Source organism: Lissotriton vulgaris, chromosome 4_1 (genome assembly GCF_964263255.1).
Source record: "Lissotriton vulgaris chromosome 4_1, aLisVul1.2, whole genome shotgun sequence".
Classification (NCBI taxonomy): Eukaryota; Metazoa; Chordata; class Amphibia; order Caudata; family Salamandridae; genus Lissotriton; species Lissotriton vulgaris.
The window spans coordinates 2,052,545,760-2,052,834,117 of record NC_141691.1 but is presented as its reverse complement, the minus strand read 5'-3'; the positions used below and the strand labels follow the sequence as shown (position 1 = coordinate 2,052,834,117).

Sequence of the window (288,358 nt, the reverse complement as noted above, 5' to 3'; positions counted from 1 at the left end):
ACTGGATGCAGGCGCGTACTCGATCAGGTACCCTGTACGCCCTGTGTCGGATGGGGGGGCTATCCCCGGTGTCAACATCGTGGAGGCACCAGGGGGTGACCCCCGGGATGAGGGAGAATAGGTCGGCAAATTGTAGAAGCAGGTCTTGGCAGTCTTTGCGTTGCGCGGGGGACAGGTCCTCGGAGAGGTGGACTCCTTCCACGGAGCCGTCTTTCTCGAGTGTCTTCAGGAGATCGGGGAGGGGCTCGGAGTCCTCTTCAGCCCCACTGTCGGTAGCCATCAGGAGGCTGAGTTCAGAGCGTACAAAGTGGGGCTTAAGTCTGTTGGCGTGGAGGACCCGTAGAGGGTTCCGGGGTGACTCCAGGTCTACCAGGTAGGTGACGGGGCCCTTGCGCTCCACCACTTTGAAGGGTCCCCTCCATTTGTCCTGGAGGGCGCAAGGTTCAACCGGGGACATCACCCAGACCTGTTGTCCCGGCTCGAACTCGATGGACGAGGCATTCTGATCATACCAGCGCTTCATGTCCTCTTGGCTGGCTTCGAGGTTGGCCTTGGCAAGTTCCCTGAACCGCCGGGTCTGGTTCCGGAGGGCCAAGAGGTACTTGTACACATCAGGGGGAGCCTGCTGAGGAGCTACCTCCCACCCTTCTTGATCAGGCTGAGGGGGCCCCGGACGGGGTGTCCATACAAGAGTTCGAACGGACTGAAGCCCAGGGATTTCTGGGGGACCTCCCTGTAAGCGAACAGGAGGCACGGGAGCAGCCCGTCCCATTGGCGACGTAGGGGCTCTTCCAGGCCCATGATCATCCCCTTGAGGGTGCGGTTGAATCGTTCTACTAGTCCGTTCCCTTGCGGGTGATAAGGGGTCGTGAATTTGTAGGTGACCCTGCACTGTTGCCACAGGGACTTCATGTACTTGGAGATGAAGTTCGTGCCCCTGTCACTGACGACTTCTCGGGGGAAGCCCACCCGCGAGAAGATCCCCATCAAGGCTCGGCCCACCACGGGCGCTGCCACGGTCCGGAGCGGTATGGCTTCGGGGTAGCGGGTGGCATGGTCCACCAGGACAAGTATGAACCGGTGACCCTGCGCTGTTCGGGGCTCCAGGGGCCCCACAATGTCTATCCCCACCCGCTCAAAGGGAGTGGTGACGATGGGAAAGGGTTGCAGGGGGACTTTAAGTTTTCGGCCGCTCTTCCCGCTGGCCTGGCAGGTGGGGCAGGCCCGGCAGTGGTTCGTTACATCGTTCCGCATCTTCGGCCAGTAGAAGTGGGTCACCAGGCGGCTGTACGTCTTGTCCTGCCCCAGGTGCCCGGCAAGAGGCACATCGTGTGCCAGGTTCAAGAGGAAGTCTCTGAATCGGAGGGGGACCACCAGCACCCGGCTGGCTCCCAGTTCGGCAATCTTTTGCTCACTGTAGAGCAGCCCGTTGTCCCAGTAGATCCAGTGGGCCCCGAGGCATCCCCTGCGCTCTGGGCTATGGCTTGTTGTCGGAGGCCCTCGAGGGAGGGACACGCGCTTTGTTCCTGGCGGAACTGCTCCTGAGTGGGGCCAACCTCTTGGCGCCAATGGGCCAGCTCCGGGATGTCTTGGAGTTGGTCCTGTTCTTCGTTGCTGAGCCCCGGAGGACCAGGCTCAGGGGTAGTTTCTTCTGCGACGATCGGCGGAGGAGGTTCGGGCCACTCCTGCTCCTCTGGGCTGGAGATGGCGCGGGCGGCCATGGAGCTCTCGAGGTCGTTTCCCAGAAGGCAGTCCACTGGGACATCGTCGCGGACAGTCACTTTTAGCATGCCAGACACCCCCCCCCACTCGAAGGGGACGCGGGCCATCTGGCACAGGCTTTCGGAGTTGTCTGCCAACCGTACTGGACAAAGTACATTGGGTAGGATTTGGTCGGGGGTCACCAGATGGCAGCGGACTGCGGTCACACTGGCCCCTGTGTCACGGAGGGCTTCAGCCCGCCGTCCGTTGATGGTCACCCACTGGCTGTATTTCTGCGTGTTAGCGGGAATGGGCGCCCGCGGGACCATGTCCCTCTCCCCTAGACAGACCAGGAACATGGCGGCTGGCTCCCACTCGGGCTGGTATTGCTCGCACTCTTCGGCTTCTTCGTGGCCTGGCTCTTCTCCCAGGGCGACGGCGGTGATCTGGCGGTTCATGGGACTCTTATTTTTCGGGCAGTTGGGATCATTGGCGTAGTGGCCGGGTCGCTGGCATTTGTGGCAGGTGACGCTGGAGCGGAACCCGGGCCGCGTTGGAGGGCTTCCTCTTCCGGCCGGGGGCGGGGGATTGCTAGTGGGGGGCACCGTGACGGTGTCCCGGCCCGACCCTGGCTCCTCCTCCTCCCCGGGGGCGGTGGGGCCCCTGGGAGGCTCTGTTCTGTTCGCTGGACCAGTTCCGAGGGACCCGGGTGCTCTCCCATCGGTCTGCTTCGATGGCGAGTTTCCGAGGTTCGGTCAGCTTACTATCGAGGAGGTGCTGCCTCAGTTCTACGAAACAATTATTGGAGAGGTGCTCCCACACAATGAGGTTGAATAATTGCTCGTAGGTGGTGACCTGGCTGCCCTTGATCCATCCCTCGAAGGCTCGGCTAAAAAAGTTTACGTACTCCACCCAGGTGGTACCGGGGATTCTCTTACAGTCTCGAAATCGCTGCCGGTACATCTCGGGCGTGAGCCCATAGCGAGTGAGGAGGGCGGCCTTCATGTGGTCGTAGGATGTCATCTCGTGGTCGGGGAGTTGCAGCAGGGCATCTCTTCCTTCGTTGACGAACTTTCCCCATAACCCGGCTCCCCAGTCGCTCCGCGGAATTCGGTGGGAGGTCATGGCCACCTCGTAGGACTTAAACCATTGCTGGATATCATCGTTCCGGTAGTATTCCCGGACGACGTCCTTGGGGATGTGGACCTTGGGGTCCGCAGGGGAAGCGGGACTCTGGTTCCCGGGGACGCCGAGGTCTTTGTTTTGCCGTCGAATTTCGAGTTCTTTTAAATTTCGTTCATGCTCGTATGCTAGTCTCTTTTCTTCCAGCTCCCTCTGGCTCTTTTTCTCTTCTCGTTCTTCCCTGAGCCGCAAGTGTTCGAGGGTTATCTTCTGTTCTGCCAGTTTGAGTTCTCCGTCTAAGCGGAGTCGAGCCAGCTCCAACTCGTGGAGCCGGCTTTTCTCCCGTTCTTGGGCCTCTTCGGACGAGAGGCCCGCTCTTCTTCCTTCCACGGGGGTGGTACTTGTTTCTGCGGTCTCAAGGCTTTGATTTTGGGGTGGGGACGCTTCCGTCTCCACCCAAGATTCCAAGGCGTGCTTGAGGTCATCTTTTGTGCTCAGTCCTGTGGTAGCAATGCCCAAATCGATGCAGAATTGCTTTAGTTCTTTGTGGCTGTATTCTTCCAGCCGTTCCATCTGAAATTTTTCGGTTGTTCCACTCTCTTTTGTCGTCATGGCTGTTGTGTGTCGTGGGGTGAGTTACTCTCTGTACGATTATGCGTCGGCTCGGATCGCGCCGCTGGCCACCAATGTTAGATGGGGACCCGGAGGGTCGGCCGAGCAAGGGGGGAGAGGCCTCCTGGCGAGGGCCCTCTCCTTCAATCGTACGGACGAGCAGCTTCCCCCCCACAGATAGACACCACACAGAGATGAGTTCTGCACACTTTTATATATATCTTTAGGTAAGATAGTTGATGGTACAGTGGGAGCAGGATACAAGGATCCCGTCAATTCTAGTCTCTTTGGGGAAAGGGTAGCGGGACAGTCTCAGTACCGGACGGGTACGGGGGTAGCGGGTGTGGAGCTCACAATCCTCGAGCTGGCGGGTTCGCAAGTAGGGGCCGCAGCAGCGCCAGCAGGCCTTCGAGAGGGTTCACGGAAGGATGAGCTGCGGCAGCGCCAGCAGGCCTTCAAGATGGTTCACGAAGAGGATGAGCCGCGGCAGCGCCAGCAGGCCTTCAAGATGGTTCACGAAGAGGATGAGCCGCGGCAGCGCCAGCAGGCTTTCAAGATGGTTCACGAAGAGGATGAGCCGCGGCAGCGCCAGCAGGCCTTCAAGTTTGTTCACGAAGAGGATGAGCCGCGGCAGCGCCAGCAGGCCTTCAAGATGGTTCACGAAGAGGATGAGCCGCGGCAGCGCCAGCAGGCCTTCAAAGCTAGTCCACGAAGAGGATGAGCCGCGGCAGCGCCAGCAGGCCTTCAAGGATGAGTTTGTCTCGGGTCTCTCGACTCCAGGATACAACTGCCTTCCTGCTCTGGAGCTACCCCAGTTATAGGTCTGGCGCCCTTTGATGTCCGGACCCTCGCACTTGGAGGTCGGGAGGTCCGGGATGAGGGAGTCCAGACACCCAGCAGGGGGGTGGAGCCAGCGCCCAGGGAGGCCGAGGGTGATCGAAACCGGGCAGAGGGGAGCCATCGACACTCCTTCGCCCATTGACTTGCCAAGTGGTCTCTTTACCCCCTGGGTGGATGGTGGTGCCTCGATGTCGGGGCCTGGCTGGGCCCGAGGCCGAGGTCGACCCAAGGCCACGAGGCCTGGTCGTGGAGTGTCCAAAATGGCGGCTGGGCCGGAGACCGTGGTCCGGGAAGGGACGCGGGCCAGCCGAGACTGTTGTGTTCATGAGCCAATGTTCCGTCGGGGACGGGCCGTGGGTTGACCCGACGGGTTGCAGGAGTTGTTCTTGCCCGGGAAACAGGGGTAGCAGGGGTCCGCGACCCGCCATGCGGGGAGGGGTCGTGCATGCCACGAGGCCTGTCCAACACAGTATTACGATTGTAGCAGTTACTTTCTGCTGCATGAGAAAGAAGACTGTTCAATAAACACTTTTATTGAAAACGCCCATCTCTCTATTTCTCTGTACCTCTGTTGAAACGAAGAATGCACGAATGACTGATTGAAATATCTATCTATTGTTTCCACGACTCAGAAGATACGTTTTATCTTAGGGAAACAAAGTTGTCATGTTTATGCGGTTGTCAGAAACGAATCCCTTCTTGTGTATTCGAGAAATTTTCTAGTGATCTCTGAGCTAGCTGGCACTCACAATTAAGTCTAATATATTCGATAGAGACCTAGCCGACATAAGTCCTTCGGCAAATCTATAGGATATATTATTCCAATGCACAGAGCCTATTGGGAATATAGGAACTACACTACATGGCGTCCAACATTTGGTAAGGCACTAATTTAACGCTAGATACTAGAGTAACTCAGTCGTGCTTTTCTCAGAGACCCCTTTTTCCCGTAAAATACTCCAATAGACGTCTGGAGTGAGTAAAAGGATAAAATATCCGCCATTACTGAGTAGGACGAAAATCCTATGTATTCGTTTTTGGTTTGATTCAACGTTGAAGGATACAGTGTTCCAAAATATTCTGCTCCTTATCTTTGTTTCCTTGAAACTTACTCTGCAAACTTTAAGTCAACTTAATGTAGGATAGCGATACCGTGACCGGTAGCAATGACACAACCGGTAGAGCTGCAGCTACAGCCCAACCAGGTTTAAACATTACAGGTTTCCAAGAAACCGACCAGGATGTTATAATCATCCCGGAAAACCTAAGGAAAACCATCGCTATAAAGCTTATACAAAATGGCCTATCATCAAGAAGTTGTAGAGTAATTTTTGTTAGAGAGGCACACGAATATCGGCAGACATAGGTATTCTATTCATGGATAATTATCCCTGAAGCAAATGCAGTATCGCATGTGTTTCACTGCTACAAAGTAGAGGATAATCCAACGGAATATGTTTCTTTCAAGGACATTGAAATTCCACTAATTTACCAAGAGCATCAGCTCTGGTTTAAAGGCGCTCTACAACATCAAAATCACATTACCAGGCTCGGTCGACTAGGTAGATGAGGAGCAACATGGCCGGTACTAGCCAGCTATACACCACATCCTACCATTGAAGAAATGTCAGGTCCAGAACTATTAGTTCAACTAAAACAACTAATAAAAATACATAGACAATTGGTTCAATATGTTATGCGGACTCTAACAGTCCAACCTCCTATAAGGATTCCACAGCAAACCCCTTACCAGGGGAACACAAATAAAATTACACCACGGACTATACAATCAGTCACTGGTAAATTGCCCGCAAAAAGGGAACAAATTCCATTCTGGATAGCTAAAAAAATTACTCAAATTGAGGCAGTATTTTCTGACAGTACACCTCATACGAAATACAAAATTTTAACAATCTGTTTACCAATGGGGATCGCACCACATCTAGAGGACTGCGACACTTGGGGTACAGTCTTTGATGCAATCTACACAAAAACACATGGTGTTCCATCTATGGCGGTAATACCAGCCGTACTGAAACAAATTCAAAATGAATACGGGGCAGAGCCTGCTTTAAATCTGGGTATGAAATTACTTAAAGAATTTAAACAGTTCTCAGTTATAATATTAGCTAATATTAAAGGTAAAGCAGCATCCGTGGCGATCCGCCAAAAATAAAAGAACTTGATGTAACTGAGCAACCATATGAACTGGCCAGAATAATAGAAAAATCCTATGAAGAACTAGGTAGAGATAGTTTGGTTGGGAAACCAGTTAAGCCCCAACTAACAGAAAGTCCTGAAAAAGTCTTTATTAAAAACACTCTCACTACTCCTAAAAAGAAGTGGAAGAATACTAAACAAACTTCTAAAGAGAAGCGTTCTCAATCCAGACGTAGAGCTCCTCAAAAGGAGCCCTCTAAAAAGAGGTATAACCTCAGGAACAGGGATAATTTGAGAAAACCTGATAGATATCAAGATACTGATACACGTTCCTCTCATACCTTTCAGACTTCCTCACAGAAATCGGAAAGGAGAAGACGGTCAGAACACAAAGAAGAACGCGTGAAGTCCAAAAACGATCAACACGTTCCAAAAAATAAGAAAACCCAATTCACCAAGAAGAAGGTAGAAGGTCTAAAAATCAGACATGCCAAAGATCTTGAGGACACAACTCAAGAACAGGGAGTGGGCCCAGACAATGCTGGACAGCGCAGCAGAAGTCACCATAGTTCGCAAGATCTTGAAGGATCATCTGGAGACAGTGGACTTGAATGAGTACATTCAAGTTGAAACAGCTGATACCAGGGTTAGTGTACCCCATAATTTATATGAAGTGTTAGACGGGAAATCTGAAGGTCGGCCAAGCCAGGGGGAGAGGCCTCCAGGCGAGGGCCCTCTCCTAAGATCGTACAACCGAGCAACCACCCCCCTACAGATGGACACCTCACAAAGATAGGTTCTTAACACTTTTATCAGTATTCTTTGGCAGGTTATTGTAACGATACAGGAGGAATGGGATTCTGGGATCCCCTTTAACTTAGTCTCTTGTGGGAAGGGGGTAGCGGGACAGTCTTGGTACCGGTCTGGTACAGGGATATCTGGTGCACAGCTCTCAATCCTCGAGCTGGAGGGTTCTCCGGTATGGGCCGCGGCAGCGCCAGCAGGACTCCACAGATGGTTCACGAAGACGGGCCGCGGCAGCGCCAGCAGGACCCCAAGGATGGTTCATGAAGATGAGCCACGGCAGCGCCTGCAGGACTCCAAGGAGGGTTCACGAAGATAAGCCGCGGCAGCGCCAGCAGGACTCCAAGGATGGTTCACGAAGATGAGCCGCGGCAGCGCCAGCAGGACTCCAAGGATGGTTCACGAAGATGAGCCGCGGCATCGCCAGCAGGACTCCAAGGATGGTTCACGAAGAGGAGCCGCGGCAGCGCCAGCAGGACCCCAAAGGTGGTTGCAAGAAGATGAGTTTGTCTCGGTGTCTCTCGACTCCAGGATACAACTGTCGACCTGCTCCGGAGCTGCCCCAGTTATAGGTCTGGTGTCCTTTGATGTCCGGACCCTCGCACTTGGAGGTTGGAGGGTCCGGGATGTGCGAGTCCAGACACCCAGCAGGGGGGTGGAGCCAGCCCCCAGGGAGGCCGGGGGCGATCGAAACCAGTCGGATGGGGGACCATCGAAACTCCTTCCCCCATTGAATCGTCAAGTGGTCTCTTTACCCCCTGGTTGGATCGTGGTGCCTCGATGTCGGGGCTTTGCTGGGTCTGTGGCTGGGGTCGGGCTGAGGCTACGAGGCCTGGTCGTGGAGGGTCCAAGATGGCGGCTGGGCCGGAGACGGTGGTCCGGGAAAGGGTCCGGGCCAGCAGAGGGGGTTGAGGAGAGGAGGTCGAGTTCCACCGGGGAAGAGCTAGGGGCGGCACTCGTGGAGGGTGGATGGTGCTGCTCTTGGCCGGGGACCAGGGGTCGAGGTAGTCCGGGACCTGCCATGCGGGAGGAGGGGGGCCACGCCATGAGGCCAAGTCCAACATGCGCCCCCCCCAGCTGAAGGCAGGGAGAGTCACTCATCTCCTTGGGTATTCTCCTCGCCGAGGCGGAAGAAGCGGGACAGGCCGTCTGCGTTGGCCTGGTCGTTGCCTGGGCGATGCTCCACAGTGAAGTCCATCCCTTGCAGGGAGATGGACCAACGCAACAGCTTCGGATTCTCCCCTCGCATCTGCATCAGCCATTGCAGAGGTCGGTGGTCAGTTTGTACCCGGAAGTGGGTGCCGAAGAGATAGGGTCGGAGCTTCTTGAGAGCCCACACCACGGCGAAGGCCTCCCGCTCGATGGTGCTCCAGCGTTGTTCTCGGGCCAGCAGACGTCGGCTAATGAAGGCCACTGGCTGGTCAATTCCCTCGGCGTTAGCTTGGGAGAGAACTGCTCCGACGCCGTGATCGGAGGCATCGGTTTGCACTATGAATTCCCGGCTGTAGTCGGGGGCTTGGAGCACGGGTGCGGTGCACATTGCTGTCTTGAGGATCTCAAAGGCGGCCTGACACTCGGGTGTCCAGTGTACCTTCGGTGGGTGTTTCTTTGACGTGAGTTCTGTGAGGGGGCCCACAATGCTGCCGTAGTCCTTCACGAAGCGCCGGTAATATCCCGTGAGCCCCAGGAAGGCTCGGACCTCTGTTTGGGTGACTGGGGGTTCCCAGGCAAGGATGGCGGCAATCTTGGGTTGGAGGGGGGCCACCTGGCCACTTCCCACCTGGTGCCCCAGGTAGGTCACGGACCCTTGGCCGATTTGGCACTTGCTGGCTTTTATGGTTAGTCCTGCCCGTCGGAGGGCGGCCAGGACCTCATGGAGGTGTTGGAGGTGTTCGGCCCAGTGGAGACTGTACACCGCAATATCGTCCAGGTAGGCGGCGCTGAACTCCTCGAGCCCCGCCAGCACTTTATTCACTAGTCTCTGGAACGTGGCGGGGGCGTTTTTCATCCCGAAGGGCATCACCCTGAAGTGGTAGTGGCCATCAGGGGTGGAGAAGGCGGATCGCTCCTGGGCGCCTGGGGTGAGGCCGATCTGCCAGTAGCCCGCGGTTAGGTCGAAGGTGCTCAGGTAGCGGGCGGCCCCCAGGCGGTCGATCAGTTCATCAGCCCGAGGGATGGGGTGAGCGTCTGTTCGGGTGATGGCATTCAGGCCCCGGTAGTCCTCGCAAAACCTGAGCTCGGGGGCGGCGCCAGGGGCGGTGGCCTTGGGGACCAGCACGACCGGGCTGGCCCATGGGCTGTCGGAGGGCTCGATCACTCCTAGAGCCAGCATCTTGGACACTTCTGACTGGATGTAGGCGCGTACCCGATCGGGAACTCGGTAGACCCGGTGCCGTATAGGTAGGCTATCCCCGGTGTCAACATCGTGGAGGCACCATGGGGTGACCCCCGGGGTGAGAGAGAATAGATCGGCAAATTGTCGTAATAAGTCTTGGCAGCTTTGGCGTTGTGCTGGGGTCAGGGTGGAAGAGAGGTTGACTCCTTCCACGGAGCCGTCTTTTTCGAGGGTCTTCAGGAGGTCCGGTAGGGGCTCGGAGTCCTCTTCCGCCCCACTGTCAGTAGCCATCAGGAGGCTAAGTTCTGAGCGGACAAAGTGAGGCTTAAGTCGGTTGGCATGTAGGACCCGGAGGGGGTTCCTGGGGGACTCCATGTCCACCAGGTAGGTGACAGGGCCCTTGCGCTCCACCAACTTGAAGGGCCCCGTCCATTTGTCCTGGAGGGCGCAGGGTTCGACCGGGGACATGACCCAGACCTGTTGTCCCGGCTCGAACTCGATGGATGAGGCGTTTTGATCATACCACCGTTTCATGTCTTCTTGGCTGGCTTCGAGGTTGGCCTTGGCAAGTTCCCTGAACCGCCGCGTCTGGTTCCGGAGGGTCAGGAGGTACCGGTACACATCAGGAGGGGCATCCTGGGTGGTCACCTCCCATCCTTCTTTGACCAGACTTAGGGGACCCCGGACGGGGTGCCCATACAATAGCTCGAAGGGGCTGAACCCCAGGGACTTCTGTGGGACCTTCCGGTAGGCAAATAGGAGGCAGGGCAGCAACACGTCCCATTGGCGTCGTAAGGGCTCTGCTAGGCCCATGATCATACCCTTGAGGGTGCGATTGAAGCGTTCCACCAGTCCGTTCCCTTGCGGGTGGTAGGGGGTCGTAAATTTGTACGTGACCCCGCACTGTTGCCATAGGGACTTCATGTATCGGGAGATGAAGTTTGTGCCTCGATCACTGACGACTTCTCGGGGGAAGCCCACCCGTGAGAAGATTCCCATCAGGGCCCGGCCCACAACTTTTGCTGTCACGGTCCGGAGAGGTATGGCTTCGGGATAGCGAGTGGCATGGTCCACCAGGACGAGTATGAACCGGTGACCTTGCGATGTCCGGGGCTCCAGGGGCCCCACAATGTCAATCCCTACCCGCTCAAAGGTAGTGTTGACGACTGGAAAGGGTTGCAGGGGGACTTTTAGTTTTCTGCCGCTCTTCCCGCTGGCCTGGCAGGTGGGACAGGCTCGGCAGTGGTTGATCACATCGTTCCTCATCTTGGGCCAGTAGAAGTGGGTCACCAGGCGGCTGTACGTTTTGTCCTGCCCCAGGTGCCCGGCGAGAGGTACATCATGAGCCAGGTTCAGGAGGAAGTCTCGGAATCGGAGGGGAACTACCAGCACCCGGCTGGCCCCTAGCTCGGCAATCTTCTGTTCGCTGTAGAGGAGCTCATTGTCCCAATAGACCCAGTGAGCCCCCGAGGCATCCCCTGCGCTCTGGGCTGCGGCTTGCTGTCGGATCCCCTCGAGGGAGGGACACGTTTTTTGTTCTTGGCGGAACTGTTCTTGAGTGGGGCCACCTTCCTGGCGCCACTGGGCCAGCTCCGGGAGGTCGCGGAGTGGGTCAGGTTCTTCTCCGTTGGGCCCCGGTGGACCGGGTTTAGGGGTGGTGTCTTCAGTGATGACGGGCGGTGGAGGCTCGGGCCACTCGGGTTCTTCAGTGGAGGGGATGGCGCGGGCGGCCATGGATCGGGTCGTTGCACAGACCCATTCAGGGAGGCCAAGCATCCCCAGGTGCTCCCTCCGCTCAACGGCAGTCCAGGGGGAGCTCTCGAGGTCGTTCCCCAGGAGGCAGTCTACGGGGGCATCGTCTCGGACGGTCACCTTCAGCATACCCGACACTCCCCCCATTCAAAGGGGACGCGGGCCATCTGGCACAGGCTTTAAGAGTTATCCGCGGACCGTACTGGGCATAGCACATATGGCAGGATTTGATCCGGGGTCACCAGATGGCAACGGACGGCCGTTACGCTGGCTCCCGTGTCGCGGAGGGCTTCGGCCCGGTGTCCATTAATGGTGACCCACTGGCTGTACTTCTGGGTGTTGGCCGGGATGGGGGGCCGTGGGACCATGTCTCTCTCGCCTAGACATACCAGGGACATGGCTGCGGGTTCCCATTCGGTCGGGTATGGTTCACAGTCGTCGGCTTCTTCCTCGCCTTGTTCCTCCCCCAGAGAGACGGCGGTGATCTGGCGGTTTTGCGGACCCTGGGAGTTGGATGGTTGGTTTCTCGGACAGTTGGGGTCATTGGCGTAATGACCGGGTCGCTGGCATTTGTGGCAGGTAACGTTGGAGCGGGATCCCGGCCGTGCCAGAGGGCTTCCTCTCCCGGCAAGGGACGGGGAAGTACTGGTGGGGGGCACCGTGGCGGTGTACCGGCCCCGGCCCTGGCCTCCTCCTCCTCGCGGACGGTGGGATCCCTGGGAGGCTCGGCCTAGGTCGCCCGCCCAGTTCCGGGGGACCCAGGTGCTCTCCCATCGATCCGCTTCAATGGCGAGCTTCCGGGGCTCGGTCAGTTTGCTGTCGAGGAGATGCTGCCTTAGTTCAACGAAACAGTTATTGGAGAGGTGTTCCCATACGATGAGATCGAACAATTGTTCATAGGTGGTGACCTGGCTGCCCTTGATCCACCCCTCCAAGGCTCTGCTATAGAAGTTTACATATTCTACCCAGGTGGTACCGGGGATCCTTTTACAGTCTCGGAATCGCTACCGGTACATCTCGGGGGTGAGCCCATAGCGAGTGAGGAGGGCGGCTTTCATATGCTCGTAGGAGGTCATTTCAGCGTCGGGGAGTTGTAGCAGGGCGTCTCTCCCTTCTTGGACAAATCTCCCCCACAACCCGGCCCCCCAGTCTTTTCTTGGAACACGGTGGGAGGTCATGGCTACCTCGTAGGCCTTAAACCATTGCTGGATGTCATCGTTCTTATAGTATTCTCAGAAGACTTCTTTGGGGATGTGGACGTTGGTGTCCGTAGAGGGAGTGGAGCTCTGGTTCCCGGAGACGCCGGTGTCCCCGTTTCGTTTCCTAATTTCTAGTTCCTTCAGCCCGCGCTCATGCTCGTACGCGAGCTTCTTCTCCTCCAGCTCCCTCTGGCTTCTTTTCTCTTTCAGGTCTCCCTGTAATCGTAGTTGCTCAAGGGCTATCTTCTTTTCCGCTAGTTGCAGCTCCCCATCTAAGCGGAATCTAGACAGTTCCAACCCGTGGAGCCGGCTCCTTTCTCGTTCTCGGGCATCCTCGTGAGAGAGGCCCGTGTTTCTCTCCTCCTCGGGGGTTGCAATGTTTTCCGTGATGGGATGTTTTCGTTTTGGGGTGGCGACGCTCCCGTCTCCACCCAGATCTGCAGGGCATGCTTGAGATCGTCTTTGGTGCTTAGTCCCGTGGTAGCGATACCCAAGTCTATGCAGAATTGCTTCAATTCCTTGTGGCTGTAATCTTCCAGCCGTTCCATCTGGAATTTTGCGGTTGGTCCGGTTTCTTAAGACGTCATGGTCGCTGTGTGTTTTTTGCTTGTAGTGGGGCGAGTTACTCTCTGTACGATTTGCGTTGGCTCGAATCCCACCGCTGCCACCAATGTTAGACGGGAAATCTGAAGGTCAGCCGAGCCAGGGGGAGAGGCCTTCAGGCGAGGGCCTTCTCCTAAGATCGTACAGCCGAGCAACCACCCCCCTACAGATGGACACCACACAAAGATAGGTTCTTAACACTTTTATCAGTATTCTTTGGCAGGTTATTGTAATGATACAGGAGGAACGGGATTCTGGGATCCCCTTTAACTTAGTCTCTTGTGGGAAGGGGGTAGTGGGATAGTCTTGGTACCGGTCTGGTACAGGGATATCTGGTGCACAGCTCTCAATCCTCGAGCTGGAGGGTTCTCTGGTATGGGCCGCGGCAGCGCTAGCAGGACTCCACAGATGGTTCACGAAGACGGGCCGCGGCAGCGCCAACAGGACCCCAAGGATGGTTCACGTAGATGAGCCGCGGCAGCGCCTGCAGGACTCCAAGGAGGGTTCACGAAGATGAGCCGCGGCAGCGCCTGCAGGACTCCAAGGATGGTTCACGAAGATGAGCCGCGGCAGCGCCGGCAGGACCCCAAGGATGGTTCACGAAGATGAGCCGCGGCAGCGCCAGCAGGACTCCAAGGATGGTTCACGAAGATGAGCCGCGGCAGCGCCAGCAGGACTCCAAGGATGGTTCACGAAGATGAGCCGCGGCAGCGCCAGCAGGACTCCAAGGATGGTTCACGAAGAGGAGCCGCAGGCAGCGCCAGCAGGACCCCAAAGGTGGTTGCAAGAAGATGAGTTCGTCTCGGTGTCTCTCGACTCCAGGATACAACTGTCGACCTGCTCCAGAGCTGCCCCAGTTATAGGTCTGGTGTCCTTTGATTTCCGGAACCTCGCACTTGGAGGTCGGAGGGTCCGGGATGTGCGAGTCCAGACACCCAGCAGGGGGGTGGAGCCAGCACCAAGGGAGGCCGGGGGCGATCGAAACCAGGCGGATGGGGGACCCTCAAAACTCCTTCCCCCATTGAATCGTCAAGTGGTCTCTTTACCCCCTGGTTGGATCGTGGTGCCTCGATGTTGGGGCTTTGCTGGGTCTGTGGCTGGGGTCGGGCCGAGACCACGAGGCCTGGTCGTGGAGGGTCCAAAATGGCGGCTGGGCCGGAGACGGTGGTCCGGGAAAGGGTCCGGGCCAGCCGAGGGGGTTGAGGAGAGGAGGTCGAGTTCCACCGGGGAAGAGCTAGGGGCGGCCCGGAGGGGCGGCACTCGTGGAGGGTGGATGGTGCTGCTCTTGGCCGGGGACCAGGGGTTGAGGTAGTCCGGGACCTGCCATGCCGGACGAGGGGGGCCACGCCAAGAGGCCAAGTCCAACATGAAGTAACGCTCTGGATGGAGGGGGACATAACTAGGAAAATAGGGCACTCTTTTGGGAAAGCTCTCTAAGGGTTATGACATTCTTCTAGCTGAAAAAGACTGGCCACCAAAATTTGTCAGGGAGTGCCCACATGGTGAAGACATCATTATGCCAGCGTTCTCTAATCATATTCCAATTCACTTAAAATACACCTATGCCAGAAAATGGGCAGTAGCCCAGGCTCCAGCATTATATAACAAGCATTTGCAATGCAATAGGTCTTGCATTAGGAAAGTTTGAGCTATTGGTATTGTACATGACTATTTTTTATTTATGTTTTGTTTTTGAAAATAGCGAAATTAATAGCTTTGTCATTTACAATGCCAATAGTTATAACTTTCGCAAATGTGACACCAATAGCATTTGTAATGCGATATGTGTTGTATTTACGTGACTTACATGTATTAATATTACAAATAACAATGGCTTTTATTTTATCTTTATAATTAATACTTAAATAAAAGTTATTGTAATTTATAATGGCAATAGCTTAAACTTTTGTAAATAACTTTTGTGAAGATTATGTTCAGTTGTTCAGTGTATTTTATTGTGACGAAAATCCAGGAGCACAAGTGAAATATTAACATCTTTTTGTTACATTTGTAATAAAGCTCGAAACATTGAGATAACATATTTGAACCAGTTGTTGTTAAATGGTTGCAAAGATTGATGCTGTGGTGGCGCTGCGTGATGTGATGGCGAACGAGGGATGCTGTGGCTTTCAGTGATGCTGTGGTAGCGCATAGTGATGTTGTGATGCCCCTGAGTGATGCTGTGGTGGTGCTGAGTGATGCTGTATGCTATGCTATGTTTTATTTTGCTATCCGATATTTTATTTTGTTATGCTATGCTATGTTTTGCTATCCTATGCTTTGATTTGTTATGCTATGCTATGCTGTGTTTTGTTATGCTATGCTATGTTTTGTTATGTTATGCTATGCTTTGCTATCCTATGCTTTGTTATGCTATGCTATGTTTTCTTATGCTATGCTATGTTTTGTTGTGTTTTATTATGCTATGCTTTGTTGTCCTGTGCTATGTTTTGTTATGCTATGCTATGTTTTGTTTGTTTGGTATGCTATGCTATGTTCTGCTATGCTATTATATGTTTTGTTTTGCTATGCTATGTTTTTGTGTGTTTTGTTAAGCTTTGCAATGTTTCGTAGTGCTTTGCTATGTGTTGTTATGCTATGTGTTGTGTTTTGTTATGCTATATTTTGTTATGTTATGCTATGTTTTGTTATGCTATGCTATGTTTTGTTTTGCTATCCTATGCTTTGATTTGTTATGCTATGCTATGTTTTGTTGTGTTTTGCTATGCTATGCTTTGTTATGCTATGCTATGTTTTGTTATGCTATGTTATGTTTTGTTGTGTTTTATTATGCTATGCTTTGTTTTGCTATGCTATGTTTTGTTATGCTATGTTTTGTTTGCTATGCTATGTTTTGTTGTGTTTTGTTATGCTATGCTTTGCTATACTATGTTTTGTTATGTATGCTATGTTTTGTTGTGTTTTGCTTTGATATGCTATGCTATGTTTTGTTGTGTTTTGCTATGTTTTGTTATGCTATGTTTTGTTATGCTATGCTTTGTTTTGTTGTTATGCTATGTTTTGTTATGTTCTGCTATGTTTTGTTCTGCTATGTTTTGTTGTGTTTTGTTATGCTATGTTTTGTTATACTATGCTATGTTTTGTTTTGCTATGCTTGGTTATGTTATGCTATGCTTTGTTGTGCTATGTTTTGTTATGCTATGGTATGTTTTGTTGTGTTTTGTTATGCAATGCTATGCTTTGTTGTGTTTTGCTATGCTATGTTTTCTTTTGTTATAATATGTTTTGTTTTGCTATCTTATGCTTTGTTTTGTTATGCTATGCTATGTTTTGCTATCCTATGCTTTTTTTCTTATGCTATGCTATGCTATGTTTTGTTATGCTATGCTGGTGAGGGTGTGTGAGGGTGTGTGAGGGTGAGTGAGGATGTGTGAGGGGGTGTCAGGGTGAGGGGTTGTGAGGGTGAGGTGGGTGAGGGTGGGTGAGGGTGTGTGAGGGTGAGAGGGTGTGAGGGTGAGGGTGTGAGGGTGAGTGAGGGTGTGTGAGGGGGTGTGAGGGTGAGGGTGTGAGGGTGAGTGAGGGTGTGTGAGGGTGAGGGGGTGTGATGGTGAGGGTGTGAGGGTGGGGGTGAGAGCGTGAGGGGGTGTGAGGGTAAGGGGGTGTGAGGGTGAATGTGTGTGAGGGTGGGTGAGGGTGAGAGGGTGTGAGGGTGTGTGAGTGTGAGGGTGTGTGAGGGTGATGGGGTATGAGGGTGAGGGGGTGTGAGGGTGAGTGAGGGTGTGTGAGGGTGAGAGGGTTGTGAGGGCGAGTGAGTGTGAGGGTGAGGGCGTGAGGATCAGTGAGGGTATAAGAGGGTGGGGGTGAGAGGGTGAGGGTGTGTGAGGGTAAAAGGGTGTGAGGGTGAATGTGTGTGAGGGTGGGTGAGGGTGAGAGGGTGTGAGGGTGTGAGGGTGTGTGAGGGTGAGGGTGTGTGAGGGTGAGGGGGTATGAAGGTGAGGGGGTGTGAGGGTGAGTGAGGGTGTGTGAGGGTGAGGGTGTGTGAGGGTGAGGGCTTGAGGTTCAGTGAGGGTATGTGAGGGTGAGGGGGTGTGAGGGTGAGTGTGTGTGAGGGTGAGGGGGTTTGGGGGTGTGAGGGTGAAGGTGTGTGTGGGGGTGAGGGGGTTTGAGGGTGATGGAGTGTGAGGGTGAGGTGGTGTGTGAGGGTGAGGGGGTGTGAGGGGGAGGAGGTGTGAGGATGAGGGTGTGTGTGAGGGTGAGGAGTTGTGTGAGGGGGTGTGGGGGTTTGAGGGTGAGGCGGGTGTGAGGGTGGAAGGGTGTGAGGGTGTGTGAGGGTGAGGGTGTCTGAGGGTGAGTGGGAGTGAGGGTGTGTGAGGGTGAGGGGGTGAGGGTGTGTGAGGGAGAGTGAGGGGGTGTGAGGGTGAGAGGGTTGTGATGGTGAGGGGGTGAGGGGATGTGAGGGTGATGGAGTGTGAGGGCGAGGTGGTTTGTGAGGGTGAGGGGGTGTGAGGGTGAGGATGCTATGTTTTGATTGCTATCCTATGCTTTGTTTGGTTATGCTATGTTTTGTTATGCTATGCTATGTTTTGTTGTGTTTTATTATGCTATGCTTTGTTTTGCTATGCTATGTTTTGTTATGCTATGCTATGTTTTGTTGTGTTTTGTTATGCTATGCTATTTTGCTATGCTTTGCTATGCTATGTTTTGTTATGTATGCTATGTTTTGTTGTGTTTTGTTATGCTATGCTATGCTTTGTTATGTTTTGCTATGTTTTGTTATTCTCTGTTTTGTTATGCTATGATTTGTTTTGTTATGGTATGCTATGTTTTGTTATGTTATGCTATGTTTTGTTCTGCTATGCTTTGTTATGCTATGCTATGTTTTGTTATGCTATGCTATGTTTTGTTGTGTTTTATTATGCTATGCTTTGTTTTGCTATGCTATGTTTTGTTATGCTATGCTATGTTTTGTTGTGTTTTGTTATGCTATGCTATTTTGCTATGCTTTGCTATGCTATGTTTTGTTATGTATGCTTTGTTTTGTTGTGTTTTGTTATGCTATGCTATGCTTTGTTATGTTTTGCTATGTTTTGTTATTCTATGTTTTGTTATGCTATGATTTGTTTTGTTATGGTATGCTATGTTTTGTTATGCTATGTTTTGTTCTGCTATGTTTTGTTCTGCTATGCTATGTTTTGTTATACTATGCTATGTTTTGTTTTTCTTTTGTTATGTTATGCTATGCTTGTTTTGTAATGCTAAGTTTTGTTTTGCTATGCTACTTTTGTTATGTTATGCTATGCTTTGTTGTGTTTTGCTATGCTATGTTTTGTTTTGTTATGCTATGTTTTGTTTTGCTATCCTATGCTTTGTTTTGTTATGCTATGCTATGTTTTGCTATCCAATGCTTTTTTTCTTATGCTATGCTATACTATGTTTTGTTATGCTATGCTATGTTTTGTTATGCTGTGCTGGTGAGGGTGTGTGAGGGTGAGTGAGGGTGAGTGAGGATGTGTGAGGGGGTGTGAGGGTGAGGGGGTGTGAGAGTGAGGGGGTGTGAGGGTGAGAGGATTGTGAGGGTGAGGGGGTGTGAGGGTGAGTGTGGGAGAGTGAGTGAGGGTGTGTGAGGGTGAGGGGGTGTGAGGGTGAGTGAGGGTGTGTGAGGGTGAGAGGGTGTGTGAGGGTGAGGAGGTGTGAGGGTGAGGGTGTGAGGGTGAGTGAGGGTATGTGAAGGTTTGTGAGGGGGTGTGAGGGTGAGGGGGTGTGAAGGTGAGTGGGGTGAGGTAGTGAGGGTGAGTGTGTGTGAGGGTGAGGGGGTTTGAGCGTGAGGGGGTGTGAGGGTGTGTGAGGATGTGGGGGTGAGGCGTGTGAGGGTGTGTGAGGGTGAGTGTGTGAGGGTGAATGTGTGTGAGTGTGTGTGAGGGTGAGGGGGTGTGAGGATGTGAGGGTGAAGGTGTGGGAGGGTGAGGGTGTGTGAGGGTGAGGGGGTGTGAGGGTGAGGTGGTGTGTGAGGGTGAAGAGGTGTGAGGGTGAGGGCGTGTGTGAGGGGTTGTGTGAGGGTGAGATGGTGTGGGGGAGTGAGGGTGAGGGTGTGCGTGAGGGTGAGAGGGTGTGAGGGTGTATGAGGGTGAGGTTGTGTGAGGGTGAGGGGGTGTGATGGTGAGGGGGTGTGAGGGTGAGGGGGTGTGAGGGTGAGTGAGGGTGTGTGAGGTGAGAAGGTTGTGAGGGTGAGAAGGTTGTGAGGGTGAGGGGGTGTGAGGGTGAGGGGGTGTGAGGGTGAGTGGGTTTGTGAGGGTGAGGGGATGTGAGGGTGTGTGAGGGTGTGTGAGGGTGTGTGAGGGTGAGGGGTTTTGAGGGTGAGGGCTTGAGGGTGAGGGGGTGTGAGGGGGAGGGGGTGTGAGGGTGAGGGAGTGTGAGGGTGAGTGAGGGTCTGTGACACACCCCCAAACCCTCACACACCCTCACCCTCACACACCCTCACCCTCACACACTTTCACACCCCCACACCCTCACACCCCCTCACCCTCACAGACCCTCACTCACCCTCACACTCCCTCACCCTCACACCCCCTCCCCCTCACACCCCCTCACCCTCAAGCCCTCACCCTCAAAACCCCTCACCCTCACACACCCTCACACACCCTCACATCCCCTCACCCTCACAAACCCACTCACCCTCACACCCCCTCACCCTCCCCCCTCACACCCCCTCACCCTCACAACCTTCTCACCCTCACAACCTTCTCACCTCACACACCCTCACTCACCCTCACACCCCCTCACCCTCACACCCCCTCACCCTCACACCCCCTCACCCTCACACAACCTCACCCTCATACACCCTCACACCCTCTCACCCTCACGCACACCCTCACCCTCACTCCCCTACACCATCTCACCCTCACACAACCCCTCACCCTCACACACGCCCTCACCCTCACACCTCTTCACCCTCACACACCACCTCACCCTCACACCCCCTCACCCTCACACACCCTCACCCTCCCACACCTTCACCCTCACATCCTCACACCCCCTCACCCTCACACACACTCACCCTCACACACATTCACCCTCACACACTCACCCTCACACACCCTCACACGCCTCACCCCCACATCCTCACACACCCTCACACCCCCTCACGCTCAAACCCCCTCACCCTCACACACACTCACCCTCGCTACCTCACCCCACTCACCTTCACACCCCCTCACCCTCACACCCCCTCACAAACCTTCACATACCCTCACTCACCCTCACACCCTCACCCTCACACCTCCTCACCCTCACACACCCTCTCACCCTCACACACCCTCACTCACCCTCACACCCCCTCACCCTCACACACCCTCACTCACTCTCACACACTCACCCTCACACCCCCTCACCCTCACAATCCTCTCACCCTCACACCCTCTCACTCTCACACCCCCTCACCCTCACACCCCCTCACACATCCTCACTCACCCTCACTCACCCTCACACACCCTCACCAGCACAGCATAACAAAACATAGCATAGCATAACAAAACATAGTATAGCATAGCATAAGAAAAAAAGCATTGGATAGCAAACCATAGCATAGCATAACAAAACAAAGCATAGGATAGCAAAACAAAACATAGCATAACAAAACAAAACATAGCATAGCAAAACACAACAAAGCATAGCATAGCATGACAAAAGTAGCATAGCAAAACAAAACTTAGCATAACAAAACAAGCATAGCATAACATAACAAAGCAAAGCAAAACATAGCATAACATAACAAAACATAGCATACCATAACAAAACAAATCATAGCATAACAAAACATAGAATAACAAAACATAGCAAAACATAACAAAGCATAGCATAGCATAACAAAACACAACAAAACAAAGCATACATAACAAAACATAGCATAGCAAAGCATAGCAAAATAGCATAGCATAACAAAACACAACAAAACATAGCATAGCATAACAAAACATAGCATAGCAAAACAAAGCATAGCATAATAAGACACAACAAAACATAGCATAGCATAACAAAACATAGCATAGGATAACAAAGCATAGCAGAACAAAACATAGCATAACATAACAAAACATAGCATACCATAACAAAACAAATCATAGCATAACAAAACATAGAATAACATAACATAGCAAAACATAACAAAGCATAGCATAGCATAACAAAACACAACAAAACATAGCATACATAACAAAACATAGCATAGCAAAGCATAGCAAAATAGCATAGCATAACAAAACACAACAAAACAGCATAGCATAACAAAACATAGCATAGCAAAACAAAGCATAGCATAATAAAACACAACAAAACATAGCATAGCATAACAAAACATAGCATAACAAAACAAAGCATAGGATAGCAATCAAAACATAGCATCCTCACCCTCACACCCCCTCACCCTCACAAACCACCTCGCCCTCACACTCCATCACCCTCACATCCCCTCACCCCCTCACCATCACAACCCTCTCACCCTCACACCCCCTCACTCTCCCTCACACACCCTCACCCCCTCACCCTCACACACCCTCACTCCCACTCACCCTCAGACACCCTCACCCTCACACACCCTCACACCCTTCCACCCTCACACCCCCCTCACCCTCACACCCCCACACCCCCTCACACAACTCCTCACCCTCACACACCCCCTCATCCTGGGTGTGTGAGGGTGAGGGTGTGTGAGGGTTTGGGGGTGTGAAAGTGTGTGAGGGTGAGGGGGTGTGAGGGTGAGGGGGTGTGAGGGTGAGGGAGGGTGAGGGAAAGGGGGGGCGTGATTGTAAGGGGGTGTGAAGTTGAGGGTGAAGGGGTGTGAGGGTGAGAGGGTGTGAGGATGAGGGTGTGTGTGAGGGTGAGGGTGTGTGTGAGGGTGAGGGGATGTGGATGTGTGGGGGTGTGATGGTGAAGGGGTGTGAGGGTGAGGGTGTGTGAGGGGGTGGGGTTGTGAGGATGAGGGTGAGGGTTTGTGAGGGTTAGTGTGTGGGGTTGTGAGGGTAAGGGTGTGTGTGAGGGTGAGGGGTGTGTGAGGGTGAGGGGGTGTGGGGGTGTGAGGGTAAGGGGGTGTGAGGGTAGGGGGTGGGAGGGTGAGGGTGTGTGTGAGGGTGAGGGGGTGTGTGAGGGTGAGGGGGTGTGGGGGTGTGAGGGTAAGGGGTTGTGAGGTGTGGGGTTGTGAGGATGAGGCTGAGGGTTTGTGAGGGTGAGGGTGTGGGGTTGTGAGGGAGGGTGAGGGTGTGAGGGTAAGGGTGTGAGGGTAAGGGGTGAGGGTGAGGGGGTGTGAGGGTGAGGGGTGTGAGGGAGAGGGGGTGTAAGGGTGAGGGTGACGGGGTGAGGGTGATGTTGGTGAGGGTGAGGGCAAGTGAGGGTGAGGGTGTGAGGGTGAGGGGATGGAATGGTGAGGGTGTGTGAGGGTGAGGGGGTGTGAAGGTGTGTGAGGGTGAGAGGGTGTGTGGGGGGGTGTGAGGGGGTGTGTGAGGGTGAAAGGGGTGAGGGGGTGTGAGGTTGAGGGTGTGAGGGTGAAGGGGTGTGAGAGTGAGGGGGTGTGAGGGTGAGGGGCTGTGAGGGTGAGAGGGTGTGTGAGGGTGAGGGGGTGTGAGGGTGAGGGGTGTGATGGTGAGGGTGTGTGAGAGTGAGGAGGTGTGAGGGTGAGGGTGAGGGGGTGTGTGAGGGTGAGGGGGTGAGGGAGTATGAGGGTGAGGGGGGGTGAAGGTGAGGGTGTGAGGGGGTGTGAGGGTGAGGGGTGTGAGGGTGAGGGGGTGAGGGAGGGTGAGGAGATGTGAGGGTGAGGGGGTGTGAGGGTGAGGGGATGTGAGTGTGTGAGGGTGAGGGTGTTTGAGGGTGAGAGGGTGTGTGAGGGTGAGGGGGTGTGAGGGTGAGGGGGTGTGAGGGTGAGAGGGTTGTGATGGTGAGGGGGTGTGAGGGTGAGGGGATGTGAGGGGTTGTGAGGGTGAGGGGGTGTTAGGGTGAGGGTCAGGGTGTGTGAGGGTGAGAGGGTTAGTGAGGATGAGGGAGGGTGAGGGTGTGTGAGGGCGAGGGGGTGTGAGGGTGAGGGGGTGTGAGGGTGAGGGGATAAGGGGGCGTGGGGGTGTGAGGGGGCTTGAGGGTGAGGGGGTATGAGGGTGAGGGGGTGTGTGAGGGTGAGGGGGTGAGGGGTGTGGGGTGAGAGGGTCGGTGAGGCTGAGAGTGTGTGTGGGGGTGAGAGGGTGTGTGAGGGTGAGAAGGTGGGTGAGATGGTGAGTGAGGGTGAGGGGGTGTGAGGATGAAGTGGTGTGAGGGTGAGGGGATGTAATGGTGAGGGTGTGAGGGAGGGTGAGGAGATGTGAGGTTGAGGGGATGTGAGGGTGAAGGGGTATGAGGGTGAAGGGGGTGAGGGGATGTGAGTGGGTGTGTGAGGGGGTGTGAGGGTGGGGGGTGAGGGTGAGGGTGTTTGAGGGTGAGAGGGTGTGTGAGGGTGAGAGGGTAGGTGAGAGGGTGAGTGAGGGAGTGTGAGAGGGTGAGGGGGTGAGGATGACAGGCTGAGGGTGACAGGGGTGAGGGTGATGGCAGTGAGGGTGTGTGAGGGTGAGGGTGTGAGGATGAGGGGGTGGGAGGGTGAGGGGGTGTGAGGGTGAGGGGGTGTTAGGGTGAGGGTGTGTGAGGGTGAGAAGGTGTGTGAGGGTGTGTGTGAGGGTGTGAGGGGGTGTGAGGGGGTGTAAGGGTGAGGGTGTGTGAGGGTGAGAGGAGATGTGAGGGTGAGAGGGTTAGTCAGGATGAGGGTGTGTGAGGGTGAGGGTGTGTGAGGGTGAGGGTGTGTGAGGGTGAGGGGGTGTGAGGTGAGGGGGCTTGAGTGTGAGGGGGTATGAGGGTAAGGGGTTGTGTGAGGGAGAGGGGGTGAGGGGGTGTGGGGTGAGAGGGTGGGTGAGGCTGAGAGTGTGTGTGAGGGTGAGGGGGTGTGAGGGTGAGAGGGTGTGTGAGGGTGAGAAGGTGGGTGAGATGGTGAGTGAGGGTGAGGGTGTGTGAGGGTGAGGGGGTGTGAGGGTGATGGGGTGTGAGGGTGAGGGGGTGAGGGGATGTGAGAGTGAGGGTGTGTGCGGGTGTGTGAGGGTGGGGGTGTGTGAGGGTGAGGGTGTGTGAGGGTGAGAGTGTGTGAGGGTGAGGGTGCGAGGGTGAGTGAGGGTGAGAGGGTTGTGAGGGTGAGGGGGATGAGGATGTGAGGGTATGTGAGGGTGAGGGGGTTGAGGGTGAGGGTGTGTGAGGATGAGGGTGTGAGGGTGGGTGAGGGTGGGTGAGTGTGTGTGAGGGTGAGAGGGTGTGTTGTGTGTGAGGGTGAGGGTTTGTGAGGGTGAGGGTGTGTGAGGGTAAGGGGGCGTGAGTGAGTGAGAGTATGTGACAGTGAGTGGGTTGTGAGGGGGAGGGGTGTGAGGGTGAGTGAGGGGGTATGAGTGTGAGGGTGAGGGGGTGAGGGGGTGTGAGGGTGAGGGGGTGTGAGGGGGTGTGAGGGTGAGAGTATGTGAGGGTTAGGAGGTGTTAGGGGTTGTGAGGGTGTGAGGGTGTGAGGGTGAGCGGGGGTTTCAAATATGTCAAAGGTGGCACAATCAAGCATAAGTTGCTTTGGGAACAAGTAGTTCAATTACAGAAAGAACTACAAAAGACTCACGTGATCCATACACTGAGTCATCAGCGTGATGGCATTCACGTTGAAGGGAGTTCATTGGCTGATGAAGCCATGAAGGCAGCTGTGCAAATGGCTTCTATAGCTGCAATCACTCGTTCAAAACGAAAATAGACAGCGAAATAATGCAGGTTGTCGCTGCTTCCAATAAAGACAGAGGTAAAACATTACCAAAAGGCTTTCCACTCAAGTACTCATATATAACTGATGTAAATAATGTTCCTTTTCCTTGAATCCCTGGAGTGGGGGATAGAGTAATTCCAAACATGGAACATAGATTAGGACTAATCTTAGCAACACATGAAGGGCTTGCCTCTGCCCACGCAGGTGTTTCCGCAACAGTATCATTATTAAAACAAAGATACTGGTGGCCACGGATGAGGAAACAGACCAGAAACTATGTTTTGGAATGTGAAATCTGCCAAAAGATGAAGGTTTCAACCGTGAAACGCTCAGCGCAGACGCCTCTTCTAATTTCAGATAAAACATTAGCATGTGTTTACATGGACCACTGTGGTCCCTTACAAAGGGATGGCAACTATAAATATATCATGGTCGCAGTGGATTCATGCTCAAGATTCATTCGGATGTGGCCTCAGCGCTCGGCTGTCGCTCGAACTGTTATATAAGATTTGCGAGTCTTTATCGGTACATTTGCAATCGGCAAGCCACATTCTGACCGGGGTCCTGCGTTTAGCTCTCGAGCTTACAAAGAGGCCATGGCCAATCTGGGCATTGCATTGCGGTACTCAAGTCCATTCCATCCTGAGGGAAATTCTGTAGTGGTAAGAAAAAAACGAGACATTAAGCAATCTATAACAGCTAGGGTATTAGGCTCGGGTGACGGGTGGGTCAAACATCAAATAAGTGTCCAACATAGTTTAAACAATCTCCCAAGAAATTCTCTGTGTGGAATCACTCCATATGAAATTCTTTTTGGTACTAGAATGATTGTTGAAGACCTCGATCGTCAAACTTCAGTGGTAGAACAAAAACCCTTTGATATCAAAGACCGTTTGGCTGTTTTACAGGACTTAAATGAAACAAGAAGAAGTCTGAGCAACACATTACAGAAGCCAACGACCACTGAAGAAAATCCACCTGTCCCAGCAAGGCCTGTCTGGATTCCAAAGATTGGGGATCTAGTCAAAGAAAAGACCGCGGATACGAAAGAATTAGGGCCTTCATACAGAAAACCACTACCTGTGCTAGCAATCCACGGATCAAGAACAGTGTTACTGCCACTCCTTGCTGGAAGAAAGGAGAACCGGTTCGTATCAATCAACCTGGTAAAACCACATCATATGGCCGATAATAAGTAGTAGGCCAAGTGGACTCCAAAGATGTAGCAGACTACGAAATGTTGCTACTATCCAAGAGGTTTAAACTGAGAGACTCTTCATCTTTGAGGAATCTGCAGTGAGAAAAGAAGACTATGCAACAAAGCAATGGAACATGTGCCTCTTGAAACCCAAATAACAGTTCGTCAAGACACTCCTGTCTACAATGATATAGCCTCGGACTATACTAATATGACAAGGGACCAAGCAGCTCCAGCGATTTCGAGTAATCCGGATGCAATACCAACAATTGACAGAACTGCCTCTGGCTATTTTATCAACTTTGATACGTTTTCTGAGGATCCCAGTGAGCCCGAAACAACGCCAACAAATAAAACTTTCAAAGACCAAGTAACAGAACTTTTTCAACAACTAGAAAAGAATTATCTGGTTTCACCATGGGTTGAATTTTGGATTGTGCTAGGCATACTTTTTCTCCTACTTGGGCTCATTCTTGTATTAAGTTTGGGAAAGCTGATAGATGGGAAATATAGTAAAATGGACACAGCAAGTAAGAACATCAACTTGCTCCGGAAGCTACACAAATCATCTGATCGTGAACAAAGACACCTGTCATCAATGAACATCACAGCCGTTCCTATACTTGGTGGTATAGCATGGGATAGAACTGATTATGACATTTATGGTCCGGCCGAGCTGCTGAAGATTCCACATCAATTCAAGGTTTCCTTGAGTGATTTTGTTTCACTCAGCACATTTTCTGATGATTGGGACTTTGAGACTGTTAATAATATGATGTCAGATTTAGAAATGTCTGCAAAATGTACAGACAATGAATATTTAGAAGGTTCATCAGATTATGAACAAATGTATTGTTACAATCACTATGCTCATCATTACTTGCACAAATCTGCAAAGCCTAGAAATGTTTATACTTATAATCAATGGGAACATTGTACAACGCCACCAAAGGGTAGCTCAAAAACATTTTATGAAAAATTTCAATACTTCTCAGGTTTTAATACCACAAATCCGGAAACATTTTTCTTTAAAAAAGTTAATAAGACAGGAATGAAAAGTATGTTAACCAATGCAAAGCAAATTTATTCAGCAGCCTTTTATGCCCAGCTGTCCTCGTTAGGTTTCGACTTCTGGAGAAACAACATAGAAACAAATACTGTCTGGGGCTCCAAAGACTGGCAAGTACAGGGAATAGAAGCTTTATTTCAAGCCTGTATTATTCCTGAACAAATCATGTTTTTGAATGGCACTGTTCAACAAGCATCCTGTCTTGTCCTAGCCAAGATAAAATATTTAAACAAACCATCCATACCTGTACCTACAGCTGATAGTAAAAACTCTTCAGCGGGAGGGGTTGACGTAACATCGATTTTACTCAAAAACAGAACTGATCCTGATTGGAAAAAATGGTTAATCTGGTCCACAGACACAAATAACTGTCAAGATAGATTCCTGAACAAGACACAAGGGTTTACAGTAACTAGGCCAGACCCAACATATGTCCAGAGACAACATCCAGGGATACTAACAACATACAGTGTAGGAAAACTATGCCTCGAATGGCTACACAAATCTACACTTACAGAGGTTGAACAACACTTAACTTTACTTAAAAATGGCGCTGATATGAGAGACTTCTTACTAGGGCCTCATAAACCATGTAATAAACGTTTCATATACGCCGGTATTTATGGTGCTTATAATGAAGCATGGAAAGTCACGCAAATGGAAACTGCAGAACGAATATGAGAAATTGATCGTATTCATTTTAGAGAAAGCTCTCTCTGTAGTTGTCATCCAGAATTTATTCTTTGGACAGCATTGTATCTTCTGCCATAGACATAATGGAATAGGACTTACTCATGTAATAACATGGACCGTCTCAATTGAGTTCTATAATGCTGCTAGGCTGGACGTTACAAAATATTCGTTCAGGCTATGTGCCTTGGCTTCTAATCAACACCACGTCATTGTTTACTGGATTTAACCTTACAGATAAACAAATCTCTTTGGCAAAAAGGGGAGCAGACTATACGGTGCTGAGCATAGAAAAACTGGAAAGATTACCATTGACTGTTGCTGAGAAACCAGCCATAGAATGGATAATACATGGCACCATTACGCTGCCAGGGACGATTTTCCAGTTTCAGTACTGCTTGAAACATATACCAGCAGGCCTGTATGAAAGGTTGGGTAAAAAACACATAAAGTCAACCAAACTGGGATTTACCATACACACACAAATGTTGGAGTGGGGGAAAATAAGTATTTCTTAGTGGTACACAATGTAACAGCACACTAAGCGGTACACTCTTATGCCAGGGTATTAATTTACATGGAGCATTTGATGGTTCTTCGACCAACTTATCCTGCCACCTGCAAGGTTCTCCGGCAGCAGTGATAGATCCAATGTTTAGGCAGCTTTCCAATGGGAGCTACATAATGTTGAATGATCACAGTTGTTGTGAAATGATGCCTAGAATTGCCTATCTCGTAACTGTGTCAGCCAGGGTCACTTGTTGTATGCAAGTATTGTTTACTGAAGCTAAGACGGGGAGTCACTGTTATGGCCTTCACTGAACATCTCTTATATTCAAATTAGTACTTTGAGCAGAATGAAAGCCATTCTTTTACAAAAAACTGTGCCACTGACCTCGTCCAAAGAGACGTATGATCTGCAAGTTGCAAGGTCCTCTGCATATATACATGCCCTTTTATCCACAAACTGTCCAAAACATTTTGTAACTCCTCAGCCAATCAAATGTCAGAATTCTCAAATGTCAATATCTGTAAAATGTGATATTTCCCAAAAACTACTGAACGGATTTACACCATTTAAACAAAAGCGTGCTTTCTGAATCATCACCTTTCTCCCTGCTAAATTTGGCGTAATTCCGTTCAGCAGTTTCACCTGTAGTCTTCTCTAAAGTTTCGTATGAAAATTTCATGGAGAAAACACGTTTTGAAACCCCCTTTTTTCTCAACCTCCCTAGGCCAATAACCTCCAAACTTTCAATATAGGAGCTGATCAAAAAAGAGAAACTTTTTGGATAATTTAGTAAACCTTCGTCAAACGACGGAAAAGTTATAAGGACATGCAGGGCTCCATGAGGGGTGCACGTAACACCCCTCCCAACATCAACATGACTGAAGCCCCGGAGCTGCGGGGACCACAGCAGGCCCCCGCATACCCGGCAAGCCCCACCATTATTTTTTAGCAAATGCCCCCTGGACCTACCCACCTGGGGACCTCATTAAAATAAAACACGGGAACCTGAGACCCCAGCGCCAAGTGTGCCAAAATATTTTTGTTATTAAAAATGCATTTTGTGGTCCGGGGGTTCCTTTTGAGACCCCTTCAGCACGCCTAGGGAGTCAGGACGTTTCTACACTGCCCCCTACTCTTGTTTTATATCTTTGTTTCTCTGTTTTCTGGAGACTCGCTTCTACTGAGTCACAGGATGGCTGCCAAAACTGGTTTGGATTGTTGGCAGCCAATCACAGTGAAGCTCGTGCCTGGCACTTAGGCTCCTCCCAGATATCAAAACTTTTATTTTTCTAATTTCTCAGCAACTACTTTCTGACCCACACACTACCTTTGTACCAAATTTGGGGTAATTGCGTTCAGTAGTTTCAGCTGTAGACTTGCACAAAGTTTCCTATGGGAAATTGATTTTTTAAATTTCTCAAAAACTACTGAACGGATTCACACCATTTAAAAAAAAGGTTGCTTTCTGAACCAAACTCTACTTTTCTGCCATATTTGGGGTAATTCCGTTCAGCAGTTCATGCTGCAGCTCGTCACAAAATTTCCTATGGAAATGAACATGGGGAAACGCGTTTTGGGACCCCATTTTTTCCTCAGCCCTCGCTTGACGAATCCCCCCCAAACTTTCAGATAAGAGCTGACCTGAATAGACTTTTAAATGGGAGAATTTCACAAAGATTCGTCAAACGACGCCAAAGTTATTAGCAAATTACAAAATGCTTTTCCTATGGAAACTAGGTTGTAACTATAACTATATATTGGTGACTGCCAGTAGGTAATATATATGTATATGTATATATATATAGATATATATATATATATCCAACACCGTAACCCTGCATGGAATCAGTTGTGATTTACATTATAGTTTCTAAATTGTGATTCAAGATTGTGTGCATCTTTTTTCTAACCATCATTTTCATTACATTTTCCACAGAGTGCTACAGATGTTAGAACATTTATTCATGGACGCTATGCAATATAGAGAATCATGGCAAAATCCCTTTTGAACCAATATATTGAAGATGTGAAAGTAAAGTCGAAAGCCCTTGAGCGTCATATCAGCAGCCTGTATAAAGAAGCCAGTGCGATGGACCAGAAACACATTGGTGCCACGTTGATTAGGGCCACCAGTACTGGAATTTCAGTGGCGGGTGGCATAGTAGCTATATCTGGGGCCATTTTAGCTCCATTTACAGGCGGAACCTCACTGATCGCCAGTGTGGGAGCCGGCGCCTCACTTGTAGGTAGTGCTACCAAATTTCTTACTAATGGGGCAGAATTAGCATGTAATCACACATGGAAAGCTAGGGTGTGTCAGATTCTACAGGCGTGTGAACAGGAGCTACTGGCACTGAAGGACAGCTATGAAAAAGTACAGCAAAGCATCCAAGAACTGGAGAAGGACCTGAACCCGAGCGACAGTTATGTAATCGATAAAATGAAACAGTCCCTCAATATGTGTGGGCCACCAATGACAACCGAAATGTGTAAATTGACTTTGAGATGTATTGTTCAACTGACAAAGATATTGGGAGCGAGGATTAGTGAAAAGAAAATGTTCAAGGAGGGGGCCCCTAGTACCACTTGTAAAGCAGTGGCTGACTATGCAGCCACAGAGATTGTCAAAAGAAGCACTGCCCCGGTCCCTGTTCGCACCATAAGTGATTGGTTTTCATTTTCTAAAGAAGCCTCCAAACAGATGAGTCAAGATGTTGCCATGCCCCTGGCCACTGGGGCTGCAGCAGCAATCTTTCTTCCTCTAGACCTCTGTGATCTTTACAAAGATGTGACACACTTGAGAGAAGGTGCCCCATCAGAAATTGCCAAGGAGATCCGGAATGTGGCAAAACTGATTGATGAATTTATCCATTCGAGAGGATACGTCCTTTAGTACGAATTGGTCCAGCAAGGAGAGCACCGGGAGTCGGTGTGCACAAGCGCATAGCGTTTTGTTCCCTGATCTCCACATGATGTATATAAAATCTATATAAAAATGATTTGTTCTGCCCAACCCTTACAAGGGGTGTATAGACATCACCAGCTCTGAGGCCCTGTAATGAAAGGAATTTAGCATTCTCGCCTGTGCGCTTCCACCTTTGACCTGATCAATACCTGCTGGAATATACCCCTTAAGGAAATGTGCTTATCTAATGTTAGCCCAGGGCTATTTCTTGTACACTAAATAAATGGGACAATTAACTGAAGTCATTTATCTTGGTAGAATGAGAGAAAAATGTTGGGAGATAGGACATATGAGAAGGGAGCCTGCTTCCCAATCCCAACAGAAATTGTGGCAAACATCTCTTCACATCACCCTGCATTACTTCACATCATAACATCCAACCCCAACACTCTCCAAATAACCATCACCAAACAACACTACTACAAGTGTTCTCCACAAACCCACGTGACCAGAATCTTACAACACCATATATCACACACGACAACCTGTATTGAACTCTATTCCACACCTTTAAATTCTACTACATACCATGCCACCTTAAATATTATGTCATCACAGCATGAAAGACCCACAGGCTACTTTACTAGAAAGCACCACTTTATGGTCCAAACCCATGAGGCACCATAACATCGCATATCACAAATGACTTCTGTGACATAACACTGCTTTATTGAGCACAAAACACGTCACACCTTGTTGTAACCCATGACAACACTATGATAGACCACCACAGTCCACGCCAAATCACATTACACCATGCCTCACTCAACAACCCATTATGGTAAGCCTGTGTGCACAAGAGAAGAACACCTGAGCCTGTTGTCACTCACAATATAGAAATAACACAGTCTTTGACGTCACCTGGGGAAATGCCACACAAGGATTGGAAAACAATGGTCCAGGAATAAAGATGAAAGGGGAACTTCAATGAAGAGAATTGGGGAGCTGGTTGAATGCAACACTGGGATGGAGGACAGAGAACCCTGGTGATTATGACAAAGGGATGGGAGTTAGCTGTGTCGGGGTACCACCTTCAAGGCACTGATTGAAGAGCTCAGTACAGAACCTTGTGAATAGCTTGAGGTCCATAGACATCAGACCCCTACCATCCAAGCCTTGAACCCTGAGCTAAAATATGTGACTATGAGCTCTTCGTCAACCCAAACGTCGTCATTGGAGGAGGACGGATGGAGGCCCATGACCCTACCAGCTTCACTGATATAGAATCAAACATGATTATCTGTGGGGTTCCAAGACCCAAAATGAGCAAGGATGTAACTCATTGCACACCTGAAGCTCACACTGGTTGGGTTGGAAGGACGACCAACCCACCTCTTATGTCGGTAGGCATAAACCTGAAAACTGCCCACAGACACCACTGTGGCTCAGGAGTGGATCCACTTGTGTGAAACCTACACTAGAAAGGCTACTGCAGTGGACTGAAATTTGAACAAAGCACCACAAGGCCAAGTATTGGTAAATGGTCTGCTCTGCAGATGCCCAGTAAAGTCATTTTACCAACTTTAAGGTGGTGGTAATTTGCGAATTCCTTGAAAAATGTTTTTTTTGCATTTTTCAAAGTGCAATGTGAAGTACATACTTGCCCTTGGGGCATGTATGTGCACCACATGTGCACCCATTCTAATTTCAGGGTGCAACAGGGTGTCCTTTGGACACCCCTGCACCCTTGAAATTATTCTCAATTTGCGATTGTCAAATTGCGAATCGCAAATTGAGAATACCTTCCCATTCATTCCTATAGGCCTCCTGGCCCATAGGAATGAATGGGAAATTATTCCTTAATTGCGATTCGCAATTTGCGAATCGCAATTAGGGAATATTAAGAAATCGCAAAAAAAACCGATTTTCTACATACATACCAATTTGCAAATCTCAAATAGCGATTTCTAAAAAATCGCTATTTGAGATTCGCAAATCTTGATGTTGATACATATGGCCCCAAGGCCCTAATTTATAATTTCTCATGCAATGCAGCAAGACACCTTGCTGGACTGCATGAAAGGGAGAGGGCAGGAATGCGCCATATTTATCAAGATATGGGACATTCCTGCTCTCTCCTTGTGCTGGAGCACTGTTGGCTGCCTAGCGCCAACGCAGGCACCCTTGCAACGTGGTACAAGGGTGCAAGCATTGCAGTCAGGATCGTAGTTGTGCAGGAGGTGACACCTTCCTGCACAAAAACAATCCTTTGAGGCTTTTTCCTGCTCACAATGCAACACCATTAGAAGGAGGACACAACTAGGAGAAATGAAGATATTTCTCCTCCTTACACCGCCCCTGGGAATGTGTCATATTTTGACACATTCCTGGGTCTACCACTCATGATAAATGTAGGAATGCGCCAAAATAAATGCGTGGATGTGTGCGAACACCCCAACTCCACCCATGGAACACCTCCTTGGGACAGAGTAAAGCAAGGCAGCGACGTGCGTTGCCATGCGTTATTACAGATTATTAAGCCGCGCAGAGTACGCAAGGTGGCGTTGACTGGCTTGAAAACTCTCATTCTATGTTTTCCATCACCCTGCTGCTCCTTGCATGGATACAGGTGATGCAAAACCTTTGATAAATCCGGCCCTAAGAGTAGTTGGAATCGTCATTCTTTTAGACGTAAATGATTGGGCCGTGAGGGTTCTAGAAAGAGGGTTATATTGCGCCATTTTATTCTCCATCCTACTTTGTGAAATGAATCATCACCTCCGTGTTCCCAAAACAAGACTACCGCCCTTGCTTACATCCTCACCTTTCTACCATGGATCTTTATCAGCCTTCAGCAGAGGTAGTGAAGCTTTGCTGAAAGTCCCCAGCTGGATAAGGCCACACGGTGAAGTTTTTTTGTTTTTCAAGAACAAACTGCTACTAAGAGTTTATGGTTCAAAAACAAAGAAACAATCACCCCAAGGTAGAGGGAGTTTTCTTCTGGCAAATGTGCACCACTGAGTGATTTCTCTGCCCGAAACCGCCATGTAACACGACTGGCCTGTGTAGGGAAGACTTGTGATGCCACCCGATCCCAAATAGAGTGGATTAACTGACACTATGATCTGACGACCTCTGGCAGATGGGCTGCCCAGACAGCAGAGGATATTTCTTCAGAGACGCAGTGCACCTCCTTCGCTCAACCACCGTAGTCTCCTGGTAAAGCGAATTTGGCAAGGCAGAAGCACCCAGTGGCAGCCGCCACATACAAAAAGTGGAGGGCGGGGAGAGGGGGAGCGTGGGATGAAGTGCGGGAGGGGACACCGAGGAGGTGTTATGTGCTCCAATGTACCCCAATATAGGCCTAGGTAGCTGCATGACCTTTTACATACATTTGTCCTACCTTGTTCTACATACCAGCTTTGACGCTGACCTTTTGCCTAGTTAGGTGCCGAATAAATGTTGTGTGCTTTTCTTAAAAAGCTAGCCTAATTTATTATGCATGAGAATTCTTGGTATCACACAGCAGGATTATGATCTTCTGAGCATCGCAATGCTGAAAAAGAGTGCAGCGCCCGGTATTTGCATGACTGCGAGTGAAGCAGGCATCCTGAAACAAAGCGTGTCACCCGGTATGTGCGTGACTGCGATTGAAGCAGACATGCTGAAACAAAGGGCGGCACCCGGTATTTGCGTGGCTGTAAGTGATTCAGGTAATGGTAATAAATAAGTAGTCCTTAAAGAAATACATATAGAACTACATTGTAAGGAAACTGGAGTTGGCCGGTGCTCCTAGCCTAAAAACGGGAGTGATGTACCAGGAGCACTAATCAATAAGGAGCCAGGAAATAAAGGTGACACACAAGTGAACCAATGGCAAGTGGCAGGCGTCGTTTGCGTGATTACATTCAGTACGAGTGATTACAGCAGGTCTTGTAGACAGCGCATGTGCGCTGATGCTTGACCTAAAAATTAAAAGGGCAAAACACAATACTATATAGTACTTCAAGGAGCTAACAATCTTACATGAGAATCATAGTCTCATATTGCATGGGCCTGCAGTTAGTGCAGATGTAACAGAATAGATTGATATAACCAGGGAGCCAGGCTAAGCATTGTTGTCTAGAATCTACAATGTAAAGAAAGACACATTCAGTGCATACAAGATCTACAGAAACTGCTGGGTCCCATTGTGTTGCAAACAGTTACTCCTGGTTCAGGCCTTCTTTTCACAAGCCGGCTTTGTAACAACATCGCTTCTTTCTTCCAGGCAAAAATATCAGATATCTACTCTGCCTTGGAGTTGCAAAAATCTCTTATGAGTGGGCCCCCTGTTTTAGGGGCTATGGATCTTGCCCCGGCTGAAAAATCTTCCTTGGGAACTCTTGATTCCTTTCCCCCTCTCTCTGTAGAGAATCTGGACAGCCTCCTTAATAAAACTAAATCAGGTTCTCCTTTGGATGTGTGCCCCCTTAGGATCCTAAAACAGTGCAGGGAAACTCTCTTGCCTCCTTTGGTGGATATTATGAACAGAGCTATGAGAGATAGCCTCTTCCCCACCCAATGGAAAAGTGCGGTGGTAAAACCTCTTTTAAAAAAGCCCTCCCTGGATCCGTCGGTCTTAAAAAACTTCCGGCCCATTTCTCTACTCCCAGCTCCAGCAAAGATGCTAGAGGCGCATCTTAATGCGCATCTTGCCGCTTTTGTAGAGAGCTCGGATTGTCTTGATCCCTCCCAACATGGCTTCAGGAGGGAACACAGCACTGAGTCTGCCCTCACCATAGTGTTGGATAATATCCGCACTCGCGTTGATGAGGGCCAGACTACCCTTCTGATCCTTCTAAATCTGACGGCGGCCTTTGATACCCTTTCTCCCTCAGTTTTAACATCTTGGCTGAGGGAGATTGGGGTGCGAGGTGCAGCTCTAGATCTACTCACCTCTTTCCTCAACCACAGAGTGCAAAGAGTGAAGTTGGGGGAGTATCTATCTCCATCCCTTCCTGTGCAATGTGGGGTCCCCCAGGGGTCGGCCCTTATTCCGACCCTATTTAACATCTATGTGACCCCACTTGCCAGGCTCATTAGATCTTATGGGATGGAGATAGTTTATTATGCGGATGACACCCAGATCCTTGTCTCTCTCTCCCAGCCTAGCGTCCCGACTGCCTCCAATTTTAGATCTTGCATGGAGGCAGTCGGTCAATGGATGATCCTTAATTCGCTTAAATTAAACGGAGAGAAGACGGAGGTGATGGTGTTTGGAGGGAAAGATGACGTATGGTCATCCTGCTGGTGGCCAGACTCATTAGGAGCCTGTCCCACCCCTACCTCCTCCGCAAAAAATCTCGGGGTTATGATTGACCCTGCCCTTGACATGGGTAAGCAGGTCAGCAGAACCATCTCTACCTGCTGGAGCATTATTCATGTCTTGAGGAGGATCAGGCATTACTTATCCCTACAGGCAAGGAAACAGCTTGCTGTTGCCCTCCTCGGCTCGAGGATGGATAACTGTAACGCGCTGTATGCAGGAATGAACCCTTGCTCCACTACTTTTGGAACTCCCTGCCTCCAGAGCTCAGAGCCTCGACTCTCTATCCGCAATTCAGGAAACAGCTTAAAGCTCATTTGTTCACCAAAGTTTTCAATTAGTCCTTCTGCAGTTCGAATTCCCTTAGTTTAGTTTTTGCCATTCCTGCCCTGCCATCTGCAAGTTGCAGCGCCATGAAACCGCTGGTGAACGTGCGCTAAATAAATAATTTTAAATTCAAATTCAAATTCTTTTTGGAAAAAAAAAATTTTGGAAGACCTTTATTGATAGAAAATCGCACATACAGTCCAACAAAGAGCCCGAAGGCTCGCAAATACAGTACATTTCAACATGGAAAGGCGCAAAGGATCTGTTACAGAATACTGAGGTCTAATTTTAGAAGTTATTTCTGAAGGATAGACAGGAGCAGGATATCGCAGAACAACGAGTTGGTTCCGGCCTCGTAGGAGCAGGATAGACAAATACACAACGTAATAAAATGCCAGAGTCACTGCTTACCCCACAGAAAGAAACGTCTAAACCCAGAAAAGAAAGAAAAAGAAAAAGAATAGAAGGCCCATAGAACCAAAAAGAATAAAACAAAAAAAAAAACCCGTCCACCCCCGCCCTGCACCCCTGCAGCTGGCTACGGCCTACCCCCCCCCCCTAGCAGTGTGCCTGTCGCCCATGAAAAGGAGTCCCGAAATATAGAGAGTAAGAAAAGAATCCTAATCTATAACTCTCAGTAAATAAAGAAAGGCGGGGAGGAGTCCACCACCCGTCCCCCGGCTACACCGTCCCGCAAAGTCAGTAACAGCACAAGGTAGAAAGTCCGATAATGTTAAGCATTACAATCAGAGTAAGTTGGAGGCACAAAATCAACACACAGCGTAGTCAAAGGTAGCAACACACCACCCACATGCCCAGGTCAGCAACAGGAAATCACCAAACCATAAGAATAAGCGTTCACCCCTGGCCTGTTCTCTCTGGTCCACCACTGCGAAGCATGAAACCCCAAAGGGACGTGGACAACGAATCAAAGGAGCCAGTCTGGTACAAGCACAGAATAGGTCCAGGTACAAGCAGAGCAAACGATCCCATGAAAAGCACAAAATACACAGTTCTCATGATAGAAGGCGTGGTCAGGCCTGGGAAGAAAGTCTCAATGTTCGGTTCCTTCCAATGCGAGCCCCAGGAAACAGGGGGCATGAGATGGGGAGAACACTCCTGTCGCGGATTCGAGTCGCTAATTGCTCGTTGTCCCGGGCGAGCACCAGCCACAACGTGAGGCTTCCCGAGGTTTGGGGCGCAAGAGGCAGCCATCTTGGAGCATCCCAGTGCACACACCATGCCGTCCACCTTACTGGCCAGGGCTCGAGCAGAATACACCACATCACGTTGAAGGGAAATAACAGCTGCCAATAAGTCACTGTAGCACAAAGCATCTCCATTTTCCCTTCCAGACATAGTCCGCTGCTTCATACATCCGCGATCACACTGCGGCACAAACATTTCAATGCTGCACTCGAGTACGTCCTCCATAGTATTCAGTAGGCACGCTACAAATCAGGCCAGGCTACTCACAACAAGCATAAGCCCCCCAGGAGGCCGGGGGAGGCAGGCAGAGCCGAGGTGGGCCACAGATGTTGTCTCGTAGAAATGCCGACCCATACGATGATAAGGGGGCAAAGAGTCCGGGAGCCGCCCGCAGTCAGCGGGAAAATACACAAGCAGTCACTGGGCAGCCGAAAGGCTAGGCTCACACAGACAAACGGCATAAACAACCGAGCCGGCGGGCACACTTATCTCTGTACCTGCAGTCCAGCGGGGCAATAAATGAAGGCTCGGCCATTCAGCGAGAAACAGTTCCGACCGGACCACATCAGTCACTGAAGGCCGTTGTTGTTCACCTGGCAGCCGGCCTCGGTATCCACTCGAGGTCCCGGTCTCAGAGCCGTAGCAGGCCGCGAACTGCCGTCGGACGGTTCACCCACTTGCAGTGCAGCACGAGCCTCGGGATTTCGACACAAGCCGTCGGGGTCCGCCTACTTCCACAGTGTGCCATTTCAGGTCAGGATCACCGGCAGGATAGGTATAAATAGAGTGACGGTCCTCGGAGCCGAGGGACTACGCGTCCGACCTGGACGCCATCTTGGCTCCTCCCCCCAAATTCAAATTCAAATTCAAATTCAATGAATAAGAGCCTACTGCAGCGCTTGCAGGTAGTCCAGAATGCCGCTGCCAGGTTTGTCCTGGATCTTCCTAAACGCACCTCAGCCACAGCGGCCAGAAAGCTGCTACATTGGTTTCCTGTCGAGGCCCGCATTCATTTTAAGACCTTATGCATGACATACAGGGCTTTGGCTAGAAACAGTTCTACTGGTATAGGATCCATCCTGTCCCGCTACACTCCCTCTAGGGATCTGCGATCCTCTGGCAGACTCCGGCTAACTGTCCCTCGGTTTCGGAGAGCGAAATGGGGTGGCAGGGCTTTCTCCACTTTGGCGCCCAAGTGGTGGAATGCACTACCGCTGGAAATAAGATCCTTACCCACTCTTCAGGCATTCAGAAGTGCTTTAAAAACACACCTCTTTGTGCAAGCGTATCTGTAGTGATGTAGAGACTACTCTTTTGATCTGTTTTGTTAGGCGCCTTGATGCCTTCGGGTTATTGTTTTGCGCAATATAAATTTTATTCAATTCAATTCAATGCCCGTGGGACATCTTGTTACCTGTGTTGCTCCTTCGTCAGCACTCTGGTACTCATGTGATGTTCCACCTGCTGGAATCAGTGATATTCTTCACCGTTGTGTAAGGTTTTATCCAGAACTAAAGACACCCTGTTAAATCCCGGGTTTGAAATGCATGTGGCAGGTGGCTCATGTGTCGCCACACCACTGGTCATTTGCCCCTTTTGGCCACTGACAGTCATTCTATTGTGGCAGCTATTTACAGCTATTAAAATATTTGTATGTAGGGAACTCTCTGGAAGGCAATGATTCAGGGCCATAAATTACTAAAATAGACCTTCGCTCCGTCATTCCAATTGTTGTTATTCTGTTCCTCCATTTATTTTAAAACATTCCACCCACAATGAAAGGCCTACCTTTGGCTATAAAGGTTGTAAAAGCCAATTCCCCTCGTTATACACTACACTTGTGGCTCAGGTTTATAAGAGGCCTTTAACAAGGGCCTAATGTAGACCCCTGTAGTCGCCACCCTTGAGGGGACCCCGATTCAGCCTAATCCCTAATGCATCCATAAGATGCAGGAGTCTGCCCATACCCCATATTCTGAAAGGAAGCCCCCATCCCTCGGTGATAGTCGATTCCTTTAACGAGTGTTATAGCCTTTGACAGCGAGCTAAAATGCTATAATGATATGTTAGCACCTTTTTCGAGTGCTGGAAGCTGGTAAACCAGCTCCCTTTGTGTGCTTATTTTATGTTTAAAAGTCGGTTTGAGTAATACTAGCTGTACGAGATGTTTTGTAAATACGAGACTACACTTCGTTCCAACAAGTAATATTCCATGCAACCCTCCCTTTGTGTTCTACTGTTACAGCCGCAGTCAGCATTCTGTTGGCTTCCAGCTACTAACACGCAACTCACAGCCCACCTCGAACTACACCACCAACTGGACCAGCACCGAAACAGCACTCATCGCAGCCACTAATAGCACCCAGACCAGATTGCTCTCCGGAGAAGCAGCAGTCCTCATCCTGTTCGACCTCTCTGCGGCATTCAACATAGTATCCCACAACACACTCATCAGAAGATTCCACGAGATCGGCATCCAAGGACCCGCATTTACATGGATCTATTCCTCTCTCACTGTACAAATCCAAGTATTTTAGTTTTTTGTCGGTTTTGTTTTGTTTGGTTTAGATAAAGTTTGCTTATTTTTCTAAACTGGTGTGGTGTCCAGTTGTAGTGTGCACAAATGCTTTACACACTGCCTCTGAGATAAGTCTGTCTGCTTGTGCCAAGCTACCAAGGAGGGGAGAAGGGGTTGTCTAAGGGCATAACTCCCTTACCCTGACCAGAAGCCAAAGAGTCAGATTGCTAACCTTGACATCGGCAACCAAGAGCCTGATATGCTGAGTCCACCAAATATTGTCCCTCAGCCACCCATTCAACGTCTACATGACACCACTTGTCAACATCAACCGATCCCAGACCATCAACATCATCTCCTTTGCTGACAACACACAACTCATCCTCTCCCTGACGGACAAGACAACCACCATAAGACAAACTTCTCTAATTGCATGATCATGGTAGCAGAATGGATGAGGACCAGCTGTTTGAAGCTCAATTTTTACAAGACGGAACTACTGGTCTTCAGACTCATGATTCCCCCTGGGACACCACCTACTGGCCGATAGAGCTAGGACCAACACCAACACCTTCAGACCACACCAGGATTCTCGGGATCATCATGTATGTCAAGCTCAACATGTTAGCACAAGTCAAAACAGTGAGTAGCTGCCACAAAACACCAGATTTACCTTCACAAAAGCATTTATCACTAGCAGGCTCAGCTACAGCAACTCACTCTACACCAGAATTTTCAAGCGACTTCTACAGAGACTCCAGACCATCCAGAATGCCACCGCAAGACTCATATTTGACAGCCCATGCCCAACCCACATCGTACACTACTTCAGAGAGCTTTGCTGGCTCCCCATTCACAAACAGGGTGTTGGACAGGCCTCGTGGAAGGCCCGCTCCCTCCCCGCATGATAAAGCCCGGACACCGGCTCTCCCTGTATTCCCCGAAAGACCCATCCCGGCAACCCACAGAGGAAACCCGCAACCCGTCCCCAACGGGGCGCCTGCTCCCGAACACCCCAGTATCGGCTGGCCCGGACCTTCGTCAGCACCATTGCCCCGGCCTGGCCGCCATCTTTGGACATTGCATCACGAGGCTGCGTGGCCTCAGCTCGATCCCAACCCTGGGCCAGGCCCGACATCGAGGCACCACCATCCACCCAGGAGGTGAAGAGACCACTTGGCAGGTCAATGGGAGAAAGGAGTGTCGATGGCTCTCCCCCGCCAGGTGCCGATCACCCCCGGCCTCCCGGGCCGCTGGCTCCACCCCCCTGCTGGGTGTCTGGACTCCCTCATCCCGGACCTCCCGACCTCCAAGCGCGAGGGTCCGGACATCAAAGGAGACCAGACCTATAACTGGGGCAGCTCCAGAGCAGGAAGGCAGTTGTATCCTGGAGTCGAGAGACACCTTGAAGAACTCATCCTTGACGGACTGCTGGCGCTGCCGCAGCCTTGCCCTGTGAACCATCTCTGAAGCCTGCTGGCGCTGCCGCGGCCCTCTGCAACGTGTACCTTCGCCTTGGCCTGCTGGCGCTGCCGCGGCCCATCCTTGTGAACCATCGCTCCGGCCTGCTGGCGCTGCCGCGGCCCCTCTGCAACGTGAACCCTCATCCTAGCCTGCTGGCGCTGCCGCGGCCCTCCTCGTCGTAAAGCCTGCATCCTGGCCTGCTGGCGCTGCCGCGGCCCTCCTTGCCGAGAACTATCATCCTAGCCTGCTGGCGCTGCCGCGGCCCTCCTTGCAGAGAACTATCATCCTAGCCTGCTGGCGCTGCCGCGGCCCGACCTTGCAGACCCCTGAGCTCGAGGATTGTGAGCTCCTTCTGGCCGCCCCAGTACCGGACCGGTACCAAGACTGTCCAGCTACCCCTTACCCTACAGAGACTAGAATTGGGAGGATCCTCGTGTCCTGCCCCCACTGTATCGTTGATAACCTTGCCTCAAGAACCCTATATAAAGTGTGCAGATCTCATCCTTGTGTGGTGTCCATCTGTGGGGGGGAAGTTACTTGTCTGTACGATCGCCGGAGACGTCCCTCACCGGAGGCCTCTCCCCCTGTACTCAGCCGACCCTCTGGGTCCCCGTCTAACATTGGTGGCCAGCGGCGCGATCCGAACCAACGCGTAATCGTACAGAGAGTAACTCACCCCACGACTCAACCACAATGACAACAAAAGAGAGCGGAACCACAGAAAAATTCCATATGGAGAAACTAGAAGAGTACAACCACAGAGAACTAAAACAATTCTTCCTAGAACTAGGCATTGCTACCACAGGACTGAGCACGAAAGAAGACTTCAAAAAGGCCCTGGAATCTTGGGCAGAGACGGGTACGGCCGTACCCCAAAACCAAAGCCGCGAGGCACTGGCAACGAGCACCACTCTGACGGAAGAAAGAAGATCGGGTCTCTCCCCAGAGGAGATCCGAGAACGGGAAAAAAGCAGGCTCCATGAATTGGAACTGGCTCGACTTCGTTTAGCTGGAGAACTGAAATTGGCGGAACAAAAAATAACGTTGGAACACCTGCGGCTCCGAGAGGAGCGGGAAGAGAAACAAAGACAGAGAGAGTTAGAAGAGAAAAAGCTAGCCTACGAACATGAGCGCAACCTAAAAGAAATAGAGCTTCGGAAGCAGAACAAAGATCTCGGGGTGCCCGAGCGCAAGAACACTCCTGCCACTACAGACCCTAAAGTCCACATCCCCAAGGATGTCGTCAGAGAGTATTACCGGAACGATGATATCCAGCAATGGTTCAAAGCCTATGAGGTAGCCATGACCTCCCACCGGATTCCACGGAGCGACTGGGGAGCCGGGTTATGGGGAAGGTTCGTCAACGAAGGGCGAGACGCCCTGCTGCAACTCCAGGACCATCAGATGACCTCCTACGACCACATGAAAGCCGCACTCCTCACTCGATACGGACTCCCGCCCGAGATGTACAGCCAGCGGTTCCGCGACTGCAAACGGATCCCGGGTACGACTTGGGTGGAGTACGTGAACTTCTTCAGCCGAGCCTTCGAGGGGTGGATCAAGGGCAGCAAGGTGACCACTTCCGAGCAACTCTTTGACCTTATTGTGTGGGAGCACCTTTCTAACAATTGCTTCGTCGAGCTCAGGCAGCACCTCCTCGACAGTAAACTGACTGAACCTCGGCAACTCGCCGCCGAAGCTGACGGATGGGAAAGCACCCGAGTTGCCCGAAGCGGGCCCAGCGAACCGAACAGAACCACCCAAGGACCCCATCACCCCCGAGGGGGAGGAGGAGGCCAGGGTCGGGGCAGAGACGCCGTCCCGGTGGCTCCCGCCAGCAACGCCCCGCCCCCGGCCGGCAGGGGAAACCTCCCGATGCGTCCAGGTTTCCGAGCCAACGTTACTTGCCACCGATGCCAGCGACCTGGCCACTACGCCAATGATCCTAATTGCCCGAAGAACCAGAACCCTATGCCCCGCCAGGTCGCTGCCGCCGCCCTGGGGGAAGAGCAAACTCCAGAAGACCCGAAGGAGTACGAGGCCGACCAGCCCGAGTGGGAACCAGCCGCCATGTCCCTGGTCTGCCTAGGGGAAAGAGACATGATCCCGCGGGCCCCCCTACCCGCCAACACGCAGAAATACAGCCAGTGGGTCAACATTAATGGACGCCGGGCTGAAGCCCTACGCAACACCGGGGCCAGTGTGACCGCAGTCCGCTGTCATCTGGTGACCCCGGACCAGATCTTGCCAAACATTCTTTGCCTCGTCCGGTCAGCCGACAACTCAGAAAGCCTGTGTCGGATGGCCTGCGTCCCCTTCGAGTGGGGAGGAGTGTCCGGAATGCTGAAAGTAACTGTCCGCGATGATGCACCCGTGGACTGCCTCCTGGGGAACGACATCGAAAGTTCCCCCTGGGCAGCCGTCGAAAGAAGAGAGCACCTGGGGATGTTGGGACTCCCTGAATGGGCCTGCATAACGACCCGGTCCATGGCCGCCCGCGCCATCCCCAGTTCCGAAGAGCCCGAATGGCCAGAGCCTCCTCCCCCGATCGTCCCAGAGGGAGCCACCCTAAGAGCCAGTCCTCCAGAAGAAAACGAAGAAGGGCCCGATCGGCTCCAGGACCTTCCCGAACTGGCCCCGTGGCGTCAAGAGGGTGATCCCACCCAGGAACAATTCCGACAGGAGCAGAGAACCTGTCCCTCCCTCGAGGGACTCCGGCAGCAAGCCCTCACCCAGAGCGCAGGAGACACCTCAGGGGCCCACTGGATTTATTGGGACAATGACCTGCTCTACAGTGAGCAAAGGATTGCTGAGCTGGGGGCCAGTCGGGTGCTGGTGGTACCCCTCCGCTTCAGAAACTTCCTTTTGAACTTGGCACACGATGTCCCTCTCGCTGGACACCTGGGGCAAGACAAAACGTACGACCGCCTGGTAACCCACTTCTACTGGCCCAAAATGCGAAATGATGTCTCCAACCACTGCCGGGCCTGCCCCACCTGCCAGGCCAGCGGGAAGAGCGGCCGAAAGATCAAAGCACCCTTGCAACCCTTTCCCGTCGTCACCACCCCATTCGAACGGGTGGGAATAGACATTGTGGGGCCCCTGGACCCCCGAACGGCACAGGGGCACCGGTTCATCCTGGTCCTGGTGGACCACGCCACCTGCTATCCCGAGGCCATTCCTCTTCGGACCGTGACAGCACCCGTGGTAGGCCGAGCCCTGATGGGGATCTTCTCTCGAGTGGGCTTCCCCCGGGAAGTCGTCAGTGACAAGGGCACGAACTTTATCTCGAAGTACATGAGGTCTCTCTGGCAACAGTGCGGGGTCACCTACAAATTCACGACCCCTTATCACCCGCAAGGAAATGGACTGGTCGAGCGGTTTAACCGCACTCTCAAGGGAATGATCATGGGCCTAGAAGAACCCCTACGTCGCCAATGGGACGTGCTGCTCCCGTGCCTCCTATTTGCCTACCGAGAAGTCCCCCAGAAATCCCTAGGCTTCAGCCCCTTTGAGCTCCTGTACGGACACCCCGTCCGGGGTCCCCTCAGCCTGGTCAAGGAAGGATGGGAGATGGCCCCCCAGAAGACTCCTCCAGATGTATATAAGTATCTCCTGACCCTCCGCAATCAGACCCGGCGATTCAGGGAACTAGCCAAAGCCAACCTTGAAGCCAGCCAGGAGGACATGAAGAAATGGTATGATCAGCATGCCTCCTCCATCGAGTTCGAACCGGGACAACAAGTCTGGGTGATGTCTCCGGTCGAACCCTGTGCCCTACAGGACAAATGGACAGGACCCTTCAAGGTGATAGAGCGCAAGGGCCCCGTCACCTACCTAATCGACATGAAGTCCTCCCGGAACCCCCTATGAGTCCTCCACGCCAACAGACTCAAACCCCACTTCGTACGCTCGGAACTCAGCCTACTGATGGCGACAGATAGTGGGACCGAGGAAGACTCCAAGCCCCTCCCTGACCTACTGAGGACCCGTGAACAGGATGGCTCAGTGGAAGGGGTCAGACTCTCCGATGCGTTCTCCCCGGAGCAACGCCAAGACTGTCGAGCTCTCCTGCTACAATTTGCAAACCTGTTCTCCCTCACCCCCGGGGTCACCCCCTGGTGCCTTCACGACGTGGACACTGGGGATAGTCCACCTATTCGACACAGGGCGTACCGGGTGCCAGATCGGGTGCGCGCCTGCATCCAGAACGAAGTCACTAAAATGCTGGCTCTGGGAGTGATCGAGCCATCTGACAGCCCCTGGGCCAGCCCAGTCGTACTGGTCCCCAAGGCTGCCGCCCCGGGCGTTGCCCCCGAGCTCCGGTTCTGTGTGGACTATCGGGGCCTGAACGCCGTTACCAGAACTGACGCTCACCCTATCCCCCAGGCAGATGAGCTAGTTGACCGCATGGGGGCCGCCCGCTACCTGAGCATCTTCGATCTAACAGCGGGCTACTGGCAAATCGGCCTCACCCCCAGGGCCCAAGAACGATCCGCCTTCTCTACCCCGGATGGCCACTACCACTTCAAAGTGATGCCATTCGGAATGAAAAACGCTCCAGCTACCTTCCAACGACTCGTGAACCAGGTACTGGCGGGCCTCGAAGAATTCAGCGCCGCCTACCTGGACGATATTGCTGTGTACAGTCGCCACTGGGCAGACCACCTCCACCACCTCCGAGAAGTCCTGCACGCCCTCCAGCAGGCCGGCCTCACCATCAAAGCCAGCAAATGCCAGATTGGCCAGGGGTCCGTGACCTACCTCCGACACCAAGTGGGGAGCGGTCTGGTGGCCCCCCTTCAGCTCAAGATCGCTGCCATCCAGTCCTGGCAACCACCTGTCACCCAAACCGAGGTCCGAGCCTTCCTGGGGCTCACCGGATACTACCGGCGGTTTGTAAAGGACTATGGCAGCATTGTGGGGCCCCTCACAGAACTCACTTCCAAGAAAAACCCCAAAACAGTCAAATGGACTCCGGACTGTCAAGCGGCCTTCGAGAAGTTGAAGACCGCCATGTGCACCACCCCCGTGCTCCAGGCCCCCGACTACAGCCGGGAATTCATAGTCCAGACGGACGCCTCAGATCATGGCATTGGGGCAGTCCTCTCTCAACTCAACGCCGAGGGAGTCGATCAGCCAGTGGCATTCATCAGCCGACGCCTGCTGGCTGGAGAACAGCACTGGAGCACCATCGAGCGGGAGGCCTTCGCAGTGGTATGGGCCCTCAAGAAACTCCGGCCCTACCTCTTCGGTACCCATTTCAGGGTACAGACAGACCACCGACCCCTGCAGTGGCTGATGCAAATGCGGGGGGGAGAACCCAAAACTGTTGCGATGGTCCATCTCCTTGCAGGGGATGGACTTCACTGTGGAGCATCGTCCTGGCCAGGACCACGCCAACGCGGACGGCCTGTCACGCTTTTTCCGCCTCGGCGAGGAGAGTACCCAAGAGGATGGGTGACTCTCCCTGCCTTCAGCTGGGGGGGACGCATGTTGGACAGGACTCGTGGAAGGCCCGCTCCCTCCCCGCATGATAAGGCCCGGACACCGGCTCTCCCTGTATTCTCCGAAAGACCCATCCCGGCAACCCACAGAGGAAACCCGCAACCCGTCCCCAACGGGGCGCCTGCTCCCGAACACCCCAGTATCGGCTGGCCCGGACCTTCGTCAGCACCATTGCCCCGGCCTGGCCGCCATCTTTGGACACTGCATCACGAGGCTGCGTGGCCTCAGCTCGATCCCAACCCTGGGCCTGGCCAGGCCCGACATCGAGGCACCACCATCCACCCAGGAGGTGAAGAGACCACTTGGCAGGTCAATGGGAGAAAGGAGTGTCGATGGCTCTCCCCCGCCAGGTGCCGATTGCCCCCGGCCTCCCGGGCTGCTGGCTCCACCCCCCTGCTGGGTGTCTGGACTCCCTCATCCCGGACCTCCCGACCTCCAAGCGCGAGGGTCCGGACATCAAAGGAGACCAGACCTATAACTGGGGCAGCTCCAGAGCAGGAAGGCAGTTGTATCCTGGAGTCGAGAGACACCTTGAAGAACTCATCCTTGACGGACTGCTGGCGCTGCCGCAGCCTTGCCCTGTGAACCATCTCTGAAGCCTGCTGGCGCTGCCGCGGCCCTCTGCAACGTGTACCTTCGCCTTGGCCTGCTGGCGCTGCCGCGGCCCATCCTTGTGAACCATCGCTCCGGCCTGCTGGCGCTGCCGCGGCCCCTCTGCAACGTGAACCCTCATCCTAGCCTGCTGGCGCTGCCGCAGCCCTCCTCGTCGTAAAGCCTTGATCCTGGCCTGCTGGCGCTGCCGCGGCCCTCCTTGCCGAGAACTATCATCCTAGCCTGCTGGCGCTGCCGCGGCCCTCCTTGCCGAGAACTATCATCCTAGCCTGCTGGCGCTGCCGCGGCCCGACCTTGCAGACCCCTGAGCTCGAGGATTGTGAGCTCCTTCTGGCCGCCCCAGTACCGGACCGGTACCAAGACTGTCCCGCTACCCCTTACCCTACAGAGACTAGAATTGGGAGGATCCTTGTGTCCTGCCCCCACTGTATCGTTGATAACCTTGCCTCAAGAACCCTATATAAAGTGTGCAGATCTCATCCTTGTGTGGTGTCCATCTGTGGGGGGGAAGTTACTTGTCTGTACGATCGCCGGAGACGGCCCTCACCGGAGGCCTCTCTCCTGTACTCGGCCGACCCACCGGGTCCCCGTCTAACACAGGGCCAATACAAACTCCTCACACACACATACAAAGCCTTACACAACACTGATCAAGCATAGCTCAACAACCTCATACACTTTCACCAGCCTAACAGACACCTACGCTTAGCCTCACTGTTACTGGAACACATATCTCTCATTCACAAGAACAGAACAGGGGGGTTTGTTCTTATACAGCAGACCGAAAACATGGCACAGCCTCCCAGGACACATCACTTCTGGAGTTCTGCAAGAAGCTGAAGACCTGGCTCTTCGAATTACTCCACAGGGACACTGTTAGACCTGGCTTTTTCAGCGGGTTTATCCCCAGAATCTTTGCTCTTGACCTCCTGTTTCTGACCTGGTTTTGTTGTTTTATGACTCTGATACATTACCACTGCTGATCAGTTCTAAAGTGCATATGCTTTCCTTGTAAATTGTGTTTATAGATTGGCATTTCCATGATTGGCTTATTTGATTTACTACTACGTCCCTAGTACAGTGCACTGTGTGTGCCTATGGCCTGTAAATCAAATGCTGCTAGTGAGCCTGCAGCACGTATTGTGCCTACCACACAAGCAGCCTTTCAAAGGGTTCTTAGACCTGCCACTGCAGTGCCTGCGTGCAGTTTCTACTGCCATGCCCTAACCTTCCCTTTCCTTACATATTACACCTCGAAGGTAGGCCTAAGGCAGCCCCATGGGTGGGTGCAGTGTATGTGAAAGGTAGGACATGTACTGGTGTGTGACATGTCCTGATAGAGAAATACAGTGTATTTTATTTTTCACTATTGAAAAGCTATCTGCCTCATAGGATAGAATGGGAGTTTATTTATACCACCTTATAAATATAGCTTCCCAGTGGGACACGATAGAAAGGTAGTGTTTGGTATCTCTGAACTCAGAATTTAAAAATGAAACTTTTAGTAAAGATGATTTTTATATTGTGTGTTTGAAAATACCACTTTTAGAAAAAGGGTATTTTCTTACTTAGCCCTCCTGTGTGCCTCTGCTGGTTTGTGGATTGACTGTCTGGCTTTGGAGTGACGGGCTGGGGATGTGCATTCTCTCCAGACAGCCACTGGGTGGGTTGAGGTGTGTCCTGTCTTTCCCGGATAAGTCAGGACGGGGCGGAATAGACCTGGCTGCATTTTGAGTAATGTGGGAGGATATTTCCCTATACCTGAATAGGTCTGGCCTGCCTTGGACAATGCTATCTCCACGTCCTGCTGGGAAGCTGGGCTAGAGAGGACAGAACTGGTTTTGACTGAGCACAGAGCCCCTCTGCCACAAGAGAACAAAGTGACATGCAGTATAAATATTAGGGCCCAGACCCCCGAACTTTAGATAACTTCTCGACTCTGCCAAGGAGAAGAGCCGGAGAAACTGAAGGAGAAGTACTGCCCCTTTTCTGCATGCTGAGTGGGGTTGGCCTGCTGTGGCTGTTTCTGCCAAGGAGAGGACAAAGACTTTGCTGTATGCTGTGTATCCTGCTTGAAGATCTCCAATTGCTTGAGGTAGAGCTTGCCTCCTGTTCTGAAGTCTCAGGGACACAAAGACTTCACCCCCAGCTTTCCTATACTCCACTGCTAGGAGTTCTGACTTGCCAGGAGGTGCCAGCCCAGTTCTGGACAGGCACTTTTCCTGAGTGCAAGGAACCAACGCGTACCCTTCCCTGCGACCCTTCCTTTTTGCTTGTGATTTGCATGTATCCCAGGTAATTTGTGTTGAAAGTGAAGCATCCATCATTTTCTATTGACAGAACTGTTTCAACATTTTGAAAGTCATATTTTCATAACCATATGTTGGGTTTTTGGTGTTTTGGTTTTGTTTGGTTTAGATAAAGTTTGCTTATTTTTCTAAACTGGTATGCTGTCCAGTTGTAGTGTGCACAAATGCTTTACATACTCCCTCTGAGATAAGTGTGCCAAGCTACCAAGGAGATGAGCAGGGGTTGTCTAAGGGCGTAACTCCCTTACCCTGACTAGGATCCCTACTTGGACAAAGGTATCTACCTCCCATTTATAACAGACACTCTCCTGCACACCTGCTCAAGTCCCTGAATAGTCTCATGGGGGATTAGTGCGCCATACAAATAGACATTACATGAAATAACATAATACTTATATTTTGATATTTTGTCCCTTGATATTCTATCCAAGATATTCTTATAGGTCTATAATCTGGTGGTCCGTATTCAGTAGTACATTCACATGCTGTTCCACTTCCAAGTTCTGCCTGACCGTCTGCTTCCTAGAGGGTAAGGCAGGGAGGGGCCTAACGGCTCTGTGGTGCAAGGGGTCCCCGAAGCTCCAGTTTGCCATCTTCAAATGAATAAAAATGATCAACTCTGAAGTTTCAGCGAGGCTGGCTAGGGTTTCTGATGTGACTTTAGCGGGCCGTAAAATATACAGTGCCATGGGAAGAGGGCAGATTTCACAATCATAAAGCAGGACTCAACTGCAGCTGTACAGCTCAGATAGTTAAAAGAAGCAGAGGTAGATGGATCGTTCCTTGCAGCCCCTCAGGGGAGGATGGGGGCCTCTCTGTGTTTGGTTTAGGCCAAACAGCCCAGTTGCACAGAGAGTGAGCTGTGCAGCAGAAAGTTTGTTTTATTTCCTCACTGCTTCTTTAATTTACAGACGCAATGCCTCTGACACAGTCCATGGAGAAGAAGTGGAGATATCGAAGGCTGGCAGAAGATGTCAATGTCATTCACAAGCCTAAGAAAGTGGGTCACAGTGCCAAAGAAGCATCCCTAGGACACATCCATAGGTCAACATGGGTCCCTGAGAACCCCAGCCAACCTCTTTATTGTGATGACTGTTTGATTAGATATATATTTTTTTAACAACAAATCTTATTTGGTTGTTCCGCAGAGATTTGGGCAGTAGCCCTAGAATTACCTGTAAGAAGTAAATGAAATCAGGAATACCGACATCTTTAAACAAATGCTATGGCTGCAAAACATGCAGGTGACACAATATAAAAAACTGCAGACTGTGCTAAATCCTAGTAATACTACAAGTGGTACATTCACAGAGTGACAAGTTGGTCAGTGGATATATGCATAGGTAGTAATTTCTGTCAGGGGTCAGAGGACGGTAAAGGGGAAGATCAATCTCACGATACGTCACCCATTGGGTCCATCTTTTTCTATGTTTTTGGGGGCAGCCACGGGCCAAAAACACTGAAATCTCCGCACCCATACATCTGTCGAGTTTAGTCTTCCATTTGCCTATAGTCGAGGGAGAAGTCCCCTTCCACATCTGGGCAATATCGCGCTTGGAGATGGTGAGGGCTATGAAGAGTAGATGTTGTTTGTACTTATTTACCCCTATTTCGTCGGTACTGTGCAAAAGGAAGAGTTGCGGGTCAAGTGGGAGTTCCTATGATAACACCTCGCTTAAACATGATAACACCCTGCGCCAATAGGGCTGCAACGCAGTGCAGCTCCAGACTGTGTGCAAAAATTCCCATCCTCTCACATTGTAAGCATGTAGGGGACTGGATAACACCCCTCTTCCAGAGCCTAGCCCGTGTATAGTATGCCCAGTGTAAATACTTGAACTGTATAAGGCGGTATCGTGTGGACACAGCAGTGCCCCGGGCTCTAGCAATGGCCTCAGCTCAGACGTCGTCCGTCATGTCAGGGATATCTTCTTGCCACGCTCTTCAAGTCTTATCAAGCGTCGTCCATGAATGAGTCATCAAGGTTTGATATATTTGCCTGGTTTTATGTACACCCAAGCCCCCCATCAGTAAGTGGTCCTCAATAGGATGAAATTCTGGTAGCATCTTCAAGGCATAAACCAAGGGAGTCAAAGTATTGCGGAATTGTAGATATCTGTAGAATTTTAACCTATGTAGCTGGAATTCTACTTGTAATTGTTGAAAAGATTTCAATGTAGTGCCCCGCATCACATCACCCAGAGTCGATATCCCAACTAGGTCTCACCTGTGGAATCTCTTCAGCGCTGTCACCGGGCGGAGTTACGTGCAGTGCTACAACGGGGTTGTTTGGGTTAGAGCCCCACACCATCCCATCTGTCGGACCGTATTCCACCAGAGCTGTATAATCACTCTACTCGCCGGGGGTAAAATATCTAGGTTTCTAGTACTATAGAGGAGCTGGAGAAGGGGGGCCCCTTCCATCGCTGCGTGTTCTATCGCAAAAGCTGGTCCGGTTGGGGAGTTATACGATCATTTGTTTATTATCAGTAAATGAGAGGACAGAGAATATGCATAGATATCGGCTGATACTATACCTCCACAGTACGTGGACTGTGTGCAGGTGTGAAGTGCTACCCTGATTGCTCCTCTGATCCAGAGAAATTTATTCTGTATGGCATTGACTTGCGCAAACCAGGATCGGGGAATTTTGTTGGGGAAGTTTTGTAATCTGTACAAAATTCTGGGTAAAGAAACCATCTTAAAGATGGCGGATCATCCGTACAGTGATAATAGGAGGGAGGACTATATTTTCGTTTTACAATTGAGACTTGTAATCAATGGATTGATGTTATTTGCCCATGAGATCTTAGGGCATGGCGACACGAAGATGCCCAAATATTGAAAACCTCCTGTTGTGTGTGACAGCTGTGTCACCAGGTACCCCGCCCCTGGTTGCCGCAAACTGGGAAAAGCACAGATTTAGCCTGGTTGATGTGCAGACCAGTAGTGTCCTCAAACACTCTAAGGATTTGCAAGATGCGGGACCCCAATAACCATGGGTCAGTCATAAAGAAAATGACGTCATACACATATAACGCGATGCGGTACGGTTGGATTTAGTCGGACACACACATCTGTATGTGATTTGCCAGGACCTTCCCAAGTAGTTTAGGCTCAAAATTTTTCAGTGAGATAGGAAGGTATGGTTCTTCTGGAGGGCAACCCGGCCCAAGGAATAAATCTATCTCCGCATGCCGCTAATCTTGGGGTAATATATTTTGTTCTTGGGCATCCCCTATGGCTGCCAAAAGGTGGGGGCCTAACATGTGCATATTCGGCCTCAGGAACTCCATTGGGAAGCCATTGGGTCCAGGGGCCTGCCCTAGGCGTAGAGCATGGAGGGCCCCACTCAGCTCACCTATTGTGATAGTGGCTTCTAGTTGGTCACGCATGTGGTCTGTGAGCTTCCGAGGTGGGATATCTAACAGGAATGCTGCTATTTGGGCATCTGAGATTTGTTTGCGACACTCGTAGAGGGAGGAGAAGTGCCATGCAAATTCACGGGCCACCTGTTCTGGCGATGAGCATAGGATCCCCTCAGCATCAGGGATGATGGGGACCACGGCGGGGTATTTGTCAACCTGGCATAGACTGTGGAGCATTTTACTCAATTTATCACCCCATTGGTATATCCGATGTTGCGATGCCTCCCAGATCTCTTTCTCTTCCCCCATTAGATATTGCTTTATAGTTTGTTGTACGTGCAACAAGTTGCATTGGAGAGTGGGGCTGGGGTATCGATTACGTTTTTCCACCAGGGATGCCTGGTGTGTCTCTAGGTCTGTCAGCTGCTCTTGATGCGCACGTTTCTCTTTCTTGCGGTAGCTAATTTTGTCTCCACGTATGGTGGGATATAGGATTAGATTTTTTAAAAATTATTTATATTGTGTTTAGACAGCAAGCAACATCCAAAGCATTACAATTGTTCAGAGCTGAGCACTTCCAGAGTACAGCAGTACATGAGACAGTTCTGTCTGAAAACGGATCCATCATAATAATAGACCATAATAAGACCACCACTTCCCTCATACTTTATCATGTTTATGAGGACAGCCACATGCCTCATAAATCGTTTTTTCCTGCTGCGCGCACCAATCAAATTCCCTTTACCACAGTTGGATAGAGGGACTGTAGATTGCCTCAATAGGCAGGCAATATCTATTTTGGCTACCAGAGAAGCCCCCCCCATAACAATCCTTTCGGAGCACGAGACTCCCAGCTCCTCTACAAACCCCAGCAATGCAGTCCAAGGGCCCAAGTCAATCAAGCGCCCCAGAACCATTGAGATCTCCCACTCCAGCCCATCCCAGAAGGGTCTAAGCACCGGGCAGTCCCACGCCACATGGCAGAAGTCAGCGACAGGGAGTGGGCAGCACACATATGTAGTCTGTCAGTAGAGAGCGTCCGTTGCATGCAATGCAGGATAAGCTACATCACATGCAGGTAATTGACCTGGATCATATGCAGGCATGAGCATATCGCCAGTACCCTGGGGGCCAGGCATGCCTGACTCCAATCATCATCATCCAGCTCGTCCACCCAGCGAACCCATTTTTGCCAAAGGGAAGCAAAGCTGTAGGGGGCATTAATAATCAAGTAGTGGTAGATCTTAGATATTGCTCCCAGCACCCCATGAAGATTTTTGCCTCAAGGGGACTGTATTCAGGGAGATGGGTATTTGGGGGAAGGTTGGACCACAGGGCATACCATAGCTGAAGAAAGCCGAAAAAACTATGTGTTCAATGGATCGTACTAATCTTTTAGTTCTTGGAAGGATTTCAAATCACCCTCTTTATAGACATCTCCCAGATGTGTAATTCCTATCCGGTCCCACTGGGCAAAGCACTCAAGGTTGGAGAGCTGTTGTAGCCATGTGCCGTGCCAGAGGTGGGTTAATCCCGCCGAGTGGCGTTCCCACCAAAAAAAGCACAATGTCACTCTCCAACAATGTATTGCCACTTGAGCACATTATAGTATTGCTGGGGGCAGTCCGACCCCATAAAGCAGGTTCAGAGGTCCCTCAAAGTCAATTAAATGAAGTTCCAATCAATGGGTGGGGTTATCCCAACCTACCGTAAACCAATTCATTGATTGCACCAGCTGTGCCGCCAGATGGTACCCGTAAATGTCTGACATCCCGAGAGCGATTTCTGTGCCAAATTGAAGGCCACCCAGTGGGGTTTGCTGGCTCATATAAAGGTTGTGAGTCTGGAGGTCAGGGATCGGAACCATCTTCGGGGGATAGTATACTGGAAATTCGCTAAAATGTAAAGATAACGGGGGGCACACATCATCTTAAAGAGTGCGCTATGCCTCATGGGATTAAGGGCCAATTTGCTCCAGCAGCGCAGGTCCCAGGTCGAGGGCTAAGGCCAATCTCTGAAAAGTAAGGGTCCAGGCCAAGTCCGGGAGGTGTGATATGTTTATCCCCAAGAATTTAAAGAAATTCAGTCGAAGAGGTATAGTAGGGCATTAGCATCGCCCCATGGCATCTGCTCTCACCTCCACCAATGCAGATTTACTCACATTAATCTGAAGACGTGTGGCTTTGCTGTAAAGCTGAAGGATCTCCAAGCATCAGGGACTAGAGGCCTGAGGGTCACAGAGAAAAAGGGAAATGGCATCTGCGTAAAGGGCTGTCTGGTCTTCGAGTCAACTCCCCACCTCCAGCCCAGCATCTACGCATCGCAGCTTATCAGGCTGTGGTTCAATAGCTAGAGCGAACAGTATTGAGGCTAGGAAACAACCCTGACATGTCCCTCTTCAGATTGCAAAGGAGGTGGGTAGTTGTGGGATTGCTATACAAGAGAAGGGCCAACTTGCGAAAAATTGTTCGCAAACCTGCTCACATGAGAACCACATCCAGGAAGTCCCAGGAGACTATTGAAGGACTTGCAAAGGTCTATCAGGAGGAGGGCCAAGGTACTGTCCAGACTGTGCGCCTGGGAGAGAGACACCTGTACTTGACGAATGCAGTGACAAGTGCTTCTGCCTGGCATGAACTCACATTGCTCTGGGTGAATGAGATGTGATGATGTTCGGGTCAGCCAAGTCACCAGGATTTTAGCAAAGATCTCAATGTCTGCATAAATAAGTGCTATTGGGCAATAGGTGGAACACCGGTCTAGAGGCAGGCCTTCCTTTGGGATTGCAACAATAGTAGCACAAGCTAGATCAAGAGGCAATGATCCCCGCAGTATCTGCATAGAAGTGGGCTGTCAGAATGGTACAGTACCTCTTATGATATTCAATGGAGTAGCCGTCTGGGCCTGAGGTTTTTCCCAATTGGAGTCTGGCCATGGCATGGTCGACCTCTTTGTTATATCTTGAATTAGGCATGATGCATTCTCTTAGAATGTCTATGTATGCTTAAGAGATCAGTTGGAGTGACCAGGATGAGCAGCAGGAGGCTGATCCTAGTGGGACATTGATGTTAGATCTAGATCACATCTTTGATCTGGAACAGAGGCTTTTGTTTTCTAATAAATTACATTATAAAATCTAGACTACCTGCCTACAGAGGATCTGTTATTAGTTGCAACTCTCTTCCTCTGTTAAAAGTTGGTCTAACTCAAAGGCCAGGAAGCGTGGGATGGATGGCATCGGAATATCCCAGAGAATAGGTCTCTCGGTCTCCGATGGAGGCAAAAGACACCGTGCATATAGGGCTTTACAGAGTGTCACAAAGACCTGAGCGACTATTGGCAGCTCCTCTTGGTAATTGACAGTCAAGTCCCTGATGGCGGGCACTACTCTAGTGGAGAAATTGCGGGTCGCCAGCCAATACAATAGCTTAACAGATTTGTTCCCGGACTCATAGACTCTTTGGGTCGAGGCTTTCCAGTCTTGCTTTGCCTCTTCAAGGGAGGTCTGTCGAAGCTCAGACCGCTTTAGCGCTAGGATACATTGTTTCTCTTCTGTACAAGAGTCCTGGGACGGTCGCTCCAAGCGAAGTATTTGAGTTTCTAAGTCTGCCACCTGTGCTTGCTGCAGAGATTCCAAACTTCCTTTAAGAAGTCCTCTCATGAAGGGTTTGCTCCATACCCACAGCATTGCTGCCAGATTCCTTGTTAGCTCGAAAAAAGGCTTGCAGCTCCTCCTCTATTAGAGAGCCACAATCAGTATCCTTTATGTGTCACACACTAAATCTCCAGATTGGGCACAGGGCTGTCGGTCGGACACTCCATTCCGGTAGGAGAGAGACACGGTCAGATATACAATGAGGAAGAATTCGGATCAATTGTATCAAAAGGAGATCAGTCACCGGCAGCCACAGCAAGTCAATCTGGGATTCTGTATTGTGCGCTGTGAAATGATGGGTCTATGCCCACAGCGATGGGTGCCAGGAACGCCATGCGTCACAGAGACCCATGGAATCAGCCCAGGGCAGTAAACATGCCGAGCGAGCCTGTCGTCTAGGGCTGGGGGACAGTGAGATGTCCCACCCGTGAGCTGAAACTGCGCCGAAGTCCCCTTCCACCAGGGTGGTCCCAGGTCAGGGTCAACATTAGGGATCGGAGTGCCTGTAGGGTGAGCTGCAGCAGCTGTGGGCGAATATAATATGAAACAAAGTTGTAATGCCAGGCGGCCATGCATCCCTCAAACTCCACATATCTCCCCTGGGGATCCTCGCTGACCCAGGACTGAAGAGAAACAATGTAACAAGTTACAATGTTTCTCTTCAGTCAGAGTGCGCCAGTCCCGAAAAAAGGAAGGGGGTGGGCCCCAGAGACAGCATTCTCCAGGGCAATGCTCATATGAGAAGGGACTAGGCAGCAAAATGGTGCCCTCAGGTAAGCACTCTTGTTAGAACGCACACTACTTTGTGAGATAGAGTGGGAGAGAGTGGAGAGAGAGAGTGGAGAGAGAGTGGAGAGAGAGACAGTGGAGAGAGAGTGGAGAGAGAGGGTAGCGAGAGAGTGGAGAAAGAGAGAGAGAGAGAGAGAGAGAGAGAGAGAGAGAGAGTGGAGAAAGAGAGAGAGAGAGAGAGAGAGAGAGAGAGAGAGACAGAGAGAGAGAGAGAGGGAGACAGTGGAGAGAGAGTGGAGAGAGAGGGTAGCGAGAGAGTGGAGAAAGAGAGAAAGAGAGAGAGAGAGTAGAGAGAGACAGTGGAGATAGATTGGAGAGAGAGTAGAGAGAGAGAGTGGAGGGAGACAGTGGAGAGAGTGTGGAGAGAGTGGAGAGAGAAAGAGTGAATAGAGAGTAGAGAGAGAGAGAGTGGAGAGAGAGTGGAGAGAGAGACAGTGGAGAGAAAGTGGACAGAGAGTAGAGAGGTGGAGAGTGAGAGAGTGGAGTGAGAGAGTGGAGGGAGACAATGGAGAGAGAGAGAGTGGAGAGAGAGTAGAGAGAGTGGAGAGAGTGGAGAGAAAGAGAGTGGAGAGAGAGAGTGGAGATAGACAGTGGAGAGAGAGAGAGAGTGGAGAGAGACAGTTGAGAGAGTGAGAGAGAGTGGAGAGAGAGACAGTGGAGAGTGAGTGAGAGAGAGAGAGAGAGAGAGACAGAGAGGAGAGAGGGTGGAGAGAGACAGTGGAGAGCCAGAGAGAGTGGAGAGAGACAGTGGAGAGAGACAGTGGAGAGAGTGAGAAAGAGAGAGAGTGGAGAGAGAGTAGGGTTGCTGGCCTGAGAGCTCTAGACTAGCACCGAGGATGGAGGGGTGCCCTCTCCATGTAGTTTGCAGGGGGGCCCCCTCAAATTTCGCTACGCTACTGAGGAGTAGGCCAGATCCGAACAGCGAGCGAGCCCAGGCACCTTGACCTCCTCGCCCAGGAACAGGACATGCAGTCGGCAGAGCTCGAACAGAAACCCCAGCGGCAGAGCCCTGGCCTCCTCCAGGAGGCCACTCGGGGTGCAGCCCAATCACCACTTCTCCGGACACTCCAGGTGGCAAATGAATCAGCTGTGGTGATTGTACGCATCAATAGCATCCAGTTTATTTAGGGTGTAGGAGTACAGTAACACTGCTCAGCTTGACCAAGCAGTGTGCAGTTTGTGGGGTGCAAGGAGAAACGACAGTCCAAAAGCCTGAGGCACCCCACTTGCGGTGGGGGGGAAGGACCCGCTGGGCACGAGAGTCGATGCCGCACACACAGGTCCTATCTAGAGGCAATGGTCATGGGATAGGCAGCATTCTAAGTATTCCCATGGAATATGTAAGAACTGGGGCCACCAGTTCTCCGGGGGGTAGCTTGGCTCGAGCAGGAAGGCAGCCAGGGGCTTACGTGTAAAGCAGCTACTGAACACACGCATCCACTGAGACACGAAGTGGGCGCAATAATGGAGACCACACCAGTGGTTGTGTTTGTAAATCAAGATCTTTTATGGAGGCTTTAGATCAAAGCAATTAATGCATTAGCAACTCATTAGCATTTCATTAACGTATCCTATTAAAACATTTCAGGTACGCCTTCCAAAATACATTTACTTTAAAATGGTAAAAACATTCCATCCAGCACTTTCAATAGAGCAGAAAACTTGCAGTAACACAGCATGTCGCGTTATGCTATACCGCAGGCTAACAGGTGGTTTCATAAACCATGGATCAACCTGTAGGAAGCAACCCTAAACACTTCCTCTTGTAAATAGCGTCAGTTTAGTAATCCAAGTCAGATCATAAAAGTAGTACTGTAATGAACCATTGAGGATCAGAACTTAACCCCATCTGGAACTGTAGAAGCCCGCCCCTGCAAGAAATTCAGTATAGGGAAAAAAAGATCACCATTTCATAGCAGGCATGACAACCTTTGAGTGAGCATGAGCACTACAGGCCACCTAAGACGGCCATGAACCTCCAACAGCCAACGCAGTGGTGTATCTGATGACCAAGTATAACCTCACAGGTCGATTAACAGGCTTTAGGCCTAAAACTGGTAGTTAGGCAGACCAATGCAGTACAGAAAGAGTCTGTCCCCAAGCCTCCCAAACTCTCGAGGCACATTAGGGGGGGGGGCCAACGGGGCCTAGTCTCAGTTCTCCCTGGGGGAGGGGCAACCTCGGGGCCTTACCCGGCCTTCCGCCCTCCTCCCCGGGGGTTACCTGGTGTTTTCAGCCCTCCGGGGCCCTTGCGCAGGTGAGTCCGAGCCTTCTCTGGGCCCACAGGCGAAGCTCCAGGCCGGGGACCAATCAGGACAGGGGCCGGGGCTGCTCCCGCCAACCGCGTCGCCCGCCTCGAGGGCACGCCTGCCTTAGCCAATGGCAGCGCGGCGCCCGGGGTGGGGCGGAGGAGCTCACTGGTCACGTGGGACCCACTCTAGCTTCAGGCCTACCGCGGCCTGCTTCACTGGATACGGCGGCCCTCTCCTCACATACGGGGGCCACCGAGGGGGAGATCGGAGCTGGCGCAGTTCACAGCGCGACGGCAGGCAGCCGCACGGGCAGGCTGGCAGCGCCTCAGGGGTGTCGCGTGGGCGGCGCCGATGCCGCGATGGAGACAGGGCCTTCTCAGGTGCCTCAGACGGGCTCCGGGCTATGGCGGTGAGTGGGGGAGCCAATAGCGCCTCGGGAGGTGATGTTCAGGCGCAACAGCGCTACTCGTGGGAGCAGTTCAGATAGCTCAGAGGAGCGCTTGGTTTTTCAGGCAGTTAGGAGCCAGCGCTCGACGGAGGGAGTTGTCAGGCCACAGCGCTGGGGGGGAATTCCAGTCAGGAATGCAGCGAGCCCAGTCAGAACAGCGCCAGGGCACAGAGGGAACAGTATATAGCGCTTTCCACACAACGTGGCAAGGACTGCAGGCCAAAGGGACAGCAAAGCAGTTCAGTCAGGGGGAGTCAAGTGGGGCAAGGAGGGCCCACGGCAGGCAGGGGGTGCGCAGGGAAGCACAGTCCAGTACCTGGTTGATCCCCCAGCAGTCTCTGGTCACAGAAAAGTAGACCTCTTGGCGCTTGGATGGTTCTGCGCCCTTAGATGTTTGTTTCTTGAAGGGGGGGGGGGGTTGAGTTGAAGGCTTGATGAGTTTTTCTCAGTCACTGCAGATGGACCCTGGGGTTCCCTAACGCTGGGCCAGATCAAGGGGCTCGTCTAGGACACCTCACCCAGCTTAAGAGGCAGCACCTAAATCCTGTCACTCCCAGTAGCATAGGTTCCTAACTAGGCCCTCCCGCCTAAAACTCCTGCGTGGGTTCCCCAGGTCAGTGATGCCCCAACTGACTAGAAACAGTTCCCTCCCTTGCTTAAGTATGCCCAGGTCAGGTGACCACTCTCTAAGGCAGCAAAAATAGGCTCCACCTTTCTTCTGGAAGGTTCCAGGAGCTTCCCCACTCTACCTATAGACAGGGGATGGGTGGCTGGCATTGCAACATTGCATGGGGATCCAGCCTGCTCCTGGCAGCTAGGGTGCTACACTAAAAGACCACGCTGCAGTAGCAGGGGCCAGTGGCAGCCATGTTTGAAGTAGAGAGCATCTGCACCCTAACACAGTTTAGCTATGAAAAGGTGCCCGAAGACCTATGGGCCAACAAAAAGAAGGTGGGAAAAATGAGTCAAGGGCAAAAAATCATAGGGAAAGACCACCCTAGGGCTGACAGGTCTAACATGCGCCCCCCCCCAGCTGAAAGTGGGGAGAGCTACCCAACCTCTAGGGAGTTCTCGTCACTAAGGCGGAAAAACCGGGAGAGACCGTCAGCATTGGCGTGGTCAGCTCCGGGCCGATGTTCCACCCTAAAGTCCACCCCCTGTAGGGAAATGGACCACCTTAGCAACTTGGGATTTTCGTCTCTCATCTGCATGAGCCAGCGAAGGGGTCGGTGGTCGGTTTGAACTAGGAAGTGAGAGCCAAAAAGGTATGGTCTCAACTTCTTCAGGGCCCAGACCACAGCGAAGGCTTCTCGCTCGATGGTACTCCATCGCTGTTCCCGAGGGAGGAGTCTTCTGAAGATGAAGGCCACAGGTTGGTCTTCGCCATCATCGTTGAGTTGCGACAGCACGGCGCCTACGCCATGCTCTGAGGCATCTGTCTGCACGAATAATTCTTTTTGGAAGTTTGGAGTGGCCAGCACAGGGAGCGGTGCACATCGCGCGCTTCAGTGTTTCAAATGCCTCCTGGCAAGCAGCCGTCCAGATCACCTTGCGTGGCTGCTTTTTGGACGTCAACTCGGTCAGGGGGGACACAATGGTGCTGTATCCCTTGACGAACCTGCGGTAGTAGCCAGTGAGGCCGAGGAAAGCTCGGACCTCAGTCTGCGTCTTGGGGGGCTCTCAGGCCATGATGGTCTCAATTTTGGCCTAAAGGGGTTGCACCTTACCCCCGCCCACCAGGTGTCCCAGGTCCACGACGGATCCCTGTCCCATCTGGCACTTGCTAACCTTGATGGTGAGGCCAGCGCGTTGCAACGCCCGCAGCACCTCTTGGAGATGCTGCAGATGGTCCTCCCAGGTGCTACTGAAGACAGCTATGTCATCCAGATACGCCGCTGAGAAGGACTCCAGGCCAGATAGCACCTGGTTCACCAACCGCTGGAAGGTGGCCGGAGCATTCTTGAGTCCGAAGGGCATCACTGGAAATTGGAAGTGGCCCTCGGGGGTGGAGAACGCTGTCTTCTCCTTCGCTCCATTGGCCATGGTAATCTGCCAGTAACCTGAAGTCAAGTCGATGGTGCTGAGGTACTTGGCTGCTCCCAGCCGGTCAATCAGCTCGTCTGCCCGTGGGATCGGGTGCGCGTCTGTCTTGGTGACAGAGTTCAACCCCCGATAGTCCACACAGAACCGAAGCTCTGGTGTGGTGCCCGGTGGGGCTGCTTTCGGCACTAGCATGACCGGACTGGGCCACGGGCTGCTGGAGGGTTCGATCACTCCCAGCTCCAGCATCTTGGTCACCTCACCCTGGATGCTGTTCTTCACTTTGTCGGACAGCCGGTAAGACTTGGTTTTTACTGGCGGACTGTCCCCTGTGTCCACATCATGGGTACACAGATGTGTAATTCCAGGCGTGAGGGAGAACAAAGAGGCGTGCTGCGCCAATACCTGGCGGCAGTCCCTCTGTTGCTCTGGGGTCAAGGATGGGGAGAGGACAACTCCCTCCACTGAACCATCCTTTTCCCGAGCTGCTAGAAGGTCAGGAAGAGGCTCACTCTCCTCCTCCTCGCTCCCATCCGTCACCATGAGGAGAGCAAGCTCCGACCACTCATGGTGAGGCTTCAGGCGGTTGACGTGGAGCACCCGATGGGGCTGGCGGGGGTCTTCAAATCAACTAGGTAGGTGGTCTGGCCTCGATGCTCCACAATCTCGTATGGACCAGTCCACCGGTCCTGGAGGGCACTAAGCTCCCCAGGCTCCATGACCCACACCTTCGGTCCAGCGTCCAACTCCACTGTCCGAGCGTTGTGGTAGTACCACTCCTTCATGACGGCTTGGCTAGCCTCTAAGTTGTCTGAGGCTTCCTTCCACAGCTTGGCCATCTGGCTGCGGAACACCAGCATATAGCTGACAACATCATGGGGAAGCTTCTTCGAAGTCTTCTCCCACCCCTCTTTGACAAGGCTTAGGGGTCCCCTAACGGGATGGCCATAGAGCAACTCGAAGGGGCTGAACCCGACTCCCTTTTGTGGTACCTCGCGGTATGAAAACAGCAGGCAAGGGAGGAGGATGTTCCATTTCCGCCTCAAGTCTTCGGGCAGGCTCCGGATCATCCCCTTCAAGGTCTTATTGAAGCGCTCTACGAGCCCGTTAGTCTGGGGGTGGTAAGGAGTGGAGAACCGATAGGTCACTCCGCACTCCTTCCACATGGCCTAATGTAGGCCGACATGAAATTCGTGCCCCTTTCTGACACCACGACCTTGGGGAATCCCACTCGGGTAAATATCCCCATCAGGGCCCGCGCCACCACAGGTGCAGTAACGGTCCTCAGCGGGATGGCCTCCGGGTACCGAGTGGTGTGGTCCACCAACACCAAGATCAGGGGTCTCCAACGAGTAGCTCGGGAGCTACTTGTAGCTCACCAGTACCTTCAAAGTAGCTCTCAGAGATGAAGCCAACCCCAGTATCAAATTCGGAGAGTAGGCGCCTATTAAAGAAGGCATTACTGCTGATCTCAAGATCCTAAGAGTGACAGAGAGCCAAACCTATGGCAGTAACTTATACTAAACACTCAAACACACAAAGTATCGGCCTATAGGGCTTGCCACTTCACAGTCTGTATCTAATCTCAATATAACTAAGCAACAAGGAGATTGACCATCTTGAATCCCTGCTTTATCAGTCACAACATGTGTGTGACCAGTGAACCATAAAAGAAGTACGACAGTAGTAGCCTGAGCAGTAATGAGTGCTGATCCACCAAAGTGTGGAACTGCAGGAGTCAGAGTGAAAATTTGTCATTTGGATATATAACCAGCTCAAGACCCGAGGAGAACAGGGTATGATTCAGATCAGAGAAAATGAAGAGACTCATCAGCATATATGTGCGTCCCTAATAAACACTATTGCTTCTTGAAAGCTACGCCTGGTGTCAAGGAACACCAAATGTCTATGCTAGTCCCAATAATAAGGGTGTTATCTCTGACATAATTGTGCCCATTCCTGGCATGCCAATGGTATAATAATGGACATCCTTGACTATTTGGGGAATTTTTGGTCTAGTTGTGGTATACTGGCAGCCATCATTTACATACTGGGAGAATGACTGGCCTACATTTATGTATTCCTGGCGTAATAATGGTCATGACTGATATATGGTCTCTTCCTTGACCCTTACGGTTTCAAGCCTTGGCCCAACTGTGGCCCTAGTATAATGGCAGGCATTATTGGCATAATACAGACATCTGTGTTTCTGGTCCAGGGAGGACCTGGCTTGGCCGTTCGGTCTGGACTGTTCCCATGAGGCACAGGGTCAAGACTGATTTGCATATGGCTGGGTCTAAACAGGGCTGGTGATCAAAAGAACAATGGATTTGCCCGAGATTTCTTGACTGGGGGTGAATGTATGACTCATTCAGCATTCCGTCCATCATTTGTTTGCGTAGCACTTTTCACCCCAAGTGGGATGGGCATTCCCAGCGGTGGGTCCCTTGCTCACTGTGCCACTGGATTCAAGCTAGCCTAGCTGATGAAGGGTGACATACCCTGAAACCGGTCCCAGGAAGCTTGTTTCTGGTCCAGGGAGGACCTGGTTTGGCCGTTCAGTCTGGACTGTTCCCACGAGGCACAGGGTCAAGACTGATTTGCACATGGCTGGGTCTAAACTGGGTTGGCATGGTGAGCAAAAGAATGATGGATTTAACCCAGATCTCTTGACTGGGGGTGAATGTATGATTCATTAAGCATTCTCTCCAACATTTGTTTGTGTGAGCATCTGTGGCACAAGACTGTAATACCTGGGTATTCAAAGTAGTCTGTCCATATGAGGCAATTTTACATGGAAGTACTCGATGAAAATGAAAAGCTCATGTTTTGGGACCGTGTATTTCCTAAAATCTGTCTATCCTTTGTTTGCGTAGCACTTTTCACTTTAAGTGGGATGGGTATGCCCAGACGTGAGTCCCTTGCTCACTGTTCCACTGGATTGAAGCTAGCCTGGATGATGAATGGTGATATACCCTGAAATCAGTCCTAGATGCTTGTTTCTGGTCCAGGGAGGACCTGACTTGGCCGTTCGGTCTGGACTGTTCCCATGAGGCACAGGGTCAAGACTGATTTGCATATGGCTGGGTCTAAACTGGGCTGGGATGGTGAGCAAAAGAACAAAAGATTTAACCCAGATCTCTTGACTGGGGGAGAATGTATGATTCATTAAGCATTCTGTCCAACATTTGTTTGTGTGAGCATCTGTGGCACAAGACTGTAATACCTGGGTATTCAAAGTAATCTGTCCATATGAGGCAATTTTACATGGAAGTACTCGATGAAAATGAAAAGCTCATGTTTTGGGACCGTGTATTTCCTAAAATCTGAAAACGGATATTTTAAAGGCAGTTTTTGTTTTCAAAAATGGATTTTCTTCTGTTAAATTGAGTTTGTTTGCCCACAGTGGAAAGTGGTATTTGATAGAAAGAAGTGCACTTTCAGAAACTGATGAATAATAATTCAAGCTGAGCTGTGGAGACCTACTGCTGTATTTATATACTTTGTGTCATAGGGCATGTCTAGATTTGAATGTTACTTCATAAGTCAGGTGGAGGTTTTTATAATGATTAATGTTTTCCTGGCATTTCTGATGGTAACTGCACCAGGAATACTTGGGTGGTAACTACTGATAATCCTGCTTAGGGTGGTCATAACGTAGTCACTATTTTACAGTTATAAAGTTTGCTAGTAGCTCAGGAAGACTTTCCTTGAGCAGAAGTAGCTCTCACTACACAAATGGTTGGAGACCCCTGACCAAGATGAACCGGTGTCCCACAGAGGTCGGAGGGACCCTTTTCATAGCTAAACTGTGTTAGGGTGCAGGTGCTCTCTACTTCAAACATGGCTGCCACTGGCACCTGCTACTGCAGCGTGGTCTTTTAGTGTAGCACCCTAGCTGCCAGGAGCAGGCTGGATCCCCATACAATGTTGCAATACCAGCCACCCATCCCCTGTCCATAGTTAGAGTGGGGAAGCTCCTGGAACCTTCCAGAAGAAAGGCGGAGCCTATTTTTGCCGCCTTAGAGAGTGGTCACCTGACCTGGGCATACTTAAGCAAGGGAGGGAACTTTTTCTAGTCAGTTGGGGCATCACTGACCTGGGGAACCCACGCAGGAGTTTTAGGCGGGAGGGCCTAGTTAGGAACCTATGCTACTGGGAGTGACAGGATTTAGGTGCTGCCTCTTAAGCTGGGTGAGGTGTCCTAGACTAGCCCCCTGATCTGGCCCAGCGTTAGGGAACCCCAGGGTCCATCTGCAGTGACTGAGAAAAACTCATCAAGCCTTCAACTCAAACCACCCCCTTCAAGAAACAAACATCTAAGGGCGCAGATCCATCTAAGCGCCAAGAAGTCTACTTTTCTGTGACCAGAGACTGCTGGGGGATCAACCAGGTACTGGACTGTGCTTCCCTGCGCACCCCCTGCCTGCTGTGGGCCCTCCTTGCCCCACTTAACTCCCCCTGACTGAACTGCTTTGCTGTCCCTTTGGCCTGCAGTCCTTGCCAAGTCGTGTGGAAAGCGCTATATACTGTTCCCTCTGTGCCCTGGCGCTGTTCTGACTGGGATCGCTGCATTCCTGACTGGAATTCTCCCCCAGCGCTGTGGCCTGACTACTCCCTCCGTCGAGCGCTGGCTCCTAACTGCCTAAAAAACCAAGCGCTCCTCTGAGCTATCTGAACTGCTCCCACAAGTAGCGCTTTAGCGCCTGAACATCACCTCCCCGAGGCGCTATTGGCTCCCCTACTCACCCCCGCAGCCCGAAGCTGTTGGTGCCGTCTGAGGCACCTGAGGAGGCCCCGTCTCCATCGCGGCATCGGCGCCGCCCACGCGACACCCATGAGGCGCTGCCAGCCTGCCCGTGCGGCTGCCTGCCATCGCGCTGTGAACTGCGCCAGCTCCGATCTCCCCCTCGGCGGCCCCCGTATGTGAGGAGAGGGCCGCCGTATCCAGTGAAGCAGGCCGCGGTAGGCCTGAAGCTAGATTGGGCCCCACGTGACCAGTCAGCTCCTCCGCCCCACCCCCGGGCGCCGCGCTGCCATTGGCTAAGGCAGGCGCGCCCTCGAGGCGGGCGACGCGGTTGGCGGGAGCAGCCCCGGCCCCTGTCCTGATTGGTCCCTGGCCCGGAGCTTCACCTTTGGGCCCAGAGAAGGCCCGGACTCATCGCAAGGGGGCCACGGAGCCCAGAAGCTCCCTCCGTTCAGCCCTCATGCTGGTCTCGCCCCGGCGCTGGTGCCCAGAAGCCGCACCTGCCCCGCGCCGGGCCGAGTGAGGCCTGGGGAGGGTCGAGAACCCCTCCCCTCCATCAGGGCCTGCGCAAGGGCCCCGGAGGGCTGAAAACACCAGGTAACCCCCGGGGAGGAGTGCGGAAGGCCGGGTAAGGCCCCGAGGTCGCCCCTCCCCCGGGGAGAACTGAGACCGGACCCCGTTGCCCCCCCCCCTAATGTGTCTCGAGAGTTTGGGAGGCTTGGGGACGGACTCTTTCTGTACTGCATTGGTCTGCCTAACTACCAGTTTTAAGCCTGAAGCCTGTTAATCGCCCTGTGAGGTTTTACTTAGTGATCAGATACTCCACTGCAGTGGCTGTTGGAGGTTCATGGCCGTCTTAGGTGGCCTGTAGTGCTCATGCTCACTTAAAGGTTGTCATGCCTGCTATGAAATGGTGATCTTTTTTCCCTGTACAGAATTTCTTGCAGGGGCGGGCTTCTACAGTTCCAGATGGGGTTAAGTTCTGATCCTCAATGGTTCATTACAGTACAACTTTTATGATCTGACTTGGATTTCTAAACTGACGCTATTTACAAGAGGAAGTGTTTAGGGTTGCTTCCTACATGTTGATCCATGGTTTATGAAACTACCTGTTAGCCTGCGGTATAGCATAACGCGACAGGCTGTGGTACTGCAAGTTTTCTGCTCTATTGAAAGTGCTGGATGGAATGTTTTTACCATTTTAAAGGAAATGTATTTTGGAAGGCGTACCTGAAAGGTTTTAATAGGATACGTTAATGAAATGCTAATGAGTTGCTAATGCATTAATTGCTTTGATCTAAAGCCTCCATAAAAGATCTTGATTTACAAACACAACCACTGGTGTGGTCTCCATTATTGCGCCCACTTCGTGTCTCAGTGGATGCATGTGTTGAGTAGCTGCTTTACACGTAAGCCCCTGGCTGCCTTCCTGCTCGAGCCAAGCTACCCCCCAGAGAACTGGTGGCCCCAGTTCTTGCAGAATACTTCATGCAGAGTTCACCACACATGCAGGCCGGACCCTATACTCCACAGGAGCAACTAAAAAGGGTCTATGTGGGGGGAGGGAGATGCCACCACATTCCCTAATTGGCTGGGCACACAGGATAAGGGCCCCAGCTGGCTCCAAAGCACAGACCCTGCTTCCTGCAGCAGAGGAATGGGCTCCCAATGCCCCGTCCACAGTCTGCCACAAGACCGGGCTGGTTCTGCTTAGTCATGGTACCTGCCATGGGCCCGGAGCCACCAACCATCGAGGACCACGCAGTCACAGCCACAGTTCAAGCCCCCCTCGTGGGCCAGGTAGCCCGCTCACTAGCTCCATCTCATCTCCTAGACTCTCCAGCTTTAGGCCCCTCACCCAGGGACCACGTTCATCAGCCCCTCACAGGCAGTGGGTTGCAGCACCGACCGGAGCCACCCTCCTGACTCCGTCCCATCCCCAGTTAGTTCTCGTAGAGTGGGTCTGGCAGCCCCGATGTCACCCCCCAGAAGCACTGAGCAGGATGGCTAGGACACCCCACGTGTCTGGGGCCAAAGGGGGTGTTCAAGTGGTCACTGTCAGGCAGGATAGATGTAGGTGATAGTTGCTCGACCACCCTCTTGGCCTCCTTAACCATACCCCCTTAGTTTGTTTAGATTAAAGGACCTGGGATTTAAAAAAATAATACATTTAATGATATAACAACTGGTTCATAGGCAGTCCATGATTGAACTGTGATGTTCCTCATACACATCAGTAAAATAAAACAGGTTGATCCTGCATCCCTGAAGCCGGCATAACTATCTGTTTGTCCTCCCTCATAATTTCCATGTACGTTACAGTGCGACATCACAAGTTACCTCTGGGCGGGCGGCACCCCCAGGATTTCCTTTGCTAAATGTGTTCAATCCCAGTGTGAGGGGGGCTCAGGTATTCATTGCAGATCTTATTGGGTGGTGCAGCTGCTCCCTATTAATGATTGGCTTTTTGCAGATAGATCAGACACCACTGTTAGCCTTAAAGTGGAGACTTTTGGTGTTCCTCAGCTTTAGTCAATGCTGTTTTGCAAGCGGGACCCCCAGCATCCCTCCAGGTCACGAGGATTCCCTTGATCTGCTGGCTGAGGGCCTTGAACGGGATGGGCTGGTAGAAACGTTTTACTAGCGAGATGCCCCTGTGGCATAGAATGTAGCTGCCCTCTGTGACTAAACTGTCGGGATCAGGCTGTGGGATAGTGTTGGGCTCTCCCCCGTAGGAGATGTCTGGAAAGAGTCCTCTATGTGAATGTTTGAGCAGCTGAAAGCAAACTTTGATCTCCACAATTCTCAATTCTTCCAATATCTGCAGCTGTTGCATGCCTCAGGGGCTCATACCCAGATCCCTAGCACTAACATCCCAAGTGTATTTTGTGTGTGTGTGACCCTCGTGATAGCTGCATGAGGTCTGTGAGTGAACCAGAATCTAGGATGAAAGAGGAATCCCTTTTGCAGGCCCCTGACATGGCCTTTTCCACAAGATAGATGTGTTTTTCCCCCAGACAGTGGAAGTGTATTGCTCACATTCCTGAAGTTGGAGAGAGTAGACCTAAACACTGAAGTGGGGAGAGGGGCGGTGCAGCTCCTTTAAAAATTCAATTAAGCCTTTTTTGCAGAGTCTGCTAGTTAATTTTCCAGTAGCACTGCTGTTTGGTGGGTGGTGAAGGTTTAAGGGTGGAACTGCAGCCTCTGTTGTTCAGGTGAGACTTTGATGAGGCTAGCATTTTGTCTTTCCCCTGATCACTCTTCAGCGGTACTGTTGATAGCCAGTTTCAGACAGTGCGCACCTCTTTATATAGTTGTAGTGGGTGTTCCAGGCTGTGTCGCAGGGATTCTGCTCATACACAGAACTGTGCATAGAGATCTAGAACCTCAGTGAATTAGGGTGTACCAAAACTCACCTCAGTATCCAAAATCCCCCTACCAGACTAGCAATCAGTGTCTCATTGGTTCTTCCATAACCCCAATGATTAGACAACCCAGAACATGGACTTAGAACACCTCAGGTAACGTGGAACACATGAACACTCTTTCGTTATACTAACATATCAGTCCAGAACGAGGAGTCAATGAGGACACGTGCAAGTTTGAAATGTTTATTTCTAATGCAGTGTTCTCAGGCACAGTATCTTAGCTAATACAAGCAAACATATTATAAACAACAAGCATAGTTACTAGTCCATAAAATACAAAGGGAGAAAGCATGTTACAATGCTAAAGGGAAGAAGGCTAAATGGCACCTAAATCTTACCCTCCCTTGCTAGTATATTATATTACATCTACAGAAGGTCTCTGGGTTTTAGAAGGGCGGCTCCATACCTCTGGTCTTAGTAGAAAGGGATCACATCATCCTCTACACCAGCTCTCTGCATGCGAACATCCATCAAGTGTGTGTGCATGCTCTGCACAGTGCATTATTAAACACGCCTAAAGCCAGAGTTGGCCGCAGCTGCATATTTGCTATGTCTAGAATGTGCGCAGATCAGAGCTCACAACAACCACTGTGTTGAAATAACCTTGAAGGTCTCGGCACTCACTGTTCAGACATAGCTTACCAAGCAAAGTTGATACAATAGGAAACATATTATTCTCGTGTGAAGCAAAATATTCTATTAGGCTCAAAGCTTTAATAACAATATGTGCCATGTGCAGAAGCAGCAGAAAGGAAAAATGGCGTTTAAACTTCTAATAAGCTCGTGCTAACTTAACACAGTGTGAAGGCAAAGCCTATCTGTATAACAGCTGGACACTCCCAGCTACTAGAAGCATACCTGAGCAGAAAGGCTGAAAACAGCCTGAAGAGGACCCTGAAAGAACCACCCTCCACTGCTTCTGAAAGTGCAGGGAATCCACATCTCCTGTCTGCTTTAACTGTATAAAAGTGGGAACGACTGACCCACTTGGTGTTCCTGGTCCAAGTTCTCTTTGACCAAGGAGGGGGTGCTCCAGAGTAAGCAGGGAAACTGCTGTGCAGCCAGAGCATGTATCTGCCTGACAGCTGCCTTCCAAAAGTGTAGGGACCTCACATCTACCCATTGCTGAAAGACCTGATCACCTTTCCTGCACACCTACAAGCCAGTCCACCTCCTGAGAGAGGGAAGGAACCAGACAACTCTGCAGGAGAAGTGACTGTTCAGGAGCAGTGAGGAGCAGTGTGATGGTGTGCAGTGTGGTGTGTCTTTACGGCCCGAGAGCCATGGAGCGAAACATGTGTACCCCGGTGTCATCAGGCTGCAGACTCTCCTTCAGCTCCTGGCAGGAACCATGAAGCAGTTGCACCGCTTAGATCCTACACCTGCAGCTGTCATTCCGACCTCAGCCATTGTGCAAAGTCTAGGGTAGTCTGACCTGAGCTGACATCTCAAGTAATCATGTGCAACGAGATAGAGGGCAGCGTTACCTGAGCCGCTGTGTGACGTGAGCGGTGCCGCTGTGCTGGAAAGCAATGACCGTAGTGTGAGTGGGCATCCTACACCCCCAGTAAGGCTCACCCATTGCCTCACCTGCTGCCAAGGACCCATTCAACCAGTGGCTGCAACCTTCTGGGTCTGAACAACTACCATTTGGAGTGCACTCCTGTGAATCTTTAGACTAACTGAGCTGGTGCGACTGTGAGGAAGGCCCAACCAGGGCGGCTGGCTCGTCTTAGAAGCAATGGAGCTGTGAAGCAGCAAGGTGGCTGCCAGCGCTGTGCCCTGTCAGCGGCTTTGCATCTGTTCTGGGGTGAGTAACTGTACAAAAACTGAGTGATCTGCACTGTCAGGTGTTGAGGGCAAAACTGCAATTGAGCTGACCCTTGCTGTGGTGTGTCTGATGAGAGGGTTTTCCTTCAGCCAGAAGCAGAATTTGGAAGCCGAGCTAGAAACTGTAAGGAGGGCTGAGGTGATGGGGATGTCGAAAGCAACTAGTTGGCAAAGAACTGCAGTGGGACCAGGAAGCTACAGGGAGACCATAAGTCCTAAGGGGGCTGAGATGCAGAAAGAAGTTCAGGAATTAACGGATTAGAAGGCATTTGGATCAGGAGAGCCGGTCAACTGGTGGATGCAGAGATTTGAGGGACACCAGCACTGAAGAGAGTCCGCAACCCAAGAGTTGCAAGAATGCTAAAAGTTAAATAGAGTCCCCAGGACTGGAGCTGCAGAGGATGCCAAGGGCTTTTATCATACATCAACAGCTGACCGGAGGCCAGAAATAGCAGGCTGTTGTGTATATATGAGCAGTGTATCAAAGAACTGTGGGGGATATGTTCAAGGAGGTGGTGGAGAGAGGCGTTAGCCTTCCTGGCTTAACGCCTATATCTGCCACTTCTGAAATGCAAGGCTGCACCATATTTACAAGAATGTAGTGCAACTTAGCGCCAACGCAGGCACCCTTGCACCACAGTGCAAGGGTGTCTGCTTGCAGGGGAGGATTGTTTATGTGTAGGAAGGTGCCCCTTCCTGCACATAAACAATCTAAAAATGCCATTTTATCACTTCCATGTGTGCTGCTTCATGCAGCACAGATGTAAAAAGTGACAAAATGGCATAATGGCAAAATGACATAACCAATCTATGACATTTTGCTTTTTCCATGTGTGCTGCTTCTTGCTTGCAGAGTGACGGTGGACACTTCTGGCTATCTGGGAACTTTGAAAACTAGAACAGATCGCTCATTTCTGGCGACCTTGCTACTAATGGTGATCCCCTTGACAAGTTTGCGAGGATCGACATATAAAAAGAGAGGAGCTTTAATTGCTCATTTGCCGCTTTCACAGATCGTCCAACTCTGACGACTTTTTGAATTGTTTTGCGATCCCCTTTACAAAGTGGGCGAGGTTCGACCAAGCCAGAGAAAAGCTCTGATTGCCAACTTCGTTTGAGTGCATAGATTAACCTTCACCCCGGCGTTCCATACATCTCTCTCCATCACACGGAGTTAAGGTTATCGATTTAAGGGATATACAATATAAATTTTCTACTGTCCTGATGATGGTCTTGAAGAGTTGCCCGTAAAGACCGAAACGTCGACTCTCAGCCTTATCCAAAGGAGAATTCTTTAAATCTTTATTTTGGATAGGCGGCTTACAGGCTTTACAGAGATTTTGATTTGTTTCTTGATATTTATCCTGTATTCCTGTTTTGCACATTCTTTATGCTTTGTATTTTTCCCTTTATAATCTAATTTTGATAAAATTCACATTTTTGCCTATACACACGTCTATTTGTTTTTGTCTTAATGTCAAGTATTGTTGTGTCTAGTTAGTCTTTAAGTAAATGAATGTTTATTTAAGCCATTGCAATTAATTTTATCCAGGATAACTAGGTTACCTGTATTCAATTCAGTTACACAATTGAATCAATCTAATTGGTATAACAAACTCCTTTGGAGGCAATTTTACCCATTCTACTACGTTTTTACCCAAGCCCCCAAAGGTTTACTGGGTTGCTCACTCTATCTACCATGCTGCACAAGGCAGCACTCATGGAAAAAGCAAAAACAAGGAGAAATAATGCATTTCTCCTCTTTTCGCCAACTTAAAACCAGGTTTTTCCTGGTCTTAATTTTGGCGCTGAATCCTATGTATGCCACCCTTGCACATAGGGGGCAGCGTCAAAAACAATGGGTGTTGCAGTGGAACGCCCACCACAACACCCAGTGGCCACCCCTTTCACTCTAACCATAGCGTGAAAGGGGGCCTTATGTACAACGCAGCGTTGAGCCACGTTAAGTGGCTGAAGGTTGCCTTACAAATAAGGACCAGCCCATATCGCCACCACAACGTTGGTAAAAGTGACGCGGTGGTGGCGATAGGGGCTTGTACATATGCCTCAGTGATTCCTTCAGAAGCTGAAGAGAACCCTCAGCAAGAAGCTGTAAACAGCCTAGGAGATGCTGAACAGCCAGGACCTGCAGGGGTTGTCATGGGTCAGTGGAAAAGGTAGCCGGCTTCAGAGTACCCAAGTAAGAAAGAGTGAGAGAGCTTCATGTCCTTCAGAACAAAGAAGGCATTATCTTTCATCATGACCATTCAGAGGCTTCAGAGCTTCAGTTCGAATACCCATATGGTAAAGGGTGACTAAAGAAGCCATGAGAGGAAAGACACTGCCAAGTTCCTGTGTACAGTGTCTTTGCTCTGCGCATGCGCGGAACGCCACAGATCTTTGCATGTGCCCAAGCCACAAGGACACTCTAAAGTAAGCTGCTCGTCCACACTTCGAGGTTTCTCTCCTGTCAGGGGCGGCTCTAGGCTCATGGCGGCACTGGGCAGGGAGCGTAGGTAGGGGGCCCCTGAAAAGGGGGTCCGGGCGGGGGCCCCATATCCCTGCCAGGGGATGCCACGCAAATATGTATCCATCCTCAGAGGATTATTATATTAAGGATATATATTGGCGTGGCGGCCCCTGGGGTTTGGCGGCCCTGTGCAGGTGCACAGTTTGCACATTCCTAAGGCCGCCCCTGCTCCTGTTCCCATTCCCAGAGCTCCAATGCAGCGGTAATTTTTAAGACTTCGAACGTCAGTAGTTTCTTCTTTATGTCCTCCTGGTCTTCTCCAGTTTTTCCACCATTATCTCCTGCTCCAGATACTTTTCATCTGGAGCTTATCTCTCTATTACATGTCAGTTTGTGTTGTTCTTCAATTATTCCCTAGATTGTAATCCACGTTCTGCTGCCTCTTCCTGGTTCCAAAGGGCACTGCTCTCAACTTTAACCACAGGCCTCGCAATGACTTCTGGCAAGCCTAGGAGTAGCGATCAATGGTCACAGCGCTGGCCTTCGCTACAGCACCGTGTACAGGAAAAAATAGTGCCCCATGAATTAAAGACCCCCTAAAGTCCGGCCTCCAAAACCTCTTTTCATTGCATTTGTTGATGCAAGGTGATGGTTATTTAGGGTCCCCAAGAAACCTTCGGAGGGTGGGGAGTCTTCCTGATTATTTATTAAGAAAAGTATTCCAGGGACCATATACGTAATACCTCTGTGGCCCTCATCTGCAGATTAACATGGCACATTCAATTGCACAGCTGTTCCTTTTACAAGCCCATCCCTCTGCCCCCAAAGATATGAAGAGCTTCTGTCATATGGAACTGGGATAGTTAGTTCTCTCTTTCCTTGGTCAATTTATTTTGCTCTGCACATATTTCCCCTTTTGGTTTCTGTATCTTCATTGTGTCACCCCACTACAAAATACAACACACTTAAATTGTTTCACTGCACCACTAGAATTTGTTTTTAAACATAGTCTATTGCTAGTTATTGTTTTATATATTTTATTCATAAAATGCACCTATATAAAAGCAATAATTCACATGTTTCTGATGGATACTTCTACCTGCAGATTCCTCGCCTGTAGAATGATCCCAGGCTTCAGACTGGACCTTCTCTCACGTTGCCGGCAGGGGCACTGGCTTCGGAAGGATGTCATCTGATGTCACCAAAGTCATATGATACCTGCCCCAGGGCAATATTCTCAGTTCCCTTTTCTCGACACTGATCCAGAGCTTGCTAAAAAAAACTCTTTAAAGCATGAAGTGCTATTTCTCTCCTCAAGCTCTCTTTAAGGTACTGTGAAGGAGTTTAAGGGAATGTGAGGGGCATAGGTCCATCACTCACTCCCACTCCAGTCACCTGCATTGACCTGCAGTGCTTAGATTTTGACCGCGCTTCCCACTCTCGTGCCTCATGCCTCAGCATGAGGTCAAAGGCCAGTGAGGAACGCAAGGCGAAACCTTTCATGGTCCAGGACCCGATGACAGGAGTCGTCCTTCCAGTCCTTTGGGTCCCCGGTGTTCATGCTCTTATGGCACCAGACCAGGGACACCTATGGCAGGGGGGCAACTATTCCCCGCTGCCATCCGCTCTCTGGAAGGGAACGCCACAGAAGACACCGACCCTGCCTCCCCCAAAACCATCCCCAGACTCATTGGCGCCACTTCCTCGTCAAGATATGGAGCCTCCTCTTCTAGAAGGGAAGCTCAACATTTGATGGAGATGGAAGAATGCAAGCAAACGATACATGATCTGTTCTTCTCAGATTCCTACCCTTTGAACCTGTATCCCGATGGTGATGGTGGGGCTGTGAACCCTCATGAGATCCTGGGCGTGGCCTCCGCTCGTGGTCTGGATACTTCGCCTGGACTGGACATGGAGTTTCCTGCTGGACCTCCTGCTCCTGAGTCCCGTCCCTTCAGTCTGTCCTAATATAGGCAGCTGAGGTTCTGGATTTACAGTTGCCAACTGTGGAAGTGCTAACCAGTGTTCATATGGAGGTACTTCTCCTTGTGCCCCCTACAGCAGAATCCTTATTGCTGTTCAATGGTGCCCTGGTAAGGCCTGTCATGGAGTCCCGGGACAGACCGTCATCAGCTCCAGCGGTCAACAGACATACAGCTTGTCGCTGTCGCCTGGCTCCTGGTGACTCACAGTTCCCCTCTGATCACCCCTCCCTGAAGAGTTTGGTGATCCAAGTTTCTGCTCTTTGGGCCAGTTACAATTGTTTTGTATTGTATTGTAATGGCATTTGTATAGCGCTTACTACCCCCAGACGATGCTTCGAAGCGCTTTTGCGGACCCCCAGAGAGTTAGTGTTGAATTAGTATAGTGAAACATGCAGGTACATTTTAAGAGGTGGATAGGTTAGTCAGTTATTTGGATTCGGAAGGATAGCAAAAGGATAGAAGAGGACCATCCCCAAGAGGCCTTTAGATAGAAGATCCAAATGGCTGCGGACGTGTGAGAAGAATATTTTTTCAACCAGAAATATGGCCTTACAATGTTTAAATGCAAAATGATTGTTCCGGTATTATACCCACGCTCTGTGGGACATGGCCCAAGAAATTGTACCTCTGGTCCCAAAGGGCCTAAGGCAGCACATTCAGGACCTTCTGCATAATGAACCAAAAGCATCCCAGCACATCATAAAATCGGGCTTTGATCAAGACGGACTCTGTGACATGAGCAATTGGTACCCCAGTCTCCATCCATCGTCATGCATGGTTCCGGACCTCAGGCTTTTTAGCAAATGTGCAAGCCAACGTAATAGACCTTCACTTTGACGGTACGTTGTTGGATGAAAAAGGAGACACTGTCCAGGAGCAGTTTAAGTCTAGTAAGGGGGCAGCCCGCTCTTTAGCCCTTTGGCAGACTCAGCCCCAGAGGGATTACAGACCATTTTGCCATATTCCGGAAGTTCCTAAGGTTTTTCTTTTTTTTAGCAGTGACAACCCTATCAGGCACAAACGCAACAACGCTAAAAGGTGCTGGTTCACCAATACAGAGGCAGTGGTAAGGGCTGTGGATTCCTACAACAGGCCTTCTCCTACTCCTCCTCTTCTTCCGATGCCCCTACCCCTTGCGAAGCGTTCCTAGTTCTCTTCACCTAATTTATTTGAAGCCTGTGGGGGGCAGAGTATCCCCCCTTTTCTGCTAGCCTGGAAGGCCATTACTTCTGACCCGTGGGTCCTACAAATTGTAGAATGGGTCACACCCTCTCCTTCCTTCAGGCTTTAGCACTCTACTCCCTATCTACCTTCCTCCACCCCAGACTACCTGCCCACTCTACAGCAGGAAATGGCAACACTCATATGGTAAGTAGGAGTGGAGTTGGTTGCAGAACGGGAAAAGGCTCAGGAATGTTACTCATGTTAGTTCCTGGAACCCAGAGATGATGGCAGTCTGTGACTAATCCTGGACCTCAGGGACTTGAACTTCTTCCCGAAAAATGTTCAAGATGCGGACCCTATCTCAAATTTTGCTGGCGTTCGAGCTTGGAGACTGGATGGTGTCATTCGACCTGCAGAATCCACAACTCCGCATCCTGATCCTGCTGTCACATCGAAAGTACTTGCCGTCATATCGAAACTACTTGTAGTTTGTTGTGGGTTCTACACACTACCAGTTTGCAGTACAACCCTTTAACGTCAGACCCTCAAGTCTTCATAAAGGTGAAGGTGGTGGTGGCGGCCCATCTCACAAGTTCAGGAATTCTAACCAGTTTCTTAGAGGTGGTTTCACGTCCTATGCAATCAATGGCTCCCCTGCTGTTCAAGCCCAAATTGTACCTGCGGCCGTCACAGCAACTAGTTTATAGGGTCAGTAGTTGACGGCATTTGTCTCCATACTTTCCTTCCTCCTCAGAGGATCACTGACATCCAGGAAATGGTCCCATCCTTCCAGCAAGATGCGAGCGTCCCAGTCCAGAAGGTCCTAAGATTCCTAGGTCTGCTGGCTTCCTGTATTCCCATGGTCATGTACACACCAACGTGTGTACACGACCATGGGAATACAGGAAGCATGAGTGATGCCTACAACGATGGTGGCTACAGTACAGGGAAGACCTGTCAAATTGCTGCTGTAGAAGTGCCTTGGCGGTAGAACAAGGCAAACCTGAACTGCAGGATGGACGTCTCTTAGACTGTGACTACGGTACTGAAGGATGCCGCCACCTTAGGGTCGGAAGCTCACCTGGGTGATCTGAAGATCTGAGGCCTCTTTTCTCAAGAAGTCACAGATTCTCGATTTCAACCTGTTGCAACTGCGGACGATTAAGCAGGTGCTCAAGGCCTTCCTCCCATCCATCCAAGGTCGGTCTGCCCAGATTTTGACAGACAACCTAACAGCAATGTGGTGTGGTATGTCAACAAACAAGAGAAGAAGTGTCTCTTCACTTTTGCCTGGATGCGTTGAGTTTATAGTTTTGGGCCCACTGCCAAGAGATCTGGCTCATCACAAATCAACTGGCAGGGTCTCTAAATGTCAGAGCCGACTGCCTGACATTCAGTGGTGTCTTCTACCAGAGATAGTCCAGGACATCTTCACCTAGTGGGCCACTCATCTATTGGACTTGTTCGCCTCTTCAGAAATGCTCAATGCCGGCAGTTCTGTGCCCTCAAGTATTTGTCGAGGGTAGCCTTGGGGACGCATTTCAATGGAGGTAGAACTTTCAGCTGCATTACTCATTTACCTCACACCTTTAACTAATCTGGTTCTGAGGAAAATTTGCCAATTCTGGGCCCAAGTCAATCTCTTTGCCCCGGATTGGCCAAGAAGGGTGTGGTATGCGGACCTTCTATGCTTCTCCATATGTCCTCCACTCAAGCTGCCATTGAGACCAGACCTGGCCCATTCAGAGGGGATGGTGCTGCACCCCAATTTATTTTCCCCAATCACTAAAATGGAAGCAGAGGGAATTTTAGGTGGTCGGCAGCTATAATAAACCCAGTTTTCACTTTAAAACTCTGTAGTGCCCTATCTAAACCGGGTATGTTGGCATTAGGGTTGCTACCGTTCCAAGAAAAAAATAAATGTAATCATATTTTAAGAGTCTGCAAAGGCCCGAACTTAATACTTAATTAGGACTTTATATAAAACCGCCCTTATTCATTCGCAGTATGACTTTTCTGTCTTTTTGTACTTAATAATTAGTCTATTGGCATGTAAGCAGTAGGGTGTTCAGTCACGTTCCTTCCTTCACCAACAAAACAGCACTCACTCTGGAAGTTTCCTCCCTCCTCAGCTCCTGATGCCAGCCGCTGGGCTGCTATCAACTTATCAGGTATGCGCACCCAGGTGCCAGAGGGTTCCTAGATTTAGCATATTGCTTTACAGTTAATGATGGCAGGGGTTTAGGGTTGGAGAAGATTGTACAGTGCGTTGTAAAGGAGCAGAGCAGGCACCCAAGTAGATCATTCCCCTGCTAGGCTATGTCCCTCCGCCTATAGTTTTAACATTCTCTGCCTTATTGTGCGGATCTGGGTGCATTATATAGTATGGGGGAGGCCTTATCGTGCAACACATTCGCAAAACCAGTCTTGGGTCCAGTCAGGCTCATTTGCAAACCTTAAGCTCAACCCTGGGTAGCTATGGCTCTAAGTAGTAAGGCTCACCTAAGGAACAATGTGTAAAGCATTTTACAGCACCTAACAACAGAATAAGAATGTCACACAACAGGAAAGAGAGACGGCAACAAATTATAAAAATAGAACATATTTTATATATTTTTAGAGTCAATTTCAATTCAATTTCAAAATGCTTTATTCGGTATGTATGAATACAACCATATAGCAACAAGCAAGATAAAATGATAATACAACATACATTTGTATCAGTTTTGGTTTACCGAATGCCGTCCTTACTCGAATACGGTATACATTTAGCAGCACATGTTCGACAGTCTTAAAGTGCTTTTTGGTACGTTTGTCTACTAGTACATGTGCAAATTAGCAGTATAAAGTGCAAAATTAACTATACCGTCCTTACTAATGTACAATATACATTTAGCAGCACATATCCGACATTCTTAAAGTGCTTATTTAGTGCATACGTCTTATAGTACATGTGCAAATTAGCAGAGTAAAGTGCAAAATGGCAATACCATCCTTCCTAGAGTACAATATACGTTTAGCAGCACATGTCCAAACAATCTAAGAATGTTATTCAGTGCATTCTTCTAATAGTACATGAGCAAATTCGCAAAATAACGTGCTATAGGTGATAGAGGTACTCAGTTTCTGACACATGTGCAAAAATTAGCTATGTTAAAACAATTTGATCAAGTGCAAAACCGTCGATAAAGTGCATAAAGATCGCAGTCAGTGATTGAGTTCATACGATAATTGATTTCCGTACAGATATACATTTTAAAGTATAGGTGGCCACATGGAAACATACATCTGGGGTCTCTACATTAAACATCAGTTGCATCGCTGTTTTTGTACTACGCATTTTGTATTTTAAAAAGATGGGTTTCAGATCAAATTTTCTAAAAGAAGTATAAAAATTACAAAATAGCATAAAATGACAACCACTCTGTTTAGATTTACCATCACATGGGCATAAACAGGTCCCGGGTTTCTTAATTGTAGGGAATGCCACTAGATGGTGCACAATTCCCAGCCGCAAACGGGTTAGAACAAAACGGTGGCAACTGGTGCTAACAACGGTAAGGTAGGTTTGAAAGCCTTCATTAATGTTATATTCCAAATTGACATTAAACGTACTTTGTTTTGCATATCTGTTCATTCTGGTCCCGTCTGTATATTTAAGGAATGTGACTTTAAGCTCCTGCTTAGACAACACTGGCCCCGTTGTTGAATCTTTAAAGATGTTACAGCCATACAGCGTCTTATACCAGTGTTGTATGTGACATAACCAGGGAATGTTTGAGCAGCGGTCGAGCTTTAAACAATCATTAATCACATCCTGATTGAATTTTGTCTCTTCTTTTGCCCAAATTGAACGCCATAGGGACAAGGGGCGTAGAGCAATTAAGTCATTAACATGATTTATGCCAAGTTCCCTATGTACTATCTCAGTTGAGGCCGTAGCCGGGACACAAAGTAATCCTTTCAGGAAGGCATTCTCCTTGCGCTGAATCAAGTTAGCACTCTGAGCATGATATCCCCATATCCCGGCCCCATATAGGGCTGATGTTATACATCTTGAGTTATATATTGACAACATCTAGTGGATTCTGCAGCCCCCTAATTTAGCAGCAAATCTAAAAACACAACTTGTGTTCCTAGCCAGTTTAAAATAGACACTGTCTTGTTCATTGGCCCATCTCCCATCTCCTGAAAAAGTGATGCCTAGGTAACAAAAACTCCTAACGGATTCTACTTTCTCCCCATCTAAAAAAAATGACCTACATTTTCTTGGTTTCTTACAACATGTCATTGTGAATGTCTTTCCTTTATTGATTTTCAACTTCCTACTCTCAGTGAATGTGTAAAACCTATTAATCAATTGTTGCAATCCATTTTGGGTCCTGGAGAGAAGAACCGCGTCGTCCGCATATAAAAGGATTGGAATTGGGTTACCGTTAATAATAGGTGCATCTGCATTAATTTGTCTTAAAATTTGGTCTACCTGATTTATAAAAAGGGAAAACAGGAGTGGGGCAAGTACACATCCTTGTCGGATACCTCTATTCATTTTAAAAAAGGGGGTGCACTCTCCATCTGATCCAAATCTGACTTTACTGGACAAGTTTTCATACAACCTGGCCAGAAGGTGGATAATTTCAATTGGGGCACCCATTGCCAGCAAAACAGGCCAGAGCAGTGTGTGTTCCACCAGATCGAATGCTGAACTCAAGTCAGCAAAGCACAAGAATAGGTTACCATCTTTAGCTTTAGTGTACTTGCTGACTATAAGTTCCAGGTTCACACACTGCTCCATTGTTCCCATCCCCTTACGGAACCCGTACTGCACTGGGGATAAGATGTTATTTTCCTTAACCCAGGCTTCCAGTCTCACTAATAGAACTCGACTGAGGATTTTAACTGACGAGTCCAGGAGTGAGATAGGACGATAATTTCGTGCCTCAGACCTGGAACCTTTTTTATAGAGCGGCACAATAATTGACTGTCCCCATGTTACTGGTAGCCTATCATCTATGTCCGCGTTAAAGTAAAGTGTCAATATTGGGGCCCATAGAGTCATTTCATATTTATAAAAGTCCATGGGCACCCCATCAGGCCCAGGGGCTTTGCCACCCTTACTATTTCTGATTGCCTCCGTAACCTCAATTAAGGTCACAGAAAGCTGCATTTTCTGCCATTTAGAACATGGTACTGAGTCTACAATTAAAATTGGCCCATCTGGATTAAAATCAGAGTTAAAAATCCCAGTAAAATGGGCGATCCATGCGCGGCAACTGACATGAGAAGTAATTTCAGGTATGCTATCATTCTTTAGAAAGGGACTATTTACAGTTTCCCAGAATAATTTATGATCTTTTGTTTCTGCAGCCATATCGAAATTCATCCATGCTTCATTTTGCAGCTCTTTTTTTCTGGATGCTAAGGCAGTCTTAAAATTAAGTCGCTCTTCTCTAATTTTATCTGTATCTCTGGGCTTAACGTCGAGCGCTTTTTTTAGCTTTTTTAGTGACTGGGCACAGTGCTTATCAAACCACACAGCTTTGATTCTCCTCGGCTTTCAATTTCTTGCTACAAGGGAGTTTTCAATTGTTTTAGTTATTTGCAGAAAGTTGGAAAGTAAAATGGACGGGATCACATTAGGTGCTAAGCAATAGCCTACCTCACTACTGCATTTGAGAATTATATCCACCATAAATTGTGTAGGGTCTATTTTGATCCACTTGATCCTCATGCCATTAGGTCTTTCAGCCGTGATCCCCTGAATAGGTCTTCCATACACATTTGTTTTTGGGCCCCAGCCCATTAATTCCAGCGAAATGCTGTTATGATCACTCACTGGCTGTTCTATTACCCAGACATTAGAATTAACGGATCCGTTAGATACCAGGATATGGTCGATGTTTGAATGGGCATCTCTCCCTCTAAATGTTGGGCACTTCTCGTTATTTTTATTCTTTGTACATTCTAGTAGCTCCAGATCTAATTTGGCTACTAGATTGTTCAGTGCACTTCCGTAATTAGTGTGTGGAAAATTATTGAAAATTGTGCTATCACCACCAGAGTATTCCTCACCATGTCCACAGATCCCCTTCTGAGCGTGACTACATGCTTTAATATTAAAATCTCCTGCCCAGAGTATTACTGGGCGGTTACTTGATAACGCAAGTGTTTCTTCTATTGCCCGCTCTACGTCCGATACAATCATACCCCGGTTGGGACCAACAATATTGTTATAGTAGTTAACTATAACTAGATCCCTACATTTACTATGTACCAGACGTAAAACTGATGCATGCTGACCCACCTCCACATATCCACCAGGGCTGAACTCCGTTAGAGTAGTGGATACCAGAGTCAATAAACCACCCTTTGCTCTGCCTGCCAAAGATGCTACTGCATTCACGCTATATGTAGTGTATCCTTCAACTTGAATTTGTGCTCTATGCCACGTCTCTTGTAGACATATTATGTCGTAACCCTGCATGATAAAATTATCCCAGAATGGAGTAGTTACTTTAGCAGCAATTCCCGCTATGTTCCAGGTAATAACCTTTAAAGAGTCAACAGGGCTGCCTTGTAAAACATTAGGATGATCAATCACTTGTGGTGTTTCTAGGCTCACATTCAAATTTATGTCCGTAATGGTGGTTACATTGGGCATGATTATATCGTTTTTACACTGATCACTATTAGTCATATTTAACACATTGTCACCTTCTGCCCAAATTTTACACCGTAGCCCCTGTTCGGTTGTGGCTATTCCACCAGGTACAGTAGTTTCAGAATGCAAAACTATAGATGATTCCTTCAGTCAGTCATTCTCCTCTAGTGAACTAAGCACCTGGAATCTGTTGGAGGTCAGGATTGTGAAATTGTCCCATACATTATACAATGGTGCAGGTTCGTATGCTACATTGAAATGATTAGGATGTACAGCCCTAGGTTGATTAAAAGTCTGCATTGTGACTGGTCTTCCTAACTGTTTCCTGTAACAAATAGTCTAGGGGAAGCAGGGTAGTGTTATATTCGTGATTAGAGGGTATAGGTGCATTTAAAATCGAGTCTCTAGCCCATTCGGGAACCCTGAAGTTTATAACTATACAGTCCCCATTTATCTCTTTTTTGCTCGGTCCCACCCATCCTACTCTCTGCGTGGAAATAATCCGATTTGCCCCTCGTGTTGGAAATCCACAGTTTTTGGCAAGCCAGTACAGGGTTTTGTTTTTCAAGGTTTCCTGATTTTCGAATTGGGTGTGCTTCAGTTTAGGGACATTAGCAAGGATAGCTACATATGGTCTACATTCTGGTGGGAGGTTAATCGTAGCAGGGATGATATTATTAATGTGGCGCATAGGTGCTGGCAAATTCTTGTTGTTGTGAATGGGGCCACCTGTCTCCCTTTGTCCCACATCGGCTTTCTGGCCCATTGTTATATTTGGGGCGATGGTGAGTAGCTTTTTCAGTTCGCTTACTGTTGCTACTGGGGTTGGAATACTAGGTACTCTGATTGCACTGCTTGGCTTATTATTGCTGGGTTTCCCATTTGGTGCGTTAATTGCAGATAACTTGACTTGTGTGCCAAGATATTCTAATAGATCTAAGTTGGCTATACCCAGTTTTTCCAAATTCTCCACTTTTTCACTTAGGGCCTTTAATCTTTCAGCCACTGGTGCAATGTTATGTTATGTTATGTTATGTTATATGTTGATTTATAACGCGCTCTGTTAGTCGGGACTGTCCTGGCGCGGTGAGGAAACTGAATCAGAGTGATCGGAGAAACAGCTATTCATGGTGTATAAAAAGGTGAGTTTTTAACAGTTTTTTAAAATTGATCAGATTGGGAGAATGTCTTAGAGCATCAGGAAGGGCGTTCCACATCTGAGCTCCCCATACCGTCAGAGATTGCCCCGCCAGGCGAACTCTCTTAAATCTGGGGACGACCACCTGCTTTCGGGAGGCAGTTGGCAGCTGACGGGTCGGTAGGTAAAAGGCAAATCTTTTTGCAAGGTAGGGTGGACATGGTCCATGCAGGGCTTTATAAACGAGTACTAGAGCCTTAAAACGCACTCTTTGGGCAACTGGAAGCCAGTGAAGCTCCCTCAGTTGCTTACGAACGCTGAGCCTCCTCGGGATGTTATAGAGGAGTCTGACCGTCGCATTCTGGCCTACCTGTAGCTTTCTAATCAGAAAGTCAGGTGCCCCGATGTAAAGGGCATTCGAGTAGTCCAGGCGGGAGAGCACCAATGCTCTGGCTACCATTTCTTTGGCCGCTTGGGGGAGAAGGGGAAAAAATCTTCGGAGGGTGGTCAGAGTTCCAAAGCAAGTCCCAGCCAGTCTAGAAATCTGGTCACGGAAACACAGATCGGCACCAAACCAGACTCCAAGGTTCTTAGCTATCCCACCCACTCCCTTAGGGCAAGGTAATCCACTGGGCCAAATGGACTCCCTAAAGTCAGTTGGAAATTGGCCGTAGAGCAAGATTTCCGATTTGTCCTCATTGCACTTGAGGCAGGCTCTTGCTAGCCAAGCAAATACAGAGGATAGGCATTGGCGAGCTCCTGAAGTGCAGATATTCTCCTTATTCCAGGTAAAGAGAAGTTGGGTGTCGTCGGCGTATGCCATTATCTTCGCACCCAAGTTCTCTGCCAGCCGAATCAAAGGTGTTAAATAGACATTAAATAAAAGGGAACTCAAGGTCGACCCTTGTGGTACTCCAGTCTCTACCCTGCGGTTAGAAGAATGAAAGGGAGGTAACCAAATTTGTTGGGACCGGTCAGACAGGAAAGACCTGATCCACCCAAGGACCATGCCCGAGATGCCAATATCCTCCAGCCTAGACAAAAGCTGGAGGTGAGGCACCGTATCGAACGCGGCAGAGAGGTCCAATAAAATTAGAGCCGCTCTGCCGCCTCCGTCCAGGCACTTCCTGATGGCCTCTGCCATCTCCACAAGTGCAGTCTCGGTGCTAAAAGAGGTACGGAACCCCGATTGGGCCGGATGAAGTGCCCCAGAGGATTCCACGAACCTCTCCAGCTGCCGAAATGCGGCCTTCTCGCATACTTTGGCAAGGGCTGGGAGAAGGGATATGGGCCGGTAGTTAGATGTAATCAGTGGATCTGCAGTGGGTTTTTTAATCAGAGGGAGGAGTTTAGCTTGCTTCCACTGGGAGGGCACCATTCCTGAAGCTAGTGACTCATTGACCAGAGCAGTAACCATAGGGGTAATTACTTTGGCCACTCCACTCAGAACCCTCGCAGGGCATGGATCTGCTAGGGACCCCGACTTCAGAGCTTTTAGTGGGATTTTATCATGCTCTCTAGTTGTTGTGCCAGTCCCTCTATGTTAGTTAGGGTTAGATTTTGCTGAGTGGTTATATGAATTTCCTTTGAGCGTTTGTTTCCGCTCTGCTGCAGTGTCTCTTCCCCCCTTCCATTTTCTAGTGGTGTTTGGATTACTTTCTTTCTTTTGTATCTATATCTCTTGCCCAGCCTATTAATAACCAACAGTTTCCTACTGTGAGCGGATTTATGTTTAGGCCGGTTAGACCCGTGGTCGCTCACACTACTTAGCAGACTGATGTTAGATGAATCAGCTATGGGAATAATGTCGTTAATGCCACAGCCATCCGTCTCCGCTGTGACATTAAGCACATCATTCACTATTAAGGGTTGGGGTATCTCACTTGTTAGCAGGTTCGGAGTTAGTGACTATCTACTCTCCCTAGCAGCAAACACAGTAGGTTCTAACGTTTGCGGTGCATCAACTTGATTCGACTCATTCCCTGGCAGACCTGCATAGGATTGTAATAGAATGAAGTCATGTGATAAAGCTGTTACATTTGAGGTATTTGCAGGTGAGTTTACTACTTGTGGGGATTGGGTTATAAGGCACATGCTGGGTGGTAGAGATAGTCGTCTCTCTGTATTTTCAATTGCATTAACAACGACCCCAATAGTTTGTTGCAACATTCTGTCAATTGCGGTTAGAGTAGGTAGTGGGGTTGGCCCCAATGTTAATTTCCTAGTTGCTGATCGTGTATGCATAGGGGTCTTTTTGGCCGTAGCCCTGCTTTTGGCCTCCATCAGTGCAATAGTTGGCCGCTACCAGTTTATACAAGAACGTGAGGAGTGGTTACCTTTGTCGGTGTAATGGCAAAGCCAAGGGGGGTGGCCCAGCCCGGTCTCTTTCGGGCCTTAGAGGGCCCGCCCTTTGCCCGGGCTTCGCCCCCGGCCCCCCCGCGCACTCCCGCGACGCGGGTGAGAGGTTTGATTTATGGCGCCTCTGGGCGCGTGCAGACACGTAGCGCCGCTCAGCCCCCTGGAGATTGTAGTCCTCTGCTCGGCGGACGCTTTTGGTGGAGATGCGGCGGCGGGAGGACTACGAGGCAGCAGGGCAGGTCAAGCAGGCGGCAGGGTGATGGTCAGGTACTCCCAGTCAGCAAAGAGGCAGAGGCACCCGCTCCCACGGTGAGGGGTTTGATTTATGGCGCCTCCGGGCGCGTGCAGACACGTAGCGCCGCTCAGCCCCCTGGGGATTGTAGTCCTCCGCTCGGCGGCCGCTTTTGGTGGAGATGCGGCGGCGGGAGGACTACGAGGCAGCAGGGCAGGTCAAGCAGGCGGCAGGGTGATGATCAGGTACTCCCAGTCAGCAAAGAGGCAGAGTCTTTGATGACCAAAATCCACCGAAGCAATACGGAAATATGAATGTTCAAAGCATTTAAAAACTTTGACATCAACAGCAAACTAGCACTGGGAAGTCAAAACGTTATACACTTTTGAAAAGTGCGTAAGAGTTTGTAACACTGAGTTTGCGACTCCGACCTAAGTTGGGCGACCAAATTTGATAGGATATAGTCTAGGAGGCCTCAAAGGAATCTTTTTGCAGTTACTTGTCCACCAGAACTCTGAGTGGTAATGGTAACAGCGTGGTATTTAATCTGTTTAGAACCTCCATGTTTATCTGACTCCATGTATACTAACAAGGCAGAGAAGGAAAGCTTACCACTGCTCTGGTGCTCGCCTTTCATTTATGGCTCCAAGGGAAGATGACCTGGTAGAGATCCGCTCTGGGAGGAAGAGGGAAAAGCAGCATTAGTTCCTGCTTGTTTCTGCAGCCGGGCATTGTTGCACATTTTTGTGGCAAAGCAGTAGCGGAACATGAGTGTTACCTGTTCTGAGTGCCCTGGGATAAGGAAGAGTAAAGGTATCGGCACTGAATGCAGTGTTTAATTTGAGCTGGTGGTTGCCGGTGCTCTGCACTTACAATTAATTGTCAACACTGCACTTAATGACAGTCTAGTGGCCCTGCTCATCTACTTTAGAGATGAGCATAAGAACAGGTGTTTATGAATACAATACTCATTAAAAATTACTAATACCTACCTCCCAGGCCATTCCTTTACTTTGGGAACGTGGAATAATCTGTACAGGCGCGCTTGCAGGCGAGAGAGATGATGAGTAGTTGTTTTGGCATCGATGACGGGGTGATGGGTTGTGCAAGCTGCAGTGGCCTCCTGCTCAGGGCCCTGGCACAAATTAACCACTGTGCTGAATGCCTATTTTAAGGATGAGTGAAGTGTATCTGGTCGCACTAGATGTGGGAGTTGGACTACACAGAATAACAGGAATGACTTCAAAGGTGTTTAATCGCTGAGTGCTCTTTGAGAGGGTGAGGGCCATGGTAAGATCTAAACTATGCCCTACAACAGGGAGGAGTGCAGGGGTGTACCTTACAAGGAATGCACTACACACGGCGGAGTGCAGCAGGCAGGAAGTTCCCTCGTTCATTGGTTGGGAGCTGATTCTGTGCACAGCATGTTGTGTTGGTTTGAAGGGCGGTTGTGTGGCCCTGGCTGGAGTATTGAGTACTCTTGCTATAGTCTAAATCTGCAGGCACAGTTCTCAGTTCAGTTTTCTGGTCATTGTAAGTGAGGGACATGTGATGGGTTCTGCTCCTCCACCTCTCAGTGTATGGGTTGATTGTAAAGGAGAGAGGTGTGCCAGGATCTGCTTCTGTGCTGCTGCCCAGCCTGGGATGTGGGGATGAGCTGAAGGAGGAAGCTGAGCAGAGGCAGCCTGCACTGGACAGTAACCAGCACACCAGCATGGCTCTTGGAGATGCAGCAATCAATGCTGGGTTGTGCAGATCCCATTTGCCTGATATGGCAGTTTTATTGGGACGGCCACCAGGCCATGTGTGGGACTGCATGATGCCAGCTGCAGTGTTCTTGGGCACAGGACACATGCAGTGGCGGCCGGCACAGGTAAGAGTAGTGATGCGGGGCGGGGGTCGGAGAAGTCGACATACAACGGGATAAGTTAAATTAAATAAAAAAAAAAAAACATTTACCTTGCGCTCTCCGCATCGCCAACTCGGCGTTGCCGCAAGCGCAAGGTAAATGGTTTTATTATTTTAAGATTTCATTTAACTTATCCCGTTGTGTGTCAACTTTTCTGACTCCCACTCCGCCCCACCACTCTTACCTGTGCCGGGTGCGACTGTTGAAATGTTGTTTATTGTGTGTCACGTTTCTTGGCTTTCAAAGAGAGAGGTTAAACGTCAAGCTTTTGCTGGTTCGTTTAACATGGGGATTTGTGTTTACTTTTCATTCTCTGACTACAAAGAGAGAGGATTTTGTCAAGTGAACTTTGTAACAGTCGAGCTGCAGTACAGGGAGTGTGAAAGGAAAGGCTGTAGGATGTTATGTGCAAATGATAATTATTCACTGTAAGCCACTTTCCGGACATTGTCTTTTAATCAGTAAAACTGCATTTCTATGCAAATTTAGCAGCTGTTTGAATGAAAACTGTGCTGTCTGTAAATGGCAGTGTACTGCCGCACCATGCTTTTATGTTATATTTGTGACAATGTGCTCCAAAGTGTACCACCGGCTACATACCACACCCTTAAAACTCCTGCGGAACGGACGTGGCTCATTTGCTACACTTGTTGTTTGTGTGATGCTTGAATCTTTCACAACCACTATGACGTGGATGCTGCAACATTGATGGCAGCACCCCCAGTCTCACAATTGTTCCAGCACACCTGGGATGACTGTTACATATATTGTCATACATGGTGTGTGGGAGCTGGAGGTGCAAGCGATGCCGTGAGCGCAAGGTAAGTGGCTTTATTTATTTATTTTATTTTCCCTATTCCATCATTTGTCACTTACACCCACCCACCACTCTCCCGCCCCACTGCGTGTACCTACACAGGCTGCAACTGATTATCACATGATAGGATGACTGCAGTGATGTAACCACAAAGTGCCCCAGGTAGGGTGAGAGCCAAATAAGAGAATAAACACAGTGCCCCAGAACATGGAGGGTGCAAGAAATATTGCACAGAATGCATATTTTAGGAATGAGCGCTGTGTGTACGGTCCCTGTTGGACTTGGCCCTTATGGCAGGTTCACCCCTAGACTTTTTGCTTGTAATGGTGACCTGGTGATGGTGATTTTTGGGTTCTGCGCACTTTCACTGTGTCCCAGTGGAAAGTGCGTGCGCACTCTGAGTGCATGTGATGAGATAGGCCTGCCCTCCCATAGGAATGCATGGGGAGTGTATGTGTCCCTGGTAGTTCCTGATGCGTGGGGTGTACAGGTTCAAATCTGATATGTGCGAACTCGTGAGAGTGAATGCTTCGCAATGGTGTGTGTTGCATGAGTGTGTCATATGTAGAAATGCCATTTCCAGGAGTTAGCATATTAGTGTAAAATATGCCTGGCGTGTGATTGGCTGGAGCAGGCTGGTGAACCTGGCTCCAGGAAGGCTGGATGGGTCTGCCCGGTGGTGAGTGGGAGATTAGCATGAGTGATGTGTGGGAGGAGTGTACCTGTGTCCTGGATGGGCTGGGTTTTCCCCACACAATGCTGGCTCCGCCCCCCTGTGGTGTGACTGATGTCCCTAGCCCTGCCAGTGAAAGAAAGGGGTGGTTGGGCCATCAAGGGTACTCAAGGACCAGCTGCGACTGGGTCTGCCCCCACCCTGTGCCAGAACAAGGGATTTGGTGTATAAAAATGGGGCTGTGTCCCCACAGAAGTTGTTCTCTTCCAGGATTCTGCCTGAGGGGGGCTGCTGCTGCTGCTGGGCCAGAGGACCGCCACTTGGACTGTCTCCCTGTCTGGAGACCCAGTGAGCTGGCTCTGGGCCCAGCCTTGCCCCCCCCCCCTGCCTTGCTGCACTCCCGAAGGACTTTTGCTGGGCTGGTTATCCCCTAGCACATGGGAGCGCTATTGATTGTCCTTTTGGCGCTGGGAGCGCTTCATTTTCTCCTTAGCGCTTGGGAGCGCTTTGTTTGGCCTCACAGCGCTTAATAGCGCTTTGCGCTGCTTATAGCGCCTCGGGCGCTTTATTGACCTTTGGAGCCGGTGCCCACCCGGCATTGCCAGCGAAATTGAGTGGTTCGTTGCTAGCGCTTTTGGAGCGCTTTGTTGATAAGTGAAGCCGGTGCCCACCCGGCATTGCCCCTCGAAATTCACCGCAGTAATCTTAGCAGCACGCCCCGGAGCCTGGAGGCTCGGCCAAGGGGTCGCGCTGCCATTGGCTGCCAGACCGGAAGTCAGGCAGGCCGGGGCGGGACATCGAGACAACCGGAAGCGGACGGGAGCTCACCCCGCGCTCCGGTGAGAAGAGAGAGCCGGCGCCTGGTCGTCCGTCCCCCGGGGCCCCCAAGAGTGAGGGCGAGCCCCAGGGAGAGAGGGAGAGGAGTGGAGAGAGCCCCCGAGGAGCGGGAGCTCTCGAGAGGAGCCGCCACCTAGAAGAGCCCAGCAGAGAGGAGCTGACGCCGCGAGGAGCCGCCGCCTCCAACAGCCGGTGAGTGCGGGCGGGCTCCGGGTCGCTCCTCTGCTCAGGGAAGGGCCGGGGGTCCAGAGGTGGCAATCAGTGTGCGCAGAGCGGCCCCGGTTGGCAGCGGGCCGCTCCCACGATCTCTGGGGGCATTTCCTTGCTTCACGAGCCCGGAGAGGCTCGAGTGTGCCACATTTGTTTGAAAAGCCCACGAGGGCTCTTGGGGGCATTGTCCATTGCATCCAGAGTCCAGGAGGGACTCCAACGAGCCGCCCCTTCCGAATTCGAGCCCTGAGAGGCTCCCCGCCCCCATTTGGTGTTCGGAGCCTAGTGAGAGGCTCGAGGCACCCCCAGTGTTCCCAGGTCCCCCGTGAGGGAGCCCAACAGCCCAGGGAGGCTGTGTCTTTTTGGTTTTAGAGCCCAGAGGAGGCTCAAGGGGACAGTTGTTTATTTCTGCAGAGCCTGGGAGGCTCCCCCATCGTGTTGGCCCCATCATTGTGCTACCCAGTTGCCCAGCACTCTGTGGGCAACTGCCACGTTTAGGCCCCCTGACATTGGACACAGGGCGTCCTAGCCCCAACAAGGCCAGAGGGCCTAGGGACAGTCACAGGTGGTGACTTACGTGAGTTTGGCGCAATTGTTCATTTTCTGCACCTCTGAATGTATTGCGATGCATCATGTGTTATCCCTCCTTACACCTCTGAATGAATGTTATGCATTGCATCATGTGTTATGTCCTTGGACCCCTACAGGTATTGTAATACATAGGTGGTTGTTGTCCTCCTAGCGCAGGTGGTGCTAGTGAGGTCCTGGTACCAGTGATTACTGGTTGTGTGCTCTATTTTTATATTATGTGCTATGTGCTAAAAGTGTTACTTCTAAAAGTGCTGATTCTTGACAGTGGTCCAGGTGGCCCTGTCTTGTAATAGCCCCTGTAAATTCTGCCCGTGCCTCTGGCACATTGTAAAATGTGTGTTTTTATCTAATGTGTTTTGGTAATACAAAGGCTATTTTTATATATAACCTTGTGTGGAGTTTCCTTTGTGGTGGGCCTTGGGTGTTGTTGCTGGGGTGCGTGCGCAAATACTTAACTCATATCGCCTCCAAGTTTAGCCTTGCTGCTCGCGCCACGTTACCTAGAGGGCGAGTAGGGGTTACCTTGCCGTGTAACTCCCTTGCCCTGACCTTAGGAATGGTGATCCCTGACTGTCCTTGACGCGAGTCTTGGCCAGCCAGGGTCCCGTTTCTAACATTGGTGGCAGCGGTGAGGATGAGAATTTGTGTTTGCATTGTACCACAGTGGCAACTGGCCACATTACAAAACTCTGCATTTTAGATGACCACATTTTAGGGGATTATTGTTTTTGAAGTTCCATTATTTTCTTCTCCTGAAGGTATCATTGTGCAATTGTGTCCAGTACATTTGTTCCCCTGCCCCGCACCCAGAGTTTGGTACCTGTGTCACATGTGGTCAGGTTGAGGAATCAGGGGTGGTAGAAACTGCCTTACCAGTCCGAGGGGGGGGTTGTGTGTGAATGAATGGTGTGTGGCACTAGGCAAGTGAGTGTGAGTTCTCTGGGAGAGGGAACTTGCTGAACCTTTGTGAATTGTGTACTCCTGTGTTAGCTCAGACCCCTAGGTTCCCTGTGTAATCTTTTCACTAGAACGTCTGCCAGAATGGAGCCTGCTTTTGATTTCGGTGATCTGTTTGGATACAGTATGAGGGAGTTGGTAAGGTTCTGTGAAGAGAGAGACATAGGGGTGGATGAGTCAGACACTCAGTCCGAACTTAGGAGCAGCCTGATCCTGTGGCAAAAGGGTCAGTGGGATCTTGAGCGCAGTGAGGAAAGGGCCCGGGCTTCACACCAGGAGGGTGGTGGGTCTGTGGGGAGCCCTGAAGATTCAGAAGAGGAGGGAGAAGATGATAGCACAGGGACGCCAGCAGATAGTGAGGACCCCATAGATAGGGAGTCCCTTGCTGGGTCCAGCGTAGGAGGCAGCGCCTCATCCCTTTCCCTGTCCCCAGAGGAGTTGGAGGATAGGAGGAGAGAAAGGGAACACCAGCTGGCTTTAGAGAAGCTCAAGTTAGAGCATGCCCAGGCTATGGCACAGCTGGGCGTTAGAAAGCAAGAGCTGGAGGTTAAGAAGCAACAGCTAGAGACTGAGAGGGTCTTAGCGCAGGAAAGGATAGAGGAGGCTGAGAGGGCCTCCACCAGAGGCAAAGTGGCTCTGGAGGGTAGACTATCCCCTGCGCGCAGTGTTGGTTGTCTGGATTCCCCGGGGAGGGTTGAGTCCAGTGGTGGCAGCTATGTAGAGCCCAGTGCGAGCAGTCTCACTCCCAGTTCCCCCAGTCTGGTACCTGTTTCCCCAGAGGAGGAGTTAAGGTTGAAATTCAGGGGCAGTAGGAAGCTGCCTCACCAGTCGTGGGAGGAGTTTGAGGATGAATGTTGTGGGACACTGTTTGTTTGGGTGCAGGTTCACACGAGAGATGATTTTGAAGTCTTGTTTGATCTGATTGTCAAAGAGCACCTGCTCAGTTGTTGTTCTCCAGGGTTGCGCACACACCTGTTGGGGTGTGGATTGTCTGACGCATGTGAGCTTGCAGATGAAGCAGACCGCTGGGAGAGGGCCAGGGGTTCTTTAGAGTCCCTAGTGAGTGAGTCCAACAGTAGTGGTATAGGTATCTTCCAGCCCAGCGTGGTGGAAGAGGCTCAGTGTAGCCCAGCTAGGTCCCAGTATAGTGAGAAGGGTGGAGGGGCTGACTACCTGGCTCAGTGGAGCAGGAGTCAGTGGGTGGCTGAGAGCCCCCAGAGGCCCGAAGCCCTGTCTCAGAACCTGGGTGGTTTCTTGAGGGAACACCAGGTTAGGGACCTAGGCTGTCCTGTTAGTACACTTGAGGAGGATCTCCTAGTGTCTAGGGAACCTGGAGCGTCTGTAACTAGAGCTCCAGGGGTTCCAGTGTCCGGCAGTGCTGCTCCAGGAGGGAGTGCACCGAAGTCCGAAGTGAGGAGTGATTGGGGGATGAGTTTCCCAGTGGATGCACCAGTGGACCAGAGACTAGCTAGTTGGGCTAGATCTTCTTGGGGGGACCCAGGTGGCGCCACTTCTGTGCTGGGGGATCTTTGCGCACTGTCAGGTGGACAGGAGGCGGGAGATCTGTGCCAGGCAGACAGTCACACAACACATGGGGCATGTGTCAGCCTCAGGGGGATTGCCTGTGAGTCCTCAGAAGTCCTGGAGTTTCAGGTAATTATTCCGCCAAAGGTTTTAGACCGGAGGTTGGGAGGCCAGGTTCAGGTTCAGCCTGACCTGAAGGGTAGGACGACTGTAACCAGTGTCCTGACCGGTTCTTCCAGAGGAACTTCTCCAGTTGGGAGAGGGCAGACCTCTGGAAGGGGGTGCAGAGTGTGGGAAAGCCCAACTCTGACCCCGGTGCAGCCTGAGGGGTTAAACCCTGGGTTGGAGTGGCGTTGTAAGGGTACCCCTCGCAGGAGGAGGAGGAACCCTAGAAGAAGAGGTAGTGGGAGGAGAGCCTTCCCTGAGACTCCTGGTCCGCCTGAGGTTGTAGACCCTAGCCTGGAGAACCAGTGGCAGTCTAGTCCTGTCTTGCAGGACTAGACTGCCACTGCCTGTTACTATGTACCAGGGGTTACTACCCCCACTCTGTGAATAGGCAAGGACCGGTGGCACCTGGGTGGCCCAGGGCCTGGTCCTGGCCGCGGACAACTTGGGAGTACCAGTGGGGTAGCCCAGTTGGTCCAGACAGTGTTTTGAGAAGGAATCCCATGGGTTCACCGTGGCGTAGAACAGGAGGGTGTCCCTGCAGTTGCGGGCCCGCGTCCGTGTTCTATCGCCCCAAGCAGGGAAGTCCATCACGGTGGTGATTGTTCTCCCCTGCGTTTTGGCTGGAAGGGGGTTGTGTTGGACTTGGCCCTTATGGCAGGTTCACCCCTAGACTTTTTGCTTGTAATGGTGACCTGGTGATGGTGATTTTTGGGTTCTGCGCACTTTCACTGTGTCCCAGTGGAAAGTGCGTGCGCACTCTGAGTGCATGTGATGAGATAGGCCTGCCCTCCCATAGGAATGCATGGGGAGTGTATGTGTCCCTGGTAGTTCCTGATGCGTGGGGTGTACAGGTTCAAATCTGATATGTGCGAACTCGTGAGAGTGAATGCTTCGCAATGGTGTGTGTTGCATGAGTGTGTCATATGTAGAAATGCCATTTCCAGGAGTTGGCATATTAGTGTAAAATATGCCTGGCGTGTGATTGGCTGGAGCAGGCTGGTGAACCTGGCTCCAGGAAGGCTGGATGGGTCTGCCCGGTGGTGAGTGGGAGATTAGCATGAGTGATGTGTGGGAGGAGTGTACCTGTGTCCTGGATGGGCTGGGTTTTCCCCACACAATGCTGGCTCCGCCCCCCTGTGGTGTGACTGATGTCCCTAGCCCTGCCAGTGAAAGAAAGGGGTGGTTGGGCCATCAAGGGTACTCAAGGACCAGCTGCGACTGGGTCTGCCCCCACCCTGTGCCAGAACAAAGGATTTGGTGTATAAAAATGGGGCTGTGTCCCCACAGAAGTTGTTCTCTTCCAGGATTCTGCCTGAGGGGGGCTGCTGCTGCTGCTGGGCCAGAGGACCGCCACTTGGACTGTCTCCCTGTCTGGAGACCCAGTGAGCTGGCTCTGGGCCCAGCCTTGCCCCCCCCCTGCCTTGCTGCACTCCCGAAGGACTTTTGCTGGGCTGGTTATCCCCTAGCACCTGGGAGCGCTATTGATTGTCCTTTTGGCGCTGGGAGCGCTTCATTTTCTCCTTAGCGCTTGGGAGCGCTTTGTTTGGCCTCACAGCGCTTAATAGCGCTTTGCGCTGCTTATAGCGCCTCGGGGCGCTTTATTGACCTTTGGAGCCGGTGCCCACCCGGCATTGCCAGCGAAATTGAGTGGTTCGTTGCTAGCGCTTTTGGAGCGCTTTGTTGATAAGTGAAGCCGGTGCCCACCCGGCATTGCCCCTCGAAATTCACCGCAGTAATCTTAGCAGCACGCCCCGGAGCCTGGAGGCTCGGCCAAGGGGTCGCGCTGCCATTGGCTGCCAGACCGGAAGTCAGGCAGGCCGGGGCGGGACATCGAGACAACCGGAAGCGGACGGGAGCTCACCCTGCGCTCCGGTGAGAAGAGAGAGCCGGCGCCTGGTCGTCCGTCCCCCGGGGCCCCCAAGAGTGAGGGCGAGCCCCAGGGAGAGAGGGAGAGGAGTGGAGAGAGCCCCCGAGGAGCGGGAGCTCTCGAGAGGAGCCGCCACCCAGAAGAGCCCAGCAGAGAGGAGCTGACGCCGCGAGGAGCCGCCGCCTCCAACAGCCGGTGAGTGCGGGCGGGCTCCGGGTCGCTCCTCTGCTCAGGGAAGGGCCGGGGGTCCAGAGGTGGCAATCAGTGTGCGCAGAGCGGCCCCGGTTGGCAGCGGGCCGCTCCCACGATCTCTGGGGGCATTTCCTTGCTTCACGAGCCCGGAGAGGCTCGAGTGTGCCACATTTGTTTGAAAAGCCCACGAGGGCTCTTGGGGGCATTGTCCATTGCATCCAGAGTCCAGGAGGGACTCCAACGAGCCGCCCCTTCCGAATTCGAGCCCTGAGAGGCTCCCCGCCCCCATTTGGTGTTCGGAGCCTAGTGAGAGGCTCGAGGCACCCCCAGTGTTCCCAGGTCCCCCGTGAGGGAGCCCAACAGCCCAGGGAGGCTGTGTCTTTTTGGTTTTAGAGCCCAGAGGAGGCTCAAGGGGACAGTTGTTTATTTCTGCAGAGCCTGGGAGGCTCCCCCATCGTGTTGGCCCCATCATTGTGCTACCCAGTTGCCCAGCACTCTGTGGGCAACTGCCACGTTTAGGCCCCCTGACATTGGACACAGGGCGTCCTAGCCCCAACAAGGCCAGAGGGCCTAGGGACAGTCACAGGTGGTGACTTACGTGAGTTTGGCGCAATTGTTCATTTTCTGCACCTCTGAATGTATTGCAATGCATCATGTGTTTTCCCTCCTTACACCTCTGAATGAATGTTATGCATTGCATCATGTGTTATGTCCTTGGACCCCTACAGGTATTGTAATACATAGGTGGTTGTTGTCCTCCTAGCGCAGGTGGTGCTAGTGAGGTCCTGGTACCAGTGATTACTGGTTGTGTGCTCTATTTTTATATTATGTGCTATGTGCTAAAAGTGTTACTTCTAAAAGTGCTGATTCTTGACAGTGGTCCAGGTGGCCCTGTCTTGTAATATCCCCTGTAAATTCTGCCCGTGCCTCTGGCACATTGTAAAATGTGTGTTTTTATCTAATGTGTTTTGGTAATACAAAGGCTATTTTTATATATAACCTTGTGTGGAGTTTCCTTTGTGGTGGGCCTTGGGTGTTGTTGCTGGGGTGCGTGCGCAAATACTTAACTCATATCGCCTCCAAGTTTAGCCTTGCTGCTCGCGCCACGTTACCTAGAGGGCGAGTAGGGGTTATCTTGGCGTGTAACTCCCTTGCCCTGACCTTAGGAATGGTGATCCCTGACTGTCCTTGACGCGAGTCTTGGCCAGCCAGGGTCCCGTTTCTAACATTGGTGGCAGCGGTGAGGATGAGAATTTGTGTTTGCATTGTACCACAGTGGCAACTGGCCACATTACAAAACTCTGCATTTTAGATGACCACATTTTAGGGGATTATTGTTTTTGAAGTTCCATTATTTTCTTCTCCTGAAGGTATCATTGTGCAATTGTGTCCAGTACATTTGTTCCCCTGCCCTGCACCCAGAGTTTGGTACCTGTGTCACATGTGGTCAGGTTGAGGAATCAGGGGTGGTAGAAACTGCCTTACCAGTCCGAGGGGGGGGTTGTGTGTGAATGAATGGTGTGTGGCACTAGGCAAGTGAGTGTGAGTTCTCTGGGAGAGGGAACTTGCTGAACCTTTGTGAATTGTGTACTCCTGTGTTAGCTCAGACCCCGAGGTTCCCTGTGTAATCTTTTCACTAGAACGTCTGCCAGAATGGAGCCTGCTTTTGATTTCGGTGATCTGTTTGGATACAGTATGAGGGAGTTGGTAAGGTTCTGTGAAGAGAGAGACATAGGGGTGGATGAGTCAGACACTCAGTCCGAACTTAGGAGCAGCCTGATCCTGTGGCAAAAGGGTCAGTGGGATCTTGAGCGCAGTGAGGAAAGGGCCCGGGCTTCACACCAGGAGGGTGGTGGGTCTGTGGGGAGCCCTGAAGATTCAGAAGAGGAGGGAGAAGATGACAGCACAGGGACGCCAGCAGATAGTGAGGACCCCATAGATAGGGAGTCCCTTGCTGGGTCCAGCGTAGGAGGCAGCGCCTCATCCCTTTCCCTGTCCCCAGAGGAGTTGGAGGATAGGAGGAGAGAAAGGGAACACCAGCTGGCTTTAGAGAAGCTCAAGTTAGAGCATGCCCAGGCTATGGCACAGCTGGGCGTTAGAAAGCAAGAGCTGGAGGTTAAGAAGCAACAGCTAGAGACTGAGAGGGTCTTAGCGCAGGAAAGGATAGAGGAGGCTGAGAGGGCCTCCACCAGAGGCAAAGTGGCTCTGGAGGGTAGACTATCCCCTGCGCGCAGTGTTGGTTGTCTGGATTCCCCGGGGAGGGTTGAGTCCAGTGGTGGCAGCTATGTAGAGCCCAGTGCGAGCAGTCTCACTCCCAGTTCCCCCAGTCTGGTACCTGTTTCCCCAGAGGAGGAGTTAAGGTTGAAATTCAGGGGCAGTAGGAAGCTGCCTCACCAGTCGTGGGAGGAGTTTGAGGATGAATGTTGTGGGACACTGTTTGTTTGGGTGCAGGTTCACACGAGAGATGATTTTGAAGTCTTGTTTGATCTGATTGTCAAAGAGCACCTGCTCAGTTGTTGTTCTCCAGGGTTGCGCACACACCTGTTGGGGTGTGGATTGTCTGACGCATGTGAGCTTGCAGATGAAGCAGACCGCTGGGAGAGGGCCAGGGGTTCTTTAGAGTCCCTAGTGAGTGAGTCCAACAGTAGTGGTATAGGTATCTTCCAGCCCAGCGTGGTGGAAGAGGCTCAGTGTAGCCCAGCTAGGTCCCAGTATAGTGAGAAGGGTGGAGGGGCTGACTACCTGGCTCAGTGGAGCAGGAGTCAGTGGGTGGCTGAGAGCCCCCAGAGGCCCGAAGCCCTGTCTCAGAACCTGGGTGGTTTCTTGAGGGAACACCAGGTTAGGGACCTAGGCTGTCCTGTTAGTACACTTGAGGAGGATCTCCTAGTGTCTAGGGAACCTGGAGCGTCTGTAACTAGAGCTCCAGGGGTTCCAGTGTCCGGCAGTGCTGCTCCAGGAGGGAGTGCACCGAAGTCCGAAGTGAGGAGTGATTGGGGGATGAGTTTCCCAGTGGATGCACCAGTGGACCAGAGACTAGCCAGTTGGACTAGATCTTCTTCGGGGGACCCAGGTGGCGCCACTTCTGTGCTGGGGGATCTTTGCGCACTGTCAGGTGGACAGGAGGCGGGAGATCTGTGCCAGGCAGACAGTCACACAACACATGGGGCATGTGTCAGCCTCAGGGGGATTGCGTGTGAGTCCTCAGAAGTCCTGGAGTGCCAGGTAATTATTCCGCCAAAGGTTTTAGACCGGAGGTTGGGAGGCCAGGTTCAGGTTCAGCCTGACCTGAAGGGTAGGACGACTGTAACCAGTGTCCTGACCGGTTCTTCCAGAGGAACTTCTCCAGTTGGGAGAGGGCAGACCTCTGGAAGGGGGTGCAGAGTGTGGGAAAGCCCAACTCTGACCCCGGTGCAGCCTGAGGGGTTAAACCCTGGGTTGGAGTGGCGTTGTAAGGGTACCCCTCGCAGGAGGAGGAGGAACCCTAGAAGAAGAGGTAGGGGGAGGAGAGCCTTCCCTGAGACTCCTGGTCCGCCTGAGGTTGTAGACCCTAGGCTGGAGAACCAGTGGCAGTCTAGTCCTGTCTTGCAGGACTAGACTGCCACTGCCTGTTACTATGTACCAGGGGTTACTACCCCCACTCTGTGAATAGGCAAGGACCGGTGGCACCTGGGTGGCCCAGGGCCTGGTCCTGGCCGCGGACAACTTGGGAGTACCAGTGGGGTAGCCCAGTTGGTCCAGACAGTGTTTTGAGAAGGAATCCCATGGGTTCACCGTGGCGTAGAACAGGAGGGCGTCCCTGCAGTTGCGGGCCCGCGTCCGTGTTCTATCGCCCCAAGCAGGGAAGTCCATCACGGTGGTGATTGTTCTCCCCTGCGTTTTGGCTGGAAGGGGGTTGTGTTGGACTTGGCCCTTATGGCAGGTTCACCCCTAGACTTTTTGCTTGTAATGGTGACCTGGTGATGGTGATTTTTGGGTTCTGCGCACTTTCACTGTGTCCCAGTGGAAAGTGCGTGCGCACTCTGAGTGCATGTGATGAGATAGGCCTGCCCTCCCATAGGAATGCATGGGGAGTGTATGTGTCCCTGGTAGTTCCTGATGCGTGGGGTGTACAGGTTCAAATCTGATATGTGCGAACTCGTGAGAGTGAATGCTTCGCAATGGTGTGTGTTGCATGAGTGTGTCATATGTAGAAATTCCATTTCCAGGAGTTGGCATATTAGTGTAAAATATGCCTGGCGTGTGATTGGCTGGAGCAGGCTGGTGAACCTGGCTCCAGGAAGGCTGGATGGGTCTGCCCGGTGGTGAGTGGGAGATTAGCATGAGTGATGTGTGGGAGGAGTGTACCTGTGTCCTGGATGGGCTGGGTTTTCCCCACACAATGCTGGCTCCGCCCCCCTGTGGTGTGACTGATGTCCCTAGCCCTGCCAGTGAAAGAAAGGGGTGGTTGGGCCATCAAGGGTACTCAAGGACCAGCTGCGACTGGGTCTGCCCCCACCCTGTGCCAGAACAAAGGATTTGGTGTATAAAAATGGGGCTGTGTCCCCACAGAAGTTGTTCTCTTCCAGGATTCTGCCTGAGGGGGGCTGCTGCTGCTGCTGGGCCAGAGGACCGCCACTTGGACTGTCTCCCTGTCTGGAGACCCAGTGAGCTGGCTCTGGGCCCAGCCTTGCCCCCCCCCCCTGCCTTGCTGCACTCCCGAAGGACTTTTGCCGGGCTGGTTATCCCCTAGCACCTGGGAGCGCTATTGATTGTCCTTTTGGCGCTGGGAGCGCTTCATTTTCTCCTTAGCGCTTGGGAGCGCTTTGTTTGGCCTCACAGCGCTTAATAGCGCTTTGCGCTGCTTATAGCGCCTCGGGCGCTTTATTGACCTTTGGAGCCGGTGCCCACCCGGCATTGCCAGCGAAATTGAGTGGTTCGTTGCTAGCGCTTTTGGAGCGCTTTGTTGATAAGTGAAGCCGGTGCCCACCCGGCATTGCCCCTCGAAATTCACCGCAGTAATCTTAGCAGCACACCCCGGAGCCTGGAGGCTCGGCCAAGGGGTCGCGCTGCCATTGGCTGCCAGACCGGAAGTCAGGCAGGCCGGGGCGGGACATCGAGACAACCGGAAGTGGACGGGAGCTCACCCCGCGCTCCGGTGAGAAGAGAGAGCCGGCGCCTGGTCGTCAGTCCCCCGGGGCCCCCAAGAGTGAGGGCGAGCCCCAGGGAGAGAGGGAGAAGAGTGGAGAGAGCCCCCGAGGAGCGGGAGCTCTCAAGAGGAGCCGCCACCCAGAAGAGCCCAGCAGAGAGGAGCTGATGCCGCGAGGAGCCGCCGCCTCCAACAGCCGGTGAGTGCGGGCGGGCTCCGGGTCGCTCCTCTGCTCAGGGAAGGGCCGGGGGTCCAGAGGTGGCAATCAGTGTGCGCAGAGCGGCCCCGGTTGGCAGCGGGCCGCTCCCACGATCTCTGGGGGCATTTCCTTGCTTCACGAGCCCAGAGAGGCTCGAGTGTGCCACATTTGTTTGAAAAGCCCACAAGGGCTCTTGGGGGCATTGTCCATTGCATCCAGAGTCCAGGAGGGACTCCAACGAGCCGCCCCTTCCGAATTCGAGCCCTGAGAGGCTCCCCGCCCCCATTTGGTGTTCGGAGCCTAGTGAGAGGCTCGAGGCACCCCCAGTGTTCCCGGGTCCCCCGTGAGGGAGCCCAACAGCCCAGTGAGGCTGCATCTTTTTGGTTTTAGAGCCCAGAGGAGGCTCAAGGGGACAGTTGTTTATTTCTGCAGAGCCTGGGAGGCTCCCCCATCGTGTTGGCCCCATCATTGTGCTACCCAGTTGCCCAGCACTTTGTGGGCAACTGCCACGTTTAGGCCCCCTGGCATTGGACACAGGGCGTCCTAGCCACAACAAGGCCAGAGGGCCTAGGGACAGTCACAGGTGGTGACTTACGTGAGTTTGGCGCAATTGTTCATTTTCTGCACCTCTGAATGTATTGCGATGCATCATGTGTTTTCCCTCCTTACACCTCTGAATGAATGTTATGCATTGCATCATGTGTTATGTCCTTGGACCCCTACAGGTATTGTAATACATAGGTGGTTGTTGTCCTCCTAGCGCAGGTGGTGCTAGTGAGGTCCTGGTACCAGTGATTACTGGTTGTGTGCTCTATTTTCATATTATGTGCTATGTGCTAAAAGTGTTACTTCTAAAAGTGCTGATTCTTGACAGTGGTCCAGGTGGCCCTGTCTTGTAATATCCCCTGTAAATTCTGCCCGTGCCTCTGGCACATTGTAAAATGTGTGTTTTTATCTAATGTGTTTTGGTAATACAAAGGCTATTTTTATATATAACCTTGTGTGGAGTTTCCTTTGTGGTGGGCCTTGGGTGTTGTTGCTGGGGTGCGTGCGCAAATACTTAACTCATATCGCCTCCAAGTTTAGCCTTGCTGCTCGCGCCACGTTACCTAGAGGGTGAGCTGGGGTTATCTTGGCGTGTAACTCCCTTGCCCTGACCTTAGGAATGGTGATCCCTGACTGACCTCGACGCGAGTCTTGGCCAGCCAGGGTCCCGTTTCTAACAGTCCCACTGGGTGTGTGGGTTTCATGAAGGCCCTATGACAGGGATGAGTGCAGTCATACATGGTGCGGGATGCCATGTGACATTGTGTGTGTGTATGCATATGGTATTTCTACAAACCCAGACAAAAGGCAGCAGAGCACTGCATAGGATCAAAGACCAGCATACAGTCAATGGAAGATAAGGAGGTAGCTGGTTTGTGAACTGCTATTGGATTGTGATGTAGGGTTCTTCAAAGAGGCGCAACTTCAACTCTTTCCTAAACTGGAGCGGTGTCGGAGCAGTCCTGATGGATACGTTGATGTTGGTCCAGATCCTGGGTGCATTTTTCCATTTTTTACACTTCTTAGTCTGCAATTAAATGGTGGCCTGGCTGCAGTGCTTAATTTGAGCCGGTGGTTCCCGGTGCTCGGCACCGGCACTTAATTGTCAGCACCAGTGCTTGTGACAGTCTGCCACAAGGTGTGCTGTCTGGCCAATTTAGAGATGACAGAAAACAACAGTTAATTATGTATTCAATATACATCGAAAATGACTATTACATGGCCCCAAAGTCCTTCTTATAGCTTTGGAGGCCGGAAATAGTCCAAATTGTCCCACTTGTAGGAGGTTGTTGGTTAGTAGTTGTGTTGTTACCATCATTGGCAGCATGGCAGGGGCGATCTGTGCTGCAAGCAGCAGTAGCCTCCCGAGTCCTGAAGAGAGACCTGGCACTTCATTTTTTACAAATTAGGCACTGCCTAGCTGTGGGTGTGCCGAGAACACCCAGAGACTGTGAGCTTGTTTGCAACATAAGTGCGCTGCTGGTTGTGATGACTTTGTAGACGATGCAGCTGGTTTTGAAGATGAGCTAGCAAGGGGATCTTTCAAACAAACTTGGTTTGTTTCGTATCATAAACATCACATGTACACATTACATTGGCCATGTATCGTTGTTAATACACATGTAATCTTTGGCAACAAGTGTTCTTACCCAGAATCAAATACAATTCCATGCTGGTTTGTCATTTTGAGCCAATTTGATATCTTAGGATTTTGTCATATATTAGCATAAAAACGACCCCCTCCCCTCTTTACTTAGCCCTCTGTTGCACATGCTGCATGCAATGCCTACGACTGTAGGTACAGGCTAAATCATATCCTACTGAATTAACTAAGGGCCTTTTCTTCGGTTGGGTGCTTTAGCAAGGGGATCAAATGGAGTTCCAGCAGGTTGTGGATGATGTGGTCAAATCTCTTCAGGCCCTGCATTAGACATCCGTGGTACAAAGGAGGGTGGTGATGGACAGAGCATCTGAATCAATCAAACACTCACAGCCAGTCAAAAGATCTGGGTTTAATCCATCACCGTTCTTTAGCCCACTCTGCCACCCCAGTTTAGACATGGCTATATGCAAATCAGTCTGACCCTGTGCCTCATTGGAACAGTCCAGCCCGAACTGCCAAGCCATGTCTTCCCTGGACCGGAAACAAGCTTCCGAGGGCCGGTTTCTGGCATTCCAGCCGTCTTCAGCCCGGCTTGCTTGAATCCAGTGGCAAAGTGAGCAAGGGACTCACGTCAGATCATACCCTGCCACACTTATGGCGGCCAAAAGTGGTACAAAGGAGGGTGGTGATGGACGGAGCATCTGAATCAATCAAACACTCACAGCCAGTCAAAAGATCTGGGTTTAATCCATCACCGTTCTTTAGACATCCTGCAGCAGCATGGAGGAGGACCTTAAGGCTCTGCTTATGTGAAGTATAGAAGGCCATGAAGCAAGGTGTTACCCTGCACCTGTAGCTGCAGCTGATGGCTCAAGCCTCCTACAGTCAGAAAAATGGCAGCGCATATAAAAGATTTGCTTTCCTTTATTGGTTTTTCCTGCACATCACTTGTGCTTGCGAAATCTTTTGTAATTAAAAAACAAATCTTAAAAGGGACTTACAGCCTGCTCAATACTTACCTTTACATATCATTTGATGATTCCAACGTCGCTCTAATTTACATGCTTTTGATTGGTCAGTACGTCGTCTGCTTTCACGTTGTATGTCTTCCTGCTTTGCTTTGCCAATCCTGGATTGTGACGTGGAGTTTGGCCCAAGTACAGCATCTGGTCACTGGATATTGACGAGTGTCCTTCCACTGGCTACCCACTCTGAAGGTACTTTTTAAATAATTCGCTAGCAAGCACTCCATATGAGTGCATCGGCAGGCCGTCTTCTCTCCTCCCGGCATGTTAACCCACCACCCCCACTGTTGTTTTTAACAAACAGCCCCCCTCACTGCTTTTAACCCTCATACTCCTTGCACTCTGTGGTTTTATCCACCCCCTTGCTTCAGTCCCATCCTGCACCCTCAACCGTGTCCCCAAAGGTATTGGAGAGCTTTACATGAGCACCATTTACATTATTCAGACACTTTCCTTTTTTTTTTCTTTTTTACTATTAACCTCAGAGGGATTAAGTGATATTTAAGACAGCTATTCAGACTGCCACGTAGCACCCCGCTGGTCCCGCTACGTCTTGATACGGGTATAACCCCAATAGCTGAAGTAGTGAGTCTCAAACCTATAATGTACTGGCATCGCTTGTGGACAACTCCAGAACGTATATCTTACAGGGAGGAACTACTAGAGGTATTGAGGCTACGAGGTGCTGCAAAGATTCCGTGGTTTGCACATATCTTTACTAATCAGCATGGGTTTAGGGGATTGCTGGTCCAAACCTGAGTCAGCCTGTTTGCTAATATCTAAGGACTACGCGAAGGCATGCTATAAGGAGTACAGACTGTCAACTTCACACCTTTTCCAGAATTGGGAAACTCTCTAGTGGGTTTCTGGAAATAAAAGATATTCCTTGCTCCGAGCCGGCAATAGATCTCATAAATCCACCAGCAGCTAGGAAGCTCTACTAGCAATATAGATATGGGGTGCTTCCACTTCGCTGCTTTACATCTAAGTGGAAACAAATGATCCACTGCCCGGCATGTGACTACCCTGAAGAAACTGAGCTCCATGTTTTTTTAGCTGTCCAGGCTACCAGAAAGCAAGGAAACATTGGTTGGTCCAGATGTGCAGGAATCTTGGCAATAGGCGCTGTCTCGAAGTTTTTAGGATACTGAAAACTGATTCTAGCATCCCAATAGTATATTCTGTTGCAGGTTTCCTGTTTTCAATGTGGTGCATTAGAAGGGTTTTTTTGAGATCCTGAAAGGTTGTATTGAGTGCCCTGTTGTGAAGTACTAACGACAGTATGAGCAACTCCCTAATTACCTTGTATATCATGTATAGTTTTTAATCCAATAGCTTCTGCTTTTATATATTCGTCTTTCTTTTAGCTAATTTATGTATTTATTGCACTACGCACTTTCCTAAAATAATTGTGTACGTCTTGCCTAATCTCATATCCCAAAAAACCCAATGTATTTTAATATGAAAATATGTGTATAATTACCACTGGTTTTTATCTCTTTTTTAATCATGATTGTCAGCACGATACAATTTTTCTTTTTATGTTAATATTTGCCGTGTGTTGCACTTTTTAGGTCATTTTGACCGAAATAAAGTCTTTTTGAATTGATATGGCCAGGAGCACAGGATGTTGAGCCAACGTCGAGACTCGAACCTGCTTCCCCAGTTCCCAGAAGGAAGAAGGAAAACCATCCAAAAAATGAAAGGGGTCTGGTTTCTTGTAATAACTTTTTCATGTGTATTATGACTGTTCCTGTCCCACATGCATGACTTTTGACCGCACCTGCACTCTACTCCGCCCATTATTCATGTTTACTTGTCGCTTAGGCCTGCAATAATGCTTCCACTTTTAGATTGGTTCACAACTCTTTGCTGCATTTATATTTCAACCTTAAAGTACCTGCTATCTTTTACCAGCCCAATCCATGGTCTGTAGACATATTGGGACCACCGACCATGAACAAATATAAATTCTATATCCAGTCTGCCCAACATTACTCATGCCAGTTTATATGTTGAAATACTTACGCAATACCATCAGCACAAGAAGGCAGTGTGCATATTTTTATAGTATGTAGGTAGCTTAGTCCCCGCTCCGAATCACCCCTCAGACAGTCGGATGGAGTAAGGGCCGTCGGAGGCAGACCTCTCATTCTACGCATCTGATCTAGATGGGCAAAATTAGAGGTCAATTTTCACTGCCCATCACTGCCAGGAAATCCAGGGGCAGTGAAAACTGCAAAATGCTCCCTTTGCCATGGGAAATGGCTTCATGGCATGATTTTTCTTTTTGAAAAAAATAAAGAAAACTTTTTGGTGCTCAGCTCCATCATGTTGACAGGCTGTGCACCAAACTTAAAAATGCTCTGACTGGAACTGCTGACAGTGGTTCCTGACAATGCTTTAAGAAATGACTGCCTGCTTGGTGGTCATAACCCAAAACATTAGGCAGGACATTAATGAGTCAACATCTTGTGTCATTGTTTCTTCATCAACAGCACACACTCTTTTCGTGTGAGATGTATCAATATTATACAGTAAGCTTCCAAAAACTCACAGCAGTATTTGTTTCAAGTACGACCTGATGAGGGCTACTCTACCTGACCTCCAGACACTACTTTCTCACAATTTTCTTCACCAGGACCCAATCCCCAGGCTCTTGGTCATGTCAGGGCTCTTTACTTGTAGAAGGTGTTTTAAACTTCACCTGGTGAGAAAAAGAGCATACTACATCAGCCCAATCTTTGCAATAATCCATGACTAACTTATCAGTAATATTCACAAGACCAGCAGATCTACCCATGAGGATTTCCTGGTTGCTCAAATCTGTCTTCTGTCTTTCTTCTTGGGGTGCTTCTCGTGCTTAACAAGCATCTATCCATTATTTTTTTATTTTTTTTTATTTTTATTAGGACGTCAGGACAAATAAAATGTTACACAAATGTATACAGTACCAAAAATAACCGAGGTCCAAATTTCTGCATTAATCCCCCTCACCCCCCACCCCGGTGGATCCCAGCAACACAAGATAATACAATGAGAGAAAAGAACAAAAAGGGAAAAAAAGGGAAGAAAAAAGGGTTATTTACATACAATTAACAATTAATCCTGATTTAACCATCTTGTTAGAGGTTCCCAGATCTTTTCCCCCCTTAACCTAGCCCTGATCCCCCTTCTTTTAAACACTCAAATCTCCCAATTATAGGTAGACAGTAATTTACCAAACATGTATAGAAGGAGGATTCTGGTCAAGCCAAACACTGGCGAGACAAAGCCGAAATACTGCCATTGCTATATAAACCAATTTTCGGTCGGGTTCCTCCATTTCCTGATTGCTGATCCCTAATAATATAACCCTTTTTCACTGTGGATAAGAACGACGTGGGAGTTTGCCTGTCCCTTTGCCTTGCTGTCCACTGCTCGCCGCTCCCGCTGCGCGGGAGCCGCTTCGCCTGTGGGAGGATCAATCAACCCACCAACACTGTTTGCTCCTGCCTGGTTGCCGAGTGAGAAGAACACCTGAGGAGGCTGCTGGGGTAAGCGCGGCAGGGACTCACTATCCCAGGAGTCCCTGCATGACCACGTGACATCCGGTCAGCGCCCCCCTGCGTGCCCCGCCCCCACCGGCAAACCGTTTAAAGGGAAGTTGGAACACTCGCCTGTGTGACCCTTTTTCGCTGTGGATAAGAACGACGTGGGAGTTTGCCTGTCCCTTTGCCTTGCTGTTGACTGCTCGCCGCTCCCGCTGCGCGGGAGCCGCTTCGCCTGTGGGAGGATCAATCAACCCACCAACACTGTTTGCTCCTGCCTGGTTGCCGAGTGAGAAGAACACCTGAGGAGGCTGCTGGGGAAAGCACGGCAGGGACTCACTATCCCAGGAGTCCCTGCATGACCACGTGACATCCGGACAGCGCCCCCCTGCGTGCCCCGCCCCCATCGCCATCCTATAACATCAGAGGAGAGACCGTCTTGCGGGACGCAAGCGGGACGCCGGGCGTCTGTGGCCGTCCGGGGCCAGCAGGGGCCGGGACGGGCCACCCCTCTAACATCTCAGGTAAACCAGAGGATCACTGTGCAGGGTTATACACCCTAGCAAACTGTGCTACGCATTTTTCATGTCTGCATATTCCCCAATGGCTACCCGTTCAGGTAGATGCTAACGGAGAGGGGGAAACTCTACGCTAGGGACCATGGATAATTTCATTACCCGTGCTGTTTCTGTTGTAGAGAAGGAGATCATCTTAGCAGAACGTAGACTATCACGTGAATACTTGGCGCACAAGCGATCCTCTATGGGGTCTCTTGCGCAGGCCAAATCTCCTTCAAACATCATTCAATCGGAATCAACCACCCCCTTCATCCCTAGCGACTAGCAACCATGTGTCGGTGATTTGAGACTGGATAGTGACTTTTTTGAAATTGCACCCGATCCAGTACCTCTAAATAAAACATCAACTAATATTGAAACAAGAAACGTTTCAAATTCCATAGTGCCTGCTCCACCGGTCTTGCCTCTAATAACGATACACGACACTCCCACAGAACTTACTCTTCAATCACCCCCTCAGAAGACAGGTAGGGCTGCCGTAAAACGGAAAAGATTAGTTACCCCACGCAAAGCATATAGACTAAAGGCCTTAAAAAGAATTCGTAAAAATTACATGAATGGGGGAGCACATTGCAAAGCATTAGTTAATGACTCCACGAACAATGGGACAGAACGCAGTGAACCTCCGGAGTGTGACCAATCAAATGCTTCTGTTGGTACCGCCGTGGTCATTGATTTAGCAAACAATCCTGAAGAATTATCAGCATCAGAATTGCTGATGGAACGGATCCAATCCCTTATGACATCCTTATTGCTACCAGTAACTGAAAAACTGAAAGGGCTATCGGACCGCTTGGATAAATTCGAGCAAACATCCTTGGACAATTTTTTTGCCCTAAAATCACTGGTTAAACTCCACTCTAAGATTGGACAAGACACTGCAAGGATGGAGAAGAGCTCAATGACCCCCAAACTAGCGCAACCAGCTCGTCCACTCAGGAATGATAAGGTGGCAGATCTAAGTAGGACCAATGCTGTATTGGGAGGATTAAGTGCGGAGCCCCCAAAAGACCTATCGCCCAACGGCGGAATACAACTGGTTGCTCCTCCAAAGCCTGCACCGCGTAAAACAAAACAATTATCAATTACTACCACTTCTCAAACCTCGGTGCCTACAAAACCAACGAATGGGATGGGACCTACAGTCAACAACAACACCAATGTTCAAACATCTGACTGTAACACAGGAACCCAAGTGCCAAAGAAGGTTGCAAATGCACACCTCCCACCAGGGTGCCAACCATATGTGGTAGTTCTCACCAGAGTTCCCCCATTGAAACCCAACAAAAGGGAGTCTTACGACGAATTAAAAAACAAGACCTTATACTGGCTAAGGGAAAATAGACCCCTACCCTACACTGTTAATTGTCAAGTTATTCAAGTCCGAAGAGTTAGTTGGCTGGGCTCTAGGCCTAAAGATATTGAAGGGGATTGTATTTTGGTCAATTTTAAAGATCCCTCTGTAGCACAACTTGTATATAGCCAACAACCACGAAGAGGTAATCGAGGAATTGGAACCTGCGATCTTAGCTACTTTTACCCAATGCAATGGAAGCAAGATAGCAGAGTCCCCCAACAGCCAGGTCCGATGGATAACAGATATTCATTTTTCGATCCCCCAACTCCAATTGGCAGAATACACCCGACAAACATGGAAACGGACACAAACTGGTCATGGTGGGGTCACTGACAAACAAATGAAGACTATGAACTTAATGGATCATCTTCCCCTATGATTAGTGCGCACCAGCAGGAATTAAGTATCACATCAAACACATGTACTGGGGTATTGCTCTCCGAAATAGAGATAGTTGAGCCCACGCAAACAGGAAATCTGCCCGAAAGAAAACTGGTCGCCATCAAGGGAGGGACTTAATCGATCCTAGCAGCGTTCAGGCCCAAGACTTATCACCACTGTCTAACAAAGTATACTGGGACCAGGTGCGTGGAAAAGAACTTATGGGGGTACTCAATGAGGGGGAAACATCGAATACAAGCAATTGCTACCCAGCCAACCAAGTTCATTGCAAGCCTAAACGAGATTTAAAAATTATGTCATGGAACATCGCAGGGTTGTCTAGAAACCTCTGTGATAGAAATTGGAGCTCCTTCTTGGAGGAGCATGACATTATACTTCTACAGGAAACATGGGCTATTAACACTGTACATAGACTTGGTTATAAAGCATTTCATTGTGGGGCAATTGCATCAGTGAGAGGTAGACCTTCAGGAGGTTTAATAATCTGGATAAGTATATCCTTGGATGTTGTTGTATCGCCCTTGTACCTTGCTTCTAATGATTTACTTGGGGTTAAGTTAGCCACGAAAGATTTGGGTGACGTCTACATGATAAATGTCTATAATAGACCAACCCCACAAAATAAGGAATCAATGGTCATAGAACAACTTAGCTCTTACTTGTGCAATTTAGAGCCCGATTCTAAAATAATTATAGGCGGGGATCTCAACTGCCAATTCGAGCCCATAATGGGGCTCGAAAACCTATTAGAAAATGAAGACAGAGCGCTTGATATCCCTCCCCTAGACAATGCAAAGCCGGTAAAATGTACAGTGGCTGTCATGCAGATATATGAATTGACTGTATCCCATGACTTGAGGGCATGTAATGGGCGATTAGACCCGGATAAGCCAGCTAATAACACATTCAGCAAGGGGTTATCTAAATCTCTGATCGACTTTATGTTGATTTCAACCAACCTCTGGTATTTATTGTTGGTCGTGAACAGACCGGAGAGCGACCATTTTCCATTACAATTAGGGCTACTACCGGATCCCTTTTTGGCACTTGATAGTGAGATCGAATGTGAGAGGGAGGTGGCAGAGGTTGTTGTCTCCAACAACAGGAAAGCAATTAAATGGCCTCATATCCTAGCAAAAGAGGATACGCTTTTGGGAATCTATAACACCTTCTCAGATATCATCCCTTTATATGAAAACCTAAGGTTGGGATCCCATGAGGTCCTGAAAATGCATTACCACTTAGTGGAATCACTAACTCCCCTCCTGAGTAAAAGTTGTACTAATAAAAAAAGATAACACAAGGAGGCAATTGGAACTAGAGACACCATGGTACAACAAACAGTGTCATCTAGCTAAAACTAATCTAATCATTGCCGTGAAATCTAAAGATCAGATGAGGGTTAGAGAATGCAGACATGAATATAAAAGACTCTTGCATAATGCAAAAAGGGAATGGATGATTTAATCTGGGAAGATCTTTTGAGTGCCGCTAGGAAGCACGACCAATGCACCTTCTGGAACTTGATAGCCAAAAATAATAAAACAGGTAGCTCCAACAGGGACTTCTTTTTGGATGAAAAAGTCTGGTTTGATCACTTTGTAGTTTTATATGACCAGGCTGGGTCATCCCCCGAGTATAACGTTCCTGGTTCTTCTCCCAAGTGCACTAACATAGCGAAATTTAGTATTAAAGAAACTTTGTGTGCAATAAAAGCAATTAAGGCAGGTAAGGCTCCAGGCCCGGACAAACTACCTGGTGACTTATTCACCCATAATATTGATGTATGGTTCCCCTATATAAACTTTCTGTGTAATTCCATTTTGTTGGGAACCCCGATCCCAGAAACATGGAAAGGGGCAGAAATAGTAACCATTTACAAAAAAGGGGATCGCTACAACCCAGATAATTACAGACCAATTAGTTTAATTGACATTTTACAAAAAAATTTTGCCAGACATATTTTAAATCGACTTTTAACTTGGATAGAGGTATCTGAAATCCTTTCTAAATTCCAAGCAGGATTTAGAACTAAGACAAGCACTGTGGATCAGGTGTATAGATTTATGTGTATTTGCTGGAAATATATTAAGATAAAGAAGTGTAGTATATATGTTGCATTTGTGGATTTACGCTCAGCATTTGATCTTGTCCCCCGCTACCTATTATGGGAAACCATAAGGAAGATGGGTGTCCCGGATGAATTGTTGGTTAATCTTATAAAGCTCCATACTGATAACTTTGCTAAAGTAAGGTGAGGAAGAAATGGCGAACTCACCCGAGCCATACCAGTAAAAAGGGGGGGTAAGACAAGGGTGTGTGTTGGCCCCAACCCTTTTCTCCTTATTTGTAAATGATATTCCCCACTACCTAGCACAATGCAATCATGATTCTCCTAAATTGTGCAATGAGGCAGTCACCGCATTGTTATTCGCGGATGACACCATTTTAATATCCCAAACACCAAAAGGCTTGCAAAATCTAATAAATAAATTCAACAGTTATTGCGAGCTAAAGGGGTTAGAAATCAACTCATCTAAAACTAAGTATATGGTCATTAATCCCCCTAAAACATTTAAGAAGAACTTGGCTCTAAACAATACTAAACTTGAGTATGTGGACTCCTTTGATTATCTTGGGATCAGGCTGGATAGTAGAATGTCTTGGACAAATCAACTAGTAAAAAGCAGGTTAATACTCAAGCAAAACTCTCTCCCCATTTTAAAAATTCATGGTGGGAGTACATCAAAAGCTATAACCCCTGCGATTGAAGTGTTCAAAGCCAAAGCACAATGTATGGGGCCGAGATTTGGGGGCCTTATACAAAAAAAACATTTGATATCGATGAAAATGTGTTTTTTAGACGTCTACTAAGACTGCCAGTAAGAACGCCTCTAGTGTCGGTCTATCTAGACATTAGTCTAAAACGTACAGATCATTTGTGTTGGTTGAGGCCATTGCTTTATTGGGTTAGATTATGGTCTACCCCGGAACTTGCTGATTATAGAGCAGGATTATTGGAAGTTAGGGAGCTCGACTCTTTTAATTCAATCAAGTGGCTGAGACATGTATCCCATTGGTTTATAAAAATAGGCCTTTCACGCTTCTGGGAAACACCAGCAATGTCAATCATCTCGTCAAACATTTGTAAGGAACAAGTAAAATCTGCCTACTGGAATTATGTGAACATTAATGTATATGAACGTGCTACTGGTTCATTAACGCATACGTTTTTGCAATTTAAGGATCACCCCTCGTTTGAACATTTTATGGATGAAATTGAGCCACCCCTGGCTAAAACTGTTTACCTCCAATATAGATATGGGTTTTACAGATAAATGCAAATACTTGTCGGTGGGGAGGGGCAAACAATGATCCAAACTGTAAATTATGTGATCTAAAACTTAAAGAAGATGAGGCTCATATCCTCTTTTTCTGCCCGTCATATATATTACTGCGAAAGAAATAGATCATACCTCTTTGTAAAAACTTGGGCACACGTTCATACAAAGAGGCAGAGCGGATACTTAGATCTTCAACTGTCAAGTTGATAACATTTGGTTTGAGTAGGTATCTCCATGGTGTTTGCTTAACTAGAAAGAAACTTGGAATGATAATGTAGGATAAAACTGTTTTTATTGCTGGCATTTTTAATCATTTTTAACTATTTATAATTGTACTCAACTGTTTTTAATATCTGGTCTTGTAAGATGATCGGATTGTAGGTTTTCTATTACCATACGAGTAATGAATCACTTTAAAATTTTCGTAATGACGGTCCGGGACCTGCACTTATTGCACTTTGCATATTATGAATGTTTTGTTAATGTCTTGTCAATTTTAAACAAATTTTTATGATGATTATGTTTGTATGTATTATATGTGTGTGTTGACTTTATGACAAAGTGTCGAATAAAAGCTATTACAAACAAAAAAACAATAATATAACCTGGGGGGTTAATGCAACAGAGAATCCCAAAATAGAATCAAGTCGTTGCTCGATTTTAATCAGCAGCTGGGAAAGATTTGGGCAGGTCGCAAACATGTCGGTGCTGTCTGCTGCCAGCAACCCACACCGAGAGCAATGTATCCCCGAAATCCCGTCCCACCTATGAATACGAGCCGGAGTGATGTAGAGTTTGCACCATGTCTTTAAACACTGTACCTGTAGACTTGCTGATATACATGCTGTTTGACTAAACAAAAGGGAATCTTCACACTCTCCCTGCCCTGCTTGAAGCATCGCTCGCCACCTGTTGAGGTGCTTTGGCATATTATCCCCCTTCCCTTCATTAAAAAATTTGTATAAAGTGGACATTGTAGATCGACGCCCCAAAATCAGATCTAATAACGGAATTCTGTTCCAAGAAGTTCATTTTTTGGTAAGAAAATCCCTTATTTGCAAGTATTTAAAAAAATAATTATTCCCAATCTCAAACTTCTCTTTTATTAAATCAAAAGTAGATATTTTGGTATCAGATATGAGATCTCCTATAAACAGAACTCCTTTCTCATTCCAGTTTTTGAAATATGCATCCTGAAATATTTTGGGGAGTAGTTTATTGATATCAAGAGGGGAGTATATATGTATCCACCCAATCAAAAACTTTTTCTGACTGCAGTCCAAATCCTAAACGCACCCAGCAAAATCTTGAATTTTACCCTCTTGAAATAAGCATAATCTATACCCCATAAATTAAATGATAAATTGATATTTCTCCACATCTCAGATTTTCCCCTTTCAACAACTCAACCATCTGTTTCAGAGCTGATGCCAATTAGTAGATTTGAAAATTAGGCAGAGACCATCCCCCCCCCCCATCTCTAGTTAAGGTCATGTATTTAAGAGCCCTACGTGGGCATTGCCCAGCCCATAAAAACCTTAAGACTAACTGATTTAACTTTAAAAACCAGATGTAGTTTATCTCTAGAGGAATCACTCCGAAGTAATTTAGGGCCATTTCGGTGGCATAATTAAACTTGAGGGGGCCCCCTGCAAAGCACATTGAGGGGGGCCCCCCACCGGCGGCCTGGCCCACCACATACAGTGTATCATCTCGACATCTCAGTTCAGCAATTCCTCAGGTTAAACTCACAAGTGTTAGAATTACTGAGTTTATCACAGATAGGTATATAGACACATTGCTCCTCATAGCATGCTCTGAGGCATTTGATAAAGGCAGTCTTAGTTTTGGGGGGGTGACTGGCCAAACAGCCAGAATGTCTTTCAGGAATAACTAATACATGACTGAGACATACGTGAGAAATGAGAGCACAGAAAACATTATATCAGCCAAACTTAAAGCCACATTAAAGACTTTAGTATGTCACCGATGACGTAAAATAGGATTTAGGTCGATAATGATCAACTAAAGTAGATACACAAGTTTAAGCGGTAAGCGAATTAAGGAAACAATGCCTATTACAGAGATCATGATGTTCATCAATATATACTGACTCCGTTAGAGTCCCGATGTAAGATTAGACAACCACAAGTAGAAATAGTAAAATATAGATATAGTTTGGAAAGGCTTTCACTTTGCCTGTAGATTGATCTATTAATTTAATATTATATGCGGATGAATTTCCTTCAGGTGTATGACCGGCATGCGATGGAGAGTGGGTATGTACCGCCCTACATTATGTTTTACTTTTATTGCCGGCTGGGCCCCAGCCGCCTCACCATGATGCCCTCCCTGATGCCAAATTATCCGATTACTACCCGCCACCCACTGAGACTCCGACGGTCCTTAGGGGTGGGGCAAGGTGGATGATCCCTCATGATCAAGGGCCTATGCGGACCCAGAGCTTATCAGAGCAAATACAGGACTGGATTCAAAAGCGAAACCCACTGAGGAAACTTGTAGGACCAAGGTGACTGCACACATTTTAATATAGCTCACACATGCCATGGACGATGCAGCAAGACACTTAACATCTGCACACCCTTTGTGAGAAGAGGGAAGCGTAATGCAACAGGGGACATTTAAATCCAACCAACTCACATGCTACTCGAATAGAGAGGGCTGGCAATAGAAGCCTAATGGGGAACGACCCAATACAATTTCTTTAGTAATTCCACACTTGCAGACAAAATTGCCCTGGCAAAAATCATTAATAGATATGGGTGAGCAACAGCCAGCGAGAGCAATGTGGCTGCATTATGAGGATGCTCACAATTATGCTGGTGAGGGTGAGAGCATTTTTAATCACAACGTCATTGCTGTGCCAATATCTGAAACTTTTGTGTGACCATTTTCGAGTCAAATGCTACACATTTGTCTTTTGTATTTTTATTCACCGCTTAGCCATCCACAAGTCGTAACCCATCCATCTTTACCCATCCAAATAAACCTCCCAAATGACCCATCCACCCACCCACTTATCCAACCCCATCTATTCATGCATCCAAACCCTTTACCCATTAAACTAGCAAAACCCATCCATCTATTCACCCACCCAGCCATTCAGCCAACCGAACACAATAACTCAACCGTTCATCCATCCCCACCAATCCATCCAAACTCTTGCATCGAAACACACACCAAACCAAGACCATCTGTCTATACCATCCATTAATTCACTCATCCACCCACCCATCTCTCTAGATACCAGCTGTGAGCAAAGGATAAGCCTTTAGCAGGGACAATAGAAAACTGGGAGATTTTCAGAGCAGCCTAGTTTTTATTGCATCCATGCCTGATTCTTCCATTGCACACTCCCTGTCTCTTAGCTCACAGCTGGGATTGTTTTTATCCCGATTCCGGCTTTTATCACTGCTGCTGTCGTATCCTTCTCTTCCTGCTTCTTTCTTCGTAGTTGTCTGCTTTTCTCTCTATTAAACTGGGTCAATCTTTGGAAATGAAAAATAATTCTGGATGCCCAAATATTGAACTCCCAAGTCTACAACATGCATTCACCAGCACAAATTAAGCATATTTGCCTGAGAAACGACTGATTCTGCCCGACTCTCACAAGCTTTCAGAGGCACTGATCTTTTCAGAAAATGTCCCAGTTTTGAGACAGGCCAGCCCGCCGTTGATTTCTGCTCATTCTTAGGCCTTAGTATTACTTCCTTGGACTCTAAACCTGCCCCGTGTCCTGTGATGCAGGAGGAGAGGCCTCTCACTACTCAACATCAACACTGGATGCAGTGGTGACATATCAACACCGCACTCCTCAGAATGCGTAAGCCCTACTAGAACTTGCGTACGTTATGGGTTTACAGGTTCTACACAGATCATTTCAAAGCAATAACATCTATCTAACTTAAGATCTTTGCGGACAATGATTATTTCATAATACATTATTATATGAGTAAACAATTACAACTTACCGTAAAGTTTTTTCAGTAATGGTTTAACTACTTTGGTCATTTTTCAATGTAGCCACTAGTTTTGGGCCATCCTTTGCCCAGGTTCTTTGCACCCAGAGTCCACAAGGCCATTGTCGAATGATACAATCTTCAGGCACACCCTGCACCCAATTCCCTAGCTCCCTATCAATATGGGTATAGAGTCCCCTCCTAATTATTTCCCACTGTCCACATAGCCTACTAAATGCAGTGTCTGGCCTTTGGTCACCTTCTACACTCACTCCCAAGTGCCCTCAGAGCTTGTGGCCATGGCATCTGGCCAGCCCTTGTGCAGTGTGGCATTTAACCACACCCTAAACTAACTTTTACTGCCGCTGGGCCCCATAGAGCATCACCTTCAGCCATGCGCACCCCACTCTAGGCATCATCCACCTCCAGCAAATAAATGTAGAAAAAATAGTTTTCATGAGCTATTCATTGGAGTTAATTATACCATTGCTGTCCACTCCAAACTAAAATCTTACGCCTTCAGTATAGCTTGGTCTTGCTGAAACCAATGTGCCAAATAAGGGTTTCACATATTTTAAACACGTGTATAACAAATGTTAAGGCACGCAAGATTATCGTCAAAGGGCCAAGTTGAAAATAATTTTTTCTTCACCAGTCAGTCAGAACAGCAGAAAAAGTGGGCAGCCATGTATCTGAAAACAAATAATCCTAAAAAAAACCTCTGACATTTCTGCTTTTATAACCTTGTTATATTTCAATCATAACTTTTCAGGATCGAGTAGAGCACGTAATGAGAGAAGGCAATGGAAAGGACAGAAGGCATAAAACTGAGCAGACTCCTATAAACGACAACGCCGCCGGGGATGCCTGGCTCCACCCTGGGGACTCCCAGCAGGGACAATCCCACAGGGAAAGCCAGGACGGGTTCCCCAGCGTTGCACAGTGCCAGGAAACCTCCGGGTAGCAGCGCGCTTTACAAGTGCAAACATAATAATAATAATAATAATAGGCAAATTACAAGAGTTATACATTTAGAGCATAAATTGAGAAGGGGCAAGAGTGGGAAATGGCAGTCGACAGGGGCAGGAAATCATGGGTGGCAATGGCTATTACAAGTGACAGTGAGGTCAGAGGCATCGGCATCTTACAATAATAAATGGGCAGGGTAGATCTCACTAGGAGCAAAACTGAGTGCAATTAAGCACCAAGAACACTCTTGCACTGCACAAGGGGTTTAGAATAGGCCATGGGGGATTTTAGGGACCTCCCCCATTCGCTAAATTGAAATAAAAGGCTCTATCATGGTTTTCTTCATTACAGTGCAAAAATCCCAGATTTTGATTTTATAACTATTTTGCTAACTTTGTGTTTATAGGTTTGAGATCTACAAATGTACAAACTAATTTCAGTCGCAAAAATCTCGTAACAATATCCACTTGATATAAGACTTGTCAAACAACAACACTATGAAGAACACATTGACTTTGATGACACGCTTTCACAATCAAAACACGTCATAAATAATACTGCTTTTCCTGACGGTTTTGTGGTGGGGCCTAGGGTGATGGTTAATTTATACTGCTGTAATTTACTACCAAGTTCATCTATGTTCTCCCTATTGTTCTTTAGTAAAAAATATTTCTAGCAAATGGTGTTTTACCAGAAATGCATGGGGTTTGATTTTCCGGTTTTGCCTGGCGAGCTGCGCACTGCGCAGCTGCAGGGAAAACCTTATGAGAAGAGTAGAGTGCTTTGGTCCCCGCCTCCGTTTCCATTGGCTAGCTCCATAAATGGAGGCTAGCCATTGGAACAGAGATCTGTCTGTCATGGCCGGACCAGATTCGTGGGCGTTCCCGCAATTTCTTCCCTCTCCGCCCTTTTCGCATCGTCATCGCGGCGGTGGGCGGAGTTTCGTTTTTTTTTATGTGTTTGTTTTCGTCATTCCATGCCGACCACGGCCGCTGGAAGAACCCCCTGTCCTTGTGCCCATTCCCGCCCCCCTCCCGCTGTCCGTGTCCACTTGTAAATGCTTGTTAGTTTAGGTTTTTGCACTCAATCATTTCACGTGTTCACTCTGTGGAGGCACAAGAAGCTAGAATACTGAGTGGAATAGATATGAGTCACCCACTGGCTTACTGAAACAATATAAAGAGAGAGGCAAACAGAGGGGATCATAGGTTGGAGGCTCAATAAAAAAGGAGAAAAGCATACAAATGAATCTTACAAATGGGTAGGAAGAGTAAGGGGAAGAAAGGATGAGATGCACAAAAAGAAACAAGGCCTGAGATGTAGAGATGCTGATAACGAAGGACTGTAGAACGCTAAATGTGGGGAAGAGAGGTGATGTAACAGGCGAACAGGGAGAGTGTGAAGCAAAAAAAAGATTAAATATAAACTTAAAGAAAAGAGGCAAAAAAGAAAACAGAAAGGGGTGCACACAAAAGGAATACACAAGCCTCGTGTAATTTCAATACATTTACACACAGCTCATTATACCCGCTTGTGTCACTAACTGTTGGTAGCTCTCGCAGTGGCAATATAAAAAAAAGCTTTGCAAAATAATTTGAAAGTAAGTGTAAGGCTTGGATGCACACAGTGAATGTTCAACCCCGGGCACAAGAGTAACCCAGCTCCGCAATTCGGTAGCTCTCTCCGCAGGTTTTGTGACAAGTGGAGCACGTTAATCCACATTATGAGAGCAAGCTCGTTCAAATCTGATAAGGATTTTTAAAGTATGTTTATGTGGGTTCTTTACGTGAGTTAGGGGTTAAATTGGTGGCAAATTGTGCATTTTAAAAGCACATCCATGAAGCCGTCTAATCTCCCACCCAAAGTGTGGGAACCAGCGGGGGAGAAGGTCATGGTAATCCAGCTTGTTTGCCTAATGCTGACTTCCCTGGCGTCAGAGGCCCGCCCCCACCAGTGTCCCAGCTCAGCCACCTCAGCTCTTACCAAAGCAATGCACAATCCACGAAGAAGCCATGACGCTTGGAAACCAAACCAGTCTTTTTTGGCACAATCATCCTTAGCAGTGTCTGTGCAGAATCGGACCATGTCTTATACCTACAGCATTATAGAACTCCTCCTCAGCACTACGGCTATAGGGCCTTAGGGAAAAGTAGGAAGGGGCAGAGTTGCAATTACTGGCGCATCCCTGCAAATTAGCAGGGATGCGCCAGTAATTGTGCGCCGCAGCTCCGCCACCTATGATGCGCCGCATTAACAATGCGATAAACCAAAACTGGGTATGGGTTTCCAGACAGTAAGGCCAAACCATGCCTTAACTATTAATCCAAAACGAAATGCCAATACTGCCAAGTGATTTCAAATACACTTATTTTACACCGTGCATATGGGCAAGACTGTATGCAAGAAGGAATTTATCTCATCAGACTAAATCAATTCAAATCTGCATTTTATTTGCACAATTCATCAATTTTGTTATTTTTTCAAAATATTTTTTCTTTTCAGAGAAGCTTTTTGAAGCACATTACAAATACACAGTACAAAAGATAATCATGTCATAAATCACCTATATACACCATTCATACCAATAAGACATTGCAATCATACTGTGAACTCATTCAAACTCCTAACACTCTAAAAGGTAAAGAAACACACTTTTTGTACAATTATAAACAATATATGGAAGAGAAACCATAGATATACAATTTCATATAAATCACTTTGATGTACAGATTTGTTCAATTCTTTTATGGTTTCCACGAGAGAAACGTGTTATCAAAGGGTCTACGCGTTTCGAACTCCAGGTTTAAGGAGTTCTCATCAGGACCAATAGCTGCGAATGACAAAAACATGGGCACCTGTATTAGTGTGTGACCTCTTAGTGCATAAACCTGCATGGGTTCAACACCCACATCTCTGCCTCTTACCTCTCTAAATGTAGAAAGATGTGCCTCATATATTCCACATTAGTCACGGAGCGGGACCACCTGTATAGCAATTAAATACATTTACTGAAGTGGCTTACTCATGACACGGTTTCATTACAGTCATACACAATCTCATACTTACTCAATGTAAGGTGTAGTTTATCCTTGATTCTATAATGAGTAAAGGACAAGGATTTCATCAGTGGTTGAAATTTTAACTGGGACTGGAGATTAACATGTAAAATTCGGCGTATCTTACCAGGTAATTCGATGTAGTCGCCGAAAAAGTTGGCTTTAATTCGATCAAATCGATGACCACGGGGCGTCTGTGGGGGCCAAGAGCGGACAAGTCTTAGTGCGCGTGGTGGGCAGGGGTAATTGCATCCCTAAAATACTCTGTGAGTTTTAAACTGTCATGTCAGCATCGCCTTACCGGTAAATGTCAACGCTGGGCACCGGCATCTGGGTTTATTCGAGCGCGGAATCCAGTCGCGTCTGGTGGGTCAGAAACGGGAGCAGTTTAGTGGATATTTATGCGAATTAAGCGGTTCCAAGTGTTTTAAATAAGGGCTACAGCTCGTACCTTCAAGTAGCTGGGTGCTCCGGTCGGGTCCCGTCCTCCGGTCTGGCGATTGAGACGCCCGATCGTCTATTTACTTCCTGGTTTCGGCGTCACGTGATCGGATCGAGTATTTTGGTCGCCATATTGGAGTGATCACATTTTCACATATCGTGGCTTGACTTTTTTGTGTTTGCTGGTATGATAGCTTAGAATCTCCATGGGATTTCCGTAGTTGCTAATATTAAGCTCTATTTGTGCAGAAAAGGCGTGTCAGCTTATGCATTCAGATCGGTGGTGTCTCCGTTTGGGGGCATCTTGTGGTTGGGGACCTTTCCTTTAATTATAAGCTCTTCCTCAAGTGGGACATCAGAATGGATGTTTTCTTATAGTTTGAATATCTCAGATTTCATTTAATCCATTGATAGCCGTATTAAATCTCACGATCAATGAGGCTTCTTGTTTGGACAATTTCATGTCTAAATCTCCACCTCTAGGATCTTGTTCAACCTTAATTAGCACAGTCCATCGGACATCTTTGTCATCGTGATTTTTCAATTGCCAATGACTGACAAGCGAGGCATTGGGTACCTTCCGTTTTATCCTGGATTTATGTTGTTGGATACGAGAGCGTACCTCCTGATTGGTTTTCCCAATATATAGGAGGTTACATGGGCATTTGATCCCATAAATAACAGATTTTGTTTTGCAGTTCGTGAATTGCTCATGTTTCCATGATAATCCATTGTGTTTAAACACCGATCCTTCTTCGGTTGTATCACAACAATTACATCCTCCACATTTGTGGTGGCCCTTCACTGGGGGTAAGCCCATCATGCTTCTTAAATTGGTGGGTAGTTTTGTGGGTAGTGCGGCTCTCACCAATTTGTTGGCCAAATTTGATTCTTTTTTGAAGGCGAAAAGTGGTGGTTTTTTAAGTTCTTCGCTTAGATTTTTCATCCAGATGCCAATTGTTGTTTATGACCTTCTTTAGCATATTTGAATTTGGGCAGTAAGTAGTTACTAGGACTATTCGGTCCTGTGTCTTTTTGGAATGTCTGACTAAATATCGAAATCAGAAATATCGACATACAAAAATATCGGGACAAAAATATCGAAGTAAAAAATATCGGAATCCTATCCCTAACAAGGTAAGTACAAAAATATCGAAAAAATAATATCGTAGTACAAAAATATCGAAATTAAAAATATCGTTTTTTTAAATGTATTAATAATAATGTTAAAATAATTATAAAATACATATAATGTTACAAATATTAAATAAAAATATTAAAACATAATTAAAAAATTAAAACTAATACATATACATTTAAAATAAATTAAAAACGTAATAATTTATTGTAATTTTATATTTTGTAATTTCATTTCATTGATTTAATTTAAATTTATTTAATTTTTAACCTGTACGACTGTATCCCAAAAACCCAAAACTGACCCAGAACCCTAAAAATACCCCTTTACCCATGAACTGAAAACTGACCCTGAACCCTAAAAATACCCGTTTACCCAAAAACTGAAAACTGACCCTGAACCCTAAAAATACCCCTTTACCCAAAAACTGAAAACTGACCCTGAACCCTAAAAATACCCCTTTACCCAAAAACTGAAAACTGACCCTGAACCCTAAAAATACCCCTTTACCCATGAACTGAAAACTGACCCTGAACCCTAAAAATACCCCTTTACCCATGAACTGAAAACTGACCCTGAACCCTAAAAATACCCCTGTACCCATGAACTGAAAACTGACCCTGAACCCTAAAAATACCCCTTTACCCAAAAACTGAAAACTGACCCTGAACCCTAAAAATACCCCTTTACCCATGAACTGAAAACTGACCCTGAACCCTAAAAATACCCCTTTACCCATGAACTGAAAACTGACCCTGAACCCTAAAAATACCCCTGTACCCATGAACTGAAAACTGACCCTGAACCCTAAAAATACCCCTGTACCCAAAATTAATTAATATTATTTAATTACCAATTAATTATTAATTAACAATAACAATAAAGTAAATATATTAGCACATTTGCTGTAATTAATTTAATTTAAAAATTCATATTATTTTGCACAATTAATTAAGAATAACAATAACATATATAAAAATTACTATAATTAATTTATTTAAATAATTAATAATAATTAATTACCAACTAATTAATCATTATAAATATGATAAAAATTATAATAATTAAGTAATTAATAGAAATTAATTACCAATTAATTATTAATTAAAATATGTACAAACATATATCAATTAATTAATTATTATTAAATTACTTCCCACCCTATTCCCCTATAAACCCATAACCCGCTACAGAACATATTTATCAATTAATAAATTAATTAAAAATAATTTAAAATTAATTCTCAATTAATTAAATAATAATTCCTAATAATTAATAATTAATTTAACATAATTAAATTACTTCCCACCCTATTCCCCTATAAACCCACAACACGCTACAGTAGTAAAAGACAATATTTAATAAAATAACATTAAAAATAAATAATAAAACATAATAAATACAATATAATATACACTAAATTTATTTAAAAATTGATATTAGTAACATCAAAGTTATTAATTTCGATATTATTAACATCGATATTTACAACTTCGATATTACTGATATCATACCAATATCGATATTTAGACTGTTGATATTACTTACCTTCGATATTTTTGTATATCGATATTTAAACTTCGATATTTTTGCATATCGATATTTAAAAATCGATATTTTGTCTGTGTACCGTCTTTTTGGGCTTTTTTTCCAGTAGGTGTTCTCTCGGAGTCCACCAAGCACGTTTTTTGGAGCGGTGTAGAAGTTTTTTGGGGTATCCCCTCTCGATTAGGTTGTTTGTCAGTATGTTTCTCGTATTCTTGTCTGTCATGACAATTCCTCCGAATTCTCAAATATTGTCCGTAGGGTAGGTTTTCTTTGAGACTGCGGGGATGGTTGCTGGTGAAATGTAGCAGTCTGTTGCGGTCTGTTTCTTTTTTATAGAGAGTAGTTATTAAACCTCCTTCGTCCGAAGGGTATACTTCCACATCTAAAAATGGAATTTTCTCTCTGGAGTAGACAAGACTGAATTTAATCTCTTGGGTCCTGTTGTTGAGCCATTGGTTGAACGATTTTAATTCTTCCTCAGTGTCAGACCATATGAAGAAAACATTGTCGATGAAACGACTCCAATGTTTGATGGCATGATGGAATGGATTATTTTGGTAAATTAATTTCTCCTCATAGATGGACATGAAGAGGATGGCTAATTCGGGGGCAAATGGACAGCCCATAGCTACGCCTCCTGTCTGAAAATAGAAGTCTCCATCAAAAAGAAAGTAATTGTATTTCAAGGCAAACTGTGCTAGTTGTATGATAAAATCTGTAGGAACTTGTTCCGGTTTTTCTCGTGTTTCCAAATGGTATTTCAATGCCTGTATTCCTTCATCTTGTGGAATTTGGGTATATAAGGATGTTATATCCATAGTAACCAGCCACTCACTTCCTTTGTCAAATTTCACATCTTGTAGTCTGTTGATGAAATCAGTTGTGTCCCTAATGTAGGATTTCACTTTAGGAACAAATGGCTTTAGGAAAAAATCCACGAATTTGGAAATCGGTTCCATCAATGACTCACACCCAGATACTATGGGTCGTCCAGGTGGAGCGCTGGCGTTCTTGTGTACTTTCGGGAGTACATAGAAGAGTGGAGTCCTCTGATGTTTTATTTTGAGATATTCAAATTCCTTTTTGCCAAGAAATCCTTTTTGGTAGGCTTGATCAATGATGGAATGCAATTGATGTTTTAATTCCATTGTGGGATCTTTAGACAGTTTGCGGTAGCACTTGATGTCACTTAGTTGTTTTTTGACTTAATTCTGGTACAATAGTCGGTCCCATACCACGATAGATCCTCCCTTGTCGGCTTGCTTTATTATTACCGATGTGTCTTTTGTTAAATCTGTGAGAGCTAAGGACTCGGATTTAGTGATGTTATATTTCATCCACTGGGTCTTTTTCTCCATTTCTCCAATTGCTGAGAGAATGGTTCTCTCAAAAGTTAGTAATTCCTTGGGTGTTTTGTAATTGGGAGGGCAAAACGTTGATTTGTTGTGGAGTCCAGTAATTTCCATGTTAGTATTAGTTGGATTTTCTGTGAAATACGTTTTTAACCCGATTTTGCGGAATAATTCAATGGTTTCTGTTTTAAGTTTCACGAAGTCGGTCCTTTTGGAAGGGACAAATGTGAGTCCTTTCTGGAGTATGTTTTCTTCATCCTTGGTTAGGACTTTGTTGGAGATGTTGAAAATCAGTGAAGGCGTCAGTTTTTGTAGTTGTGACGTCTCGTTGACATCTCCCATGGTTGGTTGTATCTCGGCTTCCCTCGTGGTTTTGGTTGGCCTCTTCCTAAAAAAGAACCCTGTTGATTTTGTTGGAAGGAACCTCTCCTATTATTCGTTCTTCTTTGTTCTATATTTTCTCCTTCACTATTGCTTCCTGATGACGATGTGTCTGAGAACGTGATGTATTTTTGGAATGATCTTCCCTGGTTCTCTTGTAGGTATCTTCTGGAGTCTGGCCGCGAGTAGAAGTCTTGTTGGAGGTACGGGTACACCTTTTCTATGTTGAAACTTTTTTGATCTTTTTCAAACTGGTTGGTTTTTTGATTAACGGTGTAGTCCTTAAATTCACTAATTTCCTTATCGACTTTGTCCAATAGTCCTTTCGCATCCGTTATCAGTTCGTTGGTAGATATGCTTGTTTGTAGCTTCTCAATTTCTTCCAATTGGACTTTTGATAGCCTGTGGGCTGTCTCAATAGTCAGGACCATCAGGTCCCGGCTGCACTTTGTTTCAATGAAACTATATCCCTTTTTGTAGATAGGGTCATCCGTGAATATGACAGGTATGTTCTTAATTTGTAGGCCTCCCGGGATAGTTCCTGCTCTTAAATGTTGGAGTAGGAAATGACCGTGTAGGTCTGTCCGGATCTGTTTTTTCCTTAGCCTTAGCAGTTTATCTGTTTCGTTTTGATTTTGTGCTGGTACACTTAACGAGGCAGATGCAAAGAGGGGTGGATCCGCTAGTAGGTTTTTTATATGGTCCTCGCTGTAGGCAAAAGTTTCATTCTCAGACATACTTCACACACACTGTGCACACTCTCTCTAGTTCTTTCACACAAAAATTCACGGGAAACAAAGAACATTTCTACACAAAGGCGCGACGCAGGACAATGTTCCTGATTCTCCAACAGGAAAACTCAATACCACAACTATCTAGTAGTCACGTTTCCACGTGTAGGGGCTACCACGCAGGCTGCTGCCTGCTATCACAATCGATAAACCAAAACTGGGTATGGGTTTCCAGACAGTAAGGCCAAACCCTGCCTTAACTATTAATCCAAAACGAAATGCCAATACTGCCAAGTGATTTCAAATACACTTATTTTACACCGTGCATATGGACAAGACTGTATGCAAGAAGGAATTTATCTCATCAGACTAAATCAATTCAAATCTGCATTTTATTTGCACAATTCATCAATTTTGTTATTTTTTCAAAATATTTTTTCTTTTCAGAGAAGCTTTTTGAAGCACATTACAAATACACAGTACAAAAGATAATCATGTCATAAATCACCTATATACACCATTCATACCAATAAGACATTGCAATCATACTGTGAACTCATTCAAACTCCTAACACTCTAAAAGGTAAAGAAACACACTTTTTGTACAATTATAAACAATATATGGAAGAGAAACCATAGATATACAATTTCATATAAATCACTTTGATGTACAGATTTGTTCAATTCTCTTATGGTTTCCACAAGAGAAACGTGTTATCAAAGGGTCTACGCGTTTCGAACTCCAGGTTTAAGGAGTTCTCATCAGGACCAATAGCTGCGAATGACAAAAACATGGGAACCTGTATTAGTGTGTGACCTCTTAGTGCATAAACCTGCATGGGTTCAACACCCACATCTCTGCCTCTTACCTCTCTAAATGTAGCAAGATGTGCCTCATATATTCCACATTAGTCACGGAGCGGGACCACCTGTATAGCAATTAAATACATTTACTGAAGTGGCTTACTCATGACACGGTTTCATTACAGTCATACTCAATCTCATACTTACTCAATGTAAGGTGTAGTTTATCCTTTACAATGCGGCGCACAGTGGGGCAAAAACAGCACAGATGCATCACGCATCTGTGCCGTAAAAGCGGCGCATTGCAGGAGTTGCATCGCAAGCGTGACGCAGCTCCAGCAATGCTTCGGGGGTGCCCTATCTGGACAACGCTGCGTCAAGCCTTACGCCTGCTTCAAGCAGACAGAGGATTTTGACGCAGCATTGGCCTAAAAGTGACTGAGTGAAATCTTGTAGATTTCACTCAGCCACTTTCAGGAAGCGTTCCTGCGCAGGTAAGCCCCCCCTGTGACGGAACGCCTCCTTATGGCGCAGGGCTTTACAACGTGACTCATCTCCCAGATGCGTCACATTATTAATACCCCGCACCATGGCGCATCTTTTGCGCCGCCGCTGCGTCACAAAAATGACGCAACAGCGGCACAAAAGAGGCGCAAGGGGCTTGTAAATCTGCCCCGAAGGGTCTGAATCAACAAGTTGATACTGAAATCTGAAAGAGTTTTGGGAACTGTCTGCTATTCTCAAACTGAAAGAGTGAATTTCACCAAGTCTACAGGGTAAGGCAATGGCCATTGAGAACATGGCCGCCAGGGTAAAAACCATGTAAGTCCCTCTCACAGAGGAAAAAAGGTCAAAGTTCACCACAATTTTTCTTATCCATAAAATTGGGGGCAAGGAAAGGAGACACAAGACATATTTCAAAAGCCAGGGACTAGAAAGGTCAAGAATCAACTTCATTACTTGCTGTATCTATCCACAGGTACATGACACAGTAGAATCCTCTGAGGAAGTGTCAGCATTGCTCTATGAAATCTAGTGGGTTATGATGAGCCAGGAGATAGGCGCAGTCATCTGATATATTGCTTCTCGCCAGTGAGGTTGAGAATGTGTAGAACTTCATCAAAGATTCAAGTTACAAGCCATGAACCATGAGAGTATCAACAACATATTGATTGAAACCTTATTTGAAAAAGAGATCTCAGCCTTGGGGTGAAATCCCATGCAGTCAAATGTTGTTCTTGCCCACTCTCACAATGTGGCATCAGTCTGTGCACGAATCAGCATGACTGCTAGCCATTTGACTAGAGTGTTGATTTTGTCTTGCTTTTTCCTTTCTTGTTCTTCTTGTGGCCGGAGAAAGTATGGCCTTTTTAGGTTTCGCCTGGCGTCCTCCGCAGCAGCGTTCGCGCCGGCGAAAACTTTTGAGAAGAAGAGTATGGTGCCTTTGTCACGCCTCTCACTTCCATTGGCTAGCTCCATAAATGGAGGCTAGCCATTGGAAGTGAGATCTGTCCGTCATGGTCCGAGGCGATTCGTGGGCGTTCCGGCGAGGTTTTTCTCATTCTGCCCCTTTTCTCACGTCATGCGGCTGTGGGCGTGTGTTTTTTTTTTTTCTCCCGTGATGTTTTCGTCTTTTTTGGAAGTGCCTTTAGCCGGAGTGGTCGGCGAGATTTACGTTGCCAGGAAGTTGTTGTTATTTTCGATCAGGTAAGCAGCATTTTGTTTAGAATTTGGCTCCGTGTTGTGAATGTTTGTGTTTGCACAGTATGCTTGTAACAGATATTTTTTTTATTTGAGATTTTTTTTGGCTCGTCTTTTACTCGTCTCGTGTATCCCGTCTTATGTCGCCTCCCCTTTGTGTGTCTCGTTGCTGTGTTTGTGGGTGTATCCTGTCTCGTCTATCCCGTCTCATGTTGTCTGTTTGTTTGTTTTACGTTTTTAGGTTTCGCCTCCGTGTGCCTGTTAACCCGCCCCTCTCCCGCTGTCCGTTCACCCGTTCACCCGCCCCCCTCCCGCTGCCCGTGGGCCCGTCCTACCCCAATGAAAAGGTAGCAAATGCGTCCACTTCGCATTGAAGCGGGGAGCAGGGAAGAAAGGGAGTTGTTTGACTTGGTGTCTGTTGTGGCAGCTGCTGGCTGCCATCAGCCCTGCAGAGCTGCAGTTGCAAGCGTTCTAGTTGTCTGTTTGTTTGTTTTACGTTTTTAGGTTTTGCCTCGGTGTGCCTATTAACCCGCCCCCTCCCGCTGTCCGTGAGCCCGTTCACCCGCCCCCCTCCCGCTGTCCGTGGGCCCGTCCTACCCCAATGAAAAGGTAGCAAATGCGTCCACTTCGCATTGAAGCGGGAAGAAGGGAAGAAAGGGAGTTGTTTGACTTGGTGTCTGTGGTGGAAGCTGCTGGCTACCATCAGCCCCGCAGAGCTGCAGTTGCAAGCGTGAGATCCGTTGACGAAGGGGCACTGGGCCTCTCTTCCGGTGGTCCTCGCTTAGTACAGTGATGGTGCTCACAAGGCGCTCAGACGCAATAGCATCTTTCTGCCTGGCTGGTCACCCTCCCTCGCCGAGCAGTCCCTAGATTCAGTTCGGCACGGCTGATTAGCTGACCACCAGCCAATACGAAGGGGCTCCTGCAAATAGTATCCAATAGTGCACGGTTCAGGAAGGGTGCACATCAGAGCAGCTGAGCACACCAGCAGGGGCTTATTTACGCCAGGACCCGTGGGCATGAGGGGTCAACTTCACCTCCATTAGTGCCAATGTTTTATTACAAATGTATGTGAGGGGGCCCATTTTCTTCCTTAAACTAGTGCCCATGAAGCTCTTTCTACATCACTGCCCACACACCCTTGTTGACAGTCTGCCAGCCCTTCTTTCCATTTCATGGATTGCCACTTCCAGAAGCCCCACCGTCCATGATGCCTCCATCAAGCCAGGGGCTCGGGTAGAACAGTGACCCTGCAGACAGAGGCTCCAGGTTCAAGTGCCACCTGGCCACATGGCCCAGTCTCAATCCGTGTACACAGACCACCAGGATCGGACTGGCCCGATTGGCTGGTCTGACAGATCAGTATAAGGGCCTTTTTGTTTGTTTTTTAGAAGTTTGTAAGCCTATTTATGGCGTGATGGGTACGTTTTTAGCGATGATCCCCTGCTATTACAACACACATTGGCCGCAGACAACACAGATGCATGCATGGAGCCTCCCATACTTTTTTAAAGAACAGCCCAATGCTGCTTTCCTTCAATTTGTGATTTTGTGTACACACTTCTTATATTCTTTCCATGAGACAGTCGAAAGCATTTAAAGTGATTTTCAGTCCGTAGAATAGACTGCACTTTTTTTGTAATGTTCAGGTTAGCACTGTTGTGGTTCTGCTACAGTAGTTTGTAGAAAGAGGTTGTACATTTTGGATATTGCCTATTCCTTCTGCATTTTCATTTGTTATACTTTTTAGGTTTCTCCTGGCGTGTGTGTGTGTGTGGGGGGGGGGGGTGAGGTTCCGTGACAATGATAGTGGTGCTTTCGACTCGTTCGAATATGGACGAGTTTGGTATCTATGAACCGCAAATGACGAGTTTAGTGGGTGTACGCATTTTCGCTACGCTGGTCTGAACCGTTCGTTTTATTCGTGGGTTTCTTCATCTGAACCCACGGGTTCCATTTTAGATACGGCAGCCATTTTGTCTCTTGCCCTCAAGTAGCCAGCGAACGGACATTGTCCGCTTCGCGACCCTGAGATTCCCAAGCTCTTGCGGGAGACACGTGTTCCTTTGAGGGTGTCTTTATGACGAGGGGGGTGACACTGCAAAGGCGGATGGCCCCGCACGAGGCTCATCTGGCCGTGCCGGTCTATTGTTTCAGCCGTGCATTCATTAGGCACTTCTCCTTTGATCCTGCAATCGTGTTTCCGATATCGCCACCTACACTCTTTTCAATCTGTTGTTTGTCTTCCTTGCACCTGTTTCTGTCTCTTCCTAAAACTCGTTTACAGCCGGAATGGAATGTACTTGATGATGAGAAACGTACTTTTACAGTTGGGAACCGGCGATGCTACTGTAATTATGTTCCGGGACCCTGAATACATGAAAGCGACCCTTTTGAAGTTTACTGTGCGAACTGAGTTGTAACCTTTTGTTCGCCATGTTGTGCTATGACAGAAATATGTATAAAAGGAGCGATCCACAGTTGCAATTTGAAGCAGTCTCCTAGAACCTACGTGCATTGTACTTCTTGTGACTTCTGTGTTCCCTGCAGTAAATAAACCTCGATCTTTGACGCCGAAGGAAGTGTCCCGTGTCTCTGTAATTTGTACGCCGGAACAGGTAACCCACAAAGGTTTCAGGTGTTGTCCCCTGGCACCGCTGGGCCTTAGAATAGCCCAGTCCTTCAGTTGGCGCCCAGCGTGGGGCGACATCAGCGGTACCGGTCCAAAGCCCCCGACGATCGTGAGGAACTTCGTGTGAAATCTCCGAGGGAAGGTGCACCCCGCTTCAGCGATCCTGTTGTCGAAATAAGTGGCCCGAAGACTTTTCCTGCGAAGATCCCCGCCTCCTGACGGCTGCGACGGACTGATGCCCTGACTGTCGACCTGTTCTGGCGCCTGGCGTAGTCCTTTGTACAGCGAGACGATTGACGGGCCTTCCTGGTGACGCCATTGCTCTTTCAGTTAAGTATTTGTGGGTCGCTCCCAGAGCCCTTGGTTGTTGTTGAAACTTGGTTGTTTGCATGGTTCCATTGCATTTGTGGTTCTTAGTTGTTGGTTCTTAGTTGTTGGGTTTTATTTGACGATTGCAATTGCCAAAAAAGGAGGGTTTTGCATTTTTGCGACAATATCGTAATTCGAGAACCCTTGAAGTTTGTGAAACTCGGTTAGTGTGCACGATGCCTGGCCGTAGTACTTTGTTTAGTTGCTTTAACTGTTACGGAGCGGATTCCCAATTGGAGGACTCATGTCCGATACCTCCAGTTGGAACTCCGGTCTATGAGCTATATAGTCGCCATGGAGTGGGTCCTATCGCATATAATGATTATTGGATCCGCTATACAAAAAATGATGGTGTTCTTAGTTGGCCACCTCATGGTAGTTACGAAACTGCGATTTTGGATAATCTCGAAGCTAAATTGTTCAAAAAGAAATCTAGGCCGGCCATGTTTGATTCCTTTCGGTTATGGCGTAAGGAGGCCAAGCAAAAAGAAATCAAACAGCTTAAGAAAAATAAGAGGGAAGGTATTGTTACAACGATGAGAAATGCAGAGCAGTTTCTGCGAGACAAAGAAGAGAAGGAAAAGGAAGTTTTTGATAGATTACAACGTATGGCGGTGGATAAGTGTTATCCCGTTTTACCGTCGAGTATTGATAAGAAGGGAGAGGAAGCAGTAGAGGACCCTTTGTTGTCCTACCTACTGAAGTCACCACCTCCATACGCACAGGATACTACAGCTCCTGTAGTTCCTCCTGTTCCTCAACCTGTTGTTCCGGCAGCTGCTGGTCAGCCTGTCGCTGGTCCTGTTCTCCCGAATCCCCTTGTTCCTCAAGTTGTCCCTGTTCCTTTACCTGCCCTTCTTCCTACTGCTCCACTGCCTATACCTTCTCAGTCTGCTGTTCCCGCTACTTCTGCTCTTTTGGCTACTCCTACTGCTCCTGTGTTTAGTCCCCATGTTGTTGCCCCTGCACTTCTCTCCTCTTCTCCGTCTGTCCGTAGTCGCATACCTAATGCCGTTGCTAACCTTTACTCTCCTTTTGGGCCTATCCTTGGGTCCGATGTTTCCGATGTCCCTCAACGACGAAGTCAGATTCCTGGTGGTAGGGAGAGTGATACGTTAATTAAAATGGCGCGAAATTGGATTAGGTATCCCGTTAAAAACACCCCGCGCATAATTTTTGAGACGTTCTCTCAATTTAATGAGCTTACACAGAGATTTGTGTTTGAGGAAATGTGTAAATGTTTACGAGAAGTGATGGATAATGATGAGGTAGATAATGTGCCGCCCGAAGTGACTGAACTTCAGCATCAGTTTTCGAGTGGTATGATTGTGGGTAGTAATGTTCGACGTGCTGTAGAACATCTTCTATCTTTTCGGCCTACTGTAATACCTCGAGCATTGTTTAAAGATGAAACTGAGGAGTGGATGGCAACAGCTGGTCAGCTGGTCAGTATCCCATGCAAGAAGTCCCCCCAGTGTGGATTCTGCTCTTCTACCACACTTCCAGAGAGTTTGGATACACCTCCCATGGAAGCGGTCGGAAGTCTTGCAGGTGAAACAAACTTTGCCTGACCCCCGTAAAAATCCTGCAGGTTATTACAAAGAGTTGTCCCAATTAGTGGATGCTACTATCATGAACCTTGCCGATATTTATTTATTTATTTATTTATTCAAAGTTTTATATAGCGCGAACAGGATCCTTACAGATATCAGAGCGCTTCACAAAGACAGGGAGGGGCAATAGGAGTAAACAGAGATAATGGGAACAGTATAATAGTCAGTGACATGGTAATAACATGGATGATAGAAACAAACATAAAACCAATCCATATATGATCAGGTAAATAACATGGTAACATGGTAATAACATGGTAATAACATGGTAAGTAACATGGTAATAACATGGATGATAAAAACAAACATAAAACCAATCCATATATGATAAGGTAAGGGAGTAGTATAGAGCAGCACAGGTCATTGATCCGACTACAATGGCGTACAGGTGGATCAGTAAACCAACGTGTATCATATCTTGGTCGGTAGTAAGAGAGTAGCGTAATAGTGCCCCCAACAAGTCAAGTATAGTGCCAGGGGATATGCAGAGCAGCGGTACAAGCAATGCAGAGTCTCTGACCCAACATCTGTAGCGATCAGGAGATCTTGGCCAGAAGCATTGTTTTCACCTCTTTCTTGAAGAGTGCAGTGGAGGTGATTAGCCTTGTTTCAGGAGGGAGCGCATTCCAGATCCTGGGTGCCATTCCAGAGAAGGAGCGTTTGTAAGTTTTCGCTTTCCGAAATCTACGAGGTTTCAGGAGTAGATTTTTAGCACTCCTATTGGATCTCGAACCTCCTGATATAGACAGCTTTTGAGCGAGGTAGTTGGGTGCCTTGTGGTGCACGGCCGCGTGTGTCATAGTTGCAATTTTTAGCTGTATTCTGGCTTCAAAAGGCAGCCATTTTAGAGACTTTAGGTCTGGGGATATGTGCGAGTGCTTTCTAGAGCCAGTAATGAGTCTCGCGGCAGCGTTCAGGGAGGCTCTTAAGGGTGCTGTTGTGGATTGTGGGAGACCGCTGAGGGTCGCAATTCCGTAGTCTATTCGAGGGATGACTAGAGCTTGTACAGCAGTTTGGAAGTCTTTGGCCGGGAGGAAGGGTTTAATTTTCCTCAGCGTGTTAATTTGGAAATTAGCTGCTTTTGTGGCTTTGCTGACGTGCTGCTGCATGTCGAGCTTGGCGTCGAGTGTGATGCCTAGGGATTTCGCCGAGTCCACGATGGTAGGTTGGACATTGAGTGCTGTTAGGTTGTTGAGCCAGGTTTGGGTGGTGGAGATTTTCGCCGGAGGTGAGATGAGTAGGAACTCAGTTTTTAGAGCATTCAGTTTGAGGTGATTATCGGCCAGCCAGGATTGGGTGTTAATAAGCGTGGAATTCAGCTGTTTGATATCTTCCGGGGACTGTAACTTTAGGTAGAGTTGTGTGTCATCAGCGTACATATGGAATTGAACATTGACATGTTGTTCGGCAACGTAGTACCTCAACCAATTTGGGCAAAAATCCGTCAAGAGAATCACATAGCCGAGTTGGGCGGTGATTGGGCTGCTCTTGCGGCGGCCGACGGTCGACAAGTTGGTGGGGCTAAGCCTGAACAGCTTATTGAGAATCTGCCCCAGAGGATTATTACACTAATGAAGACACTTATGCCAGCAATGAGAGTTAATTGGGATAAACTGTCTGCGTGCAAGCAAAAGAAGGACGAGAGTGTCTCCGATTTCTTTACGAGATTCGAGGAGGCATTCATCGATCACAGTGGTCAGGATATGAGTACTGAAGGAGGTCAGCGATTGTTCGTAGATAAATTTGTATCGAATTTGTTGCCTGACCTTAGCAACAAATTGAAAAATTCCGAAAGTTCGTGGGCTGTTTCTACCTCTGCTCAGATATTAGCCACGGCTCAATATTACGAAAATAGGGAGAAGGAGGAAAATGATCGTGCGGATAAAAAAACAAAGGATCTCAAAACCAAAGTTCTGTTACAGCAAGCGTATCCTCCGCGCTCGAATCAAAATGACTCTCAGCAGCAAAATAGATCGCAATCACAGTCTTCTAGGTCGCAGTCGCGTAATGACTCTTCCACACCGAGATCTATGCTTGGTTATAATCAATGCGCATACTGTAGAGGCGAGGGCCATTTGAAGTTTGATTGTCCGGTTTTGCGCGACCGAAATAATGGTAGTTCGACTCGAGGAGGCCGTAGTGGTCCTTAACAGGCTCCGCGTGGTAGAGGTCGTGGTGTTACTCAGAATCGGAATGAGCGTTCTAATACTTCATCTGATTCTAACAATTGTTTTGATCAGCGTGGTTCATCGTCAGGTAGATCTGCACAGTATCATGTGGATGACTGCTACATCGAACATGATATTGATGATGGTAATTACTAGGACAGCCACAGACAAAGAGAGGGAGTAGTATCAGTTCCGGTTGATCAGAGAGGGCCTTACGTCGCAGTTGTCACATCGGGCGTAGTTGAGCCTTTTCTGTTGGACACTGGTGCAGCGAAAAGTTCCATCATGCATTCGAAACTCCCTGGCGCACCTTTGTCTGGCTTAACAAATGTTTCCGTTGGATTCTCTAGCGCCCACGTTAGCAATCCGGTTTCTAGCCCTTTGCCTCTCATCATTGGGCCTCGTGAGCTGAAAGCTCCTTTGATTTTGACTACTGGTTGTGGTGAAAATCTTTTGGGCCTGGAGTTGCTGAAGCGGTCATATGCGACCTTGTACTGTTCTCCTGTGGGTCTGGAGCTTACATTGGGTCAGAGAGTGATCTCTCCTCTGTACTTGTCAACTGATAAGCTCCCAACGGAATTGAGTTCTCTTCCTAAATCTTTGTGGGCAACAGGTACCAATGATGTGGGCCTGCTGGACATCTCACCTTATGTTGTCCAATTGAAATCGAATGCGCGATTACCACGTATTCCCCAGTATCGTATCTCGCTTGATGGTGAACGAGCGTTGTTAGCGATCATCTATGACTTGATTGAGAAAGATGTTATTGAGGAAACTAGGGGAAACGTGTGTAATAGTCCTGTGTTACCTATTTTGAAACACACTGATCCATCCAAGCCTCCTGTTTACCGCTTTGTTATTGATTTTACGGGAGGTGAACAAAATTGTGATTCCACAATTTCCTGTGGTGCCTGACATTACGGCTTTACTGACTCTGATTCCAGCCTCTGCCTCTTGGTTCTCAGTGATCGATCTGAAGAATGCTTTCTTTAGCATTCCGATTGCTGAGGAAAGCAGAGATCTATTTGGCTTCTCATTAGGTGGTCGCAGCTTTAGGTTTAAACGCGCTCCTCAGGGCTACTGTGAGAGTCCATCGATATACAGCCAAGCCTTGAAGAGTCAACTTGATGCGTTTATGTTACCGGCTGGTGCGGCCTTGATCCAATACGTTGATGACTTGCTTGTGGCTGCTGACACTAAAGAGATCTGCAAAACTGCTACGGTATCGCTGTTACAGCATCTCTGTGACTTACATCACAAGGTGTCACCTTCTAAACTGCAATATTGTTGTCAAGAAGTAACCTATCTAGGTCACTTATTGTCAAAGGAGGGAAGAAGGTTGACCCCAGAGAGAATTGCAGCGATCGCTCGAATGACTGTGCCAACAACTCAGAGAGATGTGCGTGCCTTTCTAGGTATCACGTCATACTGCAGGCAATGGATTCCAAATTTTTCATTGCTAGCGAAGCCATTGCTAGCACTCACGTGCAAGGATGTTCCAACTCCTTTGCCATGGACCGAAGAGTGTCAGAAAAGTTTTTCTGAATTGCGTGATGCGTTGTGTTCGGCCCCTGTGTTAGGTACTCCTGACTACAGTAAGCCGTTTACACTATACGTTCACGAGAGAGAGGGTTGTGCGTTGAGTGTCTTGACGCAACTATTTGGTGGTAGGCAGCGTCCATGTGCATATTTTTCCTTGACCTTGGACCCAGTAGCTAGAGCATTGCCGAGTTGTCTAAGAGCGACAGCGGCGGCTGCGGTGTCCATTCGACAATCTGCAGGATTGGTCATGGATAATATGCTTACGGTGATGGTTCCGCATGCAGTCGACACTCTTTTGAATCGTACAAAAACGCAACACTTGACGAGCGCAAGGTTGTCCGGTTACGAGTTGACGCTTTTGGCAAGTCATATACAAATAAAACGTTCTAATGTACTAAACCCGGCGACATTGTTGCCAACTAATATGGAATCAGATGATGTACCACCACATGATTGCTATTTGCGAACTGAGGAAGAAACGAAGGGTCGTGTTGACCTAAAAAACACTCCATTGGTAGATCCCGATGGTACTTTGTATGTTGATGGTTCGTGTTTTAAGTTGCCGAATGGTGATGTGACGACTGCGTATGCTGTGGTGACGTTGAGTACGGTTGTGGAAACTGCGAGATTGAGTCAGAATTCTGCGCAGGCGGCGGAGTTGATTGCGTTGACGAGAGCGTGTGTTTTGTCGAAAGGAAAGCGAGTGAATGTGTTTACTGATAGCCAATATGCATTTGGCGTTGCACATAGCTTTGGTCGATTGTGGAGAGAAAGAGGATTTATGACATCGCATGGCACGAAGATCCAACACGGACAGCTCGTGAACGATCTTTTAGATGCACTTACATTGCCTAAGCAGGTGGTAATTATTAAATGCAGCGCGCACCGAAAAGTTACGGATGATGTTGGTCGTGGTAACGCGTTTGCGGATGAGATTGCTAAAGAGACAGCCAAGAACCTTGCAACCCGAATGTACGTTACGAGTTCAGTAAGGTGGCCTGCAGAGACTGGTATGTGCGAGGACACTATTGAGAGCGTGAAAGCGATTCAGAATGAGGCCACCAAAACTGAAAAGACTAAGTGGAAAGAGAGCATGGGGAAGTTAGACGCGCACGGATGTTGGATTGATTTGTCGGAAAGTCAGAAGTGGATGTTGCTGGATGCATATGTGCTAGCCGTTGTAACTATGGCGCACGGTTTGTCACATATTAGCGCGAAAGGTATATGCAAGTTGCTGTCCCCTGTATGGAAGAATGATGGTATCGCTATGTGTGCTGAGAGAGTGGTTAAGAATTGTATGGTATGTATGATGTACAATCCCGGCAAGGGCACACCCACACCACCTGGCCATTTTGCTCCTCCTACATGTCCCTTTGAGGTTATCCAACTGGACTTCATCCATATGGAGAGATGCAATAATCTGAAGTACGTTTTAGTCGTGGTTTGTGCGTTCTTCAGATGGATCGAGGCCTATCCTCTCAAAGACAATACTGCCCTGTCCACAGCGAAAGTCCTACTGAAGGAATACTTTCCTCGGTATGGAATGCCACGGATTGTATGGTCAGATAACGGAAGTGAGTTTGTGGGGAGTGTGATGCAGAGTGTGTGTAAGGGCCTTGGAATTCGACAAAAATTCCACAGTGCCCATCATCCCCAGTCAGCGGGTTTAGTTGAAGGGTACAATGGTACTCTGAAACTGAAACTTGCCAAGATTCAAGCTACGACTGGTTTGTCATGGCCTGATGCCTTGCCTTTGGCTCTCTTGTCGACCAGGGCGACTGTACACTCTCGAGTAAGGCTTAGCCCATATGAGATTGTGTTCGGCCGTCCTGCGAATGTTTGGGGAGTCCCTAGGCCTAAGGCCTTCGATAGTCTCGAATACCCAATGTTAATTGATTATCTTCATGATCTGACTGCTAAACTGAGGTTAATTCATCAACAGGTCTCTGAAGCATTACCGGCACAGACAGAGGGTCCTGGACATCGGCTCCAACCGGGTGACTGGGTGGTCACCCGTAATTTCGGCAGGAAGCGCAATTTGGAGCCGAGGTTCGTGGGCCCGTTTCAAGTCCTCCTTGCCACAAGAACTGCAGTTCGTCTGGAAGGCCGGAAAAACTGGGTGCACGCCACCCACACCAAGAAGGTGCCTATTCCTTTACCAGCAGATTCGTGGGTAAGGACAGGAATCGCCGCAACGGAAACAGAAACCCCAGTAAAATTTGTGCCGTTCAGTGATGCTCAGCCTGTAGGAGATACGTCATTGCAGTCAGATACATTTGTTGAACCTTTGGCATGGGAGAACTCGAGACTTGAACTATCATCTGATCGACGGGACTCTGTTCCGCAACCTGAACAATTATTTGAAGAGCAGATTCGTCCTGGAAGAAGCAGATATTTTCTTCGTTCTCACAACAAAGACTAATAAAACACTTTTTGCCTTTTTTCCCCTTTTTGAGTTCATATTACCCCTACTGTCATTTTGAACATTATGAACGATTGCATCCTCTCTTAATTTTTGAGTTCTTTTCCACGTATGTATGTTTTTTTCCACAGCTCGGAGATTTCATATTAAACTTGAATGCTTGATTAAAGAACCTTACATCCGGGTTGACCGTAGGGCTGTGCGGGTACTTCCTTCTGTTTAGCAGGTTCCTGACACTAGGTCGGTACTTTTGTCGATTTCTGGGAACTCCTGGGAATTGATAATCGCTACTCAGAACGAAGTGCGTCAAGAACGTTGCGGACGGTTTTTAGAGGATGGAATTCTCAAAGTTGTCGGAAGTGGAGAAAACTCTAGCTCAAAGATCAATACTACACAGGGTTGTACGAACAAAATGCTTTCTGTTTCAGGTGTTCCTGCTGTTCTTGACTGTTTCCATGTTATTGGTGGGTGGAGTGTATTTCGGAATACAATCGTTATTGCCTTCTGCTTTACCTACTTCTTATTCTGAACCAAAATCTACTTCCACTGTTTCCCCACATTCCTTTCATCCTCTGCCCCAACACGAACAGGTTAGACGTGCGGAATTCATGAATAACTCCTTTGTTCAGCTTCTTCATCAACATCAGTTGGTGATGAATACTACCAATTGTTGGGTGTGTGGGTTAATGCCACATACCATGGATAAGGGAATTCCGTATTTGGTTCTTCCTTATAGTTCCCAGGGGTCAGCTCGAGCATTCCAAACTATGTTTCGTAGCGCACTAGATTCCTACCCCCATCGAGAGCCACGCACTGCAGATCATGGTCCCGGCCCGTACCACAAGCCTTTGGCAAGGGCGATTGCTGACTTAGATAGAGATATTTTTGACGCATCGCTCATCCCAGAAGAAGAGGTGCGAGCATACAAGGATCTGAGTGAGGCTGAGTATAGCATGTCAGTGGGTGATCGACAGCTTAAAAGCTCGTCTCCGATCTGGATCGTACCCCATCTCGATAATTTCTGCCTGAAGGGTCTTGGCCGAAGTCCGCGAGCTCAGCTTGGGAGGAGTGCTTGTACCGAAACGTATATTTTACCAACGTCCTCTTCCCCTGTCCTTCTGACTGCCAAGGGTACATACTTTGTATGTTATGACCGCGCATATACATGGTTGCCCTGTGACTTCTCGGGCACCTGTTATATTGCGAATTTTTGCCACCAACCTTCACAGTTGCCTCGGACTATCACAAGTGTAGAGTTGTGAGAGGCGTTATTAGCGAAGAAGACACTGCCGGTCAAGAAGCAGGAGACTTCTTTAAGGGTTTCTTGCCGTTTTGGGGACCTATGATCAATAGTAGGAACCTGAGACAGTTGACTCGTGTGGTGGAATCGACTGCTAATATAACTGCAAGTGCTCTTGGTAATCTGACAGCAGAGCTTCAGGTGGATAGGCTTATGACGTTGCAAAACCGTATGGTTTTAGACGTTGTTCTTGCAGATAGAGGTGGTGTATGTAAGGTGATCCATTTGAGTTGCTGCATTTTCATCCCTGATAACGCTCCAACTGTCTATCAAGCCATCTCGAAGTTGCACAAGATCTCCGAGTCCATACACGTGGACGTAGGTGATTGGACGCTACTAGGATGGTTTTGGGGCCTGATGTCGACGTGGGGTTGGAAGATTCTGATGATCATTGGGGTTGTTGTAGCATTTCTGTTCACGTGTTGTCTTTGTGTGCAGTGTGGTCCTGCCTTATGTGGCCTCTGTGCTACAACGTGTATAAGACGGCCATCTGTTACCAAGGAAGCATTGATGGATAGAATGATGTTGCAGCAACATCTGAATGATCTGATGAATATCAAGATCGATTCTGATATCGACTAGTGCTTGCCTACATGAGGGCAAAAGGAGCATCTGAGGTTCCGTGACAATGATAGTGGTGCTTTCGACTCGTTCGAATATGGACGAGTTTGGTATCTATGAACCGCAAATGACGAGTTTAGTGGGTGTACGCGTTTTCGCTACGCTGGTCTGAACCGTTCATTTTATTCGTGGGTTTCTTCATCTGAACCCACGGGTTCCATTTTAGATACGGCAGCCATTTTGTCTCTTGCCCTCAAGTAGCCAGCGAACGGACATTGTCCGCTTCGCGACCCTGGGATTCCCAAGCTCTTGCGGGAGACACGTGTTCCTTTGAGGGTGTCTTTATGACGAGGGGGGTGACACTGCAAAGGCAGATGGCCCCGCTCGAGGCTCATCTTGCCGTGCCGGTCTATTGTTTCAGCCGTGCATTCATTAGGCACGTCTCCTTTGATCCTGCAATCGTGTTTCCGATATCGCCACCTACACTCTTTTCAATCTGTTGTTTGTCTTCCTTGCACCTGTTTCTGTCTCTTCCTAAAACTCGTTTACAGCCGGAATGGAATGTACTTGATGATGAGAAACGTACTTTTACAGTTGGGAACCGGCGATGCTACTGTAATTATGTTCCGGGACCCTGAATACATGAAAGCGACCCTTTTGAAGTTTACTGTGGGAACTGAGTTGTAACCGTTTGTTCGCCATGTTGTGCTATGACAGAAATATGTATAAAAGGAGCGATCCACAGTTGCAATTTGAAGCAGTCTCCTAGAACCTACGTGCGTTGTACTTCTTGTGACTTCTGTGTTTCCTGCAGTAAATAAACCTCGATCTTTGACGCCGAAGGAAGTGTCCCGTGTCTCTGTAATTTGTACGCCGGAACAGGTAACCCACGAAGGTTTCAGGTGTTGTCCCCTGGCACCGCTGGGCCTTAGAATAGCCCAGTCCTTCAGGGGGCTCTGGGTGTGTGTGTGTGTGTGGCTCTGAGTGGGGGTGTCTGGCTCTGGGTGGGTGTGTGTGGCTCTGTGTGTGTGTGTGTGTGTGGGGCTCCGGGTGGGTGTGTGTGTGTGGGGCTCTGGGTGGGTGTGTGTGTGGGGCTCTGGGTGTGTGTGTGGGGGGGGCTCTGGGTGTGTGTGGGGCTCTGGGTGTGTGTGTGGCTCTGGGTGTGTGTGTGGCTCTGGGTGTGTGTGTGGTATTAATTGCTGTCTGCTGAGCTCGTTCGTAGGGAACAATAGGTCTCACATTGCGAGAGATTAAGCTAATGGCAATGTAAATGACAAAACCAACACATAAATACAAATTTTGTCATTTACAATGCCAATAGCTCTAACTTTTCCAAAGGCGAAACCATTGCATTGTAAATGCTTGTTTTTATAGCAACTTGTTAGTTAAATCCGATATTGATGGCAAGGCTGGATATACTATAACTTAAAATAGCAAATAGGCTCTTGCACCTACCAGTTGACTATAAACACCCGGAAATCTACACTAGTAAGTTTCCACCTGCGTACGTTTTTGTATTTTTGAAATTTACAAATTTCCCCTTTGTTATGGCAGTTAATCTACAGCACCTGACAGTGTCAAAAGACTAGGCCCTCTGGGCTGCGTTTAATCAGGAATCTAATCTCCTGAAGCGGTCTGTGCACTTGCGCCCGACTTTTGGCTTACTTGAAATGCGTTTTAATTATATATTACTATGCAACATTACCAGGAGGAGAAGGCCATCACGGTCCTTCCCCTAGATGATGAACTATGTGAGGCTGCTGGCACCTCCATACCCCAGGCTGTAGCCGCTGCCACTGGTCCCTTCGAAAGGAGCATGATGCAGTTGGCCCACTCTTATGCAAGCCCCTTAGACCTGTCCTGAGCTGAAGCTCCCCCCTCTGGTGCTACAGGAGTCACAGCAGATGGGGCTACGACCCCACAAGCGCAAAGGGGACCCCACCATGGATCTAAGCACCTTTGATAGGCTAAAGAGGGCTTTCCTGGCTGACCCTCCTGAAGAAGGTGCAGAAACACCCTTGGAGAGCCGCGTGACATACCCTACTCTCTCCCACTGCCTCTAGGGGAGGACGAAGACTCCCATGGAGATTCCAATGGTGAGGCTGGCCCGTCCAGGGCCTGATCTTTCCCATGACACATCCTCAGCCGTCCAGTCGGATGATATCTGAGATTGGTTCCAATTAGCCAAGGTCAGCAATTATGTGGCAGGCTGCCTACGGAAACCACTAGCGAAGGGTGGGTGGGCAGAGCTTGTGAAGTTGCACTAAGCGGAATTCCACTGAGTTGCATAAAAACTCTGCCTTAAAAAAACACCAGTAGAAGGCTACAATGCATGCTTGGCCTTCAGGGGCTCTACTTTGTTGTTTTTCATACTTTATACCAACAAGGGACCTTGATTGAAATAAATAAGCTTCATTACACTGTTACCTGTACATTATCTGTATACTTATGCAGGCTCCCTGCCTAGCGCGTGCACACACTCACATATGCATTCAGCTAAACCTCAAATTGCACAAGATGGCAGTAAGAAATGAGAATATAACTCAGCAACAGTGTTTAATGTAATGGATCGTCAATGCTCATCTTACAAAGCTTTAAACACACACATCTGTCTTGCGTTGAATACCTTTCCCATGTCTCTGTATAATTAGAATTTTCTGCCACAGTCCTCCCCTGGAGGGCTGACGTGGCGGGCCTCTAGGAACATTAAGAATCAGAGGCTGTGCTGAGAATTAAACAGCACTTTGCATGCCCTTAAGTGCTGCTGAGTGACAGGCCCCAATCGGAGGCTCTAGCTCCCAAAGCGTGGCTGCCTGGGAATATTCAGGGAAGGCGCTATCTCAGGGAAGAGAGAGTTGCGCATGGCCAGTGTGTCATAGGCTAGTAGTGAAGGGAAGGAAAAGCTGTGACACACACCAACTTTGAAAATTAAATATAGCAATAATCAGGGTTCAATGGGCCCCTTGACCCTGCGCCCCAATGTCACTGCACCTACTTCATCAATGGAACCTATGCCCAGAAAAAGAGAGCCCTGATCAAAAGTGTATTGAAGCCGAAGCACTGGGGAAGCTGACTCAACCACAATGGTTGCCATCTATGTATTATTATCGTCATATACTGTGAACCGAGTACTCTGAATTATTTTGAAATAAGAGATGTGCATCTTTAAACCTCAAAGTTAGAGCATCACACCCCACACACTGAGATCTCATATGTTTATATACATATAAAGATTTGTAGGGTACATCAATATATAGTGTGTCATTCTTGTGCAGATAATCGCCGTTTGTGTGTGAAGAGAAGTAACAAATGTCATTTTCGTCACTTGTTTGGCAATCAATGTTAATATATAATATGCCAACATTTGTTACAATTTTTCATAGAGAATTTTGCCATAGAGATGCCCTAGAGCTCTATGAGGGAAAAGGATGGCTCTGCATAAAATACCATTCTGACAAGTGGCAGGCACTATCCCAGCCCTACCGGCCTATAGGGGCACTTACTGCTTGTTAACTCTCTTTACAAGGCCAGTTCACCCGTGGCAGATCTTGTGCTTCCAAAAGAGTCTCGGAGAAGGGCACTATATAATGTATTGAATTAGGTCACATTACAAAACGAAGATAGATCAAATTCCAGACGTACTTCTCCACCGAGTGAACCGTACATATAGTAGTTCACCCTTAATATGTCCACCAACTATGTCTGCTGAATTACACGTCTCCTAACTCTATTTCCGCCAGAGGCAGATTGTCCCTGCAACCCTCTCTCTCACCCCACACTCACAGCTCACTGATTTTCTGCTGCAGAAGGCAGGACAAGGCTCCCCAGGCGGGGGGCTACTAATAATTAATTTAAATTATGGCCGGGGACGTCGAACAGTTCTTCTTAGTATCGACGGCGTAGGAGCGTGGCTGGGCTGGGTCCTCCGATGCCACACCTCGAGCGCACAGTGCGCATGATGAATAATTCTATCAGGACATAGAGCGCACGGCACTGGCCCACAGCCCTACCCCCTGGCTCTGCCCCATCCTAAAGCCCACGCAGACGCGTCCAGGAACAACTGCGCGCCGCGCGCACTCACCCTGACTCTGACTCCCCATTTAATGGAAAATAAGTGAGCCTCAGAGGCCCGGCTGAGCCTGCGCACTATTGTATTAATGAAGAGGCTCAGTTACAAAGAAGAAATGTTTCCTTGGCACACTTATTCACGTAGTACAACCACGAATGGTTGTTGGGGCCGCCCAAGCTATTAGCCACTAGATCCCTTTACTATCTAGTACACTCTCACAACAGTACATTGACTCATATTTTATTTTCATAAAAATGCATTCTTTACAGTTACAGATTATGATTAAAAACAATTCATTATATGCCTATAGTAAAACCACATAAACAATTTCATCGAATGCAATTATAATACACATAAAGATAAAAACCGTAATTAATTAATAGTGACATTCATGTAGTTAAAAAAACTAGAACAATTTTACAAAAAAGGGGAGAGACATACAAAGACATATATAATTTGTCATTGGGTATTGCATATTTTGAGACCTAGCATAAATAAAACCAAATCCTGGACTTATTTCGTTCTTTGTCTACAGGTTGGGTTTGGTCCCTTGATCGTGCAAAAAAGGCGTTGATGCGTTTCGATGGGTTGTGCTAATATTCTACCATCTTTGTCAAGACTGACTAATGAGTCTCTCCTTCAGTTGGGCAGTGGTTGGTTGCCTAAGGCACGACCGGGGCCCGCGCGTGCACAGCACTTGCCCAACATACAATTGATGAGACCCAGCCTTGCCATTAAGAGGCCGGGTGTGCCATTTACATCATGATGAAGTGAGGGGCCCCTGGTGGAGCGTGGAGCCCCTCCCCGCAACGCGGAGGCTGCGGGGACCTGTGTTACGCCTTTGACTTAAGACCTGATTTAGATCTCGGCGGGCGGGTTACTCTGTCACAGCGGTGATAGGGTAACCGGTCCGCCGAGATCTAAATCAGGCCCTTAGATATTGGTAGATAGGTTCTGCATCAAGAACACTCCTCATGAGTATCTAGGACTTGCATCCAAACTTCCTTCACCTCTGGATAGTGGGGACGTTAATAGACACAAAAGGGGGCACCTTCAAAGGAGACTGTTGGTCCTTTGCGACAAATGTCAACAGAGCCACTCAAGCACTCGGGAGTTAAACAACAATCTCATTTGTTATCTCTTACTAAAGCTCTGGTCTATTTAGCCCCAGCTTCTTTAGCCTCAACCTTTCCTACACTGTCCACTGATCAGCTATTTCAGCATCTGCAGCTATTGAAGGAAGACAGTAGAACTTTGCTAGGAGCGAATATTATCCAATTGCTGATCTCTTTTTTCCCCTGGGCCACCCAACTCATCACTAACAGATATCAAAGTAACAATCCATTCATGTGGGGACGATATATAATTGTACTTAAAGAAGTTTATTGAAGACATCAGAATATTACGATCCTGCGCAGAACAATTAAACAATGGATGCCAGAAAACCTACTAATGCTAAATTCACAGAAAAGCGGGATTGTCAACATCTCTCCAAAACCTCAAAAAGATTTGACCACGTGTTACTGACGGAACTGAAACATAATGGTCTCTTCTTAATCGTGTCACCTTTGGCAAGCTAGGCTGTATCTTGGAGAATACTCCATCTCTTTTCTTGAATACAAATAAACTCAACAAAGCGGCAAACTCTTTCCACTTTCTGTCAATAAAAATCAAAAACCTTCTAACCTAAACCAAAATAAAGTTTGCCACTCCTGGCCTTCCCAGTTCAAGACCTGTCTCCAGCAATGCCCTGCTCATTGGCATATCCCAATAATTCATTGATTCAGAGATGTCAATTTTTCACATAACAGACAAACTAGTCTGTTCAAAGAAAACACAGACTGAAAAACATCTATTCTGAAAGACTTGTATTGCCTGCCTTGGGAACGGAGGATCAGCGTAGGCACAAAAAATCATTCACTTGAAAAACCTTATCTAGCAAACCTCTATCTCCGGACACCAATGATGAATTAGAGGGATAAGGAATAAGGATTCTCTCCTACTAGATTCACATACATTCTAAACAAGGCTTCCCTTGACATCATTACTTTCCTGAGATTGCCGCAGCCCTGTGAAACTCTCTTCACATTCACACTCAACTGAAAACTTTACTGACCACTCTCTCCAGCAAGCTCATGCATTACAAACACCAAAATGAAGCCCTCTGTTCCACCACTGAATGAAAAATCTCCTAGCTTTTATAACGGAAAGTTTAAATTCTATTTAGGACATGGAGGCAATGACTATGCTGTCTTTCTTTGCTTCTATTTCAATAGTAGCCACAACTTTTCAACACCATTTGTACACCAAACTTCCTTTCTCTTGAAGCTAAGGGAAAGACCAAGTAAAAGTTTATCCAATCACAGTAAAGCTCCTGGCTCATAGTACTTTGTGCCTTGTTACTCTTCCTCTTTCTTTGAAATATGTTAAGCACTTCATACTCCTCAGTTATTTTTGTTTGGATGAGTCATTCCCTCTAATAAGGTCTGAACAACCTACACACCAATTGGGGTCGAAACGTCGACACTTGCAATTTGCCAGTCCTTCCAACAGTACTTTTTTTACTGTGAAATCTTGTGCTACATGGCTAAGCTGTACAGATATTATGTACTATGATGAATATGTTATTGATTACTCGTTGTACCGGCATATGATGAATATATGCCTAACTGCTTGTGATTTTTGGTCACTATTTCTTACTTTACCTCACCACCACACTTGAATCACAGCCTTCCCCTATTCTTTCTTTCCTTTTGGGCACTGGCATATTGAAACCTTAACCTACAAATGTATGCTCTTTAAAATGTGTCTCAAGGAAATGACACTCAGTTTCAGTGTGATTAAATAACACTGTAACAAAAAAGTATTTGCTTGTTTGTATGTTGTTTTTTCTATTGAATTCCGTTTGAATTTTTCCCCGTGTTCAACACTAATGATGTTATTATACTGGGACCACCCTAATATATACTGGAGTATCCAGTTTCAGACCGCCAAAGCATCTATATCTATGCGTTGTTCCTGTTTGCCTTTGCAGGTGGTGAGCCTGGCTGCCACTGAGGTTGTGGGCGTTCGAGAAAAGATATATATACATATGTATTTACTACATAGATAACATAGTTAGTTCCAATTTTAGTATATGTGCAGCTAGGTTCTCCAGCATTGGACCAAGGCTCCCATTCTGTCTTCGACAACAGCTGCACAGGCACTTAGAGAAAAAGAAGAAAAGACCTCTATCATACTATGCCTTTCCTGTCTCCCATGTTAGCTGACAAAGGGCATTCTAGATGCAAGTTCATAGCTTCCTTTATCTGCCTACACTGTACATCCGTTTCTGTTCCTTTTATCCTTGTGTGGCATTTCCATATGTTAGCCATATTTGGCACTATGTCTTCAGTTCATTTTTACTTGTGCTACTTTTCTACATGTTAGTCCATATTTGGCACTGTCTCTTCTTTAGTTAATGCTTGGGCTGCATATAAACCCACACACTGATCACTTGGGGAAGAGGGAGTATGCTGTACTCAGTGCACGGGTTGTGCCTTTGCTCCATCTTCCTTGGCTGGCCAACAAGCATTGGTACCTACAAATACATTGCCTTTGTTCCTTAGCCCCTGCTGTGTCTGGTGTGTTCCTTCATCATTTCTGGGAGGTTCTATAGGTATTCCCTGACAGTAGAACTACAGGTCGAGTAGATCTTCCCTCGAAAAGAGGTTTTTCCGACAGCTTTTAACCAGTTGTTGCAGGGACGTTTCATAGAGGATCAGGCGACTGCTCTGTGGATGGATGCACCTATGCCTTGCAGAACCCATCATCGAATGGTAGGCATTATCAGTAGGCTGCATCGCTGCAGTGTTTGTGGACCTGGAGGATGAGTGGATATGAAGACCAGCAGGGCCCAATGAGAGTATATCTCTGGGGCACACAATCAACTTTTATTTTTCAAGGGTTAGAATGCCTGGGTATATGCCCAGTATGCAGCTGGCGGCGGTATTCTTTTAAAAATCAGGCATGGACGCCCTACTAACGAGGATCTGACTCCAAGCGAAGTAGTAAGGCAGTACACTGGAGGGGCATGTCCCTGCAGGAGGCCTGCAGCACCCTCTGGAAGCCAGACGACCTAACAGCATGGTGTGGCCCCATGAGGCCTCCGAGATGGCTGACAGTTGCATGAGGAGAGACAAGCGTTCCTGCGGCTTGAGAAAGCGGTTAGAGAGGATCTGTAACAAATGGAGGCACGAAAACTGTCTTGCATACAGTAAATCCCAAATCCCAGAAGAGACCCGCAATGCTTCACTAACCGGCTGCGGAGCAGCGAAGAATGGAGGAGAGTACCAAGGTACAAAGTACGATGAGCCAGGGCCTTTGCTGTGAATGGGTGAAGTTTTGATTGTTCTTTCCCTTAGCTTCATGGCAAAGGTAGTTTGGTTTACAAATGTTGTTGAAAATTTGAGCCTGTTATTGAAGTAAAAGGGAAGCAAGACAGCACAATTCTCGCCTCCGGTCCTGACAGAGATGATTTTCCCCTTCAGCCTTTCAAGTCAAAGTAGTACAGAGATCAGGTCCCTAATGCCATTTATTAAACAGTTCAACCAATGACACCTGCTCTAGAGACAGGGCCTCCATAGTCATTGTATGGATAAATATGGGTGGTGAAGAGCCTAGAGAAGACCTCAATGAATTTTGGGATTTTCTGTTAACCACTAACTGCCCTGGACATTTAGGGGCTTTTTTACAAACCACCTGTGCCACCCGAGCATCAATCTAGTGCGCAAACCTCTCCATCATATCCATGAGACCACGCAAAGCCATTTTACGTTCGAGATTTTTGGGGATTTTGACGCCTCCCGAGATTTACATCATCATGTAAACCTGGGTTCGCGCGAAATCCTTTCCATGTGTGTGCTTTCTGCAGAGGAAAGAGCAAAAGAGGAAAATGCCCCTGTGGATTGTCTTTGTGCAGGAAGTCAGCACAAAAACAATCCTGCATGCAGTGGACACACTTGCACAATGGTGCGAGGGTACCTGCACTGGTGCTAGGCAGCCAGATGTGTGCCAGTGCAGGAGGGAAGGACAGGATGCATCCTATTTCATAAATACAGTGCATTCCTCCCCTTTCACATTGGCGTAGGGCAGCGCTGCAAGAAGACTTGCGGTGCTGCCCTATGCCAACTTCTTGTAAATGAGGCCCTTAATATTCTGTTGCAGAATCTCCCCATCCTCACAGATCTCACCTAGCTCTTCCATATGAAAGGGTTAAGTGGCCCAGCTGTTAACATCAGGAACAGAGTACACAGTGTTACTGGCACAGTTCACTGGCATTGTTTGAGTGCGACCAACCCATTCACAGAAGTATAGATTCCATCCACAGTAAATTCTACTAAAAACAGACAAAAGAGCCAGCAGTGCTCTATCTATAAAACTGATCGAGGCATTCATGTCACTTAAAATGTAACTGGCACATGGGGCCATACCAGCATCAATCCCACAAATTGGTCGATCCTCCAGAAAGCTACTAGTATCACTATTACATTACATTTTGAGTGGGCTGCGATTGTAGTTGTCAAGCATCTTCTTTGAGACTTTCTTGCATTGAGTCTTTATGTATAAACCTACAGAAGCCTCTTGTTTTGCTCATATGCTGCTTCAGAATGGATGCTTTAAAGAGGCAGCAGAATCCAAAATGGACCACGGAAGAATTATTACTTAAGTGCCCCAGTAGCAATAATGTTTTGTACACGGTGGTGGCAGTGCACCAGAAGCACCAGATCATTAGCAGAAGGTCTTTAGCAGACGGTCTAGTCTCGTACAGCAAGTGGTGTGTAGAAAGCAGGTACAGCACTATGTCAGCAGTGCCATGCTGAATAGGCAAAGGTGGTGCAACACAAAAGGTGCAATATAGTATTACTGCCCATTGGCCTAAGCAACAGCTCTCCGGAATCAAAGTAGTACCTGTCACAGCAGACGGTGTAAAAGTAGGGATAGCACCATATCAGTATTGCCACGCTGAAACTGGTCGAGGTTGCAGCATCCAGATGGTGCACTTGTGCCTCCAGCAGCAGGGGCGCACTGTCACAGATGGACCAGGAATGCAGCCAAGCCAGAGCTTAATGATAAAGTATTGAATATAGTACCTTGCAAATGAATGATATAGGTGTTGGGAGACTTTGACTTCTGCTGCATAGCTGCAAGTTGTTTCTGAAACAATTGTTATTTACCTGATGTACACTAACAGTACAAGAATCAAGTTGTTTTGCTGCATGAACAGGCAAATCAAAATAAAATGGCAGTGCAGTTTGTGCTGGTGCATTATGAACTTCGCAGAGGTTGATCTTATGTCTACCAAACGGTTCAGTTATAAGAATAAAAAGAGGGAATATTCGACCTACATAGAGGTTCATTAGTTTTAGGAGTTAGTAAATTATTAAATGTATGCATTTAACACACTGTCACGTAATGCACTGCAGAAGTCTGATTAAAGTTAGCAGAACTGACACAGCATGATTGTTGAAAATGATTAGTTCCAATATTATCATTTGTAGAAGCAAAATTAACCTTTTACTTAGTTGGAAAGTCTTAAATCACAGGCAATTGCTCTCCCAGAAATTACTGTTATTTCATTTTCCAACAAGAATGGCACGATAAGTACCATTGAACTAACTTACGTTCTGGTTAAATGTTCTATAAAGTAGATTTGTGCAGCTTTTCTTTTGCCCATATTTGAGCATTTTCTTAAGATATCAAGGATTTGTTAGTAAAATTAAAAACTAAAAGATTATAACCCTAAATTGAAAGTCAACTGGTTATGACATTCTGGCTTGAGGTGTCCAAACAACCTCCTGTTCACCTGCAAAAATGGAGATATAGTTTATTTATTTATGTCATTTGTACAGCGCCTGAATCACCCCAAATATGGTATCTCCGCGCTAGGACGATGCTAGAAGGGAGGTAGTGAGTAGCCAGAAAATGGGAAAAATTTAGAACAGGAAGGTTTTTAATTTTTTCCTGAAAAGCAGATAGTTAGGAGAAGAACGGATGTCCAGGGGGAGATCGTTCCAGAATTTGGGGGCAAGATATGAAAAGCATCCGCCTCCAATTCTGGCTTGTTTGATGCGGGGAATAACAAGAAGGCCTTTCCCTTCCGAGCGAAGGGTGCGTGAGGGAGTGTATTTAGACAGTTTGTTGGCGATATAGGCTGGTCCCAATTGATTTAGACTTTTGAATACTATACAACAGATTTTAAAGTGTATTCTTTTGCAAATGGGAAGCCAATGAAGTTTACGTAAAAGAGGAAGAGAGGGGGTTCGATACGGGGAGCTCGTAACCAGACGGGCCGCCGTATTTTGCACAACCTGCAGACTCTGAAGAGCAGATTCCTTTGCAGAGATCAGCAAAGCGTTGCTGAAATCCAGGCGGCTAAGTACCAGTGCATGGATAAGAGTCTTTCGTGTAGAGGAGGGGAGAAAAAGGAAAACTTTACGTAGCAGGCTAAGAGCGTGAAAGCATGCTCGTTTGGTAGCGCCAATGTGTTCATCCATGTTCAGGTTGTTATTAAGGAGAACTCCTAGGTTTTTAACTACTGGCTTGGGCGTTGGGACTGCACCAAGTTCTTCAGGCCACCACCTGGGGGCCCAGCAGTTCGTGGCATCTTTGAAGAGCATGATTTCCGTTTTGGCTGTATTGAGCTGCAAAACATTGCAGCTCATCCAGGAAGAAATTGCCTTCATTCCATTAGCAAAAGTATCTTGAATGTTGGGGTTATTTTTGTCAAAAGACAGGAGAAGTTGTGTATCATCCGCGTAGGAAATTGGGTTAAACCCAATATTCCTAAGGAGTGACGCTAGGGAGGCGATGTACACATTAAATAGGGGAGGGCTGAGACAAGAGCCCTGAGGACCCCCTTTAGTTACCATTGTAGTGTTGGATTTAAAGGCCCTAGATTAACTGTTTGTGTTCTGTCTTTGAGGAAGTCCTTCAACCATTCAAGGACAGTGTCCTGAACGCCTATAGAATGTAATCTGTCTAGCAGGATCTGGTGGGAATTCGTATCGAATGCGACCGACAGGTCGAGCAGTATAAGAATTACTGCACGACCTGCGTCCGCTTGCATACAAATGTCATCTACTACATTGACCAAGGCCAGTTCAGTACTGTGCCGGGGGCGAAACCCTGATTGAGAGATGTTGAGGCAGTTAGAGGACTCCACAAAGGCTGAAAGGTGCTTGTTGATATGTTTTTCTAGCAGTTTGCTATACAGTGGAAGCAATGAAATGGGTCAGTAATTAGTAACAACATTCAATGGTAATCTATCATTTTTCTTGATTGGCATAATCTGTGCAGTTTTCCATTCTTTGGGAAGTATGCCTTGCCTAATAGAGTAATTGAGAACGGACAAAGAGGTTTCGCCAACTCGATAGCAAGTTTTTTTTACGCTTTTGGCGGGTATAAGGTCTAGGGGGAACCCGACTTTGCAAATTTTAGTAAGTTCTCTGTATCTTGTATGGTGAGAAGAGGGAAATCTTTCAATATGCACAGACTGGGGGTATGGGGGGGGATCCTTGCATAGGGAGAGATCTGGGGTTATTATTAATAGTTCTGTGAGGAAGTGGTGTCATACATTTATAAATCATCAAATGAAAGTTATGCTCAAAGGATGACAGAAAGTAATTTTTACATTCAAAGCAAAATCTCACTAGTAATACAAGGAAGTTTCTTTATTAGGATCCTCTTGGGCTCATGTTCTGCATTACTAATCTCTAAGGTTAATTGCAACTTGTGTATGGTCTTTTTAGACTGTGAATTTTGTCTCAAGTGGATCCTTTGATGTAATCTCAGGGCTGGCGACTGCATAAATGCTTACCAAATTTGAAACAGTAGCGTAATTGCCATTAGTATGAACATATGAGTTATTCAACAGGCATAGAAAAATCTGAATTTTTTTTATCAGACCTGCAGGTCAAGAAACATGAATAATCTACTCGACCTAACTGTAATGCGCTTCACCCATAAATTTGTCTCACACTGTGTGAGCCTAGGTAAATATTTTATTTCACAGATTGGCTTTTTCTTCATTATGATATACAAGCGGGTCTTTAAATAAGCGAGTTCAGCATGTCTGCTGTACAAAAAAAAACCTCTTGATTGATTTGATAGACTAACCCTTTGCTTAATGTATAATGACAATCTAGCTCACATATAGGATGCATATGATCCCCGACTTGACTCTTAGCTCACTAATAGCACTGTCGTCAGGGCGGGAGCAGGAAACTCTTTCAGTTCATATTTAAAAACTCACTTTTCATAAATAAATTACTAAAGTATGAGTTGGTAGCACGCTGTCACTTACAGACATTTCCCATAGAAATTGCCACAACCCTTCCCAGTGTCATAGTTTTACTGCTAACATTATATAGAGTACAAAGGATAATGTTTGGAAATCTGCTGCCAATATTTTTTATCGTTTACATATCACCAAGTATTCTGATTTGTTTTGATTCTATTGAAATCTTTGTTTCATCTCACTTCGGAATTAAAAAAGTGTTGTCCTAACTACTGAAATATATTTTGAAATATACAGTTCACTTATACGCTATTTAAATGTTGTGCGCCCAGCACAACTGTTAGACAGTTAACTTTATAACATCGTCTAACTTTGCAGGCAGTTAGAGAAAGACAAGTAAACACCAATCTCCAGGATAAAATAAGCAGTAATTTGTAAAAAGGCATAACCTGACATTTGACTTCTGTCCACACTGCAAATGTGATAAGATAAAAACATGATTTAAAGGGATCTTTATGGCTCATTCACTTTCTGAATGAACAGAACACCTGTTCTTGGCCAGATTGAATTAGCTTGCCAGATCTAGTCAGTGGGCCCTAAAAATAGCTTGCCCTGATAAAATCTGACTCGCCTTATCGAGTAGATTTCAAGAGGCCTGATAAAGATACACTCCGACTGAAGCTTCTCTTGCAATCTGTACACCAGAATGGTTTCTCTCCAGTATGAACTTTCCAATGACTGTAAAGCACCAGCAGATATTCTTCTTAAAATGAATGCACTGGTCATTTTTCCCCAGTACATATTCTCAAATGCATATAAAGACTAGATCATCGACTGAAGCTCTTCTTGCTCACCCTGCACTGGTACGGTTTGTACCTTTTTGGCTCAACGGATGCACGTACAGTTGTGAGCTTCTTATGGCATTTTTCTAGCACTCTGTACATTAGTACGATTTTTCTCTAGGATGAATCTTGTGATATGATTGAAGCAGGGATCGGACTGGAGCTTTTGTCACACTAGATACACTTCATGGTTTATCCCCAGTGTGGACACTCTGATGTTTTATTAGTGCTGACCTCCTAGTGAACCTTTTTTGGCACTCAGTACATGAATATGGTTTTTCCCCAGAATGAACTCTCAGATGTGAATATAGGTGACCCCATTGACTGAAGCTTTTCTTGCACATTTTACATTGGTAAGGCTTCTCTCCAGTATGGATCCTTTCATGCGTTAACAAATCCTGTCGACAAATGAAGCTTTTCTGGCACTCTGTGCATTGGTGATATTTCTCTCCAGTATGGATTCTCTGATGTTGTATCAGAGTTGACTTCCAAGTGAAGCATTTCTGGCACTCTGAACACGAATATAGTTTTTCCCCTGTATGGATCCTCTGATGTGAATATAGAGTATACCTATGACTAAAGCTTTTTTCACATACTTGACATTGATATGGCTTCTCTCCGGTATGGATTCTTTCATGTTGTAACAAATTCCGTCGCCTACTGAAGCTTTTCTGGCACTCCGTGCACTCATATAATCTTTTACAAGTATGGCTATCCTGATGCTTCAACAAATGTGAGTTTTTAGTGAAATTTTTCCCACAGTCTGTACACTGATACGGTTTCTTTCCAGTATGGATCATCTGATGCATGTAGAGTTGTGAGTTTCGACAGAAGCTTTCTTGGCACTCTGTACATTGGTACGGTTTCTCCCCAGTATGGATCATCTGATGCCTGTATAGTTGTGAGTTTCGACAGAAGCTTTTTGGGCACTCTGTACATTGGTACAGTTTCTCCCCAGTATGAATTTTCTGATGTGATTGGAGATTAGACCTACCACTGAAACATTTGTCACACTCCCTACATTGGTATGGTTTCTCCCCAGAATGGATTCTCTGATGTTTTATTAGAGATGACTTCCAAGTGAATCTTTTCTGGCACTCTCTACATTGGTACAGTTTCTCCCCAGTATGAACCTTCTGATGTGACTGGAGATTAGATTTCATATTGAAGCTTTTGTAACACTCACTACATTGGTATGGTTTCTCCCCAGTATGAATTCTCTGATGTGTTATCAGAGATGCTTTACAAGTGAAGTTTTTCTGGCACTGTGAACAAGAATATGGCTTTTCTCCAGTATGGCTTCTCTGATGCGTATATAGATTACCCCTTTCAGTGAAGCATTTCTCGCACACTGTACATTTGAATGGTTTCTCCCCAGTATGAATCTTCTGATGTGCTTGGAGAATAGATTTCAGAAAGAAGCTTTTGTCACACTCACTACATTTGTATGGTTTCTCCCCAGTATGGATTCTTTGATGTTTTAATAGCGATGACTTCCAAAGGAATCTTTTCTGACATTGTGAACATGAATATGGCTTTTCTCCAGTATGGCTCCTCTGATGAGAGTACAGATAACCCCTTCGACTGAAGATCTTCTCACACAATGTACATTTGTACTGTTTCTTCCCATCATTAGTTATCTGATGAGTCACTAGATCGGAATTTTGAATGAAGCTATTCCCAAAATCTGCGTATTGGTATGGAATCTCACCAGCGTGGAATATTGGAGGATTAAAGAAAAATGGTGTGTAAGCGAACATTTTCACACACTAAAAAATAGTACAATCCCTTCAGGCCTGGAAACTTTTGTGCCTGAATATATTTGAACTGTGATTGAAACTCTCTGCAGCTCATATGACTTTCCTACCCAGGCTAGATTTTCTGATATAATAAAACCATCATCAGCGATGGTTTTCCTCACACTTCATATACTGATATAAGTATCTAAAGATAATTCTTTAACATGTGAACCCATTCAAGCTGGCAGTAAAGGTTGTCTGGCACTTTGTGCACTGTCATGGAAGTTTTCTATACCAGAATCCATATTCAAATGTTTCCTCACTTTGCTTGCTGTGGTACGATTAATTTTTTATACTGTTGCTGCTGAGGGTATGTTGCAGTGTTAGCTGATCATATTGCGCTGGTGGTCTGTTCATCGGCACCCTCTGAGGCTGTGAAAGAAGAAAATGAATTATGAATGTATCATTAGAAAAGGTCTGGTGTTCACTTATGCACAAAAATATTCAAGTTTGAAATTTCTTTAAAAGAGTGTATGAGTGCGCTAAACGGCATTGCTCAGAAGTGCAGAGTTTTGTGTTACTTTTTGCCTTCTGGTATGGAAAAAGAGGAGTGCAATATGCATATCGTTTGATGTACCATGTCACATAGGAAGAATGCAAAAATCGAATTTCTGTGGAATGCAAGGTCTTTGTTTCAGGTTACTTTGTTCAAGCTGTTTGTCGCCATTTTCTTGTATATGAATGGGAGATTATGGGTGTGTTGGAACAAGGGAGACCAGCACACTGAAGAGCAAGGTGGAGTGTGTACTGTATTTGATGTGGCTGTGAATCCTAAATGCGTGCTTCACCTTTAATCCTCAAAACAACAATTTATTGTTTTCAAGTACAAAATACTGTCATCATAGATACCAAAAGAGTAGCATTATATTTCTGTCTCATACATTTTTAAAGCAAAAGACCTTAAATCACAGTAGCATTCTAATTTCAATAGTTTTTTGTTATTACTTAAAACAAAAGAACAAAAAAAAGAACCTTCAGTTGGACATGCCCGATGAAACTAATGTCCCAAAGTTCACACCCAAAGTCCTGTTACTACCCTCGACCACTCATTTACAAAGTTATAAGCTTCGTCATACCTCAGTCTCCTGAGTTTTTAGTTATCCCAAACAAAAATGTAGTTGACTGTGCCCACAGCTTTCACCCACTGAGGGCAGGTCATGCCTTTGTAGTCTTTGTTTACGTATGACAGAACTGGGTTCCACTGAATTGAAGAGATTTGTCTACGAGTTTGTATGCAATTGTTTCATGCCCCAGTAGATACCAGAGCTTATGTGGCCGTAGCTTCTATATTGATGGGGTGGTCTTCCTCTGAAGGGATAAAAAGGTATGCCTGGATGCCAACAGGAGGTGGGAAGTTTACTAGCCTGCTGTGGAGTGAAGTATATTCCATCCCCAGGTCTGCTTAGTAGGGAAAACTGGGGTTGTCTAATTGTAGTCTGCACATGGATTTGTGACATTGCTAGAAAAATCCTGTACTAAAAACATTGCAGTCCGGGACAAGTCCGCAAGATGTGTAATAGGAAACCCACATCACCACATTCCTTCCAGCAAGTGTTAGAGTGCACATGGTTGGCAGAATGGAGACGAGCGAAAGTAAGAGACCATCAAACTGATTTTTATAGTCACTCTCTCTTCCCTGGGCAAGCCTAGCAAAATTATTACTATGAAGGAATATTTTGTCTCACTGTTTGGTCTCAAGCACTATACTGAGGTCTTTTTCCCCATTGTGGTCAAAACAGGGAATTTGTGTGTGTGTGTGTGTGTTGTAAAGTTTATAAGCTAATGGGCTTATTTATGAGAGGCTTTCGCCGCCGGAGTGTCACTTTTTCTTATGCTCTGGCAGCGCTAACCTCGCAACCATATCTATAAGGCCACGCACAGCCGCTCTGCCTGGCTTTGCATGCACACTTTGGGATGGAGTAACAAAAAGCAGTGCAAATCGCTGCTTTGCCTTACTCTGCGCCAGGGAGGAATTCAATGGACACTGCAGGGGGTTTTCCCATGCAAGACCCATGGATTTTGACGCTGTCCCAGATTTACTTTTTAACGTAAAGCTGGGGCAGCGCCAAAAACGTACGCCCCCCAGAGCAGGCGTAACGAGGAGAAATATTTTTCTTTTTCTTCGTTTCCTCTTTCCATGTGTGCTGCATTACATGGAAAGAAGAAAACATCTCTCTGGATTGTTTTAGTGCAGGATGGTGCCCCTTCCTACACAAAAACAATCCTCAATGCAATGAAGACACCATGGAGCAGAGGTCTTCAATCTGTGGGGCGCGACCCCCAGGGGGGTCGTGGAGTCCTGGGAAGGGGGTCGCAGATTCTGTCAGTTTGCCTTAGTGGCGTCAGGATGATTGAGGGTGCTCATGGCAGAGGCCTAATTCACATCGAGGGGTGAAAAACATCAAAGTCTCATTAACAAGTAAAAGGTCTTTTAAAGACCTGTGAAGTACTTGGTTGTGGATTTGTGTGTGTCCAGTGAAGCTGTTTCAGCCGGGCTCACATACAGGAGGGGGGGGGGGGTGGGGTGGCTGGGGGAGGAGGCTGTAGCCCTTTGAGTTCAATGGGCGTTACGAGCCTGGAGCTGTGGGACCCGCCTGTAAAGCACATGAAAGGTCCTCTCCCCCCCTCCGACATGTCCCATAAATCATTGGTTCAAGTCCCATGAGCCCTCATACCTGGCGCCTGTGTGGGAGAAATGTGTCTGAGAGTCTGTTCTTCACGGTGAGATGTTACAGCCTGTCTGCGGCCCTCCCATGAGAGAGGAAGAAGAAGGAAGAAGAGGCAGAGAGATACTGACCCCCCCCCCCCCCCAATGAGAGAGGCACAGAAAAGGTGGATGGATGAATGATGGGTGGGTGGATGGAAGAAAGGGTGGATGGATGAAGAAAGAATGTATGGATGGAAGGATGAAAGGGTGAATGGATGAAGGATGGATGTGTGAAAAGGTGGGTGGATGAATGATGGGTGAATGGAAGGAAATAAGGGTGGAAGGATGGATGTGTGGATGGAAGGATGAAAGGGTGGCTGGATGAAGGATGGATGTGTGGATGGAAGGATGAAAGGGTGGACGGGTGAAGGATGGAAGGATGAAAGTGTGGGTGGATGAATGATGGATGGATGTGTGAAAAGGTGGGTGGATGAATGATGGGTGGATGGATGGAAGGGTGGATGGATGGATGGATGGAAGGATGAAAGGGTGGATGGATGAAGGATGGATGTATGGATGGAAGGATGAAAGGTGGGTGAATGTGAGGTAATATAAATTTTGTGATCGATTGTGTCCCCTATCTTAGACCCCACCGACTCCGTGTACACGTTACAAGTACATGTAAGTTCCCTCCCCTTCAAGCTATGAAGACGCAAATACATTTGCGTCCAACGTTAACATGTCCTCTTTCAGATCCACCATGAATGGATCAAATAGTCCGTTCCTAAATATGCCATGCCAACGTCTTTATGTAGTGTACTCCACGTGTTTTTCAGCTCTGGCGAAGTAGGCCCTGAATTTCTGCCATCGAGCTCTTCCTGCCTTCCGACTCTGAGAGCCTCAGCACAGGCTGCCCAGGCTGCCCCCGTAACTATGAACTCTGTCCTACTCCCTGCACGGCTAACGGTGCTTGGCTCAGCCTGTTGCCTGCCAAGGCTGAATTCAACCTTCGAGTTATCTGCTCCACTCCTCGAAAATACATTCCTGTCTAGTAGTCTCACGTCAACATCCTTCCAGCTGCGGAGCAAAGGGCTCGGCCTCACTGTCTCTATGCAAGTAATTCATAGCTCTGTTTCCGTGGTAGGCCCATGCCCTCCCTCGCATCCCTCGCATCTCATGCAGACACGTAGACGCTCATGCACGCATTCACAGTCAGTATAGAATAGCCTCTTGTCCGAGAGACCTTTCCCTTCCAGATAATACAGTTCCTTAAACATGAGATATTAGATACGATTTGGGATTAGGTTGATCTGACATCCAGACATCTGTCTCCACATGCAGGGCTAAATGTCAAGTCCCCCTTCACCCCTCAAGTTACACGTACATTACACGTCATACTGCTGCGCACGCATCTCTGCCATGTATTTCTGCTGACACTGCCGGATTCACTCCTGGATCCGCCTACTTGTGACATCATGTTAAATGACGTTCCTGTACACGCCTTCATGCACGCCTACTGTAACGCCTTTTTGTTTTACGTACATGCATTCTTATCTCTCTTCTCAGCTGTTACGCCTCCTGCATATGCCTTTACTGTAATGCATTGACTATATATATGAATGCCTGTCAATAATGTATTGTCGCATACTTGCATATTCGCATATTACTATTGACTCTGTCAGTCTGTCCCTTCCCGAACCTGCGTGGTGACGGAACGGTATGCCACCTTGGCTCGAGCCAATATGCTAATCACCCAATTCCTTTTATAGGAATAAAACCCTTTTTGAGAAACCTCAAATATCACGGATTTTGCCTCTTATTTATTATGAGTTATTCTTATTGATTTTACCGCATAGAAATTCCGTACCAGGTAATTTAATTTACCACAAATGAAGGATGGATGGATGGATGTGATGAGGTCTAACAGGCGCATTTATGGTTGTCGATAGTTGTTGATGATGAAGAGTACCAATTTCTAGAAACTTTTGTCGGAAGGGGGTCCATACGCCTAAAAAGGTTTTACAAGGGGGTCTCGGCATCAAAAAGTTTAAAGACCTCTCCAATAGAACATTGTTGCCTGCATTGTCACTAGGCAGCAAATTGTGCACCAGTGTGGAAGAAAGGACAGGAGATTTCATATATAGATGATAATTCCAGGCGATTTTAATACAAAAAATAATAGGGACCGCTTAAAAAACAAGCATTTACAATGCAACGGTCTCGCCTTTGCAAAAGTTAGAGCTATTGGCATTGTAAATGACAAACTTTTTATTTATGTGTTGGGTTTGAAAACAGATAAATAAATGGCATTGTCATTTACAATGCCAATAGCTTAATCTCTCACAAATGCGAGACCTATTGCATTTGTACACACACACGCACACACGCACACACACAGAGCCACACACACACACACAGAGCCACACACACACACAGAGCCACACACACACACACAGAGCCACACACACACACACAGAGCCACACACACACCGAACCACACACACACCAAACACACACACACACAGAGCCACACACACACACACACAGAGCCACACACACAGAGCCACACACATACACACAGAGCCACACACAGAGCCGCCCACAAACACACAGAGCCACACACACACACAGAGCTACACACACACACAGAGCTACACACACACACAGAGCCACACACACACAGAGCCACACACACACAGAGCCACACACACACACACACACACAGAGCCACACACACACACACCCAGCCACACACACACACACAGAGCCACAGAGCATGATTCCAAGAGCCAATGTAATTAAAAAATTACTTGTGAAGAAGCACCGCCTTGTATTCATACTGTAGGCTTCTGGCAGTAACATCCGCCATGGCTGTAGTAATGCGGTAAACTGGTCCACCTTTTGGCGCTACATCCATGAGCAACTAAACGAACATCTACACAGGCAGGGTTAATTAAATATTCAATCATTTTAAAGGAATGGCTGTAGATCGCCGAAAATAAGATTTATAAACCAGATATATATTATTTAGTACAAACCCCGTTTTAAGGTAAAAACTATGATTTTGCTCTCACGGGTCTGTCTTTTCGTTTGTGAACCAGCCTCTTAACCCCTCCATACTGGGCCGATTCTGCTGCTGTGCTGGACTTTTAAAGAGTGAATGGGTTTATGACGGCCCCCAGCCGTCATAAGCACACGAGCACCGTGATGCATGACGGATGGGGGCCGTCATCAGCATGGAAGGGGTTAAGCTGTTGCGGACTACACTGCATGTCTCGCGCACCTCTTAGCTCGGCAAAATGTTAACACTGCCAAAATGTCCTCCCCCCAAACCCCCTCGCTCCGCTTCACACATCAAGGTTATGGGTCCGATTGCGCATATCTACCCTCAGATAGCACAGTTCATACCGATTGGGTAATTTGTGCTGCTAGCAGCGCCTCTATAGTTCTTCTGGGGCTTTGTTCTGACTGCTGTCAAACGAGACGCTTATCATATGAGGGGGGATACAAGTGTCTGGCAGCCAGCCTCTCTTCCCCCTCCTGATTACTGCGTCTCAAACACTCCCAGGTTTGCTGGGTCAGTGCTTGTGCGTCCAAGGACGTTTTTTTTTTGTCAAAGGTGTTTTTATTGAGATTGTAAGGAAAGAACAGAAAAAAAAAAACCAATCCCGCACAACTTCCCACGCAGGGGGCAATCATAGAGGCAAGTGACAAAGAGGCATGTAGCATGGAAAGCCACCGACATTTAGTCCGTAAGGTCCAGTCCATAGGAGGCGCATGAGACTCCCCCAAGCGCAGATACAGAGTCACCACAGAGTTGAGAACCGAGTCGGGGTGGGTGGCTTTGCGAGTTCAGAAAACAGTGAAAAGTTGAGCATTCTAAAGTGCTTTAGACCTATGTTGCCTCAGCTATTGGCAGGATGTCACAAAACACGAACCAGGAAACACCCCCCCCCCCTCCCACTCCCTGCCCCCCAGTGGTGGTGGCAACATCCGCGCTTATTCATTCATCCAGTTAACACACTCAGACCTGAAACAAATGGAGAGCTCGTACCGTGGATGGGCATACTGCTGACGGCAATCCTTTAGAAAGAAAGCGGACCAAAAGTCCATAGCGGAACATGAAGTTCTTGAAATTACCCAAGAAGATATCCGCCATGCGTTCCATGCTCAACAGCTTCCATAATCGTGCATGCCACTGGGAAAATCGCCGGGGCCTCTGGTTTCTTCCACGCCGCGGCTAGAGTGAGCTTGGCAACTCCAATACACAGCCATAGTATCTTTTTGTCAGCCCTAGTCTGATGTTCGAGATCAGGGTCCCGAAGGCCCAGCAGAATATGAGTCATCGAGTCCTGAATTGGGTACCCCAGTAGCTCCTTAACATGGGATAGGATCTCCTCCCAATATGGACGGATGATCGGACAGTCCCACCAGTTGTGGCGGAAGTCACCCAAGAGGCCGCAGCCCCTCCAGCATCTATCCGAAGAGTTCGGGAAGATCCGATGCAACTTGGCCGGGTACAAGTACCAGTCCATGAGAGTCTTAAGATGTGCCTCCCGGAGTTCCACCGAATGATTGTGTGCAGCGATGTCGCGCCATAGGTGCGACCATTCCACATCTGAAATATCGCGCCTGAGGAGTTCCTCCCAGAGCCCCATATATCGCGGCCTTGGCGATACGGCAGAAGAGAGAAGAAGATTATAAATGAATGAGATGACGCCCTTCATGGTGGTAGTCTGGGAAAGGAAAACCTCGAATGGGGCGGGCGGCCTCTTGGCCGCATCTCCGACCGCGGGTGACGTAGCCCAATGGAGCAGCTGGACGTAGTGGAAACGTTCAGATATTGGGACTTCGTAATCCCGCATGCAGTTGTCAAAGGTGAGTGGGGTACTGTCATGAAACAAGTGCGTGAGCGCATGGCAGCCCCCTTCCCTCCATGCATCAAAGGGGCCCTCCCGCAGGGCCAGTGGGAAAGCTGGGTTGAAGTGTAAAGGCGTGAAAGGACACAGGAATGACATCCATCGTTCATCACCAGATACCGTGTCCCACACTTTCAAGGTAGTGCTGGTGGGAGTACTAATGTACGCGTTCTTGGGCCTATCCCCCTTAGGCTTCCACACCAGGTTCCATATCATTCTCCCCGCCACACTCCTGTCCATATGCAGCCAGTGTTTCTCCGAGGTCTGTTGGGACCATTCCACTAAAACACATAGCTGCGCTGCCTTGTAATATAAGAGCATATCGGGGAGGCCCACTCCACCCTCTTACCGCGGCCGACAGAGAGTGGTAAAAGAAAAACGCGCCCGTCCCCCCTGCCAAATGAAACGAAACATCTGCGTTTTGAGACGCCGGAAGAAGTCCATCTCCAGTGGAATAGGAAGTGCCTGGAAAAGGTATAAGAACTTGGGGAGAAGGGTCATCTTGAGCGTGTGAATTCTCCCCAACCACGATATGTACATCAGTTTCCAGCGGCCGAGGTCGCCCTGTACCTTTGCCAATAGTGGGGGGAAGTTCGTGGAGTACAACTTCCCTATCGTGGGAGTCAAATGGATCCCCAAGTACAAGATGGAGTTGGAAGCCCACGACAGCGGCGTGAGCAGCCGCAGTCGGTCCACCTCTGCCGAAGAGAGCGTGAGATTGAGAATATAGGACTTATCATAGTTAGGCTTTCCTGTTTTCAGTTTCTATTTTTGTTAAATTCTGGTGGTGTTTTTTCAGTGTTTTCCAGTGATTTCAATACCTCAAAAAAACAGTGCTTTTCAGTGGTTACTCATTTTTGCGCCATAAAAAACAACTGAAACGGTGTTTTACCGGTGTTTATGGAACGCTTTGCTTTTATTATTGCTTGCTTTCTTCATTGATGCATAGTATATAGACAGTCTATGTACAGTGTATATGAGGTCCACATGCATTTTTACAAGTCGAAGGTTAAGTCAGCACTTTCAGAAATTTGCCTGAAAAGGGAGGCTCTGTGCAAGGCACACCTCTTGAACTGGGTACAGAGAGAACTTTTTGGAAATGAGAGATTTCTGGGGGTGTTGGGCGTTGTAGGCAAGGCAGGCAGTTCTCATAGCTCATTTAGAATCAATGTGTTGTCATTTGAAGAAAGTGAGAGCTTGGTGACATGTTCATGGTTTTGGGCACTCCTCACAAATCACATAGCATGATGGCACGGCTATGAGTAAAGCTAGGCTGATTTTCACTGCTATTTTTTCCCCCTCAGATTTATATAGTGCTAACTCGATCTGAAGGTATTAAAGCGCTTCACATGAGCACCTGTTGCGTTACACAAGGGCACATTAATTTTTGTTAGGGATGGGTAGATTGCGTGATTTGGCCAGAATCACAGGATGTTGAGTGTCATTGCCGAGACTCGAACCCCGTTTGCCAGATTTGAGGTCCACCGCCCTAACCATTAGACTAGATCCTCTGCTGCTGTTTTTTTCAAGGATTATGGAAGAGTCTATCATAGCATGGTGCTACCAGCCTTGTGTTAACCTTGTAGGTATGTTCTCCTGTAGCGTGGAAAACAATCTGTGCTACAGAATTTAAAAAAACATGCACATCACAGTGCAATCGTCTATAGGTCTCTGCTCCCCCTTAGCTTAGAGAGACCATTTCTGCGTTCTCTGGATGGCCTTAAGATGGTTCTATAGGTCCCTCGGAGAGCATTTCAGAGTTTAGGGGCTAGGAATTTGAAGGAGCGCCCTTCACTCCTTGCACTTTTAATCCTTGGTGGTATAGTGAACAGTTGCAGCCTGGCTGCCCCCTCCCACCTAAGAACACCAAACTTCTGTGCAGTTAGTTTCATCCTTCACTGCTCATTGTTGTTCCCTCCTCTCCTGCCCTCCCCTCCCTCCAACATCCCCTCACACTTTTTTATTTTTATTTTATTTTTTATTTTATGCGTTTTTATATAGCGCAGACTTTACCCGAAGGTGTCAGAGCGCTTCACAAAAGGAACAGTAGTGATACATGACGAGAAAATGACAAGTGAGCATGTTACAAAAGCAAATGTTACGTTACATGAGGCAATGGTGACAATTGTGAGCAAACAAAATACAAGAGGTAGCAAACGCTACGTTACAGGAGGAAAAAGTGACATGTGTGCATGTTACAAAAGAGTACACAATACAAGTAGAAGTACAATACTGCAATAAATGGCAGTCCAGAGTATCCTTCTACCATTAGAATGTGGTGAGAGAGTGAGCTCTGGGAGGAGGGAATTAACAAGGAGACCCTTCACAGTACTGACTCTGGAGCATCCTGCCACCATGGGGTAGAGTCAGTCACACATCGGCCGTGCAGGGACAACCCGCTGCTCCCAAGAATAGCCGCTATATCCCTAATAGAGCTGCACTCGCCTCTGGGCGCTACAACAGAAAAGTGTTCAAGCGCCGGCGAGACAGCCCATACAGCAGTGCGCTGTGAAGCAAGGCGCTCCGAAACAGCTGAATGAATGTGCATTTGATCCTAAGGCATTATGTGCCAAAGCCCCCTTTCCAGACACTGCTGGTCCGCTACCAACCCCAGCCAAGATGTATGTACCGTGCAACCTCTGCACACGAACACAGCGTGAGATGCGTGTCACGTACAGACAAGCACAAAAGGGCGTGACTCAATGCGTCTTGTAACTGCTACACGGATCATGCACCTGTTCTGCCATCTTTCAACTAATATTGGGAAGTGAAATAAAGATGGGGGTAGGGAAGAAACACAAGATCAAAGGGAGACAGAGAAAGAGTAACGGAAACACGAGAAGAGAAAGGAAGCAAGGGTGAGCGAAAGCAGGCGATAGAAAGAAGGAAAGAATAGGGAAAGAAATAAAGAAGGTTAAAGGAAGAAAAAGAAAGAATGAATGAATGAATGAATGCAAGAGAAAAAAAATCACCTTAAAGGAGACAGAGTGAGCGATGAAGTCACTGAAATAAATGAGAAGTCACAGTGCCGAGTGTAGAGTGATGTCACAGAATGCACCCACTTTCTCACAGACACATGCATCTCCCTCAACCCCAGTTTCCTCTCCTACAGCCCCCCTCCCCTCCTATTCTCTTTTCAATCCTTCCTTCCGAGCTGTGATGGAAATGCGAGCCGACCTCCTAAACGAGAGACATCTGCACAGAGCACAATCACATGGACACTGACACATCCTGATGAATGAGGGCTTTGGCACGCCCCCAGCCACCTCTTGTGGAAAGTCACTGGAGGCTGCGGACAAAGCCTCATTAACAAGTCAATGGTCTTAAAGACCTGTGAAGTACTCCGGTGCGGCTGGCAGATCAAAAACGTGTCTGCCCTGGAGGCTGCTCAGCCCGGGCTGCCACACTAGGAGGGGGGAGGAGGTGGGAGGGGGGGGACTGAATCCCGTTTGAGCCCAATAGGTGTCTTCAAGCTCCCTGGTGCAGCTGCCAAAGTAACTCCCCGGAGGGAGGGGGGTGAGGGGGGGGGAAGGGGGGGGGAGGGGGGAGGTAGGGGGAGGAGGGGGAGGGGGGAGGCCGAACCCTGCAATCTACCGTGCATCGCAACAGCACGTTACTGCAGGTGATATTTTTATTATTGGAAGAGAATATGGGGAAGCGAGGCGAGGGGTGCCCGCGTTCTTTCTGTGGAGGCGGATGTTCCTCTCGCCTGCACACACTCTGAGGCTATGCCCCACCACTTCCAAAGTTCAACAGCCACCCCTGCTTTCTTCTCAACAATTGGAGTATCTGATAAGATGATTGCCACAGACCTGCCGATAAACAGTCAGAGAATAGGTAGATTGGACTGTGGGAGAGCTAGTGATGTCTAAAGCTGCCCCCGTTTCACATTGAGCAATACTTGGATGGTAAAACCGCTTGAGAGCCACTGATTCTAAAGATTGGAGGTGGAGATCAGCAATTAGAGGTGTCCGCATGAAGTACACATATGGTGTGCAAAGGTGAGATTTTTATTAATGGAAGAGCGTTTAATACACAAATATTTATGCATATCACCAGTTAGTACTGGCACTTTTTCGCACCTCTATAAGAGGGTTAATCCTACTCATGAAGGACATCAATCCGGGTGCCCATGTGCACAGGAAGGCATCAGAAGCATCACACACCAGATAGGTGGACTTGTTTATGCCAGGAGCAGTGTGTAGCTCTGAATCACAGGAAGTGTGGGCAGAGAAAGGGTGAATGTCTCCTTCTAAGTCACAGCAGTCAGCCCATGCTTGGCTCCGCCTCTGCCACAGGCTTTTTCAGGACTTTGGGTTTCCTTTTGCTTGCACCTTTCTTGTGCGCGCTGGGTTTCCACCTCTTCCTCCACAGACGCCAGAGTGCCCTCGCTCCAATTTCCCACGCTCTGCTCTCCGTCTCCCACATTCCCGAGCGCTGCTTTCTCCGCCACAGAGCTGGTGTTGGTGTCCACAGTGACGCCCTGCGGGCCTCGGCTGCCCAGGCGCCGGCTCCTGGGGCTGGGAGTCTCCACTCCCTCGGGGTGTTCGGCCAACTTCAAAGGACAGGACTTCACTGCTCTTTCGTATTAATGGAAGAGATTATGGGGCAGTGAGGGGAGGGGCGCCCGACCGCGTTCTCTCTGTGGAGGCGGCTGTTCCTCTCGCCTGCACACACTCTGAGGCTCAACAGAGCCCCCAGGGACTCTGAGAAGGGGCAACAGAACAACAAAGCCTCATTAAGTGAATGGTCTTTTTAAAGACCGTGAAGTACTCTGGTGCGGCTGGCCGCAATTAAACAGACGGCAGACCACAACAGCTCCTCTCCCCCCACGTCAGCTATGAAAATCAGTGACACTCGGTTTAAACCGGGTCACCTGATTTTCATCCGAAGGTGTACTGTCATTGAGAGTCGGTTTTAACCGAATTCCGGACAGCCTAATCATAGTTAATCCTAAAGCCTGCCACCTCCTCGAAGCGCGACAAGGGGTCCTGGACGTGCGGAAGGGACTGAGTTGGGTCTACAAGGGAAAGGAGAACGTCATCAGCGAAAAGGGTAATCTTGTATTGCTCTCCCGTAAAGGGAATGCCACGAATCTCCTGGTGCTCCCGTGTGGCTAATGTTAATGGCTCAATGCTCAGGGCGAAGAGCAGGGGCGGAGGGGGCAGCCATGCCTGGTGCCTCGTGAATGCGAGAAAAATGCCGGCAGGTGGCCATTAACCGCTACTCTAGAGCGGGGCTGCTGTAATTTGCCCTAACCATCGATAGGAGTTTAGCCGAGAAGCCAAAGGCCGACAGGGTGTGGAACAAGAAGCCCCAGTCCACCCGATCGAAGGCTTTTTCTGCATCAAGGCCCACCAGGTCCACCGGAATCTTGAACCTATTAGCCTTCTCTATTAGGTGTATCACCCTTCTGGTATTATCGTGAGTCTGGCGTCCCTTAATGAATCCAGACTGGTCCGGGTGAATGAGTGCTGGCATCAGGTCCTGGAGCCTGTTCGCGATGATGGAGGAGTACAGCTTGGCGTCAAGATTGAGAAGAGCTATTGGTCTATATGAGGAGCATTTAGATGGGTCCCTCCCGGGTTTGTGAATAACCGAAATTACGGCCTCGGCCTTGGATCCCGACGTTTCCCTGGCCTCAGCCATGCCATTAAACAGGTGCACCAGAAAGTCGCCCAACCAGGAGGCGAAGGTCTGATAGAAAAGAGCCGTATAGCCGTCTGCCCCAGGTGCCTTATGGGGCTTCAAAGCCTTAATGGCTCCCAAGACCTCTTCTCTAGTGAAGGGAGCCGCGAGTAACTCATTCCACTCTGTGGAAACCTGGGGTAGTGGGAGGGCGCTTAGGAAGTCTCGTTGTTTCTCGGGGTTTAGGGCATCTCCCGCGTAGAGCGAGGCATAGAAGTCACCGAAGAGGTCAGCCTTGACCTTGTTGCAGTGCTGCACAGTCCCAGTTGTATCCCGGATACCCCCTATGTATTCCTTCACTCTTTTGTCCCGGAGTTGTCGAGCTAAGTGTTTCCCTACTTTGTTTCCTTGGGAATAGGAGAGGCGACGCAATTTCAGCAGGGTAAACTCCGCTCTGTTATTATAATGAGCCCTAAGTTTGCCCCTGACCGCCGTCAGTGGGCGAAGTGTCAGCCTGGTAGGGTTCTGTTTATGTGCCTGTTCAAGAGCGGAGAGCTCCCTTTCCAATTCCTCACGTTCCTTCCTCTGCAACTTATTAAGGTTAGCATTGAGGGCCAAGCAGGTACCCCTTAGAGAAGCCTTAAAGGCGTCCCACGTGTTGAACACCGATGTATCCTGCACTGGGTTGAGATGATAATAACTCACGGATGGCCTTGCGTAGTTCCTTACACGAGGTCTCGTCTCGGACAAGAGAGGCGGAAAGTACCACTTGCGTTGGCCGTTTCTCTCTGCCGACCAGTGGAGGCAAAGAGCGAGCAAGCTGCGGTCAGAAACTGAAAGCGGGAAGATTCTGGCTTCGCGGATGACTCCTCTAAAGGATTGACTCAAAAAAAATGTGGTCTAAGCGGGAATAAGAGTGGTGGATATGGGAGAAGAAGCTAAAATCCCGAGAGTGGGGATGAAGAGAACGCCAACCGTACACTATCCCCATGTCACAGATTAGCCGCTGCGTCTCAGCGGAGAACAGACCAGTATCGGACCTCTGTTGGTGAGAGCTATCCAATTCCCTATTCCAAACCAGATTAAAGTCCCCCAGCAAAAATAAGACCCCCTCAACAAAGTCCTCCACCTTTGCAACAGGTCCTGAATATAACCATTTTGGCCCAAAAACGTGCATAATTTGCCACGAAGCAGGCCTTTAACCATGAGCCAGCGGCCCTCCTTATCGCTGCGCACACTCAAGGGCTGGAAGTGGAGGAAAGAGCGGAAGAGAAGGGCCACTCCCCTATGCTTCGTGGGGGCGGACGATCTGTAAATAAGGGGAAACTGCCTATGTTTGAGGCGGGTCTCGTCTTTTCGCGAGATGGGTCTCCTGAAGGCCCACCACATCCAACTGATGATCATTTATATATTGCCAAACTTTCTGGCGTTTCTGTGGGGAATTCAAACACTTCACATTCCATGTTCCTATAGTGATCGGCATTACAAATTAGTGACCCCCCTCCCTCTCCATCAGCAGATATACACCGATCGGCTCAACCCCCTCCCTCCAACCCCCTTCACCGCCCGGAATGCAATAGTGCACAACAGTTACCATCATTACACAGAACAGGGTCAAGGACAGTGGAGCCCGTCCAACAACCCGGTTCCCTCCTCACCCTTCCCGCAGGCTCCCCGGCCCTCCACAATCCGACCCAGCGCATCTGTTGATTCCACCCTACCTCTCCTCCCCCAGCCGCACCAAGACACCAGCACCATGCAGCCATCGAAGCAGCAGTCTCATCACAGCAGTCCCTCAGCGCAGCAGAACCCAATCCTGGTCTGTTAGAACGCAGACACACATCATACCACACACTGGAAGCTGTATACACCCACATACCTTGGCCACCACCACTGCCCCTCAACCCCCAAACCCCCCCCCACCCCCCCCCCAACAGACCACCCAAACCCCCTCCCGACCCAAGAGACTTAACGGCAAACCATCATGGCCAAACAAAGCAATGAAAAGTCTAAAAAAAGAAGCAAATAGTGCAGATCAGAGGGACAGACAGTCCCAAATTGTGGACGTCCATTGGTACCCTCAGAGAACGAGGGGTCGAGGCAACAGTTAGTGTCCACCCAGAACTCTGGACCAGGGTGTCTTCCCAAAAGTACACAAATACCCACGGTACCTGAAAGGGAGGTGTCCCTCCGACGCCAGACAATCTTCCTCCCCGGGCTCAGGCCGCTCCAGAGCTATCCTGCGATGGCGCCACCGTCACCGTTGCTACTGAGGCAACAGCTGCACCTCTCTCCTACAGGCTAACCGAGGGATCCGGCCTCCCCATCGCAGCAGCCCAACCTACTCTTTGCCAGAATGGGGAGCGCCGTCTTCGTCTTGATGGAGAGCTCCCCCCACTCGGGGAAGGGGCAGCATCATTCAAGCCCAGGAGGTCCTTGGCATCCTTCAGGGATCTGACTTGAACCAACCTTTTCTGCCATCTGAAAATAAGGCGAAAAGGATGGCCCCAGGAGTAGGCCACATTCTGGTCGCGCAAGAAGGCCGTCACAGGCCGAAAGTCACGCCTCTTCTGAAGCGTCGAGGCCGCCAGGTCCTGGAACAGCTGGGGACGATGGTACCGAAATTGCAATGAAGAAATCCCTCGGGCTTTCCGAAGTATGCTTTCCTTCAATTGGAAATCGTGGATGCAAACCAGGATGTCAGGTGGTGGAGCCCCCGTGCCCCTCGGCAGACCAACTCTATGGACCCTGTCCATACGGATTTCATGGAGGTCATCCTCTCCCAGGATCTGCAGGAAGAGGGCCTCTACATAGCCCCGTAGGTCTCCAGCTTGTTCGTCCCAGGGCACGGCTCAGATGCGGATGTTATTCCGGCGGGACCTGTTCTCCAAGTCCTCCGCGTGGGCCTGGAGGTCCAGATTCTGCTCCGTGAGCCGGAGGACATCCTGCTGGAGTTGGTGCACTTCGCCAGCCAGCCCTAAATCATGATCCTCCAGTGTGGCCACTCGTTCCCCAATGCCATCTACATCTCTCCTCACCTCACGGAGATCTAAAGCGAGCTGGGAGCGGAGTTCGGAGATGTCCTCTTTTATGGCAGAGAAAAGTTCCAACATGAAGGCCTTAGTGGTGGGTGCATCATTGTCCTTTTATCTGGGCGAGGCGCTGTGACCCGGCGATGCCGTCTGCTGGGCTCCCCTCGGCGGGCATCCTTGCCTGGCTTTTCCTTACGGGGTTTGGTGGACATTGCGCCGTTCTTGTGGTGGCCACTCCAGCCGGGCAGAGTGTCAGATCAGACCTTTCTGCTAGTCTAGGCGTCCCAGCTCCCAAGCTCACCAGCTACTTCCACCAGTCGCACTGGATACTCCTGCTGTCGGGCCGTCAGAGCTGACCGCTTATGAACGCTCCGCAGTGCTAGACCGCTCCGTCCCCAGGGAGCACAGTGGGGATCTTGATACAACGTGCCGCGACAGGGTCACCGGGGGGGGGCGATCCAGCCGGGGAAGTATGTCTCTATCCACCGCCTTCCCACTAGACGATGCACAGTCACTGGAGACAGAGCAGGGCTCCAGGCCATGCGGCACCCGACACTCGCAGTCACGAGTCCGAGGACCCCCCTCATCAGAGTTACAACATAAGGTCGGGCATCCACCCCAGGTATCGCCAGGTGTAGGGCCTCCCGAATGGGTGACGCCGCAGCTCCAGATCGTGCAGGGCCCCCAAAGCTAGTCTGCCCCGCCGCTTCCACCTCACCTCTCCCCTCTCGAGCCTCCAAAGACCAGGTAGCCGGGTGAAGCAGTGCAGGCCGGACCTCCGTCCAAGATAAGCCGTCCGCGTCTCGAGACGCGGCTCCGACCGAATGCAAGTCGGTCCCCAGGCACTCCGATAGCGGCTGTCGGCGCGGAGTGCGTGCTGCGCCCGGTTCCAGAGTGCTCTCCGCCCGGTGCTCCCGTCCGCAAACCCAGGACTGGTGTGGCGGCAGCGGGGCGGCGATAGTCCCAGTCACTAGCTGTGTTCAGCAAAATAAACCAATCCGCCGGCAGATCTCTCTTCAGGCGCTAGCCTGCTAGGGCAACCCCATATGTCCAAGCCGGCCTCCTCCACCACAAGCCACTCCTCGCCCTCGTTATCAGGCTCCGGTAGGGTGATGTAGTAGGCCCAACCAGGCCCAAGTAGGCCCTGGGTCTCCTCGTGGTGACCGAATCCCACAGACCACAGCGAAGGCGGGCGCTGACTTCCCGCCGCTGCCTCTCTCCCAGCTCCGTCTCCTGGTGGCCAGCGTAGGTCCCGCCTTCCGCTATGGCGGCGTGCTTCTTGGATCCTGCTCGGCGCAGCGTGCAGCACCACACTGGCCAAGGGAAACGGACCACGGACCGGCCCCACCCCTCTCAGCTCCGCGGACGGAGGGCCGGTATGCAGGTCTCACAGGTGCCGTTCCGGATAAGCCGCTCACCAGTGCAGCGCCGTCAGGCCACGGTCTCCGTCACTTCGCTAGGCCGCACTCCAAAGCCGCTCTAGGGCAGACCGCCGCCAAGGGAGGCAGATCCCCTCCTCCTCTCCGCAGCCGAGCCCGGGCCTCAGCAGACGGCCGATCCACGCCGCCGAAGACAGCAATCCTGGCCCTGGGAGCCGAGCGAGGCACAGCTAGGAAGCTCTCTGTGAGGTGGAGCACTCCGCAGGAATTTTCAGAGGCTCAGATGGCCCCGGAAGGTCGCTAGGCAATGCTGTAAAGGCCACGGCGCCGGAGGGACACGTCCTACTCCGCCGCCATCTTGGCCACACCCCCCAAGGACGGTTTTTATAGGCATTGTGGTATTTGTAGTCCTGTTAAAAAAACAGGTGCCCATCAGAATTCAAACTAATAAATAAAAAGGTACTGATGGAAGGGCGGAAACGTGGACTTGGAAAACTTGAGGGTCGTGTCTGGTCCGGCAGAAAGTACGCATCGTGTCTAAAGCAAAGGCGAAAAGCAGCATTACAATTTGCTGTTACACTTTGCTAAGAGCTTCCAGGTACAATGTGGATGAAGATTGGGCAGTCTTTTAAGGAAGGTAGTGCAAGGAACCTGTACCATGACTACCAGTCGTAGCCACCGCCTGGTCATTCAGCCAACAAGAAGCATCCTGGGACTTTTATGCCCGAGCCTGTCATGTAAAAAAACAAACTACAATTTCTCTTATAGTATGTGGTGATGGTTGTAAAGACAGGGCATGATAAAAGTTGCGCTCACCACAGCTAAGAGAAACAGAATAATTAACATAAGACAACAAACAGCATTACTGATATGCGTGTGCCCCGCAAACTGGCCATGGGGTAAGAAGAGAACACGAGAATAAAGGCATGGGAACCACCTCAAATAAAAGCACGACAGAGAAGGGCGAACAAAACAACCAACGCCTCCATTTGTTGTGAAGGATCCGGATTCAGATGCATGCAGCTCCGTCGTAGAAACAAACAGCTCAATGCCCTCCGGCCTCCAATTGCTACAACGAGGGAACTTTCAGTCAATTCATTTAAATGAGCCATTTCCGTAAATATATATCCTACTTTGTAAATACACACAGAATAGCAAGCACTGGGTTTTCCACCTTCTCTGACTCTGCCTCGCATATACCCCGGAGTGCCGTTGTGCACCGAGTGAACCCGCCGACACGGACAGTGCTTTCTCCTACCATCCAAGGCTAGGCTTGCACGGACGGGCACTGCGCCCTCCACGCCGGCAATCTACGTGAACATCTGCAGACTGCCGACATCCTAAGAGCTGCGATTGTAAGCGGCCCTTTAATGACTACTGTAAACAAACAAATAGAGCTAACACTTTTTTGAACTTGAGGTACAAGCAAAGGGAACCAAATCTGTCGTAAGCAGCAGCCGACAATGCGATTCTTGGTGAAAAACATCATGCCCACAGCCCCGTCACCGGGAGGCAGCGTCATTCATCGGGGCCACTAAATAAATGCATGCCGTAGGGGCTTGTGGAAAACATGAGTACAGAGCTGAGTTGGCCAAATGCCCAGGGTAGAGTGAATTTGGCGCTCGCTGCACGTAATTGTGCACACGCAATCCAACATGCCCGAATCCGTCGGGAAATTCCAGACGTTTGAAGCAAAAACATAGCTTTATTTGGTCTCCCGCCTAAAATCACCTCTTCTTCAATACACGTTAATAGGGAAAATACGTTCTTAGATATCTTTTCAAAATCTCCCAACAGTGTTACAATATGGGCATGTATACCAACTAAGACTCACCGCCTTGTATTCATACTGTAGGCTTCTGGCAGTAACATCCGCCATGGCTGTAGTGATGTGCATTAAAAATCCCCGCTTAACAGAAAGCATGCAGTAGGAACCAACCAGCTCTCGACGGAGCGCTGCGCCGCAGAAGGCTCCGAGACAGCGCTATACGGAGCGAGGTTTCCAGGGAAGGCAGCTCCGACAGCAGCGGGCGGGGGAGGATGCCGGAAAAGAGGCAGCAGCAAAAGCGGAGGGGGGTGCACTGCTCAGCGAGTCCTCGGCACGGCAGCCATTTTAGGAGTGGTGGAGAGTCCGGGAACAGCTGCCCGCTGCCGTCTGTGTCTTGTTTCGTCTGCCTGGGTAAAACTCTTAACATTACAAGGAAACTTTTTTCAATTGTCACACAGTGTTTCAAATGGAAAACAAGCGTTGTCAGAGCTGCCCCCGTGGGAGCAAAGGGAGGAGAGTGCGAGCGAGCGGGGAGCTGGCACAGACTGACGAAAAAACAGCCCTGGCAAAAAAAAAAAAAAAAGGAAACACCCACAATGGGCCACCTCTTCATGACGAAACAAAAGGGGCGGGGCTTTAAAAAAAACACAGAAACGCCCACGAATCTGCTCCAAGAATGAGTGACATTATTCTCTTCCAATGGCTAGCCTCCATTTATGGAGCTAATCAATGGAAGAGAGAGGCAAGTTCAACCCCAGTTAGTGAAAAACAAAATTTCTCGAGCTGCGTGACACTGCTGCGCAGTGTACGACAGTCGAGACCTAAAAAAAAAAAAAGTATGTCGACAGCTACACGATGTAGATAATGAAAAGCATGAATTGGAAAAACTTGGTCTACGTATCTCAAATGGAAAAACAAAGGGAGACCAACCTGCCGGCATTACCTTCTTAAGTGGGGAAAAAACAATCCACAATTGATTATACAATGGTAAGCAACGATTTACTCCATTCAGTTGAATCCTTCCACATTCAATCCCCGCCCTGGAAGTGAACACTTCCTGCAAGTTCTCGCCGTACATGCGAACCTGAGTCAGAAAAAAAGTCACCAAAACTCTAACAGAAATGCCAGTAATATATCATTTGAAGAAGTTAAAATCGGGTGGTAAAAACATTGAATCTATCATGGAGGCAGTGCATAAACATGTAAATGACAGTAGTTCGCACAGGGTACAAACCTTAGAAGAGGCTTGGGAAATATTAGGGAAATCCCTAGTAAATAAATTCCCAGTACTCCCAGGACGCCCAGGGTTGCAAAGAAGAATATATTAACCATATTACACTATCCAGCTCTGTGACCATAAAAGGGAAATAGCAAGGGAGGTGAGAAAAAGAACTGGCGAAGTAAGAGCAGGAAAAATAGTAAATACGTGCCACATTAAAGATATGAGGACGATATACAAGGAGAAGTGCAGGGATGCAAAAAAAGAACATGGATAAACTCTGGGAGAAATTACTATGGGCCAGTAAACTGCCAAACAGCAGCGAATTTTGGGGCATTCTAAACAAACTAATAAAGGGAACAAGAATATACCAAATGGCAGGAATAAGTGAGGTAAATTGGAGGCAACACATTCAAAATCTGTATAATCACATAACAAATGATAAGCAACCTAGTCTGGAAAGCAACCTGAAAACAGCACAGGAGGAAGAGCAGTATCCATTTACTAAGTGTTTACTTATCTTGGAAAATGGGCACATCGAAAAAGACCTTAAGGAATTATGCCCCATTGGTTCAAACCCCTTAACTAACAGCACATTATTAAAGGAAGTACTAAGAAAACTGAAAACGGATGGTACAGCTGGGCCAAACGGCCTCCCAAACGCACTTTTCAAGCAAGAGCCAGACTTCTGGGCCAATTATCTTACGCCATTATTTAATCATTTGTTCTCCCAAAATAAGACCCTAAAATCGTGGAAAGGAAGTATATTCAACGCCATTTACAAGAACGGAAGTCGTAATGAGCCTTGGAATTACAGGCTTGTTGCCTTGATGGATGTGGAGGCAAAACTCTGCGCATCATGCATTCTGTTAGATCTAAAAGCATGGACTGAGGGAAAAGCTATAATCCCCAAAAATCAAACTGGCTTTAGACAAGGAATAAGCACGATCACAAATTTGGCCGCGTTAGAAATTCTGACGGAGAAAGCTGCACTAAAGAACATAGGACTTTTTGTATGTTTTATCGATCTCAAATCTGCTTTCGATAGAGTTCCAAGAGAACGACTTTGGATGAAACTACATGAATGGGGCCTTCCGCAAAAATTACTGGACGCCATACTAGCCCTTCATTCCGAAACTTGGGCAAGGGTGAAGTTGGGATATGGTAGCATCCTATCTTCCAAAATAAACATTCATAATGGCCTAAAACAGGGTTGCGTTTTGGCCCCAAGTCTTTTTAACTTGTATCTTGCCGACTTGCAACTTTATTTGTCAAATATAAATGGGCTTCCTCCAAAGTTGGCAGAAGACCATATACAGTACCTGCAATATGCAGATGAAATTGTGGTCTTAAGCCAAACCCCGATCGGCTTACAAAGAGTTATTAACCACCTAACAACATACTTTGATGAGCAAGGGATAGAATGAATAAGAAAAAAACAAAAGTTGTGAAATTAGCAGGCCCTAGCCCAGGAAAACGCAGGTGGATTGCCAAAATGGAACAAATAGAGGAAGTCAGTTCATATAAGTATTTAGGGATACATTTGGGTCGAGGGATGACATTTACTGAACAGAAAAGGGCAATGGAAGCAATAGCACAATCACTAATCTTTGCTTACAAATAAGTGAAACAAAAACGGAGTTGCCCATCATATAGTCATCTTTTGAAAGTAATGGCCTCACAATTAATCCCTGCTCTTGCATATGGTTTGGAAATATGGCACAGCTGGGAACATTAAGTTTTTTTTTTTTATTGTTTTTATTGAAAACGATAACAGGGCGTTTGTTAGAAAAATGGCGCATACACTGGATATGACAGTTCGGTATAGCAGACAGTATCATTACAAAATAGGAGACATTGTATTGGCAAAATTCCTTATACATTGGTACGGTCAAATAGCTCCCCACTCCCTTCCGGCTAAGAATCTGATTCACTCTACCCCTCCGGTGCAGGTGGATCACACAGATACCCTCTGTACTCATTCCATGAGCTCCAAATTTTCCCCCATTTCCGAGGGCACCCCCGGTGCACATATACCACCTTCTCCGGAAGCATTGCTGCATCCAGATCACGACATCAGTCTCTAAGTGTGGGCACTTCCCCAGAACCCCAGTACTTGGCAATATTTCGCTTGGCATACATAACACTTAAAGTCACCCAGTCCTGGGCAGAATGAGCGAGATCGCTTGGCCGCCAGATGTTCAGCAGGCAGAGCCGTGGCTCAGGTACCACCGATTCCCTCACAACCTGTGATATTGTTCTCATGACCTTGGCCCAGTAGGCCGCAGCTTGTGGGCATTGCCATATGGTATGGAAGAATGTTCCCTCCTCCCCGCAGCCCCTCAGACAAAGGCGGTGTGTGGCCCTTCCTATAGTGTGTAAAGTGACCCTAGTGTAGTATACAAGATTGTTGGAAGGCGGTGACCCCAGGGGTCAAGAGGACTCTCTTAACCACCCAGAACCTCCTCTCCCACAATTACTGCCGAGTCTTATTGAGGGGGGAGTCCCCGCCGGTGAGGACTGATCGTACACACTGTCGACACACCACACTTATGAACGGACACCACACCGTGATTCTTTATCAAGAAAGACTTTATCAAGATTAAAAAGAGGGAGCAATATACAGCGATCGAGGGATCGCGAAAGTCTCGTAACGAGGGATCGGGGAAGCGGGACAGTCTTAGGATGCCAGCTGGCACCCCATGCACCCTGCGCACAGTTCTCAATCCTCGAACTGGGTGGTACAGGGGCTGGCGATGGGACTTGCTGTCCTACTCACTTCTGGTTCAAGATGATCGTGAGGGTAGCGTCGATGGTCCAGCCGGACCAGAGAGTTCGTCAAGCCGCGACGAGGTCAGCAGGGCTTGGGCAGGAGTACTCTGTCGTACTCGTAAGCAGATGGAGCCGCGACAGCGCCAGCAGGGCTCCGATAGTTCAGGTCTTGTTCTCGAGAGTGGGCCGCGACAGCGTCAGCAGGGCTCCGATGGTTCCGTAGATTCTAGGGTGAGCCGCGACGACGTCAGCAGGGCTCAGTGGGTCAGAGTCTGTTCTCCTCAAGGTCAGCCGCGATCAGATCAGCAGGGCTTTCTTGTCCAAGATACAACTGCCGCTTGGATGGAAGGCAGGCTGTCTTATAATCATCGCGCTCTTTGATGTCCGGACCCTCAGAGGCAGGAGGCCGGAGGTCCGAGGGCCAGGGGCCTGATCGTCTGGGCGGTTGGTGCTTTGATGCTTTGGACCATGCGCCCAGGGAATCCCAGACGCCCATCAGGGCCTGGAGCCAGCTCACTAGGAGGCCCAAGGCGCAATCGAAACCAGCCCCCAGGGATAGTTCAGAGGTGTGAGGGAAACCAGTTCCTCGGAAGGGGGCCGGAGGTGTGATGGAAGTCTTGGTTTCGGGTACTTGAGGAGTCGTTCACCCCCCGGGTAGATCTGGGCGCGCCGGACGCGCAGGCTCGGCTGCAGCCAGGAGAGGCCAGGGGCTGCCGAAAGGAAAGAAGGCGGCCGGCCGGCCGGGGTGGCCAACATGGAGTCTGATGGTCACGTGCACGGGTGCAGGCACGCGGTCTGGGGATCGTCTCAGGCCCAGTGTAGGAGTGTCATATACAATTCTGGGTGGACGGGAGTCAGTTCCACCCGTAGATCTGGGGCTGCCGAGATCAGCGAGGACCACGCCACGAGGCCGGGTCCAACATGCGTCCCCTCCAGCTGAAAGACGAGGAGAACTACCCATCCTCTTGGGGGTTCTCTTCGCTGAGGCGGAAGAAGCGGGACAGGCCGTCGGCGTTGGCGTGGTCGGCACCAGGCCTGTGTGCTACAGTAAAATCCATCCCTTGGAGGGAGATGGACCAGCGTAGCAGTTTAGGGTTCTCCCCTCTCATTTGCATGAGCCACCGGAGAGGACAGTGGTCGGTCTGGACCTGGAAGTGGGTCCCGAACAGGTAGGGCCTCAGTTTCTTCAAGGCCCGGACTACTGCGAAGGCCTCTCGCTCGATGGTGCTCCATCTCTGCTCCCGGGGTAGTAGTCTCCGGCTGATGAAGGCCACCGGATGATCAATCCCCTTGTTGTCCACTTGGGAGAGCACGGCCCCGATGCCATGTTCGGAGGCGTCGGTCTGAACCACGAACTCTCGGGAGTAGTCAGGGGCCTGTAGTACTGGAGCGGTGCACATGGCCTCTTTCAATGCTTCGAAGGCCTTCTGAAAGGCGGGGGTCCAGATGACCTTCTTGGGGTTGGCCTTGGCTGTCAACTCGGTGAGGGGGCCTACAATACTTCCGTACCCCTTGATGAATCTGTGGTAGTACCCTGTGAGCCCTAGGAAAGCCCGCACCTCGGTCTGGGTCGTGGGGGTCTCCCAGGCATTGATTGCGTCTATCTTGGGTTGGAGAGGGGCCACGAGGCCGCTGCCGACCTGGTGCCCCAGGTATACCGCTGAGCTTTGTCCTATTTGGCATTTACTAGCTTTAATGGTGAGCCCGGCTCGACGCAGGGCGTCCAACACCTCCCAGAGGTGGTGTAGGTGCTCGGGCCAGTGAGCACTGAACACCGCAATGTCGTCTAGGTAGGCTGCACTGAAACCTTCCAACCCAGCCAGGACCTGATTGACCAGTCGCTGGAAGGTGGCGGGGCGTTTTTCATGCCGAAGGGCATGACTCGGAAGTGGAAATGGCCATCCGGAGTGGAGAAAGCAGACTTTTCTTGGGCCCTCTCAGTGAGGCCGATCTGCCAGTAGCCACTGGTGAGATCGAAGGTACTAAGGTACTGAGCCGACCCTAGGCGGTCAATCAGTTAGTCGGCTCGGGGGATGGGGTGTGCGTCGGTTCGGGTGACTGCGTTGAGTGCCCGGTAGTCTACGCAGAACCTCAGCTCAGGAACGGTGCCGGGGGCGGCCGCCTTCGGAACCAGGACCACGGGGCTAGCCCATGGGCTGTTAGAGGCTTCCACCACTCCTAGGTCTAACATTTTGTCGACCTCAGCCTTGATGCAGGCTCGGACTCTGGGACTCGGTAGGCTCTGTGCCGTACCGGAGGGCTGTCCCCGGTGTCCACGTCGTGGACGCACCAATTGGTGACGCCGGGAGTGAGGAAGAAGAGGTCTGAGAATTGTCCCAGCAAGTGGCGACATTCCTCGCGCTGTACGGGGGTGAGGGAGGAGGAGAGACTCACTCCCTCTACGGAGCCATCTTGATCCTTTGCACACAGGAGGTCGGGTAGAGGGTCCGTTTCCTCTTCCTCTCCGTCGTCGGTGGCAAGGAGTAACCCCAACTCAGACCGCACAAAATGGGGTTTGAGCCGGTTTACGTGTAACACTTTCAGGGTGTTCCTGGCTGATTTCGTATCAACGAGGGAGGTGACCTGGCTCTTGCACTCTATCACCTTAAAGGGTCCAGTCCACTTGTCCTGCAAGGCACAAGGTTCCACTGGGGACATGACCCAAACCTGTTGACCTGGTTGAAACTCGACCAGAGTGGCATTCTGGTCGTACCAGCGTTTCATCTCCTCTTGGCTGGCTTCCAGGTTGGCCTCGGCCAGTTCGCGAAACTTCCGCGTCTGGTTACGGAGGGCCAGGACGTAGGAGAATACGTCGGGGGGGTTGCTCGGAGGGGCGGCCTCCCAGCCTTCCTTGACCAGGCTGAGGGGACCCCGGACGGGGTGCCCATAGAGCAGCTCGAAAGGGCTAAACCCCAAGGATTTCTGGGGTAACTCTCGGTAGGCGAACAGGAGGCAGGGTAGGAGGACGTCCCACTTGCGTCGCAAGGGCTCCTCCAGACCCATGATCATCCCTTTCAGGGTGCGGTTGAACCGCTCAACCAGGCCGTTGCCCTGGGGATGGTAGGGGGTGGTGAACCGGTATGACACCCCACACTGTTGCCAGAGGGACTTCATGTACCGAGATATGAAGTTCGTGCCTCGATCGCTTACCACTTCTCGGGAGAATCCCACCCGGGAGAAGATCCCCATGATGGCCCGGCCCACGACTGGGGCCATCACGGTCCGGAGGGGGATGGCTTCGGGGTATCGGGTGGCGTGATCGACCAGAACCAGAATGAACCGGTGGCCTAAGGAGGTCCTGGGGTCCAGAAGTCCGACGATGTTGATCCCCACCCTCTCAAAGGGGGTACTGACAACTGGAAAGGGCTGGAGGGGAGCCTTGCGCTTGCCTCCGCTTTTGCCGCTAGCCTGACACGTGGGGCAGGACTTGCAGTGGTGTTCCACATCAGCCCGCATGTGGGGCCAGTAGAAATGGGTCACTAGGCGTTGGAAGGTCTTATCTTGGCCCAGATGTCCCGCCAGGGGCACATCGTGGGCCAGGTTGAGGAGGAGTCAGCGGAAACGTAGGGGTACCACCAGCACACGGGCTGACCCTAGTTCGGCTGTCTTCTGTTCACTGTACAGTAGGCCGTTTTCCCAGTAAAGGTAGTGGGAGCCGGACTGGTCTCCAGAGGCCTGGGCTGCGGCCTGTCGCCGGAGCCCCTCTAGGGCAGGGCAGGAGGTCTGCTCCTGGCAGAACTCCTCTCGGGACGGTCCTCCCTCTTGGCGCCACTGGGCCAACTCGGGGAGATCTGCTAGGGTCGGGACTGGTTCGACAGCGGGTCCGAGGGGACCTTCGTTGGATGCGTTTTCTTCGAGGGAGGGCTGGTCAAGGACCGTAGGGTGCTCGCCGCCCTCGGGGACATCAGGGGCTGAACTGGGGGCCTCAGGCTCTTCGTTCTCGGGGTTGGGCATTCTGGCGGTCATGGCTCGGGTGCTCACACAGGCCCATTGGGGCAGGCCTAACATGGCTAAATGGGTCCTTCTCTCTACCTCTTTCCACTGGGAACTCTCTAGGTCATTCCCCAGGAGGCAGTCTACAGGCATGTCCGTGCGGACTGCGACCCGCAGATCGCCCGAGACCCCCTCCCACTCAAACGGGACCTGAGCTATCCTGCAGGTGCGGACAGAATTATCGGCTGCTATCACCCGACAGGAGGTGTGGGGGATGATCATGGACTCAGGAACTAGCGTGTACCTAACAGACGTGATGCTGGCTCCTGTATCCCGAAGGGCCCCTATGCTGCGCCCGTTAACCTTCACTGTTTGGCGGTACTTTTCGGTGTTGTCGGGCAGATAATCTCCGGGGATCATCTCACTATTCCCCAGGGAAGCTAGGACCATGGCTGCGGGTTCCCACTCTCCCTGTTCTTCTATCTCCTCCTCTTCTAAGGCTACTGAGGATATCTGTCTAGTGGAGGGCCCAGTGGGGGTGGATTTCGGGGTCAGGGGACATCGGGGGTCACCGGCATAGTGCCCGGGTTGCTGACACTTGTAGCACGTGGAGCTGGGGCGTAGCACCGGGGGTCAGGCGCTCGGGGTGGCTCTCGTCACGGGAGGAGAGCGTGGGGTCTGGTTCCTGGGGGGACTACGCTGAAGTCCTGACTGGGAATTCTGCTGCTTGCCCCGACCTCCCCCACCCCGCTGGCGGGAAGATCCTTGGTCGTTCCGTGGGGGGTCTCCCCCGGGCGCCTTCTGGACTCGGGTGGCCACCCATCGATCGGCTTCCACAGCCAGTTTCCGTGGGTTGGCGAGCTTGCTGTCCAGGAGATGCTGTCTTAGTTCCACAAAGCAATTTGCGGACAGGTGCTCGTAAGCCACTAACAGCCTGATTCATCAATCTCCCGTTTTGCGAGGCCCTAATAGCGAATAATTGCGATTCGCTATTAAGGACTCGCAAAACGGGATTCATGTAGGATTAGCAAAATTTATTGCGATTCCTACTGATTCCTTATTTGCGATTAGCAAATTGCTAATCGCAAATAAGGAAAAACTCCCCATTCATTCCTATGGGCCAAAAGGCCCATAGGAATTAATGCGGAGTATTCCTTATTTGCGATTAGCAATTTGCTAATCGCAAATAAGATTGCGATTTGAAGGGTGCCAGGGGTGTCCAAAGGACACCCTGTAGCACCCCTCAAATGCACATTTGAACAGGTGTTGCGCACCTGTGTGTGTAACATGCAAAAGTAAAAAATGCACAAAAGTGCTTTTTACTCTTTTTTCGCAATTTACCACGAAGTCAGATTTTGTGGTAAATTGCGACCAAATATTGCGAATTCGCAATTTCAAATAGGGTGATGAATTGCATTTAAGGAATCTCTATTAGAGATTCCTTAAATCCAATTCCTCGCAAATATGCGATTTCGCAAATAGCGATTTTTGCATTTGGGATGATGAATCCCAAATGCAAAAATCGCACTCGCAAACGGCCAGATTCTCAGAATCTGGCCATTTGCGAGCGCAATTCAGGTTGATGAATATGGCTGTAGGTCGACTAGGCCCTCGAAGGTGGTCACATTGCTGCCCTTGATCCACCCATCTAGGGCCCGGGTGTAGTAGTTCACATAGTCCACCCATGTGGTGCCAGGAATCTTCTTGCACTCCCTAAACCGCTGGCGATACATTTCTGGCGTTAGGCCGTAGCGGAATAAGAGAGCGTCTTTCATGTGTGGGTAGGCGTTCGTGTGTGCCGTCGGTAGGTCCAGCAGGGTGTTTCTCCCCTCGCTGAGGTAGCGGCTCCATAAGCCGGCCCCCCAGTCCTTCTCCGGGACCCGGTGAGCGGACATGGCCACCTCGTATGCTTTGAACCATTGCTGGATGTCGTCTCCTTTGTAGAACTCCTTTACAACGTCTTTGGGGATATGTATCTTCGTTTCTTTGGGGACCACCTGCTCCCCAAGGCCCGGTGATCCGGCGGCTTTTTTTCTGGCTTTTAATTCGATTTCCTTGAGGCTGCGCTCGTGCTCAAGCTGAAGTTTCCGTCCTTCATGCTCCCTCTGGAGCTTCTTCTCCTCTAGTTCTCCTTGGAGCCGCAACTGCTCCACCGCCAACTTCTTTTCTGCGAGTTTGAGTTTGCCCTCCAATTTGAGGCGCGCCAGTTCGAGCTCATGGCTTCGGTCACGTTCTCGATCGGCCATCTCCTCCGATGACCGCTCTCTCCCGGTTGCTGGGCTCCGGGTCGGTTGCTGGATTCTCTCACCGGCCGGTGTACCGGGTTCGGTCTGCGGCCTCCCTCCCTCGTCGTCTTCGGTCGGGGGGAGGGGTGCTCCGGACTCTACCCACGCGGTTAGCGCTTTCTGGAAATCATCCTTGGTGCTTAGTCCGGTACTCGGGATACTCAGTTCTTTGCAGAACTGCTTCAGCTCTCGGTGCGTGTAATCTTCCAGGAGGTCTTTGTCGAAGGTTGTTTTTACACCAGATTCTGTAGTCGTCATTGTTGCTCTTTTCTTGTGCGTTTGCTGCGTGTGGGTTCAGGTAGTGTGTCAGTGGTACGATCTTCAGACGTAGGTTCGTATCGCGTCGCTGCCACCAATGTTGGAAGGCGGTGACCCCAGGGGTCAAGAGGACTCTCCTAACCACCCGGAACTTCCTCTCCCACAATTACTACCGAGTCTTAACGAGGGGGGAGTCCCCGCCGGGGAGGACTGATCGTACACACTGTCGACACACCACACTTATGAACGGACACCACACCGTGATTCTTTATCAAGAAAGACTTTATCAAGATTAAAAAGAGGGAGCAATATACAGCGATCGAGGAATCGCGAAAGTCTCGTAACGAGGGATCGGGGAAGCGGGACAGTCTTAGGATGCCAGCTGGCACACCACGCACCCTGCGTTCAGTTCTCAATCCTCGAACTGGTGGGTACGGGGGCTGGCGATGGGACTTGCTGTCCTACTCACTTCTGGTTCAAGATAATCGTGAGAGTAGCGTTGATGGTCCAGCCGGACCAGAGAGTTCGTCAAGCCACGACGAGGTCAGCAGGGCTTGGGCAGGAGTACTCTGTCGTACTCGTAAGCAGATGGAGCCGCGACAGCGTCAGCAGGGCTCCGATAGTTCAGGTCTTGTTCTCGAGAGTGGGCCGCGACAGCGTCAGCAGGGCTCCGATGGTTCAGGTCTTGTTCTCGAGAGTGGGCCGCGACAGCGTCAGCAGGGCTCCGATGGTTCCGTAGATTCTAGGGTGAGCCGCGACGACGTCAGCAGGGCTCAGTGGGTCAGAGTCTGTTCTCCTCAAGGTCAGCCGCGATCAGATCAGCAGGGCTTTCTTGTCCAAGATACAACTGCCGCTTGGATGGAAGGCAGGCTGTCTTATAGTCATCGCGCTCTTTGATGTCCGGACCCTCAGAGGCAGGAGGCCGGAGGTCCGAGGGCCAGGCGCCTGATCGTCTGGGCTGTTGGTGCTTTGATGCTTTGGACCATGCGCCCAGGGAATCCCAGACGCCCATCAGGGCCTGGAGCCAGCTCACTAGGAGGCCCAAGGCGCAATCGAAACCAGCCCCCAGGGATAGTTCAGAGGTGTGAGGGAAACCAGTTCCTCGGAAGGGGGCCGGAGGTGTGATGGAAGTCTTGGTTTCGGGTACTTGAGGAGTCGTTCACCCCCGGGTAGATCTGGGCGCGCCGGACGCGCAGGCTCGGCTGCAACCAGGAGAGGCCAGGGGCTGCCGAAAGGAAAGAAGGCGGCCGGCCGGCCGGGGTGGCCAACATGGAGTCTGATGGTCACGTGCACGGGTGCAGGCACGCGGTCTGGGGATCGTCTCAGGCCCAGTGTAGGAGTGTCATATACAGTTCTGGGTGGACGGGAGTCAGTTCCACCCGTAGATCTGGGGCTGCGGAGATCAGCGAGGACCACGCCACGAGGCCGGGTCCAACAACGATGAAGTATCTTCAGTTGTACCAGGAGTAGTCTAGAAGGTACGGCCACTCCCCGCGGAATGCTGTTTGACATTCTCCCTCTTCCAAGTACCCCAGATCATTAGACCATTTATCCTTTAGTTTTACCGTTGGGTCCGGTAAGTTATTAACGAGTTTACGATAAGCTGGAGGACGTAGCTTTTTTGGGCATGTATTCGGTAAGTAGTCTATCTTCCAGCGGACTGGATTCGGGTATATAAGTATCCGCCGGAATAACCGACCCCATAGGTCCCCTACCGTGGAAATACCCATAAGGTCCCACTCTCTGAAACCCTTGATGTTACGCATACCAAAGGCCTACTGTGTGTTCTGTGGGGCCCAGGAGGAACGACACGCCCCTGCATCGTACAGCGCAGAAAGAACTCCTGCCTCTCCTAGTTCATATCTGTCGGCTTGAAATGCTGGTTCTGTTTGGGGCGCGTGTAACCATTGATTTATAATTTTTAGATGGGAGGCCGAGTAGTACAACTAAATGTCTGGAAGGGCAACACCTCCGTCATACCAACCTCCAGTCAACTTGCAGCGAGATATACGCGCCGGCTTATTACTCCAAAGCAGACCTGAGACTAACTCACCTATCATTTTGAAGTACTTATTAGGGACAGGGAATGGGGTATTCTCCAGTATGTTCAACAGTCGAGGAAGCATCATCATTTTATAGAGGGCTGCTTTGCCCAAAAGTGTCAGGGGTAGAGTATGCCAATGTTTAACATCGTTCCGGAATCGTTCAAGAGGAGGCTCCAGATTTTGAAGGAGGAAGGCATTCGAATCAGGTGTTACCCACACCCCCAGGTATCTGAAGGGCTCTTCCGTAACCCTCAGGGGCACTCTGCCGGCAGTCTCTGGGGTTGGCCCTTAAGAACAAACAGGACAGATTTGGACCAGTTGATGGTATAGCCTAACACTCGCCCAAAAATTTTAAAAATATCCAGCAGTACTATTATTGACCGCCTAGGGGACGTCAAGTATATGAGGACATCATCCGCATATAAAGATATGCGGTCTTCCCACGTTGTATTCCACCGTAGCCCCTCGATCATGTGATCCCAGCGAATCCAGGCCGCTAGTGGTTCCAATGCTAGAGCGAAGAGCAAAGGAGACAATTGGCAGCCCTGGTACGTTCCACGATTCAACCGGAAATCCCTCGAAATATGGTCATTAGCCACCACGTGTGCCAGGGGACTTGAGTATAGCAGTTTCACCCATGCACAAAACTTGGGACCAAAACCTAGGTGCCTAAGGACAGCGAACAGGTAAGTCCAGTCCACCATGTCGGATGCCATTCGGGCATCTAAGGAGAGGATGACAGCAGGCTCCTCTAGGCAGTGCATGCGTGCCACCACCGCATGTACCCTTCGCAGATTGAATGCGGTGCTTCTATTGGGCTGAACCCAGATTGATCCGGGTAGATCAGGGTTTCAAGATGCGGGGTCAAGCGGACAACGATCACTTTAGCCAAAATCTTAGCTTCTTCGTTAAGCAGAGATATTGGACGGTATGACGAACATTCCTCAGGGGGTTTACCAGGTTTCGGCACAGTGATTATAGTAGCCGTTCGTTGGTCACGTGGTAGCTCGCCTACCTCAAGGTTATGTTTGAACATTGTCAGGAGATGTGGGGCCGTTATTTCAGAAGTACGTGTGTATAGTTCAATGGAGATCCCGTTGGGCCCCACAGCCTTTCCAGAATGCAAAGAGTGGACGGCGGACAGGATCTCATCAATCGTGAAATCAGCCTCCAACGACAATGCCGCATCATCTGACAGAGCCGGCATTTGGATGTCCTTAATGTATGTGCGTGCCTCTTCCGTGGTCAAGGGGGAGTTAGAAGTGTAAACCTGTTCAAAGTGTTCGGCCAGGGTGTCTACTATTTCTTCAGGTGTAGTAACTATTGCACCAGTCTGGGTGCGAAGTTGAGCAATTGTTCTCTGTGCTCTCTCCCTCCTGTCCAGCCATGCCAGGAGCCTGTCTGCCTTATCACCTACTTCATAGATAGTGTGTCTCGTTGCTTGGAGCCGTGACCTCACCCGTTCACCTTGGTATTCCCCAAGCTCACATTGTTTAAGGTGCAGACTTTGCGCCGCCTCGGGGGAGGGGTCCTGCTCATATTGCGCCTGAAGCACTGTCAAGTCGGCCTCAAGCGCACCCAACTCACTCCTTGCTGCACGCTTATGTCCCGTGATAGAGGCAATAGCTTGTCCTCTTACCACTGCCTCGTATGCCTCCCACAAAACACCTGAGGACTGGATAGAGTTCACATTATCCTGGAAATAGTGCTTTGTTGCCGTTACAATATCTTTGCGGATCTTAGAGACATGCAAGTATCCTGGAGCAATAAGGAAAATGCGCTTTCGTGTTTTGGTATGCCTGGTGTACGTCAGGAAGACAGGGGAGTGGTCCGATATGCCTCGGGTGTATTTCAACAATAGTCAAGTGGGGAAGGCTGTCTGTAGCAACCAAAAATTAGTATTAAACCTTACTCTTTGTAACTCTGGTCCAACCCATAAGGCCGGCAATCTACTTGATCCGATCTTCTCCAAACTTGACAATATTGTATGTAAGCCACATGTACCTATCCCCTGGTCTGACCATTACTTGGTAAAATTTACAATAACTGTCCCCCTGCCTGTCACATCTCGGACTACTCCTACAGGACCTAGGGTGACGAGAAATTGGAAAAAACTCGATACTACCCAACTGAATGCGCGCCTTGACGAAACTAGGCCCCTCGCCACCATAACAAACATCGAGGAGGCAGCAGTTATTCATAACTGGCTTAGTTCTGCCATCAATGTATGCCTTCCACAAAGAAATAAAAATCAGAACTCACATCATCCTCCTGCCCCTTGGTTTACGGATTCAATTAAACTTGAAAAAACTGAATGTAAACATTTAGAGCGTCGATGCGTGCCCACTACGACCCCTCAATAAAGCTATAAATTAAAGCTGCCCTATCGAAATATCATGCTAACTGTAAAATAGCCAGAGCTGAATATACCAAATTAACTATTGAGAATGCTCAAAACCGTCCCAAAGCACTTTTTAAAATTGTGCAAGAACTCTCTGGTTCTACCTGTCAACCGAAAGCCCCATGTTTGGACTCCTCACAGTGCAATGCTTTGGCAGAATTTTTTATAAACAAAATAGCTAAAATCTATGCAGATTTCAAAGACCCAACTTCCTCCTCAATAGTGCCTGAATCTCCCAAAATGATTTCTCACTCTGACGATGCTAGACCGGACCCATCTTTATGTGACACCTCTCAGTACTTAGTGAACTGGGACTTGCTCAACCTGTCAACATTACGTGAAATCATCATGTCTGGTTCCCCTCTGGATCCCTTTCCCCCACAAGTCCTTTTGACACTCGACACCCCTTCCCTCACTCTCATTCTGGAGCTCCTTAACTCCTCCTTAAGGGAAGCCAAAGTCCCCAAGGCATGGAAACATGCTATGGTATCACCCTTGCTGAAGAAAGCTACTGCGGATCCAGATGACCCTTCTAATTTCCACCCAATCTCTCTTCTACCCCTATTTTCTAAAATCTTTGAAAAACATATTGTCACTCAACTTACTCACTTTACGGAAACAAGGGACCTCCTTCACACATCACAGTCGGGATTTAAGGCAGGTTTCTCAACCGAATCGACTCTTCTAGGGGTCTCTGAGACCATACGCCGGCAAGTTGACAATGGGGAAACCTTGGCACTCATCTTACTCGACCTCAGTGCCGCGTTTGACACGGTTTCCCACACCATCCTCCTTAACACCCTGCAAGTTTGTGGCATCTCTGGATCTTCCCTTGCATGACTCAAAAGCTTTCTTACTGACAGAACCTTCCAAGTCTTCTCTTCCACATCCTCCTCAAAACCACATGACTCAATTTGGGGTTCCCCAAGGCTCGATTCTCAGCCCCATATTATTTAATTTGTACATCAGTCCCCTTGCTACTTTAGCGGAACAATCTGGGTTGACGATCTACTCATATGCTGACGACACCCAGCTCATTTATGCACTTTCCGCTAATGGACACTCTAACCCGTCTTCCCTCTGCTCCGGCCTTAACAACATTGCCAAATGGATGCACGATAATAAACTGAAACTCAATGGAGGAAAGACCAAACTGCTTCTGTTTGGTAAACACACTGCCTTGTGGGGCCCCCAACATTGGCCACCTCAGATGGGACCCACACCCTCTCCCTCCAAAACCGCTCGCAATCTTGGCATCATTTTTGATGACCAAATGTCCATGAAACAACAAGTGGTCAGAGTTGCTGCTACTTGTTTTACCATCCTCAAGTGGCTTAGGAAAAATCATATGGATGCTCCCTCAGGACACACAAAAAATCGTAGTCCAGGCTCTAATCACATCTAGACTGGACTACGGCAACATCTTGTACCTAGGAGCCTGTAAGGAAGTCACGAGGAAACTTCAAGCAGTACAAAACGAAGCGGTTAGGCTGCTTTGCAAACTGCCCAAAAAATCTTCCACCTCCTCTGGTTTACATAATCTTCACTGGCTTCGAATCGAAAGCCGCACAAAATGTAAAGCCTTGTGTTTCATGCACAGAATTAAGGCAGGTAAAGCACCATCCTACCTGAGCACCCTTGTTCACCAATACTGCCCCCCAAGAACCCTCCGCTCCTCAAGCCAACATAAGTTTCAGGTACCCAGGATTAACCGAGCAAGAATGGGTGAACGTTCCTTCTCATACCTTGCCCCTTCTCTTTGGAATTCCCTCCCTATCTAGCTTCGTACAGACACATGCTACCTCCAATTCCGTAGGAACCTAAAAACATGGTTGTTCAACCAATAATCCTCCTATAAGCCCTTTTTGTCCCCCTACTGTATTCTCGCTTAAAATGTCTTTAGCGCCGGGAAACCTCCGGGTAGCTGCGCGCTCTATAAAAATAAATATAATAATAATAATAATAAGAAGAAGAAGTAGTCTATGCGGGAGAGGCTATTATGTACTCCCGATTGGTAAGTGTAAGAGCGTTCCATGGGGTGTCTAAATCTCCAGGCATCAGTGAGACCCATGGCGTCAATAAACCCAGTCATACGGGATCCACCCGTCACTGTGATCCTACTAGGGAATCGGTCCATGGTGCAATCCACAACTACATTAAAGTCGCCCTCTATAAGTAAATCCCCTTCTGGAAGGTCCAATAAGAATGCGCTAAGCGCAGGAAAAGCCACCGAGTGGAGGGTAGGAGGGGACATATACTGACACAATATTAAACCGTTTCCCCTCCCACTGGCATGATATGGCCGTAAACCGTCCCTGTGTATCCGTCCAGGTGTGGTGAATGATCAATGGGAATTGTTTGCGAACCAAAATACCCACCCCCCTTGACCCCGACGTGAACTCAGTGTGTGTTATTCTGTAATCCCATCGGTCCATAGCTTTACATGCAGAAATCATCAGGTGTGTTTCTTGTAGCAACACCACTGCAGGTTCATTGTGCTTCAGGTATTGCAACACCGATCCTCTTTTAATCTTGTCCCCCAGACCATGCACATTCCATGTCAGTAGCATCAGGGGCGGTACCAGGGTTGTAGTGGGGATATCATTACCAATTCCTGAACCTGTCAACCTTGTGTCTTCCGCCATAGATAAAATACTGTTTCAAGCCATCTCCAATGCAGCGCACCCTTGTAAAAGTACCATACACGTTGTCTTTTAGATTTCACACTAAACTTAAACCATGAAAACATCGCAGAGAGTCCTCTGCCCCTCCCGCCCCCCTCCCTGCCTCCCTGCTTGACGAAACTAGAACAGCCCGCCACCCCAACAAAGCCGAGTCCTTAGTACCCATTCCCACTCTATAACGATGGGGGCGGAGAGAAAATCGCTCCCGCCCTCCACAGAGCCCCTTTACTCCACCAGTTACAGTGACCCACTGCCCCTGCTCATTGCCTCAAGAGCGAACCTCAGATGGGTAGTCCTTTTTAAATGTCTGTTACCCACAGTTCAACCAAGGTTCCCACAAAAAGACTGAGCCACAGGACTAGCAAGGCCATTTCAAAACAGGTTGATAACTCCAATACTACCAAATTTCTCACCCATTGTTACCAAAAGTGATACTGTCCCCGGGGGGATCTTATTTCAGTACCATCACACAGGCCCAGAGTGGGTCTATCATCCACAGTTCCATTTAGGCTAGTTACCTAGGTTTATTCCTCTCCACGTTGTCCTGCTGCCTGACCCGTTGCTGTTCACCATGACCATTGCGCCCCTGCCCAGACACCTTACGCCAGCTATCCAGCCAGTCTTGGGCCTCTTCGGGCGTGGGGAAAAACCACACTTTTCCCTCGTCTTCCACTCTTAATTTGTCCGGAAAGAGCATGGAGTATTTTATTTCTCGGTACTGAAGGGCCTTCTTCACAGCCAGGAAGCTCCTCCGTTGTTTAGTGACTGCCGCAGTATAATCGGGGAAGATTGTGATGTTGGCATTGTCAATGCGGATCGGTGAGGCCTGCCTGGCCGCCTGCAAGATCGCGTCTCAATCCCGTAAGTTGAATATTCGCGCCATCATTGGGCGCGGCGGCGCCCCTGGTTTAGGCCTACCGCCTGGGACCCGATGAGCCCGTTCCTTAGAGAAAAAAATTGGAGAGGCCTTTTGGCTGAAGGTGAGTCGTCACCAGGTCCTCCACAAAGAGGTCTAGGGCCGGCCTCCCTGTCGATTCCAGTACGCCAATGAGGCGAATGTTGTTGCGTCTCGAGCGTCCCTCCTGGTCCTCAAGGCGGGCATGGAGTAGCTTGTTGTCAACCTCCAACTGGTGCACTTGTTTTTTAAGGGCGGAAGTGTCTGAGGTGAGAGCCTCTGTCGTAGTTTCAACATCTGAAATCTTGGAGGACAGTTTGTTCAAATCCGCATAAATTAGAGCTAGGTCAACCACCAGGGTCCCAGTTCTGGAGTCCACCTTATTTAACGTTGCCATGATGTCTTGCAGGGTGACCTCCTGTGCAGCCCCTCCGGCCATTCCCGCAGGAGCATCCGTGACTTGCGCTGCGTCCTGGGATCTGGTGAACGCAAATTTATCTAACGTCCCCTGGCTGGCTCCCTTTGAGTTCCTGCCACTCATGATTGCTGCGGAGGGGAGAAGCGCACCCCACACCAGATAACAGCGGCCGTCAGGCTATGCAAATGCTCCTTTACAATGGTTGTAGATGTCTCAGTCTTGGGGAGGGAGGGGGGAGGCTTGCTGCTGTCTTGGGGAATGTGAAGTTTTAAACAATCTTCAGACAAAAGGTGTATAAAGCCTTTTTTTAACCTTCCAAAAAGTGCATCACCTGCACAGATCCGTCTGGAATTCAGTCTACAAAATCAAGAATTCCAGCGTCAATCGGTCTTTATAAAATTATGCTGGAAACTCTGTGCAGCAGATCCTGGCTCTCTGAATAACCTTTGCTGGTCCGAAAAAAAAGGCTCAGTTGGTTTAGCAAAAATCGCACACATGGGGAGACTATTTACAATCAGCACTATCTACTCTAAACATACAAGAGGCATGGGATAGTAAGATGGAAAGGGCGGCATTTAATAAAGTGTGTAATTGTGCTGCAAAAAATCAGACCCTTGTCGAAGATAAAAGAGCCCTGGTAAAACGCAAACACTCCTGGTCAGTTATAAACTCTTATGTTAAACCAAAACCGCAAGCTTATTTGGAGGCACATTTTTGATTGTTTTAAAAAAAGAGTTTTATGATGTATCGGTTTGGAGAATATGAAACAAAGGATTTGCGATACTCATGGAAAGGAAAATTCCCAAATGAAAACTGCCGTTTATGTGGATACCACACTGAATCTTTATGTCACCTGATGTGTTTGCCCTACTTTGAAGGAAGCAAGAATGAGACTCTTACAACCAATTTTAAATGAGCTTAAAATTCGCACCTGTAGACAAACTGTGACTAGTTGGTTGGGGGGTGCATCAACTATTCTTATCTTTCGAGGGGTTAAATTTCTTACCTTGATTAACAACCTCTTATGTAAAGAAGACAAAACAAAATGAACTAGGCTATAAATGAGTTGGCAATATGGATGAACTGTAAAAAAAACTTTTTAATTTTTAAGGGTTTTTTATTGTACCTTAGTTTTACATCATGGAAATTGATTTTTAAACAAATAATTTATCTTTAATACTATGCTTTATGGTTGTGATAACCAAATAAAGGTTTTCTTGAACTGAACTGAACATATATACGGTGCATCCCTGCCCTTTCACACTGGCGTAGGGCAGATCAGCAAGAAGACTAGGGCGCTGTTCTTTGCCAATTCCACATAAATGAGGCCCTAAGTGTTTTGTAGACAAGAGATGTTGAAGAATTTTTTGAGTGGGCATGTCAGCCTAGTTCTACTTAACACCATTCTGGACCACCCACTGAAGGGAATATAGGCTCCTCAGACTACTTCAAAGTGCCTATGGAGTGGAAATTTCAGAGCTCAAATGATTGCTTCAGCCTTGAAATCTGAAAGGCATATAGCATCAACACTGGTGTAAAGTAGGAGTTACCAATTATGGTGGCTGGGACAGTGGACGGTAGTCAGGCCCTTTCTATGCACGATTTTGGGAAAGCATGGTCCTCTCCAGTGGTCTAGCGGCTAGGTCTGTCCCAGAAACTACTATTGTTTATCTGTTTCTCCATTCAGCCGTTCAATTATGTAGCCTAACTGGGAGGCTCGGAAGTAAAATAGTAATTAAGGAGCCCCCTGTCCTCTAGCCCTCAGGGGCCTGATGTAGCTCTTGGTAGAGTTTCAACCTCTTAACCTCTGGCCCACTCAAATAGAGCTTGTGCAAGCTGACTTAGTAGTAATGTATTTTCCATTCTTAGGGGGGAGAGCATGACCTCAAAGACACAGCTTTTGCTTCAGCAGCACCATCTTTAGAGCAACTTGATGCCCCGCCCACAATAGATGAAGATTTTTCCAGGCCATCAGGGTGGATACGGTCTGGTGCAATGGTAGGCTAAAGTTAGTCTTAGCAACAAATAACATACTGTATCACAACTGGGTTCCCAGGAATTTAATGGGGTCTATGGACCAACTAAATTGTATTTTGCACTTCAAGGTCTCAGCAAGGGTACTCTCCCAAACAGCACGAACACTTAAGATGTTGTCATCTTGATCGGGAAAGCCTGCCACCACCCGGAATTCCTCAAGTAGGTGAATGTGGATGTAAATGTGCCATTTATGTTTATTAAACAGAATTTTTTTTAAAAAGTAGGTGAATGTGGGCTTGAAGTGACTGCCGGAGTTCAGTAACAGTGAGGAGTATCATATGCAAGGGCAGACCCCTTTAAGGTGTCCTGACAGAATGAGATGTTGCTGACTTGAAGGTGTGCTCTGATTTTCTGCAGGAGCTCTGCAGAGAGGTCAAAGAGATGAGAGAGAGATGACACCCTTGGAGAGTACCTTATTTATTTGTATGTAGGCTGAGGATTTTCCATTCACCCTGACCATTGGCCAGGAGTTGAAATAGGGGTGATAATCCACCCTATCTCCCTACGGTCACCTATTTGTGTGATGCCTGCCATTTCCTCTTGCGTGTGGGCTTGGAGAGAAGGGTATCAGCCAGTGTACGGAGCCTAAAAGATATTAGATTCTTAATTGGGGCGGTTAACTACCCACCTCAAGAAATAATCACAACCCTTGTCAGGTGAAACTTAAAAGTCACCAAATTAACCCGAGCTCAAATGCTGACTAGTTCTGGCAGAGAGCAGACTGGCGCAACTTAGGGCAATGTGTAAAGTATTTATGAAGTATAAAAACATTAACTACGTCAAATCTTCTAGCAAAGAAAATACCATACAAACGTGGAAAAATAGTGCCACACTTAACACAGTGAAAATAAAATCACAAAAATCCACTTAGAGGAACCAGAGATATTATTTTTTTTAATTTTAAGTAGAAACACCACCAAGAAGTAAAAAACGCCAATGATGGTCAATGCCAGGGTGTGAGACTTGGCCCTTTCCCCAGAAATTTTTCGCTTTTTAATCCCCTGTTAATTTAGAATGCCCCTATTGAAACAACAGTGTGTAGGCCTTGTGTGGTGGAGAAGGGCCTGTGTAGTGTAAAACTAGTGTTAAAGTACAGGTACTTCCTACCCCTAACATGGCCGCCACAGACCACTGCTGCAGCAGCGTGGTTTAGAGGGCGCATTCTAGTAGCCAGGGGCAGGCTGGAACCCTCAGGCAATGTATCCATCTTAGCCTGCCAGCCTGTCCACAGGTAGAATGGTGGAACCTCCGGAAGCCTCTGGAACCTTCTGGAAGAGGTGAGGTGACACCAACTGACACCAACTGACACTATCAACTGTCAACTGGCCCTATAAAAGGAAAGGGAGGGAACTTTCCTGAGGAGAAGAAGGGGAGAAGACCTGGGGAAGTACCTACGCAGGAGGATAGGCAGTGGGGGTCAGGGCAGGGTCTTATGATGCTGGAATGACAGGGCCTAGTGTGCTGCTTTGCAAGTGTTGAGGTATCCTGTTCCCCCCCCACTGACCTAGCCCCGCGGCAGGGAACCCCCAGGGACCCCTTGAAGGGATTGGCTGAGAAGAACTTGGAACACCAGCCACCAATTTACCCCCCCCTTCAAGGAACAAGAAACCAAGCAACTAAATCAAGAAACAAGTAACCAAGCAACTAAACTAAGGGCACAAGAAACATCACGCCAAGAAGAAAACTAAATCCCCACAGGACTTTTGAGGAACCCACCAGGTATTGGCGCTGTGTCGCTCCCTGTGCCCCCTGACGCCATCTGGGATTCCCCTACCTGATGGACCACTGTTGGGTGGCCTGTCCTGTCTGATCTGATGTCCTGCCCCTAATTTAAAGGAACTGTCTGCTGGTTAAGCGCTCCCACTTTCTAAGCGCTAGCATCCTGAGTTACCTGTCCTGCAAGCGCTGCCTGAACTGCCTTATTTCTGGGAGGAGCGCTGAGGTAATGGAGGAGGTTGCTGCCTAGTTGAAGCGCTGGGAAGTTGAGAGACTGTTGACTGAAAAAGCGCTATAACCTGCCCCTCATCAGCGCTGAGAACTGTGTGGAGAAAGCGCTGTATGACCTCTGCCTGGTGAAGCGCTCTGCATATGACCCTGATGCTAACCCTGCCCAGTGCTGACAAATTGAAGATCTGTTAAGCCAGGAAGAGCTACTAGCAAGAGAACTTTGTGTGCTCCCCTGCTGGGCCCCCATCGGAGCGCTGTGAAGTGGTTGAAGGGCGCGGACATCTGATGTCTGAGGCGCTCTGTACCTGTAAACTGGCACCTCTGAGAGCAGCACAGTATCTGCCCCAGCTGAGGGCGCTCTGCTGTCTGACCAGCCAAGCGCCGTGAAATTGCTGCTTAGCGCTAGCTCTGCCGAGCGCTGTTGTGCCGGTAAAGCGCCTACCTGTAGCGCCTATTGAAGCTTCCAGATTGTCACGTGTGCGCGTGGGCCGCCCCCCCCCCCGGGGCTTCGTGTCACCGCGACGGCTGCCGGAGGGCGGTGGGAAGCTGCTGCGTCTTCGACCCGGCTGGGTCATGCTCGGAGGCCCCGTTCCTGGGCCTGAAAAGATTTCCTGTCAGGGCGCCGGAGTCCGGGTAGGCCGCGCAGGCCTGAAGCCTTCCCCAGCCTGAGTCACATGACGGGGGACGCGAGCCGCGTCATCGGCCGCGCCCCCGCCGGAGCCGAGCAGCGATCGGCTGCTTTGAGGCGCGTCTGTTAGCAAGTGAGGAAAGCCCTGCCGGGCCCAACACTCATCGCGGAGGGGGTGTGGAATTCAGGAATCCCCCTCCGGTTCGCCCCACAACGAGGATCAACCTCGGTCCCAGCGCCGGTGCCTGCATTAGGCCCCTCTGCATCGCGCTGGGCCGCCACGAGGCCTGCTTGAGGGCCAAAGCCTCCCTGACATCAGAAACCTCCGCAAGGGCCTGATCTGGGCCGAAGAAGAGAAGGTAACCATAGGGGAGGAGGGCTGGAACCCCCAGGAGGTCCCGATGCCGACCCTCCTCTTGGGGAAAATTTATTGCTGAGCTCTCCTGGCCCCCCACAAGTACTGGATTTGGGCCAGGGCTCATTAACAGTTTGAAAGCCCATTAGGGACAGTTGGGCTCTGTGTTAACCCCTGACTAGGGGAAGGATTTCTGTTAATGTGATTGGTTTGAAAGGAATGTTTACCCTTGGCTAGGTAGATGATGATGAAATGCTCTTCCTAGTTAAAAGAAATGTTTTTAGTAGTTAAATGAAAGGCCTAGGCTTGCCTATTGAAGTATTCTACTCTTAGCCTTAGGAATGGGTATTCAGGCCTGATGAAATGTTGGCTTTGCCGGATGAGACGTTCCCTAGTCTCTAACAGATTGTTTTATACTTCTGCCCCAGTGTTCCAACTTCTACCTATCAAGAGGGTTACCCATGGGTGCTAAAAGTGTTTAGGCCTGTGTAGAGTAAGTAATAAAATGTTGATACCGGGGTAAGGAAACGGTATTCCTGCAGGAGTGTGTGTCTGGCAAGTAAAAGTTGATTACTTACCTCAAAGGGGTAAACCAGATGATTATTCCGGATTCCTTATTGAGCAACTGTTTATCACTCATGTAAAGTGGAATGGCCTAACTTCTAACGAAGAGTGTTACATGAAATGCCTATGCCTGAGTGTTGAAAGGTTTTACTTCTAAAACTGGAAGGGAGTGTTGCCAACCTAATGCTACGGTTAAATGAAATGTTTTACATATTTAAGGGAAGTGTACACTCCTTTTAGGAATAACTCATAGAATGGTTTAACCTACACAAGATGTCATTTATTTATAATGGAATGTTTTGCCTCTTGAGTGTTACTGGCCTGTTGGTCAGGGAGGGTGGTGAGATGTTTGCTCATTGACCATGGAATGTTCCACTTTGGCTGGATGTTCTGATGTAATAAGGCCCAATGGCAAGTTAAGCCCTAAATAAGGAACTGTTTATATTTACCTAATGTGATGTGGCTTGATCTGTTAGGAAGTGTTCTACATTCTTGCCTAATGCCATGTTTAGTTAGAACTAATGGGATGTCTACATAAGGAGGTGTTTACTTAAGGGGATGCCATCCTTGTTGCATGAAATGCATATTCCTGATTGCTGAAATGTTTTACTCCTATTTAGTGCTATATGAATTTAAAACCTACCGTTAGTTATCTGCATATTTATAGATGTGAAACGCTCACCCTTGTTTGGTGAGGAGTGGGAAAAATGCCCACAGAACTAGTGAGACGCAATGCTATTTGGTTGTCTCTTCAATGTATTTCTTTCAGGTGCTGACTCAAAGCAAGGCGGTAGTCAGGCCTGTGTTCTTCAAATATTTATTTATCTAATAATTAATATTTATTGCATATTCAAGGTTCATTCATCTAGAATTTATTCCAGAGAAATACAACATATGTATTTGTAGAGGTAAATTGAAAAGCTAATGTTATAATGAATTTCTTCTACCCTGATCCTGCTCCATCTACTTGATTATCTATTTGAATAAAGTTAACTTGAGTTTTTACACAAACTCACTGGAGTGGTGTCACTAATTGCGTGCCTAGGTTTCTGACTCAGTGGTGGCGTGTGCTGCATGGTTGCTTAACACATAAGCTTTCTGATGCCTACCCGCTCGTGCCATGCTACCCTAGGGGACTGGTGACCCCAGTTCCAACATATTGGTGTCGAGCGGTGGGATCCAGAACTTGTGGCCATGCAGCACCCTCCATTGGGACAGGGTGCACAGCAATTGGGCTGCACAATTAGTGTGTGTAAGCCAAAGTAATTGACCCCTCCACTGTCTAGCCTGTAGAGTGTATCAAGATCTGTTTGACCTAAACCTGTCACCCACGTCCTGGTATCTTTTCCTAGATTCATCTGAGTCCCCACCTGGCATAATGGAGTTTTGTCAGGGGATGGGGGTGCCTGTTGGGCGGAGAACCGGGAAGAAGGAACTCCGTACCGCTTTGAGGGCATGGGTAGGAGCCCACCCAGAGGGGAGAGGGGATGGGGACAGGAGGGGCAGGTCACACCCAGGGAGGCGGGCACACCAGAGAACCTTGGAAGGGGGTGTGTGTCGTCAGAGAGGTTAGAACATGAGAGGGAGAGTGAGAGCCTTGCAATGATGGATGAGAGGAAGCTGGTGCACAAGCTTCAGCTAGAAGAGTTAGAGCTGAAGGCCTTGGAATTCTGTGTACCAGGTGCTTCCATGGTGGCAGCGTACCCGAGGTTCGGGGTTTGGACCAGTCACAGGGGGAAGGACCTGGACTGGGGTTTCAGGATCAGGAATTGCCTGACCTGGAGGGTGGGGTACCAGTAACTATGGACCCTACCGGTGTGACTTCCAGGGGTACCTATCCGGGGAGGAGGGTGCGGAACCCTGGAAGGGGGTGCAGAGGGAGGAAGGACTCTCCTCTGGCACCGGTCCAGCCATGGGGTTAAGATCCTGGGTTGGGTGGCCAGGTTCAGGGGTTGCCTGACCTGGCGGGAGGAATCTCTGTATTCAGAGTTCCTCCGGTTGTGACTCCCAGGGGTGTCCCGAGGTGCCCCAGCTGTGGTCACTGGGCCTGGCGTGTGCTTTAAGAGGACACCAGGTTGGGAGACTAGGCTGTCCCGATGTGTCATCTAGGAGGGAGGGTGCGGAACCCTGGGAGGGGGTGCAGGGAGAGGTAAGTCTCGCCCCTGTCACCAATTCAACTTAAGGGTTTAGACCCTAGGTTGAGGAGGAGAGTGGAAAGAGGTACCACGGGCCTGGGGCGACTGCCCCCCACTCTGGGAGAGAGTAAGGGCCAGAGACATCCGGATTGGAGGTCTGTCCTGGCCGCATCCCACTAGGAACACCAGTGGGGTGGTTGGATTAGCGAGGATGTTATGGTGGTATTGGGCCTGCGTCCACCTTTTTCCGCCCCAAGCAGGGAAGCCCGTCAAGGGAATGATCGGTCTACCCTGGCTTTTGGCTGGGGGGGAGATGTGTGAGACTTGGCCCTTTCCCCAGAAATTTTTCGCTTTTTAATCCCCTGTTAATTTAGAATGCCCCTATTGAAACAACAGTGTGTAGGCCTTGTGTGGTGGAGAAGGGCCTGTGTAGTGTAAAACTAGTGTTAAAGTACAGGTACTTCCTACCCCTAACATGGCCGCCACAGACCACTGCTGCAGCAGCGTGGTTTAGAGGGCGCATTCTAGTAGCCAGGGGCAGGCTGGAACCCTCAGGCAATGTATCCATCTTAGCCTGCCAGCCTGTCCACAGGTAGAATGGTGGAACCTCCGGAAGCCTCTGGAACCTTCTGGAAGAGGTGAGGTGACACCAACTGACACCAACTGACACTATCAACTGTCAACTGGCCCTATAAAAGGAAAGGGAGGGAACTTTCCTGAGGAGAAGAAGGGGAGAAGACCTGGGGAAGTACCTACGCAGGAGGATAGGCAGTGGGGGTCAGGGCAGGGTCTTATGATGCTGGAATGACAGGGCCTAGTGTGCTGCTTTGCAAGTGTTGAGGTATCCTGTTCCCCCCCCACTGACCTAGCCCCGCGGCAGGGAACCCCCAGGGACCCCTTGAAGGGATTGGCTGAGAAGAACTTGGAACACCAGCCACCAATTTACCCCCCCCTTCAAGGAACAAGAAACCAAGCAACTAAATCAAGAAACAAGTAACCAAGCAACTAAACTAAGGGCACAAGAAACATCACGCCAAGAAGAAAACTAAATCCCCACAGGACTTTTGAGGAACCCACCAGGTATTGGCGCTGTGTCGCTCCCTGTGCCCCCTGACGCCATCTGGGATTCCCCTACCTGATGGACCACTGTTGGGTGGCCTGTCCTGTCTGATCTGATGTCCTGCCCCTAATTTAAAGGAACTGTCTGCTGGTTAAGCGCTCCCACTTTCTAAGCGCTAGCCTCCTGAGTTACCTGTCCTGCAAGCGCTGCCTGAACTGCCTTATTTCTGGGAGGAGCGCTGAGGTAATGGAGGAGGTTGCTGCCTAGTTGAAGCGCTGGGAAGTTGAGAGACTGTTGACTGAAAAAGCGCTATAACCTGCCCCTCATCAGCGCTGAGAACTGTGTGGAGAAAGCGCTGTATGACCTCTGCCTGGTGAAGTGCTCTGCATATGACCCTGATGCTAACCCTGCCCAGTGCTGACAAATTGAAGATCTGTTAAGCCAGGAAGAGCTACTAGCAAGAGAACTTTGTGTGCTCCCCTGCTGGGCCCCCATCGGAGCGCTGTGAAGTGGTTGAAGGGCGCGGACATCTGATGTCTGAGGCGCTCTGTACCTGTAAACTGGCACCTCTGAGAGCAGCACAGTATCTGCCCCAGCTGAGGGCGCTCTGCTGTCTGACCAGCCAAGCGCCGTGAAATTGCTGCTTAGCGCTAGCTCTGCCGAGCGCTGTTGTGCCGGTAAAGCGCCTACCTGTAGCGCCTATTGAAGCTTCCAGATTGTCACGTGTGCGCGTGGGCCGCCCCCCCCCGGGGCTTCGTGTCACCGCGACGGCTGCCGGAGGGCGGTGGGAAGCTGCTGCGTCTTCGACCCGGCTGGGTCATGCTCGGAGGCCCCGTTCCTGGGCCTGAAAAGATTTCCTGTCAGGGCGCCGGAGTCCGGGTAGGCCGCGCAGGCCTGAAGCCTTCCCCAGCCTGAGTCACATGACGGGGGACGCGAGCCGCGTCATCGGCCGCGCCCCCGCCGGAGCCGAGCAGCGATCGGCTGCTTTGAGGCGCGTCTGTTAGCAAGTGAGGAATGCCCTGCCGGGCCCAACACTCATCGCGGAGGGGGTGTGGAATTCAGGAATCCCCCTCCGGTTCGCCCCACAACGAGGATCAACCTCGGTCCCAGCGCCGGTGCCTGCATTAGGCCCCTCTGCATCGCGCTGGGCCGCCACGAGGCCTGCTTGAGGGCCAAAGCCTCCCTGACATCAGAAACCTCCGCAAGGGCCTGATCTGGGCCGAAGAAGAGAAGGTAACCATAGGGGAGGAGGGCTGGAACCCCCAGGAGGTCCCGATGCCGACCCTCCTCTTGGGGAAAATTTATTGCTGAGCTCTCCTGGCCCCCCACAAGTACTGGATTTGGGCCAGGGCTCATTAACAGTTTGAAAGCCCATTAGGGACAGTTGGGCTCTGTGTTAACCCCTGACTAGGGGAAGGATTTCTGTTAATGTGATTGGTTTGAAAGGAATGTTTACCCTTGGCTAGGTAGATGATGATGAAATGCTCTTCCTAGTTAAAAGAAATGTTTTTAGTAGTTAAATGAAAGGCCTAGGCTTGCCTATTGAAGTATTCTACTCTTAGCCTTAGGAATGGGTATTCAGGCCTGATGAAATGTTGGCTTTGCCGGATGAGACGTTCCCTAGTCTCTAACAGATTGTTTTATACTCCTGCCCCAGTGTTCCAACTTCTACCTATCAAGAGGGTTACCCATGGGTGCTAAAAGTGTTTAGGCCTGTGTAGAGTAAGTAATAAAATGTTGATACCGGGGTAAGGAAACGGTATTCCTGCAGGAGTGTATGTCTGGCAAGTAAAAGTTGATTACTTACCTCAAAGGGGTAAACCAGATGATTATTCCGGATTCCTTATTGAGCAACTGTTTATCACTCATGTAAAGTGGAATGGCCTAACTTCTAACGAAGAGTGTTACATGAAATGCCTATGCCTGAGTGTTGAAAGGTTTTACTTCTAAAACTGGAAGGGAGTGTTGCCAACCTAATGCTACGGTTAAATGAAATGTTTTACATATTTAAGGGAAGTGTACACTCCTTTTAGGAATAACTCATAGAATGGTTTAACCTACACAAGAGGTCATTTATTTATAATGGAATGTTTTGCCTCTTGAGTGTTACTGGCCTGTTGGTCAGGGAGGGTGGTGAGATGTTTGCTCATTGACCATGGAATGTTCCACTTTGGCTGGATGTTCTGATGTAATAAGGCCCAATGGCAAGTTAAGCCCTAAATAAGGAACTGTTTATATTTGCCTAATGTGATGTGGCTTGATCTGTTAGGAAGTGTTCTACATTCTTGCCTAATGCCATGTTTAGTTAGAACTAATGGGATGTCTACATAAGGAGGTGTTTACTTAAGGGGATGCCATCCTTGTTGCATGAAATGCATATTCCTGATTGCTGAAATGTTTTACTCCTATTTAGTGCTATATGAATTTAAAACATACCGTTAGTTATCTGCATATTTATAGATGTGAAACGCTCACCCTTGTTTGGTGAGGAGTGGGAAAAATGCCCACAGAACTAGTGAGACGCAATGCTATTTGGTTGTCTCTTCAATGTATTTCTTTCAGGTGCTGACTCAAAGCAAGGCGGTAGTCAGGCCTGTGTTCTTCAAATATTTATTTATCTAATAATTAATATTTATTGCATATTCAAGGTTCATTCATCTAGAATTTATTCCAGAGAAATACAACATATGTATTTGTAGAGGTAAATTGAAAAGCTAATGTTATAATGAATTTCTTCTACCCTGATCCTGCTCCATCTACTTGATTATCTATTTGAATAAAGTTAACTTGAGTTTTTACACAAACTCACTGGAGTGGTGTCACTAATTGCGTGCCTAGGTTTCTGACTCAGTGGTGGCGTGTGCTGCATGGTTGCTTAACACATAAGCTTTCTGATGCCTACCCGCTCGTGCCATGCTACCCTAGGGGACTGGTGACCCCAGTTCCAACACAGGGCCACTGGAATTAGGCAACTGTGCGGCTTTGGCAGTTTTAGCATGGTTATAGATTTGCAACATTTGCCACATAATCCATCATATCTGCATACAAATTGGAGATTTTCGCAAAAACTACATTGAGTTTCCAATTCAACCAGTTGAAAAGTTACTAAAAACGCAGAAAAGCATGTTGGTGAGGAGTGGAAGGCCTTAGCCATGGTTGACTGATCACCTTTCTGATGCTTACTGCTATATTTAGGTGTTCAACTAGTACTAATGAGGTCCAACCAATGCCTAAACAGTGTTGACAAGTTTAACAAGCATTTGCAATGCAATAGGTCTCGCATTAGTAAAGTTATAGGTATTAGTATTGTACATGACAAAATTTTATTTATGTTTTTGTTTTGAAAATAGCGAAATTAATAACTTTGTCATTTACAATGCCAATAGTGTTAACTTTTGCAAACGTGACACCTATAGCATTTGTAATGCAACATGTGTCGTATTTACAGGACTTAGATGTATTAATATTAAAAATAACAATGGGTTGTATTTTTTTCAATAATTAATACGTAAATAAAAGTTATTGTAATTTATAATAGCAATAGCTTAAACTTTTGCAAATAACTTTTTGGAAGATTATGTTTAGTGTAGTTTATTGTGATGAAAATACAAGAACAGAAGTTAAATATTAAAAAAAATTGTGACATTTGTAATAAAGTTTTAAACATTGAGAGAACATATTTGAATCAGTTGTTGTTGAATGGTTGCACAGATTGATGCTGTGGTGGCTCTGAATGATGTGGCGGCGACGAGTGACCGTTATGAAGCCCACCCCTGCCCCTTAAGGGGTGAGGATGTGGTACAACAGCCAGCGCTGTAGACTTGGGAGCTGGGAAAACGGGGTCGAGTCTTGGCATCTGTTCAAACAAATCACTTAACCTGCCCGTGCCAAACAAAAATGTTGTCATGTAACTGGTGCTCTGCTCACCCAAAGCGCTTAATACCTCCGGGATGAGTTTGCGCTATATAAAACTGCAAAAAATAAATACCCCTTTGAGAGGGGTGAGGGGTGGAGAGATGCAGAGAGGAGGTCTGAGAGCGAGAGGAGGTCTGAGAGGAGGTCTGAGAGGGAGCGGTAGAGAATAGAAAGGAGAAGAAGAAAGATTACAAAAAATGCAAACGGGGGTTGTTTTCTGGACTCTCATCTGAACAGGAATAACGCTCCTCCTCGCGCACTCCATTTGTTACAACAAAAAGCTACCTTCCCTGCGTGAGGAAGGAACCCGTCTCGGTATCTGCATCCTGCGCGCTGGAAGTCCTCACTCCGTATGGGTTCTTGTCATTGTGAATACCCCGAAGGGCTGGCCTGTATTACTACAGATAATGAGTGACTCACGGGCTCCAGCCCCTATACCCGGGCCTCGGCCGCCTTATCAGTCCAACGCGAAGGACCTCGAAGGACCGAGCACCATAAAAGGGCTCCCCAGCCTTCCAGGCGCTACTGAAGAGGAGGGTGACGGAGTGCCCGACGCAGCTACTGGAATGTACTATTTAGCAGGGGAGAGGTGCGTGTCACAGAGGGGTCACCCGACCGCCTAAATGCGATTTTAGGACTACAATAATTTATACATGAGACAAACTTCAAATTTCGAAATGCGTGTGTAGTTCGGCATAGCAGGGTGGGGTGGATAAGGTTGAGCAGCCGGTGATTTAGACAGTGTTATCAAAAACAGGGTGGAACCCAATATAGTCAATAGGGACCTGGGTAACAATTGGAACAGAGGGAAGGGGTCCCGTGACCACAATAAGATAATTAACAAATTACACCATTTGTATTCAAGTGATTTGAGGAAGACTTTTTTGAAAGCAAAAGAGAATTTAATTCAAGATTGCATATATCCTATTAAGTGGATATTATATTCATTTCAACATATTCTTAGTATCACAGTTTATACATAATATGTGTGCCCACATTCACAACAGGAAGGGGGTGACGTGAGGGAAAGTGTAGGGGGTAGGATGTATGTGATCTGATTCATTCCGTGACAAGTCTTATTCAAACTTCTAAGACAATGTACATGTGGTCCCTGACAAAGGGCCACAAAAAAGAGTCCAAATTATCAAATGTTAAACAGTAGCCTAACTCCGTTATAGCCGTAGAGTGTCTGAATGGGGACCGGAGTTGGTTGTAGGTGGTGTAGTCGTCTACGTTTCGACCCAATATAGGTAGGTTTCTTATCCTTACATACGGGTCTTCATCAGGACAAACAAAAGTTGTGGGTGGGCAGCCTCCTAGGGAGCAATAGGAAAATCGGATTAGGAACACACCAATCCTGTGTTTTCTTTCTTAGGAAGGTGGTGTATGATGAATAGATAAATACTCATCGGAGAACGTGAGATAGCCGTGTTGCTATCTCTGTGTAAATCCTATACATACGAATGCTAAATGAAAAATCACGCTCACCTTACACAAGGGGGCGCTTGAGTTGAACCGAAGGTGGTTGTATTTGGTCCAAGTTTTGGTTGATAACTCTACTGTTATAGAAGAAAAGGAAGAGATTGCTCTTATTACATACAGATCTGTAATCTTTTTGGCTAGTACATTTAAAATCTGGGTAGGGGCAACATTCTCCAAAAAGTTGGAGATGTGCCCAATCAACTAAGCTGAATGACATGGGGCTAGTTCTTGTCGTAACGTATGGTCTCGACTGTTCTCTAGGTTATTACCTGCACACTCGTAAAGGTTTATCCCTAGTCGGTTGTGGAAGTAAATGATTAGTAGCGGATAAAGAATGGCAACCTGCAGGGATGAAAGAAGAGATATCTGTTGGAAAAACAAATACCACTTCAGTACGTGTTATTGTGGTAATAACAGTCAGTTAATAGGGGGCTTACCACTATTATTAGTATGAAAAGTTCATTTTGAGATGGTATAGCCAAGCACACTTATTCCGCAAAATATCCTCGTGCTTACGGTAGGGAATCTAAGTATAGCAGAAAAACTTCTTGTAAGGTAAATTATTTGTTAAGCTCACAGAGAAAAAGCATATTAATGTATCTATACTTTAAAACAACTTTATCATTACCAAGAGGAGGAAACAGATGATTGTTATTATACTTGACTTTCCTTACATATTCAGTGGTGCTTTATCTAAAATGCATAAGTGGTCAAGCAAGGACTGCTTAGTATTCTACCTGAAGGAGGGAGAGAAACCTTAAGTTATTGAGAGGCCTTAAAATATGTATGTGGCAACAGAATAGAAAACATTGAAAATAGTAAACATTACCAGATCGGCTGCTCAGGAAGAGTGTATTAAGGCAATTATTGGACCTTCTTTTTGGATAGTGTATTTTAATCTGTAAGAGATGTGGCGATTACCCCTTGGTTTGTGCATTTATCACGGTAAAAAATACTTATTTACCCAAAATATTACAAAACTAAATTTCGCGCTTGCCTACCTGCCACTGCCTAGCGCGATCAGAAGTTGTGGAGAAGAAGTCACCGATATGCTCGTCGTCTCCTAGGGGTCAGATGAACATATGTGAATTAGGCTATGAGCGCTACTGATTCCGCCATTCTAAACAAGGGGCCAGGGAGTTGGGTTATCAAGGTTTTTACCTGAACCGGCGCCTCAAGGTCAGGAATTCAATCAGCTCTGTCCGGGTACCGCTAATACCGCTAGGACTCCACACTCGGTAAACGCGTGTGTGCAGTACTTCCTGGATATTCTCAGCTGGGGGCGGGGCCTCCAAGATTTTGATAGAAATCGAAAAAAGACTCCCAGCCCACATTGGAATGACTCGATTGGCTTAGCAATCGGTTGAAAGAATAATGTTCATGATCAGGCTATTGTTTTTTGATGTGCTCTGGATAAAATAAAATTATTACCAGCACATATATTTACAAAGACAAGTCGATCATTATTTTGCAGGGGAAATACATATCGCGTTGATTATTTAGAAAGGGTGGGGTGGACCCTGGAAATGCACACATTGCTAAGGACAGTGTAAACTTTTGTATCTAATCTGATATTCCAGTTGTGACAAAATTAGTGCTGGTTGGCCTATTTACAACATTAATTAGCATATATACATTGTATTTATATTACCGTTTTGCATAGAATTTAGCAAGGGAGTGCACAAATCACATAGGATAGTGTAGGCTCCCCTTGGCAAAAAATGAGTAACAATCATTGGTGGCCCAATAATATCATAGCCAGGGGTGTGCACAAATCTCATAGGATAGTGTAACATCCACTTGTATTTAGGCAATAATGAAGAGAAAACCGGGGTTTGCACAAATCTCATAGGATAGTGTAAACATCCACTTGTATTTTAGGCAATAATAAAGAGAAACAATAGTGTGCACAAATCTCATAGGATAGTGTAACATCCACTTGTATTTAGGCAATAATAGAGAGAACCAATCAGAAGGAACCAATCTCTGTCATATGCATGAAAAATAATGTTTGGTACATTGTCCTAAAGAATGGCCAATTGCGCAAAGCTGCTTTCAGATTCATTGAGGCCCTCCACCACAGAATTGAAGATATGGATCCATTTGAGCTCCCTAATATTGAGGACGCTGGACAAATCACCTCCCCTTGGGCCTAGTGTAATGTGCTCCAACACTACCCATTTAAGAGATTCTGGTAAATGGCTATGTGTAGTACAATGATCGACCAAAGGTGCCCCTGGTACTTTGCATCTAATTCTGCTGCAATGCGAGAGGAACCGTGCTTTGACACGTTGTTGAGTCTGACCCACATAGATGAGATCGCATGGGCAGATAATACCATAAATTACATTTTTGGTATTGCAATTCGTGTGGTGTTTTAGAACGTGTCGATGATTTTTAAACACAAATTCCTTGGATTGGATAGTAGACGGACAGGCTTTGCATTTGCCACATTTGTAATGGCCCACTACCCGCGGTTGGTTCCAACATGAGGCTATAGTGGGTTCTGGTGGGCATTCCAGGAATGAGGAGACCACATGGTCTTTAGCATTGCGTGCTTTTTTAAAGGCATGCATCGGCACATTAGATGTTTCAAGATCCTTTGCAATCAGATTCCAATGTTTATTTATGACCTTCTTGATGGAGTGGCTTTTGGTTGAAAAAGTAGTTACACAAATCATGCGGTCTTCCGATTGACTGCTGCGTGTTGTAGGTTCAAGAAGTATATCACGGTGACAGAACCAGGCTCTTTTTCTAGAGCGTTTGATGAGTCGCTTTGGATAGCCCCTCTCAATTAGATGCATCATCAGGATCTCAGACTGTTGCATATAATCCTCCTTCTTGCTGCAGTTCCTACGCACACGGAGGAACTGCCCGTAGGGTAGATTATCCCGAAGGCTCCTAGGGTGATGACTGGAGTATTGTAATAAAGAATTCCGCTCTGCAGGTTTTCTATATAAGGTGGTATGCAGTGTAACTCCTGCCACTAGCGTTATGTCTAGAAAGTCGATCTTTTTATTGCTGGATTGCTTAGTGAATTGAATGTCTGTGGACCGTGAATTCAACCATTCGTGGAAGAGTTCCAGTTCATTGTTGTTCCCCTTCCAAATTAGCAACACGTCATCAATATACCGTACCCACAGTTGTATATGATGATGGAATGGATTCTGGACGTTGATGACAAAGGCTTTTTCATAAAAAGCCATGAACAAGATGGCCAGCTCTGGGGCAAAGGCTGCCCCCATTGCCACACCTTTGGTTTGTAAATAAAACACGTTCTGAAACATGAAATAGTTCCGCATCATGGCAATCTTGAGCAGAAGAGTTATGAATGTGGTTGGTACTTGTACTGGGGCCTCACGTCTATTCAGAGCTTCAGTAGCCACCATCAAGGCCTCCTCCTGAGGAATACTTGTGTACAGGGACACAATGTCGCAGGTAACCAATAGCTCTTCATCTGGGTTGAAAGATTTTCCATCCACTAGAGTGATCGTATGTGTAGTGTCTCTTAGATACGTAGGGGTGGACTCAGCTAATGGTTTCAAGAAAAAGTCTATATATCGGCACAGTGGCTCAAGAATGGAACCGCATCCGGACACGATGGGTCGTCCTGGGGGGTTGCGTAAATCCTTGTGTACCTTGGGTAAGGTATAGATTGTCGGTATTCGTGGGTGGCTTTGATTCAGATACCGATATTCTTGGTCTGTGAGAAACCCTTGTTGGACCCCTTCTTGAGTTATCCGTTGAATTTCAGAGGCTAAATCTCGTGTTGGATCAGATGGCAGTCTCCTATAACTTACTCCATCATTCAGTTGATGCAAGATCTCCTCCTTGTACTTAGATACATCTTGAATAATGATAGCTCCGCCCTTGTCAGCTGGCTTAACCACCACATTTGGATTGGCCTTAAGAGTGGACAGTGCTGTTCTCTGACTTTTGCTGATATTGTATCTAACATAGGTCTTTTCTCTCAAAATGGTCTTAACCTCTTCGGTGATGATGCTTTCATAAGCCAATATCCGATGACTCATTGCGTTGGATTGGGGTACAAAGGTTGATGGGGCTCTAAATCCAGTTACAGATGTCTGCATAGTCGGTGGTCTATTCTTAAAAAAGAATCGTAGTCGTATCTTTCTAAAGAATTTAGAAAGTTCCATCATTGTGTTGAAACTATTAGGGGGGGTTGTCGGGACAAAGGACAAACCCTTACTCAACACTCCACGTTCATCCTCACTGAGTTCATGAGAGGATTAATTGATGATAGGTGTATCCGGCGGTCTTACCACCTGTAGTTCTTCCGCCTCGTTGAGCGTTCGCCGTGTTCTTCCGGCTGGAATCGGACTTGTTTTGTTCCACGTCCTTTTGCACCCTCGTTGTCCCACTGCGTCTGGGGCCCTTGTTGTCCCCGTCCTGTACCGCGGTTCCAGTTGTTGCCTCGTCCACGAGGTGGTCTCCATGTTCCTCGTTCTAAAAAAGACGGATTGGGTTGATATTGGGGATAATAATTATCCTGATATCCGTAGGAGTTGCTGGGACCAGCTTGTTCTGAGTCTTCTCCGGAACTATAAGAAGAGTCCGAGAAAGTGGTGTAGCGTCCCCTGGATCTACCACCCCTATATCCTCGATTTGTGAAACGTCCTTGATGATCCTGTCGGAAATAGTCCTCAGACAGATAGGGGTACGTTTTTTTCTTGTCGTAGAATTTAAGATCACGAGCTAGTTTGTCTAACTTTTTTTTGATGTTAGAAGTCTCGGAATCTTGTAGAGTTTCAACGAGTTTGGATAGTGCTTCTTTCGAGTTGGTAAGTGTGCTGTCACCTGAGATGCTTGCTTTCAATTCGGCTATTTGTTTAGTAAGTATAGCCACCTGTTCTGCTGCAGTCTCTATCCCCAACACCATCCAATGTCTAGAACAGTTATTTGCAACAAAACTGAATCCTTCACGAAATTTCGGAATATCCACAAAAATAGCTGGCTCCACTCTGACCTGTAAACCTGTAGGTATAATGTTGTTCTGCAGACACTGCGCAAGAAAATGTCCATGTAATTTTGTGCGAATGAGCTTTTTTTCTAATCTTTCTAGCTGTGAGATCTTGTCATTCAGGGTAATATCAACGATAGGTGTACTAGCTGACAAAAAGTTGTTGGCTGGGTCATGTAACAATTGGCCAATGTAATCTTCTGTGTATGAAAGTATCTCTTTATCTCCCATACTTGTAAGTCATAAATCGTAAATAAGAGCAAAATAATCTACAGGATTTTTTCAAAAAACACGGAAAAAAACCTCCTGCGAAGGAGGTAGTGTAACCTCACAGGCCAGCGCCTGTACACACTATGTTATCAAAAACAGGGTGGAACCCAATATAGTCAATAGGGACCTGGGTAACAATTGGAACAGAGGGAAGGGGTCCCGTGACCACAATAAGATAATTAACAAATTACACCATTTGTATTCAAGTGATTTGAGGAAGACTTTTTTGAAAGCAAAAGAGAATTTAATTCAAGATTGCATATATCCTATTAAGTGGATATTATATTCATTTCAACATATTCTTAGTATCACAGTTTATACATAATATGTGTGCCCACATTCACAACAGGAAGGGGGTGACGTGAGGGAAAGTGTAGGGGGTAGGATGTATGTGATCTGATTCATTCCGTGACAAGTCTTATTCAAACTTCTAAGACAATGTACATGTGGTCCCTGACAAAGGGCCACAAAAAAGAGTCCAAATTATCAAATGTTAAACAGTAGCCTAACTCCGTTATAGCCGTAGAGTGTCTGAATGGGGACCGGAGTTGGTTGTAGGTGGTGTAGTCGTCTACGTTTCGACCCAATATAGGTAGGTTTCTTATCCTTACATACGGGTCTTCATCAGGACAAACAAAAGTTGTGGGTGGGCAGCCTCCTAGGGAGCAATAGGAAAATCGGATTAGGAACACACCAATCCTGTGTTTTCTTTCTTAGGAAGGTGGTGTATGATGAATAGATAAATACTCATCGGAGAACGTGAGATAGCCGTGTTGCTATCTCTGTGTAAATCCTATACATACGAATGCTAAATGAAAAATCACGCTCACCTTACACAAGGGGGCGCTTGAGTTGAACCGAAGGTGGTTGTATTTGGTCCAAGTTTTGGTTGATAACTCTACTGTTATAGAAGAAAAGGAAGAGATTGCTCTTATTACATACAGATCTGTAATCTTTTTGGCTAGTACATTTAAAATCTGGGTAGGGGCAACATTCTCCAAAAAGTTGGAGATGTGCCCAATCAACTAAGCTGAATAACAGGGGGCTAGTTCTTGTCGTAACGTATGGTCTCGACTGTTCTCTAGGTTATTACCTGCACACTCGTAAAGGTTTATCCCTAGTCGGTTGTGGAAGTAAATGATTAGTAGCGGATAAAGAATGGCAACCTGCAGGGATGAAAGAAGAGATATCTGTTGGAAAAACAAATACCACTTCAGTACGTGTTATTGTGGTAATAACAGTCAGTTAATAGGGGGCTTACCACTATTATTAGTATGAAAAGTTCATTTTGAGATGGTATAGCCAAGCACACTTATTCCGCAAAATATCCTCGTGCTTACGGTAGGGAATCTAAGTATAGCAGAAAAACTTCTTGTAAGGTAAATTATTTGTTAAGCTCACAGAGAAAAAGCATATTAATGGATCTATACTTTTAAAAAACGTTATCATTACCAAGAGGAGGAAACAGATGATTGTTATTATACTTGACTTTCCTTACATATTCAGTGGTGCTTTATCTAAAATGCATAAGTGGTCAAGCAAGGACTGCTTAGTATTCTACCTGAAGGAGGGAGAGAAACCTTAAGTTATTGAGAGGCCTTAAAATATGTATGTGGCAACAGAATAGAAAACATTGAAAATAGTAAACATTACCAGATCGGCTGCTCAGGAAGAATTTTTTGAGTGGGCATGTCAGCCTAGTTCTACTTAACACCATTCTGGACCACCCACTGAAGGGAATATAGGCTCCTCAGACTACTTCAAAGGGCCTATGGAGTGGAAATTTCAGAGCTCAAATGATTGCTTCAGCCTTGAAATCTGAAAAGCATATAGCACCAACACTGGTGTAAAGTAGGAGTTACCAATTATGGTGGCTGGGACAGGGGACGGTAGTCAGGCCCTTTCTATGCACGATTTTGGGAAAGCATGGTCCTCTCCAGTGGTCTAGCGGCTAGGTCTGTCCCAGAAACTACTATTGTTTATCTGTTTCTCCATTCAGCCGTTCAATTATGTAGCCTAACTGGGAGGCTCGGAAGTAAAATAGTAAGTAAGGAGCCCCCTGTCCTCTAGCCCTCAGGGGCCTGATGTAGCTCTTGGTAGAGTTTCAACCTCTTAACCTCTGGCCCACTCAAATAGAGCTTGTGCAAGCTGACTTAGTAGTAATGTATTTTCCATTCTTAGGGGGGAGAGCATGACCTCAAAGACACAGCTTTTGCTTCAGCAGCACCATCTTTAGAGCAACTTGATGCCCCGCCCACAATAGATGAAGATTTTTCCAGGCCATCAGGGTGGATACGGTCTGGTGCAATGGTAGGCTAAAGTTAGTCTTAGCAACAAATAACATACTGTATCACAACTGGGTTCCCAGGAATTTAATGGGGTCTATGGACCAACTAAATTGTATTTTGCACTTCAAGGTCTCAGCAAGGGTACTCTCCCAAACAGCACGAACACTTAAGATGTTGTCATCTTGATCGGGAAAGCCTGCCACCACCCGGAATTCCTCAAGTAGGTGAATGTGGATGTAAATGTGCCATTTATGTTTATTAAACAGAATTTTTTTTAAAAAGTAGGTGAATGTGGGCTTGAAGTGACTGCCGGAGTTCAGTAACAGTGAGGAGTATCATATGCAAGGGCAGACCACTTTAAGGTGTCCTGACAGAATGAGATGTTGCTGACTTGAAGGTGTGCTCTGATTTTCTGCAGGAGCTCTGCAGAGAGGTCAAAGAGATGAGAGAGAGATGACACCCTTGGAGAGTACCTTATTTATTTGTATGTAGGCTGAGGATTTTCCATTCACCCTGACCATTGGCCAGGAGTTGAAATAGGGGTGATAATCCACCCTATCTCCCTACGGTCACCTATTTGTGTGATGCCTGCCATTTCCTCTTGCGTGTGGGCTTGGAGAGAAGGGTATCAGCCAGTGTACGGAGCCTAAAAGATATTAGATTCTTAATTGGGGCGGTTAACTACCCACCTCAAGAAATAATCACAACCCTTGTCAGGTGAAACTTAAAAGTCACCAAATTAACCCGAGCTCAAATGCTGACTAGTTCTGGCAGAGAGCAGACTGGCGCAACTTAGGGCAATGTGTAAAGTATTTATGAAGTATAAAAACATTAACTACGTCAAATCTTCTAGCAAAGAAAATACCATACAAACGTGGAAAAATAGTGCCACACTTAACACAGTGAAAATAAAATCACAAAAATCCACTTAGAGGAACCAGAGATATTATTTTTTTTAATTTTAAGTAGAAACACCACCAAGAAGTAAAAAACGCCAATGATGGTCAATGCCAGGGCCACTGGAATTAGGCAACTGTGCGGCTTTGGCAGTTTTAGCATGGTTATAGATTTGCAACATTTGCCACATAATCCATCATATCTGCATACAAATTGGAGATTTTCGCAAAAACTACATTGAGTTTCCAATTCAACCAGTTGAAAAGTTACTAAAAACGCAGCAACGCATGTTGGTGAGGAGTGGAAGGCCTTAGCCATGGTTGACTGATCACCTTTCTGATGCTTACTGCTATATTTAGGTGTTCAACTAGTACTAATGAGGTCCAACCAATGCCTAAACAGTGTTGACAAGTTTAACAAGCATTTGCAATGCAATAGGTCTCGCATTAGTAAAGTTATAGGTATTAGTATTGTACATGACAAAATTTTATTTATGTTTTTGTTTTGAAAATAGCGAAATTAATAACTTTGTCATTTACAATGCCAATAGTGTTAACTTTTGCAAACGTGACACCTATAGCATTTGTAATGCAACATGTGTCGTATTTACAGGACTTAGATGTATTAATATTAAAAATAACAATGGGTTGTATTTTTTTCAATAATTAATACGTAAATAAAAGTTATTGTAATTTATAATAGCAATAGCTTAAACTTTTGCAAATAACTTTTTGGAAGATTATGTTTAGTGTATTTTATTGTGATGAAAATACAAGAACAGAAGTTAAATATTAAAAAAAAATTGTGACATTTGTAATAAAGTTTTAAACATTGAGAGAACATATTTGAATCAGTTGTTGTTGAATGGTTGCACAGATTGATGCTGTGGTGGCTCTGAATGATGTGGCGGCGACGAGTGACCGTTATGAAGCCCACCCCTGCCCCTTAAGGGGTGAGGATGTGGTACAACAGCCAGCGCTGTAGACTTGGGAGCTGGGAAAACGGGGTCGAGTCTTGGCATCTGTTCAAACAAATCACTTAACCTGCCCGTGCCAAACAAAAATGTTGTCATGTAACTGGTGCTCTGCTCACCCAAAGCGCTCAATACCTCCGGGATGAGTTTGCGCTATATAAAACTGCAAAAAATAAATACCCCTTTGAGAGGGGTGAGGGGTGGAGAGATGCAGAGAGGAGGTATGAGAGCGAGAGGAGGTCTGAGAGGAGGTCTGAGAGGGAGCGGTAGAGAATAGAAAGGAGAAGAAGAAAGATTACAAAAAATGCAAACGGGGGTTGTTTTCTGGACTCTCATCTGAACAGGAATAACGCTCCTCCTCGCGCACTCCATTTGTTACAACAAAAAGCTACCTTCCCTGCGTGAGGGGTCGTTAAGATTCAGTGCTGAAACACTAGCTACGGAAATGCTGCTGTGAAATGGGTTACAATTCTTCCCCGAGCTCCTGGGGCTTGTTGGGAAGACTGCAGCAAAGCTGCTTCCTCCTCCTGCAGGCTTTGAAGCAAACAGGCTAAATATAAAGAGGCTGTCCGAAGGCGCGCAGTCTGCACAGTGCAGATGATGGTTCGGGCGGTCAGGAGGGCCCCTGTTTGTCCTGATAACAATGGGGTTAACCCTGCCTTGAGGCGGGAGGAAGGAACCCGTCTCGGTATCTGCATCCTGCGCGCTGGAAGTCCTCACTCCGTATGGGTTCTTGTCATTGTGAATACCCCGAAGGGCTGGCCTGTATTACTACAGATAATGAGTGACTCACGGGCTCCAGCCCCTATACCGGGGCCTCGGCCGCCTTATCAGTCCAACGCGAAGGACCTCGAAGGACCGAGCACCATAAAAGGGCTCCCCAGCCTTCCAGGCGCTACTGAAGAGGAGGGTGACAGAGTGCCCGACGCAACTACTGGAATGTACTATTTAGCAGGGGAGAGGTGCGTGTCACAGAGGGGTCACCCGACCGCCTAAATGCGATTTTAGGACTACAATAATTTATACACGAGACAAACTTCAAATTTCGAAATGCGTGTGTAGTTCGGCATAGCAGGGTGGGGTGGATAAGGTTGAGCAGCCGGTGATTTAGACAGGGTCGGGGTGAGAGAAAAAAAAGGCCAGAGACACCAAAATAAAAGACCACCACACCCACCATTAGCGAATCAGATTGCTAAAAAAAAAAACTTGTATATTTGCAACTCAACAGTTTTTAATATGTAAAGGCATGGTGTTTTGCAAAGTATGGGCGACTGCCAACATCTGCGCTCCATGCAGGTAATATGTGTGGTAATATTAGGGAAGCTGGCAGTAAACAGCCTAGTGAAAAAAAAAGGAAAGGAAAACAAGCTCTTGGCGTTGCTGTGGGGAGGGGGGGTGAGGAGAAATGAGAGACACAGCCTGGCGGCCATGAAGTGTGAAGCAGTGGGCGAGGGAGGGGAAATGGGAGACACGGCCTGGCGGCCGTGAAGTGTGAAGCAATGGGCGGGGGAGCCCTTTGAAGTGAAGCTCTCGGAGGCAGGCGGCTCGGAAGCGAGGGAAAAGCGCGTGCTTGTGTTCACGTGAACTGTCGGAAATCCGCCCGATGGTTTGAGAACTTTTTTGCCCACTAAAATTCTCCCCTATCCATTCTTTGTGGAATGGGATAGGCGAGCCCTAAAAATGGCAAAATAATAAAGAAATACCATTACAAAATGTGGCACATTATGCCGCATAATATATTCAACCATGCTGCCTAATTTCGTCCTCCCCTACTGCACAATACCAGTGACTTTGGTCAATGGTCATGGCATACCACGGACTATCATAGGACAGATTTGAGGCTGATCACGAATGAGCTCGGTCAGATACACCAATCATGTTCATCCTAGTTAAAGATTTTACCTTTTGATTTAGTCTTTTAAGTGCCCAACAACCACAGGGGTGCACTTCCAAGGGCCTCCAGGACATCAGGAGAGGCACTTAAAGGCTCTTAGGGTGTCAGGCAGAGGCCAACAGGAGGATCCCATCGAGGTCCAGTTGCCACTGGTCAGCTGAGTATTTCCAGGAAAAGGAACTTGCAGCGTGATATTCCTATGTACCTGTTCGTATGAAGAAGATACATTAGGTAAATGCCTTGAAGAACTCTATTGGATATGTTCACACCAACTGAGGATAGCAGCCAAACAACGGTCATCCTGGAAGCCTCGAGACCAACCGTTCTAGGATGACAGATATCCTCAAGGAACAGATGAAATATCTGCATTCCAAAACCAACACAACACACATCCCTTCCCATGGCAACATAGGCAAATAATTTTACAGCGAATGAAATACAAATTGAAAACAATGCTACTGAAATACAAAAGCATATCAAGCAAATTCACAAATATGATAGAACAATACATGTGTAACTGTCAAGAAATACAAAAATAATGAAATGAGAATTGTTAATAAAAGGGAAAACAATGTAAAGTGAAACAAAAACTCATATACTGTCATTACACCAATTAGCATACAAAAATACTGCTATTATCACGCGGAGATATAACTATGATACTATATAAGCCTTCCACCACTAGAGTCTGGCAGTAGATCTCATGAAAAGTCTGGGAATTGTTTTAACATGCTGTGAAACTCCACTCCCATAAATACAAGTACTAAGACTCTCCTCTGAATCAGTTCTGGCTTTGGGGCTGTCCGTATATGCATCATTCCATTTCACCAGCCTAGACATACTCCACACATCACCATTGTCCAGCTTAACAATATTCTTAAAGACAGTCCTAATTCTGAAAGGACCCATGTAATTTGATTCACCCTTCCTAACAAATCCTGGCCTTTTCACAAGTACTTTTCCACCCACCAGCCACAGCTGAGATTTGGTTCAGTTTCTCTGATCTTATTTTTCTTGTAATTATTTTGATACCTACTGCTCAACCACCCGCCCTCTCTCGAGTTCACTCATATCAACTTCTTCATCCAAACACTTCCACTCATCCATGACAGATTCAATTTTGTGTTACCAACCCTACCCCTCATCTAGAAAAAAGGTGACTAAGTTGTTACTGGACTGGGAGTGTTGTGATGAGCCCGCCATACTTCATTCAAAATCTCAGACAAAGGCCTTCTCATTTCCACTGCTTCCTGTAAACATGATTTCACCACTCGATTCATGAACTCAGAAAGGCTGTTCACTTGGGGCAAATACAATGCTGACTTAAGATGAACTACAGACAAGTCTCTCACAAATTCTTGCTTTTACTGTGATTTTGACTGGACACCATTGTCCATAACAATTTCTTGTGGTACACCTTCACGAACAAATTCCTCCTTCAAGAAGTTAATCACTACTCTGGTGTCAAGTGAACAGACAAACTTGGTTACCACCCATTTGGATACGTAATCTACCCACAATATTACATATATCTTTCACAGGAGGGAAAGGATGGAAATTACCAATAAATACCAATCCTCACTTCTGTCACGGTTCCGCCGGAATCTCTACTCAAGACAACAGAGCACTACACTCCGTTTTACTTTTGTCACTCTTGGCACACGAAACACAATCCTCAACTACACCCTCAATGTGCCAATATAACCCTGGCCACCTATACAACTCGCTCACTCTTGCTGTGATAAGATTCCTCCCCAAGTGGCCCTGATGCACCATTGCTTTCCTTATATTCGTACACATATCTCCCCTAGCTGTGGGAAGGGGGGTGCGGGCTTCCTACATATGGTGTGGCACTGCAGGGAGGTTAAGAGGTTCTGGGAGAAAGTGGTACTGGACCTAAAGAGGACTAGGAATATCAACCTGACACCTGGAACATACGCCTCACAAAAAGGAGATAGGTAGCATACAAGTTCCTGCAACTGGCGCCGGTTCTGGTTACCATTACGTGGGTGGGCCAAAGAGCCCCTGACCATTGGCATATCAATATATGGGAATGGGCATTAGCAGAAGAATTACTTTAGGAGAGTAGGATCTGCTTCTATTGGTACTTCCCTCTTTTTGCCTGGTGCTAAGCTGTTACTGACTAGTATGACAGGGATATTGTTAATCAGGTCCTCAGTCTATCTGCTTTCTCCTTAAATTGTTATGACAAGTACTTGGGTACATCCCAGATTGGATACTGGGGTACCCTTATAAGTCCCTAGTATACGGTAGTAAGGTACCCAAGGCATAGGTACCCCAGAGGTCCCCTATGGGCATGCATTATGCCACCCACGGGGGACAATTCACAATGGAACTACAAGCCTGCCATTGCAGCCTTTGTAAGCTGGTGCTAGCACCACTTACTAAAGATATAGGTTCCCTGGGGGGGGTGGCTTGATGTGCTGCTAAATGGCCGTTAGGTAGGCTAGCCAAGACAAAATCCTGCAAATATCCGTGTCATTGGTGGAACTAAAATACCCCATGAGTATAGCCCAGGGAGTTCTGAACAAGTTGAGCCGTTGATCACCTCAGGATGTGCCCAGGAAGGTGGTGAGCGTGCCCTGATCTGCGGTGGCTGCTGGTCGATGGCCGGTGCAGAGCGAGGGAAGCGGCCGGCGTGAAAATTGAGGCCGCAGCGTCACTGATGCGGTAGGCCGCTATCTGCGCACATAGCTCCGGACGCTCTGCGTCCCCCGAAAGAATTTTGCTGGATCGACCGCACCATGGGTAAACAAGACGCAAAACACCTTCCAGCAGCGTAAGAACACAAGGCTCACAGAACATGATTCGGAGGAAGGAACGGAGAGGCCACCAAACCCACAATCTGAGGACCAGGGGGAAGATTTACGCACTTTAATACTCGAAATGAGGTCCAGTTTGTGGACTATGGACTCTAAGTTGGACACATTGACCTCCCAATTAGACGCTGTGAAGACACAAGTGGGAACACACGAGACAAGGCTGGATGTGCTGGAGAACATGGCCTCAGACTATCATGACTTCCAAGTGGAAAGGAAAGAACAACTCCTCCAGATGGACAAAGTGCTTGGCATTATCCGTACTAAAAATGAGGATTTGGGGGCCAGGTCTAGTCTCAACAACCTCTGCATTACTGGCATTCCGGAGACAACAGCAATTTCTAAGCTGCAGACCTATGTGGCAGAATTACTAAACAAACTATTTTGATCTGCACCTTTCTTCAGTTTTCGCTGTGGAGAGGGCACACCGTGCCCTGGGCCCTCGACCGCCAGTTGGCACTACTCCCAGACCCATCTTGGCCAAGATCGTGAATTACCAAGATCGAGACACTGTCCTACGTCTAGCCCGGGGTAAAGGGACGATCACCTATGGGTGGATAACCATCTCCTTCTACCCAGACTTCACCCCCGCTGTGCAGGTGGCACGGAGGGAGTTCCTGCAGGCCAAACGTCTCCTGTTGCAAGCCCAGATTCCGTATGCGCTTCTTTATTCCGCCAAGCTGAAAGTAACATATGATGGATCTGCCCATTTCTTTACGTATGCTAAATCGGCCCTCAAATTCGCAAAACGCATCGCGGGGGAAGGCATCCAAACATCGCTCCAAAGAATTGGCTACTGAAGAGAACGGTTTCAATTACAATGACTGATATGGGTCTTAATCCTGAGGCCCCCTTGGACTATTCAAAGAGGACTCCCACTTACATGTTTTTTTTTTTATTGTTATAATTGGGAAGTGCGATATTCTTGTTTATTTCTCATTACTGGTTTTTGATACACAGCACTGACGCGATTGACTGCTGGTTCTGTGGGCTGCACGTTTGCCCCTTAAGTTTGATGGAGCTAGCAGACACATCTTAAATTAGTATAGATTGAGGACTGTCGGGGCAAGTACATGTTTATCGCAAGCAATCCCGTGAGTTTGGGTATTTTTTTTTTTTAATGTTACGGGAAGATAGGTATGGCTCATCGTAATGCTCTTCGCCACCCTGAGTAATCAGGGGAGTATGCCGGCGACACTGCGGCCCTGCGCCCCTACGGGAGAGCTCCCACTAGTAGTTGAAGGTTTTGTGTTGTTTGGGATGGGTATTCTGCAAACTAATTGGGGGGTTGGAGTGGGTGGTGGGCTGGGGGTTGGGGTTGTTTTAATGTTCGCCAGATCTATGCGTTTCTACTTATATGCTACATGTTATGCGAAAATGTCTACAACACTATGCTCTACTCCTAATGATTCGCTGCATTATATTGACGTAACCACCAAATTACCTCGTTCAATTTCCTTACCTGGAACATTCGAGGGTTAAATGATGGTAGGAAGGCCAGGTTAGTGCATTTGTATTTACTTAGACATAATATTGATGTTTGTCTGCTACAGGAGACACATTTAAGTATTTCCACCTCACCTAGATTATGCCACAGCAGATGTGATGTGTTTTATTCCTCTGTATACTCTAACTACGCTAGAGGAGTTACTGTGCTGATGAGACGCTTAATGGATTGGAAGGCAGATGAGCAACAACTAGACCAAGACGGTAGATATGTAATTATACAAGGTACACTGGCTGCCAGTCCAATGGTGATAGTTGCGGTATATGGCTCCAATACTGACACACCTGAATGTTTCCAAACTGTATGGGCTAAAGTGAAAGCGACAAATTGTGACACTATTATCTAGGTAGGGGACTTTAATGCCATTGAATGAACTAGATACGAAGGGGATATCTCGCACTGCATCCTCTAGCTAGCACTGCTATTACAAGCCATTCTATCAGATGGGGACTTGGTGGGCATCTGGAGGAGAGAGCATCCGTCGATTAGGGAGGGCACATTCATTTCAGAATATCGTAAGGCATGGTCGCGACTTGATTATTGGTTAGTATCCTGAGATGTAACTACATGGACGAGAGAGGTCTTGCATCTTCCCCGATCCCTTTCAGATCATGCACCCTGTCTGTTGCGCTTAGAATTACCACACTCCATACCTAGGATATATACCTGGAGATTGCCTCAAGACGCCCTTTTAGACAACGCCTTTAAAGAAGAAATTAGAGGTGACATTTCCAATTATTTTTCCCTAAACACAGGATCTGTGGACACGGTGGCTACATTATGGGAAGACTTCAAAACTGTGATATGGGGCAACTGTATAGCAAGACAGGCCGGAGTGTTGAAGGCCATTCGGGGGACTCTGCACTCAATCGAGAAACAGATTAGGGACTTGGAACAAAAATTCTATACCACTGGCGAGCCCACCACAATGGTCTTGAAGAGAAAAACTACTGCAATTTGAAGAAGAAATTCAAATTCCTAGGTAAACACGTTCATGCTAGGAGGTATAGAGAAGACGATAGGCCTGGGAGGATGCTCGCGGCAATGCTGCAACCCCCAAGATCCTCTATATTTGTCAGTAAATTGAAGGCTGTGGACCACTCTATCATCAGGGAACAGAGGGATATACTTGATGAGTTTTCCAGTTTTTATTCCCAGCTCTACATCACTTCACAGAGCTCCAGCCCAGAAGGCCTGCTGCCATTCCTGGACTCTCTCGAGTTGTTATGGCTGAGTAATGGCTACAGGGAATATTTGGATTTCCCGTTTACAGCGGACGACGTGGCGCAAGTCATAAAAAGTCTACCGATAAACAAAGCCCCTGGTTCAGTCGGTCTAACAACCGCCTTTTATAAAGCCTATGTTGAGGAATTAGCACACTGACTATTCAAACTTTTTGAGGAAGCCCGCAAAATGGGTGTCCTGCCACCGTCAATGCGGGAGGCTATTATAATTACCCTTTTAAAACCTGGGAAGCCCGAGGATGAACTAGATTCCTATAGGCCACTCTCACTGATAAATGTGGATGCTAAAATATTGGCAAAGCTCATTGCTAACCGGTTGCAACCCTTGCTCCCATTGGTGGCCGTCCGGACCAATCGGGGTTTATCCCCGGGAGGTTCACCTCCCAAAATCTTAGGACTTTATTCTCGGTATTGCATTACTTGCACCCAGAATTACAGGCAGCCGTTGTATTTTTGGATGCTACAAAAGCATTCAATACTTTAGAATGGCAATACTTATTTGCGATCCTTGGTTGTATGGGTATCAGTCTGTTATTTATAAATGTAATACATCTGCTTTACACGCAACCACTGGCACGTGTGAGAGTGAATGGTCTCATCTCGGCACCCTTTCATATTTCGAGTGGACGAGGCAGGAATGCCCGCTATCCCTCTTGCTTTTCGCGATCGCAATGGAACCACTAGCTGGGAGTTTCCGGCAATATCATACTGTCAATGGGATTGGCTTTAGTGCCCGAAGTCTTCTAATTTCCCTCTACGCAGGCGATGTCACCCTGTATGTATCTGATACAGAAATAAATCTAGATCCTCTATGGAAAGAATTTATCAAATTCAGTGGACTCTCCGGTATATCGATAAATTGGGCTAAATCTGTTATTTTCCCCTCGGACTGACAACTGTCCAATCCCAATCTGAGTTCCCCCTTACATGGACTACGGAACCTGTGAAATATTTAGGTATATGGGTTAGCAGGAATATCCAGGTCGTGTGGAATATGAACTATGGACGTGCCTTACACTGGTTGGAGGAGAAAGTCGCTGCATGGGCTGGGCTCCCGCTCTCATTGGCCGGGAGGATAGCTTTAGTCAAGATGGTGGTACTTCCTGAATTCCTTTATTTATTTGTAAATCTTCCACTCCCTCTCACACTAGCCTTTTTCAAAAACCCTTAGGTCCCTGTTGATCTTCCTGATATGGGCGGGTGGACAAGCTAGAGTCTCCTGGGAACTTTTAACACTTCCTTTGCGACAGGGAGGTCTTGGAGCTCCGGACATGCAATTATATGCGTGGAGTGCACAGGCGCAGTTCCTACACTACCGGGCCCATCCTGCTCCTTTTCAGCCCCATGTGGCAGTGGAGGCGGCGGTTGCGGCGCCTCTACCTCTACAGGTTGCCGTGTATAAAGAATACAAACGCCCTAGAGAGGATATAGATACAGTAGAGACTATGCGTTGGGCCTGGAACAAGTTGCAGAAGAGGGCCGGCGCTCCCATCCTGAATGCCCCAGCAATGCCCATAGCACGTAACCCGATGCTGTTCCCCACAGGGGAGGGTATTGGAAAAGACCTGGCACATAACATGAACCTACATACATTCGCGGATCTTTACCCAGAAGGGTCTTTCCGACCACCCCCTTCGGCCACGGTATAGCGACAGGTGCCTTTTGCTGAATTGAGTGTCGATCCATACATGACACTTTTCCGGAAGCCCCACCCACCCTCAGCGCATTAGAAAATGTTCTGAAGTCGACTTCCCCTTGCCGACTACTCACCAGAATATACAACCACATGCAGAATTCTGCCCGCTTGACAAAACCACGGGCACTATAGGCATGGAATGAAGACTTCCAGACTCCGCTCACAGAGGGCCAATGGCTTTATTGTTGTAGCCAACTCACAGCTCTCTCCCCTAATTATATAGTCCGATTTTAAATTCCTACATAGATTTTACAGAACACCTAGTAACCTGCATCACATAGGTCTCAAAGAGGATGAAATTTGCTGGAAATGTGAGAGGGTCCCGGACGGCTTTTTACATGTTGCATGGGATTGCCAGAGGTTAGAAAAATACTGCCTCAAAGTATTTCATATAATTCACCAAATAATTGGGCAGGCTGGAGAGCCTAATCCTATACAGGGACTGCTAGGGTATGTTAAAGACACTCCTGCCAAGCTTAGAAAGCTACACGCACTGTGTTGCTCCTTTTCACTAAAAGGCGGGTTGCCCACTCACAATTGTCCACCTTCTGGGAGCTGATGCCCTCCACATCCAGACCCAAAGACATATGGGAACCATTCGTGGTGTGGGCCCGTGAACATTAAGAGACAACTGCTATCGAAGTGACTTAGGAATAATCACATGGGAGATAGGGGAGACCGCGGCATACAGGTTGGGGATATAGCAAATATGCAAATGTGGCTGATTATGTTACACACTTTTAAAATTTTCTGGCTGTTTAATGTTGAATTCGATCTGTCCTGCTATGATTTATTGTATTGATGATACTGCTAAATTATTTCTAAGGGAACTACTTATCGTGCTGTTGGGTCTATATGTCGGTGCGATCAGGTATACATATGGAGTAGTAACTCACATGGCTCTGTTACAGAACGATAATTCTGTATTGTATAAGCAAAAGACAGGCTAAGTTTGCAACTGCTTGTCTTGTTGTATTATTGAAAATGTCAATTAAAAAAATGTTTTAAAAGATATAGGTTTACTATATCTGGCGTCACTGAACGTAAATCCTATAAGTCACCCCTATAGCAGGCCTTAGCAAAGCTAAAGGCAGGGTACTTGGTTCTAAGTGAGAGAGTGCCCCTGCATGAGCAAGACACCCCTACAGCCTACGGAGTGCATTCTCCTGGGCTGTCTGTGAAGCAGCCATATACCATACAGAGGGGCACCTCGTAATTATGCAATGACCATCTCGAAACTGGCTGCAACGAATCCTATCATGTTTGGTATCAAACATGTTGGAATCATACTCCCACACCGTAAACTATGTTGGAGTATGATTCCAAGCACTGGAAGAGCCCTCTGTTAGGCTTTCAGTGTTCCCAGTGCCAACCTTCTAGACCTGGACAGCACAAAATGATTGCTGCCAACCACAAACATATTTCTGGCCTCCTGCTGCTGAGCCAAACTTGAGATGGGGAAGGCAGAACATTAGGCAACCTGTCACAGGGAGGTGTAACCACCTCCCAGACAGGATTTAGTGTATTGGGACCAGGTGGGTGCACTTGCCAGCCCCACTAAGCCTGCATGAGCGGAACAGTTGGTATCCCTGTGCATAGTCCAGTTCAAACTAGGAGCTCTGGCACAAAAATGGGCTAAGGGCAAGGGAGTAACCTCCCCTCTGTCCAGACCCTCCCTTGGAAGGGTCCCCTGAATCTTTCCAACCCTTTCCCTAAGGTACGCAAGGGCTTACCTGGGTGTAGGTCCCTAGATTCGAGGTGGGATAAGATTCAGATCAGACACCACTTCTTCTTCTACCATCTGGGCACTCTGGACTTCGCCGGACTTCGTTTGGGCCTTACTTAGTCTCCCTTCCAGTCTGCTGTATTGTCTGTGCATCATACAGGAACCTTCCAAGGCCTGTGAAGCATCAAGGACACTTCAAAGACTCTCCCTTGGAGTGAAGGAGTCACTCCCCTGCATTTGCAAGCACTGCAACTAGGTCAACCCGTCTGCTGATCCTGAGCTCCTCCAGACTCTAAAAGATTCTGCAACACAGGTGGTTGTTTTCCACAGCTCTCAAGGCCTGCCCTGCCCTCTCAGCATGTTTTAGGCCATTATCTCTCTTGGGGGTTGCAATAACCAAACCACTGTTCACAGCGTCAACTTGCAGTTGCAGAGGCTTGTTGACTTGCTTCCAAGAAGATCTTCTGGCTCCAAGTAGCCTCAACCTCGAGTATCTACTGTGACCCGAATCTTCAGCCCGACCTCATCGTGGCCTGCATCTTTTGGGGAGTTGCTTGAAGCCCTCTTGAGACTCCATGCCTCCAGCCTGTGGGTCCAATTGAAGGTCACCTTCGCTTCTCTTGGGCTCCCCTGATTGCTCTGGGCCTACCCTGACTCTCCTGCTTGTAGTTAGTCCCCTGGACTTTGCTGGTCCAGATGTGGCTCCTTCTTCAGCTCCTGCACTGTTTGCATTTGCCAAGGCTTGTTGGTGCTCCCGCCAGATATTTATTTATTTATTTATTAAGTTTATAGAGCGCGACAGCTAGCCAAAAGGGTTCCCCGGCGCTGGAATATCAGTGTGCTAGGGAGCCAATGTTGCCGACGTTACTGGAATTTATTGATTGAAAAGCTAGGTCTTAATGGCTCTGCGAAATCGGATATAGCTGGTTTCTGTACGGATATTCAAGGGGAGAGAGTTCCAAAGTTTTGGGCCTAGTAGAGCAAAGGACCTGCCACCCATTCTTGCGAGTCTGAATTTGGGTACGTTTAAGTAGCCTTGGGATGAGGAGCAGAGGCAGCTAGAGGGAGTGTAGGTGTGGACAAGGGATTGGAGGTAACGGGGGCAGTACCCCATTTGATTTTATACATGTAGCTCAGGGTTTTAAACTTGACACGACTCTCCACCCTGAGCCAATGTAAGTCACGGAGGTGCCCAGAAATGTGATCAGTTCTGTGACTTTTACATAGCAGTCTTGCGGCGGCGTTTTTAACTAGCTGTAGGCGTCTTGTCACTGCCTTGTTTGCCCCAAGGTAAAGGACATTACCATAGTCCAGCCGAGAAGTTATAAGGGCATTGACCACAGACTTCTGGGTGTCGCACGGCAGCATCCAGATAATTTTCTTTAGCCATCGCAGACTGGTAAAGCAGATGGCTGACACCTTGTTCCCCTGATGCTGCTTTGTTAAAGCGTTGTCAATGGTAAACCCCAGGTTACGTACATGGTCAGAAGGGAGAGGGAGGGTACCCATCTCCGTAGGCCAGTGTTTGGAGCTCCAAAGGTCATATTTTTGACCTAGGATTAAGACTTCGGTTTTGCCTCCATTCAATTTAAGCAAATTGTCATTCATCCAGATGGAAATTTTCCTTAGGCCTGACTGCAGGAGGGAAGTGGAACCTTGGTCAGGGTTAGAGAGGGAGAATGCAATCTGGGAGTCATCTGCATAGGTGAAAAGAGTGAGACCTTCTAGTTCAGCAATGTCGGCCAATGGTGTTACATATAGGTTGAACAGAAGGGGGCTTAGTACCGAGCCCTGGGGTACACCATAGGGTGACGCATGTATTTCGGAGGTAGCTGTGTTGGAGAAGATTTGAAATGTGCGGTGAGTGAGAAATGAAGACAGCCAGCCCAAAGCAGGGTCGCCAATGCCCATCTAGGTAAGAGACTTTATTAGTATGGTGTGAGAAATAGTATCAAATGCTGCGCTGAGATCAAGTAGAATCAGCGCAGCTGTGTCTCCTCTGTCTAAAAGATGATGTAGGTTTTCTGTAACACCCAACAGAGTTGTTTCGGTGGAGAACCCAGGACTGAAACCCGATTGGGAAGGGTGAAGTATGTTGTTGCCCTCAATGAACTGGGCAAGATGGGAGTGGATGTGCCTCTCCAGGGTTTTGGAGAAGGCAGGCAGAAGGGAGATGGGACGGAAATTATGTAGGACGTCAGTGGGCTTTTTCAGAAGAGGTGTCACCAAGGCAGGTTTCCAGCTTGCCGGGACAATGGAATCTCTCAAAGAGAGATTGAGGGTTTTACAGATCATGGAAAGTTGAGGGGTGTCAAGTAGTTTAAGTATAGGGATGGGAAGTGGATCAGTTGGTGAGCCAGATTTCAGCTTACCAAGAATCTCCGTCAAGGCTTCCTGGTTGATGTCTGGCCAAGAATTCAAGGCTACATAAGTATAGGATAGATGGGATGAAGTAATGCAGTTAGTGCTATTTGAAAAGATAGATTGCGACTGCTGGGGTCTATTACAGTGCTGTTAAGCTATGTCCTGATAGATATTTTCTATTTTCTTTGTGAAAAATTGCGCAAGTTCTTCTCATTGATTGCTGCTCAGGGGGGGGGCGGTTTGGCTATGGTTTTGGGAGCCCGCTAGCTCTTTCACTAGACCAAAGAGCGTTTTGGATTAATTTGTAGCCTCCGCAATAGTTCTAGCGACATAGCTGGCCCTAGCCGTGGTGCACTCCTTGTGGTATAGCTTCAATTCTTTTTTCTAAGTGTCCCCTAATTCTAGAGAGTAGTCTTTCCTCCAAAACCGTTCCAAGCGCTTACATTTGGATTTAGCAATTTTTAGCAATTCATTGAACCAGAGTGCTGGTATTTTGTGGGCTTTCACTTTTTTGTGAGACAGGGGGAGACAAGTGTCAATAGCATCAGTGAGCCAGATGTTCTTCTTACTTGATGCACTTTCTACATCGTCTGTATCGTTGAAATCCGATAGAAGTTGGGTGTCTAGGACATGCTTAAGGATGTTCATGTCTAACATTTTCCAGTCCGAACCCTCAGCACTCAACATCCTTTGTGAGATAGCTCATGCACGGCACTTGGTCTTCCTCAGCATCACCTGCTCCTCACAGCTGCAGAGTCAAGGCCCTTGTCAACTCTCCTGTAACACTCGAAATCGGAAGTAATTCGTCTTCCAAGTCTCATGGTCACTCCTGAGTGGCATAGACTCTGTCTCATCTAGAATCTGCCTTCTTATTCCACCGGACACTTTCTTCTTCTTCTTCAGCAGCAGCACTTTCCTGAAGTCCTACATTGGATTTGATGGAGGGTTCCAACACCAATTCACAAGTATGCACCCAGCTTCCCTGGTGTAGGTAACGTGGGTACTAGGGTACCCACATGTGGGGTGGCTCTCCAACATTCTGTCTTCCACAGGATTTCTTCAGGGTCCGTTGGGAAGGGTTCTTAATCTTTAGTAAATCCAACCTTGACTTACGTGTAGACTTGTATGGAGCACGCGGTCGTGTTCCCACACTGCACACGCTCTCCATGGAGTTCCTACTCACCCACCTTCCTTGGGTCCCTAGCACTTCTACGTTCTCTCAACATTATCTTGATCCAAGTCGTGGTTCTTATACCACTTTCTTAGTATATGGTTTGGTCCCCCCAGCCCACCACCCCCCCCCCCCCCCACCCCGGGCCAATTGTGTATTTCGTGCTATTTACTGTGTTTCTTTGCTAAAGTTTTGAGTGCATTGTGCATATCTCAGGGTAGGAAGAGAGTGTTATATAATAAAAACATTTTTATAAATACTTTATGTAGTAATTCTTCTCCTAATCTGTACAATAAGATTGCATTCTGGTAAAAAAAACAAGCTGCTTTACACTCCTTTTAGAATAAGCCTCAAGGCTGCTCTCCACAGCTACCACTTCAAGAGCTTTCTAAGGTTGTCTAAGGGCTCTTAAATCACCATAAGGGTTGTCTGGACTGGTGCAGGATGTCCACTTACATATGTGTACATCATATACCAGGCCAGCTTCTCACATTGGTGGGCAGTGGTTGGGATTCAAGCCTGCATTGTTTTACCCGATAAATCTTTGTGTTGATTAATTGAAAAACCATCACTAATACTAGGTACATGTAATACAAGCTTAGAATAAGCTTCGGGTTGGGTAGTTAAGGCTATAGCACACCCTTTGTCCAACCTCAGAGAGTTTAGCTCCCACTAGGTTAGGTAGGTGTGACACCACATCACACTTAGTATGTCTCCCAAAGGAGATGCCAGTGGCTCTCTGAATACTGGATACAGTGAACTTTCGTTCCAAGAACTGAAAGCACTGTGCCCCCCAAGAAATTTGAAGACAGGGAAAGGAGCCAACACTCAACACCTCCTAGAGTTGTTACTGTTAGAAGATCTCAGGAAAACCAGTGGGTCAGATGAACAGGAAAGAGTAGGCGGGGCAGGAAATGAAGATAGGATAGGAGGGGAGCCCCTCATCAGGGCTCGACAAAATCCACTTGACCGCTCACATTTGTGAGGTATATTTTGAGGTCGAGCTATTTTTAGGTCCTACTCGCCCTTTCTGGCGAATAGGAAAACATACTAACTTTTGTCCTCCGTCTTTGAAAACGGAGCAAATGTGACAAGATAACAAGATTTAAAGGCCTTTTAATTGCTCACAAAGCAAATGAGCAATAAAGATGCCTTTAAATCTTGTAATCTTGTCACATTTGCTCCGTTTTCAGAGATGGAGGTCAAGTAGGTTACTGTTAGGTTGAGGAGTTTTTTAAAGTACTAGACCTGCAGGACTAGTACCATTTTTCAGATTTCTTGAACCCTGCTCATTGACCTATAATCTAACCCTGACCAGGTGGTGCCTGATGACTCCCACCTGGACAATTCATACCATCCAGAGGAGAACACAGGTGGCTTAGAGGATGCCCCCATTGATCCTCCTGGGAAGAGTAGACCAAGGAGGTCTAGATCCTCCTCTGCAGACTCCAATGCCTCAGGACAATCAGCAGGGCCCTCCATTAAAAGTAAGAGGAGGAACTCTCTTGATAGGAAGTACCAACTTCTTGGGCTTGAGAAATCTAGGCTTAGGCTCAGGCAAGAGCAGTTGGCCCTTGACCGAAAGTCCCTAGAAGTCCAGAGAGCAAGGAAGAAATTGGGACTAGAGTCCCATGGGGGCAGCAACAGTGTCCTAGAGTTAACGAACAATCCTTTGAACATAGGAACCTGAACAAGATTGACCCATGCTACCCTGTTGGGGATGACATCCGCAAATGGATAACTGCTTTAGAGTTTAATTAGCTATGGCCATCTGGCCTTCCCGGGCCTATTGTAGCACCTACGTATCAGGGCTTTTAGGAAGATCTTTAGGCTGCCATTCTCGACAAGGCGTACACTGATCCGACTTGCGTTTAACCTAACATCAATGGACATAGAATGCAAAAAAGACATAGCGAAGCTGTACCACCGTGTGAACATGGCTAACCCGGGCAACATGAGGGAAGCACTTCAAACACTCTTAACGGACCAAACCAGTCGATGGGCTAGGTACCTTGCTTCAAAACACTTTGCCTGAGAGCCGATCTCACAACGATATTTCAACTACCAACAGCTATACTAAAAAACCTGTTAAAAAAACAGGGAAAGATCATCTCAAGGAACCAGGACATAGATACGATCAGAGTTATCCGCGGCGCAGAGGGCCTTGTCAAATCACATGAAGCCACGCTATGGCAACCATACCTGAAAGCCGGCCTGGGTAGACAAGCTCTTCAAAATGTTCTTTAGACCAGGCTGCTAACTCTACCAATAAGGGACCATAGAGCACATTGGGAATCTTTCCCAACTGGAAATAGAGGATGTCGCCTGTGTCAATACCACTCAGAATCAGCAGTAAATGTCATCTGTTGTTGTCCAGCGTTGGCAAGCTTGAGGCGCAAATACTTAAGGGCAATGTTCAATCTAAACAAAGTAAGAACATGCAAGGAGGCCTTAGCGTACATATATACCACGACAGTACCAATGGAGCTGGCGCGCGCTGGGAAGTTTTTTGCCGCTGCTGGAAAGATCTTATGTCAAACTCAAAGTACGGAACAAACAACAGTGTAATAACAATCGACATGCCTTCAGGCTATGAGCATCCACACCACCATGCCAAATCCAATGGTCAATAACAGCGTCATTCTCACTGGACAAACAATAACAAAACACTTTATGGCCATCAGTGATCTTGCACCAAGCAGGACAAATTAAGATGAACCAATACTAGGGCTTTGACTGTTCAACCAATGTATATGTCCCAAGATGTTTTTTCTCTTTTAAATCCCACCGCATTTTCAATGCTTTTTAAGATTTATTAACCTACTGTTTTAGCTATGATATTAATATGCACTGCTTTTGTAAATGATTTTAGGTAATCATACAGTAAAGTATTCATTCATTCAACTGCTTTAGAAGGGGCATGTAAAGAACAGAGGGTCCCTCAAGAGCAGTGGGTAGCTATCTTGTGGCTCTCCTTTGCTGAAAAGGGTAAATCTATCCTCTTCACTGTTAGAGAAGAGGATGATGATAATTACGCAGTTTTGAAAAGTGCTCTCATAGATGGGTTTGGCTTAACCACTGAACAAAACAGGATTAAGTTCAGAGAGACCCAGAAAGTACAAACCCAGGACTGGGTAGATTTTGTGGATAGTGCTATTAAGGCTCTTGAAAGTTGGTTGCTTGGCAGCAAAGTGCATGACTACCAAGGATTGTATAGTTTGATTATAAGGGAGCAGGTACTTAATAATTATCAGAACCAGCTTTGGCATCAGTACCTGGAGGACTCCGATCTGACTTCTCCCCACAATTTGGGAAAGAAGGCAGATAGATGGGTCCGAACCAAGGTTAAGCAGATAAATCAATGCAATAGTGGTGACCAGAAGAAATAGGATTTTTCAAAATCTCAGGATAAGGGTGGGGACAAGGGCAAGGAGAAGAAAGAGTCTTCTCAAGGGCCCCAAAAGCCTGCATCGGGGTGTAGGGTTGCGGGAGGAAGGAGTCACAAACATCCAAGAAAGGCAAGAAAAAACACTTGGTGTTACTTGTTAAGGGGAAACCCCATTTGACAAAAGACGCTCATTGTCCAAAAGCCAAGGAGAACAATCCTATTACAACTGCCCCTTAGACAACTGCACCCCATAGCACAGGTACAATTGGTGGTAAATTAAACAAGGAATTAGTGAGGGTTAACCTTGGGTTCTGAGATGGGTTCTGACTTACTCAGAACTCCTGCTCAGGCTGTGTTAGTCTGTGAAGGTGGCATAGATCTTGCCACCTTACTTGTCAGTCACAGTAGCTCGGGCAAGTATACAAAATAGCCTTTGATTAATGGAAAATAGGATATGGCCTTCAGGGACACAGGGGACAGTGTCAATATGGTGACAGAGAAACTTTTGTCTCCTGACCAAATCATACTCGGACAAATGTACCAAGTGACCAATGCTAATAATGTCAGGACTGACCATTCCTTGGCAATTGTTAATTTCAGCTGGAGAGGGGTAACTGGACCTAACAAGGTTGTGGTATCTTCAGACCTACCTGTAGGTTGTTTGTTGGGCAGTGATTTGGAAACTTCAGCCTGGGCAGAAGTTGAGTTCAGGACTCATGCAGAAATGCTGGGCACCTCTGCAAGTGTGTGTGCTGTGACCAGATCACATTTTAAAAGAACAAAGGTCCTAAGCTCAAAACAATTTTTGGAAAAAAGAATAACAAATGGACCACAATCGGAAACCATGTATAGTTCTTCTACTACCCAGCCGGGCATAGAATTTATTTTAGGAATGTTTGACACAAGGTCAATTTGAATCTTTCAATCACATAACAAACATAATATTGTTTGAAGTAAGGCACAAGCCTGTACCGAACTCATCAGAATATAGAGAAAGTTTGTGAAAAAGGGTGCAAAGGAAAGAGTTTTTTACATCAGGCAAAAGAAGAGTTGAGCAAAAGAGTGGTACTGCTTTAGAATTAAAATTGGCAGTATTCCCTGTAGTAGAACATACACCAATAATCCACAATAAATAACAATGTATGTCTACATAGCAGTGTCGACGGCGTTTCGATCCTATGCTCTATAATAAAAGGATCATCATCAGGACTTAATATATGCCTGGAATTAAACAATCAAGCCTGTAAAGGAAAACAGGAGAAAACAGAGAGACAACCATATATTAGAAAACGCTACTCTGTCTATTTTTCAAAGATATGAACAAGAAGTCAACTTTGTCACACAATACTTGCCATGCAATTTCGAAATCGCAGTGTGGTGGAAGGTGTTTGTCTTGACTGACGGCGAGAGAATTGCGCAGTGGTTGGAATGTGCCTATTTTGTAAAGGATAGTCATTTCCGTGTGGGTGAGGAGATGACATCCTGTGATTACACGAACTGCTGGGATATCGGGTATATCACACATCAGTGAGGCATAAGTGAAGGAGTGCAGGTCTTAAAATGTGCTAAAGTGGAACAGTGCTAGATTAAAACAACACTGGCGTACCCAGAGGTGGAATTGAAGAACGCACTTTCATTTGATGTTGGCCTCGTTATTGCAGTACATTGACGAACAAGAGGCTGTGAAACAATAGTCATGGTTATACTTTGGTAAGGCCCAAGTTGGTGCTCGTGAGCTAACGTGCGTTTAGCTGCAACCTTTACCTATATCTTGATTGAGCACGGAAATGACTATCCTTTACAAAATAGGCACATTCCAACCACTGCGCAATTCTCTCGCCGTCAGTCAAGACAAACACCTTCCACCACACTGCGATTTCGAAATTGCATGGCAAGTATTGTGTGACAAAGTTGACTTCTTGTTCATATCTTTGAAAAATAGACAGAGCAGCGTTTTCTAATATATGGTTGTCTCTCTGTTTTCTCCTGTTTTCCTTTACAGGCTTGATTGTTTAATTCCAGGCATATATTAAGTCCTGATGATGATCCTTTTATTATAGAGCATAGGATCGAAACGCCGTCGACACTGCTATGTAGACATACATTGTTATTTATTGTGGATTATTGGTGTATGTTCTACTACAGGGAATACTGCCAATTTTAATTCTAAAGCAGTACCACTCTTTTGCTCAACTCTTCTTTTGCCTGATGTAAAAAACTCTTTCCTTTGCACCCTTTTTCACAAACTTTCTCTATATTCTGATGAGTTCGGTACAGGCTTGTGCCTTACTTCAAACAATATTATGTTTGTTATGTGATTGAAAGATTCAAATTGACCTTGTGTCAAACATTCCTAAAATAAATTCTATGCCCGGCTGGGTAGTAGAAGAACTATACATGGTTTCCGATTGTGGTCCATTTGTTATTCTTTTTTCCAAAAATTGTTTTGAGCTTAGGACCTTTGTTCTTTTAAATAGCTATTACCCATGGTCCAAAGCCATTAAGTGGGTCCCCCTTGTTTACTTAAAAAACTTGAGCGCAATCGCAGGATTGCAAGGGTTTCTTCAAAATCCTCATACCTCGGTCTCCGAGGAAGGCCACCCTAGTGCCCTCAGTACACCCACTCCTTGTTCTTTTATCTATATCTTGTATAACTCTCTTTCCAAAAAGGAATGTCAACCCATGTCCCACTCTACACTGCCGACTATATCAAACATTTATGTACAAAACCATCTCTGTTATCAGAGACCCCAGATGTTCCACCCTCGACTAGCAACTCCCTACCTGATCAATTAGAAAAACTAAAGAAAAAACAGGTTCGGCTACAATTAATGGTTCTTATGCTCACAGACTACTTAAAAGCAGAGGTTATCCCCCTAGGCCTTCAGGTTCGGAACATCCCGGGAATCTTCACAGATAACCCTAAATACACCACTAATTTTAGCCATATTGGCACCACATGTTCGAGACATTGGCTCGCATTGGGAATTGATATTGCCGCAGAGACATTAGAATCCCTCGAAAAAGAAATAGCTGAGGTTCTGAAACAAATAAATGACTCTGATCAGTCCGCTGAGTGCAAAAAACTATTGGAGCAAGTGGACAAAACAGTAGCAGAATTCCATAGAATAGAACAAAATAAAAAATCTAACAAAATAAAAAAGGATATAAAATCCTACAATTTAGAAAATACTTACCCATATCTACAGAAGGATTTCTATACAAACAAACCTCACTTCAACCCCAACACAAGACCTTGGGGGCGATATAATAAGCGACAGAACCTTGTGGGCTTTTCGGAGACCTCAGGAGATTCCTCCGATAGCTCGGACCCGGGCGAAGGGGGTAGCAACCAAAGACGTGGAGGAGGGGCACAACAACCTCATTTTTTATCCCGAGGCCAACCGAACACCCCCCAACGAGGGAGGGTGAAGAAGCCTCAGCGTTGGTTCAACGCGCACGGCGAACGGAAGACTCGCAACAATTTTTATCAATGGTAGTTGATGCGCCCAGTGTTGAACCCTCCAATGAAGTAATTCCCATTTTCAATTTGTCGAAACACAATTTATGTGGTCCAGAATTGGAGCTCCTCAAAAAGGGCCTCTCATTCGTACCCACTGTTCGTCCAAATTTTATGGACCTACAGGCTGAGCTACTGAAGTTTTTCAGACTTATCCGCTTGAAAGCCTTTTTTCAGTTACACCCCTCACCTATGAGTTGTGCGAATACCCCCTTTCATCCACCCTCTACATTTCTACCCACGTCCAGTATGATCCCACCAGAAATTATGACCTTCGAGAAATTGGTCATAAATGACCTGGCAGAACTAGAAAAAAAGAAACTCTACATACCATACAATATCTCCAAATCAGAGAGAGAAGCAATTGACACATTAAAAATAAATTCCACACTGGTAATTAAAAGTGCGGACAAAGGGGGCGGGATTGTCCTCCAAGACATAGACGCATATAAAACGGAGGTTCTCAGACAATTAGGCAATACTGATCACTATCAACGCCTCCCAGGGAACCCAACCAAGGAGATCCAGGCCACTATTATGGAAATCACTACCAAGGCTAAAAACGAAGGGTTCCTCAACAAAAAGGAACATAACTTCCTGAATGTAAAAAGTCCACGCACTCCTGTAATTTATACTCTACCCAAAGTTCACAAAAACATTGAACATCCACCAGGTAGACCCATTGTGTCAGCCTGTGGGTCGATTCTGGAACCCTTAGGGGCATACGTGGATTTTTTTATCAAAGATTTTGTTCCCAACACTGCTTGCTACATCAGAGACAGTATGGCGATGATCAATCTGATAGAGCATTATCCCTTCGACCCTACTGTTAACACACTATGCACCCTAGATGTAGAATCTCTTTACACCAATATTCCTCAAACAGCTGCACTATTGGTGATTCAAAAAATCTTAGATACACAACCCCGTCCACACAGGGTTCCAAGCCTCTTTATCCTTCAACTACTTGAGATATGTCTGTCAAAAAAACTTCTTCTCATTCGAAGGGACATACTACCAACAGATCAAGGGGACATCCATGGGGGCTATTTTTGCCCCCAACCTAGCCATTCTTTTCATGGATGCGCTAGAGACTGGTGTCATCCTTCATAACAGCAACCCATTTTTTACAGGTATCTCCCTCTGGCGTCGTTACATAGACGACATCTTTGTAATTTGGAACCTTGATATTGATGTGCTGAACCTGTTTCTCCATTGGTTAAATAATAATTGTGCAGACCTTACTTTCACCATGACCCATGACAAATCCCAAATAGCATTTCTTGACCTGTCAATATACCACCATGAAGGCAAATTGCTCACGCGCCTCTTCAGGAAACCAACTGAGCGGAACACTCTGCTTAGTTACGAGAGTTGTCATCCGAGAGCATTAAAAGACTCATTACCCTATTCGCAGTTCCTGCGAATAAGGCGTAATTGTTCCAACAAAACTGACTATTTTAGGGAAGCAGCAGTTTTATCACACAAACTGAAAATGCGTGGCTACCCTAGAAGAATCGTCAAAGCTGCCTTAAAAAGGGCTTGGTATTGCCCAAGAGATGTCCTATTGACACCAAAGCCAAAAGAAAATAAAGACAGAATTGCATGCGTGACCACTTTTTGCCCCATATCTAATAAAATCAGAAAATCAATCTTGAAGCACTGGCCCACCATAAATGCGGGAATCATAACCCTGGAGAGACCCCTTTTCGCATTTAAGAAAAACAAGAATCTCAAAGACCATCTGGTGAGGGCAGCCCTACCAACCCCTACCCCTTGTACCACCATTGACTCTAATTGGGGGATGCCACCATTGAAGGGCCACGTGAAATGTGGGCACTGTATTGTCTGCGACTTCACAATTGAAACCAGGAGTATCTCCCATAATGGGGTAAACTTTGAGATGAAATCACTCACAAACTGTAACACTTGCAATGTTGTGTACGCTATTTTCTGCCCATGCAATAAAATGTATGTAGGCCAGACAAGCCAAAAGGCCAAGACCAGAATCAGCCAGCATCGAAGCAGGATAAGATGCAATACGCCGAATGCCCCCTTGGTAGAACATTTCACCGAGTTGAACCACACAGCAGATGACATCAGGTGGACCATCTTGAAGTCCATCAAACTTCCACAAAGAGGTGGGAATTTATCCCAGATAATGAACAGAGAGGAACTGAAATCCATCATTCAATTTAATACCATCAGGACTGGTTTGAATAGGAATGAGGACTGGACCAATCTGCTCTGATTTCAATGAAAAATCTGTCAGCTGGGTTCCTGTGTTAAAAATGTACATGTATATTGATAATCATTGTGTATATAGTATACTGAGCAATTTTAACCATATGTCGTTTGGAATTGCATGTGTCCCTATTCACTCCTTAGGTACGCACCCTAAGCACTTTTAATTCACTATTTCCTCACTCCAATATGGCCACCGACCAGCCACCCCCTTCTCACTGAAAATCGCAAAAGTAACCAACCGGTTTACTTCTGATAAAACCAAGCGGTTTTTAAAGAATTCCGTTACTAATCAGTGTAAAACTTTGGCCCTTCATAAGCAAGGGTATTACTTTATACTCTGGGCACTATTGCCTTTAGGCACGCACGAGTATTTCCTCATCACTTCAACATGTCCGCCGCCAACACAGAAGATCACGTGACCTAGGTCACATGATCGCCACCTCTTCAAAGCTGTTCGCGCAAACTTCCTGACACGGAAGCTGCAACGCCAGCGCGGAACAGATGCACTGACGTCTAGACAACAAACGAGGTGAGACTCAGTCCAGCCCCTGCCCGAACCCGCTGCGCTGACACAGTCAGCAGAGAGGCATACCGCATTTTGACGGTCTCTCTCCCCCTCTCTTTACAGCGGATTGGTGTATCCACCCGACCGCCGTCACAGAGCCCCTGGAACTCGAATGAGAACGCCAAGCTTGGTGCTCATTCAACCTCACTCAGCCGATTGGCGCTGCTACGGGAGACAATTTTCCCATGTTAAGGTGAGCAATTACCCGCTCCTGCCCCTTAAGTTGATCGTCTACAATCTGCCCAGTGCTTAATCTGGACAACATCTCGTCCGCAGATTGTTCCTCTATTTATCTCCTCGCCACGAGGTAGCCTGAATTGGGTAGTCGTTCCAGCTCAATCAAGATATAGGTAAGGGTTGCAGCTAAACGCACGTTAGCTCACGAGCACCAACTTGGGCCTTACCAAAGTATAACCATGACTATTGTTTCACAGCCTCTTGTTCGTCAATGTACTGCAATAACGAGGCCAACATCAAATGAAAGTGCGTTCTTCAATTCCACCTCTGGGTACGCCAGTGTTGTTTTAATCTAGCACTGTTCCACTTTAGCACATTTTAAGTCCTGCACTCCTTCACTTATGCCTCACTGATGTGTGATATACCCGATATCCCAGCAGTTCGTGTAATCACAGGATGTCATCTCCTCACCCACACGGAAATGACTATCCTTTACAAAATAGGCACATTCCAACCACTGCGCAATTCTCTCGCCGTCAGTCAAGACAAACACCTTCCACCACACTGCGATTTCGAAATTGCATGGCAAGTATTGTGTGACAAAGTTGACTTCTTGTTCATATCTTTGAAAAATAGACAGAGTAGCGTTTTCTAATATATGGTTGTCTCTCTGTTTTCTCCTGTTTTCCTTTACAGGCTTGATTGTTTAATTCCAGGCATATATTAAGTCCTGATGATGATCCTTTTATTATAGAGCATAGGATCGAAACGCCGTCGACACTGCTATGTAGACATACATTGTTATTTATTGTGGATTATTGGTGTATGTTCTACTACAGGGAATACTGCCAATTTTAATTCTAAAGCAGTACCACTCTTTTGCTCAACTCTTCTTTTGCCTGATGTAAAAAACTCTTTCCTTTGCACCCTTTTTCACAAACTTTCTCTATATTCTGATGAGTTCGGTACAGGCTTGTGCCTTACTTCAAACAATATTATGTTTGTTATGTGATTGAAAGATTCAAATTGACCTTGTGTCAAACATTCCTAAAATAAATTCTATGCCCGGCTGGGTAGTAGAAGAACTATACATGGTTTCCGATTGTGGTCCATTTGTTATTCTTTTTTCCAAAAATTGTTTTGAGCTTAGGACCTTTGTTCTTTTAAATAGCTATTACCCATGGTCCAAAGCCATTAAGTGGGTCCCCCTTGTTTACTTAAAAAAAGTGACCAGATCACAAGCAAAGCAGATTTACACTGAAAAGGCCCTGGATTCTGGAACAATGGACCAGGTGCATTCCAAGAGAATGAGCAGGAGGGGCAAGGCTGAGTCTTTCTCCCAGACTCAGAGTGAGGATCAATCTCTTGAGAGAGATGACCTTGGCATATGTGAAGGAACTGCCCCAGATAAGCTTGAACCTGATCAGGATGAGTTCTTGGGTGCAGAGGGCCCTTCCAGAGCACATTTTAATTTGGAGCAGCCAACCTACCCCTTCCTTGAACCCTTCAGACAGCAAGCTGCTTCTGAAGTTGCTGGGTATGTCAGTGGGACCCATAGTATATGTTAGGATGAAGGGCCTCTGTACTAATAGTGTAGAGACCCAAAGCCTGGTGCCTCCAGGAGGTTGTTTATACCACAGCCGTTTGGAGGCTTCCTGCTCACCCTAGCACATGAAATTCCCCTAGCAGGACAGTTTAGGGCAAAGCAAACTTGGGACAGGCTTGTCCCTCACTTTCACTGGCCCCATATTTCTGAGGACACAAAAGAGTTGTCACTCTTATGCCACCTGCAAAGACAGTGGCAAATCAGGTGGCATCAAAAAGGCTCTCTAATTCTACTCCCAGTGGTAGGGTTTGAATTGATATTATTGGTTCCATGAACCCTCTTACAGAATCTGGGCACAGCTATATTTGAGTGATGGTGGACCATGCCACTAGGTACCCAGAAGCCATTCCCCTTAGGACCACTACAGCTCCTGTGGCGGCAAGGGCCCTCTTAGGAATTGTTTCCAGAATGGGATTCCGTAAGGAGGTCTTAACTGACAGAGGTACAAACTTCATGTCAAGTTATATTACTATAATGTGGAAAGAGTGTGGAGTTAATTACAAATTCAACACACTCTACCATCCTCAATGCAATGAGTTAGTTGAAAGATTCATTAAAACCCTCAAGGGTATGACTATGGGCCTCCCAGAAAAGCTTAAGTGAAAATGGGATGTCCTACTACCCTGCCTTCTCTTTGCCCACAGAGAGGTCCCTGAGAAGGGGGTTGGCTACAGCCCTTTTGAACTTCTGTTTGGGCATCCAGTTAGGGGTCCCTTGTGACTAGTGAAGGGGGGATGGGAGTTACTTTTCAAACCACCCAAACAGGACATAGTGGATTATGTACTTGGTCTGCGCTCCCGCATAGCTGGATACATGAAGAAGGCCAGCAAAAACTTTGAGGCAAGACAAGAACTCCAAAAAGCATTGCATGACCAAATGGCTGTCCTGACTGGTTATCAGCCAGGTCAGAAGGTGGGGGAGTTAGAGCCTGTGGCACCAGCAGCTCTCCAGGACAAATGGAGTACACCCCACACTATACTTGAACAAAAAGGGTGAGGTAATCTATTTGGTGGATCTTGGCACTCCCAGACGTCCCCATAGGGTACTTGATGTGAACAGCCTAAAACCTTTTGTTGACAGGGCTGCCATGGGCTTGCTCATGGCAACTGATGAGGGACAGGAGGAAGCGAGTTACTCTCTCCCTGATCTTGTCTCACAAAATCCTGATGATGGGTCCGGTGAAGGAGGCGCTTTGGCAAGCAGCCTCATTGATTAGCAGCAGATTGACTGCAGTAAGGTCCTGAATCAATTCAAGCATATGTTTTCTCTGACTCCTAGTCAAGCCACCTGGTGTACCCATTAAGTGGACACAGTTGAGAGTCTACCTATGCAGAATAAAATATCTGACCATGTCAGAGATTGCATCAGGACAGAGGTCAAAAAGATGCTGGAGTTGGGAGTTATTGAGCCCTCAGATAGCCCCTGGGCTAGCCCATTAGTCTTACTACCCAAACATCACACCAAGGGTGGAAAAACAGAGATGAGGTTGTGTTTAGACTACAGAGGACTCAGTGCAGTCACTAGGTCTAATGCTCACCCAATTCATAGAGCAGATGAGCGTATTGACACTTTAGCCTCAGTCAAGTTCTTAATCACATTTGACCTCACTGCTGGCTATTGGCAAATCAGATTAGCTGAGGATGCCAAACCAAAAACAGCATGTTGAACCCCTAGTGGGCATTATCAATTTATTGAAATGCCCTTTGACTTGAAAAATGCACCTGCCACATTCCAAAGGATAACTTCCTTACAGGCTTGGAAGCCTATAGTGCAGAATATCTTGATGATATAGCTGCCTTTAGCTCTACCTGGGAGGATCACCTGGTCCACCAGAAGAATCTTTTGAAGGCTCTGCAAAATTCAGGCCTCACTATCAAGGCTACAACTACCCAGACTCCGGTCAGAGAACAAGATGCAAAGCACACAGTTCTTTCCGCCCCACTACTGGTAATTTCAGATAGAACAGCACCAAGTCCCTTTCCACTGGATTCAGTGGCCAGTACAGTACAGCCATTAGGATCATACTCTTGCAAGGGAATGGCTGTGCGAATATACGTACCTCAATTTTCATGCATTTACTTTACAACACTTCATGCCACTCAAAACATTGACGTGTTTTCAAAAATTGCCTCAAAATGTTGTTTTTCCAGCAATGTTCTTCACCGATTTTGAGTAAAATTTTGACAGTCCTAAAAATGACTTTACTTCTTCTTTGCAAATGGGAGATGGGGCATCTTTGATGGATTCTATAATCTCGCTTTTGGGAAAGATCCCCCTTTCACTAACTTCATAACCTAAGTATGTCACACACTGTCTGCAAAATTTGCATTTCTCTAATTCAGCAGTCAACCCATATGTTTTCAATTTCTTCAGGAATTTGAGAAAATTTCCATCATGTCCTCTCCTGCTCTTTCCCACAATTAAGATGTTGTCCTGAAATTAGGCAACTTCAGAAATGTCCCTCAACAGTTTGTGCATTAGTCGCTGGAATACAGTAGCGGCTGATGCCAGCCTACAGGGCATTCAGACAAACTTATAGCACCCAAAAGGCATATTATAAGTGGGACAATTTTTACTCTCTGGGTGAAGAATTGCTTGGTCTGGCTGTGTCTCAATGTACAATGTACAATTTATCAAAGTCTCTTGATGTAAAGGTGTGCGTGTTAATTTCATCAGCTGGTTTCTGCTTAGTAATGCACTGTGGAATGGTGTATGCTCATTGTAAATAGAGGGTGCGTCTGTACACACGTCAATTATCTCTCAGCCGGTCAATAGATAGCACATCACTCCTTAACAAGCTGGTCTATGCCACTTGACACGCTGTGAACAGTGTGCACGTTACTGTTATCTTCGGCAGATTGTGACATGCAGTGAATGGTGTGCGTGGCACTGCTTATAACTGCACAAATATTTTTCCTCCTAAGATGTCGCTGCGTTGAAAGCTATATTAGCACGGCCACACAATTTTGCTGCTTCTTCCAAGATGGCAGCTTTGAGTGATGTCACTGCGAATTATCCATGGAGTGGAGGTCATGCCACACGTAACTTCAGGATAGCGTAAATAGGTGTCTCAGATGCCTCGCACGATGCTACGTCTTGTGCACGATCCAACTGCCACTTGCTCGCCCTAATGCTTCCAGATCTCCAAAGAAAACTCCAAAATTACCGGGTTAAGCACCGAAAGGTCTGCTACGCCAATCAGCCTAGGAGGAATGCCATGCTCAAGTAGAAGCACCCAGAAGACTACCATCCATGCGATGGTAAGATGGTCGCGAAAAAGGCACAGGCAGGGTCTCCTGTACTTGTCCACTACTCATTGCCAATTTGTAGTCTAGACAACTTAAGGCAAGTGAGGTTAAATTGAAATTTATTGGGAGAGCACTCATAGTGTCTTCCTTGCTCAGCACTCAGCTAATGGTTACCAGGTAGTCTCTACATTCTGCAATAGAACTATTGCTATGACCACTTATGATAATACATGTTAATGATGCATGCCAACACCACGGCGTGGAGTGCCATGAAGAGTCGTAGAATGGAAGGGCGTATAGTGGAGTGGCATTGAGTGGAGTAGACCGTCGTATAGTGGAGTGGCATTGAATGTTGTGGAGTATAGTGGAATAAAATGGCGTGGAGCCAGGTAGCGGGAGTTGTGTACAGTGAAGAAGAGTGGAGTTAATTGTCATGAAGTAGAGTGGATTTGCTCGTCACGGAGTGGACTGGTATACAGTGGAGTAGAGTGCCGTAGAATGTTGTTGAATAGAGTGCTGTAGAGTACAGTGTTGTGAGGCAGAGTGTTGTGGAGCAGAGTGCTGTAGAGTGTCGCAAAATGGAGAGGGGTAGAGTGGAGTAGAGTTAAGTGGCGTAGACAGAAGTAGTGTGAAGTAAAGTGTTGTAGAATGGTTTAGATTGTTGTAGGATGGAGGGGCGCAGAGTGGCATGTGGAGTGGCATACAGTAGAGTGGACAGAGTTGAAGGGAGTGAAGGAGTGTAATGGGGAGTGGAGGAGTGTAGAGTGGAGGGATATAGAGAGGAGTGAAGTGTCTGAGTGGCGTGGCATAGAGTGGCACAGAGTAGAGTAATGTGGCATGTCATAGCAGAGTGGACTGGCATGTCAGAGTAGAGTGGTGTCTCAGATTGATGCGTTGCAGTGTGGAGGGACGTGTCGTATAGCGGAGGGGCATACAGCTGACTGTTGCAGAGTGGAAGGTACATACAGTGGAGTGGCACAGAGTGGTAGTTTGTTTTGGTAAGTGGAGTGCCGTAGAGCACAGTGTGTTAGTGGCATACAGTGGAGTGGAGCTGAGTTCAATGGAGTGGAGTAGAGTGTAATACAGTGGAGGGTCTAGAGTGGCATGGAGTGGATTGGAGTTTGCATGTGTGATAGCGCATTGCCATTACAAACAACACATTTTGAATTGAAGTGACAATTACATTTGCACAGACACAGTTTTACTGTTGAAATTATACAGAGCACAAAAGATAATATGTGGAAATAGCATCACCTAGAGTATTGATTTGTTTTTATCGTATTAAAGTATTTGTTTTCACACTTCAGATTTTTTTTTAAATGTGCTTCATTGTGCTTTCCTAATTCTGAAACATCTGCACAGTTCATTTATAGATATTAACATTTTGTTGTGTGCTAGAAAAAAAGACTTTTCTGTCACAACCCCAGCAAGATTGCGACATAAATCTTCTCAATTTGAAGTCAGAGATGGAAAAGTAAACACCAAGCTCCCTCTGAAGAAATAGCCTGACATTTGACTTCTGTCTTTGAATACACAGCAACATTTAAAGGCATGTTTACAAAAAGCAAGACAAAAAGGAAGAACACAAGGAGCCAGGCAAAAGGGGTATGCTCCACTGGTGTGACAAAATCAAGGTGAACAGCTTAAAATAAATAAAGCCAGCAAATAGAATGCAAGCAACTGTGAGACACAAAATACCAAACCAATGACTAGGAATGGGTGGAATGCATTCCAGAGAAGCTTTCAGAATATCCCAAAGAATACTTTAGAAAAGCCAGCTGTCTGGTAGGCTTCAACCTAAAAACACGTTTAACCCAGCAATCTCTACATTATAGCAGCTCATGCCACATACAATCAACTCTCCTCTAATCACCTATGTCTGAGCGGTCGGTGAAACCCCAACAGCATGCACTGTGCTGTAACATGGGTTTGTAGTGTGCCAACTTGTCACCGTGAGGGTATCCAGGCGCTGAGTAGGTGCTGCCTCTGCAACTAGGATCAGTTGAAGAGCCAGGTTTTCAATTTCTGGCAGAAATCCGTAAGTAGCGCTGCTGTCCCGATGAGCTCGGGAGGTCGTTCCTGGATTTGGCTGCCAAGCAAAAGAAAGCCCTACCTTCTGCCTTGCTTCTATGGATACGGGGGTGTGGGTGAGTGCAGGTGATGAAGAGTGGAGCTTCCTGGTTGGTTGGCAGAAGTGTAGACGGGGATTGAGGTACGTAGGAGCCTGGTTGTGAATTGCCTTGTAGGGTAGGCATGGGTGAGCATCTTGAACTACCAGTTTTTCTGAATAGGGAGCCAGCATGGGTTTTGGAGGTGAGGAATGATGTGGGTGCAGCGAAGAAGGTTGTGTACTATTCTGGCAGTGGTGTTTTCTGGTGTCAGGAGGGAACCATTTGATGATTTTTCTAAGCATGTGTAGTATGCGAAAGCGGGAGGATGTGACTGCATTGATTTGATGTCTCATTGTGAGGTTTGTGTTCAGGGTTATGCCTGGGTTTCTGGTGTGGCGAGAGGTGGTGGGGCCTAGCTCTGTGGGCCACCAGGTGGAGTCCCATAATGAGTTGTTGCCAAAAATCAGCACTTCCGTATTGGCAGCGTTGAGTTTGAGGTAGTTATCTCTCATCCAGTTGGCCACATTTGACATGAGCATTTTGAAATTCTTTTTGGTGGTGTTGGTGTCTTCTGAGAGAAATAGGATGAGTTGGGTGCCGTCGGCGTAAGAGATGATGCTGAGTCGATGGGTCCGAATGATGCTTATTAGAGGAGTCATGTATACGTTGAAGAGAGTGAGGAGGAGTAATGAGCCTTGTGGGACTCTGCAGAGGAGGTCCTCAGGTTCTTAGGTAAGTGGAGGGAGCTTGACCTGTTGCATTCTTCCAATCAGGAAGGAAGTTATCCCCTTGAGAGCGTGTGCTTGGATTCTGGTTATGTGAAGTCTGGAGATGAGTGTGCTGTGGGAGACTGTGTCAAAGGCAGCGGAGAGGTCCAGGAGGACGAGTGCAGAAGGGTGGCCACAATCTAGAATGCTGCAGATGTCGTTTGAAGCTACAATGAGGGCTGTATCGGAACTTCAGGAACCACTTGCAAGTTGTTGAGGATATTGTGGTGCTCAAGGTAGTGGGAGAGTGGATGGCCTTTTCTATAACTTTGTTGGGAGAGGAGAGCAGGGAGATGGATAAGTAGTTGATGAGGACTTCGGGGTCTTTGGATGGTTTCTTGAGTAGCGGGATTACTATTTTGTGTTTCGAGACATCTGAGGAAGTGGCTTTAGCGATGGAGGTGTTGATGACTGTTTTGAGTGCTATGCTTATCGTGGGCATCCTAAAGTTGAAGAAGCGGTGAGGACATGGGTTCATGGAAGCATCCGAAGGGAAGGATGAAATCATAGCTACTGTGTTTTTGTTGGTCAGCGGGGTCCATTTTGTGAGTGGGGTGACCTTCGTGGTGGAGGTTGGAGGTGAGACTGGGTGTCGTTGAGTGTCAAAGTTAAAGGAGATTTTAAATATCTTGTTGTGGAAGAGTCAGAGAGTTGGTTGCAGAGTCCTTGTGAAGGGGTGATGGGCGGTGGAGGTGGCTGCAGGATGGGGAATTCCTTAGCAATGGTGAAGATGTCTTTGTATTTGTTGTTGCTGGCTTCAACCCTCTGGGTCAGAGCTTTCTTCTTGGTCTCCAGTTTGTGGTCTAGCCCTTGAGTGGAGTCTTGTAGGCCTTCCTGGAGGTGGATTCATGTGAGGTTCTCCATTTTCTTTCCAACTGTTTGCATCGCCTCTTGGACTCCAAGTGCATTGATGCACCAGCTCACTTGTTTGTTTGTTCTCTTTGGGTTGGTGTTTTTGTGGGGTGTGTGGATGTTAGCGCTGGTGGAGATCCAGTTATTGAAACCGTCTTGTGTTTCTGTGTGTGTCCTCGGAGAAGAACGAGAAGTATATCTGGAGAGTGGTGAGCCATGTGACTTTGGTCACATTCTTCCAGCTGCGGCTAGGGTCTTCGTCGGTGTGTTCTTCATCGAGATGTGGAAGTGTATGATGAAGTGGTCTGACCAAGTGAACAGGGAGACATGACTAACCGTGATTTTGTCACTGGAGGTAAAGATGGAGTCAAGGGTGAGTCCGGCAACATTCTTGGGCCCTTTCACAAGCTGAGTGAGTCTGATGTTTTGTAGGCTGTCTGTAGGTCTGTGGTGTTTGAGTATGAGGGGTCTTCAAGATGGAAGTTGAAGTTGCCTAGGAGTAAGATACCTTTATAATTTATGGCAAAGGGGGTGACTAGGTTGGTGAGGAGGTTTTCTAAAGTTGCTCTGGGATCCGAGGGGTCGGTATGTTAGGATCCCCCTGATGGTGGATTTGCCATCTGTCTGCCACGCTGTACTGAACAATACCACACACCATTGTTTATAAACATATGCTAGAAAGCACCTAGTCATCATCATGCTCACAAACCAAGGTAGTTGGCCAACAACAAATTTTCGTTCAAAACATGAAACACTATTTTTTTAAAAGCCATCTTGCAGGCTAATGTAAAATTCTTCTCAAACAAAGTCATAAACTCTGGAAATAAGTCAAAAGTCATTTTTGAAACTGTCAGAGAGCTATCTAATCCAGATCAAGTAACATTATCGACTACCCGCACACAAACATTATGCGATTACCTAAAAACATTCTTTGTGGATAAAATAAATGAGATAAAAGATCCTATCCCAGACAGAACGTTAGATTTAATGACTACACCCAAAAATAGAAATCCTTTTTCACTTATCAGTCAAGACGTTCTCATGGAATTAGTGACAAAATTAAAATCTAGATTTCCGAAAGATACAGGTCTTCCACAGGATCCAAAAATTTTTATCTGCCTTTCCAGAAATTGCCCTTTTCCATCTGAATCAATCCTAAACTCAGGGCTGTGTCCGCCAATCCTTTGAAGAAGCTGTGATAATCCCACTTCAGAAAGAACTAGTTGAGGACCCTCCATTGCTGAAAAACTACAGACCCATCTACTTTCTTCCTTAACTATCAAAATATCAAAAATCTTATAGGCACATGTTGCGCATTGCTTATAATCCTTTTTGCAGGATTCAAAATTTCTGGAACCCCACCCCTTCTTAGCAGGATTCCGGCCCATTCACTCTACTGTATCAGTCATTTTATCGGTGGTAGATGACTTACGAGAACAAACGGATGGAGGCAGTACTCCGGCATTGCTACTGCTTGACCTCTACCCACCCTGGACCAGAAACAAGTATACTAGGACCGGTTTGGGGGTTTCACCCCTCATCAGTCAGGATAGCCTGAATCTGGTGTAGTAGCGAGCAGGGGACTGGGCATTCCCTTACCACTTAGGGTGTCAAATGCAAAAAGAACAGACGATTGGCGGAATGCTGAATCAATCGACATTCACCCCCAGTCATAGATCAAGGTTAAATCCATCTTTTCTTTGCACGCCACACCATTCCAGTTTAGACCTAGCCATACACAATCAGTCTTGACCATGTTCCCTATGGGAACAGTCCACCCCAAAATGAGCCATACGCAATCAGTCTTGACCATGTTCCTCATGGGAACAGTCCACCCCAAAATGCCAGGCCAGGTCCTCCCTGGACTAGAAACAAGTATCCTAGGACCGGTTTGGGGGTTTCACCCCTCATCAGCCAGGATAGCCTGAATCTGGTGTCGTAGCGAGCACGAGACCCATGATTGGGCATTCCCTTCCCACTTAGGGTGACAAATGCAAAAAGAACAGATGATGGACGGAATGCTGAATCAATCAAACATTCACCCTGTTAGACTTGGCTGTCTCTAGTTGGCGGAGGTATACACTTCTGACAAATAGGGACTCACCTCCTCTAGTCAGGGCAAGGGGATCACACACTTAGATAACCCCTGCTCACCCCCTTGGTAGCTTGGCAAAGCAGACAGGCTTATCTCAGAGGCAGTGCGTTAAGCATTGATGACCATATACAGTAATAAAGTGAATACACTACAAATGGACACGACACAGTAGTATTATAAAAATAAGGATGTTTATATAAGGCTTAGCACAAGACCAAATAACGACAAAAATATACCACAATCTTAATAAATACTCTTGGAAGGAAAAATAATAGTTCAAGTGTAGTTTCTTCTTAGCACAAAGTCTTTAGTAACAAAAGCAACTCTTCTTCTTTAAATCACAGTTCTTGGCAACAATGTAACCCACAGGAGTCACATGACGTCGAGGCAAAGTTAATCCAAAGGTTTGGCGTTGACCGCGAGGAGCGCTACGTCGAGCCCGGAGTCACACGGAACCCCCTCAACACAGTACCTTGGAAAAGCGAAGCACACGATGATCAGCGGCGTCGAGATGTCCGGCGTCGCGTCTTCGGCGTCGACCGGGCCTCGGAGTCAGGGCGATCTGCAGCGGCGTCGACAGATGTCAGGCAGGAGCAGCGCTCCCAAGGTGAAGCAGGATACGGCGTCGTCGTCGATGTCGATGATGATGTTGCAAGAGTGAGCAGCGCTCACGGCGTCGAGAGGGCTCGGGGACGAGGCATCGGTAGCGGCTTCGCTACTAGCGTCGATCGGGACCACCGGCCGGCGTCGAAGATGCGGGACACGGGAGCTGCACTCACGATGTCGAGCTGGATTCGGCGGCGTCCGTCGGCGTCATGATTTCTGGATTTCTTCAGAGGTGCTGGACTTTCAGGTTCCAGCAACAAGCACTTTCAGCAAATGGTGAAGTCCTTTAGCCCTGTGACTTCAACAGGAGGCTGGCACTCTTCCAGCCCTTGGAGATTTCCTTGGCAAAGCTTGAGAGTACATACTCAGTTCCTCTCTCCTGGTTCCTTGGCAAAAATAAAGAAGTGACTGCAGGATTCCCCCCAGCAAACAGCACTCTGGCAGAAGGGGTAGGCAAGTCCTTGGATCAGCAGGCTTCTTGTCCTTGGTTCAGGGTTCCTTGTCAGAATTGATCTAAAGTCTTGGTTCAGGGGTCCTTCTCTTATACCCCTTTCCTGCTTTGATCCCTTTGTCCATGCAGGGGAATTCCCCTCATCCTGGGTTTGTTGTGGGTGTAGCCAGGCCGAGGCACCTGGCCTATTCACTGTGCAGGGCAGGGTCCTCAGACGCCCAGCAGGAGGTGGAGCCAGTATTGTCACTGGCAGGAGCAGAGCTATCAGCCGCCCGGCAGGGGGTGGAGTCAGCATTGTATCGGGCAGGGCAGGCTATCAGGAGCTACTCTTCCCCTACTCTCAATGCAAAGGCCTCACTCACCCCACACTGAGTCATTCAGCACTCCGGAGCCACCCAGCCCCTGTCACACACACACCAAACCAGCAGAAACCAGTAATAGTTAGACAAGAAAATAGCCACTTTCTAAAAGTGCTATTTTCAAACCCAGAGTCCAAAAACCATCCACCCAAACGAATGCGTTATTAAACCCTGAGTTCAGGGTTACCAAACTCGACATTGTACCATGCTCCCCGAGCCTGCTAGGATTATACCAATAATAATCCTGGCAGCCCATTCTAACTTATGGAGAGCAGGCAACCTTACAATAGTGAAAAACTAATATGGCGGTAATTCACTATTAGGACATGCCAACTTCGTCAGGCTTGTCCTACCTTATGCTTACAATGCACCCTGCCCTCGGGCCTACCATAGGGGTGACTAACATGAAGTTAAGGGAAGGTTTGGGGACTGGCAAGTAGGTGTACTTGCGCAGTCCGCGTGACAGCAATGGCAGACCTTTAGACACATTTTACCAGGCTGCTTCTGTGGGTGGCACAATACGTGCTGCAAGCCCACTAGCAGCATTTGTATTTACAAGCCCTGGCACTCCTGGTGCACCATACTAGGGACTGATAGTAAACCAAATAAGCCAAACATGGAATCCAATCAATATTAATTTAACATAGGGAGCACTTGCACTGTGGAATTGATCAGCAGTGGCACAGTGCCCAAAGCAATATACCAGCAAAAACATCGTAAACAGAAAAAATGGAGGAGAGACTCAGGCCAATGATGTCAGGTCTAACACACCCCCAGTCACAGATCTGGGTTAAGTCCATCACTTTTTTGCATGCCACGCCATTCCAGTTTAGACCTAGCCACATGCAAATTAGTCTTGACCCTGTTCCAGGAAAGCATGTCGTGCCTACAGTAGGAGAAATTCATTAAAGAAAATAGTGCTTACAGATTAAAAAAAGCGTCCCGTGTAACAACTGAAGTAAAAGGGCCAGTCATCATGGGAGGTTACCAATTAAGACAAGACAGTACTAAGGAGGGACTAACAAGCCTGTTAACGAGTCAGAAGCCAGCATTTATGGAGGACAATGACACAAGAAAATAAAAAATATGGTCGGGGAGGGGGCAGGGCTTCTATTCCATACTCCAATACAGCATGCCGCAGAGCAACGCATGAGCTGCTCAGTCTCGACCTAAAAATGTATGTAAATTTAGCCTAAACAATGCACACTTTAATACGCACCATAATGCTCCATAAGACACTGACCTGTATTGTATGTATAAAAAAGCACTACTCTTTGTCAGAGCAGTGGACATCTGATCCACTCTTTGCTCAGTCTCAAACAATGAGAAACAAGCATTGGAAATGCAATAGGTCTCGCATTAGAAAAGTTGTAGCTATTGGTCTTGTAAATGAAAAATATTTTATTTATGTGTTGGTTTTTAAAATAGCTAAATTGATAGCTTTGTCATTTACAATGCCAATAGTTATAACTTTCGCGAATGTGACACCTGTAGCATTTGTAATGCAACATGTTTTGTATTTACATGACTTAGATGGCAGCTCTGGTCGTTAGGCCACATCGGCGGTTTACCTGCAGCACAGAGTACTACTACATTAAGTGGTGTGACAAGCAGAAGTAAAAGAACTCCAGTTTCATTCTAGCCATTTCACATGAAGATAATTAAGGCTGATATACAAACCACATGATTTAGTTAAGCACAGCAGAAGTTGACAAAACCAATCACAATTTTTAGAGTACATCCTTGGAGGCCAAAACATTCATTTCGACGGATTGGAGCAGGCCGACAGAAGAGGTTTGCCAACAGGTAACATGTCTGCTCCTTGTAAATTAGCCTAAAGTAATTGTGCTGACTCACTTGATGTGAAAGACGTCAAAATTGTAGAAAGTGCAAAAAACTGGGCACATCAAAGATTGAGTCTAATATTATACCAGGTGCACTTTGTGTAACAGAGCCCAAAAAAGCAGTGGTCAGTGGTACCCCAAATATTTAGTCAGGCAACCACACATGCAATACTAACAAATGTATTAAGCCCCAAATCGCGCCAAAGTCGCAACTAGAAACTAGCCCAAAAAACAACTTCCCAAAGATCGACTTTCTAAAAATAAATAACACACTAATTTCTAATCCCCAGCTATCAGGAACATTAGCCAACTAATAATTAAATAAAATAAAAATTGCCATTGTATTTATATAGCACTTTCTACCCCTGACGAGGGATCGAGGTGTTTTACGCCAGCAGCAAGCTGCTCCGGAACCCAAGGTTAGTGGTTTGTTCAGTGCTATTGGTTACACTTAGTTATTTGGGATAAGTCTTGGGCCCTTAGAGCAAGCCATTCCATGCAGTCATTTCAGTTTCTTATGATGTGCTCCAGGCTATAGCTGATAAATGCACTAATGCGCGGGTAGAAAAAGGATTTGCCAAGGATCACACAATGTTGGTCCGGGATGAAATTCGGGATTAGAACTGAAGGTTACAGGTTCAAAAAAACGGAACCAGAATGACGAGTTCAATTCACAGCAGGATAGATCTAAAGGAACGATACATTTCCTATAAACCTGGACACCACAGCGCCCTCTAAGAAGCCGCTTTCACTGCACCTCCTCCCATGAGCACGCTTTGCAAAGGTGGAGGGGCCGCCGCCTAACCCTTAAAGACTGAAATGAAGCTACTGATGTTTTAAGCAGGAACCTCGACAGACCTGCCTGCTTCCACTTTACAGAGGCATTCCTGCTGCACACTTCTGGGGCAGGCGACAGTACACAGTGAGTACAAAGGTTGAGATGTTTATTCAGAATTTTTTTATAGCTTACAACAGTACATGCAGCACTGGTCACAGAGTTGTTATTCGAAACACCATGTTGCCGCTTCACTGGTTAACAACACTGTGTGATCCTAGGCAAATCATCCCTTAGACTAATCAAATGACTGCAAGCCACAATCTGCTAGCCACGCCCCTCAAAAAAATAATTGGGCAGAGCTTAGAAAACAGACAAAAACTAAAAGCATATAATAAGGGAAACATACAGGTAAACCTTTACCCAAGCAAGTATTTGATCTAAAACAGATGAAATGCAGCTTTCCAAAAGCAATAGACGAAGTGCTGCAGAATTGGAAGCTGCCGGAGCCGCACTTAATGCACATCAGGACTGGAATGAGAAAAGCGTAACTTCTCACGAGCCCAGTTACTTTCACAGAAAAATCGGAGCATTCAGTGGAGGCTGGTAGGGGACAGGGGGGTGGCGGGGTGGGGGTGCTGCTAGGAAAACAAGACGGAGGGAAGTCAGAGAAGGGGAGGGAGGAGGAGAAAGGAGAAATGCGACACGGCGGGCAGGGGAGGGTGCGGAGCGGGGAGAGCCAAAATTACTGAAATGCAGCTTTCCAAAAGCAATAGACGAAGTGCTGCAGAACTGGAAGCTGCCGGAGCCGCACTCAATGCACATCAGGACTGGAATGAGAAAAGCGTAACTTCTCACGAGCCCAGTTCCTTTCACAGAAAAATCGGAGCATTCAGTGGAGGCTGGTAGGGGACAGGGGGGTGGGGGTGCTGCTAGGAAAACAGGACGGAGGAAAGTCAGAGAAGGGGAGGGGGGAGGAGAAATGCGACACAGCGGGCAGGGGAGGGGGCGGAGCGGCGATAAGGGTGTGAAAAGGTGGGAAAATACAGATTTAAAAGTGACACGGCAGGCAGGGGAGGGGGCGGAGCGGGGGTGTGGGAGGAGGGAGAGCGGATTAAGGAGAGCGAGAGGAGGCAGCGAGTAGTTTAGCGAGCCAAGACGGAGGGCATTGCTGTGGGGAGGGGGGAGGAGAAATGCGACACGGCAGGCAGGGGAGGGGGCGGAGCGGGGGTGTGGGAGGAGTGCGGCTGAGGGAACAGACGGTGATTTGGTGCTGTGCACGCGCATTTTAGGTCAATGCGCTTGCGCATTGAGTAAAACCGCACGGGCACAGCACCAAATCGCCAGTTGGATAAAGTCTGTTTAAAGCCCTATAGTCTCGCTCTGCTCAATGCGCATGCGCATTGAGAGGCGAGACCTAAAAACGTTCTTCGGCCAACCTACCCAAGTACAAAACACCACAAACATCTAATATCCAACTCAATTGACTTTTATAATACCCACACAATTTCAATGCCTAACAGTGAAAAAAGGATCACCTCACCACAAACAATCAACCACTAGCAAAACAAAACAGATCCTATCAAACAAGGATTCCTTTAATTCAATTGATGGCCTTCCCTGATCTATACAAAAGGGTACCAGGAGGGACATGGCACTATTATGCCATAACAATGATGGTTAGTGTTATACAAAAGTGAATATCATAATTGATAAAGCATACCGCTTCCACTAGTAGGGCCCTTAAGCGCTATTGCCTTGCCCCCAGAAGTACTCCTGAAGCATGTATTTGTAAATGGAAAAAATGTGGACAGTCAAGATCTGTATGTAGAGTTGGTTGACCAAAACTAAACCCTCTATGCTTTCTTTCCACCAATAAATTGGCAAAAAAGTAAACCATATTACAAATACTATAAAGAGCATCAGAGGAAGCCTTTCTTCAAAATATGATACTCGTTTTAAGTCATCATTACAAATGTAACATTAGCTTTCATATAGATATATTCATAGTCTTTCTCTTTATGTTATATTATGTAAAACATATGTTAGTGTATAATGTACAAATACCTTTACCGCCCCTTTCACCATACACCTCTGCAATCTCACTTCACAAACATTCACTCACATACATCCCCCAATCTCCCTAATTCCCTCTGCTTATAGCACTCAGTACCCTAGGGAACACTAGCATAACCTACCAGTTCAAATAACTTTTAACAAGTGATATTAGAACATATTACTACAGTACCAAACAATATTATAATCTACAGTGTATACTTGACAGGTAAAATCAACAAATAGAAGCAGCATCGACCTAATTTTAAGAAATTCATCATACCTAAAGTCGTGACACTTCAAGATGTTTATATATATATATATATATATATATATATATATATAGAGAGAGAGAGAGAGAGAGAGAGAGAGAGAGAGAGAGAGAGAGAGAGAGAGAGATCTAGAATGCATTTGTTGACTAACTGATGAGTGGATATACTCTGTAGGTTGCAATATTGTTAATTGCTGTAGTCTTCACAGAGATTCTTGATTATCAAAGAAGACGCATGTGCAGGTGAAAAAGGGAACAGTGCTACAATCAGGATGTGGAATGACTTGGCATGGTATAATGAGTGCAGTGGTTAGTAGGCAGTGGTAATAGAAGGACTTAGGAAAGAGGCGAAAGCCAGTTTCAGGCAAAAAGAGCAAGGATATCTGTGAGGCAGCTGGCAACAGAGATGTTAACAATTCTCTTATTACACTATTAGAGCAATTCATGGGTAGCAGCTGGGTTCATGTTAAATACCTTCAGAGATATCACACAGATGCAGAAAGAGAACAAGTAATAGGAAACAGCATGTAGAGAGTAACACAATAGAGGCAGCGCCCCATTGCACTCTTAAAGCAATTCAGAAGTACTGATGAAATAAAAAATAAAATGACAGGTAGCACAAGATGTAGAGTAAAGAGATACCAAGTAAGCGATGCAAATGTAGCACCCTGATGCACAATGGAGCATTTGATCGATATAAACTATTTTCTGCATAATGCACTTTGTGTGTCCTACCAATGACACAATTCAGAACACTGCTTGCCCAAACATCTGTCCAGAATAAGTTCATAATAGTTGGTGTAGATGTGTCAATTAGGAGTCTGTAGGTTAAGTGTAGAGGAGCACTGTTGTGTGCGTGCCCATCTCATACACGTAGAAGCAGAGAGTTAATTAATTTAATTATATGAGGGTTCAGAGGAGGAGTAAGGTTAAGGGTAGGAGGAAGACCGAGGCAGCAGGGTTAAGGTAGGGGGTAGCACAAGCCAGAGGGTAAGGGTAGGGTAGGAGGAGCTCGGAGGCCACGGGGAATGGCCAGGAGAGCACTGAGGCTAGTGTAGGGATTGCAGGAGTCCAGGTGAGCACTGATGCTGCAGGGAGTGAGTCCGGGGAGCCCGCAGACCATGGGGAAGGGTTAGGGGAGCACTACAGCCATGGGGTGGCAGGGGTTCAGGGGAGCACTGATGCTGCAGGGAGTGAGTCCAGGGAGCCCGTAGACCATGGGGAAGGGTTAGGGGAGCACTGAAGCCATGGGGTGGCAGGGGTTCAGGGGAGCACTGAGGCTACAGGGGGTGGGTCCAGAGGAGCACTGAGGCCACGGGGGTGCAGTCATGCCAATGTTTTAGCAGATAAAATAATGGAGTTAAAAAAAAACATGGGGTGTATTTTCCCCATCAACTTCTATTGAAGCAAAGACAATTTCAGGCGGAAGACAGCCAAAATAAGCTACCTTAATTGGTTCTATTGGCATGCTGATATTTTCTCTAAGGTCACATTTTTGTAAGATTTTAATTATTCAAACAAATAAACTTAAACTACAAACTATTGGCATGTACGGGGGGGGTGTTGGTCCAGAAGAGCACCGAGGCCACACAGCAGAGGACCGAGGCAGTACAGGGGGAGGAGGCTCAGCAGAGCTCTGAGGATGCGGGGGACTCAGGGGATCACCGAGGCTGCAGGGGATCACTGAAGCTGCAGAGGAGCCAAGGGGGTGAAGGGGATCACTGAGGCTGCTTGGGGCAAGGGGACCCCTGATGCTGCGGGGGGGGGGGCTCAGTGGAGCACTAAGGCAGGGGGGGCTCAGGGGAACACTGAGGCTGGGGGGGGGGCTCAGGGGAGCACTGAGCCTGCGGGGGGCCCAGGGGAGCACTGAGGCCACACAGCAGAGGACCGAGGCAGTACAGGGGGAGGAGGGTCAGCAGAGCTCTGAGGATGCGGGGGACTCAGGGGATCACCGAGGCTGCAGGGGATCACTGAAGCTGCAGAGGAGCCAAGGGGGTGAAGGGGATCACTGAGGCTGCGGGGGCCAAGGGGAGCCCTGAGGCTGCGGTGGGGGGGGTGGGGGGGGGCTCAGTGGAGCACTAAGGCAGCGGGGGCTCAGGGGAACACTGAGGCTGCGGGCGGCTCAGGGGCGCACTGAGGCTGCGGGCGGCTCAGGGGCGCACTGAGGCTGCGGGGGGGGCTCAGGGGAGCACTGAGGCTGCGGGGGGAGGGCTCAGGGGAACACTAAGGCTGCAGGGGCTCAGGGGAGCACTGAGGCTGTGGGGGGCTCAACGGCGCACTGAGGCTGCGGGGGCTCAGGGGCGCACTGAGGCTGCGGGTGGCTCAAGGGTGCACTGGGGCTGCGGGGGGCTCAGGGGCGCACTGGGGCTGCAGTGGCATTGAGGAGCACTGAGGTTGCAGGGGCTCTTGGGAGCACTAAGAATGCAGAGCTCTTGGGAGCACTAAGGATACCGAGTTCTTTGGAGCATTAAGGATGCAGAGCTCTTGGGAGCACTAAGGATACAGAGTTCTTAGGAGCATTAAGGATGCAGAGCTCTTAGGAGCACCAAGGATGCAGAGTTCTTAGGAGCACCAAGGATGCAGAGTTCTTGGGAGCACTAAGGATGGAGGGGCTCTTGGGAGCACTAAGGATGCAGAGTTCTTGGGAGCACTAAGGATGGAGGGGCTCTTGGGAGCACTAAGGATGCAGAGTTCTTGGGAGCAGTATGGAATGCATGGGCTCTTAGGAGCACCAGGGATGCAGACTTCTTGGGAACACTAAGGATGCAGGGGCTCTTGGGAGCAGTAAGGATGCAGGGGCTCTTGGGAGCACTACGGATGCAGAGCTCTTTTGGAGCACTAAGGATGCAGAGCTCTTGGGAGCACTACGGATGCAGAGCTCTTGGGAGCACTACGGATGCAGAGCTCTTGGGAGCACTAAGGATGCAGAGTTCTTGGGAGCACTAAGGATGCAGAGCTCTTGGGAGCACTAAGGATGCAGAGCTCTTGGGAGCACTAAGGATGCAGATCTCTTGGGAGCACTAAGGATTCAGGTGCTCTTGGGAGCACTAAGGATGCAGGGTTCTTGGGAGCACTACGGATGCAGAGCTCTAGGGAGCACTACGGATGCAGAGCTCTAGGGAGCACTACAGATGCAGGGGCTCTTGGGAGCACTAAGGATGCAGCGTTCTTGGGAGCAGTAAGGATGCAGGGGCTCTTGGGAGCAGTAAGGATGCAGAGTTCTTGGGAGCACTACGGATGCAGAGCTCTTGGAAGCACTAAGGATGGAGGGGCTCTTGGGAGCACTAAGGATGCAGAGTTCTTGGGAGCACTACGGATGCAGAGCTCTAGGGAGCACTACGGATGCAGAGCTCTAGGGAGCACTACAGATGCAGGGGCTCTTGGGAGCACTAAGGATGCAGCGTTCTTGGGAGCAGTAAGGATGCAGGGGCTCTTGGGAGCACTACGGATGCAAAGCTCTTGGGAGCACTAAGGATGCAGAGTTCTTGGGAGCACTACGACTGCAGAGCTCTTGGGAGCACTACGGATGCAGAGTTCTTGGGAGCACTACGGATGCAGAGTTCTTGGGAGCACTACGGATGCAGAGTTCTTGGGAGCAGTAAGGATGCAGGGGCTCTTGGGAGCAGTAAGGATGCAGAGTTCTTGGGAGCACCAAGGATGCAGAGCTCTTGGGAGCACTAAGGATGCAGATCTCTTGGGAGCACTACGGATGCAGAGCTCTAGGGAGCACTACAGATGCAGGGGCTCTTGGGAGCACTAAGGATGCAGCGTTCTTGGGAGCAGTAAGGATGCAGGGGCTCTTGGGAGCACTAAGGATGCAGAGTTCTTGGGAGCACTACGGATGCAGAGCTCTTGGGAGCACTACGGATGCAAAGCTCTTGGGAGCACTAAGGATGCAGAGTTCTTGGGAGCACTACGACTGCAGAGCTCTTGGGAGCACTACGGCTGCAGAGTTCTTGGGAGCACTACGGATGCAGAGTTCTTGGGAGCACTACGGATGCAGAGTTCTTGGGAGCAGTAAGGATGCAGGGGCTCTTGGGAGCAGTAAGGATGCAGAGTTCTTGGGAGCACCAAGGATGCAGAGCTCTTGGGAGCACTAAGGATGCAGATCTCTTGGGAGCACTAAGGATGCAGATCTCTTGGGAGCACTAAGGATGCAGGAGCTCTTGGGAGCACTAAGGATGCAGCGTTCTTGGGAGCAGTAAGGATGCAGGGGCTCTTGGGAGCACTAAGGATGCAGAGTTCTTGGGAGCACTAAGGATGCAGAGTTCTTGGGAGCACTAAGGATGCAGAGTTCTTGGGAGCACTACGGATGCAGAGTTCTTGGGAGCACTACGGATGCAGAGTTCTTGGGAGCACTACGGATGCAGGGCTCTTGGGAGCACCAAGGATGCAGGGGCTCTTGGGAGCACCAAGGATGCAGGGGCTCTTGGGAGCACCAAGGATGCAGGGGCTCTTGGGAGCACTAAGGATGCAGAGTTCTTGGGAGCAGTAAGGATGCAGGGGCTCAGGTGAGTACTGAGGCTCGGGGGGGTGGGGTGGACTCAGGGGAGGACTGGGCCTGCAAGGAGCTCAGAGGGGTACGACTCGGGGGAGCACTAAGAATTCAAAGACCAACAGAATCACAAGGTCGAAGGCTACGCCTACTGGGAGTTTACAAGACCACTGAAGCTGGATTTGTCAGTGCAGCTGGGGCACTCGAAAGCGAACTATGCTGCGGGGAGAGTGAGATTAACGGAGCACAGAGGCAGTGTGGGAACAGGGAGGTAAAGGGCGTTAGGAACATTGCTGATGTTTGATACGGGATGAAAGAAGTACCACAGAAGCTGTTGGAAAGGAGTAAAGAAGACTGGCACGCAGGAGGGAGGCCAGAAGCTGAAATACGAGGCCAATACTTACAGAACCGGCGGCTCTGAAGTTAATATTCAGCTCTGCGTCGTGTGTCTGAAGCAGCCGAAACGAAGCAGAGACGTGGACATACAAGGAGGGATGCTTTTGTAAACAAATAAAAGTGACTGTTTAAAGATGGCAGCGTGCTCAGATGAACCTGACTTCTCTTCCACGGCGGCCATCTTGGAAAGGAATAGTTCACGCGAAAAGGAGAGGCCGACGCAGCAAACTCATCTACACCACTCCACTTTCTCGTGGCAATGTAGAGCCCTTGTATAATTCTAATCATTACTAAAATACCGTGTTTTGCCTGCAATACGGCCTTTACTCTCCAGTGTCCGTTAATGGGATAGTTAATGAAGCCAGTTCATAATACTTATATACATGCATAGATTTGGATAAAGAGGAGGCGATTTTAAAAACAATACAGAGAAATGTATTTTCTCTATTGTTATCCACCGAAGTGGGTGCAATATTAGGCTGGGTTGCGGTAAAACAAATCAATTTTCGCTTAAAAAAAACAGGCAACTCCTGCTTAACTGTGGGTATTGGCAAGTATACCTATAGTTGCTCATTATGCATGAAGGTGTAAAAAGCAACCGCCTTGGTGACCTAGGATATATTTAAACATTTTACTATGATTATGATTGCAGAAACAGTCTCTTTTGATCAATAAAACAGTCTGATTACTTCTCATGCGGGTGTGCAGGGTAATCGGAAATTCTTCATTCTGTTACTTCATTTTAGAATTGGCGAACATAAGCAAGTGAGGAAATAGCAACAGATACTCCTCTTTAAAGAGTCGTTTAGTTGAATTGCTTCTAGTAAACAATGAGTTTAAATATAAGTGCTGCTCGAATTGATAAATTATTTACTATAAAGCAAGGAAACATTCAATAAACAGGTGACACACAACTATATATCAGAATCTCTCTGAACTCAAAAGATGAAAACCTAATAAAGGACTTTTCAAAATCCTGCTGTGGATGATGGGGAACTAAATAACCCCCCAAAATGAATCCTCTTCCTCTCAGCTCACAAAAAATGCAATCTCAAAGATGCCTGGCTTAATGCTATACATACCAAGCACTGGCATAGCCAATAGGTCTCGCCTTTTGGACCCTATAAGTATTTAGTTATGCAGCAGAATATCCTTGGTTGCATTGCTAAACACTTATAAGGTCCCAAATGCGACACCTATTGGCTATGCCAATGCTTGTTTTTCAGGGTGTTTATGTGTTTCTTGCTTTAATACAGCTTCTAATACACACAGCCATTGAAAATGCAAATTAAACTAAAATATCATTGATCTAAAACGCCTACACAGTGATGGACTCTGGTAAGTACAACAGGACATGACATATGAAATATGGCTAATGGAGTGGTCAGTGGGGTTACACGTACATGTAGCATGGCAAGACACAGATCTACAAGCTATGTGCTGGATGATAAACACACCCAAGGCATGAGAGAAAGAATCATGAGAGAGTAGTACAGTCTCAAAAGATTGCAGCAATAAAATCAGGGTAAGTTTGTGATTGGTCGGAGGAAGCATAGCAACTCGCCGTGTACGACTCCAGGAAACCACACACCCTGGTAATGCTGGCTAGGAGGGCAAGAAGCACAAATGAGGAAAAGAAAAAAGTGAAAGAGGGGCCAATAAACAAGGAAAGGGAAAAAGAAGAATATAAGGAGGAAACAGTGGCTTTTTGGAACACGTTTTTATCTGCATTTCCATTCACAATATTAAGCAGCTCTCCAGATACTGCGGATCACTCTGAAGTTAGACACCTAGTTTGTTTTGCTTGGATGTTTACATTCTAAAAAGATGATGGACAAAAACACAGTACCTAAACAGAGGATTGTTTTTTTTTTTGGGGGGGGGGGGGGAGTGGCGCAGTGGCATGAGGGGGAGGAGCTGGTAGCCTCCAAGCACCCTAATCTGCAAGGATTATGGTCCCCGTCCGCCAGCGGTTGGCGTCTAACAGAAAATAAAAAAATAAAATAAAAGAAGGGGAACTGTGATGTTATGCACCATGGAGGGTGTTAGAACATGGGCTGGAGTCAAAGGCCTGGCTCAAAAACAACATTCTGTAACTTTCAGTCTTTCCCCTTCAAGTGACAAAATAATGCAACAAAATAATGCACAGGAATTCGCAGGGGAAGCACGCAAGCAGGCCTTCCTGCTCTGTGAAGCCTGCTTGTCACATAATGGCAATTGCAAACAAAACAGGTGATGGACAGAATGTGGATCAATGTCACACATTCACCCCAGTCCAAAGATCTGGGCCCAAATCCATCGTTTTTTGCACTCCACACCACCCTGGGTTAGACAATGGCGATATGCAAATCAGCTCTGACCCTGTGCCCCATGGGAACAGTCCAGTCCGAACTACAAAAGCCATGTCCTTCCCAGAACGGAATCAAGCATCCGTGGACCGGACCGGTTTCGAGGTAATACCTCTCATCAGCCCGGCTAGCTTGACTCCAGTAGTGTGGAGTGCCTGGGACCCACGTCTGAGCATCCCCAGCGCACTTAGGGCGGCAATTGCAAACAAAACCGGTGATGGACAGAATGTGGATCAATGTCACACATTCACCCCAGTCCAAAGATCTGGGCCCAAATCCATCGTTTTTTTGCACTCCACTCCACCCTTGGTTAGACAATGGCGATATGCAAATCAGCTCTGACCCTGTGCCCCATGGGAACAGTCCAGTCCGAACTACAAAAGCCATGTCTTTCCCAGAACGGAATCCAGCATCCGAGGACCGGACCGGTTTCGAGGTAACACCTCTCATCAGCCCAGCTAGCTTGACTCCTGTGCTGTGGAGTGCCTGGGACCCACGTCTGAGCATCCCCAGCGCACTTAGGGCGGCAATTGCAAACAAAACAGGTGACGGACAGAATGTGGATCAATGTCACACATTCACCCCAGTCCAAAGATCTGGGCCCAAATCTATCGTCTTTTTGCACTCCACTCCACCCTGGGTTAGACAATGGCAATATGCAAATCAGCTCTGACCCTGTGCCCCATGGGAACAGTCTAGTCCGAACTACAAAAGCCATGTCTTTCCCAGAACGGAATCAAGCATCCGAGGACCGGACCGGTTTCGAGGTAACACCTCTCATCAGCCCAGCTAGCTTGACTCCAGTGGTGTGGAGTGCCTGGGACCCACATCTGAGCATCCCCAGCGCACTTAGGGCGGCAATTGCAAACAAAACAGGTGATGGACAGAATGTGGATCAATGTCACACATTCAACCCAGTCCAAAGATCTGGGCCCAAATCCATCGTTTTTTTGCACTCCACGCCACCCTGGGTTAGACAATGGCGATATGCAAATCAGCTCTGACCCTGTGCCCCATGGGAACAGTCCAGTCCGAACTACAAAAGCCATGTCCTTCCCAGAACGGAATCAAGCATCCGAGGACCGAACCGGTTTCGAGGTAACACCTCTCATCAGCCCGGCTAGCTTGACTCCAGTGGTGTGGAGTGCCTGGGACCCACGTCTGAGCATCCCCAGCGCACTCGGATGCTTGATTCCGTGGAGTGCAAAAAAACGATGGATTTGGGCCCAGATCTTTGGACTGGGGTGAGTGTGGGTGACATTGATCCACATTCGGTCCATCACCTGTTTTGTTTGCAATTGCCATTATGTGACAAGCAGGCTTCACAGAGCAGGAAGGCCTGCTTGCGTGCTTCCCCTGCGAATTCCTGTGCATTATTTTGTTGCATTATTTTGTCACCTGAAGGGGAAAGACTGAAAGTTACAGAATGTTGTTTTTGAGCCAGGCCTTTTTTTGTGACAGTCAGTGGCGGTGTGCGAGTGAGTGGGTGGGAGGAGGCGGGGGTGGGCGAGCCGCAGATCAAGAGACTGGCCTCAGCGCTTTGCTAGACCTCAGCATGACAAGATTTCTGATGAGATTAGCATCTCTGCTCTCAAACGGCGGAAAAGGAAAGAAGTGAGAAACCGGAGGCTTGAGAGCAAAATGGAAGCAGTGCTTTTCTCATGCAAATGCAGGTAAAGTCGGGGGTGGCGGGAACACGGCTTAGTGCAAGCTGCACACACCTGGGGGTGCAGGGGGAGAAGTAGCTGCTTTTAAGAAAGCGGTTATGTTCCTTACATATTACAAACAAGCAATTCGAGCACTAGGGAAACAAGCATTAGCCGCGCTGGATTTTTGTTCAATAATGTAAACCAAAAACTTAAAATCCTGTGCTTGCAGTAAAGGCAGACAGGACTGTTAGGAGGAGCGTTTTGAGAGTTTGCAACAAGGTGGTATCCCTGAAAGGTTGCTGTGGTTGGGGCAGAGCCTGTCGGGGAAAGCACTCGTACGTGAAAGCTGTAATCACGCCATATGGCGCCTCTACTCAAGCGCGCGCCCGCTCACATGCACTGCAAGCTGCAGCCGGTAGCATTTTTTGGGTAGCATTTCTTGAAGCCATTCTTGCTTAAGGTCTGGACAGACCAGCGCAAGCACATGTGTCTAGAGACACATGTGTCTAGAGATCACCTGTTTAAAAGACTCCCTCGAGCCGCTTTGAGCTGACGAGCCTGTGGAGAGGCACCTGCCTCCTGGAGAGGTACTGTGACCCAAGAAAACTTTGGCAGCCTGCTCACCAACCCCAAATATTTTTATGCCTAATCTCTACTGATGACGGATAATAATCCAGAAACACGTGTTTATAGATGACCAGCATTGATCTGCACCAACCTGGTGAAACACTCGAAAGAACTTTTGTGCAAGTACACACGCTTGATAAACTGCATCCACCATAATGCTTAGGGGCGAACCCGCTGGGAGGTGAAGCATTGTGATCCCATATTTGCTTCCTGTTTAAAAGGCTCCCTCGAGCCGCTTTGAGCTGATGAGCTCATGGAGAGGCACCTGCGCACAAGGAGAGGTACTGTGACCCGAGAAAACTTTGGCAGCCTGCTCAGCAACCCCAAATATTTGTATGCCTAATCTCTACTGATGACGGATAATAATCCAGAAACACGTGTTTAGAGATGGCCAGCATTGATCTGCACCAACCTGGTGAAACACTTGAAAGAACTTTTGCGCAAGTACACACGCTTGATGAACTGCATCCACCATAATCCTTAGGGGCGAACCCGCTGGGAGGTGAAGCATTGTGATCCCACATTTGCTTCCTATTTAAAAGGCTCCCTCGAGCCGCTTTGAGCTGACGAGCTCATGGAGAGGCACCTGCACACCTGGAGAGGTACTGTGACCTGAGAAAACTTTGGCAGCCTGCTCAGCAACCCCAAATATTTTTAGGCCTAATCTCTACTGAGGACGGATAAAAATCCAGAAACACGTGTTTAGAGATGGCCAGCATTGATTTGCACCAACCTGGTGAAACACTCGAAAGAACTTTTGTGCAAGTACACACGCTTGATGAACTGCATCCACCATAATGTTTAGGTGCGAAGCCGCTGGGAGGTGAAGCAGTGTGATCCCACATGTGTTTCCTATCTCCTGCTTCTCATCCTTCTCTTAAGCCTCATGGACAATCCCAGATTAGCACTCCATCTGGGCTTGTTTCTGACAGATATTCACTTTTATTATTTTTCTTTCTGCACACCTCTTTTAATTCTCCAATTAATACACTATGCTATTTTCGCACTGTGCCTTTTTCAGACTTATTGTAATTTTGCTTTTTAATCAGTTCTGTTGGTCCATCTTCCTACAAGGAGAAACACAAAGCTGCCGCCCTTTCTTTTCTGAGCTTAGTCTCTGCTTTATAAAACTCTAAATATATATTAATGTCTATAAATATGTGGGTACATAGAATATACCTTTGTAATCTTGCGAAGGATTTGTGGCAGTCCTGCCAAGTGTCATCCATCAGGCGTGACTCTAGCGCATTTCAGTGTGGTACTCCGCATTACCGCTCTTAAATGCATTGTCACGCATAATGCATAGTGTCTCTCAGCTGTACTGAAGTGCTGCCTGGCTGTTAAAACTGTGTGGTAGCGTACCGTGCCCCGTTTCTCTGGCTCGTGCAGGCTTGCAGTTGAGGCTGCTAGCAGCGTGAAGGTTCACACTCACACTGCTACAATGTATGGCTGATGAATCCCCGCAGAGCGTCCGGCGCAATCAGGTTGTGTGCTTCTGTCCGGCGGGCGCCGTAGGGGGACACCACATCCTGCTGCCAGAGCAGGTCTGGGATGTTGTGGAGAAAAGCGTATGCAGCAGCTGGCTAGTGGTTTGCGGGTGGCTCCGCAAATTAATTTAGTTATGGCGTTTGCAAAGTTGAGCTGTGTGCTGCAGGCAGCTTGCACCAGCCCCGCCCATGCTGGCGCATGCTGTGTCGCAGTTTTGTTTACCCCCAAATCATTAATGCCGGAGCCCAACCGAGGGAGTCGGAGAGGACAGGAGTTTGTAATCCAGTTGCAGCAGCTGCCAGGACTGTGCCCACATGTATTCAAGACAGAGGTCTGGTCTAACGGGGCCCTGTCTTCACGGAGGTATGTAGGACAGGAATAACTTCATGTCTTTTGGGCCTGGTGGGAACACCGATATTTTCAGTGGTGCTTGTGCTAACAGCGTCGCTGATATCAAACTCTTTCTGCTGCGCATTATGCCGTCTGATTCCTGTATTTTGCTGAACATCCACGTGCCCTTGCGTATCCATGAGTCTTTACTTCATGCCTTGGTAGAGCTTGAGCTTCTGAAGGGGCAGAGGTCTTAGGTATATGCATTCATGTTATGGTGTTGATTGTATTAGAAAATTAATAATCCAATAACGTTTTAGCGCAGCCTGAGACTGCAAATTACATAGAACTACGAGCTGGGCTCAGCTGAACTGACTGTATTGTCTGTCATCAGGAAAGCCCTATAATTACTTTTTTCTGTTTCTCTTGGCCTGCCGAACCAGTGTTTGTATTCTCCTGAAATTGGCCCCTTTTAATAATGAAGTGTTGAATTTGTTAATTCTATTCCAGACCATTCTTGAAATCTGTACGCCTTCTTTCTCATGCCATTTATCTCAAGCTTTTTCGTACAAATTTACAGTCTTATATTTATAAAAAATGTTTACCCAACTACTTATTCGTCTCTGTGTAGTTGTTTCTAGTAAAGCCTCACTAAGTTCTAATCTTGACGAATCAATGTTTTCTATAAGATGCCTTATTTGAATAAAAGACCATTTACGTATATCTTTAGAATGACTCAGGCCACATTCTATCTCCGGCCATTTTTAACAAATGTCAGAGCCAATGAGAATCTCCCACATAACTATATATCCATTTATGCAGTTTTAATGAACTACTTACTTACCTTCGGTAACGTTTTATCTGTAAGAAACATTAGTTAGTTATAGATTCCTTACCTTAGGAGTACAAGTATGCATCAGAAGGTGGCGTTGGTCGGCTCTGCGTCAGTCGTTGGCATTGTCCTACTGAGATGACGTCGTGTTAGCTACTTAGACGCGGCCCTCGTGCGCTGACGTCAGTTCTGTACAAGACTTTCAGTGCCAGAAACGCAGAGCCCTGCAAGACACTGACCACTGTTGCACCAAACTAGGGCCCTGAAAGGATTTCTTTAAACCTAGAAATCAGTTCGCGGAAAGGGGAGGATGGGTGGGAAGGTAAGGAATCTATAATTAACTAATATTTCTTACAGATATATGGTTAAGTAACTTGTTCATCTGAAAGAAATACGTTAGTTATAGATTCCTTACCTTAGAATAGATACCCCAGCAATACCAACCCCAGAGGTGGGTCTGCGAACCAAGAATACACCAGAAAGTCCTGGAGAACAGAACGGCCAAAGAAGCCATCTCTCCGGACTTGACTGTCAAGACAGTAGTGTTTCGTAATAGTGTGCAAAGAAGCCCACGTAGGTGCCTGATAAATGTCATTAAGAGGAACACCTTGTCCCAGAGAAGTGGTTGCTGCAGTCGCCCTGGTGGAATGGGCACGCATTCCGACTGGAGGCACCTTCTTTGCCAAAGAATAACAGGCTTTGATACACAAAACGACCCATTGGGAGTTAGCTTGTGTACGGCCCGACCTTTCTTGGTGCCCACATACCCAAGAAAGAGCTGGTCATCCACGGGAACTGTTTGGTGCGATCCAGATAAAAGGAAAGCTCACATTTTTGGTCCAGACGGTGGAGCCTTACTTCCTCTTTCGAAGGATGCGGAGGCAGAAAGAAGGTGGGAAAATTGAAGTTCTGCTCGATGTGAAAGGCTGTGACAACCTTGGGCAGGAAGGATGGACGAGTCCTGAGAACTACCTTGTCTGGATGGACAGACAGGAAAGGAGGCTTAGATGAAAGAGCCTGGAGCTCACTCACTCTTCTGGAAGATGTGATGGCAACCAGTAATGTAGTTTTAAGAGTTAAAAGCCTGAAAGGACAGGTATATGGTGGCTCAAAGGGAGCGCATAATAAATAAGTTAAAACCAGATTCAAGTCCCACTGGGGCATACCGAAAGAAATAAGAGGAAAGAGATGAGTTATGCCTTTCAAGAAACGATTGACAACCGGGGACTTGAAAAGGCTGATCTAGAAGGCGAAGGAAGGCAGAAATGGCCTGCTGGGCCAGAGAAAGGAGGAACAAGAGAACCTCAAAAAGAGGGGCGGAGAGAGTATCCACAGCCTTTGCTGTGCACCATGCCACAAATTTTTTCCACTGACAGGCGTATACTGCCTTAGTGGAGGGACGCCTGGCTGCCAAGATAACATCGCAGACTTCGGGAGGCAGGTCAAATTACGTCAACTGCCACCGCTCAATCTACACGCAAGGAGGTGGAGGCTGGACAGGTTTGGTGGAGGACCGTCCCCTGCTGCTGTGACAGCAGATCCTCCCGAAGAGGCAGATGGGTCGGAGGATCTGTGGCCATCTTGAGCAGCTCTGGATACCAGACTCATCGTGCCCAATCCGGAGCCACAAGGATGACTTAGGCCCGGTTGCGCCTGATCTTCTTCAGCACTCTGGGCAGAAGTGGTATAGGCGGAAAGGCGTACAACAGACCGCAACTCCACTCGTGATGAAAAGCGTCGCCTAGCGAGTGCCGCCTTGGAAATTCCAACACACAGAATTGCTGAAATTGTGCGTTCTCCGAGTGAAGACGCCATTCGTGATCTATCATGCAACTGTGAGTTTGTCGGCACTGGCGATTAGTGAACCTGCCATGTGTTGAACAACCAGAGATATGCCCTGATGGGCCTCCTGACATAGGGTTCACGACCCCACCCCGCCGTGTTTGTTGCAGTACCACACAGTGGTGGTGTTGTTCGCGAACACCTGCACTACTCTTCCCCGGACAGAGGGAAGGAATGCTTTGAGGGCAAGGCGAATCACCCAAAGCTCCAGAAGGTTGATATGTAGCCCGGACTCCGCCGCAGACCAGAAGCATCTGACTTCCACCTCCCCCATGTGGTCGCCCCATCCTAGATGGGATGTGTCCGTCACCACTGTGTGTTCTGGATGGGTAAGGGAGAGGGATCTGCCGTTGACCCAATTCTGGCTCGTGAGCCACCATTGTAATTGTCGTGCAGTGCCCTCCGAGATCTGGACACAATCGGACAGATTCCCCTGATGCTGCGCCCACTGGATCTTCATGTCCCACTGCAGAGCCCGCATATGCCACCTCGCATGATCGACCAGCAGGATGAAGGAGGCCATGAGGCTCAGCAGCCTCAGGGTCATTTTGACTGAAACCCGGGATACAGGCTAAAAGATCAGAATCATAGCCTGAATATCCCAGACTTGCTGTTCGGAAGGATAGACCGAAACCACATTGTGTCCAAAACCGCTCCCATGAAGAGGAGCTTCTAAGAGGGAACCAGGTGTGACTTCGGCACACTGATGAAGAACCCCAGCGAATGCAGGAGGTCGGCTGTAGTCTGGAGGTGAGAGATGACTGCCCGCCTTCAACAGCTAGTCGTCGAGATAGGGGAAGACTGAAACCTCTGATCTGCGCAGATGAGCTGCGACCACCGCCATCACTTTCGTGAACACCCGAGGGGCGCTGGTAAGGCCAAAGGAGAGCACGGTAAATTGAAAATGCTCATGGCCTACTGTGAACCGCAGGTAATGCCAGTGGGACTTGCAGGATGAGGACGTGAAAATAAGCGTCCTGCAACTCCAACGCTACCATCCAGTCTTCTGGGTCGAGGGCAGACAAGACCTGAGCAGGCAGCAATATCTTGAACTTCTCGTTGGGGAGGAAGCAGTTGACGTTCCTGAGATCCAAGATAGGACGCAGGCCCTTGTCCTTCTTGGGGACCTGAAAGTAGTGGGAATAACAACCACAACCTACTTCTGGGACAGGAATGCGCTCAATGGCTCCCTTGGCCAAGAGAGCTTCCTGCTGGAGAAGAGCCAGGTAATCCTCCGACATGCAGTGGTATTGTGGTGGCATGGCTGAAGGGGTAGCCTCGAAGGGGAGGGAGTAACCCCTTTGGACTATCTGCAAAACCCACCTGTCTGATGTGATGGTGCGCCATTGGGTGAGGTGATGGCGAATCCTGCCGCCCACTGGCCTTTGATGGGCCTGAAAAGTCTGACTAGGAAGGTTTGGAGGCTAATGCAGATGGGGGGGGGGGGTTGGTGGACTGGCCCACCTGCTGGACCCCGTAACCACTACGGTTGTTCCCACGTCCCCGCTCGCACAAAGGTTGGATAACTTGCTGCTGCCTGTGGCTCTGGGCGGGACGTAGCGAGGCACCCCTTCCATAGCCACGAAAGGGGCAAAAAGCAGACTGCCGAGGGCAGCTGGAGAGGCCCAAGGACTTGGCCGTAGCCCATGAGTCCTTGAAATGCTCTAATGGGTTGTCTGCAATTTTATGACCCAACAACTACTGCCTAAACCACGACTTACTCAATAACGAAAGCTTAACAACGAACTGTATTTAACCACTACTTCTTAAACAACTACATCCTAAACAACGATATTAATTAGCTTAAAATGCCCATTACCAATTAATGCAATTTTGTTCTTTTTATTAAATACGTTACAAACTGTGTTATTCTGAGTGCACAATAATGCAGAGTGAAGCAAAATAAAATCTTTATTTTTTAAAGCGAGGACTGCGTAAATAACCATTTTTTACATCCAAAAGACATACTTGACAATACATAAAAAGAGTAGAAAGGTGCGTTAAAACACACTGCACCACTTTATTTTTAGTTCATCATCTTTTTTAATACAGCTGACTGCAATGTAGACTAAAATGCCGGAATAACGAATTAGAAATGTTATAGAAAAGCGCTTTGTTAAACATCTTTAATAATCACATATACACTCATAGAAGAATATTATTTTAAAAAACAATTGCAAAACATATTTTCAATTAAAATATAATCTAGAACATTCAGGTACATTTAAAAAATAGACATCCACCATTGTAGAATCAATAATGTTAAATACAGACTTGTTTTCCTCACGGTGATGATTGGCGTTATGCTATGTCACTGGCCAATCAAAATGCAGAATAGGTGAAGGGGACGTCCTTATCATTCTTCCCGGATATCGTTGTTCCAATCAAGGTGAATGTGTCCTGGAAATGAAGATGACGTGCCTAACATTCTTCGTGGTTCCAATCTTCCTTGTTCCAGTCGTCGTGGTTCCATACTTCGTGGTTCGTTATTAAGACTTTGTGGTAAACGCAAGTCGTTGTTCATACTTCGTTGTACAGGATGTTTCCCGTTGTCTGCTTTGTCGCTGAAAAGGTGATGGCTATCAAAGTGCATGTCCATGAGGGTATTCTGGACATCCCCAGAAAAGCCAGTCGATCTCATCCAGGCATAGCGTCGAAGAGCTACCGACGTGGAAATCATGCTGCCCAGAGAGTCGACAGTATACAGCCCCCAATGGATGGTAAACTTCGCTGCATCCCTCCCAGCTGTAATAGCCTGGGAGAGCACTGTCTGGGCCTCTTCCAGACACTGAGGCAGCACCTGCGCAACCGAGTCCCACCCAGAGTGGTAGTAACAGCCCAATAGATATGCAGTATTTACCGACCACAGTCCCACACTAGCGGAAGAGAAAATCTTCTTCCCAAGGTGATCCAGCTTCTTGGATTCCCTTTCAGGAGAAGCAGTAGGGAATGTGCTCTTGGTAGTAGAGGCTTGGGTCACCAAGCTCTCGGGGGTGGGGTGTTGGGAGAGGAAAGTGGGGTCGCCCGGAGCCGAGCAGTGGCGTTGGGCAATCATCCTGTCCACGGGAGCCCCAGTGTTGGGCCTGGACCAGGTGTCCAAAAGGACGTCGGTAAGGGCCTCATTGAATGGAAGCGGAGGCACGAAGAGCTCGCAGCCGGCTGAAGCACCTCTGTCAGGAGGTTAGTCCTGACTGCCACTGTAGGGAGTTCGAGGTTGAGAGCCTTGGCCGCCCACTCAACACCACTGCATATAACGCTCCCTCCTCCGTAACTACGGTAGGAGGAGACAACATGCCAAGGTCAGGGGAGGTGTCCAGACCACTGGCATCCCCCAGTTCCTCTCTCCAGTCCTGTTCACTGTCCAACTGGTCAGTCAGAGGGTTACCTGACCCCTCCCAGGCCTCCACCTCATCCTCTGGGTACCGATCTGACCAACAAGGGACCCCAGTTGTGAACAGGGGCACAAGGACCTCACTCAGCACTGGATCCGGCACCGGGCAACGCCTGTCCGACTCAGGATGGAGGGCAGGTTCGACACCGGTTGGGGGGCCGACCGGCATCGAATGTGGTAGTGGTGCCGGAGGAAGCGGCACCTGTGGAGGGGTAACCATGTCAACTGGAGGGGCCCGTGTTGCCGGGGCCGGAACTGTCTGCGGAGAAGGCCTAGGCCCCCCCAACCGAGGCTGCGGGGCTCGAAGGCGCACCAGCGGGTTCAGGCCACCCAAAGATGGCATGCATTACCGCGTTGAACATACAAAGCTGGGTGGGAGTTGCTCCGGGTCCCAGGCAGGGAGGGAAACGCGGAGTCGACTCTTCGGGCTCCGCACACGGAGCCGTGGGAAGGGCACCACCTACATACCTCGGTCGACCAACAAGGAGAAGTCGAAGAGCGATGATGCTTCTTCGACTTCTTCTTATGCTTCGACTTACCGACCCAGAGTACGAAGACTTCGATGACTTGGACGAATGGAGATGGCTCCGTGACCAGTCCCTTGACCTCCCTCCCGACCGAGCCTCAAACGGCGAGAAGCTAACTGCCAGCACTCAAGCAGCTTTCTAGACTGCTCCCACAAAGCCTTCGGCGCCATCGACCGGCAGTCGGAGCACGACTTGGGGTCATGGTCGCACTCAGGCAAAAGAGGCGCGCGCGGTGCAAATCCGTCACTGACATCAATCGGTTACAGGAACTGCATGCCTTGAAGCCAGGCATCCCTCGTGCACCAGGAGTTGATGGACTCAAATAAGAAGTTGCCAAAAGTCAAGAAAAAATCACTCAAAAAGTGACAGGAGGTACCGCTCTTTCCGGATCTGCGCTGGCTGGAGTGGAGAGGGCGGCGTCTAAGTAGCTACCGCGACATCATCTCAGTGACATGACGCCAATGACGGACGCGGAGCCAACTCATGCCACCTTCCGAAGCGCAGAGGTACTGCTGAGAGAAAAACTTTCTGGATCCAGTCTGACACCTGAGGGTAATTCTAAGGTAAGGAATCTATTGATAACGTGTTTCAGATATTTTTGTTTCCTATGATCCTGCAGATTATATTTTTCATCTTCAACATGCCATCATATTCTTAACCTCCAGTATAATGATTACCGGGACCTGTTTTTAATTGTATTTTCAGCTTTGTACTTTAGGCATCACAACCAATGATTCTGGTACTATATATAGGAAAAACAAGAGCATGACAGCATTTTTGAGTTCAATGAAGTCAATCAATCAATCAGGGGTTGGTAAAGGGTGCTACTCACCCGTGAGGGTCTCAAGGCGCTGGAAGAGGGAACGGTAGGGCTGCTCCGGTCAGTCGAAAAGCCCGGTCTTGAGAGCTCGTCTGAAGACGAGCGTCTTATTTCTACTTGGAGAGTGTTCCATACTGTGGCTGCGGTGTAGGAGAAAGCTCTCCCTCCGGCTCTGCTTCGGTGGATGCGGGGGACCTCTGCCAGGGCGAGGTTGGCTGAATGGAGGTTCCTTTTGGGTGCGTGGAAGCTCATTCGGTTGTTGAGGTATTTGGGTCTGATGTTGTTCAGGGATTTGTAGGCGTGCATGAGTAGTTTGTAGGTGACCCTCTTCTCAATTGGGAGCCAGTGGAGTTCTCGCAGGTGTGGAGTCATGTGTTCGTGGCAGGGTATCCGTTGTATGAGCCCGCCGGCCGCGTTTTGGATGGTTTGGATTTTGCGTAGTAGGGATTTGTTGATTCCAGTGTAGAGGGAATTGCCGTAGTCGAGCCTGCTGGTGATGAGTGCATGGGTGACGGTCTTTCTGCAGACTGGGGGGATCCATTTGAAGGTCTTAGGTAGGATCCGGAGGCAGTTGAAACTGGGGGAGGAGATAGCGTTGATTTGGTGGTTCATGGAGAAGAAGGAGTCAAGGATTATGCCGAGGTTCCGAGCGTAGTCCTTCTGGGTGGGTGGGGGAGGCCACCAGGAGTCGTTCCAGGCAGAGGGGCGGGGTCCGAAGATGAGAACCTTGGTCTTTTTGGAGTTGAGTTTGAGGCAGTGTCCTTCATCCAGGTGTCCACGTTTCTCATTCCTTCTTGGAAGATGAGTCTGGTGTCTTCTGGGTTGATGGTGAGGGAGAGGATGAGCTGGGTGTCATCAGCGTAGGACATGATGCTAAGTCCGTGCTGTCTGACGATGGTGGTGATGTGGGCCATGTAGATGTTGAATAGGGTCGGGCTCAAAGAAGATCCTTGGGGGACTCCACAGATGATGTCAGAGAGGGAAGGGGGGAGCCTGACCCTCTGTGTTCTGTTGGAGAGAAACGATCGTATCGAGTTGAAGGCTTCTCCATGAATTCCCGCGTTGTGGAGCCTGGTGGTTAGTGTGCGGTGTGAGACAGTGTCGAAAGCTGCGGAGAGGTCCAGGAGGATGAGGGCTGCGGTGTGGCGCTGGTCGAGCAGCATACGGATGTCGTCGGTGGCAGCAATCAGGGCTTTCTCAGTGCTGTGGTTGCTGCGGAAATTGGATTGGGAGGGCTCCAGTATGTAGTTATCTTCGATGAAGGTTGTCAGCTGGGTGTTCACGAGCCTTTCTGTGACTTTGGCAGCGAAGAGGAGGAGGGAGATGGGTCAGTAGTTCTTGAGGTTGGTTGGGTCGGCCGATGGTTTTTTGAGGAGGGCTTCACTTCCGCGCGTTTCCAGTCCATGGGGCAGTGCCCAAGGCCAGGGAGGAGTTGATGGTGTGGGCTAGCTCAGGAGCGATGGCAGTGGAGGTCTCTGTGGAAGATGTGCGGGGGCAGGGATCCGTGGGGGCTCCTGAGTGAGTTTTCTTCATGGTGGTGGCAATAAGTTTGACGTAGTGATAGTTTGTTTGGCGGTAGTGGTGGTCGTGGGGGTGAAAGCATTCATTGGTTCGTTGAAGTTGTCGTAAAGGGTTATGATCTTCTGGTGGAAGTAGGTGCTGAGCTTGTAGCAGAGATCTTGGGAGGGTGTGATGTCAATGGCTTTGCATGAGGGTTTGGTGAGATGCTTGATGACGTTGAAGAGTTCGCTGGTGTTGGCTGCGTTCGCGTTGATTTTTTCTCTGATGAAGGTTCTTTTGGTGTCCCTTATCAGCTGGGGATAGTTCTTCATGGCGATCTTGTGGTTAGTGTGGGCTTCAGTGGTCTTCTGGTTCCTGCATGTTTCTGAGGCGCCTGCAGGCGCGTCTGACCTCTAGGAGTTCGGTGGTGAACCAGGCAGCTTTTGCAGGGCGTTTAGTGTTTGTCTGCCGGAGAGCGGCTAGTTTATCGGCGCAGCTGGCAATCCACCGGTGAAGTTCCTTGGCAGCGGCGTCGGGGTCGGTGGTGGCTGAGGGGGGGTCGTGGAGGAGGGTGGCGTTAAGGAGGTCTGCGGCGATCTTACTCCAGTTCCGTCGAGGCGGGCGCGGGCTTGTTTGCGTGCAGTACTAGAATGAAGGAAAGGACACAATACAGCACATTTGACATAATACATTGCATAAAATGATTTGGCATTACAAGCTGTAGTAGAGCAGGCCCCATCCACCATATTGCGTGCTGAATTTAGTAACTGTGTTTTCTTGAGGCCATATAGAAACTGACCCTGAACCAAGTTCCAGGTCAGTTGCCTTACCCAACAAGCAGTACCATTCCTAATCTGCAGGTTACGCATCAGCTGCTATTTCATCCTCATTAGCCATATCTGCAGAGTGCAAAGTTATATATATATATGGTACGATCCCCAGATGTTTCAGGGTCTGACTTGAGAGGCATCAGTAAACTATAAAGTAGATTTTCCTAGCTTTAGTGAAGGAAAGTCTGGATTTTATTAAAGACGCAGAGGCAAGTATTGTGCTGTCTTTCCCGGCTCTAATTTCAACAGCAGCCAGGATACAACAAGAACACTACATTGCCTACAATACCCTGAAAAAAGAACCACAAAATGAAGTCATAAAAGATCAAATAATAGCCAGTCATTTAGTATAATAATAATCTTAAATGCGAAAAACAAGCCCTCTTTTCTTGCAGTTCAGGATATTGAAACAGAAATAATAAGTATGATAGTATCATCGCGGCTCTGACGCATAATTACTGGATCACTGACGGGCTATCGAAGGACAGAATATCGAGCTACAGGAATGTCGAGTCTACAATATCAATGGACAGAATATCAGCAGCCTATCTCTACAATGGTAAGTACAAAAATATGGAAACCAAAATATCGTTTAGAATATCGTTGTTTAAAATATTGTTTTTTAAAATGTCTTACAAATAATATAAAAATCATTAAATAATAAATATAATTAATAAAAACAGTAAGAATTCTTTAAAAATGTTAAAAACTACTGTTAATAATAAATGTAATATAATTCAAAAAATTAAATATAGATTAACTTAATACTAATAAATAATCATTTTATTTAATTATAAAATGTTAGAAACATAAGAAGTTATAAATACATGGCTGTTGATTTTATCCTGAATAAATTGCTGGATGTTAAAACTGTGGTCGTGGAGCTTCATTCAAAAGGGCAAACTTTGTGATTCATATATATATATATATATATATATATATATATATAACCTGTAATATAAATATAAAAATACTATATATATATATATATATATATATATATATATATATATATATATATGTAATACATTTAAATATTAAAATTAATATGTATTTAGAAAAATTGTTTACACTACATTAACTATAAAAGTAGGGAAATGTTGGATATCGTAGGGGATAACATTACTATTCCCACTACAGAATATGCAACAGTAGAGAAAGTGTTGGATAGCTGAGGGGAATAATTTACTATTCCACTCCAGTGAGTCCAACAGGAGGGAAAGTGTTGCATAGCGGGTGGTTAAAAATTACTATTCCCACTCCAGTGAATGCAACAGTAGAGAAAGTGTTGGATAGTGGGTGAATAAAAATTACTATACCCACTCCAGTGAGTGCAATAGTAGGGAAAGTGTTGGATAGCGGGTGGGAATAATTTGCTATTCCCACTCCACCAAGTGTAACAGTTGGGAAAGTGTCGGATAGCAGAGAGGAATAATTTACTATTCCCACTCCAGTGAGCGCAACAGTAGGGAAAGTGTTGGATAGCGGGTGGGAATAATTTACTATTCCCACTCCACCTAGTGTAACAGTAGGGAAAGTGTTGGATAGCGGAGGGGAATAATTTACTATTCCCACTCCAGTGAGTGCAACAGTAGGGAAAATGTTGGATAGAGGGTGGGTAAAAATTACTATATACCCACTCCATCTAGTGCAAAAGTAGGAAAAGTGTTGGATAGAGGGTATGTAAAAATTACTATTCCCACTCCAGTGAGTGCAACAATAGGGAAAGTGTTGGATAGCGGGTGGGTAAAAATTACTATTCCCACTCCAGCGAGTGCAACAATAGGGAAATTGTTGATTAGCGGGTGGGAATAATTTACTATTCCCACTCCACCAAGTGTAACAGTAGGGAAATTGGTGGACGCTGAGGGGAATAATTTAGTATTCCCACTCCTGAAAAATAATTACCATTAATTAACAAATAATTAATTTTTCAAAAAGTACAAAAATATGGAAACCAAAATATCGTTTAGAATATCGTTGTTTAAAATATTGTTTTTTAAAATGTCTTACAAATAATATAAAAATCATTAAATAATAAATATAATTAATAAAAACAGTAAGAATTCTTTAAAAATGTTAAAAACTACTGTTAATAATAAATGTAATATAATTCAAAAAATTAAATATAGATTAACTTAATACTAATAAATAATCATTTTATTTAATTATAAAATGTTAGAAACATAAGAAGTTATAAATACATATATATATATATATATATATATATATATATATATATATATATATATATATATATATGAATCACAAAGTTTGCCCTTTTGAATGAAGCTCCACAGCCACAGTTTTAACATCCAGCAATTTATTCAGGATAAAATCAACAGCCTGCTGATCAAAACAATGTCCTCTCCAAGTAAACGCCAGACGCGTTTCGTGCTTGTGAGCACTTGGTCGCGGGCTGGATTTATGAGCAGTCCCACAGTCAATTACCTGGCACCTGTGTACGAGTGACGCTGGCCTCAGTGGGCGTGACAACAAGCAATGACTGTTGGTCTTCGTAGTGCCAGTACTTTGGAGGGTCACAGAAGCATGGATAAGGACATCACATGGCAGCCTTGCAAATCTAAGACTTTGTTTTCACCCCACTTGGGTTCTATTGGTTGTTCACTTTGCACCCCACGAGCCACTCACTGGAGTTATACAATCCTGGCACTACGAAGACCAGCAGTCATTGCTTGTTGTCACGCCCACTGAGGCCAGCGTCACTCGAACACAGGTGCCAGGTAATTGACTGTGGGACTGCTCATAAATCCAGCCCGTGACCAAGTGCTCACAAGCACGAAACGCTTCGGGCGTTTACTTGGAGAGGACATTGTTTTGATCAGCAGGCTGTTGATTTTATCCTG

The 288,358-nt window shown here is 47.9% G+C and overlaps 2 protein-coding genes across 2 annotated transcripts; one reads left to right on the top strand and one right to left on the bottom strand.

Moving 5' to 3' along the window:
• Positions 1-30,306: 30,306 nt before the first annotated feature.
• LOC147724948 (apolipoprotein L3-like) lies at positions 30,307-31,535 on the top strand. The gene has a single exon (XM_086966441.1). The coding sequence runs from the start codon at positions 30,339-30,341 to the stop codon at positions 31,239-31,241; it is 903 nt and encodes a 300-aa protein (XP_086822567.1). The 5' UTR covers positions 30,307-30,338; the 3' UTR covers positions 31,242-31,535.
• A 127,516-nt stretch (positions 31,536-159,051) lies between these two features.
• Positions 159,052-269,469, bottom strand: LOC147724947 (uncharacterized). The gene is made up of 3 exons (XM_086966437.1): positions 269,316-269,469; positions 224,940-225,136; positions 159,052-161,594 (listed from the first exon to the last, which is right to left on the bottom strand). Exon 3 carries the CDS (start codon positions 161,181-161,183, stop codon positions 159,609-159,611), a length of 1,575 nt encoding a protein of 524 aa, XP_086822563.1. The 5' UTR covers positions 161,184-161,594; positions 224,940-225,136; positions 269,316-269,469; the 3' UTR covers positions 159,052-159,608.
• Between the last annotated feature and the right edge of the window lie 18,889 nt (positions 269,470-288,358).

Bases quoted from the DNA above. Each gene is read 5' to 3' on its own strand.
- LOC147724948 (XM_086966441.1), top strand. From the start codon at position 30,339: ATGGCAAAATCCCTTTTGAACCAATATATTGAAGATGTGAAAGTAAAG.
- LOC147724947 (XM_086966437.1), bottom strand. From the start codon at position 161,183: ATGTTCGCTTACACACCATTTTTCTTTAATCCTCCAATATTCCACGCT.